The 284,073-nt window shown below is 47.7% G+C and overlaps 10 protein-coding genes across 19 annotated transcripts; 5 read left to right on the top strand and 5 right to left on the bottom strand.

Moving 5' to 3' along the window:
• Positions 1-452: 452 nt before the first annotated feature.
• Positions 453-7,787, top strand: PDRG1 (p53 and DNA damage regulated 1). Its single transcript, XM_070420115.1, has 5 exons — positions 453-600; positions 2,714-2,789; positions 3,783-3,857; positions 6,152-6,232; positions 6,833-7,787. The coding sequence occupies exons 1-5, from the start codon at positions 514-516 to the stop codon at positions 6,913-6,915; spliced, it is 402 nt and encodes a 133-aa protein (XP_070276216.1). The 5' UTR covers positions 453-513; the 3' UTR covers positions 6,916-7,787.
• Positions 7,788-9,413: 1,626 nt separating this feature from the next.
• TTLL9 (tubulin tyrosine ligase like 9) lies at positions 9,414-46,981 on the bottom strand. 2 transcript variants are annotated; one of them, XM_070420108.1, is made up of 14 exons: positions 46,906-46,981; positions 43,665-43,708; positions 40,695-40,787; positions 36,633-36,744; positions 35,683-35,868; positions 27,939-28,007; positions 25,818-25,908; positions 24,017-24,057; positions 22,804-22,891; positions 17,892-17,950; positions 16,705-16,901; positions 15,285-15,398; positions 13,939-14,063; positions 9,414-9,818 (listed from the first exon to the last, which is right to left on the bottom strand). In XM_070420108.1, the coding sequence occupies exons 1-14, from the start codon at positions 46,918-46,920 to the stop codon at positions 9,742-9,744; spliced, it is 1,311 nt and encodes a 436-aa protein (XP_070276209.1). In that variant the 5' UTR covers positions 46,921-46,981; the 3' UTR covers positions 9,414-9,741. The 2 variants fall into 2 exon arrangements, with proteins under 2 accessions (XP_070276209.1, XP_070276208.1); XM_070420107.1 differs by lacking the exon at positions 9,414-9,818 and having other exon boundaries at positions 13,292-14,063.
• Positions 46,982-53,103: 6,122 nt separating this feature from the next.
• On the top strand, positions 53,104-62,436 carry DUSP15 (dual specificity phosphatase 15). 2 transcript variants are annotated; one of them, XM_070420112.1, is made up of 9 exons: positions 53,104-53,190; positions 53,550-54,150; positions 54,763-54,796; positions 56,342-56,424; positions 58,406-58,455; positions 59,403-59,477; positions 60,595-60,766; positions 61,042-61,066; positions 61,859-62,436. In XM_070420112.1, the coding sequence occupies exons 2-9, from the start codon at positions 54,130-54,132 to the stop codon at positions 62,344-62,346; spliced, it is 948 nt and encodes a 315-aa protein (XP_070276213.1). In that variant the 5' UTR covers positions 53,104-53,190; positions 53,550-54,129; the 3' UTR covers positions 62,347-62,436. The 2 variants fall into 2 exon arrangements, with proteins under 2 accessions (XP_070276213.1, XP_070276215.1); XM_070420114.1 differs by lacking the exon at positions 61,042-61,066 and having other exon boundaries at positions 53,113-53,190; positions 61,859-62,216.
• Positions 62,437-64,975: 2,539 nt separating this feature from the next.
• LOC139013796 (interferon regulatory factor 4-like) lies at positions 64,976-73,550 on the top strand. 2 transcript variants are annotated; one of them, XM_070420109.1, is made up of 8 exons: positions 64,976-65,215; positions 69,657-69,846; positions 70,154-70,251; positions 71,048-71,159; positions 71,262-71,327; positions 72,057-72,428; positions 73,025-73,143; positions 73,379-73,550. In XM_070420109.1, exons 1-8 carry the CDS (start codon positions 64,976-64,978, stop codon positions 73,508-73,510), a joined length of 1,329 nt encoding a protein of 442 aa, XP_070276210.1. In that variant the 3' UTR covers positions 73,511-73,550. The 2 variants fall into 2 exon arrangements, with proteins under 2 accessions (XP_070276210.1, XP_070276211.1); XM_070420110.1 differs by lacking the exon at positions 71,262-71,327.
• A 2,710-nt stretch (positions 73,551-76,260) lies between these two features.
• On the top strand, positions 76,261-77,604 carry FOXS1 (forkhead box S1). Its single transcript, XM_070420111.1, has one exon. The coding sequence runs from the start codon at positions 76,330-76,332 to the stop codon at positions 77,362-77,364; it is 1,035 nt and encodes a 344-aa protein (XP_070276212.1). The 5' UTR covers positions 76,261-76,329; the 3' UTR covers positions 77,365-77,604.
• Positions 77,605-86,799: 9,195 nt separating this feature from the next.
• MYLK2 (myosin light chain kinase 2) lies at positions 86,800-100,243 on the bottom strand. Of its 3 annotated transcripts, XM_070420106.1 has the most exons (13): positions 100,105-100,243; positions 99,911-100,010; positions 97,785-99,477; positions 96,614-96,915; positions 94,568-94,673; positions 93,947-94,040; positions 91,608-91,717; positions 91,389-91,530; positions 89,887-89,957; positions 89,646-89,774; positions 88,930-89,082; positions 88,651-88,783; positions 86,800-87,742 (listed from the first exon to the last, which is right to left on the bottom strand). In XM_070420106.1, the coding sequence occupies exons 2-13, from the start codon at positions 99,960-99,962 to the stop codon at positions 87,662-87,664; spliced, it is 3,066 nt and encodes a 1,021-aa protein (XP_070276207.1). In that variant the 5' UTR covers positions 99,963-100,010; positions 100,105-100,243; the 3' UTR covers positions 86,800-87,661. The 3 variants fall into 3 exon arrangements, 1 of the variants encoding a protein (XP_070276207.1); XR_011472124.1 differs by lacking the exons at positions 86,800-87,742; positions 88,651-88,783 and adding an exon at positions 89,223-89,290 and having other exon boundaries at positions 89,003-89,082; XR_011472125.1 differs by lacking the exons at positions 86,800-87,742; positions 88,651-88,783; positions 88,930-89,082 and having other exon boundaries at positions 89,747-89,774; positions 89,887-90,290.
• A 9,439-nt stretch (positions 100,244-109,682) lies between these two features.
• TPX2 (TPX2 microtubule nucleation factor) lies at positions 109,683-174,774 on the bottom strand. The gene is made up of 18 exons (XM_070420104.1): positions 174,695-174,774; positions 171,925-172,007; positions 152,902-153,001; positions 149,896-149,988; positions 142,594-142,720; positions 138,632-138,760; positions 137,417-137,545; positions 135,138-135,259; positions 133,626-133,777; positions 132,443-132,614; positions 130,420-130,561; positions 129,578-129,794; positions 123,927-124,019; positions 121,934-122,110; positions 121,220-121,366; positions 118,274-118,385; positions 117,431-117,612; positions 109,683-115,329 (listed from the first exon to the last, which is right to left on the bottom strand). Exons 3-18 carry the CDS (start codon positions 152,990-152,992, stop codon positions 115,219-115,221), a joined length of 2,196 nt encoding a protein of 731 aa, XP_070276205.1. The 5' UTR covers positions 152,993-153,001; positions 171,925-172,007; positions 174,695-174,774; the 3' UTR covers positions 109,683-115,218.
• Positions 174,775-183,611: 8,837 nt separating this feature from the next.
• Positions 183,612-230,790, top strand: BCL2L1 (BCL2 like 1). Of its 5 annotated transcripts, none has more exons than XM_070420101.1 (3): positions 183,612-183,696; positions 185,168-185,863; positions 229,110-230,790. In XM_070420101.1, the coding sequence occupies exons 2-3, from the start codon at positions 185,300-185,302 to the stop codon at positions 229,245-229,247; spliced, it is 702 nt and encodes a 233-aa protein (XP_070276202.1). In that variant the 5' UTR covers positions 183,612-183,696; positions 185,168-185,299; the 3' UTR covers positions 229,248-230,790. The 5 variants fall into 5 exon arrangements, with proteins under 5 accessions (XP_070276202.1, XP_070276201.1, XP_070276204.1 ...); XM_070420100.1 differs by lacking the exon at positions 183,612-183,696 and adding an exon at positions 183,710-183,810; XM_070420103.1 differs by lacking the exon at positions 183,612-183,696 and adding an exon at positions 183,718-183,810 and having other exon boundaries at positions 185,186-185,863.
• Positions 230,791-244,613: 13,823 nt separating this feature from the next.
• Positions 244,614-251,580, bottom strand: COX4I2 (cytochrome c oxidase subunit 4I2). The gene is made up of 5 exons (XM_070421487.1): positions 251,544-251,580; positions 250,230-250,311; positions 248,472-248,636; positions 247,526-247,657; positions 244,614-244,866 (listed from the first exon to the last, which is right to left on the bottom strand). The coding sequence occupies exons 2-5, from the start codon at positions 250,309-250,311 to the stop codon at positions 244,730-244,732; spliced, it is 516 nt and encodes a 171-aa protein (XP_070277588.1). The 5' UTR covers positions 251,544-251,580; the 3' UTR covers positions 244,614-244,729.
• Positions 251,581-269,765: 18,185 nt separating this feature from the next.
• ID1 (inhibitor of DNA binding 1) lies at positions 269,766-270,973 on the bottom strand. Its single transcript, XM_070421486.1, has 2 exons — positions 270,460-270,973; positions 269,766-270,217 (listed from the first exon to the last, which is right to left on the bottom strand). The coding sequence occupies exons 1-2, from the start codon at positions 270,871-270,873 to the stop codon at positions 270,176-270,178; spliced, it is 456 nt and encodes a 151-aa protein (XP_070277587.1). The 5' UTR covers positions 270,874-270,973; the 3' UTR covers positions 269,766-270,175.
• Positions 270,974-284,073: the final 13,100 nt, after the last annotated feature.

Genomic DNA, 284,073 nt, shown 5'->3' with positions numbered 1-284,073 from the left:
TCACTGCTGCATTCTCAGCTCCTGAAACTGCCTGCCTAAGAAATGTATGAAGAGCCCTAGCCGGCGTGGCCCAGTGGATGGAGTGTCAGCCCTCGGACTGAAGGGTCCTCGGTTCGATTCCAGGCAACTGCACGTACCTTGGCTGCAGGTTCCATCCCATCCCCAAACGTGCGGGAAGCAATCAATCGATGTTTCTCCCTGTGTGTCTCTTCTTCTCTCTAAAAATCAATGGAAAAAAATACCCGCAGGTGAGGATTAACAACAAACAAAACCTATGCAGAGGTTAAGAGGAGCACTGAGGACTGTGCTCTCTGGGCCTGCAGGGGGAGCTCCAGCCCCGCCCCCCAAAGGTAGGCCCTGCCCCGGGTGCACAGGAGCGCGCGCGCGCCGCCGGGCCTCTTCCCATTGACCATGCGCGCCGGAAGCCCGGTCAGAGCGGCGCGTGCGCAGAAGGGGCCGCAGCGGAGCCTGAGCAGACCTGGAGCCGGAGCGGGGTCGGAGCAGGCGGGCACCATGCTGTCACCCGAGGCGGAGCGGGTGCTGCGGTACCTGGTGGAAGTGGAGGAGCTCGCCGAGGCGGTGCTGGCGGACAAGCGGCAGGTAGGAGGCGCGTCCGCCGCGCCGGGGACCGGGCTCAGCGGTTGGGCCTGGTGGCGATCGCCGTGGGGAAGTGCGCGGGGTCCGGAATCTGGCCCCGGCACCGGCTGGCAGTGAGTTTACCGGGACCGGTGGTCTAAGGGCTGTGGCGACAGACGTGGCAGATGGAGGTGATGGGGGCACCGCGCCTCGCCGCAGCCATTTATTCAGACCTACGTGTTAGGGGAGCGCCCGCCCTGTGCCAGCCGTCCTCTCCATCCTTTCTTTGCCCTTTACTGTGCCCTCCAGTTCCCGACCATCACCCCTTTGGGCAGTTTACCTGAACCCCTTTTCCAAAAGGCAGTTCTGGGCTCCCTCATTGGCCTGGGCACCGTCCCAGTCAAAGCCCTGGAGGGGAGAAGAGGAACAGCAAAGCGGTCTGCGCGTCTGTGATTGCGCAGGGCTGGGCTGTGGGAGGAACGTGGACCCCGGGCGCGGCGGGCCTCGGAGACCTGAACAGGGAGCTCGGCTCTGGTTCGAATGGAAGTGCCAAGTGGTTAAAGGGAGTTGCGGGGGGTGGGGAGGAGGGAAGCAAAGGATGAGGCACTGGATTAAGGTTTTAAAAAGATCTCTCTGGCTTCTCTGTGGAGCACGTAAATACAGCAGCGGTTCTCAACCTGTGGGTCGCGACCCCCTTGGGGGTCGAACGACCCTTTCACAGGGGTCGCCTAAGACCATCGGAAAACACATATAATTACATATTGTTTTTGTGATTAATCACTATGCTTTAATTATGTTCAGTTTGTAACGAAGATACATCCTGCGTATCAGATATTTACATTACGATTCATAACAGTAGCAGAATTACAGTTATGAAGTAGCAACGAAAATAATTTTATGGTTGGGGGTCACCACCACATGAGGAACTGTATTAAAGGGTCGCGGCATTAGGAAGGTTGAGAACCACTGAAATACAGGAAGGCAAGGGGCCATTGGACCAGGGTGGTGGTGGTGGAGACAGCGGATGGGGCAGTAATATATTTTGGAGATGGGCATGGTTTTGTTTTTCTTTAGAATTGTATATTTATTTTGACAAATTTCGGACAGTGGCAGTAAAGATTGTGTTCTAGTAAAATCAATACAGCCTCATCACTTTTCAATTGGTAAAAGTCAAGCATTTTAAGAAAATGGCACGATAAAAACTAGCAGTGGACCAGCCTCGATGTGGCCTCCTCTTTACCACCTTTGTTGTAAGGGTTTTCTCTTCCATTTTCGGGTCCTGGGAGAATGTCAGCGTAGCTTCCCCATAATCCACTTCGATCCGGTTAGTAGGTCTTGATGATGGTTTCATAGGGGTCAGGGAGTAGGAGGAGACAAGAATGATTCGTGACTCCCCATCTTAAGTTGGGATGATTGTTTGGAGGTTGGGTGGGTATTTACTGAGAAGGGGAAGACCTGGGGAAGAGCCTATTAATCAGGGCATCAGTGTGCTGAGTGATGATGATAATAGCAGGTTGTGAGTAATCACCAGGTGCAGACACTGTGCTGATAATACATCGCGTTCCTGGCTCAGTAACCTGTGAGGAAGGTGAAGTCCCACAGTTACCAGCGTGCAGCAGGATTCAAACCTGGGTGTTCTGGCTCCAGAGCCAGTGCTCTAAAGCCCTATATGGTACCCGCTCCTCACTTCTGTAGTAGCTGTTGTGTTGTTACCACCATTTCAGTGCCTCCCTTCTGTTCCAGTCTCATATTGTTGGGCTTCTCATGATACGAGGTCAGAATCAGCTGGAGGGGCTTGCCCGGGGAGAGGTTTCCACTCCCCATGATCCTAAAATGCCCTAAAGCTGAGAACTAGCGCTCTAGTGGAGAATAAAGAATTATCTGTTTAGTCAGCATTTTCCCAGCACCTTCTCTGGGGGGAAAACATCTGCACCACACACGGTCTTTAAAGGACCCGGAAGCTGAGTAGGGGAAGAAGTGCATTCACACACTTGTCTGTCTTAGACAGGACCCTGGGAGTAGCCCAGGAATGATGCCTTGGTGTCTCTGTTGGGTGTTCATAGACAGGTGGGTCTGTTGGAGCTGACAAGCTGGGGCGAGCAGTCGCTGAGCTCCCTCCTGCCTCTGTGCTTTTCAGATTGTGGACCTAGACACCAAGAGGAATCAGAACCGAGAGGGCCTGAGGGCCCTGCAGAAAGAGCTCAGTGTCTCCGGTAAGTCACGACTCCTCACTCCAGCCCAGGAGGCCTGTGCAGTTTTCCGTCGAAGGCCTTTGCCTTGTCCCTAACAGAGAGCAGGCAGGAGGCTACAGGTGCGCGACACACCCATGGAGATGGGGAGGAAATTTCTCAGGTCTCACACAGACTGTGGCTCGGGGTTTCAGCTGCTCAACTCCATGACAGGCCCTTAGGTGCTGGCTTCTCAATGTTGGCACTGGGAAAGTACAGGGAGGGGGTATAAATCAGTACAAATGAGCAGAACAACAGAAATACGTAATTGAAAATTGTGAGAAAGCTGAAGGTGGGACTGGAGGTGGGATAGGTGTTGGAGGATAGGATGGGGGCTCTTAGAGGCCAAGTGGTTGTGACAGAATAAGCAAGGGGAAGGGCATGTGATGAAGCTGGGAAGATGGGCAGAGGCCAGGCCGTCATGAAGGGAAGAAATTTGAATTTTACTTAAAGTGCATTGGAAGGTCTAAAACCATTGCTTTTCATCTGACCAGAGTAAAAGCCAGAGTCCTGCAAGAGCCCATGTAATCCAGACCCCCTTACACTCTTCCAACATCATCTCTATTCCCCCTCCCTCACTGACTCCATCCTTACTGGTCTCCTTGCTGTTTCTAACACCCCAAGCACATTACTGATTATTTTGCTGCAGGGCTCACACCCTCACTTTCTTCAAGTCTCTGTCCAGATGTCACATAATCAGTGAGGCCTTTTCAGACCACCAGGTCCAACAAGTCTCTCCCCTGCTCTGGCATTCCCCACCCCCTTACCCTGCTTTATTTTTCTCTGCAGTGCTTAGACCTGCTCGGACCTGACAAATGATAGCTTTGCTTGTTTATTCCCCTTCCTCCACTATAACTTAAGCTCTGTGCGTGCAGGATCTTTGTATTGTTCTGCTGTGTTTTCAACATCTAAAACAATGCCTAGTGGATAGGAGGTGCTCAGAATATTTGTTGAAGGAATTACCACTTTCCATTTCAGAAGATGTGATGGTTTGCTTTGGGAACATGTTTATCAAGATGCCTCACCCTCAGACGAAGGAAATGATTGAGAAAGGTAAGGCCTCCTGGGCATGAGTCAGGGAAACAGCTGCCTCCCCTTGGGGGGGGGGCGGGGGGGAGGTTGGTGCATCTCTGTAGCCCTTTTTTTTTTTGAAGTTGAGAGAAAACAGTATGTGTGCTGAGCATAATGCTTTATTTGTGGAACAAGTTGGACCACAAAGAACAGAAAATTCAACAAATTGAGGCTTAAAAAATTTGGTTCTGTTTTTCTCATGTAAGAAGTTATCTGGAGTCAGCCATCCAGGACTGGCATGGCCGCTCAGCAGGGTCACCTTAGCATCTTCTCATGGTGGTTGTGTCATCATTGCAGGGCTCATGTCCACGTGCCAGGCTGGAGGAAAGGCAAAGGGCTTTCTCCTTATATGGCAGGGGTAGGGAACATCTGGCCCGTGGGCTGTATAAGGCCCAAGAAATCATTTGGTCTGGCCCTGCCAAAGCATTAGGGGAGACCGAATATAGTAGGCTAAGGTTAAGTTGATAATTTTGTTACAGTGCAAGAATGATGTTATAAATATCCGAATGGCCCTTGGCAGAAAAAAGGTTTCCCACCCCTGATATGGCCTTGCCTTCTGTTTTGGAAATAGGCTGTCCTCCTCAGGGCCTTCTGCTGACACCTCTATGGCCAGAACTAAGTTACATGGCCCCCACAGATACAAGGGAGCCTGGCATAGTGAACTTTTATTTTTCACATCCCCTACAAGAGAGACTGTGTTGAAAATGGGGGTTTGGGGAGAGTGAACCTTAGGGTCGGCAACTAAATAGATGTTTCTCAAATATGGATGACCACAGTTTCCAAAGCTCTTTGGAGATGCATCATAAAGGTAAAAAGTCAGGTTGCAAATGCATCCTTGGCTGGGAAAAGGACAGGTTACACATATTTCCTCTTTTCTACCCTTGAAAATGTATAGGTCAAGAGGACCAGCAAGGTTGCCTCTGTCTCTGAAGACAGGGTGCCTCTGTCCCTGTTGAAATAAAAATTCTAGCAAAGGATTAGCTTGGAATAGAAGTTTCTGGTTGTCCTGTGAAAAACCATACACATTATGGTTATAAAATGGAGTTGTCATTGCACTCGGGTGGCAGGCTGGAGGATACTTTCAGAGGGGGTCACTTGCCTGGGTTCAGGATCTGATCTTCAGCTGTCTTGGCCCATAAATGTGGTCGTGTTACTGTGCCGAGAGGGGTTCTGGGACATTGTTATCTATAGTTCTCGGTGATTGACACAGGCTGAACAAGCTTGTCAGAGTAGGGTTACTCATTTACATTGAGCAACCCATTTTATTTTTTATTTTTAATATGTTTTTACTGATTTTTTTTTTAGAGAGAGAGGCAGGGAGAGGGAATAGAGTGAGAGAAACATCATCTCTTGGCTGCCTCCTGCACCACCCCCACTGGGGATTGAGCCCACAACTCGGGAATCTAAGGAATTGAACCTCTTAATTCCTGGGTTGACTCCCACCCACTGAGCTACACCAGTCAGGCGAGCAACCCATTTTAAAAGATTGAGTAGAACCATTGCCCAGACCAGAGGCCCAGCTGATCAGGGGCTTCTCATCAGAAAGAATGAAAGTCTGTGGGGAAGACAAACTAGCTCGAATGTTCCTATGGGCAGGTGAAAACAGAGCAGGTGGAGAGGACTGAGTGACAGTCAGATGTATCATCTCAAGTTGAGCTTTGTAGCTTCCACTTCTCATAGTGCAGTTTGCTTTCAGGTGCAGTCTGTTAAGGGAAGATAACCTTTTCTATCCACTGAGGCTAAATAGGTTAAGCTTGAGCATTCAGCTTGCCCATTGATAGTTAGGTTGTTTAGGTCACATGTTACCACCATCATGCTTTTCTAAAAACCCCTTAATGGACTTGGGTTTATAAAATTCCTTAGCCACCATTTTCCAGTCATCGTAGGGTAGGTCTGCTATAGGTTCTCCATTTTATTTTTCCAGTTGAATTTTCTCTGATTTCACTGTGGAAGGGTGACCTAAAATCCTGATGTTGCCTCCCCTATGCACCAATTAGCCCAAGGTATTTGCATAGTGAAAACAGGCCAGGAGATTGAGAGTCAGGGGATTGGTCTGCTCAGCCCTATCCCGGGCTCACTCAGTGGTTGTGGGCAGGTCACGTTGCTTCTCTAGCCTTTGGTTCCTTCCTCAATTAGTTTCTGAAGTCCCCTTTTCCTTCTGGAATGCTAAGAGCCCTTGCTCTCAAAGGGGCTAGGGAGAGGCTGGCACCCCCGACTGCTTTTGGTCATTCTGTCTGTAGTATAACCTCATTCTATTTGCCCACCTCATTTTTCAGATCAGGATCATCTGGATAAAGAAATAGAGAGACTCCGGAAACAACTTAAAGTGAAGGTCAACCGCCTCTTTGAGGCCCAAGGTATTAGCCTAGGAAGTGGGGAAGGGGGGAAGAAACCAGGAGGGGACAAAACCATCAACATGGACTTAGAGGGCAGGATTGGGAAGCCCCTCCCAGGAGGGCAATGGCCTGGACAGCATGTGAGTGGCACTGAACCTGGGGGCAGGGGGCAGGGGGCAGTGGCTGTCTCTAGCCATCCCGAGATAGAATGGACAAGGAAGTTTGTGGGGTCTTCTATCACAAATTCTTTCCAGGTTCAGGAATGGCCTGAGCTATCTTACATTTTATGCCAGGGCATGGTGTGGGGACCGGGACAGCTCTGACTCAGAAGCTGAATTCCTAGGTAAACCTTACCACCCACATCTGCCATAGGTATGGCAGAAATCTAAAGGTTTCTGGCCAGCAGAGTCATAATTCTGCAGGTTCTTGAGACTCAGTAGTGGGTGTCAATGTTCATTGTTCAGTATATTGTAGAGTTGAGGCCCTTCCCTGTCAGACCTCACAGCCAGGTGTCTGGCAGTATGAATGCTGTATGAGCTCCTTTCCCAGGCCTGACTCCAGGGCCAGTAGGTTGGACAACAGGAGGCCTGAACGCACTGATGGATTGTCTTCTCTCCTTAGGCAAACCGGAGCTGAAGGGTTTTAACCTGACCCCCCTCAACCAGGATGAACTTAAAGCTCTCAAGGTCATCTTGAAAGGATGAAATTCAAGAACCAAGATAAGGGGCCTGAAACCAGCATCCCCCTGGGATTATGTAGGACCCAGAACGCTCCATCTTTGAAACCTGCAAGGACAGGATCTACCCTGCAAGGACACAGGCATCAGCAACCTGGCCATGGCTCCTGTTTGCAGCCTCTGTATCTGTAGTGCTTGACCGCTCTGTGAAAGCAGAGGGAACCCTCAGCCTGCCAGTGCCTGTGGGCCTGACCACTGGGCTGAATGGACATAAGACCCATTGATAGGCCTAGCAGCCACAGTGGGTGGGCGGGGGCAGCGCCTGTGGGGGTATGAGAATGACTGCAACAGACACTTCTCAACAGTGGCCTGCTGTTTAAATGGGCCCTGGGCAGGGAAGGGGAAGAGTGGGAGCTTCATTCCAGCATTCCTCTCAGAAAGGGAGACATTAAAGCAGCATGTGTAACAGAATTGGAATGCAGCAGGAACCTCACAGGTGGTTTCTGAATGAAGGACAGGATCTTGGTGCTTCGTGGTTCACCACAACTATCTGTGGAGCAGACATACCATTTCTCCCCACTCGCTCCATTTTGGCTCATTTTTCCTGCTTGCTCCCAGATGGAGCCCAGCGTAGGTGCTGCTTATCAACCCCCACAGCTGCTTTTTCGTCAGGAAGGCCTTAGAGTCCTGCACCAGAGATGGGTGAGGGGGACTGCCTCTTCACGTGCTTCATGCGTTCAGGATGCCCCTCCACCGCCTCCAAAAGCAGGGCCAGGGCCAGCGCTGCTCTCTGAGTTCCCTTATCGTCAGTGGTCTCGGGTCCTAATGTGAATGTGCTGTGAGGGCAACACGGTATCTTTCTGTTCACTGAGGCTTCAATAAAAGCACCTAATGAATGGATAGCTGCTTCTGTTCTTTACCTCATTTGGTCCTTAATTGCAGGCATACCACCCCCTTTAGGATACCACCCGTGAAGGGCAGTGGTTCCTCCTTGAATGGTGGCAGGCTTAGACAGGCACACTGCCGTGCCCCCTGCTCCACTCAGCTGCTGCCGATAGTTTCATTGGAACATAGGCTGCCATGTCTAGATCTTACGTTTTCTTAAAGAAGAACTAGCAGTTTGGATTTTTAAGTTGAATTTTCTGTCTTTTAAATATTGCTGACTAGTTCAGGAAAATGTTTAAAACTTTGGTGTTGGCCAAACAAAATACATAAGTCAAATTTGGCTCAGAAGTGCGATGTTGCATCCTTCTGAGTTTTTTTTTAGTAGAAATTTGTGTGTGTTTTCCATACTGGCTCAAAGAGTAGGGAGATGGAGTTGGAAACTAAATGGAAGTAAACTAAATGTTCACAGTAGATTAAAGGAATTGATGGCTCCTGGTAGTGGGATACTACACAGCTGTAATCAAGAATAAGGAAGCTTTGAGCACTGATTTGGAACAAGCTCCAAGGTTAAGTGAGAAAAGCAAGGGGGCAGGACATGTGTCTGATAAGCTGGTGATTTGTATGCAATCACCAATTATTTGGTTCCCTCCAAACAAACTGCATATTTGGGGTGGAAGGGAAGAACGTGTTGCTGTTATATTGCATATTTTTAAATATAAATTTAAAAAGTAGGGAGTAGCAGCATTCACTTTGCTAGACACTATCTGGTAGGACTGCCTTGCTCACAATTTCCTCTAAACATTGCCCCTACCTGTCTGGCAAAGTAGATGCTAGGACAAAAAAGAGCCAATTGGATCCTACTGGAAAGGTAGAACCCATGCCTGGGGCTGTCTGGGCTCTCCTCAGTCACAGGGATGAAGGAGGAGGCCCAGAGTTGCTGGTTTCTGGCCTTCCCAAAGCTGACTGGTTCATTTCTTGGACATGACAGTATTCACTTCCAAAAGCCCTTCCCATCCCTGGGCAGTCACATTCTGTTGTTTGTAGCTAAAAGAACTGTCGTGAAGCAGGAAGAGTGGTAGAGGAAGCTGCCTGGGATCCCCTAATGGGTCCCCCATGCAGCAGTTAGTCCACCAGCCCACTTGTAATTCCTATGAAGCTAAGAGGAGGCGTAGGAATGTGGGAATGCTATCTCCTTGCCTGCTGGCACAAGGCTTTCTAGTTCAAAAAGCTCAGCTCCCAACCTCAAGTAGGAAGGCCCAGAGAGGCACCTGTCACCCAGATGACTTAGATAAGTCTAAGCAGCTCTGCCTTCCTGACCCATGTCCATCTGAGCAATGGGGACGCTTGGCCTGCTGGCTTTCACAGAGTCGGGGGAGCACCACGGGTTCCCCTGACAGGCAAGGTCAGGGTATTGTAAGGAGGAGAAGATGTGCGGGGTCCAGTCCTCCAGACTCCCAGTAAACACCATCTATAATTGCTTGCTTTGCGAACATAGCTTAAGACAAGTTCCCTAGCCCGTGAATCCTTTGCTCTTGGAGGACTCTTACAACCCTGACCTCCTGGGAGACATCAAAGGGTGAAGCCAGGAGGACACCGCTGCAGCCCATGGCATTCCCTGGGCCAAGCCTGGTGCCCAGTAACTTCGAGTAAGGCCTGTGCTCATTTAGTAGACGTGACCTCTCTGGAGAGCCGAATTTGCTGAGTTTTTACTCTTGGGGCCTATTCGCAAAGCCAATCTGTCAAGGTTAAAACCCATCCAGTCCAGAGGATTGGCTGTCTCCCGGTGCGAAGATGCCCAGGGGTCGGTGGGGGAATCCAGGAGACCCGGCCCAAGCAGCAAGCAGCAGCTGTGGCCCATCCAGAGGGAGGGAGGCATGTGCTCTGAGGTGCTGCTGTGCTGGCAACGGAGTGGGGAGAGGACTGGATGGCATGGCACCTCCCAGGGACGCTTGCCTCTCAGCGGCTGGTATTAGCTGGAACCTTTCTTCTGGCCTTGAAGGGAGCGAAACAGCTGCCTCAGCTGTTTTTTTCGATCATTGATGCAACCTGGAAGGGAAGTGGAGAGTTGGCTGGGAGGTCCTGTCCCTAGGAAAAGGGGTTGGGGAGTGGAGCGGCCTGTGCTCCTGCCACCTGTTGGGAGGAGGAGACAGCAGCCGTGCAGCTATGGATGGCTTATGGCTCGCACCCTCAACTGCTGTGGCCCTCAGGCAGGTAATTTTCCTCTTCATGCATCAGTCTTCTCATCTGGAAACCAAATACTTGCTTTATGGGATGAGTGTAAGGATCATCAAAGGAAGGTAACATTCATTGGGGACTTACCTCAGGGGCTGCTTCAGGTGCTGAATGTGGATTAACTTGTTGAGGTCTCACCAGAATGATGTGTAGAAGAAAAAAACTGAGGTTCAGACATGCCAAGTTATTTGCTCCAAATCACACAATAAATAGCAGGTCTGGATTTTGAACCCAGGCTAGAGGTCAAGTTCTTAACCACTACCCCACATTGCTTTCCTTCTGGTTTCACTCAGTGAAAATGCATTAAAGCTAGCACAGAGCCTAGCACCTAACAGGGTTAAATGCTGGCTTTCTTCCCTTACCCAACCCCATGTGTCACGCACAGTTGGCTAAGGGACAAACATTTCCACAGAGTCGCCCCTACTCCTGTGTGTCCCAGGGAGTCCGTGCTGAGAGGCCACCATGAACATGGGAGACACCTCCTCTCCTGCACATTCACGGTGTTACCACTTCCTGTTTGCTCTCAGAGCTGGTCCTTGAAGCAATTCCATGGTCACTGAGTCTTGTGTCAGGCATATTGATGGCACTCACAAATGCTGGTTGAATGATGAGTCCACATGGCCACAACTACTGACCTAAAGGAGATGGCCATCTTTCTTAGCACCCCAAAGCCCCATTCCTAACTCCTAGGTGCTCACTGGTCATCAAGGCTTCAAAGCTAAGAGCCCACTATATGCATCCCCAGGGTTCCATGGAACCTTAGCTTTAACTGCAAGGGCTCATTCATAACTCCCAAATATTTGTGTCCAATGCAAATCTCTTCTTGGAGTCCTAGACTCATCTCTGAGTCATCTGCTGATCTTTTCACCAGGAGATCCCTCAACATATCCATAATGCATTTCATCAATCCTCTTCCCACTCCCGGCCAGCTCCTCTGGTATTCACCACCATATGCTCACCCTCCACTGGATACTTGGGAATTATCTAGAGATTTCTCAAGCAGTGGCTCTCAATCTAGGCTGTGCTTTAGGGTCATCGGGGAGATTAAAAAAAATACTGATGTCCAGACCAACTGTATCTTTATCAGGCATTGGTCTTTTTTAAAGCTCCCATGTGATTCTACAGTACCTAGTACCTAATAGGTTAGATGCTAGCTTTCTTCCCTTACCCAACCCCATGTGATGCAGCCAAAGTGGAGAAGCCAGGGTGTCCTGAATCGTTGCTACTCGAATAGGGTCCAGAAAACAGCAGCATCGATATCTGAGATGGATTATTAGCAAGGAGAGCTGCAACAACCCCTCCCTTTCCTACATGCACCTCTCTCTGCAGGTGACTGAAGAGGTGGAGGCTATTTCCTTGCCCTGTGAATCTGGGCTGGACTAGCTTTAACTAATGGATTGTGGAGGAATGGTACTTTCGGACTTCTAAGCCCATGCCTGGGGGTCAAGAGGCTTCACTACATCTTCCTCGCCTTCTTGGAACCCTAGGACTACCATGTGAAGAAGCCAGGCAGCACTGCTGGAAGACAAATGACCACCTAGACAGAGAGGCCCAGCTGACAATCATTATCAACCACCACACATGTCCATGAAGCTATCCTAGGCCATCAAATCTCAGTGCCTCGCCAGGTGCCTGGAGCCCTATGAGTGACTCTAGGACGGTGACACCTGAAGAATGAATAGCAAATCAGATAGCTGTTTTAAGCTGCAAGGTTTGGGGGAGGTTACATAGTAACAGTTAACTAATAGAGAGCATCACCTGGGAACTTGTCAGATATGCAGAATTTTAGGCCTCACTCCAGAGCTACTGAATCATAATCTTCATTTAAACAAGATTTCCAGGTGGTTGTATCCACAGCTTGAAAGCATTATGTAGTCATCGTCCAAACACGCAATTTGGCAGACACTAGGGATCTGCTGTGGAAAAGCCATTCACAAACTTCCTCTCCCCTGCCTTCCTCAAGGCAAACTACTTGACATCCCAGGCTTCCTTGCATCATGGGTGGCCCTGTGAGCCAGCTCTGATAGATGTCAGCAGAGGCCCCTGGGAGGGCATCCCTTTTGGGATTAACAATCAAAGCCTGAAGGAAAGGCTTTGGTCCTTGGGCCTCCCTGTTTCTTTCTGCCTGGGACAAGGACATAGCGTCTGGAGTTGGAGCAGCCATCTTGCAACCTGAGCAACCTGAGGCAGCAAGCACGAGCACCAAGGCAACCTACTAAGTGTGGCACAGCAAAAAGAGGCAAGAGCATCATGCTGCCTTTGTGCCAGCCCTCAAGACAAATCAGTCCCTCTCTGGCTAACTATTAGTGGCTTTTCTGTTGCTTGCAGCCAAGCCCAATCCCAAATCATACCAAAACCTTTTCATAAAAAATAAAAAGATGCCACAGAGAGCATTTAAAAAGCAAATTACAACTCAGTAAAATGTTTACAATAAGCTTGACAGAGAGGTGTAATTTAACATATTAATATCCAAGGCCTTTATACATTTAAAAAATGTAAACAGCCCATTGAAAAATAGATTGAGTATGGACAGCTAACAAAAGAAGAAATGCCAATTAAAAATCTGAAACCTCACCAGTAATCAGTGGAATGTACACGTTGGTAAAGTTTTTTTTGTTTGTTTAAATTCAGAGCTCTTTCAGGAAAGCCATCTGGCTATAATAAGTCTATCCCTCTGACCCAGTAATTGTATTTCTTGAAATCTGTCCCAAAGAAACAGCCAGATTTTTCACTTGAGCTTTACGTGAAAGGATGTTCATCATGCCATTGTTTATAAAAGTGAAAAATTGAAATCATGCCATGTGCTCAATTACAAGAAATTGGTTTAGCAAATTTGGCATCTGTGTAAGCAAGAATGTTTTGTAGCCAGATGGGAACGCAGTTTTGAACTGTGCTAAGGGACAGGAGAGCTAGCCGTCGAGCATTCAGGTTTTGCAGTCAGTCAGACTGGAGTTCAGGTCCTGGCTCACCGCTTATAACCGAGACCTTAAGCAAGTCGTGTAACATCTGGAAATCGTTTCCTTATCTGTAAAATGATAATAAAAGCTGCCTAAAAATGAAATGAGATAACATATGTAAAATATTTAGTCTAGACCCGGCACATAAGTGTTTCCAAAAGATAGGCTCTTATTAACATTGTTGAATGATGTGGAAAATGCTACATGGAAAAGTGGGACTCAAAACTCCAGTCCTACGCCAAATCTGTAAAAGGGAAAAATATGAATATATGCATTTTTTTAAAAACTGGAAGGAAGCACACCAGATAGTTAAAGATGGTTATGTCTGGATGATTTTTTATTTCCTTCTTTAGTTTTCAAATATTCTACAATAAGTGTGAATAATTTTTGTTTTTTAATGTTTTTTTAATGTATTTATTTTATTTCAGAGAGAGGAAGGGAGAAGGAGAGAGAAATAGAAACATCGACTGACTGCCTCCTGCATACCCCCTACTTGGATTGGCTGTCTCCTGCATGCCCCTTACTGGGGATTGAGCTTGCAGCCCTGGCATGTGCCCTGACTGGGAATAGAACCAGGGCCTCCTGGTGCATGGGACGAAGCTCAACCAACTGAGCCACACCGGACAGGCAAAACTTCTCATTTTTTAAACACCAAGTTTTCAAGTCAAGCCCTGAAGTCCTTAATCTCTCTTTAATCTATCATGGGAGGGGGGTTGTTTGTCATTGTTTTCTGTTTGCTTTCCTGAACCTTTTGAAATCTACCTCCTGGCAGATTAATAATATCTCTCACTATGTGCCAGGCAGTGTTCTAGGCATATATTGAGATAGAAACTATTTACTCTCCACTTCACAGATGAGGAACAAAGAGGTTAAGTCTTGGTCCAGGTCATACAGCTGTGCCAAGGGGCCAGTCTTAGACCACCTGGAACCTCCCATGACACATCCCTGGTGCCCACTTCCCACATGGCCCCACATACCAAGGTGTGTGTTGGTCACAAAGTTCCCCATTTCTGACAAGTCGGGAACCCCCTCTTCTCTGCTGACAGGGCCATCATTCCACATGAGGTCAAAGCCTCCCACTCGCTTCTCCCTTCCTGTGAGCCTGGACAGGCAGGAGACACAAAGGGTTAAAGAAGGTGCACCTGGTAGGACCCAAAGACCCTGGCCAGCTCCCTGATTCACCCCTGCAGCCTGCTGGTCCCCACACTGTCAGAATCCCTTCCTTTGCCCACCATTCACTGGCTGTTTCCTAGGTGCCCACACAGGTCTCAGAGGGGCTGTCCCCCACTTTTGTCCCTTGGCTTAAACACTTGCCCTCAGTACTTCCGCATTCTGGTTTAAACTCTGCTGTCTCCCCAAACCATAAATTCCATGAAGGTAGGAACTGGGTCTGTTCTATCCTTCACTGTGTCCTCAATGTGTGGCACAGGGCCTGACACACGTGAGGCTCAAATGTTTGTTGAATGACTAAATGATGGCAGATATAGTGGACACCTGAGGTTCCCCCTGCTCAGCATCCATTTTACCTTCTTTCAGCCTAAGAGTGCCTTGGTTTTTCCTTTGAGAACCATCCTCCCTCTCTCACTTACATGGCTCAGGTGAGGTTGACCCCATCCCCTGGGAGGTGGGCACAAGACCTAGGCCTGGTTAATCAGAGTCATAATGATTGGTTCAGAGAGGACATGTGACCCAAACCCCACTCATGAACAATAAGAGTCAGCCCTCAAACTCTTGCTGGAATAATTGAGAAAAAACTAATAAAGAAGAAAGAGATGAGAGGGAATGAGGGACAGGGAGAGGGAGGGAGGGAGGAATGGAAGGATAGAGAGATAGAGGGAGGGAGGAATGGAAGGGAGAAGACAGACCAACCAACACTGACTGAAGTCAGGCCCTGAATTTTCCTTACGTACACATTGTTGTAACAACGTATAGTCTCTTACTGAGCACTTACTGTAGCTAGGCACTTGACAATAAGTTATCTTGGTAAATTGATCTAACAATCCTGAGAGGTAGACACATGAGGAAAGAAGCTCAGAGAGGTGAAGTGACTGGTCCAGGGTCCCACAGTCAAGAAATGTCGAGGAAATCCTGCCGGACCAAATCTCAGAAAGCTGTGGTTGGCCCTGCCCTGAACCCAAAAGGGCTGAGTCCTTGGACCAGGCTCCAACCCCGTGTGGACATCTCAGTTTCCGTCTATAAAATAGCAGGGCAGGCTAGAGTGTCTCTGAGGGCCGCTCAAGTCCAAGGTTCTGAGTTCTATCTCTTCCTGGGTGGGAGCCCCGATTGTCATGTACGGGGTGCCTGAAAGGCTGCCCTCCCCCACCTGGCTTCCATGTCCACGATGTGCAGGGTGTCTTCCAGGAGGCAGGTCTTCAGCTCATAGTCCTCCTGGCTGCTGGCTGTCAGTGATGGGGACGCATTGACCTCCAGGAGCCATCTGGGGAGGGAAAAGAAGGGAGAGTCTTAGGGTTACCTGGTCCCTGGAGCTCCTGGAACTTCACTGAGAGGCTAGATGGGGTGCCTGGGCCTCACCCTCAATTCACCCAGACTCACTCTCTCCTCTTGTCTAAAACTTTTTGAAAACAATTGATACCCCACAGGGGCGGGGCTTGGTGAACTGGAAAGAGCATTCCATGTCTACAGGGCTGGCTGTGGCCAGCTCCAGGGGAGTGTTGCCCTGTGGGAGCATGAGCCCAGGATTACATGATTGTTTTATGTTTTCCAGAAAAGCCAAAAATCCAGACTTTTGTGTGACCATCTCCCAGTGTTTAGAGATTGTCACTGAATTTCAATGAAAAAGAAACAAACAAACAAAAATATTCTGAAGGCCAAACTCCAGGTGGCTGCAGGCCAAAGGCAACCCAATGGCCTCCAGTTTACAACCTCTTGTTTTGTGCAACCCGGTCATTTACAGCCAGGAACCTGGGCACAGAAAGGGAAGGGCTCACCCAGCAGGTCAGTGGGAGCCTCAGGTCCCACTTTCCACTATCTGCTGCCTCCTCCAAGTTTGTTTCCCCTATCAGCATCACTCTGATGCCCCAGCCACATCTTACCCCAGGGGCAAAGGAGAGAGACCCCTGGTACGGACCCTGTTTCTCTGAATATGGGCCCGATTTAGGTCTTGACTCCTACTCCTGGCTCAGAAAGCCCCTCAACACCATACAGTGACCCTCAGGAGGTGCTGGGCCCAGGAGCTGCACTACTGGCGGGGAGCAGCTCAGCCCAGGAACTATGACCCTGGGCCTGGCTCTGCCCTTGACTTACAGGGTGACCTCAAGCTGCCAGAACCACCCCAATGGTATCACATGAGGGCCATTGCTGGGGTCCCTGCCACCTCAGTTTGTTCTACTCATCAGCTCAACCTCATGGACACTGAGGGAACGCACCAAATTCTTGACAGGGATCAACATGGTGACAATACTCCCTTGTAAGGCACTTTGCATCTGGAAAGCACCAGGGCTAACAGAGGGTAATTTTCTTGCTGGTACCAGAGGAGGATCCCTGACTCAGCATATATTTAGGAAAGGCCTCTGAGTGCCAGGCATGAGGCTCAGTGCTCTATACTTCATTTATTCCTCATAACAATGCTATAGGCACAGCAACCATTTTACAGATGGGCAAACTGAGGCAACAGAAAGTGTGCCTAATGAGGAAGTGGCAGAGCTGAGGTCAAACCCAGGCAGTCTGGGTGGAAAATGTGCCCCCTGGCTCTCCAGGGCAGGGCCACTGGCCCATCCACTTACGGCTTGAGGTCCTGGTCTATGAGAATGTCATAGCCGTACAGCTCAAAGCAGTGCTTGTCACTGATGATCACCTTCTGCACACTCTGCAGGCTCTTGATGAAGATGTTGTCCATGTCACTGAAGAGCGATTCCACTGCTTCTGGCCCGTGCTTGGACGCCAGGTACTGTCGGAAGCGCTGGAGCATCCATTTGCAGCCCTGGGGCCCGTGCACCCGGGTTGGGAGAGGGAGCCTTAGTTAACCGGGACCTGGGCTGCCGGGACCTTCCAACAATCGCCATCAACATGGCCCTCAGGCTTGGACAAGAGGAGCCCAACCCTGAGTCCTGTGACCAGGAGAACCCCAAGTGTGTCTTTCCTTTTGGGACAAAGACTCTGCAAGCCCAAGGGGATGTGTCCAGCCGGAGAGTATGTGCCTCCCTTCCTAGAGCATAGCCTAGACCAGTGGTCGGCAAACTGCGGCCCGCGAGCCACATGTGGCTCTTTGGCCCCTTGAATATGGCTCTTCCACAAAATACCGACTTCTGCACATGGGCCATGAAGTTTTAATTGCACTGTACATGCGCACCCCGCACGTGGTATTTTGTGGTATTTTGTGGAAGAGCCACACTCAACGGGCCAAAGAGCCGCATGTGGCTCGCGAGCCGCAGTTTGCTGACCACGGGCTAGACTCACAATCCCAGAAGTCCTTGCCCAAATGCCCTGTGCAGGCCTCTCCCTGGGCCTGCTTCCCTGAAGACAGATTGCACTGACCATTTGTGCATCCCAAGGCCCCCACTGTGCGGGTATGAGCTTGGGGCCAGCTCTCCCTGTGCACTCCTGTTCTGGCTTTTAACTCTTAGAAGTCATAGAGTTCTAAATTTGAACCTGGCCTTGTAGGTTATTAGGTAGAAGGTCAACACGTAGATAGATGATGATGGATAAATAAAAGCATATCTGTCCAGTCAGGAGGACAGAACACATTTTGTTAGAGGGTATGTTAGTTTGGCTTATAACTTAAATATCTAGACACTATGCATGGGCCTCCATTTGTACTCCTGCCCTGGGCCCTGCAAATGGGAAGGGTGGGCTCGGCTGCACTGTGAACTCTGAGCCCAAGACAAGCCTGTGCTGGGCTCTCTGGCACTCTGACCCACCACCCCAGCCGCCCCAGAGGCTGAGCCCGAGGGCAGGAGCCCAGCTTGCTCACCTTCTTTGGGTGGTAGTCAGGGGACGTCTTTTGCACGGCGACATTGGTGAGGTGCACATCTGGCAGAGGTTGGTGGTCAAGGATCAGTGTGGACAAGAAGAGTGAGTCCTGCTCCATGTAGCCCCCAGGGACCAAACTGAGACCCTTCCTTGGGAATTGATGGGGAAGGCCACAAAAACAGCCCAGAGGTCACGTGTGGGCTTTAGAGTCCGGTGGGCCTGGGTTCCAATCCTGCCTGCATTGTTACCGGCTCCGAGCCCCTGAGCAAGTTACTTGGCTCCTCCGAGTCTATTTTCCTACATATTTAATGGGAGTACCTAATAGTAGATTGGCCTCGCAGAAGTATTTGAAAGATTAGATAACAGTCTATATAGAAGCACCTCTTATAGTGCCTGGTATAGCTGTTATTATAGTATGATTTTTCAACTCAAGAGGAGAACATTTTCTAACATATAGAGAGACTAAATATAGAACAGCCGTCTTGGGATATTCTGAGCTCTCTGTCACCAGAGGGGTTCGGGCTGGGTGGCCACTTTGTAGGAATATTGAAAAAGTGATCCAGCTTTGGTGTGGGGTCAAGATGGCCTCAAAGGTCCAAGCTCTGAGAGTCTGCCTTTTGCTATCATCACCATGGTGACCACCAGTAACATCGACAACACATGGCAGCTTACAGAGCATTTCACGCAAATCATCTCATTTGTTCCTCAAATTATTCCCATCTCAAAAAAGAGAACTTGAAGCTCCGAGAGGTTAAGTAAGGGACAGCTGTTCAGGACAGTCCTCCACCAACCCTCCCGCCCCCACTGCATTTCACCTCATGAAATGACCATAAGGTGTAACTTTCTCCAGGACTTACTGGGAGGTAGAGGCCCTAGGGAACTAACCCAAGTGTAACTCCCCTAAAACGTGTGTTGCTCCCCGTTTGCTGCATGAAGCGCAGAGGAAGGCGGGCATCCTCGTTAGCACCATTGTTCTAGAACGTCTTCTTTAGAGATTTCCAAAAACTTTTTTTTTTTTCACATTTGTCTGAGAGTTCTTCTACCTTAATTTCAAAAGAATAAGTACATAACAAACCACTAAATAATAAAAAGAGCTCTTAGGTTTATGGTCAACTGACTTTTGAAAAGTGTGCCAAGGCAGTTCAATGGGGGCAAGCACTAAATGGGCCAGGACACCTGAATATGCACATGCAAGAGAATAAGGCTGGACCCCTTCCTCATACTATAGACAAAAATTAACTCCAAATGTATCTTGGACCTAAATATAAGAGCCAAAACTTGAACTCTCTTAGAATATAATATAGAAATAAGCAATGACCTTGGGTTAGTCAGGGCTCCTTAGCTGTGACACCAAAAGCATGAGTGACAACAGAAAGAGTAGATAAGTTGAACTTCATCAGTATTAAACCCTTTTGTGCTTCAGCTACGGCTGGTTGCTCAGTGGTTAGAGCACCAACCTGCAGACCAAAGGGTCGAGGATTTGATTCCTGGTTAAGGGCACGTACCTCTGTTGCAGGTTTGATCCCCAGCCCTCAGTCAGGACACATGTGGGAAGCAACCAGTCTATATGTCTCTCTCACTTTGATGTTCCTCTCTCTCTCTCTCTCCCCTCCTCCCTCCCTTCCACTTTCTCTCTAAAGATCAATGCAAAAAATATTCTCGAGTGAGAATTAAAACACACACCCCCAAACAAAAAAATTTTGTGCTTCAAAGAACATTATCCAGAAAGTGAAAAGGCGGAGCACAGGATTTTTAGTTTCACATGCAGTGAAAATACTCCGCATGATACAACAATGATGAATACACATCATTATGCATTTGTCCAATCCCATAGAAAGTACAGCCTTAATGTAAATTATGGACTTTGGGTGATTATGATGTGTCAATGTGGGTTTATCGATTGTAACTAATTAATGGGGAATGTTGGTAACAGGGGAGGCTATGTGTGTGTATGGAGGCAGAGTATGTGGGAAATCTCTACCAGTGGTTCTCAGCCTTCCTAATGCCGCGACTCTTTAATACAGTTCCTCATGTTGTGGTGACCCCCAACCATAAAAATTATTTTCGTTGCTACTTCATAACTGTAATGTTGCTACTGTTATGAATCATAACGTAAATATCTGATATGCAGGATGTATTTTCATTGTTCGTGACCCACAGGTTGAGAACCACTGCTTCCTCTCAGTTTTGCTGTGAACCTAAAAATGCTAATTTAAAAAAAAGTCCTTAAAAATAAAGGACAAACCACAAATTGAAAAGGATATTTGTAAGTCATGTATCTAAGAAGTAGTATTAAAAAATAGGTAAAGAACTCTTACAGCTCAACAATTAAAGAGACAAATAATCCAATTTAAAAGAGGGCTAAGACTTCAAGTAGACATTTTCCCAAAGAAGATTTATAAATGCCCAATAAGCACATGAAAAGATGTTTATCTTGTCCAGTGTGGCTCAGTGGTTGAGCATCGACTATGAACCAGGAGGTCAATCAAACCAGGTTTGATTCCTGGTCAGGGCATATGCCCGGGTTGCAGGCTTGATCCCCAGTGAGTGAGGCATGCAGGAGGCAGCCAATCAATGATTCTCTCTGATCATTGATGTTTATATATCTCTCCCTTTCTCTTCCTTCCTCTCTGAAATCAATAAAAAATCAAACCCTGACCTCCTGATTCATAGGTTGATGCTCAACCACTGAGCCACACCAGCCAGGCTGTTTCTACTTTTTACTATTTCAGTGTTGAGGTGAATATTTTTGTATTTTGTGCTCATATATGTATATATATATTGACTAGTTTATGTATAAACAATATATATCAAACTATATCTGTATGCACAATTATAAAAGTCAGGGTAAAAACATGTCTTAATGTTTTGTGATCCAAAGTTGGTTTATTATTTTAAAAGTTGGTGTGTAATATCTGAAGCAAATGTGGCAAAATATTAATATCTGTTCTGTCTGAAGGTAGATGCGTGGATTTCTGTTATAGTCTTTTCTACAGTTTTAAAATATTTTTTAAATCTTTCAATATTAAAAGTTAAAAACAATTAGAAGGGATGGAAAATGACATACAGTCACTCACTGGGAAAACAGCAAACCTGCATTCAATAGAAACTAGTGCTGGGCGTTGCTTTGTGTGATAAGGGCCCACGATGCCTGGAGATCTGCAAACACTCTGAAATGGGGGAGCGTACCCCTCCTCGCCCTCAGTAGCCACTCTGGGCCTGGCACCGTTCCAAGCACATTACCTGCATCATTTAATTTTAATTAAAAACAAAACAAAATGAAAACAACATGGAAAACAAAAATGAAACTAAAATAAATTTGATGGCTTGCATCTGATAAATGCTTGTTAGATTTACAAGAAAAACAAGAACACACACACACACAGGAAATGTTGAAGTTGGTAAAATAGAAAAAAATTACAAAAAATTCTCAGGAGGGCCTACTCCCACCCTAACAGGCAGGCAAGGCAAATGCATTACCTTGGACAGACTCTTAATCGAATGACAAAATGAAGGCCGAGAGCTGTGAATCGGCTAAAAGCATCAGCTGCATCACCCAGATCAGAAGCTCAGCAGCCTCACCTTCCATGCCCATCTCTCCCATATGCAGGCAGTCCAATCCTGCTGATTCATCTCTGAATGTCCCTGTACTGTTTACCCCTTTTTATCTGATGCTCAGGTCTAAAAATCTTAAAAACATTTTAAAAATATTTTTATTGTTTTCCGAGAGGAAGGGAGAGATCAATGATGAGAGAGAATCACTGATGGGCTGCCTCCTATCCCCCATGGGGATCGAGCCTACAAACTGGACAGGTGCCCTGACAGGGAATTGAACATGACCTGCTGGTTCATAGGTTGATGCTCAACCACTGAGTCACACTGGCTGGGCTTAAAAACATTTTGTTGTTGTTGATATTTTAACCAGATAATAGATTCACATGAGGTATAAGGATGTATATAAGGCAATAGCTTCTGCACACCCACCCATTTCTCCTCCCGAAGGCAGATTTTTGTACATCCTTTCAGAGATGTCTGTGCACAGATAAAAGCATAGCGATATTTTTAACATGATGGGAGTGCACATTTCTCAGAGCTCTATACTAGTTCCCCCCAATTAATGATACAGCTTGGAGATTATCTCATATCAGTACATAATGCATTTCCCCCCATTCCTTTTTAACAGCTACCTAGTATTCCATTGTGCAAATGAACCATTCCTCTAGTTGTTTCCTATGCTTTCACTCTCACAAACAAGGTTGTACAGTGACTGACCTTTAAACCTCCATTTTCCTACATTGTGAGTGTTCCTGTAGGAGAAAGAGCCAGAAGGAGAATTGCTGGGTCAGAAGGTATGTGCATTTGTCTTTCAATAGACATTTTCCCGATTGCCTCCTCATAGGGCACCAATGTACACTCCCACCAATAGCCTATGTACCCTCCCAACCTTGCCAACACAGAGTCCCATCAAGTCTTTGGTCCCTACCAATGAGGTGGGTGAAAATGGCATTGTGTTTGAGTGAATGAGTGAGCCAGTGACGAGGCACTGAAGAAAAGGACGTGAAAGGATGCAAACGCTCTCCAAAGGGGCTCAAACTGTCCCATCCTATGAATACTAAGAGATGTGAATGAGATCCGATGAATACCAATCCAGGTTTACGGCAGGCACACCACCAACAGGACCATCAAGCAGACTGTGTGGGATGAGTTGCTCCGAGAGGAACAGGGCCGCTTTCCTCAGATCACTGGGGGACCTCCCGCCACCACAAGACTGGAAGCTCTCCTGTGCCCAGACCAGAACGTGGCATTCAGCAGGCGCTCAGCACACATCTGTGGAATGGACGAGCTCTCTCCGGACCCCAAAGGACAGGAAGGGAAGGGCGCATGGCGGGTGGGGAGGCGGGATCCCAGGATACACTGGTCATCAATGCTGCTGAGTGTGAAGCGGGTGTTGGAGAAGCGGGCGAAGCCATCCCGGTACAGCCAGGCCCGCAGGGGGATGTACTGTGACAGAGGTGGGGACGGAGGAAGACAAAAGGGAGGGGAATAAATACGTGTACTTTCACACTTACTAGCTTTTGTACCTACTGTTCCCTCCACCTGGCGGGTCCTTCCTTCTTTCCCACATCACCCTTCAAGAATCTGCTCAAATATCAGCTTCCTCTGATTCTACTCCCCTCTTTCTCTGGGGCAGGGCAGGGGCAAGATGCAGAAGAAAACAGAATTAATGGGCTTCTTCTCTGCTCACCCCCAAGTGTGACACCCCCACCTCAGGGTGTGTCCATAGCTCCCATTGGACAGTGGGTGAGCTTATCTCCTCATACCCAACATAGAGTAGTGCACCATGAAGGTTTAAACGTTTGTTGAATGAATGAATGAATGAATCAATCAATCAATCAATGGCCTGGCCGGTGTGGCTCAGTGGCTGAGCATGACCCATGAACCAGGAGGTCACGGTTCAATTCTAGGTCAGACCACATCCTGGGGTTTCAGGCTTGATCCCCAGCAGGGGGCGTGCAGGAGGCAGCTGGTCGATGATTTTCTCTCATCACTGATGTTTCTATTTCTCTCTCCCTCTCCCTGCCTCTCTCTGAAATCAATGGATACAACATTCTTTAAAAATGAATGAATGGGTGCAGGGAGCATAGCAACTCCTTGATTAAGAGAGTAGGTTCTGGAACTAGGCTGCCTGAATTCTAATCCCAGCTCTCTCTTACCAGCTGTGTGACCCTGAGCAAGTCACTCAACCCTTGTTATCTGTTTCCTCATCTGTAAAATGAGTAATAGAACCTACCTCCCTGGCTAGTAGAGGACTGACGAAGATAAAACATGCTAAATATCAGGGCCTGGGACTTAGTAGGTTCTCAATGAATGTTAGTTGTGGTTACCATGAATGACAGAATGAATTAAAAAGGACATGTGGGGGGCAAATCCAGATGCTGGGGCGTCTAAGATGGCATAACTTAGATCCATTTACCAGCCCCACCCACCCTCAGAGGTCCCCCTGCACTCCTCCAGGCAGACAGTCAGACAAGCTCTCACAGGTGCCCCCAGAATGGCTTTTGCCCCCTGTCCCTGAGTCCAGCTGCCCCTTACCCACCACTGGAGGCGGGCACCTTAGTTACTCACCGACATCACCAGCACGTAGACACGCAGGTCAAACTTGCGACCTGTGAGGCAAGGAAATAATTCATGTAGCAAACACTGATTGCCAGGCACTGTGCTAGGTTTGGGGGATATGGCAGTGGACCCACTGATATGAATCCCAATAAAAAACACAGAAAGTACAAGGTGCCCCCCTCCCCCAGGCAGGAGAAACTGCATGACCAGAGGCCCAGGGAGGTCAAAGACCTTGGTCCAAGAGCAGCGTGGAGGGAGGCGGGGTCAGCAGGGGCCAGGTCATGTGCAATTTTTGGATTTTGTTCCAACCACCCCCTCCCCCGCCGTGGAAAGTCGCTGAAGGGTGTCCAATGCCTCCTGGCTCCTGTGTTAGAGGGGAGCAGAGGGGACCAGGGCAGCAGCGGGGACCAGGGCAGCAGCGGGGACCAGGGAGGAGGCCAGCACAGTTGTCCAGGAGAGAGGACAGTGGCAGGACAGGGATGCAGGTGGCCAGACAGATTCAAGAGCTGGGAGCTTGGTGAAGAACCGGACGTGGGAGGGGAAGAGAGGAACAAACCCAGAACGGTCTCTGACTTCTGGCTTAGCAACAAGGGGAGGCTGGGGCTGTATCCCTAGATGGGAGGGCTGGAGAGTGAACCAGATGGTGTGGGAGGACAGGGCTGGATTTTAGGCGTGTGGGTTTCAGTAGCTGGGAGATGCCCAGGAGGGGATGCTCAGGACTTGGGATGCGGAGGCAGGGTCTCCACCGAAAGCTGGGAGAAGCACAGAGAGAGGGTGGGGACACTGGGGGAGACAGGGGAGGGAGGAGAAGAGACCCCAGGGCTGCCCTGGAGAAGAACAGTATCCAAGGAGCTGAGAGGAGGCAAGTGGATGAACAGTATTTAATGCCCCTCCAGCACCTGGCCCTCTCAGACGACGAGACCCTCCAGAGTCACGCCCCTCCTCACACACAGCCTGACATGCCTGCATTTTACAGACCCCGTGTGGGAAAAGCAGATGTGCAGACGCCCTGGGGGAATCTGCAAAGGCTTTATGGGAGGGGACCAGGGTGTGTGAACATAATCAAAACCACTGGGCTGTACGCTCCTGCTGGGTGCCTTGTGTGGTGTGTGAATATATCTCAATGATGCTGTTATTTAAAAACAGGAAAAGAGGGTGTTTAGGCAAAGTGAACAAAGTGAAATAACTTTGCTCAAGGTCATACAGCTGTCAGTGGCAAGGTCAGGATTTGAACCCAGGCCATCTGGCTTCATGGAACCCACAACCACTGACAGACTCACCTTGGGCCCTGGGCCCCTGCAGTTCCCTCTCCCTCCAAATCTACCCACAGGTGACTCCTAGTTGTCATTCAGGTTTCAGCTCCCCCCGTCGCCTCCTCAGAGAGGCCCTCCCTCGCTCTCTGTCCCAGCGCCCCGCTTGATTTACTTCATAACACTCCGTGGCCTCGCTTATTGGTCTGTTTCTGGTTTAATGCTGTCTGCTCATCTGGGGCAGCCAGCACTCAGGACAGTGGCTGGCACTGAGTAGGTTCTTTATAAATATCTGTTGGATAAACGCATGAATGAGTTGGTTCTTGAAAAATGAGGGGGATTTTAGTGAACCACAGAGGGAGTGGGAAGGGCATGCCAAGCAGAGGAGCGGCACAGGCAACAGCTAGGAGGTGGGAGAGTGCAGGACAGATCTCCATCTTTGCATCAGGTCACGCCTGGTGCCAGGCCAAGCCCTCGGTAGGTAGGCTGCTAGTCAAGGCTTGTTGACTGACTGAGAGACCACGCAGTGGAAGAGCAGGGAGCAGAGACAGTCATCTCACCTCCTATCAGATAGGGGTTTTCGATATAACGCTGCGCTACGTAGTTCTCCACAGGAATTTCTTCTTTCTGGTCATCCGAACTTTTTGAGTCCTAGTTATAGTAATAATAATAATAATAATAATAATAATAAACATTTATTGAGCATATCCTGTGTACTAGGCACTGTCTTGGGCACTCTACTTGGGGTATACCATTTAATCCTTAAATCAACCCTATCAGGGAAATTCTAATGTTACCCCCATTTTACAGATGAGAAACTGAAACACAGAGAGGGGGAGTGACTTGCCCAAGGTGACATGCTGGTCGGTGGTGCTGCTGGGAAGTGGACCCACACAGACTGGGTCCAGAACCTGGCATTTAACCCAATAGGGCAGCCACTGGCCACATGTGGCTGTGTACATTTAAACTGGTTAAAAGAAAGTGAATTTACATACTACAGCAAGGATGGCCTTGAAGAGATCATGCTAAGTGAAAGAAGCCAGACACAAAGGGACAAATATGGTATGATTCCACTTGAACGAGGTACCTAGATGAATCAAATTCATACAGACAGGAAGTAGAAAGGTGGCCTCCATGGGCTGGCCAGAGGGAGGAAATGGAGAGTTATTGTTTAATGGGTACAGTGTCAGTTGGGCAAGATGAAAACATTCAGCAGATGGTTGGTGGTGCTCGGCCTGTGTGGCTCAGTGATTGAGCATCGCCCTATGAACCAGGAGGTCACGGTTCGATTCCCAGTCAGAGCACATGCCCAGGTTGTGGGCTTGATCCCCAGTGGGGGACGTGCAGGAGGCAGGCAATCAATAATTCTCTCTCATCACTGATGTTTCCATCTTTCTCCCTCTCCCTTCCTCTCTGAAATAAAAATATATACATATATTTTTTACAAAGACGGTGATGGTTGCACAACAATGTAAGGGGGAATTAATGTCACCAAACTGTATACTTAAATATGGTTAAAATGGTAAGTTTTATGTGTATTTTGCCACAATAAAAAAGGAAACAGGTCAGAAACCCAGTCCTGCCAAGGTAAACACGTGGCTAGTGGTCACCACATCGGCAAGCACAGGTGTACACCATTCCCCCTGTAGAAAGTTCCATTGGTCAGTGCTGCCTAGAGCACCACACAGGCCCCAGGGACATCCCTCTCCCTCCTCTGAAGACAGCGGTGATCTCACACACGTGCGCAGCGCCTCAGCCTGCACAGCCCTTGCCCACTCACACTGTTCCCCGCAGAGTACCTGGGTGAGAACACTGAGGCCCAAAGGCAAGCCGCACACACTTGGTGAGGTCACAGAACAGACCAGTGGCAGGGAGCCCTGAAACCCAGGGATTCTGGCCCCAAGGGTGGCCCCGAGCTATTTCAAGACAGAGGCGGCCAGGCCTTCCCTTCTTGGGACCCGGGTGCCCCCACATATGTACTCACGTGGCTGCCAGGGGGATTGACAGCACCCCGGGCCTGCTGGGCCTCCAAGCTGGCGAGCTTCTTCCCAGCAGTGCCCTGATAGTCTCATGGAAGGACTCAGGACACACGGTGGAGGGAGGAAATTCATTTACTGAGCGCCTGCTGTGAGCCTGCTAGTGCAGCAGGCGCTGATGTGTAGGAGTTTGATCACCTTGCTCTTCTCACCCATCCTGCACTATCACCATCTCTAAGGTTCAGAGGGGTTCAGCAATTTTCCCAAGACCACACAGCTTCTGAGTAGTGGAGGCAAGATTGGAACCAGGATTTCTACTGAATCATGTCTTGGGACATGATGAGAGAGGAGGGAACTAGGACCGAGGGGCAGTTAACCAAACTCCCCCCCAGCTGGGTGAGCAGGAGGTCCTGGTAACGAAATGTACTCAGGTTTTAGGCATATTAACTCACTGCATTCTCAGCAGGCGTTGTTACTACCTCTCCCTCATTTAGTTGGGCACAGAGAGGTGAAGTAACTTGTCCAAGGTCACACAGCTATTAAGAGGCAGGATCAGCATTTGAACCCAGGCAGTCTGGTTCCAGAGACTGTGTACCCATGGGAAGACCCATGGGCAGCCCTTCAAGTTTTCAGGGAGGGAAAGAGAGGCTCCTTGTCCCAGTGAGCACAGAGGGTTTAGGGAGGAAGGGGGAGAGGCAAGCTCACCTTCCTCCAGTCCATGATGTCCTTCAGCCTCCGGAATAGGAAGATGCCCTTCCCCTGGGACCGGGCTACCTGGGGTGGGGGTGGATGCAGAAAGGTCAGCTTTCCGCTCTTTGTGGTTCCCTGTGTACCCCTAGCCGGGGCCCCTGCCCAGCGTTTCTGTCTCCGTCTCCCTCATGGGCCTCCTGCTATCCCCAGAGGAACAGCCCAGCCCTGAAGGAAATGGAACAGAGAAGCTGCTACGCCTGGAAGGAGGGAGAAGCAGAGGGGAAAGGGAGAGGCCAGCTTAGCTCACAAAGGCATCAACTGCATGAATAATACAAAAGAGCAGATGATTAAAAACCCATTTCCAACAGTCCTGGGAACATATCATCCAATTCTTTTTTTGGAAATCAATTTGCCTTCCTAATTAGGTTTTCCTTCGGCGAATACTGAAATCAGTCTGCCTTCGCCGAATGCCAGCATGGATAATTCATAGCTTCACAGAGTCAAGGGGCTGGGAGGATCGGTAAGTCAGCACCAGAGGCATTACTTCCTCCTGTGACACCCTCTACCGTGGTCACCTGCCTGGCCTTGCACCTCCACAGGGCCAGGGAGCTCACTCCCCCTACATGGCAACACAGCCCATTTGTTGCAGAGTAGCTCTATTAGGCAGTCATCCAAAAGGTATACAGTAGGTGTCTACTGTGTGCTGGGCATTATGCTCTAGCAATAACCTTGTGAAGTTTTTGCAGCCTAACGTGTTTTGAGCTAAATTTTGCCTGCCTGGCTCTGGTCTCTAGGACGAACCTGATTCCTGGGTCCTTTAGTTATCTTCAGCCGCTGAGAAGGTCCCCCCATGTCATTTTTTCCTCCAGCATAAAAGCCTTTATGCTGGAGGAAAAAACTCTCATTTCTCTCTGTTCTCCTCTGAGCATGGTCCCTCTGGCCACTGTGGGGCTCTCTGTACAATGCAGGGGCAGGCAGAGTTGTCAGGCACGGCTGTACAGGTGGCCCCCTGCACGAAGGGCTCCCAGTCATGGGGGCAGTGGGAGCTGAAACCCAGCCTCCTCTGTCTGCTGTGCTGTGCACCCTGGTTCAGGGTTGTGTGTGCCCAGAAGACGGGGTGTCCAAAAGACTGCGGAGCACTATGGTGGCTCAGGGACAGCAACATGCACAGCTGTTTTGGAAAGCAACTAATCATCAGTGTGCTTCAAGGGCTCCCAGGAGTTCATGGCCACACAAAAGATTTACAATCACTTCACTGAAGAGGATAATCCAATGTAAACAACGAAGAGGCACTCAACTCATCAGTCTTCAGAACCATGCAAATGACAACCGCAGGATGGCACCACTACACACTCCCCGAGTGACTGAAACGGAAGACAGGCAATGTCAGGTGCTGGTGAGGATGTGGAGGGACCGGAACTCTCACATGTGCTGAGAGGCATATAGGTGGTTTGGAAACTCTTGGCAGCATCCACGAAAGCTGAACACAGGCACCCCCGTGGCCTACGCATGCACATGGGCACCCCCGGGCATGTGGGGGAACGTCCATGCAGCACAATTCATAATGGCTCCAACCTCAAAACTCCCAAGTAGACGGATGTTCACTTAATAGAACAGTAAACAACAGTGGTAAATCATAATTTACATTTAACCACATCAGTCCGGATGAATATCATGAACGTGATGTTGAGGGAGAGAAACCAGACACAGTGTAGCCATACTCGGTGAATCCAATTATATAAAGTACAAAAGCAGGCAAACAAATCCATGGTCAGAGTGGCCTGGGGGGTGGTGAGTGGAGTGGGCCTGAGGGGAGCTGTTGGGGGCTGTTAATGCTCTGTGTATGGTCTGGGTACTGGTTATTTGAACGTGTTTATTTTGTGAAGATTTATCAAGCTACACCTGTATAAGGTGGACATGTTCTTTTTTATTAAACTTCAGTTTAAAAGTTTTTTTTTAAAGGTTCATAACTTCTGATGTAGGAACCTTGCCTCCACTGTTGGCTGCCTTCCCCTTCCTCTTCTTCCTGGCTGTCAAACCCACCTCTCACCTTGGAGCTGGAACAGATACCTGTTTTCCCAGCCTCCCTTGCAGCTAGTAGAAACCATGTTTTGGCCAGTGAGACCTAAGGAGACATCTGGTTGGAGCTTTGGGGCTTCTGAGAAAGATTTTCCTCCTTGTTAAAAACATTGGGGTTGATGGCTGCGTGGCTCAGTGGTTGAGCGTTGACCTGTGAACCAGGAGGTCACGGTTCGATTCCTGGCCAGGGCATATGCCTGGGTCACAGGCTCGATCCCCAGTGTGGGGCGTGCAGGAGGCAGCCAATTAATGATTCTCTCATCACTGATGTTTCTCTCTCTCTCTTTCTCTCTGAAATCAATAAAAATATTTTTTAAAAACACATTGGGGTTGACAAGGGAGGGGAAACAGAGGAAGAGGAGGAGAAAAGAGAGAGAGAGGAGGGGGAAAGAAATGTGTATGGAGGGAGATGGGAAGGGAGGGAACAGAGAGGGAGAGAGAGAAAGAAATGCTTGGCTTCTTTCCTTCTTTCTTCAAATATTACAGTCTAAGGCCGCGGTTCTCAACCTGTGGTCGTGACCACTTTGGGAGTCGAATGACCCTTTCACAGGGGTCGCCTAAGACCATCGGAAAACACATATATAATTAAATTACATATTGTTTTTGTGATTAATCACTATGCTTTAATTATGTTCAATTTGTAACAATGAAAACACATCCTGCATATCAGATATTTACATTATGATTCATAACAGTAGCAAAATTACAGTTATGAAGTAGCAACCAAAATAATTTTATGGTTGGGGGTCACCACCACATGAGGAACTGTATTAAAGGGTCGCGGCATTAGGAAGGTTGAGAACCACTGGTCTAAGGAGAGGATGCCTGCTACTGCAGCAGCCATCTCACACTGATAAGATGACAAGTCGGATGACACAAAGCCAACACACTGAGGATGCAGAGTGAACAAAGAGAAGGAACCTGGGCTTTTAATGGCATTGTTGAGCACACCCCCAAACCTGGAACTTTCTAGTTTAGCTTTCTTGTTATCTGAGATAATGAAATGGTGTTATTGTTTAAAGAATTGTTAGTAACTAACCTCCTAAGGGAGTAATCCTAAAGAGTGGAAAATAAATTGGCTACATGGTGATATATCTGGGTAGTTAAGACTGGAAATCATCTTAACTCCAGCAGACTGCTATCCCCCGCCTGCTGGGGTCCAACCCCAGCAGGTCCAGGGGTCCCCAAAGGTGTGGACGGAGTCGGCGAAGAAGGAATGACACGGAGGCAGCATTCAGTTGATCAGCAGCCTAGCCAGGAACTCTAGCCAGGATCTCCAGCCAAGCTCTGTCCAGGATCTCCAGCTAAGTTCTATTGCCAGGTTTTCTAGGTTCTCCAGCTAGGTTCTGTAGCTAGGTTCTCCAGCCAGGTTCTATCCAGGTTCTCCTGCCATGTTCTGTCTAGGTTCTCTAGCCAAGTTCTGTAGCCAGGTTCTGTCCAGGATCTTTTGCCATGTTCTCCTGCTAGGTTCTGTCTCTAGGTTCTGTGTCCTGTTGTCTTGTTACATCTGTATTTATACCAGTTGATTCCAATCCTATCAATCTCTATTCCAAAGGTTAGGGCGTTTCTTATCTCCATTCCAGGGAGTAAAGATTATGTAGCTTAAGTGTGATTGTTTGTAGTTAAAGTGATTAACTACCCGCCTGGCACTTAGTTAAGGGGTTTTATCTCCTCCCTAACTTCAGGGGAAAATCCCCACCTGGGGAAACAACCTTTCTCGGAGAGGTGACCTTGGTTAAAACACATAGTGCTAAAGGGAGCAAACATATTAAGAACAGTATGCTATATACACCAGGTCCCTTGAAACATATGCTGTGCAGACATTTCTTCTCTGCAGCGACCGTGTCAAGCAGCAAGGATGGACCGGCTCCCAGCACCCACCCCCCCCACCAAAAAAAACAACCAAAAAACCCACAGCAATATTTCCAGCCCCCTGTGTTTTTCCAGAGCCTTGCTACCCGCACCCGCCATCAAAAGGTAAAGTCAATGTCCTCTCCCCTTGAATCTGGGCAAGCCTTTAGGACTGTCTCAATTAATTGAGTATGGCAGAAGCAACGTTGTGTGGCTTCCAATGCTGGGACATAAAGGCAATACAGCATCCACACAGCTTGGTCTTTGGGGATGGCCACCTGGGAACCCAGGCACCACGCTGTGAGGAAGCTCAGGTCGCATGGAGAGGCCCACATGGAGGGCAACAGAGCATTCCAGGCCTCAAGCCTGGCTGAGCTCCCACCTTGCCAGCCCTCAGGGGACCTGCCCTGTAGGTATCGCAGCAGCCATGAGCCTTTGCTGTCGAGCGCTGCCCAAACTGGAGGCTCATGAGCTAAATAAGACACAATGTTGTTTCAAGCCACTGCGGTTGGGGCTGCAGCAGTAGAACCAGACACTAACTTTAGGGAAACGGCTCATAACAACGGTCAGACCAGCAGCTAATACTCCTCAGATGTTTCCTCTGTGCTGGGATTTACACACGTTACCTCCTTAAAGCTTTAAAAGAAAAACCTACTAGTATATGTAGCATCTTATCATCCCCATTTTGCAGTCAAGAAACCAAGGAACAGAGAGGCCAAACACTCTATTCAAGTGACAGATGCAGGGTAGTTAAATCTGTACTTCACAAGGCCGGCGCTCAGGCACCTCCTGCAAAAGGCCCGGGAGTACACAGCGAACGTGGTGCGACTTCGGGCCGTATCGCTCTTACTTGATAATTTGGGAGGAAAGTATTTCTATAAAAAGGCATGTTATTGATTGGAAAACAATATATGGATTATTAGAATGAACCATACTTTGATTTTGCGCCACCTGTGGCCACTCACAGCCCTCCACCCGGCCCGTGGGGGCCATTCACCATGTGACATTCACTGTGTGGCATGTATCTGGTGCTGCAGGTGTGGCCGGTGGTCTCCCCGGTAACCACTCCCTTTTCCCCCTGCTGACAGAGCCCCATTTGGATCACCTCCTCATGGTGGCCCTTCCCTCTGGGGAGGTCTGAGCCCTCACGGTGGTCCTACGCCCCTGCCGTTGGTTCAGACATGGGCCAGCCAGAGGGAGTCTGCTGCACGGACTTCTGGGAAGTGTGTGTCCTTTTCAAAAGGGACACCAGGCTAGAGTGTTCCTTCATTGCTGTGGCGGGTGAAGGTGTGAGGAGGTGAAGCTAGAGCTGCGGCAGCCATGCTGTGGCTGAGAGGAGCAGCCAGCCACTGGGATGGGGATTGAGGGCGATGTCAAGCCGCTCAGCTAACCATCCTGGAGTCACCCTATCATCATAACATTGAAAAGCCTCACAGACTTTTAAATTCCAAGCCCAAGGGTTTGTTCTGATGTTCCCTGAGCGTGACAGCCAAGCTCTGTCCCACACCAAGTCTACTGAATCATAGTCGCATTGGCCTATCTGCGATGCTGCTCTCAAAAGAAGTCACAGTTAGTATTACACGTTGCACTATCATTGTTGCAGGTATCTCAAACATTGTTTATGCTCATGATGACTCTGAGATTATGGTAACTACTGGGCCTGCTGTTAGACTCCCTTTAATTGTTCATGAAAAGCACATATATTACTACAGCATGAAGAATATTCTCATAGTTTGTGTGGTGGCCGTCAGAATGCACTCGCAGGCCTCTGCCTGCAGGAGAGTGACCGATGGAGAGCCCCGGCGGCGGCGGAAGTCCACCCTGTGCTTGCCAGGCCTCACTCAGGTTCCAGGCAACCCCTGAGGACTGTAGGGTCCCGAAGGCTGGCCCCTCCTGGGAGTCAGGGGCCTCCCCTCAACCTTGTGGAACTTCCCTTAGGCTGCAGCAGGCTGGGAGCCCCCCCACAACCTTCCTCCCTCACTGGGGTCTGACAGCTCTCTGAGCCTCCCCCGACATCCCCTCCCTTTTCACAGGCAGAACTCCGGCATGTTGAATCTTGTCTTGGCACCTGTTTCTCAGAGGACCCAGACTAGCAGTCTGATAACTGTTTTCAATATATTTGCTTTCTTTGATAATCAAATATCCTCTGTTGATGCTTTCAGAAACACTACCCTGTGCCGGGGTGCACACGTTGCACCAGATGCTGGAGGCCCAAGGCATGAGAACAGTCCAGAACCCCTGCCCTCTTATTTCAGCTGCTGTTAGTTGGGTCCTCTGTTATTTGATGCCCAAAGCATCCCGACTCTTAGGAGATACCAGTGAAAAAGTGTGACAAGGTCCGGTTCATAAAACAGAAGATACAATGTGGTTCTTCCTGTCCTACAGTTTAGAAAGAGACCCCAAAGCTGAGAACAGCCCAGGTGGCCCAGACTCATGGCCCTGAATGAAGTGCCAACCAGCTCTGCAGCCACAGAGGGGCTGACAGACAGGCCTGGGCCCTGACAGCCCAGCACCTGCCTCCCAGCCACACCAGGGAGGCTGGAGGAGCACGGTGGTCCCCACCTTCTGGGTCTTGCCAACCCAGAGGGCCTGCGAGGTGGCAGGGGAGAATGCTCCAATGGAAATAAAGTTTGGATGTGTGCACTTTAACTCTAGGCTGGACTTTTAAATTCCAAATCCAGGGGTTTGTTCTTACGTTCCCCGAGAGTGACAGCCAAGCTCTGTCCCACACCGAGTTTACTGAGTCAGACTCCGTGGGGGTGCGGTGCTTTACTAAGCTCTCCAGAAAATTCCCATTCACTCTCAAGTCTGAGCTGAACAGTCTCATGACTCAAAGTGTTGTTCAGGGACCAGCAGCAATGGCAAACTCATTAATTCCATTTTATCGATGAGGAAACGGACTGAGAGGGGTTGAGCGACTGCTCAGGGTCATAGAGCTCATAAGTGGCAGATACAGGGTTAGAACCCAGGCTAGTCTGACCAGAAGCACCCACTCTCCACACCTCACACCCGAGACAGGGTGCCTCAGCTACTCAGGAGGGAGAGCAAGTGGGCGCACGCACGCGCAAACACACACACACACACACACACACACACACACAAGATCCCTCCTCTTAATTACAGCGGTAAAGGCCGTGGGCTGGGAAAAGGAATCAACTTAATACGCAAGTGCTCGTTCCCAATTAGCACAAACTACCATCTGTCGGAGAGGATAATGCCTGCTGGAGCTGGATCCGCAGGTGGTTGCAGTGTTCATCTGCCTAAGCCCTGGTGCTCAGCTTCTCGCCCTCCTCCCTCTGCCTCTCAGGCAGGGCGGCCAGCCTTCCCGCAGACCCCGCCAGGGAGAGGGTCAGTAGCCTGGGCAGATCCCAGCTCAGTCTTCGCTCGCTGAGCATTTGTGAAAAGCTTGAATAAGTAGGTCTAGGCTCCTCACCTTCACAGTGGGGCTGGTCGGACCTCCTCCCAAGGACCACGAGACCTGGGCAGTGCAAGAATGCACTTCCCGTACCCCGCCTCCGTTTTCCTTTACGTCAGGAAGAGAGGCAGGGATCTGAGCTCCAGCAAGGTCCTGGATCCCCTGCCCCGGTGCCTTGAGGACCACGTGTTCCCCTGCCAAACACTTATTGAGCACCTACAGTGTACTGGCATTCCTAGCTGCTGGGTCCACACGCTGCAGAGAGGAGGAGATGAAGTTGGCCTTCAGGGGAGGCAGGCGGTGCATCTAAGGCTGAGTCACCAGGCAGGGTTCTGTCCCGAGGTGCGCCCTGAAGGATCCCCGCTCTGCTGCCTGGGACACCCCTCCCCCCAGTCCTTGGCACTGGGCACTCACAGGCTTCATGATCCAGGTGATTCCTGGGTTTTTACGAAACTCCTCCACAAACAGGTGGTACTCGCACGGCATCTCAAAGGTTTTGGGGAAGAAGTCGCACTTGGCTGCCTCCAGCTTTCCTGCCTCGCGCTCCAGCTGTTTCCGGAACCGCTTCAGGTTCTTCACCATGTAGTTCTTGCGGGTCAGCTGAGCAGGGGGATGGGTGGGCAGGCCCTTAGCCCCACTCTGCCTCCAACCCCGTCCATCCCAACTGCCCCCACCGCCTCCATTGTCTGGCCCACAAAGTAACAGTAACTTTGACTGACGAAGCTTAACCTTAGCCAGCGCTTCTGTCAGTCTCCCCACTTTACAGGCGAGGAAGCGGAGGCTCAGAAAGGTTTAGTCAGTTGCCCAGAACTATGCAGCTAACAGGCAGCACAGCCAGGCTTTGATCCAGGTCTGTCTAACTCCCAAGTTCCTTCTTCTAACCGCTAAGCTGTACAAACCTTTTAAAATTTCCCACCGCTGGCTTCTCCATCTTTGTGTTCTGGTCCCTCCTGGACTTCCCTCCTGTCTCTATAGACTCCAAACTGTTCAACTTGTCTCTACCCTGAGATCACCATACACTTCAAGCATCCTGCTCCTTTGGTCCTTGCACCCCAATCCAACCTGACCCTCACATCTCTACTGAAACGTCACCCAGCCCGTGACCTCCAACCCCACCCCAAGACGGCCTGTTCCTCAGGTCTTAGATCCTTACTCCCTCTCACTAGTTAGCTCGTCGTATATCTAGTGCACATATTGCCCACCTGGCAAGCACCCCGAAGTCCCTGACACCTTTCACTATGGTCCTTGTAACCCCAGACTAGCTCTTGCTCATTGCTACAACCAGTGACAGTCCTTGACTGACTCAGTCCCCAGTCTTTACTATGTACATATGTGTGTATTCATCTACAGCCTATCCAGCTCACCTCGTAGTGGTTTCGGAAGTGACTGATCCGCACGTGTTCATCCATATAGGTGTGGTCGAAGTTCTCCCGGAGCCAGCTGACGTCACACCAGTAGAAATCCCACTCCCCTTCACTGGGAGTGGGGTGGGACAAAGGTCATGACCTGAGGACCTCAGCACTGCTGGGAGTCTGGGGCCCAGGGAGCTATAGCTAAGGGGTCAGTAGCAGTGTGTCTATTAGGAGTCTCAAGGAGGTGGCTGTGGGCCACTGCTGACCACACCCTGCTTTGTTAGTTAGGCTAGAATGACAACCAGAGAAACATTCCTACCCAAATCCAGGCTGGTGGTTTCCAGTGAGCCCAGATATTACTTCCTGGCACATATTGGCCAGACTGCTATTCTATAATTATCCCCACTATAATTATCCATGTCAGACAGGCACACCCTCCAGATCACAGCCCCCACCATTCCCTATGGCCTATGACAACCGGCCAACCTCACCAGATCATGTTACCTGCCTGGGTCTTGGTAGCATCCTGGGGGTGCCACCCCCATGCTCACATTACCAAGCAGTAGAATTAGGTAACATTTGCAAGGCCCTTTGAGTTCAAAAGGCCCTCTTCTTACTGAATCCTCAGAGCAGCAGCTCTGGAAGAGACTAGGACAGCCGTGGGCAAACTATGGCCCGAGGGCCGGATCCGGTCTGTTTGAAATGAATAAAACTAAAAAAAAAAAAAAGACCGTACCCTTTTATGTAATGATGTTTACTTTGAATTTATATTAGTTCACACAAACACTCCATCCATGCTTTTGTTGTGGCCCTCAGGTCCAGTTTAAGAACCCATTGTGGCCCTCGAGTCAAAAAGTTTGCCCACCCCTGGCCTAGAATCACACCTGGAGCCCAAGGACAAGGCGGGGCTTGCTCACCCAGGTCATAGCATCGGTATTCACACCCAGGCCTGCCTGACTCCAAATTCCGACTTTATTCCCCACCACCAGGACAGGGAGAGGGACAGAAACCAGACTAATCTATGAAATCTGATACCAGAGCTGGGGTGGAGGTGCTTGAAAAAGATGTGAAATAAAATAATACCTCCATGATTACTTCTAAATATTTAAGTAAAACATTAGATATGACTGAAGTCCCATGTATCATCTTTCCTGCCCCAAAGGAAGCTACTAGCCTGAATATGGTGTGTATCATTTCTATGAATGTTTTTAAACCTTTACTAGGTACATATGTGTGTATTCATCTACAGCACATGACATTGTTTGGCATGTTTTTAAACTTTCTAATAGCTAATACTTATTGCTTACCATGTGCTTGACACTGTTCTAAACACTTTACAAATATTAACCCTCATAGCAATCCTAAGTGTTAGGTTCTATTATTAAGCCCATTTTACAGATGAGAAAACTGAGGCAGAAAGATATGAAGGAACTCACCCAAGTTCATACAGCCAATAAGTTGCAGAACTTCTGAGAACAAGCTCTGTGGTTAGAACCACTCCTGACTATTTCCTTTTACAACTTGCTTTTCCACCAACTTTTTGTTTTGGATGAATGAATAAATAATGGATGAATGAATAAATAATGCATCATTCATTCATTCATCCAACACCTGTGTGTTGAGGTTATCTTTGTGTTAGAGATGATGTTGGGTGCATCACTGGGTATAAGACATAGGAGGAACCAAAACTACTGGCCAGGTGGTGCATGTAATACCACAGTGAATATTAACAATAAACAAAGAAACAAAAAAAAAAATAACTCTACAATGAGGAATTGTGAAATATGCCAAGAGCAATCCAGTAGGAGGCCATGAGGCAGGGTAGCCGAGGGACCTATGTTGGGTGGAGGCCACCATGTGGAAGTGATAATTTGACTGAGGTCTTAACAGTAAAGAGGAGGGAAGGGCAGGAAACGAGGCCCTGAGGTTGGAAAGAACAGGTTCAAGAATGTGAAAGGCCAGAGTAGAGGGATAGAGGTCACGGATGATGCTGAAGAGTAGAGCAGGGCCCAATTAAGCAGTGCCTTGTAGGCCATGGCGCAGATTTGGGGTTCTTTTCTAATTCTAAAAGTTCATTAATCTGTACCTCATCTTCATGATCATCACAGTCAAGTTGCTCTTACATCACCCACAAAGACATTAATGGCAGCCGGGCAGCCGGGATTCAGGCTCAACAAGGGCAGCCGGGATTCAGGCTCCTTCTACCTTCCCGTTCTGCCATCCTTCACATGTTGTCCTCATGCTCACCACCCAAGGGTCACAAGACGTTGTGGCAGTTCTAGGCATCACGTCACCTTTCTTGGTGGGAGGCAAGGGAAGAGACAGCTCTGGCCACATCTATTCCAAATACCTGACAGGCTGATGGTCTGAACTGAGACCTCGTTCTATCTGGAGATACTCGACCTCAGTTTAGGTCCAAAAGGGTGAGGCTTCACATCCATAGAGCCATGTCTGGTGTGATGGCCCTGGCCTCTGGCCCTTCCCGATTTGAGGACCCTGAGGCAATTTAGGATCAGTCATGAAGCAACCTGCTTCATGGACTCCCACACCATTAGCACCAGACAAACCCTCAAACCACGGAGCAAGGCTGAGGAGGGGCAGTGGACAGCCTGAGCCCACAGAGCAAAACAGGAGAGAGCCCCTTCCTGTACAACACATTCATGTGCCAGTCACCTCACCTTCCTCGAATTCATCCCAAGGCCCTCCCCCATCCTCCATTACACCAGGCAGTGGGAATCATGGATTCATCCTTTGGCTCGTTTGTTCCTTCATTCACTGCGAGGCTGCTAGAATAGGGCAGAGATGAGCCTGGGACTCTGCAGACAGACTGAGTACAAATCCTAGCACAAGCCCATACAAGCAGAGTGACCTCAAACATGACATTTTTTACTCTTTCGTGTCCAGTTTTCTCATCAGTAACATGGGGATAATAATAGCACCTACCTGGTAGGTTTGCTGGATAATTCAAAGAGGTTGTGCATGTAAAGTGCTGAACTATTGTTATGCAACAGATATTTATGGAGCACCGTGACAGGATAGCTGGTTGTCCTCCCCTTTTTCTATAGTAGTAGAATCCCAACATTTACCATTCTACATTTTCCAGATTCCCTTGCAGCTAGGTGTGGCCACATGGCTAAGTTTCAGCCAGTGAAATGGGACATCTGGGTTGTGTCCTTTAATGGCAGGGCATGTCTTTTCTTGCCTCCTTCTGACCTACGGCTCTTGGAATGTGGATGTAAGGCTGGAGCTCCACCTGAGACCGTGGAGGAAAAGGGCCTCATTCAAGGATGGCGGAGTGGAAAGCCAGAAGCATATGGACCCCACATTTCCACACCATCTCTGAACATCCTACCTCTGGACTTCAGTGGGAGAGGTAAGTAAACTTCCAGTGTGCCAAAGCCTCTTTTACTTTGGGTCTCTGCTACATGCATCCAAACCCTAACCCTAGAAACCAATATTAGCACCTACTATGTGCCAGGCATTGTAAGCGTATTCATCTCAGTATCCTCAGGGCTCAGGATAGAAGAAAAAAATGTAGGCTTAAGTCACTTGTTAAGTAATTTGTTCAAGGTCACAGAAGTAGTAAGTGGCCAGGGGAGAGTAGCCCTTGACCGGGACCTGTCATCACTAGATTCTCGCCAGCAGGTCTGTGATGGCTGCGCTCCCTGTTTTACAGAGAGCCACAGGACACTGCTGGAACATGGCATATTTAAGGGCAGGGCATGTCTTGTCTTGCCGATTCACGGCTCTTGGAATGTGGATGTAAGGCTGGAGCCCCATGACATGGAGCTGTGGCATAACCGAGCTGGGTTTGAATCCCACTTATGTACTCTGTGACCTTAAGCAACTGGCTTAATCATATGTTTCTGGATGCTTATAAGGCTTAAATAAGACAAAGATAGCACCAATAATGTGCCTGACCCATGTGGGTGCTAAATAAATGTTGGCCCCTGTCACAGACAAATTGGGATGAGTCCCAATAGCCACCCAGAGGAACTGGGAGAAAAACAAAGGGCGACAAGGACCCGTGAGACAAAGGGAAGGAGGGATGAGGTTGGGGTGGGGGAATCTTACTCCTTTACTTCCACCCATCCTGGCCTGTGGCGAAGGACATCCATAAGAGTATTCATAAGAGTGGTCTTGAACCGGATTGATGCTCTCTGCTCTCTGAAAGACAAGGCAACAGGACCCTTGCTGAGGATCAACTATTTCTCTAGGATGGTCCAGGGATAGGAAAAAAAAAAGGGAAGGAAGGAAGGCCAAGGTGCATACCTAGAAATGCCAAAAAGTGGAATGACTGGATTTCAGAATTTAGCATATAACATGCAACACTTAAAATAATCAAATTGAACATTATAGCATCTTTGAATCATTGAAAAATAACAGCAACCATTTCATTCAGTGCCTACACTGTGCCGTGCGTAACCCTTATAACTAATGATAAGTATTTGCAAATCCCCTGTTCTGGCGCTCATCCTGAAAGATGGAGCAGATGTGATTTTCCCTATTCCTTCTATAAGTTCAACTAAAACCCCAGGACACTAGGTAAAAACAAACAAACAGAAGAAGGCTGTGTAAGATGAATAGAAGAAGGTAGACCAGCTAGGGACTTTAGGACCCACAGGACAGCAGGGTGGTGAATTTTCTGCGTGGTTTATTTTTGTTTTGCTTTATTTTGCCTCCTAGATCCCAGAGGTAAAAACAAAATGTTTAAACTGACAAGTACCAAGTGTTCGTAAGAATGTGGAGAAATGGTAATTACCCTACAGCGCTGATGGGAGGGTAAATTGGATGAACCTTTGGAGAGCAATTTGGCAGATTAAAGCCGTCAAATACCATTTCGTACACATGAGACTGGCAAAAATGTCCAAGTCCAAGTTCTGGCAACAATGCACTAAAATGGAAATTCCTCCCCTGCTGGTCGAAGGCACTTTGGAGAACCACGAGGCAGTATTTAGTACAGCTAACCATGCACTTACCCTGCACCCAGCATTCCATCTTAGCTCTATACCCTAGATAGACACCCGACATATGTTCTAAGCAATATATGTACAAGGGTGTTCCTTAGTAATTGTTAGTATTTGCATGGAACTAACCTGCAGCATATACTGTTGGTGGGCCGCCCTTATCCCTTGGACACTCACATTCCTGAGCATGACAATCAGAGGGCTTTCCACTTCCAGCACCTGTAGCTCTTTGCTGCAGGGCTTTTCCTGGCTCTCCAGAGTCTGCTCTGCTAGTTCTTGGAGCAGAACTGAAGTACCAGGGAGTTAACTGCCCTCCCCCAATAGCATATAACCAATGATGGCTGGAGTTGATGGAGAAGTCCTCCGGCTCGCTCATCATTTAGTTGGGTGACGTCTGCAGCGTGTTCTATGCTATCTCCTAGGAGTCCCAGTGGGATTGAGCCCTACTTACCCACAGCAATAACCTGTCAATAATGTACCTTTTACTGGTTTCCTTCCTTTAGCTGACTCACTTCCCTGCCAGTGCTTACTGAAATCACCTTCCAGGTAAACGACTTGTCCTCGAATCCTTGGCTCAGGGTTGCGTCTGGAGGAAACCAATACTAAGACACAACCTATATGCCTTTTAACAGGAAGTAGATAAATAACTTGTGGTAAATAATGAGACATATGGAGTAGTTAAATGTATCAGACCTACATGCACAAATATGATAAATACTGAAAATATGATTTGGGGTTACAAAAGCAGGGTGTGTGATATTCACAGTATAATGTCACTATGTAACTTGTATTCTTAGTCACTCATGCAGCTAGGGGTGTCCACGTCACACAGTTCTGGTCAATAAATTAAATATATAAGGCTGATAAGGAAGGTGGGTTCCTAGGAAGCTTTGTGGGTTGTTGTTGTTTTTAATGTTTTGATGTGTGTGTGTGAGAGAGAGAGAAAGAGAAGTGGGGGTGGGGGAGGTATTGTCTCTTCCCTCCCCACTTCTTCCCATCTTGATCATGACATGAAGGCTGGAGCTGTAGCAGCCACTTGGTGTCCATAAGGAAAAGATCAAGACAATCACAGAGACACTAGCTCTGACATTGTTGAACTACTGCACCAGCCCTCCAGATTTTATGTTATGTGAAAAAAAAATACAATATTTTAAAGATGCTATTAGTTGGGTTTCCTGTTACTTGTAGCTAAACACATTTCTAATTGATTTCTAAACACATATCTAACAAAATATGTGGGTGGATCCTGTTAACTGAAATGCTCTTTGTTTTGTGGGGGTAGGAGTGGGAGTATAAATTTAGGGCCAGGATCTAGAACAGAGCTGAATCACTCTGCATAAGAAAGTGAGAGATTTGAAATTGATGGGATAATGTTAGCATGGAGAGAAAGAAGCAAAGATGGCTGCTGCATGAGAGAAGACCACACAATGGTGGTATAGCCAGGAGGGACTTGAGAGAGAACAAAAATATATAATGAAATAAAGAATAGAAATATCTAAAATATTTGCCGTGGTGTGTACAAAGTAAACTACCTCTTCTAACTCCCCACACAAATCTTCAGCAAAGTCTACATTGCTCACTCCTGCTTTGTGCAAATGGATTCTGTTTAGGAAATCTAAAGAGGTGCTGAGTTCTGCACCAGGTTACTGATGCAGAGTGAAGCAGAAGATCAGGGTGGAGTTGACATTTGAGTTATCAAGTCAACTTCTCATGGTTGTTAAAGGAGGAGGGAAGGTGTAGTTACATATAACATGGGACCTGGAGTCCAACAAACTCTGCTACTAACTAATCCTATGGTCTTGAGCAAGTTACATAACCTCTCTAAGCTTCATTTTCCCCATCTATAAAGTGGTCATAATAGTAGTATTTACTTCGAAGATTGTGGTAAGGATTCAATGAGATAATTCAGGTAAAGTGACTAGCCCAGGGCCTACCACATGGTAAATGCTCAATAATTATTTATTATTATTATTATTATCATCATCATCATCATCATTATGATTATTGAAGTTAAGAAGGAGGAGGGGGAAGGAAGGAAATTATTTCTGTGTTTATTAAATTGGGTTGGACCACTCACCGTTCTTTTCCCTTTGACAATCCGTAGCCCTTGTAGTTTTGATTCTGCAACGAGAAAGGAAAAGTGATACGACTAGTTTTGCATGTCCACCTTGCCTTCCCAGTTCCACTTACTGCAAATATTTACATCCTCAACACTGTCCAGATCCTGAGACAGTAAGGTCATCCTGGCCGAGTTCTCATTGATCACCATGTGGCCAGCAACTTGGTCCTTGGAATGAATCCCCAAGCACCCAAGGCCCACCTCACTGTAGACTTTCTCCACAGGCATGACCAGTAGAGTGAATACCTAGTTTTCAATGCTCCAAAGGTCCATCCTGAACCCAAGTTTTGAGGGCTGAGCTCAACCATCTCTGTGAGAAGACCTTCTACTACTCCAACCTTGAATGTTTGATTAGATCCACGATTCAGGATGGGGCTGGATCAAAGACTCAGAGAAAAGTTCATTTCTTCCACCCAAAATAGACCTTTCAAATTCTCAAAGGGTGGTGAGTATTATTCTGCTTCTACCATACAGCTTGGCCCACAGCCCTGGTATGACTGATGGCAGATATGAGAAAATATATCAGAACTGGTCTTGTGCAGGATCACCTCTGTAGCTTGGACAGACTTGTCATCTCCATTAGTTTTTTATTACTATACTAGAGGCCTGGTGCACAAAAATTTGTGCACTGGCTGGGGGAAGGTGTCCCTCAGCCTCACCTGTGCCCTCTCACAGTCTGGGACCCCTCAGGAGATAACCACCTGCTGGCTTAGGCCCACTCCCTGGATGGCAGATGGCAGGCCCAATCCTGTGGTGCCTGCTCCGCCTCCCCGGGTCGCAGATGACACACCCAGATCCCGTGCTGGGTCACAGACAGCAGGCCCGGATGGCAGCGGGGCGGGTGGATGGTGGCGGGGTGGGCAGCAGATCACGCTGCCCCACCCCACCGCCCCGGGTCGCATACGGCAGGCGTGGATGGTGGCAGGGCGGGCGGTGGATTGCACTGTCCAGCCCTGCCTGCAGTATGCAAATTTAACGGCCATCTTTGTTGGGTTAATTTGCATACTCTTCTGATTGGCTGGTGGGTGTGGCAAAGGTACGGTCAATTAGCATATTTGTCTTTTATTAGTGTAGATGACAAATAACTACAAACTTAATGGCTTAAAACAGTGTAAATTTATATCTCACAGTTTATATGGGCCAAGAGTCTGGGCACAGCTTAGCTGCATCCTCTGCTCAGGTATCACAAAGCCACAATGAAAATAATGGCCTGGGTTATGGTTCTCATCTAGGACTTGGGGTCCTCTTCCAAACCGGAATGCTTGCTTTCTTCCAGGCCAATAGGAGCATGTCCTCTGATTTCCAACCCTTGTCCCTTCAAGTTAGTCACAATGGAGTCTCATATAACCTATTGTAATTATGATAGTAACTATCCCATCAAATTGACAGGCTCCACCCACACTTAAGGGGAGGGAATTACACAAGGTGTGTACGCTGGGGGTAGGAATCTTGGGTGGGGGGGGGCATCTAGAATTCTGCCTACCACACCATTCCACCCCTCAAAGAGTTGTTGGAGGAGGGTAATGGGAGGCTGCTCTACAAAATTAGCAGAAATAAGCTTATCCACAGAAGTAAAATCTTATCCCATTCATCCATTCAAGCCCCTCCAACTACCCAGAACTAGTCAAGTGTCCTCGTCTTTTTTGATTACATTTTTTATACTCTCTCATGTTTTCAATTCCATTTTCCATATGTTTACCTAGTTGCTCCAGTCTTTGAAAAACTTTTCGTTTCCTCACCGAATTGCATTGGCACTTCTGTCAAAATTCAATTGGCTATAGATGTGGGTCAATCTCTAGTCTCTATTTTGTTCTGTTTATTGATTTGTCTATCTGAATGTCACTACCACACTGTCTTAATTACTGTTGCTTTCTAGTAAATCTGAAATCAGGTGGCATGTCCTCCAAACTTTTTTTTTCAAGATTGTCTGTAATTTGGGGGTCCATATAAATCAGCTTGCTAATTTCTAAAAAAAAAAAAAAAATAGTATGTTGGGATTTTTTAAAAAAATCTTCACCCAAGGATATTTTCTCATTGCTTTTAGAGTAGAAGGGAGGGGGGAAAGAGAGAAAGAAAGAGAGAGAGAGAGAAACATCAATGTGAGAGAGACACATCGATTGGTTGCCTCCCAAATGTGCCCTGAGGTGAGGAATGAACCTGCAACCCAGGTAGGTGTCCTTGATCGAGAATCAAACCCTCGACCCTTTGGGTTCTAACCACTGAGCCGGGGCTAGTAGTTGGGATTTGATTGGAGCTGCATTGAATCCAAAGATTGTTTTGGGAAGAAATGACATCATAAAGCATTTAGTCTGCCAATTCATGAATATGGTCAGGCTCTCCATTAATTTAAGTCGTCATTAATGTCTTTCCACAATGTTTTCTAGCTTTCAGTGTGTGTCTTGAACATTTCGAATATTTCATAGGTATTTGATTTTGTGATGCTTTTGGAAATATGTTACATTCTATGGCAAAGGAAATGAAGGTTGCAGATTAAGGAGTGAAGGTTGCTAACCAACTGACTTTCAAATATTGATTATACTGGATTATTTGGGATTACCTGGGGAGGTCCAATGTAATTACTCATTTTTAGTTGTGAAAAGGAATTAAGGAAAGGAGTTGCCATTTATGAGAGGTGGAACACGGGATAAGAAGAAGCAGGTTGGGGTAGGAAGTGCTAGATTCTAGAGTAACTCATTTCATTTCTTTGGGTCTCTCTTTTCTCACTTAAAATGGGGGAGATGGCCTATGCACTCCTAGAGATCAGGACTTCACCTTGTGTCCCCGTTGGCCAGCACTGTGTTCCACTGGATGGATGGATGGATGGATGGATGGATGGATGGAAGGATGAGTGGGTTATGAATGGATGAATGGCCAGGCAAGCGGGAGATGGGGCGAACAAATCTGTAAGAGCTTTTCCAAGTCAGGAAATCCGAAATTCGGAGCTTCCCCTGAGTCACAGAAATCGCTGAGCACAGTTCGAGTCCTACAGTTTTGTAAATTTCCCGCCAGCCAGTCTGGTTCGGTGGACTTGCACAGAGGCTCCGATGGCGCGCGGCATGCCGGGACTTGTGGTCTTTTCTCTAAATTTATAATTTTTGCTCACTCCATCGGAATCCTTCCGCGAGGATCCTACATTTTTAATCCCTCCCTCCCTCTCTTTAGGGACGATGAAAGCACCAGGGTCCTGCTGCACTCCTACCTTCGGTCGTGACATGACGCGATTCCTCAGGGCCCGATTCAAACCGCCACCTCACCGGGCGGGAGCCTTTGCGTCCTGTTGCCAAGGCGACGGAGGGGGGAGTGCCCGGATCCGCCGCTCTGATTGGATGAGCCAAGAGCACTCCTTCTGGAGCGGTCAGCGGATCCGAGAGGCAGGAAGTCATTGCACGCCCCGGTGGCCCAGACCCCTCCACTCCCGCAAAGTTTTTCTCCCAGCCCCACGCCTCCGAAGCCGTAGGACACTCCCGGCCAGAGACTGCCGCGGGCATTCACCGCCCAGAGCCGCTTCCAGCTGAACTCCGCTTGATCCGAGAGCGCTGAGTCTGAAAAGTTGTCAGCTTTTGGAAAATGCAATGGTTCTATGTTTCCTTACTCCGGCCCTCACTAAGTCACCTGGTCAGTTAGTTGATCAGTTGATAACGCTGCCAGTCACTTCTGCTCTCTCCAGTCACTCTGTAATTCCTGAGCACCGACTCTATGCCAGCACTCACCTCAACGCCTGCAGTAGCCACCTACCTGACCGGTGTACTAGTGACCTCTATTGCCCTATCCATTCCAGTTTCATTCTCTGCACTCTTTCAAACACAAATCCGACCTTCGTTCTCCCCTGCATATAACCTGAAGTGGCAACTTATTGATCAATGCACTCTGTACTGGCTCCCTGTCCTTCCCCTCCCTCCCCTCCCCACTTCCCCGGGGATCTATACACCAATCATAGCTGATTAGGAACTATTTTTTAAAATTTTGTTATTTTTGTATAGCAACAAAAATATGTGAGGTAGGAATATGTGTAACAAAATGTATGCAAGATATTTCATTAAACAACAAATTCTTATTAAGCATCTACTCTATGTTATCTCCCATTCTTGACTCTGAGGATACAGCAGTGAACAAAATCAACTAGCATCTGCCCTTGTGGAGTTTGTATTCTCATAGAGAAAATTGCAAAGCATTGAAGGACATTAAAGAAGGCCTGAATAAATGGAGGGATATACCATGTACATGGATGGGAAGATTCAATATCAACATAAAAGTGTGTATTTTCCCAAATCCAATCAGGAATTTTGAGAGCTCTTGTCAAACCAAAATAACAAAGTGTATGTGTTGAGGCAGAAGACATTTCCCTGCCTATCAGCCCCAGTATAATGCAGGGAGAGGCAAATATCAAGGGAATACAATGGGGATTCTAGAAACAGACTGTGTGTGTGTGTGTGTGTGTGTGTGTGTGTGTGTGAACTTGATGTACAATAGACGTGGCATCATAAATTAGTGGGGAAATGATGGAGAACTCAGCAAATGGCGCCAAGGAACTGGCTTTCCTAGGAATGAAAAATAAATGCCTAATTCAAGTGGATTAAATAATAAATATGGCAAACAAATATTTCAGATTATTAGAAATATGTATATGCACATAAATAACATTTTATTATCTCAGTATGGAGAAGGAATTCTTAGATAAGCAATAATACAGGGTGTCCAAAAAATGTATATATACTTTGATTGATTATTAATTCCAATGGGTTAAATCTGAAAAGAAAAAACATCAACTGAGCTATCAGCTGTTAACTGTGTATACATTTTTTGGGACACCCTCTAAAGCACAACTCATAAAAGACAAAATTGATCTATGACTCTATTGAAACTTGAATTGCCATATAACAGAAGACACTGTAAATTCAAGTAAAAGACAAGCTATAGCCTTGGCCAGTGTGGCTCAGTTGGTTGGGTTTCATCAGGTTCACCAAAAGGTTGCCAGGTTTGATTCTGGGTCAGGGCACATGCCCAGGTTGCAGGCTCGATCCCCCTGATGTTTCCCTCTCTCCCTCTCCCTTTCTTTCTCTAAAAATTAATTAAAACCCTTTAAAAAATAAAATACAAGCTGTAGACTAGGAGAAAGAATCTGCAGCATATGTAACATAGGACTAGTACTCAAACAACTCCTACAGACCATTAAGAAAAATTCCCCCCAACCTGCAAAAGAAAAGAAAAATGGGTAAAAGATATGAATAAAAAAGTTTCAGCAGAATAAATTTAAATAGCTAATAAGCAAATTGATATATGTAAATATAAACAATTATAAGATGTGATTTTATGACCAGCTATATAAAAATAAAAACACATATCAATGCCAAGAGTTTGTGAGCATATTGGGAAATGGGAACCTTTATATGCTGCTGGTACACTCACACTTTGGAAGGCAATTTGGCAATATTTTGTAAAGTTGAAAATGCACACACATTGATTTCAGTACTTAAGCACCAACTCTATGCTACTGGCTGTTAGCTCTCCAAATACAGCTATACAACCCATGGACTACCTATCATTTTGCCACAAAAGTGCAAGTTGACAACTTTTTCTAAAGAAATTCTCACACTTGTGCATAGGTCATATGTATAAAGATATTCTTTATCATAGTGGAAAATTAATAGAAGCTAAATGTCCATTACTAGGGTCATGGATGAATAAAATGGGGTATGTTCTAATAACAAAATATTACATAGTGATAAAAGTGAAAGATTCGGGTTATATCAATAAGAAAATATCCTCCAGACCTATTTTTGAGTGAATAAAAGAAGGTTGTAGAATGATAAATATTTTAAAGGTTGCAACTTGTATTCATTATAAACACATATAAAAGCATATTCTATATATTTATGGGTATATAGGTATTGAAAACATTAAAACGTAGACTGATCAACCACACACCAAATGCACAATAGTGGCTGCCTCTGGGAAAGAGGAGAGAGGAAAGGGAACGTCAACTACTTCAAGTTTACTTGCAATGTTTTGTTTTATTGAAACAACACGCTTGAAGAAAATAGGTCAAATTATTCTTATCTGGATTTGTTTGTTTTTGTTTTTCCAAATGAAAAACACACAAGCCATAGTAATGACAGAAAATCAGTACTACCATAGAGGAAGTTCAGGATGCTTTGGGAACACATAACAGTGGGGTCTAACTGACTCTAACTGGGGTCAGCAAGGCCGGCTGGGGGAAATGGGAGTTAGCCTGGTGAAGGGGATGGAAGAGCATTCCAGGCAGAGGGACTAGCCTGTGCAAAATCAGAAGTCACAGGAATGAAGCCTGTTTGAGGAAGGAAAAGCAGATCAATGGCCAGGAAAGAGTGGAGAAGAGGGGAGAGATGAAGATACTAAACCTGTGTGTGTTCGTCTCCTTTTCTACAGATGTGGAAACAGAGCCCTAACAAGGGGCATAGATCCCAGGCCTCCTAACTCCCTGTCAGTTGCTCCATGATAATTATACTGCTGTGCCAGTGTCTCCAGCAGGCACCTTAAATGTGTCCTCTCATTTCATCTCATTACAGACCTAGAGGGATTTTTCCCTTCCCATTTTACAGGTGAGGAAACAGGCCCATAGAAATTAAGAACTTTGCTCAAGCTCACAGTGACATAAGCCATATTCCGCAAGGCCTTGTGTGCTATGCTAAGCAGGTTGGACTTTTTCCTAGGGGTATTGGTGAGTGTATTAGGTTCCTATTGCTGCTGTAATTACCACAGACAAGGTGACTTAAAACAATATAAATGTATTAGTTTACAGTGTTGAGGTCAGAAGTCTGAAATGCGCCTCTCTAAACTAAAATTGAGGTGGCGGCAGGGCTGGGTTCCTTCTGAAGGCTTTGGAGAGAATCGGTTTCCTTGCTTTTCCACCTGCATTTCTTGGCTCATGGCCCCCTTCCATCTTCAAAGCCAGCAATCATACCATTCCTCTGCTCCTGTCATCACATACCCTCTGACTCTGATTCCCCTGCCTCCCCCTTTCAGTCACAAGGTCCCTGTAACTACATTGGGCCCACCCACACAGTCCAGGATAACCTTTCCATCCCATGGTCGGCTGATTGATTAGCAACCTCAATTCCGTCTGCAGCCTTAATTCTCCCTTCCCATGTAACATCAGACAGTCACAGTTTCTAGGAATTAGAGCATGGACATTTTTTGGGATCCATTATTTTTCCTACCATCATGTGCCACTGAAGGGTTCTTAGCAAGAAAATGATAAGATGAGGCCTGCATTTTAGTATCTTTTTGTTATTGGCTTTATAAAACAGTTACTTCATGACTTATTGACAGCAAATTGGGCTTTGCAACAACTTAACACTTTCAACAGATAAACAGTTAATAGTTATTAAATGTGTTCAATCTCATAAGTATACCTGGGTGTTTGTTTGTTTTTCCAGATCTTTTAACCCAACAGAGAGTTCTTTTGTTCAGGTGACTTGATTATTTTCCAAACAACCAAGTAGGAGTTCAAAAGACAGTTATAATTTCGCCTTTATGGATGAGGAAACAGGCCGGGGGGATTGGGTTGCCTGCCCAGGTTCACGGAGCTGCTAAGGCCAGGGCCGTGGTGAGGGACTAGTCTTCAGACCCATTTAGCAGCAGTTCTTTATGTCACCCATGGGCAGGGCATTCTGGGAACTCAAGTCAGATATCAGCACATCTTAGGTGCAATTTTTCACCTATAACCCGGCATCCAGTAAGTACTTGTTGAATGAATGACTAACCCTGCTTTCACTTCTGTGGCACAGGTGGTGATTTTCAAGGTGGGAAAGCCATCATCTCTTGCCCGAGCGGACACAGTAACCTCCTCCCTGGCCTCTCTGCTTTGCTCTCTAATCCACACTCGAGAGAGGAGCCAAAGTGATGGACTTAAGATGTAAACCAGGTGACATGGCTTCCCCAGTTACATCTTCCCATTGGCTTTCCATCATACCGAAAAGAAAACCCTAAACCCTCAATTATGGCCACGCATGATCCTGCACACTCCCCCCTTCTCTCCTCTCAGCCTAATTCTTACCACCTCCCTCTGGCTTCCTCCCCTCCAGTTCCACCGGCTCTTTCCAAAGGCAACCTTTTCCCACCTCAGAGCCTTTGCCCATGCTGTTCTTTTTTAAAACAGTTTTTAAATTGATTTCAGAAAGGAAGGGAGAGAGAAAGAAACAATAATGATGAGAGAAAATCATTGATGGACTGCACCTGCATCCCCCGAGCCCCCCCCCCCCCCCCCCCCCCCCCCCACTGATGATTGAGGCCACAACCTGGCATGTGCCCTGACTGGGAATCCACCGTGACCTCCTGGTTCAAAGGTCAGTGCTCAACCACTGAGCCATGCTGGCTGCCCCCCCACCCCCCATGCTGTTTTTTCCTGCTGGAAATCTCTCTACTCTCCCCCTCCACACACACACCTCTTTCTAATTTTTAAATAGCTGGGTCCTTCTTCTATGTCAGGTCTCAACTTTAATGTCACCTATTTAGAGAGGTTCTTTTTCGCTTTTGTTTCCTTCATAGAAAATTGTGACCATTTGTAAAAGCTTTATTTGTCTCTTTGCTTATTTTGCTCGGACACCCTCCTAGACCCGAGGTGTCCAATCTGTAGTTAGCAGACAGATATGGCTGTGAAGCATCTGACATGTGCCTGGTTTGAATTGGGATGTGCTCGAAGTGTAAAATACACACTAAATTTTAAAGACTTCCTACCATAAAAAGATGTAAAATGTGTCATTAATAATTTAAAAATACTGACTACATGTTAAAATAAGAATACTTGAGCTATACTGGGTTAAAACATCATTAACAACCTCTTTCTTCCTACATTTTTAATGTGGCTGCTAAAATATTTTAAGTTACATATGTGACTCATGTTCTATTTCTATTGGGCAGCGCTGTTCTAGACTGTTAGCCAATGCAGATAGGAACTGGTTCCCTTTTCTACCTGTGTGTTCCCAGTACCTACCATGTAGTAGGTACTCGGTGAGTATTTGTTGAATAATTTGGTTTTTATGAGAACGCTGGGCTCAGAGAACACTGAGACAGGCAGCCCCAGGTATGCTGAGAATTTGAGGAATAAAGAAACACAAAAGCAAAGGTTTTCTTTTTCTCCAGTCATCGCATTTCCAACAGGTTCTGTCAGTCCTCTGTCCTTATCTGTACTGACATTCCTGGCATAGTCACCTACTACTATAGATGGGGGAGGACAGCTGGCTCCGCTGCTTCTATTTCAGTCGCACAGAAGGTGCCTGGTCTCCATCACTTTATATTCTCCAGCTTTGGTCCTAGTCGCAGAAGGGCTCCCCTCAGCACACTGAGGCACACAGATAGGGCAGCTGGGACTCCCAGGGGACTTGCTCAGGGTCACCCAGCAGGTCAGAGGGGAATAGGGCCTGGAACCTTGGTCTCCAGAATCACTTTCCAGGACTCTTGCCTCCAATTACATCCTGTTGCCGTCACCTTTACTCTGCAGGACCAGGTAACTGCAACCCTCCCCTCACCTCCCTTCACCTCTGACTTCTGGTGTGTGTGTGGGGTGGGGGTGGGGGGGGTGGGGGGGGGCAGGGACAGATGTGCCCAGTCCCAGCAGAACTAACCCAAATGGCACCATCCACATAGAGGTCAAAGTAGTTGGGATGAAGAGATGGGAGGGTCAATGGGAGGATGAATGAATGGATGGGAGGAGGAATCAGTGAATGAATGAGCCGAAGGATGGGAGAACAGATGGTTGGGAGCGGGGCAGGAGGAGGGCTGGCTGTTAGGATGCCTGCCTGGGGAGTGTGGCGGGACAGGGGGTTACAGTTGGAAGGAATCGCCCACTTCTCTCGTCTCAAACAGGACCCGAAGAACACAGGACCCCTAGCAATCCAAGTCCAGCCCCATCACTTTTCTGCTAGAAACCCAAGGCCCAAGGAGCAACGCGCTGTGCCCCAGGGCCCGCTGGGAAGTCGGGGCAGAGGGGAGCGGGAGCTGGGTCTCCAAGCCCCTGGTGCGGGCTCCTCCGCCCCCACCGGCCGAGCCTGCCGGTGCCAGGGTGGGGGGAGCGCCTCGCCCCCGCCTCCGGAGGCCTCGGCCCCACGCGGCCCCACCAGCTGCCGTTGTCCCGTGGGCCCTGGGCCCGGCACACTGGGGCTTTGTCCAGTCCCCGCCGCGACCCGCGGGAGGGGCCCCCACATGACCGAGGGGGTAGGAGGAGCCTGCGGCGGTGGCGGCGGCGGCGGCTCCATCAGTTCCCTCCGTGGCCGGGGGTCGGCGGGCGGTGACGGCGGCTGGGCCGGGCTGGGCGCGGCCGCGGACGCCGGGCCCCCTGCTCCCCGCCAGGCCGCCGGCGCTGGGCCTGGGCCATCGCGGCAGCTGTGAGCTGAGCGCTCTCGGGGCTGCGAGCTGGGGGTGCGGCCGGCCCCCCGGCCCGGGGATCATGGGGAATGGCATGACCAAGGTAGGTGGGCGGGGGCCCGCGGCCGCACCTGCTCGCCCCCCCCCCCCCCCCCCCCCCCCCGCCCGCCCGGCCCCGCTCGCTCCGCCCGCCTCTGACCTTCCGGCTCCCGCCGAGTCTCTCTGTGTCTCTGTCTCTTTCTCCCTGTGACTCTCAGATCGGATTTCGCTGTGTGTCTCTCCGGGGCTGTATCTCTCTCTCTCTCTCTCTCTCTCTCTCTCTCTCTCTCTCTCTCGTCTCTGACTCTGGACTCTCTGCCTCCTCCTGTTCCTGCCTTCCCACTCCCTCCTCCTCAGAATTCCCGACCACCCACCCTGGCAAGTCCACCTCCCCCTTCCCTCTCCCCTGCTGCTCCTATGCCCTCCCCTGGCCTTCCTGCCCTCCCTTCTTTTTCCTCCCACCCCCACCCCAGGCAGCCTGCCTTGTGCCCCCTGGTGCCTCCCCAACCCCTCTCACAGGGTCCAGGCCCCCAGAGGGACAGGGTCCCCTCTGTCCTGAGGTTCAGACAGCCTTCCTGGGATGGAGAGCGGCTGCGGCCTCCAGCTGCAGGGGTGGGAAGGGCAGGCTCCCCTACCCCGCTCACCCTGCCGCTCACCGTGCCTGTCCCTCCTGCAGGTACTTCCTGGACTCTACCTCGGAAACTTCATCGGTGAGCACTGCCCACTCTGCCCCGGGCCGTGGCACTCTGCCTGTCCCAGGCCCACGTCTGTCATTCATGCTCTGGCCCACGCACCTTGGAGGCGCTCAGGAATGGGGCTGGGGGCCGGGAAGTGATGCCAGGCTGGGAGGGGGAAAGAGCTCACGAGGACGGAGGGGTAGGTCCACGGGTGGGGAAGTGTCTCAGGGGCAAAGGGCTCAGAATGCTGGGCGCTGGGCAAGTCTGCAGCTGCTTGGAGCCTAGCCTCTCCCTCAGCACCAGACCAGCACCTCTAACGGTGCTGACCCTGAGGTGCTGGGTTGAGGTCTGTTTGCAGGTTTGCTTCTGGCTGGGAAGCTGGAGACCCTTCCCCCCTACAACCTCCTCAGAGGAGGAGCAGTCCTGGAGGCTGGACTCTACCTCAGAAACTCCATTGGTCAGCACTGCCCACTCTGCCCCAAGGCCTTGGCACTCTGCCTGCCCCGGGCCTGTGTTAAGAGACAGGCTGGTCCGGGGTTTGGGGGGCCCATGGTGAGAAAAGTCACTTCCATCGGCAGAGTCAGGGAAAGCTTCCGAGAGGGAGGGGCATCTGAACTGGGATAGGGCTTCCCCATCACCCTGTCCCCCAAGGGCTCAGGTGCCCCCTCCCATAAGCCCTGATCCCTTCCTCCCTGGAGCCACCTCAGCAGCACATGCCATGTTGCTTTCTGAGTATTTGGCTAAATAAGGTCCAAATTCCCGTGAGGGCAGAAGCCAAGACTGCGCATGGTGAGCACTCAGTAAATGTGTTGGGTGAGGATGTGGACAAATGGAGACAGAGGCTATCTGTGTCATATACTTTGATTATAAAAAGGTCTGTATATACTGGCAATCCAGCCCCTAGAAATGACCTCTGATAGTTCAGGGGGTGGGGCCTGCCCCCAGGTCATTTTTCATCTCTTTGTCGATACAGATGCTAGATTTAAAACAAAAATGGAAACCTATTCTGCATGTTGTTCTGTCACCTGTATTTCCCATTTAATAATATATTATGGACATCCTTGCACATATGCACATAAAGATCTACATAGTAGTCAAGTGTGAATATGCCATTTTTTATCCAGCTCCCTTTGATGGACATTTAGATTGTTCCCACTTCTAACTATTTCTGATGTTTTTACTGTTATAAGCAGCACTGCAGAGAACATCGTCCTCTGCACACAAAACTTCATGTGAACAAACCCTTCTGTAGACAAGATTCCTAGAAGTAGAATTACTGGGTCAAGGGTATGCCAGGAAAGGGTGTTTGCGATGGAAAGAATAGCACAGGGAAGGCGGGGGAGATGCCGGGCTATTACTTGGGGGTGCCCCAGAGACAAGACTGAAGCCTAGGGGTGTGGTAGGACTGGTTATGCTAGGAGTAGGAGGTGGCCTAGGAGCCGGGACCAGGCAGAGGGTCCGCCAAGGTGGAGAGGGTGAGGTGAGAAGGAGAGTTGGGCAGGGAGTCGCCTCTCACTTGGCCATCAGGAACACATAGTCACACCTGCCAGACTGGCTCAAGATTCCTGTTTTTTTCAGATGCCAAAGACCCGGATCAGCTGGGCCGAAATAAGATCACTCACATCATCTCCATCCATGAGTCACCTCAGCCTCTGATGCAGGTACTCCTTACCCCCATCCCAGGGCTGCGCATAGATTGGGGAGGGTCTTCAGACACCCCCCCCCCCCCCCCCAGCGCCCATTTATCATGTACCTACTATGTGCCAGTCCTTTACTGCCTTCCTGACCCATGTATCTCATTTGGTTGAAAACTGGCCTCTTTTACATTAGCATCCCTGGTTGCCAACTGAGGTAAAGTAATTTGCCTAAATTCACACATGCAGGGAGTTAAGGAGCTAGAATTTGAACACAGGCCATCTGGCTCCAGATGCCTCCATTGAACCATAACAAGGCCCCTACATGGCTTCCCATTGCCCAACTGAACAGATGACCCCGAATGGATGGTTTTGGGCTCTATGTTTCGTTTTGGGACCCAGTGCTGTGGTTTTGCCTCCCAGGGCCTCTGATCCCTCAGCTCTATCTGCCCAGGGGGCTGTTGTGAGGGGGGCAAATGGGCTGTGGGATGGTGAGGATGCCTTGCACACTGTAAAGCATGGCTCCCACAGGAGCAGTTGTTGCTGGTGTTATCGAGTCCTGGGGAAAAGGAGGTGAGGGTGTTTTGACCCAGGGGAGGAAAGCAGGCAATCCGACCACATGTGCTGAAGTCAGCAGGCCTGCGTTCACATCTTCACTTACGCCCTCTGTAACCGTGGGTACAGGACGCCGCCTCTCTGAACCTCAGTTGCCTGATCTGTAAAGGGGATTTTATGAGAGTGCTGACCTCACTGAATTGTTGCAAGCCACACAATACGTGCTTAACAATTTACAGCGGGTGTAATACAGAGTTAATCACCTCATCGCATGAACAGAGACCCTTCCTCCTTCTCTGTTAGTCTCAGTCACCCACTGGAGGTAAAGAACTGGGGGTGGGAAAGGGCTCTGAAGATCTGAGATTCAGACCAGGTTCTGTCACAGATTTGCTGTGTGACCTTAGGCAGGATCCTTCCCCTCTCTGGGCCTTAGTTTCCCCGTGTGTCTGATTTGATTATTTCTGAGAGCAACATCCAACAATCTGTGATTCTCAGTGTCATTCAAAGAAGAAATTTTCAGGTCAGTGGAGTCTGATTTTGCTTCATAGTGCAGGCTTGTTTTGAAGTAATTAGAGTACACAGTCACTAGATTGCATGGGGAAGGTTGTGAAGTCATGAATATATTTACTAATGAAATGACTGCTTGTAAAATGAATCCCTGCTCCAACAGCCCTCCCCTCTTCTCCCCAAGCGTCTCTCCTGCTCCATCCATCAGTGAATTTGCCAGTCAGAGGTTGATTATGCCCTGAAAATGCAAGGCCAAATGTGTTGCAAATGAAATTGCAAGCCTTGCAAAAGATGCAGGATTGAGTGACCTTGGTGAAAGTGAGTTAGAGAAAGGCTGGGCTCTCACATGAAGCCTGTAACAAATGAGGATCTGGCTGGGGTCCCTTAGCCACTGGCCATTGGAATATCAAGTGATTAAGACAAGTCCTTGAGAAAAGTGATGAGGTTCTTGGAATGTGGGCAAAAATCATCTTTATGAACTTGTGTGAAGGTGAAGCACAAAGTGAAGGATGTTGGAACAAGTTTGTTGGAAAAACTAGTGACAATTCACTCCTTGATTATTTTAATAATTAGCACAAATTTTATAACCACAATTCATGAAGTGTAAACTTACTTTCATAATTTTTGTTTCTTTTCAAGAAAATAAAATCTGCGGTGCCCTTCTTACTATGTAATTTTGTAATCCTCATTTGGAGGGGAGTCACTCTAAGTGGCCCTTTCCTGGCTAAAAGAAAGGTCCCTGGATCCTTTTTATCAAGTTCTTAGAAGGTTCTAGAATCACAGATGGTCAGAGCTGGGAGGTGCTCTTTGAACAGAGAGAACAACTGAGGCCCAGAGAGGGTCAGGAACTGGTCTGGGGTCAGGAGGTGCTTGGGGGGGCCCAGGCTGGGGTAAGAGGGTGCAGGCAAGCCCCCTCCCACTGCCTGTGTGTGTTTTGTACTTTCAGGGCATAACCTACCTTCGCATCCCAGTAGCCGACAACCCTGAGGTACCCATGTAAGTTCCCTGGGATGGACCGACAGATGGACAGACAGCTGCCTCCGCTGATGGTGGGAGGGAGGAAGGGAAGTGGTGTGAGGGGGAAAAGAGAGGACTCAGACCAGGAAGCTGCCCTAGGACCCCAGCTCCGATGGCCACCCAGCCCCAAGTTTGACTCTGTCTCAGCCACGCCTTGGTCTGTGCCCCTGACCAAGACCATTAACCTCCCAGAGCTGAGTCTCTTCTGCTGTGAGTTGGAAAAAGTTCCCTGTCCCACAGGATCAGCTGCACCAGCGGATTTGCAAAGGTCAGGCTCAGCTGGTTCCTGGCCTTGGAGTTAAGAGATCTGGATTCTGGCCAGGCTTTGCCATTTACTTGCCGTGTGACCTTGGACAAGTCACTTCCCTTCTCTGAGAGGGACAGTGAGGGTGTGATCAGCATCAAGGAGGCTTTCCAAGATCAGGTGGCAGGGGCTGAGGATCCAGGACGAGGCCTGGAGTATAATGGGGGCTCCAAACCCAGGATTTTTGTTCATGTTAGCAGCCGTGCCTCCAGCCTGGGAGGGGCCCAGACAAGGCACCCTGCCCCTCTGGAATCTTGCTGTCAGCCCCATTGTAAACCATTGCTGTCCCCGGATGCTTTGATTGCAGACCCCCAGAGGAGGGGACCCCTGTGTCTCCTCCCACCCATTTCCTTGAAAAATCAAGATGCCCCCTCCCCTGTGGAAATAGGGTGCCCAGGACACTTTGGGGAGGTTCTCCGGCCTCTGTAGTGGGATCTGCCACCACCTCTCTATTGTTTCACACCCATCCCCACCTCAAGTGACAGCATTGGCCCCTACTCACTGCACGCACGAGCTGACCTAGGGACCCCAGGCTCTTTGTCTCTTGCCGTCCCATAAATGGGGAGGGGGGCAACTGGGAGACACCCCCCCAGTGCTCCCTCCCTATTGCTTTCTTCTCTAGCAAAAAGCACTTCAAAGAATGTATCAACTTCATCCACTGCTGCCGCCTCAATGGGGGGAACTGCCTTGTGCACTGGTGAGTTAAGGGGAAGTGGGGAGAAAGGAAGTAGGTGGCTGTCCTCTACCCCAGACACACACTCATCCAGTGGGGAAGGAGGAACGTGTGGCAGATCTTGTCCAGTTGTCACAGTGGCTGACAACCCACCGTTCACCTGATAGAAGCTGCAAGGGGGCTCAGATCAGGGCTCTGTCCTTCACCAGCTGTGAGGCCAAGGCCAAATAGCTGTTTCTCCCTGAGACTCAATTTCCTCGTCTGTAAAATGGGGAAAAGAATGCTGACATGGTGGGCTCTTGGGAGGGACAGGTGAGGTCCTGCAGGTAACCAAATACCCACCAACAGTTCTGGCTCCCTCCCTTCCCCTCCAGGCATTTGAGGCCATAGTAGTGCAGGTAGTGGAGGACCCCAGGCTGGGAGGCGGGACCCCCAAGGCTTCCCAGGAGCCCCTAGCCCAGTCTATGTCACTCATTTCATAACTTCTCACTGAGCACGAACCCTATGCTGGAGCCCCAGCCGCAGGAACAGCTACCTCCAGCCTTATCTCTCACCCTCTCCCTCCTTCCCCTGCTCCAAGTGCACTGGCCATCTCCCTGTTTTTCAAACCCACCAGGCTCCCACCTCATGGTCTTTCCTACATTCTGTTCAGGACTCAGCTTGGTGTCACTTCCCTGGGAACAGCTTCCCTCATCCTCCCCATCCCCCACTAGGTTAATATCTCTTCCTATACCATCTCCTGGCCCCCGGACTCATCTTCACTGTCACCACCTGAAACTGTTTCCCTGCTCAGTCTCTGTCTCCCCCAACCAGACTATAAGGATCAGGATGACAGAGACCATCTCTGGTTTACTTCCCACGGGATCCCCAGTGTCTGAAAAATAACACATGATCAGTAAATGTTTGTTGAATGAATGAATGAAATGATGTTTCACTCAGGACTAATGTGGAGGAATGCCTGGGGATGCTCCAGGCAGAGGGAACAGAATGGGCAAAGGCCTGGAGGTGGGAAGATAGGTCCTGGTAGGTTCCCTGTGGTTGGAGCTCAGGAGGCAAGGGTGGGAGAGTGGAAGTGGGGTGGGGTGTCTGGGGGGCACAGAGAAGACTGGGCCTTCCCTGAAGCTTGGGGTGGGGTAATCAGCTTTGCAGGCATCTCTCGAAGCACCACCATCGTGACAGCGTATGTGATGACTGTGACGGGGCTAGGCTGGCGGGAAGTGCTCGAAGCCATCAAGTCCACCCGGCCCATTGCTAACCCCAACCCAGGCTTTAGACAGCAGCTTGAAGAGTTTGGCTGGGGCAGTTCCCGGAAGGTAGGGACTGGGGCAGGGCCTGGGGCAGGGTGGGAGGCTCTTCCCACTTGAGCTGAGCATTGCTTGGAAAGAATTGAACCCTGGCAGCATTGCTCAGTGGTTAGAACACCGGCCCATGGATTGAAGGGTCATGGGCCCAGTTACTGGTCAAGGGCATGTACCTGGGTTGTAGGTTTGATGAGAATGTGGGAGGCAACCAATCGATGTGTGTCTCTCACATCGATGTTTCTCTCTCTCTCTCCCTCTCTTCCCCCCTTCCCTTCCACTCTCTCTAGGAATCAATGGAAAAAATATCCTCGGGTGAGGATTAACAAAAACAAACAAACAAAAAAACAAAAACAAACAAAAAAAAGAATTTAGCCTCTGCTTCAGACCTGGCAGAAGATTTTTCTAGGGCCTCAAACTCATGGCCCGGGAGCTAATATAGCCCCTGGGTGTGTTTGTTTGGATACTAGATGTGTTCTTTTTCATTGAGAATTTGAATGTCTTTGGGCCAGACTCTGGACCCTCCCATTTGATCAGGTCCCAGAACTACCTGCTCTACCTGCCTGGAACCTGAAGGGCATTTGAGCGTTTGGGCCCCTTTGGAGAGAAATGCCCATGTCCTACTCCACCCCTGCATCCCTGATGAGGCCAGAGCACTCCCTTCTCTTCTGCCCAGTGGGCAGATGGCACATGGAGATATCGGGGACTGAGGCTTCCGGGACAACCGGGGAAGAGAGACAGAGAGAGAGAAGCAGCAAGTGCAGGAAGGCTCCCAGCAGGTGGCAGGCTGGCATCCAGAGGCTTATCTGCAAGGCTTTAGGGAAGAGGCAGGCACAGAAGAGGCCCCGAGTGAGTGGAGGCGCTGTGCAGGGGGGAGGGTCACGCTGGCAGGTCTGGAAGATGGAGTGTCCTAAGGAAAGTGGGTTCAGGGGGAGGGGAGGGACTCGTGGAGGGGCTCAGTAAGGGGCATGGAAACGCAGAAGGGGGGCTCAGAGGACATTCGGGAAGGGGAGGGGCCTAGCGAGGTGTGGAGAGCTCGCCCAAGGGTTGGGGAGGGGACCGGGCCAACTGCCTGGCACCGACCAAACCCCTACATCCCCACCCCAGCTTCGCCGGCAGCTGGAGGAGCGCTTCGGAGAGAGCCCGTTCCGCGACGAGGAGGAGATGCGCTCGCTGCAGCCGCTGTGCAGGCGCTGCCGGCAGGGCTCCGCGACCTCGGCCGCCTCCCCCGCGCCGCAGGCCTCGGCCTCCGAGGGGACCCTGCAGCGCCTGGTGCCGCGGGCGCCCCGGGAAGCCCACGGGCCGCTGCCGCTGCTGGCGCGCGTCAAGCAGACTTTCTCTTGCCTCCCGCGGTGCCTGTCCCGCCGAGGTGGCAAGTGAGGAGCCCACCCCTCGTCCTCCTGAGCGGTCCCCCGACGGGGGCTGTCTGGGCCGCCCACGGCCTCCAGGAGCGCCCAGCGCCGGGGGGCGCCCCGCGGCGGCCGGCCCCCTGCTCCTGCCCGCTCTGCCCGCCCTGCTTGTCTGCGATCGTGCGCCCGCCTCCGTCCAGGCTCCTCTGGGTGGGGCCCGCCTGCTGCAGTCACCTGGTGCCTTAGGCTTGGGCTGGAGGCGGGGGCCGAGGCCCCCCCTCTAAAGGCGGCGGGACTGGGGTTGGACGGGCCCGCAGGGTATTAAAGACACACACGAGCGGCTTTTCTGAGTGCCTCCCAGTTACTGCGCGAAGGTGCGGCGGCAGGACTCTGCCAGGGGCCGGGAGCCTGCGGGAAACAGGGGTGGGGGCCGAGGAGCCGGCCACGGCCACCCCGGGTAAAACTGCAGTCCTCTGGGCCGAATTCTGACTGCTTCTCTGACACTCCCCCGCCCCCCATTCCTCCCCAGCCTCGGTCTCCCTCCTCTTTGAATCCCCTTCCCCTCCCCACTCCCCTGCCTGAGCCCCCTCTTCCCCTCCAACGCCCTCCCCTTCCCTATTCACAAATACTAGCTGGTAAATGCCTCCCGCAGCCTGACCTTTTACATACCCGAGTCCACTTAATCCCGGGGCGGGCAGCTTGCCAGAGGACACACAGCCAGAGGAGGGGGGCTGGCATGAGGGCTGCGAAGAAGCGGCTCTCTCTGGTTTGGGTGGTTACTGGAGAGGAGCATCCACCCCCGGCTGGTGGGAGTGACCCTGCCCACCTAGAAGGCCAGGCAGCCCAATAAAGCAGCAAAGCGACTTCAGGGATGAGCAGGGGTCACTGGAGCTGCCTTTTCCTCAACTAAAATTAACCCAGAGTTGAGAGGGCTCTGAAAGAGCTACAATAGTACAGCCACCGGCACAGGGCTCTCATTGTGCACCAAGCACTGTGCCCTCGTGCTGCCGATACTCTGGTGGGAGAGACGCCAGATAGACACACAGAAGGAACGTAAGCCAGGGAGTGGGGGAGGGAGCTGTTCTGCTCTCTGGGGAGAAGCATTCTAGGTGGAGAGACAGTAAGTGAAAAGGCCCTGAGGAAGGATCCTGTGTGAAAGCAAGACGGCTGGACTCAGCAGAGTGCAGGGAGCCTGCGGTAGTCCTGGCTAATGGGGGGGGGGGGGGGGGGTCACCATCCACTGGGTTAAATACACCATTCTATTTGTATCGGTACCTTCCCCGCCTTAAAACCTCTATGGCCCCCCATTATCATAGGACAAAACAAACACCTTGATCTGTTGCAGGTCCTTCATGATGCTCCCCCTGCTTCCATCATTGCTTTCACCACACTGTGACTCAGCAACAACAATAGTACCACTCACACATTGACTCTCACTACGGGCCAGGCAATGTGTTAAACATGTTACCTGCATCTCACTTAATTCTCAAGCAACCCTAGGAGGGAACCCTTGGTGCCCAAGGTCACCAGCTTGCAAGCGGCGGGGCGGTGAGTTGAATCCAGGCAGTCTGGCTGCGGACCCCACCCTCCTAATTCCTACAACTTGGCCACTTAGGCAAATGAAGGGATCCGTCTGACACACCAACGGCCTCTGCTTTGGTGCAATTATTTTGTATTATTTAAATAATTTTGTATTTAATCATGTGAAATGCTTTCTGCCCCAAAGGAGCACTTCAGGCCCGAGTTTGAATCCTGGCATGACTAGAAGTGTCCGAACTGGGTGGCTGCTGGAATATGGGGACAGAGGGTGGGGAGCATGAAGGCCCCTCTGACAGGGTCACATGAAGGACAGTGCTACCAGCCTCTGGCCAATGTGGCTGGGCGCCCAGCTCTGCACACTCACTGCAGAGGGGGTGGCTTCTCTCTTGGAGCCTCAGTTTCCCCATGTACACAGCAAGGGGGGGAGCCGTCCGAGCTACTTGACCTCTTTCAGATCACAAACCCCCAGTGACAATTTAATGACAGATACAAACTAGAAAAATGCAGAGACACTCAGGCGGATCACAGACCCCACCAGGAACCCCTAGACTCCGGCGGTAGCTGTTGTTTAGGCTTCTGGGCTCTCGGGATAGAGAGACACAGGTTTGGATCCTGGCTCCCCCACCTATTAGCCGTGAGACCGTGATATAGGGCTTCCCCCTCTCAGCTTCAGTCTTCTTCACAGTAAAGGAGGTAATTACACTGATCTCACGCTGCCTCAAGCACCAACCCAGGTCAGTGCAGGAACCGCTCTCGCAGGCCGCACCGGCGAGCATCCATAAAGGGGGCTCCCAAGGTTTAAGGAAATCGCTGCCCTCGTGTGGCCCATGGACCCCCTGGATCAGAATCACATTCTACAAGTCCAGTGGGCTTAGTTCGAGAAGCACGACACCTTTCCAGCCTCTACGGGCCAGTTCTGCAAAGGGGCCCACGACTGTCTGGCCCGCTGGCTGGGAAGAGCAGAAAGCAGGTGCAGCGGAGGGGCCAGGGACGCTAGCCCCCCCCCCCCCCCCCCCCACACACACACACCACCACCACCCCTGGGCACGGGTAGAGCCCTGGCTGTCCCACGCCTTGCCCCCAATGGGCCTTGGCTTCCCTGGCCCCTCCAGCTGACCTGTGCAGGAGGCCCCACGCCCTCTGGGCCAGGCTACACGGGGAGGGACCAAAGCAAAGGGCCTCCCGGGAGAAGGGACAGAAAGGAAAGTGAAACCTGCCGGGCCAGACTTTCGCTTTCGCTGCCTCCACGCACCACCCAGGTGGCCCCGCTGTCGCCCTTCGCGCTGGGGGCCCTGTCGCTGCCGGCCCAGAGCTGCCCCCCAGCCCTGCATCCCCGATGGCCGGCGACCCCTGGCGGAGGGAGGAAGGGAAGGTCCCCGACGGCGACAACGGCGGAGGACCCACGGCGGGGGCCGGGGGTCCCCTGCGGCTCCGTGACTGGCTGGTGTTGCAGGTCGAGAGCGGGAGCTACCCGGGGTTGTGCTGGGAGGACGAGGGCAAGACCCTCTTCCGCATCCCCTGGAAGCACGCGGCCAAGCAGGGGTACCAGGCACAGCAGGACGCGGCGCTCTTCAGGGTAAGGGGCAGGGGCTGGCCGGGAGGGCTGTGGAGGAGCACGGCCCCAACCCCAACGCCTAGAGCACAGGCGACGATGCTCTGGGTGACCTGGGCGCTGGCCTGGCCCTTGGCTTCCATCGTCTCTAGTGTTCTCCACGGATGGAGACCCTCAGACTCCCTCTTAAAACAGCAGCCCCGTGGCTGCATGACCGCACCGACCCAGCCCCACGTCTCACAGAGGCCTCTCCTCCCTCTCCACTGCGTGAAATTAGGTGCCATGGATGGGAACTCCCTCCGCTTGGGGACATTTTCCATGCTTCCCAGCACCAGCCCTTCTCAGGGGCCTACCCCTCCAGGGCTACCTCCCTTTCTTCAGTCATCACTCACTTCCCATAACGTGTGAGGTCCAGACTCTCCCGTACGCAGTAAGGAACCAACCAACCAACCACGTATCAGGCCACCAGCACCCCAAACACCGCACTGTCTCTAGCTCCCGATCCTCTGGTCTCCCCATCTCCTGGAAAGAGTCTCCTGGCCACCAACTCCCTCACTCATAGCCCCCCAATTCCTTCTCCCCGTCCTCTGCCCCTTCTGGCTTCTGTCCCTCCTGCTAATGTTTTTAGGTGCCAAATCTAAGGATGCCATCACTGTCATCTTCTTTGACCCCTGGTGGGGGTGGGGGGGCGTCCTGGATCTGGGGCACCCTCCCTCCTCCTTGAAACACATTCATTTGGTTTCCAGAATCTCTGCCTCCCCTCACACACACACCCTGCCCTCCATTGTTCTCCTACCTTCATGGCCCCTGCTTCTCAGCTTCCAACCCCTCCCTCCTCTCCTATTTTGGGGCTCTCAGCATCCACTCCTGGACCTTCATCTTCATGTCCCATTCTCCCCTTCCACAGCCTCAGCATGGAGCCCAAGCCTGTTGGTCTCATAGTCCCCAGACCTCTATCTTCAACACCACGCGCACCAGCTTGCCCCTACCAGCATCCGTTTCTAGAAATGGAATATTGCACACATTGCCACCCAGATCCCAGAGCCAGGGACCTGAGCCCTGGCTTCCTTCCTCCCTTCCAGTCTCATTCTTCTCCACTACCAAGGCCTGCTGGCTCTTCCCAAAGAACCTTCTTCCATCCGTCGACTGGGACCCATTCTACAATCTCTCACCAGGACGTCTGCTGTGACCTCATTGAACTCCCTGGTCCCCCTGTCTCTCAGCTCTCCCCTCAGTCCTCCAGAGGGATCTTTCTAAATGTAAATCTGGCCTTGCTGCTCCCCTACTCGGAATCCTCCCATAGCTCTGCATTGCCCTTGTGGTAAAGTCTCAACTCTTTATCGTGGCCTCAAAGCCCTGGAGGAACTGCTCATCCCTGACCTCATCTCTCTCCACTCCCTCCCCTCCCCAACTGTAAACCCAGCCTGAGAGTTCTTTCCGTTTCCAAATGCTTCCTGGCTCTCTCACCATTGGACCTTGGCACCTGCTGTTCCCTCTGCTAGAGCACCTTCATTTTCATGTTCACCTGCCAACTGTCATCGGGCTCAGCTTAAACGCTTCTTCCTCAAGAGTCTCCCCCGATGCATTCATTCAATGCATTTATTAAGTCTAACTCAGAGCTTCTCCCCATTCATCCCTGATTCCCTCTGCTTCCCCCACTGAAACCACTTTCGCTATGAATTGTAAGTGCCCGGTGACACTGAGCACAGAGCCTGGACCACAGTAGGTGCTCAGTATTAAATAAGTGTTTGCATGGCCTTATGTGCTGCTGTTCAGAGGGGAGAGATTCTGCAGGCTGGCCCTCCCCATCCTTCTGGCTGCTTTGAACATCCCTCAACCCACCACTGACACACACATGTGACTCCCTGGCTTCACACCTTCCTGGTGCCCAAAGCCCAGGGGATACAGCTTGGCCTTTGAGGACATTCATGATCCAGCTTCAGCCTGTCTATTCCTTGTTCCTCTCCACCTTTCTCCACCACATACATTATTTGTGGATTTCATGTTCGCAAATTCACTCACTCGCTGAAATCTGTAACCCCCAAGTCAACACCCAGGCACTGTTGTGGCCGCTTACAGACACCTGCAGACGAGTGAACAATCTAAGTCCCTGGGCGTGCACATTCCCAGCTGAGGGTGAACAGGTGACGCTCTGCCTTCTTGTTTCGGCTCTCATACGATAAGCAAATGTCCTTTTTGCCCTCTATTTAGTGCCACATTTTAAATATTTTTGTGCTCTTTTAAAAAATATTTTTACTGATTTTTAGAGAGAGAGAGAGAGAGAGAGAGAGAGAAGGAGGAGGAGGTGGAGGAGGAGGAGGAGGAGGAGGAGGAGGAGGAGAAGAGAGAAACATCAAAGTGAGACAATACATGGATCAGCTGCCTCCTGCACGCCCCCTACCGGGGATCGAGCCTGCAACCCCCGCATGTGGAGGTGGAGAATCCCTCAGGGGCCATCAGGAGCTGCTCCTGTGCCCCGGCTGCGGCTGCAGGTGCCGCCCCAATTGCCCCTCAGGACCAGGGGGAGGTGGAGAAACCGTTTGGGGTGATCAGGCTGGCACTGGGTGGGACTGCAGCACGGGAGCAAAGAATTTTCAGTCACCACCAGAGGCTTGCCCCATGACAGTGGCAACCTGCTTGGTCTGTCGCCCCCACTCACCTGCTTCACCATCCCACCGCAGCCGTTCAGTGTCCACCATGTTCTGTGCGCGCTCCCTGGTGGTCAGTGCACGTCATAGTGACTGGTCGTTCCGTTGTTCCATTGTTCAGTCTATTTGCATATTAGAGTTTTATATACTGATATCTATAAGGTATCCTGTGGAAATACACACAAAACAAAGTTATTGATCACTTGATGAAAATGCTTCTAGCCCTAACCGGTTTGGCTCAGTGGATAGAGCGTCAGCCTGCGGACTCAAGGGTCCCAGGTTCGAGTCCGGTCAAGGGCTGTACCTTGGTTGCGGGCACATCCCAGTAGGGAGTGTGCAGGAGGCAGCTGATTGATGTTTCTCTCTCATCGATGTTTCTAACTCTCTATCCCTCCCCTTTCTCTCTGTAAAAAAATCAATAAAATATATTAGGAAAAAAAAGAAAAAGAAAATGCTTCTAGATGCTGCCTAGACTCTATAGTGGATATCCATTGCACACACACACCCCATCCACTTTCCCAGGGATGGACATAGCACCACAGTATTCCTGCAGTAGATATCCCTGGGCCCTTCACGAGCCTCTGTGAGAACTCCTTTTGAATTGGAATTTCTACTCACAGGGTATGTTTCTACTTAATTCAACTAGGCATGCCAGATGACCATCTAGACCAGCAGTTCTCAACCTGTAGGTCTCGACCCCTTTGGGGGTCAAACGACCCTTTCACAGGGGTCGCCTAAGACCATCGGAAAACACATATATAATTACATATTGTTTTTGTGATTAATCACTATGCTTTAATTATGTTCAATTTGTAACAATGAAAACACATCCTGCATATCAGATATTTACATTATGATTCAAAACAGTAGCAAAATTACAGTTATGAAGTAGCAATGAAAATAATTTTATGGTTGGGGGTCACCACAACATGAGGAACTGTATTAAAGGGCCGGGGCATTAGGAAGGTTGAGAACCACTGCTCTAGACGCTCTGCACCCATTCCACGCCCATCAACTCTGCCCACATCGCTACCAACTCCTGACATTATCCAACTGGCTAAATGTCAGCTTACAAGAGATATCTCTATGTTTATTTGCATTTCTCTAACTCTAATGCATTTAAATACTTGTATGTTCATGGGCTTATGGTTTCCTTTTCTATAAATCATTCATTCTTGTTGATTTGCAGAAGTTTTTTGTATGTCCCAGATTTAGCCCCTTGCTCATTTCAGACATGGTTAATTTGTTTTGCCTTATGGTTCATGCCTTTGAAGTTTTGTTTCCAAGCATTCTCTGCTCCTAGAAGTTTTTCTCCTATGTTATCTTCTATTAATTTCATAAGTTTACCTCTTACTTTTGGTTTGTTTATCTTCTGGAGTCCACTCTTTGTATGTGGCAATAGGTTAAGATTTAATTTTGTGGTTCTCCAGGTAGCAACTCACCACATTATTTTATATCCTGTCATCCTATTTATTTTTTATGTATCACAATCCATAATCTGGAATATAGCTGTTACCACTGAGCTGTTTGCAGCTGTCTTTTCCCATCAGACTGGAGCTCCTTGAGAGCAGGGACCATGTCTGTCTTGTTTCCCGTTCAGTTCCTAACTCGGGCCTGACACACAGTAGGAGTTCAAGGAATATGGGCTAGATGGAGGGAGGGAGGAAAGAAGAAAGGAAAGGATGGAGAGGTGAAGGGACAAAGGATCAGAGAGAGAGAGAGAAGGGTGAGAGGCAAGGGAGGCCCTCATTCCTTTTTGTAACACCAGTCCCCCTACCCCAGGATACTCCTGCCCAAATACCCTTGCTCATCCCCAGGCCTGGGCCATACACAAGGGCAAGCACCTGGAGGGCACTGACAAGGAGGACCCCTCCACCTGGAAAACACGGCTTCGCTGTGCTCTCAACAAGAGCGTGGACTTCCGTGAGGTGCGTGAGCGCAGCCAGCTGGACATCTCCAACCCCTACAAGGTCTACCAGCTTGTGTCGGACAGTGCCCATGGCCCAGGTACCGTCTTGCCCCTGGAGGTAGTGGCCAAGAATGGCTCTCTGGGCAATAAGAACCTCACTTTGCACATCGTAAAATGGGAAATGGTGGGCTTATTGAGCTTAAACTCATGGGCAGGTAAACAGAGAAGGACCCTTAAACCAACCAGTTAATCTCCCCATTTGAAAAGGAGGAAACAGGCCCAGAGAGAGGTGGGTCTTGCCTGAGATTATGCAGTGAGCTGGGGTACCCTTGTCTGGGATCATCTCAGTTGAGGGGGGTCCCCTTGGGGGCCAGGAAACAATAGTCTATCTCTTACTCCATCTAGTTTCCAGGGCTAGTGTTTCCTCTGAAGAGGAGGGCGTTCTCCAGAGCCAGCAGGAGCCCCTTAGAGGAGTGATGGAGTCCGCCTGCAGGACAGACCAGGTCAGTGTGTCCCCTGCAGCCCTCAGCCTTGCCAGCTGTCACCTTGTACCCAAACCACCCTCTCTATGGTCTCCAACACATGCTCTCGCCCCCTCCATGCCCACCCTTCCCATCAGCTCTACTTCACCTCTGCCATCACTTTCAACTCCATCATTCTATGCACTTCGCCTCCATCCTGTGCAGCTCCCTCACTGTTGCCATCACCTCCGTTATCTTCAGCTCCATCACTGTCTGCATCAACGCCATTTTCTCCAAGCTTCCTCCCTGACCCCTATTCACCAGTGGGTCCATTACCCTGACCCCAGTCACCCCATGAGATCCAGTTCTACCACTGAATTCCCTTCACTGTCATCACCTATAGCTCTCTCACCCCACCATCTCCATCTCCATCACTGTCTGTATCACCCCTACTATCTCCACCCCGTCACCTCTCCCCCATCATCAGTGGTTCATTGCTCTGTCCCCATCCCCCCATCAGTCTAATCCATTCCTCTCTCTCTAGTGCTCCTATCAGCATCCATTCCATCACTCTGTCCCGCTATCTCTATCACTTCTGTTCCCCTTTCACTCCTAGCACTTTCCCCCCTATCATAGTGAGCTTCATCTCTGACGCCATCACCTCCAACAACCCCATCAACTCTCTTTTTACCTCTATGGGGGAAAGGTCTGGAGCCCTGAAACCTCAAATTCCTGTCAACCCCAGGTGGCCTTCAGCCTACCCAGACCTCCCTCTGCCCCACGGCAGACAGCCTGGGAGCTCCTCTCCCACCTCACTACCCTCTCTCCTGGTGCTCAGGCTGGCTCCGGATTAGCCACCGAGGATGAGGACAGGGAGCAGCCCCCCCGGCTGGCCCAGCAGGGCTCATTGGCACCGGCTGCCTGGCTCCTAGGCCCTCTGGCTGACCACAGTAAGTACTGGGCTTCCTCACCCACCCCTGCATCCTCCCTGGCCTCCTCCAGGCCCTTGATCTAAGGGTGGGTGGTGCCTGAGTGCGTCCCTCCGTCCCCAGGGTACCAGGCTCAGGACCTCTCACACTTCCGGAGCCCTTCGCCCTCTGGGGACTTCAGCAACCCCGGTAAGGAATCTAAAGGCTCTCCCTTCTGACCACTGTGCAGGCCCGGGCTGGGGCCCGTTAGCCTCTGTCTCCCACCCGAAGTACCCAGCCCAGACTCCACTAACGACAGCCAGCTTTTGCTGAGGGCTTCGTCTCCCAGGCATCCTTCTAAGCTCTCCCCACAGTCCTGAGAGAGAGAGCCTCCGATGCAGAAGCCAGACAGAGGTTAAGGACCTCGCCCAGGGTCGCACAGCTAGTGACCCGGGAACGTGCCTCACAGCTCCGAAGTGCCAGTGAGAGGTTCAAAGCCCGGGGCCTGGCTGCAGAGCCCACAGCCCTAACCACTGAGCCACTGCTGGCTCCTCACAGGGGCGGCCGCTGCTCTGTGGTTAATTCCACCGGCATTCATGTACTTGCTGGGAAGAAGCTCCTAACATCCCAGCGGTGGGGCTGGAGGGCCTCGGTGTGATGCCCCCATTGTACAGAGTCCCGGACTCTCTGCTTCTGAAGCTCAACCACCATTTCGTTTATACTGGAAGCTGCGATTATTTGCCACCACCGCCACTGCTAGGATGATTGCTATCACTTCTCGGAGGAACCGCCCAAACTCCCTGAGGTGGGGGGTGGGAGCGCCTCAGGGCCCTCTGCCCTGTTGAGTGCTGAGACGCAGGGGGGGGGGGGGGGGGCGGGGGGCGGCAGGTGGGAGCTGGCGCCACCCTCACCAGGCGGCCTCCTGGCCCCTCTCCGCAGATTGCTGGCTGCACGTGCGACTGTTCTATGGGGCGGAGCTGGTGCGGGAAGCCACCGCGCGCACAGCCGAGGGCTGCCGTCTGGGCCCGCGCGCAGCCGTGGACTCCGCGGCGGAGCGCCTCCTGGGGCCGTCCCGAGTGGCCCAGGTTCGCTTCCCGGAGCCGCCGCCCGGAGCCCGCGTGCTGCGGCGCCTGCTGCCGCACCTGCAGCGCGGGGTGCTGCTGTGGGTGGCGCCCGAGGGCGTGTTCGCCAAGCGCCTGTGCCAGGGCCGCGTGTACTGGCGCGGCCCGCTCGCCCCGCACCGCGCGCAGCCCAACAAGCTGGAGCGCGAGCGCACCTGCCAGCTGCTGGACACGCGCCGCTTCCTCGCTGGTAGGTGGAGCGGGTGGGGCCGGGGCGGCTGGACACAAGGGGGGGCAAAGGGATGTGGGCAGAGGAGAGTGGGCACACGAGGTGTGGGAGCAGGGCCATGGGCTTCAGGAGGCTGGGCCTGGGGTGGACATCGAAACAAAGGACATGGCACAGAAGCACCGGGAGTGGGAACAAAGATGGCCATCAGGAGAGCTGGGCACAGGTATTGATGTAAACATCTGGGAGATAGAGGCGGGAACAGGCTGGGGGCATTGGGTTTGGGGCATACGCAGAGGCGTGTGCAGGTGTGTTGTCATAGGGCAGGGCACTAGGCATAGGTGGGCGACAGGGGCACTGGGCACAAGATAGGCTAGGTGAGTGGCACTGGGCATGGATGGGCATAAAGGCCGAGCAGTGAGCGTCGGGGCACAAGACATGGGGCATAAGCGCTGGAAGTGGGAACGGATGTAGGCATAGATGTGGAAGTGGGCATAGGGCATGTGTGTACACAATGGGGATGCGGGCTCACAGGACATGGGCATGGGATATGAGCGCAAGGTGGGCACCAGGTGGGAAGTCCCACCTTGGCCCAGCCCCTACAGTCTCAGTGCCCGCAGAACTGCGGGCCCACCTGCAGGACGGTCGCCCAGAGCCCGAGTACCAGATCCGTCTGTGCTTTGGCGAGGAGTACCCGGGCCCCCCTGACCAGCCCCAGGAGCGGCTCCTCATGGCCCACGTGAGTCACCTCCCCGCTCCAGTCCCCACACCCTCCAGTCCCCTCCTAACAGCCCCCCACTGCTCCCTCTAGTCCCAGCTCTGCCCCTGACCTGCTCTATGCCCCTTTGATCAGTATGACCCTGCATGTAAAATGTGTGGGGAGGGGCCATCATTAGGGCTGTGACTGCCCACGGGAACAAAGAAGGTGGGTAACGGAGAGAGTCGGCCCATTGTCTCACCTCCCACCCCTGCAGGTGGAGCCAGTCTTTGCCCGAGAGCTCCTCCTGCACACAAAGCACCGCAACCACCGTGCCCGGCGGCGAGGCCCCAGGCCCCACACCCCTGATGGCATCGCTCACTTGATGACGCAGCTGAGTCAGCCCTGAGCAGCCACTTCTTCCTCACACCTTCTAAAGTCAGCCCCCCACAGGACGCAGAGCCCACCCCAGCTCTGCCCAAACTGAGCCAGTGGACTCGGGCCTCCCCCCACCCCCCACCGAGCATGGGCTTCAACCTCTGAGCTGCGGAGATGCAGCCCTGGAGCGCAGTGTGTAGGTGGATGGCCTCACAGCTGGGCCTGGGGTGTCAGGCGGAAACCGAACTGGACCTTGAGATTCCAGAAACAGCAATTAGAGCAGAAGAAATAAGACTTTGTTTCTTTGTGGAGAGCCCAACATGCCTATAGCAGTTCATCTAAAACAGACCTTACCTGCGACTGATCCATGACAAGCTTTGCTTAAAGCTGCGTTTACCTCTGAGGGGCTCTGAGTTTCCAGACTCTTCCTCCTACCTGGGTCTGGGGTGCGGGGAGGGGGTCCCAGAACAGAGGACTTGGCCTGACCCTGGGACCTTGGACGCTAACCACTAAACCACCAGCTCCAGGAGACACTTTCTTCGGAGAAACTGAGTCAGGCCCCCAAGCAGAGCCCTGAGGTAGAAGCCAAAGTGGGAACTAGGAGGAGTCCAGCCCCTCCCCGAGCCCCTGCAAACTCTACAAACTGTAAGTTGTAGGAAATTCCTGAGACTGGGAGGGGAGCCCCTCCACCATGAGGGCAGCTGGCCCTGCTTTGTCAGTAAGTCACTGTTTTCTGCCCCTTTTCTGATTTCCGACTTGTTAGGGCTGCTTTTACAGGTGGCGTCATAATAAATCTCTTTCGGTGATACATTAATAAGTCACATGTTGCCCGGATGGCATGGCTCAGTGGTTGAGTGTGGACCTATGAACCAGGAGGTCACAGTTTGATTCCTGGTCAAGGCACATGCTCAGGATGTGGACTCGATCCTCAGTGTGGGGTGTGCAGGAAGCAGCCGATCAATGATTCTCTCTCATCATTGATGTTTCTCTCTCTCTCTCTCTCTCTCTCTCTCTCTCCCTCTCTCCCCCTCTCCCTCTCCCTCTCCCTCTTTCTCTCCCTTCTTCTCTGAAACAAATAAGAATATATATATTTTTAAAAAGTCACTTTTATGGGGGTGAGACTATGATTCAACAAAGGACAGAAGTCAATCAGATCACTGTTTTTTAAATTCATTCAACAAATGTTGGTTGAACACCTGTTCCAGGCCAATGCTGGACATTGGGATAGAGCAAAACAGCATGGTCCCTACTCTATTGGGGTTCACAGCCTGTTTTCCAGTGGAGCCCCAGGGATTTCTCTATCCCTGCCCCTCACAGGAGAGGTGATGTTAAGGAGTTACAGAATCCTAGGACCGAGGTTGAAACCCTAGCCTTTTCATTCCCTAGCTGTGTGACCTTAACCAAGTCACTGCACTTCTCTAAGCCTCAGAGTCCTCATCTATCCAAAAGCAGCTCTGGAGGCCTCTGGAGCAGGGTTGGTCTGAGAAGTAAATGTGGAGAAGGGAGGTGAATGGACCTGGCATGGAAAGTGGCACACAGTAGGTGCCCTCTGACTTGGTTACTTGTGGTTCAGAGAACATGGAGGAGGCTGCCCCATCTTCCAGAAGTCCTGAGTGTCTGTGCTGGGCTTTTTTTTGTACCCCTGGCCCAAGACTGCAGCTGGCAGGGAGCTCAGTTCAGAGTGACAGTCCTCAACCATGTCCTACTCTGTGCTAGGCTCGCAGAGGGTGCTGGATACTATGTAAGGGAGTCTTTTGCCTCCTCACCGCAGCCCAAACAGATGAAGAGTCACCAGCTCCACTTTAGAGATGGGAAACAGGCTCAGCCAGGGTCAGGGACTTGCTTGAGACACCTCATGGGAGAGGGCATATCTCTGCCCAAATGTCTGTCCTCCCTGCACCACTAGAGGGCGCCAGGACTCAGCCGACGGGGTTTGGCTGGCTCTCATCACCATCCCAGGTGCCCCACCCCACATCCACATCCACCCTACTGAGAGGAGATTAGGGAATAAATAGTGTGGCCTCAAGGGCTCTGCATTGTGGGGAGTAGGGAGAAGACCACGGCCTGGGAGGAGGAGAGGAGGAAAGGGGAACTGGAGGTGGGGACTGGAGAAGCCCTGGTGGCTTTTCGCACGGAGACTCCCAGTTCCCTAGCTCAGCACTTAGGTTCTAACTTCTCCCCTCTCTCATCAGGGATGACTGTCTCTCTCTGTCTCTCTACCCCTCCCTCTCTTGTGTCTTGTGTGTGTCTCTCTCTGTATCCTCCTTTTTCTCTCTATCTCTGTAGGTTTATTTCTCTATTTCAGTGACTCTTTTTCTGTATACTACGTGCGTGTATGTGTGCACGTGTGTGTATTTTCTGTCTTATCTTTGTCTCTTTATGTCTCTGCCTCTATCTCTCTGTGTGTGTCTCTGTCTCTTGCTATATCTCTTCCTCTCTTTGTCTGTCTCTGTCTCTTTTTTCCCCACTATCTCTGTCTCTTTACATCTCTGCCTCTATCTCTTTTTATTTCTATCTCTGTCTCCCTCTGTTTCACATCACCACCCCCCCCACCCCACCCCCCCCACCCCCCGCAGCCACCACCACACAGCACATGTGGGCTGAGGGTCTCACTCAGTCCCTTCCTTCCCAACTTCTTACCCCTGGCAGCTGCTCAAAACTTCCCAATCCAGGCCTCTCCTGCCCGCCCCTCTTGGGCCTTGGAGGAGGGGGGTAAGGGGAGAAGGGAGGGCAGCCTGGCGGGCCCACCCCTTTTTGCCTTTCCAGGCTGGGAGGCTGGGCCAGCGGGCCTTTTAACCAGCCTGGGCGGGCTGTACCGGACACCAGCCCTGGACGCAGTGCCTGGCTCCCATGGTCCTGGCAGCCGCCAGCCCGGCCAGCCCAGCCAGCATGCAACAGCAGCCCCCACCCGGGCCCCTGGCCCCTGCAGCCGAGCCCACCAAGCCCCCCTACAGCTACATAGCCCTGATCGCCATGGCCATCCAGAGCTCCCCTGGGCAGCGGGCCACGCTCAGCGGCATCTATCGCTACATCATGGGCCGCTTCGCCTTCTACCGCCACAACCGGCCCGGCTGGCAGAACAGCATTCGCCACAACCTGTCACTCAACGAGTGCTTTGTCAAGGTGCCCCGTGACGACCGCAAGCCAGGCAAGGGCAGCTACTGGACCCTGGACCCCGACTGTCACGACATGTTCGAGCACGGCAGCTTCCTGCGCCGACGCCGACGCTTCACCCGGCGAGCAGGTGCCGAGGGCACCACGGGCCCGGCCAAAGCACGCCGAGGACCCCTCAGAGCCACCAGCCAGGAGGACCCCGGAGTCCCCGATACCATGACGGGCAGGCAGTGCCCGTTCCTGCCAGAGCTGCCGGAGCCCAAAAGCCTAACTTTTGGGGGACTGGTGGGGACCTTGCCAGCCAGCATGTGCCCGGCCACCACCGATGTCAGGCCCCGGCCATCTGCGGAGCCCAAAGAGGTGCCCACACCCAAGCCTGCAGGCTCAGGGGAGCTCCCCATGGGCACCTCGTCTTCCTCGTGCCCGGCCTTTGGCTTTCCTGCCAGCTTCTCGGAGGCTGAGGGTTTTAGCAAGGCCCCTACGCCCATCCTGACCCCCGAGGCGGGCCTTGGGAGCAGCTACCAGTGCCGGCTGCAGGCCCTGAATTTCTGCGTGGGCCCCGACCCCGGCCTGGAGCACCTCTTGGCCTCAGCAGCGCCCTCCCCGGCGCCTCCCACCCCTCCTGCTTCACTGCGGGCCCCGCTGCCCCTGACAGCCGATCCCAAGGAGCCCTGGGCTGCAGGCAGCTTCCCTGTCCAGGGAGGCTCTGGCTTCCCGTTGGGGCTGACCCCCTGCCTATACCGGACACCAGGAATGTTCTTCTTTGAGTGAAGCCGGCCTGGCCTTGGGCAGTCCCTGCCACTCCGCCGGCCAGGCTGAGCCTGGCTGTAGGATCGGGGAGCTCTCAAAGGACCCAGGGCTGGCAAGGCAACGACAACTGCGACAGGAAGCCAAGATTGGAGTGTGGACACTCAACCCACCCCCAGGGCCTCCGGACAGACTCGGGGGGAGGGGAAGCAGAGCCCCCGTGAGGTGTCCTCTGTGGCTCTCGGCCAATAAAGCCAGTGTGATGATGAGGGTCAGCTTGCTGGATGGTTGGGGGCTGAGGGCCGGGAAGCCTGGTCTGTGTGGGGTGGCTGTGGTGTGGGGTTGGGTGGCAGGTGAGAGATCCGGGTGGAAATACTCCACATGAGGACTTCTCCTGCTGGGGACTTTCTCGGGGAGTTTCCCAGGCAGGCAGAGGGAGGGGGAGCAGGGAATGGGGTAGAGAGAGGAGGGAGGCAACCATGAGAGACAGCAGGCAGGGAGTGAGGCTGGCCTGGCCTGAGGGACTGGCTCTCCAATCCCAAACTCTGTGACTCAGCTGCCCCCGTCACGATGGGTCAGGATCACTGTGACCATTCGTGACATTTACTCCATCCCAGCAGCTATCCTCTCGCCAATCCTGTGTGGGATGGGGTGACATCCTCATTTGACATGGAGGAGTCGCAGGCTTGGAGAGTCTGGGGTCCTAGCTTCGACTCCAGATGGCACCGGAGTGGCAGAGAGGAAATGGAAACTGGGTCTGTGTCCCCCCCCAGGCCTGGCCTGCAGCGTGAGAGGACACAGGGTGCCACGCCGGGAGAAGCAGCGCTGGGGGTGTCCGGGACGGAGCTCATGGGGCTGGAGGGCAGAGGGTTCAAATGCCAGTGGTAAAGGGGGCACCGCTTATCCCTCTCAAGGCTCAGGGGCAGGCACCAGTCCCCGCTCTGGATTTTCTGCCAGAAGGGGGGCTCCTGGGTCCCAGCTCTCTGAGCTCTCCTGGTGACTTCTCTCATCGGGGGGAGGGGAGCGGCTGTCCCGGGTACGGCCCAGAGTGACAGAGCCCTGGCCTTTGGCCTTCTCTGGCTGCCCGCTTGGGGCAGCAGGAGAAATGGGTGTATTGTGCCCCCATCAGAGGAAGGCCTGAGGGTGTGGAAGCTCACTGTCCCCACACTCCCTCATGTCAGAGTGGCTGAGGCTTCCTTCCAGAGCCTCAGTTTCCCCATCTGGATCCTGGGTGTAGGGAGAGAAGGGCCAGGACACAGAGGAACCCCCTTTCCGGTCTTTGGTGTAGTGGTCTGGAGGGTCTTACAGCCCCCAAGGTGACACCCAGGGGGCTGCAGACCCCTTCCTCGGGCGGGCAGCCCAGGCCCCTGCAGAGGCGCTTCCTGGGCAGGCAGCCACACGGCCTTCAGTCTCTGCTGCTCCCTCCTCCCTCAGCAGGTCCCCTGGGGCTTGGGAGGAAGCGAGCCCGGCTGGACAGCCCCAACTGTCTGGTTCCCACAGACTCCAGGGCCAGGGTGGAAAGGGGTCCTGCAGGGTGGGGGCGAACTGGGGCCGGAAGGGGTTGAGAGAGTGCCTGGCCAGCTGTGGGGGCCCTCCCTTCCATGTCTGCTGGACCCCAGCCTGGAACCCATGGAGCGATGGGGAGAAGGAGAGAGGGTCGAGCCTGTCCCATTAGGGCAGCCTCAGGGCTGAAAGGGGAGGAGAGAAAGGTCCTGTGTGTGGGGACATGGATGAGGAGAGGGCAGGAGGCTCTTGTGTGGGTCGTAGGTGGTGTGTGCTTGTGTGGGTCAGTATGTCTCAGAGTGTGTGTGTGTGTGTGTGTGTGTGTGTGTGCGCCTGTGTGGGTCAGTATGTCTCAGTGTGTGTGTGTGTGTGTGTGTGAGTGTGTATGTGTGTGTGTGTGTGTGTGTGATGCACAGAGACAGTTACAAGACAAGGACAAGCAGATTCAGGGAAGGAGGCCTCGGCCAGGCACTGTTCCCTGTGGTGCATTCCTCTGGAGACCTGGTGACCCCAGTTCCTTCTCAGCCTGAGTCCTGAGCTCGTAGGAGGATGGGGAGGCTGGCCTGCCTCAGGGAGCCCCGGCCTCTACATCCTGCCCAGCCCTCCCCTGAGGAGGTTTGGCTTCTGAACTGAGGGTGGGGGCTTGGGGAGAAGAATGCTGCACCTCCCCCCCCCCACCCTTTGCCCTGGGGACACCCACACCCAGGAGCACGGACTCAGCTCTGGGCATGAGCCCCCTCTCCGCGTCCCTCTCTGGCTCCCAACATAGCCAAGAAGTGAAGACAGGCCCCCTCAGTCCCAGTCCCCAGCAGGACCCTGGGCTCGGTGCCTGCCTTGGACTCGCTCTGTAAGACTGGACCAGTGCCCACCTCTCTGGCCCTGATTTCATTCCTTTGCCCAAGGGGGTTGGGGAAGCAGGGAAGCAGCCTGACTTTTTGAGTCTGCCCCAGAGGAGGGTGTGGCCTGGGGGGTGGCCTGGAGGGGCTCTCATCCCCCAGGTGCTGGCCCAGAGGCCCAGACATCATGATCTCACGTTGCCCTCTGCTTGCTGCCCAGCCTGCGGACCCCACCCACTGGGCCTTCTGCCCTCACATTCTTTCCATGACCAACAGACACCCTCTGGCTCCTGCCTGGCCACCCCCACCTGGGGGTAGACAGTTCTTAGCAGAGATTCGGAATGTCCAAGCTGGGCGGACCAGAGAGTGCACCTCCGCATAGATGACGAGACCGCCAGAGAAGGGAAGTGACATTCCCAAGGCCACACAGCAGGGCCTCCTGTACCCACCCATGGCTCCCCGCTGCTGCTGTAAGCTGTTTCGGGATAAGGGCCATCCCATCTGACTGCTTCAAGGACCCTTTCCACTGCCGACTTGTCTGAACCAGGAGGAGGTCACAGCCCCCACTCCTCCTCGAAGGGCAGGGCAAAAAGGGCCCTGAGTCACCTTGCTAAATCCAAACTGAAAACGGTAAAACCAGTGGTATTTCAGGATGTTCCAGAGTGTTTAATCACAGCAGCTCGGATTCTTGGAATATCAGAGTTGAAAGGGCGTCTCCCGCTCAATTTCTGAACCCTCTCTGCACCAAGTAGTGCATACCACGTGGGGTTCCAGGAAAAGGGAGCCCCTGACTTCAGAGGCACCCCGCACCCTTTGGCAGCTCCAAAGGGCTGTCAGGAAGTTCTTCACCTGCTGGTCCGTTGGTCTCTGCTCTCCCTGCCCCCAAGGCAGCCACCCCCACCCACAGGGCTGGGCCTTTCTCAGCAGCTCCTCCGCCCTCCACATCTTATCTCCCCTCCTGCTCTCCCGCCCGCCCACGTTTCCTTCCCTGGTTTCTGGCATTCCATTGCCCAGAGTTCACACTCCTTCCCACACCCCAGGCAGCCCCTGGGCCAGGGGTGGGGAGACCTTCTCCCTTGGAGGGCGGGTGCTCAGACGCCACCAAGTGATGAGGAAGAAGGAAGGGGGAGGCCATGGCAGCCAGCCTGGCATGTCTGCCTGCTGGGAGTGTACAGAACCCAGGAATCCAGGCCTCAGCCAAAACATCTCCCCACACGGGCTCCCATCTCCCCAAGAGCTAAGCTGCCAGAGGCAGTAGGTGCAGTGGCTGAGAGTAGGAGCTCTGGGAGCCCAATTGCCTGGGTTCAGATCTGAGCTCTGTCAATTCCTAGCTGTGTGACCTTGGGCAAGTTGCTTTCCCTTTCTGTATGTTTCTGTGTTTATCTATAAAACTAGGGGTGGGGGGTGTCCCTCAGCCTGGCCTGCACCTTTTCGCAATCCAGGACCCCTCGGGGGATGCCCGACTGCCGACTTAGGATCGGGCCTAAGCCGGCAGATGGACATCCCTCTCGCAGTCCGGGACCCCTCACTCCTTACCACCCACCTGCTCGCTGCTCCTTCCTGCTTAGCTCGCTGTTCCTTAGCGCTGCCACAGAGGTGGGAAAGGCTCCCACCACCATCACTGCGCTCGCCAGTCATGAGCCCGGCTTCTGGCTGAGTGGTGCTCCCCCTGTGGGAGCATTGAGTGTCTGCCCCCTGGTGGTCAGTGCACATCATAGCGACCGGTCATTCCACTATTCAGTCGATTTGCATATTAGGGTTTTATTATATAGGATGTGGACATTAACAGTACCTACCCCCATGGGGTTGTTGTGAGGATTGCATGAGCTAATATTTGCAAGGTGCTTAGAATAGAGTCTAGCACATGGAAGCTGCAATATAGTTGTTAAGTACAATAAATAAATATTTGGGCCCCCAAGGAAAGGCCAAGCTGCTGTGGAGGTGGGAGGATGCAGGGGAGGAAAGACTGTGATGCAGACAAGGCTTTGGATGTAACTCCCGGCATCTCGTCTTCCTGGCTGTGTGACCTCGAGCTTGTGGAGTCACCTTTCTGAGCTCCAGTTTCTTCATCTGTTAAATGGGGATAATGATTCCAATTCCCAGGACTGGTATGTGGGAAACCCGCACAATATGTGCACCATTCAGGCCATGAGAATAGAGCTGGAACATAAGCCAGCCCCCCCGGAAGGTCTTGTAACCTCAGCGCAGTCCTCTCTGCCTCTTGCCGCTGCAGAACTTCCCTCCCGGCAGGTCTGGAGGTGCCTGGCCCCCTGTTCCTACTGGTAATTGGCTGTTGATGCAAAGAGGCAGCTGGTAGGGCTGACGGAAGCATTTCCAGGCTGAAAACAGGCCAGAGTCAGCCAGAGTCCTGCCTGGTGTTCCCTGGAAAGGCCAGGGCCCCCTGCTCCTGACCACAGTCCTCGGGGTGCACCTGTCTCTCGGATACAAACGAGAGTCTAATCCTCCTGCCCCAGGTGAAGACAGCGGTTCCCTGGTGGGTGTCTTTTTCACCTCCAGGCCTTCGCACTCGCTGTCCGCCCACCTGGAATGCTCACTCCCCACTGGCGGACTCCTCCACATCCAGAGCCCAAGTTAAATCTCCCTCCTCAGAGAAGCCCCCCTCCCCTGGGTCTGAGTAGACGCCCCTGGACCATCTTCTTTCTCTGCACCCTATCTGTTTCCTCCGCTGCATGTGGAAGTACGCGTTTCCGGTGTATTCACTTTTATCGTGTTTCTCCTTAGAATGTAAGCTTCAAGAGGCAGGGGCCGGGTCTGCCTTCATCACTGTATCCACTTCCTTAACCCGGTGACCAGCACAGAGCCGGCCCTCAAATAAAGGTTTGCAGAGTGGACAAGTGGAGTGGTGGTCAGCCATTCATCCATTGGCCGTGGATTAAATCTCAGAGGGCTCCCTGGCCTCCTCAGAGCAAAAAGCCCAAGTCCTCAGAGGCCCGTGTGACCTGGATCCCTTCCTTTTGCCCTCCCCTTACTCCACACACCTTCACCCTTGCTCTTCCTTCTTCCTGGAACAACCTTGCAGGAAACCCTCAGAACTCATGTCCTCGTGCCCTTCACGCCCTCAGAGAAGCCCTCTCTGAGGGCCATATCCCCACCCACCCCACCAACACCGTCTAAATTCATTCCTGCCCTTCAGACTTCTCCTGCTAGAACCAAGTTTCTCGAGGCCGGAGATTTTTGTCAATGGGCTGCTGGTCCCCAGAACCTAGAACAGCGTCTGGAACGTAACAAGAGCTGGAGAAGCAGTTGTGGGGCGAGGATGAGGTCAGCAGCCTATGCTGCTCTCCACATCTCATGTGACTTTTATACTGGCTCTGGGAGGCAGGTGCTATTACTACCCCATTTCACAGATGGGACTCTGAGGCTCAGAGAAGGCAAATAAATAGATTGGAACCCCGTCTGTCTGACCGGCACCCAGTCTCTGCCGCCAGCCTGTCTCCCGAGAAGTGTATGAGATCCGTGTCTCCCGCCTCCTGTTCCCACATTCTCACAGCCCCTCAGGCAGACATGGCTCAGCCTCTCTCTGGTCTCCCTGTCTCCAATCTCTCTCCCACTCGCTGACCTCCCTGGCTGCAGAGGCCCTTCGGAACCACAGATCTGACCATGCCCTTGCTTTGCCTAAAACCCTTCCCTGGCTCCCTATTGCCCTGATCCAGGCTGGCATTGGAGGCTGCCAACTCCTCCAGACTTATCTCCTGCTTCATCAGATGCAAGGGCCTTACTGAAACGCTCCCAGACAAGCTTGCTCTCAGCTCCAAGTCTTTGGACATGTGACCCCCTCTGCCTGGAACGCCCTCTTCCCTGGATCTGGAAAAACCCTGCTCCCTTTTGCCCTCGGCTTGGCTGTCACTTTCACTGGAGAGAAAATAGGGGTTAGTGTCTTCTTCCACATCCTTCCCGCTCCACTGTCATCCCCAGCCTCCTACCCACTGGGGTCCCAGAGGCTGTGAACTCCCCAAGCGCGGGGACCATGACTAATTCATCGCCAGGCTCTAGACTGAGGCCAGGCCCAGAGCAGGGACTCAACAATCAGCCGTGAGGTGACTGGATGTGTCGGAAGTCTGTCTGTCGGCTCTGCATCCTGACTCAACTATGTACTGGATAGGAACCCATGGACTTGTCCATCAACTCCCTGTGCCTCAGTTTCCTCATCTGTGCAGAGCTGGTCATGAAAATGCCCACTCGTAGTGTGGGGATGAAATGAGCTCATATGTGGAATCGCTTGGTGCGGTGCCTGGTGCTCAGTAAAGAACGCCCGTTAGAGTGAAGGAAGGAACAGGCGGTGGGCAGCTGTGCGCGTGGGAGCGCGGTCCAGGCGGGCACCTCCTTCAGGACAGCCCTAGCTGCTTCACACCCTCGAGGCAGCCCTGCCACCGGCTGAATCTTTTCCCACCGCTGCCCTGTTGGGGCCAAGGTGGCCAGTGGAATTTGAGGCCAGTGGACACAGACAGGAAAAGGCAGCGTCACCAGCCTTGGTGTAATCCAAACCAGATGCAGCCTCAGACCCATGGGGTGGTCACTGTGGGCTTGGCCAAGGCCCAGAGACAGGAAACAGTCTTGGAGGAACAGCTCTCTGGGCTGGGACCAGCCAGGAGGCGCGGTCCCATTGAGGCTGTTAACCCTTCCGAGCCCGCAGAGGGGGCCAGGGCACGGAGCAGAGGAAGCTGGTGGTTCTGGCCCCGTGAGGCACAGAGCACTTTGCAGGGACGGTCACAGCGTCAGCCTTATGCTGGGCGCCATGCAGGAGGCGCCCACACACCAAGCACCATGGCAGGCAGGGCACCCCAAGCAAGGGGCAGGGGACAGTCATAGCCTAGCACTCGGGACTTGCAGACCCAAAGCTTTGGCTCTGGCCTGGCTCCAGCTGGCAGGCCCAAACCAGCTGAGGGTCCATTCCCTCCATAAAGTGGCTCCTCAGGGGAAAACGCTGCTCCCACCTCCCCCGAGGCTGCTGGGGGTGGGGGCTCCCCCCTCCCCAGGCTGCTGGGAATGGGGGCTCCCACCTCCCCCGAGGCTACTGGGGATAGGGGCTCCAGTGACGGTGCCGGGACCAGGCCTGCAGAGAGGCAGAGACTCGGTCCCATTTTAGGGGCTGCCACCCCAGCTTTTTCCTGGGTGTGCTCTGTGGCCTGGAAGGAGCCAAATCTCTCTGAATCCCCACTTCCCTATCCATATTGTCACATCCAGGCACCAGGGGAGGCCCACAGGAGGTACCTAATGAATGAAAAAGAGCTTTCTAAGATGTCCTCCCGGGAAGGGATGGGGACGGAGGCACTGATCAGCCTGTTCCATGCGTCTGGGTGGGCTTCTTGACCAGGATCTATTAACTTGCTGTGTGACCTTGATCCAGTCACTTTCCCTCTCTGAACCTGTGAGATACAGTAAACGAGCACCAGCCCCCTATCTTGATTGTCACCGTGGCCCTAGGAATGGCAGAGGAGAGCAGAGCGGAGGGTTTCATATTAGGAAGGAGGAGAGTGAGGCTTGTGCTGGGAGCCAGGGGTCCTGGGTTCTAGGTCCAGCTGTTGCTGTCTTTGCTGAGGAGCCTTCCTCGTTTTGGCCTCGGTTTCCACAGCTGGACCAGGCCCTACATCTCTGCGGTCACTGGACCTCATTCCTCCTCCCTGCCAACCCACAGCAGTGACTCATCCCTCATCATCACGCTGTGTGGCCAGAGCTCGGCCTGGGTGGGGGCCAGCGAGGCTGAGAACTCAGAGGAAACCACAGGCCCGGCCCAGCTGGCAGGTGGCAGGTGGGCAGACAGCAAGGATCCTCGGCCATGGGGGCCTTGCCCTTAAACTCATCTCCCACCAAGAGCCCAAGCGAGGCCCCCAGCCCCTCCGAGCCCTGACTAACCACCCACCAGGCTCAGACCCCAGAGTCACCCACTCCATGCGGCACCTGCCGCAGCAGGACTCTGCACCCACTGCTGGAAGAGGGCAGGGGTGGCGGTGAGGACCCTGGCCTCACCCATGGGGTGGTCACTGTGGGCTTGGCCAAGGCCCAGAGGCAGGGGACCAGTGTTCACCACAGAGGCAGGGGAGGGAGGGGATGAACTGTCGTGGTCTCGGTCTGTGGGCAAGGCCAAGCTTCTCAGGAGGCAGGCAGCGCAGCAGTTAAGAGCATGGGCTCTGGGCCTAGACTGGGTACAAATCCTGGCTCTGCCACTGACCAGCTATAGGACCCTGAGCAAGTGGCTTATCCTCCCTGAGGCTTGGCTTTCCCATCTGAGAAACAGACACAACACAGCGCCCGCCATGCAGCGTCACCGTGAGCGGTGGATGCGATCATGAGCACAGAGCTGGGCCAGGTCTGGCACCCGGAAGATGCGCCAAGTATGGGAACTGCTGTCACTGGCATTCCTGCTGGGGCCCAGAGCTCTGCCTCCAGCAGGTGGACCAGCTGCCCTCCTTAGGTCAGTCCCACTTCTGACCAATGTCCTCACAACCAGAAAGGTTGCACCCTTTTAGGGTTAAGCTCTCCTGCCACCCCACCCCCAGCAGACGGGCCCCCTCCTCTGCACTGCAGGCCTGTGGTGAGGCAGGTTATGGTCCAGCAGAGAACAGCTCTCTCCCAAGGCCTCCTGGGAGACCCCCCTCCCTGCAGGCCCAGCGAAGGCTCTCTCTGCTGACGCCTTGCTCTGGTGAGAAGCAGGGTGGGCGCAGAGCAGAACCCTGCTCTGGGAGACAAAGAGTTCATTTCAAGCCCCAGCGTCTGACCTGTGGAGTATTCTTCAAGTTTCCTCCCCTCTATGAGCCTCAGTGAACCCCTCGGTAATAGGAGTAATAATAATCTCTACCACCTAACCTTTCTGAGAAGAGTAAATGAGTTAATATACATACACGTGCTTGGATAGAGCCTGGCACGCAGTAATCACCCAGTAAGTGTGAGCTGGTGCTGTGACCTCCCTCTCACAGATGAGGAAACTGAGACACAACGTAGGGAAGCCACTGGCCCAGATCATGCACTGGGCAGTGTGGCTCCTGAGGCTGCACCGGCGACGGTTACACTGGGAGCCAACACATCGCTAACAGGCTGGTTCTCAATGAATGGGGGTCGCCTGTGACTTCATCTGAATGAATGCAGAGAGAAGGAGGCCACATCCAACCTGTACATTTATTTACAAGGCACAAGCTGAGAGCAGGTTGGGGGCTGCCCACGGCCTTTGCACTCCATCCTCCGGGGCCTGCTGACTCCATCACCTGAGGCCCACGTGGCAGGGATGGGGGCCCACAGCGGCTGGGTTGAGCCAGCGAGGCCCTCAGGCAAGTTCGGGGGTGGTCTTCACTGTCCCCCAGGCCCCTCCCTGCCCCCTCCGCCAGGCCTGGGCTGGGCGTCCTCTCTCTCACTCAGAGTTCCTGTGTGTTGGTGGTCGGCAAGGAAGGTGGGTGGGAGCTGGAGCTGGCCAGATGGTGTGTGCTGGGCCTTATCTGTTGGGTGTAGGAAGGCAGGCGTGGCGTGAAGATCCTCTTTCACAAAGCCGGCTCTGTCTCCCGGCAGCTGGCCTCAGGGATGGACTTGGTTGCCTTCCTGCCCCACCAAGAGCCTCCCATCCACAACCGCAGGAGCCCCACACGCTGGGACCCCAGCCCTCCCACTTCAGCCGAGAGCAAGCTCAGGCCAGGGATGCCCGGGTGGGGCCAAGCAGGGGTCACCAGGCCACAGTTCCAAAGGGGGAGCCAGGGAAGGAACCACGGGCCTGTGGCATCTGGGCGGTGGCCGATGGGCCGGAGCCTGTCTGGGGAGGCGTGAGCAGGATGGATTCCGGCCACATCCGAGGCAGCTCTCATCGGGGCAGCGGTCGCTGTGTGGGGGCGTGGGGAGCCCCGAGCCTCCTGGCCTGGCGCAGCCTTGTCCTGCCCAGCCCACCCTGGGGTCTGGCCATCTGCCCTGGCCTTCTGGGCTGTGAGGCCTCAGCCCCGGCCACCATGGAGCTGCATCCAGGCCTCCACCGCTTCTGGGGCTCAGACCCCCAGAGCCATCAGTGCCCCTGAGCTGCTGATCTTCTTGAAGCGATTGGCAGCGCTGACAGCAATGAAGTTTTTCTGGGGGAGGGTGGAGAGGGGTCCCAGTCAGCATCGGGGCAGCTGAGTGTCTCCTAAAGTCCCCTTTATTGCAGGAGGGCCAGATGCCAGGGAGGGTGCAGTGCTCAAAACGGCCACAGGAGGGGCCATGACTGCGTCCTCCAGGATTCCTTCCTTCCACACATTTGTCAGCCAGACTAGCGCTCTGTCAAGGTGCTCCAAGTAAAAGATAAACCCCTCGCCGTGGCCAATGAGCCCCTCCACACCCTGCCTCCCGCTCCTCTCGGCGCTCACTCCCCCACCCCTTTGACTCTTCATCAGTCCTGGTTTCCTACCTGCTCCTCACACTCGCCAACCATGCTTCTACCTCAGGGCCTTTGCACTGGCTGTTCCCTCTGCCTGGGACACTCTCACCCCTCACCCCCTTCAGGTCTTTGTTCACATTCTCCCTCTCAGTGAGTCCTCCCTGAGCACCTATTTAGAAGTGCGACCTCTCCTCTCCTGACCTTCCTTGTTCTTTCCAGAGCCCTTCCTTAACCCTTTTCCTATCTCCCACCACCCCACCACCACCACCAGTAAGTCCACAGAGACTGAAATCCTTGTGTCTTACCCACTGTGTATCCCCAATGCCTAGAGGTAGTAGAAGCTCAATAAATATTTGAAAAATGAAGGAAGGAAGCCTGTGATGAGGTCAGAGACCTTGTCCTGACCCTGAGCCCCAGATGGACGCCCTCCTCAGGGTGGAGGGGGTGGGCGGAAGGTCAGGAGCCAGCCCAGGACAATGAGAAAAGCCAACCCTGTTTTCCAGACAGGGCCAGGCCTGGTGGGCAGAACCTGCCAAGGCAGGGCTGGTGGGGCCCCGAACCTGGTGCCAGGAGCTCTTCCCGCCTTGCAGCCCCTCCCTTCACCCACCTCCAGCCCAGTGGTACCTTCCAGCGTCTCTTCATGAGGTATTTCTTAAGCAAGATCTGGGACTTGAGGCGTCGATTACAGCGCTTGGCTTTCTCTGCCAGGTTGTTGAGCCAGGGGTGGGCGAGGCACTGGGCAGCGCTCATGCGGGCCCTGTGGGGAGGGGGCGGCGTGGAGAGGGTGGGTGGCGTGCCCACGGGCACTGGAGCCCAGCCGGCCTTCCAACCAGCTCCCACCCAGCCTGCACACGCATGCACTGGGCTCGCACAGCGGGGTTCGTGTCCTGTGGTGAGCCTCACCCCTGGTCCTTGACGATGAGGTGGGAGACAAAGTCTTTGGCCTCATCTGACACCGCCTCGAAGGTCTCCTCGTCAAAGTACCAGTTGGCAGCTAGGACATTGTTTAGGGTCTCCGTGTCATCATCGCCCAGGAAGGGGGAGAGGCCGCTCAGCCTGGAGGGAGCGGATGGCGGAGGGCAGCGAGGTGAGACTAGAGAGGCTAAGCCACCTTGGAGGGTTTGGGGGATGGGGATAGATCCTAGGAGGCAGCACCAGATGCTGAAAAGACTCCCAGCCTCTCACGGGGGACAGACCTGAGTTTGAATCTGGCTGGGTGACCTTGGGCAAGTCACTTCCCCTCTCTGAGCCTCACTCTTCTCATCTGTAAAATGGGCATAATCATCCCAGCTTCCCAGGGTTACAGTCAAGAAGAGGAATGGTGAGTGCACAAAAGTGTCCACCACCCCTGTGCCCCCACCCGGGGTCATCAGAGATCTGCGGTCCGGAGCCCTGGGCTGGGATGCTACGCCTTTAGAGGCCTTGGTTCCTCCATTTGTAAGATGGGTGCAAAGTTCCCCTTTCCTGGTTCTCCCTAACTCTCCCAACACCCAGCAAAAGCCTGACTGAGTGAATGAGTGAGGTGAGACCGCCTCACCAGGACCCCAAGGCCAGTCTTGGCCTCAGCTGCCCACACAGGCGCCCCAACCCCAGGAACACCACGCTCCCTTGGGGCTCACAGCATGTAGGTGATGACCCCCATACTCCACATGTCTGTCTTGTCGGAGATTTGGTCGTAATTCACCACCTCAGGAGACAGGAACTCTGGGGTCCCAAAATTCACCTTCATCTTCTCGTTGGGGTTATACCTGGGGGTGAGACCAAATGCTCAGAGCACAGCCCACTGCCAGGCACCCTGGACCTCTCCCTCGCCCTCTGCCCTCCTCAGAGGCTGGCCCTGGCCTCCCCCCAAGGTGGTACCTCCGTGCCAGGCCGAAGTCAATGATCTTCACCAAATGGCCGGTGTTGTTGACACACAGGATGTTCTCTGGCTGAGGAGAAGGGGTGGCCCGGATTGGCCTCTGACCCGGCTCACCCTCCCTCCCTGTTCAAGTCCACCCGAGTCCCAGGTCCAGCCAGAGGCCCAGGCGGCCAGAGTTAGCAGCCCATCCAAGACCCCAGACCCGCCTGCTCCAGCTCAGGCGTGGGACCTGAGCCCGAGAGGGATTGGGAGGAGGTCTCGCAGCACCAGGCTTCTGGGTGGGTGCAGACGGCACTTCCCCTCATCTCAGGCCATGAAAGAACAGGTTCTAGCAGTTCTGAGGATGGAGTGGTTCTGTGCCCTGGTGAGAGGCCAGTGCAGGGCCACCGCCAGGTACGTGGAGCTCCAGGGACCAGAGAAAGAAAACACTAGCTCAGGGCCCTCAGAAGCCTCTTGGTGCGGAGGGCTTCGCACTGCCCCTGGCATGCTCTAGGGGGGCTACTCTTGTCTCCCAGTTAGGGATGATGACAATACCTACAAACATCCGGCCTAGCTCCTCGATCCTCCCAGCAGCTCTGAGGCAGAGACTGTCACTTTCCGTCCCCATTTCACAGCTGAGAAAACTGAGGCTCAGACACAGAAGTGACTTGGCTACAGTCACCCAACAAGTGCACGGTCTTTTGATATCATTCTGCCTGCCGCCAGCCAGCAAAGACCCGCAGCGCACGCTACAGGGTAGGGGCCGGGCGCGCAGCGTGCTTTCTATCTTCTCTCGGCCCCTTTGCTCCTCACCCTCGGTATCGAACAAAGACACCCATCGGTGCTCAGCCATGGCTCCCAGAATCCTATGTGAGTGAAGTTACTTCAAGGCTAGTCCCTCCCCACTCTAGGTCTTCATATAACACTACCAGTTGATCATAAAATCTATCGTTTCCCCCAACCTGCTATCTACAAGGACTGAGCAAGGTCGGAAGAGGGATATCAATAGTCTTCCATTAAACATTTTTTGTTAGCACCTACTGTGTGTGTATTGCTGCACTGACTGATCTGTGTTTCTGACTCCCCTCCTGGAATTTTGTCTATTTTTTCACCCCTGGATCTCCACCTGCTGGATCACTGTAGGCCCTCAACAAGTATGTGTTGACTAAATAAACAAACACCTGCAGTGTCTTGCAGGGCCCAGCACAGAAGTAAGTGCTTTTGCAACACTTATTAGTAAGTTCTTTGTGGGAGGCACTGCGCTTGGGGATCACAGGGCTGCAAAAGTGTCTAGTATTAGATGCTAGAAGCTCCTAAGAGCTAGGACCAAGTCTTTCACTTTGTTTTCTGCCTCATTCTTTATTTCTGGTATTTAGTAAGTGCTCAGTAAACCCTTTTTGAGTCTACAGGTGGGAGGGAGAGAAGAAGGGGTGAGAGGATGGGGGGGGTGGCTGGTTGCAACGCTGATTTCAAGTGGTCAGATGCTGCTACCGACCCCTCCCAGGAGGCCCAGCCCCAGTACCTTGAGGTCCAGGTGCAGAACCTGCATCTCATGCATGAAGAGGATCCCGTCGCAGATCTGCCTGACAAACACCATGGTGTCCACCTCGGTCAGCTGGTAGTCCTCGTCCACGATCCTCTCGAAGAGCTCGCCGCCCTCGATGCTGCGTGCACAGACCCCTCTACAGGCTGCTTCTGGGCCCGCGGCACCCCCCGCCCCTCCCCCACTGCTGGCACTCACTACTCCAAGAACAGGATGATGTCATGTGGGGTCTCGATGGCTGCGTAGAGCTGGATCAGATTGCGGTGGTTGAGCTGGTTCATAACCTCGATCTCAAGCATCACCATTTCCTGGGGACCAGGGAAGTCGGGGACCATCCAAGTGTCATCACTCCCTGCCCTCCACCCTCCAGACCTGCACCCTGAGGGGAACCTGGCCTGGACCACTGCCCAGCCTCCTCCTCACTGGCCTCCTTGCCCACCCACAAGCCTGTGTCCTCACCACCCCCGGTCCTTCCTGCTGGGACACCATTCCTTTGTAGTTCTTCCTCTCCTCCTGGCAGAATACTGGGAACCCAAGGGCCCAGACCTCCCCGCTCATCACTCCCCTCCCTACACTCTCTCCCTGGGCATTCTCCTCACGCCCCATGACTAGATAACTCCACCCGAATGTGATCAATCTCCAAATACATATCTCCACCTCTGAGCACTCCCTTGAACTCAACATACCCATTTCTCCAGCTGCCCAGCTGCCATTTCCCTTGGATGTCTAGAGGCACTCAACTCTGTCAAGTCCAAAATGAAACCCTTGACAGCACCCCTTCCCCACATTTGAGCTTGTCCATTAGCAATAGGACATCGCTCTTCACCCAGGCGTGCAGGACTACACGTTAGGAGCAATCCCAGATTCTTCTCTTAATCTTGCTTCCTCACACCCCATATCCAATCCGTTAGTAGATCTTCTGACTCTACCTTCAAACTAGATTACAAATCCAGTGATTTCTCACCTCCTCCACCACTGCCTTCCTAGCCTAAGCCACCATTATTTGTCACTTTGAAAAAGTTTGCAAGCCAGTTGTCACATAGGTAGTTTGAAATCAGTTATGGTAGAAATATTTACACCACGGAAATTGGCAAATGCCACAAATCAGGCCTCTCCCTGAACTTTCCCCCACCAGGACATCGTATCTCTACCTGAATCACTTCATCTCTCTCATTCCACTCCTCCATTTGTGTCTCACCTTACACACATTCCTCAGAGAGGCCTAACCTTGCCCCCTCTCTCTGCGCACCCCCTCACAGCTCCGCACTCCCTGTTTCTTACCTGCCTTTGTTTTTCTTCCTAGCACTTCTCAGTTCCTGGCACCAGGCCTTTTGCTGCATTTTGCTTTTTAGTTGTCTGTTTCTCTTCTCTAGCATGTCAACCCATAAGGGCAGGGACTCTTTGAGTTCACTGCCATTTCCTTTGCACATTGAATGGCACACCAAAAATTGCTTGGGAATTAATTAATCCATAGCTGCCTCCAGTGAATGTGTGCAGCACACATGGATTGAGCATCTACACTGAGCCAGGCCCATGATCGAGGCCTGGGGACCCAGCCGTCAATAACATGGATCCAGGCCCTGTCAAGTGGAAGAGGCAGAGAAAGACAGAGTCACATAGAAAATACATGCCTCCCACATGTGCTTAGAGCTACGACGGGAGTTCAGGGCACTCGGAGCAGCTCTTCATGCTCCTCCTGGGCTCCAGCCTCTGCACGTGCTGTGGTCTCTGCCTGGAAGGCCCATGGCTCACTTCTCAGCTCCCTCTGCCTCAACTCAAGGGTCCCAGCAGTTCCCTCTATTTCCAGCTCTCAGCCCTCTCTTCCCACAGTCCCTCCTTCTTCATAGTCTTCAGGACAGCAGCCCAGGAAGGCTCCCTGACCCACAGGCTGAAACAGGAGCCTCCTCTGCCCTCTTCTCACTGCCGCCCTGCCCTAGCTTTCCCAGTTACAGCTCTCACTACACCAGGTGGCTAGGTTGTCATCACCTCCTCACACACCGACTCCCTCGCTCCATGTGAGCCTCTGCCTGCATTCCTTCCTTCCTCACTTGTTTCCCCTTCTTTCCTTCCTCCCTCCCTTCCTCCCTCCCTCCTCCCCTCCCTTCCTTCCTTCCTTCCTTCCTTCCTTCCTTCCTCAGCAAGCCCTGCTCTCAGCCTCCTCTGAGCCAGGCCTGGGCTGGATGCTGGAGGCAGAACTCTAGACCAGGCCTGTTCACTTTGGTGCTGCCTGAGGGCAGGGACCACATTCACTTCATTTCCAGACGCCCAATGCCCAGCACAGGCCTGGCCCAGAGCCTGCACTTATCCGTGCTTGTTGAAGTGAACAACACAGAGGGCATGAATATCCCGTGCCTAGAATGGGCAGTCCCGGGACACGTTCACTAACTGAGGTGTCTGGTTTCCGTTTAGGGTCATCAGGCCCCAGTGGGAGGGTTGTCTATCTGTCCATCTGGACAGACACATGGGTAGAGGGAGGTGAGAGGCCCCACACTCCAAAGATCCCGCCTCTCACATAACCAAGCCCCCACCCCCACTACCTTGTCTTTGGGTGTCTGTTTCTTGATGACCTTGGCTGCCAACTTGAGGCCGGTGGCTTTCTCTGTGCAGGTACAGACCGCTCCAAACTTGCCGCTGGAGAGAGACGAGGCTGGGAGTGACGGGGTTTCAGGGCCAAGGGCCGAGGGGGCCTGTGTTCTGTGCCCATCTGGATCCCCACCGTGAGGTGGGGCCCTCATCCCAGCCAGCCCTCACTCCCTCCTGAAGCTCTACTTCAGGGACAATGGCTGAACCACACAAACCGCGGGCACAGGAAGGGCAGGCTGATCCGCAGAGTGGTCCCTGAGGTGACAACCTGGAGCTCTGGGCCCCAGGGGAGGAAACCTTCAGGGCTTTTTACAAAGCAGGAGTCACCTGAGACAGACAGGAAACTACTGCCGCTCCTATAGGAAATACTGAATGGCCGACGGTGTGTCTGTGTGAGTGACAGTGACATGACTAGGCCTCAGCCACGTGACAGCTTGCACATGACAGGTGCAACCACCAGAAGGGATGTGTTCACTGGGTCACGTCCAGTGGGGTGTGGCTGGGCCTTGCTCAGGGAAGATGCAAAGCCTCCGGGGCTTCGATGCTCTTCAGGGGCCCAGGGGCCCAGCTCTTACCCGCCCAGTGTCTCCTTGGAGTTCATGCTGAATTGACTGTTGACATTCCCAGTCCTCAGCTCCACGATGCGGTGGGGGAAGGGGGCCGGGGGTGGCGGGCAATCATCTGGAGGCAGAGCAGAGCCATCACAGTCAGTGCCAGGGGCTGCTGAGGATCCACTGGGCACTCCCCCCCCCCCCACCTCCCCGCCAAATCCCTACTTCACCCCCCACCCCACCCGTGCCTGGCCTGGGCGCATCCAGAGAAGTTCACTGAGTGATACCTGGGGGACAGCTGGCTCCAGGACAGGGGCTAGGGGACTCGGTTTCCAATTTCAGCTCTGCCACCACCATACAAAATGGCCTTGGGAGGCCTCTGCCTCTGACAGAGGGAGGCTCACCTACTCCGGGCACCACCATGGGGATGGTCCATTAGACTCCTGGGACCCCCCCAAAGCGACCTGCATCCCAAGCCATCTGCATTTCCATTGAAGAAAAAGGGGCCAGATAGGGGTTACTATGTCTGATGGGGGCAGTGATGGGATCTGCCTACCATCCCCTCAAATAACACCACAGGCTGGCCAGGCCAGCGGAATGGGTGTCTAACCCGTGCTTGGCCGGCGGGGGGGTGGGGTGGGCAGGGAGTAGATGGATAGGGGGGTTGGTGGGGAGATGGGAAGGGGAGGGGGGGTGGAGGCAGGGAGGGAGTTTGTTAGGGAGAGGCTGCCACCTAGTGACAACAGCGGTGAGCAAGGGGCCCTGGCGGGGGCAGGCTGAATCACCGGGAATGGAAAGCTCTTTATAAATAGCAAGAGGTGGCAGGGAAGCCGGGCTGGTGATAAATCAAAGGCCCTTGGAGGTGGTTCAGGTCCCGTCACCCTGAGGATGTGATTTCGGGGCGGGGCGGAGGCCTCTGCCTTATTCAGGAGGAGGCAGGGCTCCTGGCTGCCGCCCAGCCGCCAGGCCCTCCCACCCTGTCTGGGTGGCACTGTGCCGCTCACTAGGCAGGCTGGCGAGTCTCCCAGGGCACCTCGGCCCAGGGGGGGAGGGTGTCAGGACACTCTGGGCTCTCCTGACCCCATCTCACCCCACCCCCAGCCCAGCCGTACCCTGGCCCAAGCCTATTCAATCCACCGGCCAAGCTCACGCATGCTCAGTGGCTCCCTGCTGCCCGCTGACTAAGCCAGGGCTCCTTGTCTGGTCACCAGTTAAGGCCACGCCACGGTCCTGCCCCATCTCACGTGCCAGCCTCCTTGGCCACAGCTTCCGCACAGACACCTGTGCTCCTCGGCGCATGAACCCTCCCCACCCCGTCCACGAAGTGGTTTAAGTACCAAAGTCTGGCGTTTTAGTCCTTCCACAGACTGACTTCCAATTCCACGGCCCAGGGAGCTGGTGTTGCTCCAGTTGCCTGCCTGACATTTTTCAAAGCCCCATATTAGCCAAAGTAAAAGAACGCCAAACGGAGCTCTGGCGTGAGGACGCCCTGAGAGGTGCAGGTCCTGTCCTCGCTGTGGATTTGGGGGCGCTTGTTCCATTTCCTTTTGCTGAGCCTCCAGCTCCCCACTTATCAGAAGGGTCTAGACCAGTGGTTCTCAACCTTCCTAATGCCGCGACCCTTTAATACAGTTCCTCATGTGGTGGTGACCCCCAACCATAAAATTATTTTCGTTGCTACTTCATAACTGTAATTTTGCTACTGTTATGAATCATAATGTAAATATCTGATATGCAGGATGTATTTTCATTGTTACAGATTGAACATAATTAAAGCATAGTGATTAATCACAAAAACCAATATGTAATTATATATGTGTTTTCCGATGGTCTTAGGCGACTCCTGTGAAAGGGCCGTTCGACCCCCAAAGGGATGGTGACCCACAGGTTGAGAACCGCTGGTCTAGAAACTCATGCTGCCTGGAGTTGTGTGGCACTTAGATGAATCAGCCTGGGTGAGACATGGCTCAGAGCAATTCAGTCCTCTAAAGTGGGGAGACTTGGGGATCCCCATCCCCTTTTCCCTTGGGCCCCCAGGCAGCCCCAAGCCCACTCCTGCCCCTGGCCTACCCAAAATCTGGAAGCAGTCCTCCTCCCTGGCTGTGAGACAGAGGGGCTGCCCTGCCTCCGATCTCTCCGGGGGCACAGCCTGGAACTCGATGCCCCTGGAGGTGTCCCCTTCCACCTCAGCCGGGCCAGCCTGGCCTGAAGCCTTCTCTCCTGCTTCCTTCTGGCTGCCACGCGGGATGTTTTCCCCTCCTGCTGTTGCTTTGGCTGGCACGGGATCTGTGGGGCTGGGGGTCACGGGCACCCCTTCAAAGATGAGCTCCAATGCCTCATTTGGGGGCTTCTCAGCCAGCGGCTTCTCCGGGCTAGAAGGTGAGAACACAGAGGTGATGCCCTTCGCAGCCACAGCCCCACTGTGGCCTCCGGCCGGTCTTCAGGCTTCCAAAGCCTCATCTGCTCTCTGGAGCGAATATAACCCTGCCCCCCACCCCGAGTGCATGGGGTGATGCATCCCAAGTCACTTTGTGCAAAATCAAGGGATGTTAATATTATCATAAATGACTGTGGTCATTACCTTGACTATTAACACACTAATAGATAATAACTGACCATTAATAGGATTAGTGATATGAGCAATCATTATATGGATATAATTAGGGAGGTAACATAGCTTTTGATTCATAAAAACAGTGGCAATGCAATTGATGTTAATATGAAATTTAAGTTGATATGGTGTTATTATTTATTGTGGTTTACAACATATCATTAATGGCCTGGTTAATCTGATTAGCACTCAGGTAAGTGTAATTGATTACCTCATAAGACTGATGCTTTATTATGAAAAGTATTAGTAAGTTATGAAAGTGTTAGGAAGGATCTACCCATCTGTTATGAGTCAACTTTCCGTGTTATACTGATCATTATATTAAGAAGAGGGGTTTTCCTTTCCTCCTGATATCTAGGCTCCACCCTTGGCTAGACCCAAGTTCACAGAATAAGGGGAACTCTGAACTTCAGGTGCCTAGAGAAGAAGAGTTCACCTGAGCGGTCTCTGAGGACCTCTCCGACCGACATCCCAGGCTTCTGTGAAATTCCTGCTTTGTGCAAGAGGTAGCTGAACATCAGGCCTACCCAATCCAGCTCTGAATGTGACGGCAATGATTCCCAGGACAGGGGCGCTCAGCACGACCCCTGGGACAGAGTCCCCTCCCTGATCCCAGGCAGGGGCATTCACCTGGAGATGGCAGCAGGGCAGCTGGGGCAATGCAGAAAGGCCGGTGAGCCCCTCCTGGCCGCTGCTTGGCTCTCTATTGCTTTCTTTCGCTCCTTGGCCTCTCCAGGATCCTGGTTGCCCGAGGACTCCTGATGATCGTCGTCGCTGGGCTTCTTGACACTGGCCTCAGCCGTCTGGGTCTGCTGGGGCAGGGCTGCTGGCTGCCCAACACTGCCCAAGTCGCCTTCTCCCTCGGGCCCCTGGCTGCTAGCTGAGGGTTGAGCCAGGCCACCTTTCCCTTTCTCTGGGGCAGGGGCTTTGGCACCTTTCTTCATGGTGAGTGGACCAGAGGCTTTCTTTGGGTCTGAGGGGCCAGAGTCTTTCTTTGGGTCTATAGGGCCAGAGTCTTTCTTTGGTTCTGGGGGGCCAGGCTCTTTCTTTGGATCTGAGGGGGCAGATTCTTTCTTTGGGTCTGAGGGGGCAGATTCTTTCTTTGGTTCTGGGGGGGCAGATTCTTTCTTTGGGTCTGGGGGGGCAGGTTCTTCTTTCTTTGGGTCTGGGGGGGCAGGTTCTTCTTTCTTTGGGTCTGGGGGGGCAGGTTCTTCTTTCTTTGGGTCTGGGGGGGCAGGTTTCTTCTTTGGATCTGGGGGGACAGGTTCTTTCTTTGGTTCTTGGGGACTAAGCTTTTCCTTTGGGTATGGGGGGGCAGTTTCTTTCTTTGGATCTGGGGGGGCAGTTTCTTTCTTTGGATCTGGGGGGGCAGTTTCTTTCTTTGGGTCTGGGGGAGCAGTTTCTGTCTTTGGGTCTGGGGAGACAGATTCTTTCTTTAGTTCTGGGGGGTCAGGTTTCATCTTTGGGTTTGGGGGGGCAGATTCTTTCTTTGGGTCTGGGGGGGCAGATTTCATCTTTGGGTCTAGGGGGACGGATTCTTTCTTTGGGTCTGGGGGGTCAGGTTTCATCTTTGGGTCTGGGGGGGCAGTTTCTTTCTTTGGGTCTGGGGGGTCAGGTTTCATCTTTGGTTCTGGGGGGCCAGATTCTTTCTTTGGATCTAGGGGGGCAGGTTCTTCTTTCTTTGAGTCTGGGGGACCAGGCTCTTTCTTTGGGTCTTGGGGACCAGGCTCTTTCTTTGGGTCTGGGGGGGCAGATGCTTTCTTTGGGTCTTGGGGACCAGGCTCTTTCTTTGGGTCTGGGGGGGCATGTTCTTTCTTTGGTTCTGGGGGGGCAGGTTCTTTCTTTGGTTCTGGGGGGGCAGGTTCTTTCTTTGGTTCTGGTGGGGCAAGTTCTTCTTTCTTTGGGTCTGGGAGGGCAGTTTCCTTCTTTGGGTCTGGGGGGGCAGGTTCTTCCTTTGGGTCTGGGGGGACAGATTCTTTCTTTGGGTCTGGGGGGGCAGATTCCTTCTTTGGGTCTGGGGGAGCAGATTCCTTCTTTGGGTCTGGGGGGACAGGTTCTTTCTTTGGGTCTTGGGGGGCAGGTTCCTTCTTTGGGTCTGGGGGGGCAGGTTCTTTCTTTGGGTCTGGGGGGGCAGGTTCCTTCTTTGGGTCTGGGGGGACAGATTCTTTCTTTGGGTCTGGGGGTGCAGGATTCATCTTTGGATCTGGGGGGGCAGTTTCTTCCTTTGGTTCTTGGGAACCAGGCTCTTTCTTTGGGTCTGGGGGGGCAAGGTCTTTCTCTGTAGCTGAGGGTCCTTCGCCTGCTGCACCTTTAGGTGCATTGTCTGTAGAGGAGGTGAGACGCCAGTCAGGATTCACCCTCCTTCCCCTCTCTCCCCAGCCAGGCTCACCAGAGACCAGCTCTGGGCCAGGTCCCCACTAAGGCAAAGATTTGCAAATGCTTGTCCCCCTGAGCCTCTAGGGCCCCTTGGGATCTGAGAGTCCTGTATAGAGGGCTCCCGGTCCTCTGCTGGGCCTGGACGCCCTGTCACTCCTTGCCCTGGATTTAGTGCCATCCATGAGAGCTTCACATTTTCCTAGTTTCTCTGGGGAGGAGTTCATGTAAGCTCTTGACCAGCCCAGTCCTACCCAGAGAGAATTCGGATTTCTGAGTCCCCCAGGCACCACACAGAGAACTACCACTGAGGAACTGGCCCAAACCTGGATTCAAACACCCCTCCCCAAGCTCCTCCCTCGCCTCCTGCCCCAGCTTGGCACCTGTTGGTGAGCTCTGGATTCCCAGCTCCGCTGCTCCGTTTTCTGTCGCCATGAGGTAGGGAGGCGTCCGCTTCCGCTTGTCTAACTCAGGTCTTTCTAGCTGCAGAGAGAAGCGTGGGGTGTGTCAGGCGGTGGGAGTCCTCCTCTTGTCAGGCTGAGAGGCCAGGGCCAGCTGACTGAGGGGAGAGAGGTACCTGGAGCAGAGAGGGGCAACCCGGTGCCGTCTGTATTGCAGCGGCTGCCCAGGAGCCGTCCTGGGGCAGTTGTAAGGGATTGGGCCGGGTGGGCAGAGGCGGAGGCAGGGGCGCAGGCAGGGGAGGCGGGGACGGAGGAGAGGATCTCTTACACCAGGGGCCATGCAGCTCGGACTGCCACCACCTGTCACTCTTGGCCCCCATTCAGAGGACACAGCATTCTTCCCACGGACCGACGGGAGGGGGGGACGGGGGCGGGGGGGGGAGTGGTGTTGGAACAAGCAGAAGAGAAAAAGGAGGGGGCACCTGGGGCCCCGGGGCACGGGGCAGCAGCCTTTTCCCAGGCCTTGGCTTGAACAGGATCAGGGTGGGGCCTGGACGAAGAGGGGCTCTCAGGCAGGGCTGAAGGGCACGATCATGCCCAGACTGGGCCCTGGCTCTGCCCACCTGCATCCCACATGTCCTGGGTCCCCCGGAACCTGGTTAGAGCCACACAGGCCCAGAAATAATCACCTTGACCCCAGTGCCCAGCTCTGTGCCCATGAGCTCTGCCTGGCAATTGGACCTACTTAGACCATCTTTGGGTAAGAAATTGTCTCAGAGGCTCTTGCTCAACATGCCCATGGGCCTAAAAACATTTTCTTTTGAAAATGTCTTTTTTGAATCATTGATCGGCTGCCTCCTGCATGCCCGCTACTGGGGATCAAGCCTGCAATCCGGACATGTGCCCTGACTGGGAATCGAACCATGACCTCCTGGCTTATGGGTCAATGCTCAACCACTGAGCCACACCAGCCGGGCTACCTTTTAACTATATATATATATATATATATATATATATTCTTTTCTTTTTATTTTATTTTTTTTAATATATTTTATTGATTTTTTACAGAGAGGAAGGGAGAGGAATAGAGAGTTAGAAACATCGATGAGAGAGAAACATCGATCAGCTGCCTCCTGCACACTCCCTACTGGGTATGTGCCCGCAACGAAGGTACATGCCCTTGACTGGAATCGAACCTGGAACCCTTGAGTCCGCAGGCTGGCGCTCTATCCACTGAGCCAAACCAGTTAGGGCCCCTTTAACTTTTTTATTTGAACCATGAACTACGTGAACAGTTTACTATTCAAAGTGAGTGAATATTTTTTAATATATTTTTATTGATTTCAGAGAGGAAGGGAGAGAGAGAGATAGAAACAAAGATGATGAGAGAGAATCATTGATCGGCTGCCTCCTGCATGCCCCACTCTGGGAATTGAGCCCACAACCCCGGGCATGTGCCCTGACCGGGAATTGAACCATGACCTCCTGGTTCATAGATCAACACTAACCACTGAGCCACGCTGGCCGGACTGAGTGAATATTTTTTTAGGTGAGAAAATGCTGAGGAGGTTGGTACTGGCTAGAAAAAAAAACAGAGTTGGAGCTCCTTCCTCACTCTTGACAACTTTTGCTCTTCCTGGCCCTCTCCTCCTCCATTTCTCTCCTCAATGTCCAGTTGACAGCCTGCCTCTTCTAGAAACAAAAATAATACTGATCCTATCTAGTACTTGCCATATGTGTCAGGCCTTGTTCTTGGTGCTCTTGTGTTGATTCACTCACGTGATCTTTAGAACAATCCAATGAGGTAGGTACAACTTCAGACGGGTAAACTGAGGCACAGAGCAGTTAAGTAATTTACTCAAAGTCATTCAGTTTGTAAGAGACTGAGCTGGGACTTGAACCCAGGCTCTCTGAAGGGAAGGGAGCTCCCTTTTTTTTTTGAGTGCTTATTATTAGCTTTATCCATATTGTCTTAAAACATCATCTTTTTAAACAAATATATGTTTTTATTGATTCCAGAGAGAGGAAGGGAGAGGGAGAGAGAGAGATAGAAACATCAAAGATTAGAGAGAATCATTGATCAGCTGTCTCCTACTGGGGATTGAGCCCACAATCTAGGCATGTGCCCTGACAGGGAATCACACCATGACCTCCTGGTTCATGGGTCAATGCTCAACCACTGAGCCACACCGATCGGGCTTTTTTATTTTTTCCTCACCTGAGGAGTGAGGATATTTTCCCAATGATTTTTAGAGAGAGAGGAGAAACATCGATGTGAGGGAGACACATCAATTGATTGCCTCCCGAATGCACCCCAACCGGAGGCGGGGATCAAACCTGCAACCCAGTCATGTGCTCTTGATGGGGAATTGAACCTGCGACCCTCCAGTGTGCAGGCCAACACTCTAATCTCTGAGCCATGCTGGCCAGGGTTAAAACATCATCTGATAACTCTGTGGGGAGCTTTCATCTTATTTTCTAGATGAAGACAGGGAGATCCAAAGATTGAGTGACTTGCCATGACCAGTGTGGTTCAGGTGGTCGGGTGGCATCCAGTGCCCCAAAGGGTTGCCAGTCTGATTCCTGGTCAGGGCACATGCCTGGGTTGCAGGCTCGATCTCCAGTAGGGTGTGTGCAGGAGGCAGCTGACTGGCATTATGCTCTCACCTCTCTCATGTAGATGTTTCTCTCTCTCACCCGCTCCCTCTCTAAAAATCAATTTAAAAATATATTTTTTAAATTGAGTAACTTGCACAAACTCACTCCACAAGTAAGGGAGTCCAGCCAGAAATGTCCTTCTTCACAACCCAAAGTTCTCTTTCCTCCATAAAATTTCCCCACTGGGGTCTCAGATTCTGGAGGTTGAAATGCTTCCTGTCCGCACCTGCAATGGGAGCCCCTGGCCCTCCACTTGGTTGTCCCCGTAGCAGATTCTGGTTTAGCTTGAAATGCTGGACCTCCCTCCTCTGGCCTCCTTCCACTCCAGGTTGATCCCACTGTTAACACAGTCTGGGAGCCCTAGAGGGCAGGGGCTGTATGATGCTCACATGTGTCCCCGCACAAGGTGTACTTGCCAATCAGTGTTTGGTGAGACTAGCAAGGGTCTGGACTTCTCTACCATGATGGCACTTGCTGACATCCTCTTGTTATTAGTGTGGTTGTCAATACCGCTCACTTATTGAGGGCCCAGTAAGGGCCAGGCCTGACTCTGCCAAAGGCTTCACTCCAGCTCATTGGATCCTCACAAGGGACTCCAGCGGCCAAATGTTAGACCATTTCAATGGCGCAGAAACTGATGCTGAGAAAGGGTAAGAGGCTTGTCTCTACGGAGTAGCTTCAAATTTCCCAGATTCAAATCCAGAGCTGCCTCCTGATGAAACCAAAATCCAGGCTTAGACAACATAAGGGGCTTCACTTGCTACCTTTGCCACGGTTATGATTCCCAAATAATAACTAGCACTTACTGAACTCTTATGTAAACAGGCCAGACCCTGGATAAGCAACTTCATGAGAGTCCTCAATTCAGCTCGTACAGTCTCCGTGGTTAGGAGCTCTGTCAGCCAAGTTGAGACTAATAACAGGCGTGGGCAAATGCCTTTGCTTGTCTCCTCATCTTCCTCACAGCGGGGAGGGATATAGGAACAGGGCCTGGGTACATAGTAAGTGCATTATAAATGTCAGCTATTTCAACCCCATTTCAAAGGTGTGACAGGAAAACTGAGTCACAGAGCAAACTCACAGAGTTGGGTCTGAACCACCTAATCCAAGGCTCAGCTCATTACCACTCTGCCTGTGGTCTCTCTCCCGGAGTGGCTGGGACCGTTTAGGGAGCACAGGTATCAAAGTGCTAGGCACTGTACGACCTAGAGGTCAATAGGGGGTGGGGAGACATATGTCCCCGCCCCCAACCCAAGCCTATTGTCTATGTCCATGGGTTATGCATATATGCATACAAGTTCTTTGGTTGATCTCTTCCCACCCACCCTCCCCCGCCTTCCCTCTGAGGTTCCACAGTCTGTTCCATGCTTCTGTGTCTCTGGATCTACTTTGTTCATCAGTTTATTTTGTGGGGTCTCCATAATGATGTGGACATCCCAGGTAGAGAGCTCAGCTGTCCCTGCGGGCTCCTTCGTGTTCCCTTCCAGCTGGGATGAAACTGGACTGGTTCCGGATCCACAGGATTGCAGCTTCTGGCCGCCCAGGCCGAGCTCAGCGTGACCAGCTGCTCCTGGGAGTCCCTGAGCTTCTTCTCAGCTCTCCCTTGGAGGCACGGGGGTGGGGCACGGGGAAAACCCCTCCACCAGCTGGGGGCTGCCAGAGCCCCTGCCCACCCTGAGAAGGGGCTCTCCCACCCAGCACCAGCTGTACAGCCACCCTCTTAGCTTCTACAGGGCAGGGCAGGAAGTGGGGCCATGCCAGAACCAATTAAACCTGCCAGGGGAATTAAGGTCAGCAGGATGCAATTATGCCTGTTGGATTTAACAAGGCCAGAGGGAAGTTCTCTCCAGCCAGAGTTCACGGCTCCTTCGGCCTCTTGCCCTGGATGGCTCGGCACTCCAGAAGCCTGGGCTCCCAGGCTCACCCATTTCTGGGAGATTTCCTTGGGAGTGGAGGGGTTAACTCCAGCCGGGCACTGCTTCCCTGGCTCTTGGGATGAAATTAATCCAGCCAAGATGCTTTTAAAAGGACCTGCTCAGAGGAGACATTTCCCAGCCTCACCCTCTCCCTGCTCGGCTGTGATGGAAAATCTAGGGAGTTGAGCAATGACCTTCTGACTCTAAAGGGAGCAGCCAAGTCCCCTCACAGCTTTCCTCTGGTCCTGGAATGGGAGCCGCTGCGGGATGTTTTCTCCTGCCCTCTCCCACCTTGGGCCCGAGCCCAGGGCTGTGGCATAGCTCTCAGGCCTCTGGGAAAGCCCTGGGTCAGACTGCTGTCCTTAGAGCAGTATACGCGGAGGTCTGTACGCACTCTGTATAGCCAACTGGACAAGTGACATGCTGTTCCCTCCCAGAACTGTAGGGTTTTATTGCAAAGATAACTTACTGAGTGCTCTCCTCTCTGGCAAGGACTAAACCGGGTACTTTGGGGACAGAGAGATGGGGTTTGGGGAAAAGAAGAATCACCACACAGTGCCTTTTAGGTGAAAACAGCTTGTAAAATCATTCATGAGTTTGGGATCCTTTTTGTTAAAAATATTTAGAGAGAAAATGCCTGGAGGAATAGAAATATACATATGAACAGGTGTGGAGTATGGACAATTCTCACTCTTTGTCTGAATTTCGCAAAATCTTTTTGAAGTGACCATTTGAAATTGAGCAGATTAATAAATAATTCAAAACCTATCAATATGGACTCAGATTTCTACAATTCAAGGCAGAAAATGGTAGGAGCGACACACGAAATAAAAACACTGTGGGATTTCAGAGGAGTCATTAAGACTGTGGTCAGGGATGCTCTCAGCCACGGGCACGGCTAGTGCAGGCTTTCTCAGTGCCCGGGCCCCAGCATTTCGGTTGGTTTCACGCACACCCAGTGTGAGAAGCCCCACGCGGAGGGCCAGCTATGTGGGCACGCCTGAGCGCCCCACGGTCAGCCCGAGGGGATTCCAGAGCACATCTCCCGCCCGAGCCCTCTGGGCTGTGCTTCTCAAGCTTGACGCTGAAAAATCCATCTGTGAGTGAGAGGAGATGACTATGTCACCCATTTGGAAGTCCCGGGGCCTGACATTCAATAGGTGCCCTGAAAATGCTGACAAATAAATGCTCCTACTTTGGTAGGGCCCTGGGACCACAGGCAGCAAGACCAGCCCCTCCTTCATCCTTTCTCCCTCTCCCCTATCTCAGCCCAGCTCTCCGCAGCATAAACAGCAAAGCCAAAAATAGCCATCTAATGACGTCAGAAAAACAAGGTCACCTGAAAACTGCCCGTGGCCACTGGACACCTCCCTATAGGATCAAGTAGCAGGAGGGTACCCCAGGCTGGCGCAGCTGTTCCAAGAACAGGAAACGTCCCAGGAGCAGACTTGGAAGCACCACCTCGGGAAGGCAGGCCTGGTGGGGGCGGGGCGCAAACATCTAAGAGCAGAAGCAGGATCCACGAGCAGAGTAGAGACCTGGGAGTTGAGTGTAATTCAACTTTATCGGCACCTGAAGTCCCTCCAGTCACACGATCCCAGGAAATGGCTCAAAAAGCAGGGAATGCGTGTTCTGCCCTGCACAGGCCGGCTTCCCCGCCCACCACGGTGCTGTTTATAAAACTTCAGGTCCGTTTGCTAAACTAAGTTGTCCTAAGAAACAGGGGGTTTGTGGCAAGCTCTGAGTGACTGCTGGGAGAAAGGCCCAGTGTGGGATGGTGGGGGCGTCCAAATGAAGGCTGAGGATGAGGAGTGGGCTGGGCGAAACGCCTCCTGCCTGTAGACACTTGGCACTTTGACCACCTTGGCTATCACCTAGGCCCCCTGAGGCTTGTGACTTAGTTGATTGGCAGCTACCACATCCCTGACAGGAATGGTCTGAGATGCCCGCTGTGTGAAAGTGAGGAGAGGACCTGCCTCCCAGCCCCTGGGAAGCTTAGCTGGAGGTTCCCAAAGCGAGGTCAAGAGTTCAGTGCAGGCCCCAGACCAATCTGCAACCTTCACAAGACAACTGCTCCAAAGGCCAGAGTCGCCAGTCCTGGAGGGTGGCAAAAACAACCTCTTCTTCACCCAGGGGTCTTTGATCAGGAGTCACTCAATTCTAAAAAGAGCCAGGAGGCCCTAGCCCAGCGGTTCTCAACCTGTGGGTCGCGACCCCTTTGGCGGTCGAACGACCCTTTCACAGGGGTGGCCTAAGACCATCCTGCATATCAGATATTTACATTACGATTCATAACAGCAGCAACATTACAGTTATGAAGTAGCAACGAAAATAATTTTATGGTTGGGTCACAACATGAGAAACTGTATTTAAAGGGCCAGAAGGTTGAGAACCACTGCCCTAGCTGGTTTGGCTCAGTGGATAGAGCACCAGCCTGAGGACTGAAGGGTCCCGGGTTCGATTCCAGTCAAGGGCACATGCCTGGGTTTCGGGCTCCATCCCCAGTAGGGGGCATGCAGGAGGCAGCCAATCAATGATTCTCTCTCATCATTAATGTTTCTCTCTCTCTCTCTCACTCTCCCTTCCTCTCTGAAACCAATAAAAATATTTTTAAAAAAGATAAAGTAAATAAAAAGAGCCAGGAGAATGCCAGCTCCCATGTGGCCATCTCCCTGCTCCCTTTGCTGGCTGTTAAGGAGCAGCTGCTGGCCTGGTTCTGTTAGGTTGTTGCCTCCTGGCAACCCCTGGTGAGAAAGAAGGACCACTCCCTACAGGTGGCTCTACTTGAGGGAGGCAATGCATGTGATGGAAAGGACACCTGGGGACAGAGAGACCTGGATCCGACTTCTGACTCTGCCACTCACGAGCACGGTGAACTTTCAGAAAGTAACGTAAACTCTGAGCCTCGGTTTACTTGTCATATAGCTTATTGGGAGGACATATGAAAAAGCATTTTTCACTCCATCTTCATTCTGATCATAAAATGTTGGTTAAGGAGATAAATACCTGTTCAAACTCAGCAGCTCTCCTGTTAACATGACAGACTGCACAAAGCCGACTCCCAGGGAGCTCTGGGCAGGAGGGGTGTTCCTGCCCTCCAGATTGGCTCGTTTGGTCTGGACACTGAGGGTCACAGGAGAGAATGGCTGCTGGCTCCCTGCCCATAGAGACCTTTGAGCTGGGAGACCTGCAGGTCCCTCTCCCGGCACAGTGGTCCTCAAACTCGGGCGCGCGTCAGTCCCCTGATGGCTTGTTAAAACTCACATTGCTGCCACAGTGTCTGACTGAGGGGTCTGGAGCGGGGCTGGAGAATTTGCCCTTCTAGTCCCGGTTATGTTGATCTGCTGGTCCTCAGACCACACTCTGAGGACCACTGTCCCAGACCAACTTGCTGAGCTTCCAGCCTGGCAATCCCTACCCATTTTCATGAGGCCTCTGGGTAGGTAGGAGGATTTGGGCACTTGTGTGAGGAAAACCCAAACCCTCAGACCCCACTGTTAGTACAGCTGGAAAGGGAGATGCACAAAAACACAAACTGTTTAGTGAACAGGAGTGGGTAGTAGCAGCTCCTCCCAACTTCCAACTACTTGCTCTGTGTAGCTTCCTGTATTCAATTTCTATTCTGCAGTAACAAATTACGAGAGAGAGAAAAAGGCTAATGAGCAAATACGATCAGCTAGCTTACAGTGTAGACACCAACCTTCAGCCATTGAGAATGAGATTTCCACAAGCTCAGTTCAAATCCCTTGCCTTTCTTGCTTGCACAAACTCCCAGTAGCCTCCTCCCTGAGAAATCTCCCAACCCCTTTCGCTGGCTGTTAACTAGCAGCTGCTGGCCCTGTCCTGTTAGGTTGCTAGTTTGAGTAAACAGCAGGGGCTTCTGGCAACCCCTAGTGACACATACCCACTAACAATTAGTACTGAATATACGACTGAGTCACACTGGCCGACAGGGACAAATATGTGCCCAGGGTGACAGTCATCACTGCTGCCCAGAGCACATTTGAGTCATGTTAACGCTGGAAGAGCCTCATTCACTGCTGGAGGAAAGGTTCCTTCTAGACACATCCCTATAACTTCTCAGACGAGGAAATTGAGGCCTAGAGAATTCCAACGACATGCTCAAGGTCACAAAGCCAGAAACCACTCCCAATTCTCAATCTAGGGCTCATCCCACTAAGTAATTCTGTGTTCCTCTTGAACCCTGTGACATTTGTCCGAAAACAACCTAAGTCCCTCTGATCGTGGGCATAGTTAAAACTGAACTGTGGTGGAGACAGAAGAGCAGCAAGGCAAGGCATCACTTTGACTGGGATGTCCTTAAACCATCTACAATAGAACCACTTCGAGACAACTTCACACCTTGAAATACCAAGCACGGGAGGGACTTCTGCAGTAGTCTGTAAGAATTCACTGACCATTCATTCTGTGCAGTCTTTAACCAGTTCCAAGGTCCAGAGAAACATCAGAAAATGTGTGTATGTCAGGGGACAGTATTCAGGGATTAGTCCCCTGGAGTGATCTGGGACAGATTTCCGTTTCCAGAACAACCCTTGGGAAGTCCTCAACAAGATAACAAACTGGTCTCCAACATACTTCACTGAAGTTCAAATGCAAATCCAGGGGCAGGAGAGTTTGCTAGAGGTGCCCTCTCACAGTGATTGAGCAACTGGTTATAGAAAAATATAAACACGAAAGTAGGGCTGGTGTAATGAAAACAAATTGCGGTGTAATGAAAACAAATTGCCTAGAAAAAAATTTTGAAGATATTCAAGCTGAAAAGAGCCCTGTTAATCATTCTAGTTCAATCTCCTCATTTGACAGATGTGGAAACTGGTCCAGAAAAGGGAAGCGACCTGTGAAACGTCACTTAGCATGTCAGGGAATCAGTGCGATGATATCCTTGCTCCTATTCTTCCCCAAAGTCACCACCGCTCCAATAGAGTGTTCTTTCCAATCTGACCTGAAGGCTTAGAGACAACAATCCACTGTCTGAAGATGTAGTGTTCCAAGACTTTAAAATAACATAACTAGCTAGAGTCCTCTCCAGAAAGGCTTTGCTAAATGCCAATAAACTTTTTCACTGGATGAGTGCCAGTAACACAGATCAAGCCCGCTAAAAGGCGCTTCCCATTTTGCCAGAATAACGTCACTAACTACGCTTTTGGGAGGGGCTTATATTTCCTTTTAATATTTTAATAACAAAGATGGACTAAGTGGTTTGAAACAGTCACTTCAAGTTGAGACAGACATGATACATTAGAGGGGAGCAAATCAAGACAAATCTGTCCTATAAATCGAGTCTAGAAAAATCCTTTGCAAAACAAGCATTTTCAACAAAGAAAAGCAAAGACAAAACAAGGGAGCAGTGTGCTGTGGTTAACATTGGTATTTACAAAGTATGTGTTGATATAGGAAAAATATCTGAGTCATTACTATGCTGAATTAAAAAAGTAGAATACAAAATATATATACAGAAAAACCCTATAATGTAGAAAAACAGACAAAAGTTTTACACAAGAGAAAAAGAGATTATACAAAGTAATACCAGTGTTCAAGGTGGGTGATGGGACCATGGATTTTTTTTTCTTTCCTCTTATTACCAGGTATATTCCAAACTGTATATAACTAACAATGAAAAGTGTACATAACAATGCTGTGAGATTTTTGCATACAGCAAATTTAAAGTCACTTTCTAGCGACGTCGTGGGTTTTCTGAGAGATTGTGTACCTGAGTGCCGACCAGTGAAAGTCTGTCAGTGCTGTCCAGACTGCTTTTCACATTACAATTTACGACCACTCACTATTTAGTATCTTGACCAACTGCAAACTATGTCTCCCACCCTTGACCTGAGAAAATACCACCGGTGCCAAAACAAGCTGGGCAGCGGCACTTGGCTACAGCTCTTGGCACATTCACATACCTGCCTGGGCGGTTCTGGGATACCAATCCCATAACTACATGGGTCTCATCAGACAGGCCCAGTTTTTATTTCCTTTTTAATAAAAGGGAGAGGGCAGTTGATACCTTCAAGTTAGACTTAGTCTGGTGAAATAGTTCCTAAATAAAACCTAGTATTTGCCTCAGCTTTTTACTCCTGCCCCTCCCACTATGATTTCTGGGAGTGAAATGCCTGCATTTGTCAAGCCCTTTCAGGAAGCTGACACCTTCCGCACATAAAAGCCATGCTTTGGCCTAAGCCCAGCCTCTTATTATCTTGCATGAGAACAGCAAACATCATCAGACATTTCCATGTCGGTAAACTTCACTACAGCACTGAAGAGTGGGTATGCAAGAAAGCGAATGCAACAAGGAAAAAGGAGGGTTTTGTCCCCAGGCTTCTTTTTTGCAGCAACTACACTGGCTTCAGCCGGATAACAAATTGTCCTGGAATTCTTGGCGACAGAGCAAACATGTCAGCTCCCTGGTTACGCCTTCGTCACTGCTCAAAGCACCACACGCTTTAACCTCCCTGCTCTTTCCATAGGCCTGGGCTTGTCCCGTATCCAGGAAACTTTATATGTTGTCTAAACTGAGCATCCCAGCAGGCTGCAGGGCAGATGGCAGCTCAGGATTCCGAATGTTGACCAATTCCTACCTGGACCCACACCACCAAGCTGAAACTCAGCCTGCCTGTGCAGAAATAGGAGCCAGCCTCGTGGCCGATGGCTTTTTTAACTGCTACTGTCAGCAATGAGGAGCCTTCTCCAGCAGACAAGATTCGGAAGGGAACTGAGAGGAAAGCAAAGTCAAGATTTATCTAAAGGGATACACAGGTTTGACCAAATATGCAAGCCAATAAGCACCCAAGGCTCAGCTAAGCCAGGAGCTAAAAAAGACCAGATGTTACTGACCTGCCCTCCAGTCCTTGGGACCTCAGGTCACTAGCCAAGGACATCATGTAGAGGAACTAGACCCCACTCCAGATCTGTTTCCATGTCACTAGATTCTCATTAGAGGCTTCTTACTTCAGTCAGGGAGCAAGCCAGCACTTGCCCAAAGTAGCAGCTGAACCACACCATTCAGTGTAGAACATATGAAAAGAGTGAGGTCAGAGTGTAGAGTATGACACTTTGTCTAAAAATAAAAGGTTAGAGACAGGAATCTGTACATGCAGAAGCCATCTCCGCAAGGGAACACACCTGGCAGCACTAATCTGGGGAGGGAGCAGCTGGAGGAGAAAGTGGGAAACTTTACCTTGGGAGCTTTTGAATTTTGAACCATGTGAATGCATAACCTTTCAAAGAACAATAAAAATAAAAATGTAGAATGCTATGTCATATTGTTATAAAAAGAAAAATGCCCTATAAGTCTGTGTGAACATAAAAAGCTTTCTGAAAGAACACACGATTGTTAACTATGAGTTACCCCCGGGGAATGGGAATAGGGGGAGGAGATGTTCATGTCTTGATATAATCATTATTGTTTTATTTCCAAAGGCAGTATTACTTTTGTGATTTTTACTTTAAAAAGAAAAAAGAGCCCGCCTGGCCTGGCTCAATGATTGCACTGTCGACCCAGGAACCAGGAGATCATGGTTCAATTCCTAGTCGGGACACATTCCCGGGATGTGGGCTTGATCCCCAGGAGGGGGCGTGCAGGAGACAGCCAATCAATGGTTCTCTCTTATCATTGATGTTTCAATCTCTCTCCCTCTCCCTTCCTCTCTAAAATCAATAAAAATATGTTTTTTTTTAAAAAGAACTGCAACCTCACCCTGGCCACGTAACTCCGTTGGTTAGAGCATCATCCCAATTCGCCAAGTCAGGGTTCGATCCCTGGTCAGGGCACATATAAGAATCAACCAAGGGAAGAGTGGAACAACAAATCAATCTTTCTCTCTTTCTCTCTCTCTCTCTCTCTCTCTCTCTCTCTCTCATCAATAAAAAACAAACAAACAAAAAACCCTGCAACCTCACCTCCAACAGGAATCTCCCTCAGCATTTGTTTCATCTGTCTCACATGGCTCAGTCACATCTTATCTTGCATTACAATTCCTCATGTACAGATCTCATCTCCATTAAATGATGGAGCAATTGAGACTGCAGCCTGCCTACCACTCAAACTCCACGTTCCAGGGACAAACTCTGTGGAAAATAACCAGTAAGAACTAAAATAGCAGTCAAGATGGCAACAAAGCAATTACACAAGAGCAAATTGATCAACTAAAGAGTGAACAATAATCTCCCAAGTGTGTGAAACTTAGCGCAGGACTATTAGCAATGGGAAACCATGACCAAATCAAAGCAATATGGAAAACAGAGTTTGTCCCAGAAATTGTGGGAATTCCAACAATACATAGGTGCTAGTAACTTTGCAAAATTGTCGAGCAAAGTGTGACAGCCAGATTTCTCAGAAATCAGTGAATTCCTATCAGAGGACATGATCTTTGTTTAGAAAAATTGAAGTGACTTTGGAGTGTTGAGAGGCTCCTTCTAAGACATGTCCTGAAGGGATGAAGAATCTGAATTTTTCTGTAAAATCAAAGTGGCAAGTTTCAGGGAAAATGGGAGACTGTACTAGAAAAATGAATGTCATGTGAGGTAGTTCAGAGAGGACTCAATACCAGACAGGCAGTGCTAAGGAGAAGAGAGAGCCACTGGAAAATTGAGAAATTCTGGGAAGCAAGAGGCAATGGATATCTGTGGCTCAACTTCAAGCTATTTGTTTGCTTCTGAAACACATTACCACTCCGACAAGGTGTTTCTGGAGGAGGTAATCCAGAATGAAGTAAATGGGATAAAATGATCCCACAGGCCCCTAATTCTCAATGATGCTCTTTCCAAAACCCTCAACTTGAGGGCCAGATTTATTCTCCATAAAACAACCAATAGCAAGAAATGGACAACAGAAATGATGCCAGATGGGACTATATGAAGGATAGTGAACTGTTAGAAAGGAAAGGCTGGTGTAGGTAGGGAGAAAAGCTCCACAGGACAGAGAGGGGATCAAGAGATGAACAAAAGTTAAAAACCAAAGCAAGAGGTGACTAGAAAAAATGATAATAATAATAATAAAGCCCCCAGAAAATCCACGAGATATGAGGACTGGGGTAGAATTGGATTTCTCTGGGTACAAGGGATGGAAAACTCTGTTTGGGGCTGATACCTGCATGTCCTCCTTAACTCCCCTTTCTCTTACTCTCCAGGTCCAATCTGTTAAGTCTTATCAGTTACAGCTTCAAAATCCATTCAGAATCCAACCATTTCTCACCACCTCCACTGCTACCATGCAAGCCCGGGGGCCACGATCAGTTCTCACCTCGACTATAGCAAGAACCCCAACTTTCCTGTTTCCTTCTCACATGCCCGCTCCCTGCCCTAGTCTATTCTCCACACAGTGGCCAGTCAGTCAGGGAAACATTTCTCACCTGTCAGAACAGTGACTTGCTTATTGTCCGTCTCCCCTCAAAAAAAGGTAAGCTCCATGAAGGCAAGGGCTTCTATTTTTGGTCTCTGCTGTACTTCTAGAGACTAGCACAATGCCAAGTTATATGTAGTTGGTACCAAATTAATATTGTTAAATGAACTACATAAGTAGTTATGGAACTGTATACCATATGCGTCTAAGTGAATAAAGGAACCATATTTTGCATCAGTTTGTGGGCCTACAAATCATATCTTACTGAATCTACAATGGTTTATACACAATGCTCACTGAATGAATAAATAAAAGGAATATAGGTCTAATACGGTACCTAGGACTGGCCTGGACAGAATATGATTGGTATAGAGCAGAGTTCATAAATAATGTCAAGTCTAAAAGAAAATATACTATTTAACATGGACCTAGCAAATACTGTGCCAGCTACAAGAAATACAGAGATGACTAAGGTAATTTTAGAAACCTGTGTCTCTGCTAGTTTGTAAACAAGTACAAGTAACTCAGTGGTGTAATTGCTGTACTAGAGATATACACAAGGAACATTTGGGAGGCACTAAAAAATAAGTGATCATCCTTATCTGGGGAGGTCAAGGACGGATTTATTTAAAAAATGTTATGTGAGCTGACAATTATAAGGAACCAGGGAGGGGAAGACAAACATTTCTGCCAGTCCAGGTTACTGAAGGACTTAAAACGTGGGCAGCACGGCATTGCCATTATTATCAGCACCGATAAGGGAAGAATGTGCCTTCGTAGCAGCAGCTCTGCCCAAAGCTTGCTGATGGCTACCAGCAGTCCACACCGTCTTCTTCCTTGTTGTGCAGTTAATGAGGCTTTGCCCTCGTAGCAAAGGGCTCAACTTGAAATTCATTTTGTGCAGAGAAGAGGAATCTGATATACTGACTGTTCCTCACTGAAGCCATGACTCAAATCCTATCTCAATAATTAACTATCTTTATTTTCTGACATAAAATAGAAAAGAAAAAAGGGGGGAGGGGGAATGGGCAATAGAAATTACATAGTGCTGATATAAAGACTTTAAATTCTAGTCGAAGTTAAAACCCATTTTAAAGGTCAACTGATGGTCCAAAGGAAATAACTACATGGAGTCTGATCGAGATATATGTGAGTTGAGTCTCATTATTAGCCTCCATAATGCAAGATAACAATTCTCAACAAAATTAGAGTCCACACTTGTTAGGTATGCTCTGTCGGGCATGGATAGGTAAAGTCTGAAGAAATGTGTCCTCTCCATACCACTGTGACAAAGAAAGCTTTGATGGAAAAAGCAGCTCCTGTTCCCAGGTAGTGTCTGCAGCCCACAGTTGAGTTCAGCAATGGAATCGAGTGGAGAACTTGGGAGATACAGGCACGGTCAGAGGCTGGTCACTTGACTTGATCTCCACACCCTGGTATTTGCGTATTGGGTTTGCCTTGTGCACCTGCAAAGTAAGGAAAATAAAATCATCACTGATAATGATAGGCGTGGGGGCGGGGGGGGGGGGGGGGGGGGGGGGAGTTGCCAGGGAGGCAACACAGTATAATGGAAAAGCAAATTAGCTTTGGAGCCCAAGTAGGTTTCTGTTCATGTCTTGCTACATCCCTCAGCTTACACTAAAGAATGTCAAGCCTACCTCCAGTTTGAGTGTTTATTGCTAGGATATAATGGGGCAGTACTCAATTGTAGCAGAGAAGAGATACATGTTAAGATTAAGAATTGGCTAAAGTACAGCCTTAAGCTTACTGAGTCTTAATATTCGCCAAAAGCACAGACAAAAACAAACAAAAAACAGTAACTAGAAAGGATTGCTGAAAGAATGCCTGGTCCTGTTATCCTCTGGGCAGTCTACAACAATCATGTCAAACTCAAAAGCTAACAGAGGCCAAATAAACAAGGTTTCAGTTTATGTGGGCCGCAAAAAAAAAGCTTCAATTTTCATAAAAACGTAGGTTTATTTCGATAGAGACATGCTGAATACAAAGGGCTGAAATAAATGAGTAATTGTTGACATAAAATAATAGAACGTTTAATAAAAATATTTTTCCTTGAACATTAACTTACCAGACACTGAATAACTGCACAAATTAATAAGCGTAACGCAAATAAACCTATTTTTCTTCTTCTCTGAAAGCGAAATATTTCCTATTGCGCGCACCAAACAAGTTAGTCCAAGACTAATGACGTGGCAATCGGCTGCTCAAGTATTTGCTGCTAGTATTAATGGAGAGAAATGGTGCGCCTTCGCATAAGGGAAATGAATGCAACACAATTATAGTTATCAGTCATCAGCAAACATTGTAGTTCATTATTAATAATTATGTGTAACAGGATATTATAAAAATTAAGTTACGAAATTTTTATTAAAATGTTTCTTATATACCGTTATACTGGCTGGGCCGCAAAAATATTCGTTGTGGACCGAGAGTTTAACAGGTTGGTCTACAATCAATCCTACATCAAGCCAGATTAATAGAGAGCTAACAAGCACTGACAGAACTGTGCGATCAGCCTACACTGAGACTCGCTGTAAGAAATAGTTCCATGATGGGGACAAACATAAGCAGCAGGAACCAAGTGTTGAAGAAAAATCAAAGAGCCTGAGGATGGAAAAAAGGTTGGTTTTGTGAGTGTATCTGGAGTGGGGAATGTATTGTTTTTTCATTCAATCAGAAAATGGTAGCTTGAATTTTGCTGAGAAGCTAGTCCCTTTAATACCTTGTGCTTAGTCCCTTCCTGCAGCCACAGTCACCTCTGCCAACTGCTGTATCAGCTGATGGCTTAGCACTTTTAGACAAAACCTCAACAATTTATGTATTTCCATAGTCATTTTTATTAATCGTATGAAGCTTCATCTAAAACTGTCTTCTTCCTCACTGATGCAGTTAATGTGGCTTGCTGCCCTCCTAGTGAAAGGGTCCTAAATGTGAATTAAGCTTTCTTTTTGGGTAACTAATATTTAAATCATTATGCTAGTATTAGCACAGAGGTTCGTGTGAACCGATATGCACTGTAACTCCAAGGAATTTGAGTCAAGTATTAAGAGGAAAATGAAAATAGAGTTACTGCCCAATTCTCAAGTCTTTCCCTAATTATGTATTCTTGTCTAATTGTAAAATACATTGGTTCTCTTAAGCCTTAAATAATAAAAATAAGCTAATGATCACTGTGAACAGTTATGCCATGATTTCCTCCTTATGAAGACCCCTGGAAGAATTTGAGTGCAAGACTAAGGATAAATGTATTGTTTAACAAGCAGCTTGCTTTTATCACATGAACATTGTGAGTTATATAACTGACAGGTTGGTTCCTAAAAAGAGCCAAAATTATGACTCAAATTAGCAGATACATGGATCACAATGTACAGATCTTAAGCCTCGTTCACATCTCCACTTTGTCATCACCCGTGATTTGTGTGGTTTCCCGCTTCCCCTGTCTTTGATGTGTCCTTGCAGCCACCTTAGGTTCTTTCTGAAACAAGACAAGGTAAAGAGAAAACAAAGCAGAGACAATCATGAGTCAGTCAGCACTCCTGCTGTCTTTACCAGTTCTTTCCGTAGCCTGGCCAGCTCCTCCTTCTGCTGCTCCTCCTCCTGCTGCCTGACTTCCTCCAACTTCTGGGCTCTCTGGGCTTCTGCCTCAGCCATTTTCTTCTCCATCTCTTGCCGCTCTTTGGCTCTCTTCTCAGTGGCCAGCTGAAAAGGTTCTTGAACTAGTGAAAGGCTATCTGAGTACAGAAACAGAGAGAATATTGGTACACAAGCAGGACTTGCATAAACCTGGCCCCATACAGCCAGCAAGAGGCACAGACATGCATGTCAATAGAACGGCTAAGCACTAAGGAAGCCTTACTGAAAGTTGGAGTCTTAGAAGTTTAAAACATGGAAGGGCCCCTGAAAATCAACTAATTAGGAAAAAAGCAAGACCCACATAGGTGAAGTAGCTTGCTTAAAACCACATTGTGACTTTAAGACAGATAGATGTAGAAGAATCCCAATTATCTGACAACCTACCCAGTGCTTAAGGAAGCAAATGTTTTGTAATTAAGGCTTGCTTCAGGGTGAACTCCAGAAAGAGGTCCTGGCTATCCCTCCCTCACTTCCTGGTACTCTTTAGGTGGGGAAAGCCTATAACTATTACTGAAATGCCAGCTGCCTCTGCCCAGGATCTTGCTCTATGAATCTGGCCCCAAGATATTCTGAAACTCAACATAGCTGCTGGGTTCAACAAAGGCAAAAGTCTGGGTCAAGGAGAGAAAAAACTAGATCCTCTACAGACAAATGCTTCTGGTTGCCACAGCATTATACGGACACAACTGAGTCCCAGGCAATCCCCCTGGGAAGTCTGACAATGTTGCCCCAACCCCCCAAGAATACATGTAATACTACCAGTCATGGATTTTTTCTCTTTCTTGGGAACAAAGGGCTCCTGGAAGATGACAGTATTTGGACGAGCCTTGAAGCAAGTTGCTTCTTTCTGCTGTTTCAGTTCTTCTTCCAGCTATTAGAAAGAAAGCCTGTCAGATAACGTGCCATGACTACCACCTCCATGACTCAAGTACTAGTGTTTCTAACTGTTTCATCAATAAAGAGCAAATGATTTCATCTAAACCCCAATTAAAACCCCCTTTACAATGAGTAGATCAGAATGACAACATCTAAACCCACTGAGAATTAGAAAGTATCTTTATGATATATTTGACCCTCGAAAAATATGAAGATTAGGGCACCAACACTCCACAGTTGAAAACCTCATATAACTTTTGACTCCTCCCAAATGTACTTACTATAATAGCCTACTCTCCACTGAAAACCTTACCAATAACACAAATAGTAAATTAACACATATTTTGTATGTTATATATATTAAATACTGTATTCTTACAATAAATTAAGCTAGAGAAAATGTTAAGAAAATAAGGAAGATAAAATACATTCACAGTACTTATTGACAAAATCCATGCATAAATGGACCTGTGTAGTTCAAACTAGTGTTGTTCAAGGATCAATTGTAATATTAAGACCTTATCTTAACACCTACTCCCAAAACAGACATTATATACCCCCAGATGTGATCATCTATAAAGTATTCTCCCTGCCAAGCCCCCTCAAAAAAAAAAAAAAAACCTAACCAGAGTTTAATCAAGTCTCAAGTCTCTCAATATAACTACTCATCAACAGGAAACATAGGAGACAGAGGAACATATTAAGCAACACCACAGAATGCAATGACCAAAATCCAGATTATGGAAAACCAATAAGACAAATAATCCAGTTTATTCAATAAATAAAATGCAAGTAGAGAAGGCTATAGATTAAAAGGGATTTGGATTTATTAAACAACTGTAATATGTGGACCTTATTTGAATCTTGATTTGAGCGATTCAACTGCTTGAAAAAAATTTTGAGAGATTTGGGGGTATATAAGTGCTGACTGTCATTATTAAGGAATTACTGTTAATGTCTTACTACAATAATAATATTGTGATTATTTTTTTTAATCCTTATATTTTAAAGTTACACACTGAAGTATTTTGGACAAAATGAGATGAGATGGGCCCTAACCAGTTTGGCTCAGTGGATAGAGCATGGGCCTGCAGACTGAAAGGTCCCAGGTTCGATTCTGGTCAAGGGCATGTACCTTGGTTTCAGGCACATCCCCAGTAGGGAGTGTACAGGAGGCAGCTGAATCGATGTTTCTCTCTCATCGATGTTTCTAACTCTCTATCCCACTCCCTTCCTCTCTGTAAAAAATCAATAAAATATATTTTTTTTAAAAAGAAATGAGATGGCCAAAACCGGTTTGGCTCAGTGGATAGAGCGTCGGCCTGCGGACTGAAGGGTCCCAGGTTCGATTCCAGTCAAGGGCATGTGCCTGGGTTGCGGGCACATCCCCAGTGGGAGAAGTGCAGGAGGCAGCTGATCGATGTTTCTCTCTCATCGATGTTTCTAGCTCTCTATCTCTCTCCCTTCCTCTCTGTGAAAAATCAATAAAATATATTAAAAAATAAAAAAATAAAAAGAAATAAAAAGAAATGAGATGAGATGAGGATTTGCTTCAAAGTAATCCTGTGTAGGTAGCAGTATCCAGTGTAGAGATAAGTAGATAGAAGCATAGCTAAAGTAAGATTTTCTATGTTTTGATCACTATAGCACCAGGTTACAGGTTAATGCAAGTTCATTATACTATTCTACTTTGTATATGTCTGAAAAACTTGAAAAAAATTTTTATTATGGAAAATAACCCCACAGACATTCTATGTCACGGACCTTGAAAGAGAGATTCACTAGTACTTTCAAAGCAACAGTCTCAAGTTTTCCTAGAATGTAACAACAACAACAAGAGGCCTACGCTCACTCAGTCAGGTTAGCAGTCACATTTCTTGGGTTTCAAGAAGGGTGACTTCCTATAAAAAATTAGTCCAGAGCCGAACTGGTTTGGCTCAGTGGATAGAGCGTCGGCCTGCGGACTCAAGGGTCCCAGGTTCGATTCCGGTCAAGGGCATGTACCTTGGTTGCGGGCACATCCCCAGTGGGGAGCGTGTAAGGAGGCAGCTGATCGATCTCTCTCATTGATGTTTCTAGCTCTCTGTCCCTCTTCTTTCTTCTCTGAAAAAAATCAATAAAATATATTTAAAAAAAAAAAAAGGTTTAAAAAAAAAAAAAAAATTAGTCCAGAGCTCCTTTTGGACAGAGTGTAAGATAAGTGACAATATAAAAATACCAACAAACTTAGGGATTCAGGAAAAAATTTTCTCCAGATAGGGCAGAATTAGATTCCAACTAAACCAGCCAACAACCAATTAATTGTTTTTAACTACCTGTCATCTATAAAGAGCAAAGAGCACACTATGCTGACAAAACAGCATACCCTATTGAGAATCTATTCTCACTATTCTATTTCTTATCAAAGCACCAACAGAAACAAGTGAACATGTAATAAACAAGTCTAATATATAAAGAAACTCCAGATGCAAAGAAAGCCTATCAGTTCTCACATTCCCCAGATGAGCACTTAGAGCCAGGATCAGCAAACTTCAGCCAGCTTACAACCTCTTTGAGCTAAGAATGGTTTTTACAATTTTAAAGAATTAAAATACACACACACACACACACACTATATGACAGATCGTATACAGCCTACAAAACCTAAAATATGTATTTACAATCTTTTTTTTTTTTTAATAGAAAAAGTTTGCTGACCCGATTTAGAGCAGAGACTCTGAAATAATCCAGTGTGTTAGTTCTGAGATGAATTTCAATGTAGTGGGCCTACCCATTCTAACAAACCAACAAACAACCATTTACATATTAGCTGCTGTCCCAACCCCTCACCTGGTGCTTCCAAGTCTGTGCCTTTAAAGCACCTCTTTTGTCAGTCTCCAAGCAGAAAGGCTCAGTCTGGGTTACACTCTTCACCTTCTTCTCTGGCAGGTTAACAGTGTCAAAATCAGGCAAAAGATGTGCCTTGAACTTGGGCACCTGATATAAAAGAAAACATAAGATTTAAGATAAGGCCTTTCTAGCCAGAAAGCAATAGCTACGCCAGAATATTTGGACGAATCTAAATCTAAAAAAGAGAAAAGGGCCCTAGCTGGTTTGGCTCAGCGAACAGAGCGTCAGCCTGTGGACTGAAGAGTCCCGGGTTCAATTCTGGTCAAGGGCACATGCCCAGGTTGTGGGCTTGATCCCCAGTAGGGGGTGTGCAGGAGGCAGCTAATCAATGATTCTCTCTCATCATTGATGTTTCTATCTCTCTCTCTCTCTCCTTCTTCCTGAAATCAATAAAAACATATTAAAAAAAATAAAGAGTAATGGGCTTAAAAGGAACCCAGGTATTGCCTGCAATGGCAACATAATCATGGGCAAGTCACTTAACACCCTTGAGCCAGAAAGCTTATTAAAATTACTTGCCCTTTTTATACTTTATAAGGTTGTCATGAAGAGATCAAAGGAAGTCAGTGATTTTTATAAAAATGCAACATAAAAGATTATCTTTGAGGGATCAAAGAATAGTGTTAAGCTACTTACAGAAATGAAAACACCTACCTCCATTTTCTGCAGTTCTTTTATTTTCTTCTCCTTCTGTAACTGGCGTTCTTTGTCTCGAGAATCAAATGAGAAAGGGCATATTTCCACAGTCTTTGCCTCTGGGATTTGGGGCTTAAAAGGTACCCCTAAATGTGCCCGAGGTTGAGCTCTTCTTATCACTACCGGCTCCTCTTCCTACAAGAAAAAACGCAGTTTAAAAACAAGACTGCTCACTCTTACCTCCTCAGAATGGAGAGTCAGAGACATTATATGACAGAAGTCATTAAGGCAAGTCACCCCACCTCTTAGGTGTCTTAGTTTCCTATGTAGCAAAGTTACCTACCAACTCACTGGGGTGAGACCAATGTGAAAGTATTTGATAAAGGTCTAACACAATTACTCTTAAAGATGTAAAGTCTTTCACAGGAAGGCTGTAAAAACTAATGAGATCAATCAGTGTGAATAAAATGAAGAACAGAAGATACACACACCTTGGCCTCCTCTTTGACTCACCCTCCATCTAGACTCCACTAAAACATGTGACTGGGAGTTAATGAGTCGTTAAACCCGGAATAGGACCAAGTAAGTTGTTTGGGTTCAAACTGGTAACGTAAGATTACTGTGTATTTTAGTTTCAAATGAACTCACATAAAATGGCTTATGCTTGAGATCTGCTATGAACTTACCCCAACTCTGGATATCTATATATATAAAAGGCTAATATGCAAAGCGTCCCCTCAGGAGTTCGACCTGGAGACCAGGAGTTCAATCGCTCACTATGGCGTGGGCTGACCACCAGGGGGCTGCGTGGAACGAAGGAAGGCCCCAGCCAGCAGCCGGAAGGCCACGAATGGCCTTGATCGCCAGGCCAGACCTAGGGACCCTACCCATGCCTCTAATAAAACTAGAGGCCCTGTGCACAAGATTCGTGCACTGGAAGAGGGTTGGGGGGAAGAGGGTGTCCCTCAGCCCGGCCTGCGCCCTCTCATAGTCCAGGACCCCTCAGGGGATGTCCGCCTGCCAGCTTAAGCTGGAAGTCAGACATCCTTCTCTCAGTCCGGGGCTCTTGAAGTCTGGGACCCCTTGCTCCTTACCGCCCGCCTGCAGCAGAGGCAGGAGAGGCTCCCACCACTGCCACTGCACTCACCAGCCGTGAGCCTGGCTTCTGGCTAAGTGCCGCACCCCCTGTGGGAGCACACTGACCACCAGGGGGCAATTCCTGCGTTGAGACTCTGCCCCCTGGTGGTCAGTGCATGTCATAGCAACCGGTCGTTCAGCCATTTGGTCGATTTGCATATTAGGCTTTTATTATATAGGATGAAGATATAACAGGAAACTAGCCTGATCAATGACAGTTTATGTATCCCAGTTTCATGATCCATCATCACACAGTCACCTTTGCAACCCTTGGATTAATGGAGATAGGACAGGGTGAATGTTAACAGCCTGGTGTTTCTCTTCCTTTCTATACCCCAATCCCTAGGCCTGGTGTGAATTTTAAAGTCCCTCAGTGCCCTGACAGGGTAACTCAGTAGGTTAGAGTGTTGGTCCCAATACACCAAGGTTGCAGGTTCACTCTCCAGTCAGGGCACATACAAAAAGCAACCAATGAATGCATAAATAAGTGGAACAATCAATCTCTCTCTCTAAAAATAAATAAATAAATAAATTTTTAAAAAGTCCCTCAGTGAATGGTGACAACAACTCAGGCAAAATAGAGGACAGGGATCAGGAACTTTTAATCCATGTTACAATGGTAGGCTAATTGTCAATGTTATACAAACGGACAGGCCTCCAATAAGTTGCAAAGAATTACCACTGCAAGACAGAAGATTCACACCAATTACTTTGCTCTTGGAGGAGCAAAAGAGATGATCAAATGTTTATGCCCACTGTTGAAGACAACTCCAGACAAGAGTGACTGCCTTTGAGTTCCATTAAGCTTTAAGAAAGAGTAATGCTTAGATTGATGATGCAGAAGGAAGAAGAAATCCCCATCCCAGGGAATCACCTCATTGTTGATGGGCATTCGGATTCTGTTCTTTAATGCAAACGCTGGTGATTTGGGGACAGTGATTGGAAGTAGTTTCTTTTCAGGAACACCCTGGAAGGAATAAACAACTCCATTAGACATCCCAGGACGATCTCCACTAGTTAAGATTAAATCCTTGTCTTAAAGGGAAATTCACAAAACCAGGAATCAAAAAAAAAGCTAGTGTTTCAGTATGTCGTTATTTACGCAACTAAGACAAAGGATCTGCCGTAGCACTCCAAAGGTGGAATGTCACAATAGAAGAGAGGCAATAATGACATAGTTTGAGTTGTATATTCAGTAAAAACAGAATTCATCAAAATCTTACTTTTTAATTTAAAAAATACTACTGACAACAGAAAACAAACTAATGCCAATGTTTTGATGTTTCTCTTCCTTTCTATACCCCAATCCCTCAAAAACAAAATTTTTTAAAATGTTCATTTTATAAGCACTTATACTCTATCACAAATCTGGCAATTAATACTAACTACAAAATGTTAGCTCTTGGGCTGTTGTTTTGAATGAAATGTATAACCAGATCAATTTAAAAAATCCTCTCTCACATGCTAATGTTGCCCATCAGCTCTCTACTCTGCCTTCTCTCTAAACCCTTCACTGCCTTACCACAGGCCACATCATCAATTGCCTATACCATTCACCAGCCTTCTAAAAGGCTTTTCAGCTCATCTCATTCCTCCAATCCATCCTCTGTATATAGTCAGAATTATTTTTCAAAACACATCTGATATATTACTTCCTGACTTAAAATTCTTTAATGGCTCCCTCTTACTGTTTAGCTACAACAGTATAACAAATGCCCTGGCATGAAGTACAAGGTGCTTTATAATCTGATACCCTGTCTGACTCTCCAGTCTTATCTCTTGACCCTCCTACACATGAATGAACTACTTACTGGCAACTGCCAAAATTAACACTGGTTCTCAACTCAGTGTCTTTCCTTGTGCACTCTCTCTCAGCTGCTTTGAAGTACTTAACCCTTCTTTTCAAACCTCCACAGAAGCATCTCTTCTTCATAAAGCCTTTCAAGATCCTCAAACTCCCAGAACCTACAGAACTGACGCACTCTCTCCCTGTGTAGAGTTCTATCACAGTACATACAGAACTTCATTGCACTTGTTTATTTAGATGTTCATCTGCTTGTGTGAGCCTATGAGTGCTCCATGAGTGGGGACTTGCATTTCATCAATCCCTAACCTTGGCAAGTATAAAGCCAAACATTCAGCAAATGTTTGTTGAATGAATATAGTAAGAATAACAGAATTTATACCTTGGACTCAAATTTACATCTTGAGAGACTTCTCCTTAATTCCAACAATGCTGAAACTGCTAAAAACATCTTTGGAATATCTTTCTTGAGTGGCTTTCAAAGCCAATTTTGGGACCAAGCAAGGTAGAACTCAATCTTTACTTTTAATTAAACAAAACTGCTTCCAGACCTATTATCTTGGACTACTCTGAAGTTCTAGTTCCAAATGACTTTACACCAGCTTCTAAAAGCAAATTAATCTTTGAAATATGAAGATTTGCCATCCCTGAAGAGATCCAAAAGACTGTGCCACAGGATCTAAGACAAGTGGCTTTTCCAAAATGTTTTGCACAATGTCAATCATTGGAAAAAATGTATGCCCTCCTATGGTGACCACGACAAGGGGAATGCTCATTCTGATGTGAAAGTTCTTATGTTTCCTAAACAAAGCCAAGATCTCCAGCATAGTGAAATCCAATGTATCTGAGTGACAAAAGTCCATGAAATGGGATTTTCAAATAATGCTTACCATAAACAACAAAATCTGTTGTTGTACAACATCCTAGACATGTGAACACCAGCCTCTTGCCTAAACACACTTATGACATGTGGGAATAAGAACACTGAACAAGGAGCCAGAAATCTGTTTTCACCCAACTCTGATTCCAACTGCTGTAACCTTAGGTGCATCACATAGCCTTCAGACCTCAGATTATTTGTTTTCTTTTCATTAAACAAAGTATTGGAAATAAATATCTGAGGACTCATTTCATTCTAAAATAATGTCTCTTTTCCTATTTTCCCCCTCTCTCTAAATCCACCCACCAGAGAGACATGCATTGTAAAAGAAAAGCAATGGAAACCTCTAACAAGTCAGCCATGAAAGAGATGTTCACCAATGGGAACATCTATCCTAATTAGTTGGGAGAGAGGGAAAGGTGATTTATGAAAATCAACTTTGCAGCAACCATCTACCCATACCCCATTCTTCACTGCAATCAAAGCCAACTGGGGGCTCAATCAGAAATAAAGAAAAGAAAACTGGGTTTTTAGAAACAAAGGCTTCTTGTTTTGCCATTTTAAGTTTTTTTAGTTATAAATTCCTTAAGGGCAGGGAGGTCGCCAATTGCATTCTCCAAGGAACCTACAGAAGTAATTGTTCAATGAACACAAGGTTGATTAATCTGTTTGTATGTCAATCTGCTCTACCTGCCAGACTGAAAGCTTTCAGGACCAGGGCTGTTTCACATTCCATCTCTGAGTTCCCAGCGTCTACCACACTAGAAACACAGGCTGGAGCACTTCAGCTTGTTCTGTCACTCACTCAGTTATCCACACTGGAGTGCCTATGCTGTGATGCTAGGTTCTAGGGATACAGAAGTGAACAGTACAGATATTCACGGCCCCTACTCTCAGGGAACTCACATTCTAGTGGAAGAAAGAGAATGAAAAAGTAATAAATCAATTATTCCCAGGTTTTCACATGTGCTATAAAGAAACCTAGCAGGAATGCAGCTAAAGTATAATGGGGGTAAGCATGTCTCTGTAAGGCAGGATATGCCCCCCAAGTCCCTTGGACAAGATCTCAGGCCTGTCCCAGAGCAGTTAGGAAATTACTGTGAAGCAATGTTATTTCAGGGATAAGAGGGGGTAGGGGTGAAATTGTGCTGGTCTCCCCAAGTCAACCCTAAAATATCACTGCTAAAATTACTCACTGGCCTCACTGACACCATATCCACCTCTGTGGTGCCCCAGCTCTCCCACTAGATGTCGGCACCAAGTTCACATTTCACACCCTGGAGCTCAAGGCTTTCATCACTCCACCTCTCTCCCAAGAGCCGTTATTTCATCTCTGCCTCATGGCCCACTGCTGCCCAAGCCCGCTGTCTCCTTGCCACCTATCAACCACAGGCGGGAGCGCCTGAGAAACACCATAAGGAGACAGAGATGCAGCTTAAGCACCCAGAGGACATGAATGGGGAACAATGGTGGCAGACAGACAAGATGCATTTGGGCTCTGGAAGGCAGGCTCTTCTGTGCTATTACAAAAGTCCAAGACTAGAATTAAGAGACCTAATCTCAGTTCTGCTAACAGCTTCCAAAAATGGGCAAGTCACATTCCTCTCCCAGAACTTCCCTTTCTAAAAAGCAAAGAAGAGTGAAAGAGAATACATCTAACGTCTCCTATGCTTTGCTTCTCTAGAAACCATCAGTTAAAGTGAAATCACTGGAAATTTAGAGAACTGAAAACAGCTAGCATCAAACTCAAAAACTGTGTTTGCCAAAATTAACAATGATAACAGCATTGTGAGGTAGGATGACAGTGCTTAAGATGACAGTTCAGTCCAGCCGGTGTGGCTCAGTTGACCTATGAACCAGGAGGTCACAGTTCAATTCCTGATAAAGGCACATGCCCAGGTTGTGGGCTTGATCCCCAATAGGGGGTGTGCAGGAGGCAGTCAATCAATGATTCTCTCTCATCACTGATGTTTCTACCTCTCTCTCCCTCTCGCTTCCTCTCTGAAATCAATATATATATTGATGCAGAATATATATATTTTTAAAATATATATATATATATTTTTTAAAAATATGACAGTTCAAATCCTGGTTCTGCATACTAGACACCTCTTAGTGTCTCTTTCCTCACCTAAAAAATGGAACCTACCTCTTAAAGAGTTATGAGAAATAAGATAATCGACATAAAACACTCAGGAAAAAAACACTCAGTACAATGTATGCATGCAATAAAACAGTTCTTACTATTAACAATGTGACTGCTTTAGTGTGTCAGACACTAAAGTCTTCACTGGGCTCTAATCTTTGCTGCACCTAACAAATAAAAAGCTCCAGGGGTGGGGCCCAGGAATCTGTTTACGTAATAAGATCCCCAGAGGATTCTGAGAACTAGCTGGATTTGGCAAACACTTTCCTGCAGCATAGCACTTCAATTCAGTTGCATACTTGCTTAACCTAGTGCTTTGCTGATTTGTTTATCCAGAATTCTCAACAAGGCATAACCTGGTACAACACTACTCTAAGATCTCAACTAACTCCTAATGAACTCTAGTCAACCTCCTCCAATTAACACTTCTCCCGAGTTATCTCCAAAGCACAACAAACTGCCAAACCAATTTCCTAAATCAATGTTTCTAAAAGTGGAGTTCAGGTATGACTGGTGATCTGGAAGAGGATGTTAGATGGGATATAGTCATTTTTTTATTTTTAATAATTACATATTTTCCTTAAGAACCTTCTATTTTATTCAAGAACTAGAGGCTCAGTGCACGGATTCGTGTACTGGTGGGGTCCCTCAGCCTGGCCTGTATCCTCTTGCAATCCGGGACCCCTCAGGGGATGTCGGACTGCGCTGCTTGGTATTTCTCGACATAAAATAAAACAAGCGCTATCACGCTGTTTGGGTCTTTTCGTACTCATTTAGAGAAAGCGCGGTTGCACTGTTTGGGATTCTTCGATAGTGTTTTTTCAATACCCCCTGGGACTCAAACGAATCGTATGTTTTCTCGACATAAAATCTCAGCAGCACAATCGTGCTGCTTGGGACTCAAACGGTTAATATATAGACTTCCTTTTTCCAGCTTAACTGACCCACTAAGTTTCCAGGAGCTGTCCCGTTTTCTACCTTCAGGCTTTTTTTGTCACCCCCACTGCCTGGAATGCCTCGTGAGTTCATTTGCATTTCTGTAAGTACAAATTCTACCTTGTAATGGAGAAGCAATATAATGAGTTTAGGATCACAGACTCTGGAGCCAGAGTGCCTGAATTATTATCCTTGCTCCACCGTTTACTAACTGAGTGTCCTAGGAATGCTACTTAACCTCTCTGGGCCTCAACTGCCTCATCTCAAACTAGAGATAATTAGACTAAACTACCTGGAGGGGCCATGGTCAACATGAATGGCTTAATATATGAAAAAGGCTTAGGGCAGTGCCTGGCACATACTGAGAGTGTCAGCTACTACAACAGTGACAACATGATGAGGATGACTATTACTCCATATTGTCAAGGATGAAGTCAAATGCTTCCTCCTCCCAAAATCATTCCCTGAACCTTCCACCTAGAAGAAATCATTATCTCCTTTGAATTCCTATAATTCTTCTAACTGCCATCTCTCTGAGAACACTTCTGTCTCATTTTATATTATTACACATATGTTGTCTCCCTTATTGGACTTTAAGTTTCCTGAGAACAAAATCTACCTCTGATATGTCTCTTTATCACCTACAACTCTTAATATGATGCCCTGATCATAGTATATATTCAAATATGTATAAGTGGGTGGATATTTGGTCATAAGCAGGACAATTTTGTCAGCATGCAGGGCCTCAACCATTCTTACCACAACATCTTCCAAGATCTTAGTCGGGCAAGGTCTGGAATGAAATTCAAAGTGTTCATCCTCTGATTTCTTCTTTGACTCACGCTCCTGGATTCTTTTCTCAATTTCTAAATCAAAGCCAACAGGCTGAGTGGGTGGCTTCACAGGCGGTTTCTTGGGCAAGATGGGCCCACCTTCAAGAATTCTGGGATCCAGTTCCCTTGCTTTGAATTTATATCTGTAAGGTGAGAATTTAAATGCCATCCCCCCCAAAATTTTAATAATTAAAAAAAAATACATAAACAACAACAAACAGAAAAACAATAATCATTAAGCTTAGCCATCATGCAGAGCAAAATTTCTCTCCATAGCCATTATTTCTACCTCTAGAGCAAAGAATAAGAAAATCCTAACATTCCCACCACTTTAATGACTGGGGTTTCTCTTCACAGGGGAAGCTCCCCCTTCACAAAAGTACAAAAAGAAATGGAAAGAGGATATAGGAGACAAATCCAGTGCTAACCATATTAAGTTCCAGTTTCCTCCCATGAACAATCCCTTGGGTAGCCATGAAAGAGTAGGATCTACCTAAACTAACCTCAGAGGACACTCCCTAACTGGAATCATAACTAAGTTCTCCCACTCCAATCTCTGCATTAGCTTTTTATCAGTTTACACTCCAGAACATCTCCATATTCCCACTTTCAGGACTAATCATAGAGGCAGAGACACAGCCTACAGAGCTGGCAACTCAAATGCTGTAAATTCCCATGCATGAAAAATAGCAACTGTCCCCTTACAGAACTGAAAAGAGAGCAGGCGGTTTCTTAAACTCTTCCTCAGATACTGCCAGTGGTACTTACTGTTGCAGTTTCTCGAGCTCCTCAGCCTCAAGATCCGCTGCACTTTTGCAGGTCACAGGTCTTGTGCGCTGTTTGGTTTGCAACACAGGAGTCTGTGGTTCTGTGACAATCTTGGCCACAGTAGACTTGGTGGGTAACAGAGCTGTAAATCGAGATCAGAGACATTCACCTGGCTCCTCAAGACCCCATTTACCTGTAGGTGCTAACTCATCTTGGCAACCCAGAGAGGCCCAACCACAGAGTGGTTGGCCCTCCATATTCAGCTCAGTTCACATCAGGCAACCTGACAAATATGCAGTCCCTTCTTCCCTATCACTCTTTACTGAGGGGTATGATTGATGAAGGTAAACTTTTGGTAAACTCTACTATTATCTTCTGAACTTAAAAACCACCCATGTCTGATGAATTCCTTGTCACTGCACAGGCCTATACTGCCTTTCTATTGGCGATGCTAACTATTTTGCTTGTATTTGACAAGTAAGATTTTTACTTATTCCCGCTTTAAAAATAAGGCCTTTCTAAAGACCAAGTAACAATTCCCAATTTTATAAACTCCCTAAAAGCATCTATATCAAAGTATCAAGACTACCTCGCACAGAAAGTTAAATGGACAAAGTAAACTATGTCAAAGCATCAATATTAAGACCATCACCCAATGTTCCCCCAATAAATTCAATAAAAATAAAAATTTGAAAAAGACCATTGTTACTACTCATAGAAAATACTGATTTGCTGGGTCAGGGGCAACCATGTCAGTTTTATTATGTAAGAATGAGTTCTCTAATTTAGAACTTATCACATAAGATAAGAAGGTAGAAACCAAATATATTTCTTTTATAAAGAAGCCAGACTTCAAGTATATACATAACCATTATTTAGCTATGACTGTAAAAAGTTTTAAATAAAAATTACTTTCTGTAATTTGTCAGTACTGAGATTATAAAAGCAGGACATATCCGAGTCTAAAAGTCATATATTATTTGAAAAGTCATGTTTAATATTTAAATTTCTATTAGGATAAAAAAAAATTATTATTTTCATTAATATAAAATTTGACAAATGAACAGTATTAAGCTTGTCTGGCTACCTGACACAGCACTAAACAATGCCTATGTAAGGGCAGGAAAAACTGAGACCTTCAAAGGCAAAATGGCCAGATTCTGCTTTATCCATAATGCTAGCTTTATACACTGGACAGCTATTATACCACTATTTTTAAACTTTTTTACCTTCCTTCTTATAGAAATTATTTTCATAAAAAATAGAAACTATTAGATTAGAATTCTCTCATTTGTTCACCACCAAATCTATACACCCACCAGCATTTGCACTCATTCTTCTCACTCTTCCATCCTCCTTTCAAAGAATGAGAGCTATGATAAGTACTCCTCCTCTACCCGCCTGTGCAGGGATTTAACCATTGGTTATCTTCTTTTTCTCCTCTATTTTCAGCTTCTCTGCCAGGAACTTCTTAGTACGCAGGCACACTCTACCTATCTTCCACATCTTTTAACTCTGACATCTTTCATTTTCATAGCATTTAGAATAATTTGTAATGATCTATTTGTTCATCTCTCTCACAGAATTAGAACCTGATGTTGAGTAGCACCAAGTCCATTTTGTTCACTTCTATACCCTCAACACACAACAAAGTACTTGGTCTTTAGTAGTAAAAGAAACTTGCTGAATCACTGAACAAAAAGCACACAACCTTGAATGAATGGAATGCCTTCATTTTTTATCAGTAAATAAATGCACCATGACACTTTGATATATAGCAAAGATATCTTTGATTCCCCTTATTACTGACCAGAAGGATCAAGTGATTGATAGGCATAAGTGGACAGATAGCTGGGTGGTTTGAGAAAATGCTCAACAATAAATTAGTTGTCTGCATATAGGTACATACCATACTTTAGTTCAAAAACTAGGATATCAACTAAAGGCAAATTTGTGCCTAAGACGCAGCAAAAGGAATTCTAGGGAAGACTCCAGCCAGCTATGATATCGGTAAGAAACTTACTAATATCATCCTTCTTGCTCCTCAAGTGATATCTGTTAGGGGTTCCTTTATAGAAGGCTTCGACCTGCTGTGCAATAGGTACATATGTAGAAGCTGTTTCATCAAATTTTCTTTTCTTTCCTTGGGACAGGTTGAAAGGCTTTATAATGGTGCATCCCTTAGTCACTCGGGCCTGTAAAGAAAGAAGTTGTTCCCCAAATGAAACGTTATAGAAGCTCAGATGTACCACAAGTCACATATTCAGCAGAGAATCAAAAGGAAAAGAGCTCGTGTAAAACCTTAAGAATTATTACTCTTAAATCTGTCAGTCTTTGAGCACAGGTTACCAGTCTATTCCCATCTTTAAAAAAAATAAAATAATCTAGCACTTAGCAAATTGTTCTACAATAGTATATAAAGTGATCTTTTACAAGCATGTTAATGTTTTAAAGCAATCAAGAGCAAATCTTCTTAGAATGAGAAGGAACCAAAAATGCTTAAAAGGTACTCTATCCCTAATCCATTTTTTAAAAACTGATTAGGATTCTGGGAGTGATCAGGTCAAGTGTGTAAACGTCTGAATCAGACTCTTATACACCCTTCCCAAAAACTGAGTGAAGAAGCCTACTCCTTGGAACACTGATTTTGATTAAATTGGTCTCTGACTGAAAACAACACTTTTCCAGAACCTACATCTCAAAGAAAGAACACACCCAAGGTTTAAGACTGAAAGACTGACTTCAACAAATGATGATGATGACTGAAATTGCAAGTAGAGATTCTTAGAATTTTTATTTAGGATTGTTAGTTTTTGTTAGTGCTCGGTAACAACACTGCAAGGATAGGAGTGGTCTGCCCCAAAGCCATTTTCCCCATAAATGTTATTATATTTTGTACACAGCTTTGCAAACAAAACTTTTTCAAGAATTTTGTAACAGCACAAGCTGTAACAAGCCTGTGCTTATGATTTGCCACCCATAATTCTATGTATTTTGTGTATATTATCAATTCAGTTTGCACAGCAACTTGGCAAGATGGTTCCCAAAGAGACAGTAATTTATCCAAGATCACAGAGCTAACAGGAGGCAAAGTGAGAATTCAGATCTTAATTCAATTATATTATTGTAAGTGGTGACCACAAATGTTACAGCTAAAATCCTCACTAAATTAGTAAGAGGAATATTCACTTAGTCCATCAACTTACAGGAGATGGAGGATGCTTTCGCAGTTCTGATGTAAAGTTCACTTCCTTATACTCCTCCTGGTTCTTAGGATGTTGTTTGATTCGCTCATCAGTGCGAAAGTGGAAGTTGACTGATTTGGTTACCTGGCTCACTGTTTTCTTCACAGGTTGTCCTGAGTGAGGAGCAGAGCAAAACACTCAGGTTACACAGAGAACATTAGTAAATCTCCCTTTATCCAATATTTTTGGTCTTTCTATTATCATGGATCTAACTGTTCACTCTTTACATGTAACCCAATATTTGAAACAGTCCTAAGGACACTAATATATGTACCTTATTCATTAAGTTGAGTACTGTTGGAGATGAGGCCCTTTGATCAGATGCCAACTGTTAAAGAGGTAGGACAGAAGAAAAATCCCATCTCCCAGGTGTGGCCATAGGTCTGAAGACAATGAGTAGCTGGAATATTTTTGATAGACAAAGATCTCAACTGACTTTAAAATCACACTTAACTAGCCCTTCTGGTGTGGTCCAGTGGTTGAGCGGCTACCCATGCACCACGAAGTCACTGGTTGATTCCTGGTCAGGGTACATGCTCAGGCTACAGGCTTGATCTGAGGTGGGGGCCATGCAGGAGGCAGCCAATCAATGTTTTTCTCTCTCTCTCTCTTCTCTCTCCGTAAAAATCAATAAAAATATATTCTTTAAAAAGGCACACTTAACTAAACATCTCTAAGAAGGAAACACTATAAACTCCAGGGGTGCTTCCTTCAACCCGGTAAGCAGGGCTTTATAGCTTCAACTCCACCAATAAACATGCAAGTGCAAAGCAGAGCTCTGATCCTTCAGTTCCCTCAGTCATGTTTTTCCTCCATAGCCAAAACTGAAATCATTCCACTTCCTCTTCCTCTACCTCTACCAAGGATAAAATGGGACAACAACTGGCCTGCCCTATTGCTTTATCTCCTGCCTTAATCCTAGTCCCTCTTTTTCTACTATAAACAAAAAGAATTAGGAGGAAAAAGGAGGGGGAAATCAATTCTACTTGAAGAAATGAAGGCATGGGAAAAGGTCTGAAAAGATAGGTTTGTCCTAACCGGTTTGGCTCAGTGGTTAGAGCGTCAGCCTGCGGACTCAAGGGTCCCAGGTTCGATTCCAGTCAAGGGCAAGTACCTTGGTTGCGCGCACATCCCCAGTAGGGTGTGTGCAGGGGGCAGCTGATCGATGTTTCTTTCTCATCAATGTTTCTAACTCTCTATCCCTATCCCTTCCTCTCTGTAAAAAATCAATAAAATATATAAAAAATAAAAAGATGGGTGTGACTTCTACAGTTAGAGAAGGAACAGCATGCTCTAAGAAAGGGTCAATATATGTAACATGTTATAGGGAATAATCACAGGGATGGTCCAACCTTCTAAATAAACGTTATTTTATGCCAACTAAGGCTAAGGAAGACAGAGACTTCAAAAAACCCTACCAAGATTATGAGAAGCACCCCCTCATAAATCAGTCTCAACCAAAGCCAAGCTGACCTGCTCCAGCAAGAGCAAATTTCTTGAATTCTTCATTCTTTTTCCGCATTTCTATCACCTCCTGCTGCATTTTCATGCTCTTCTCCAACTCTTGCTCCTCAGTACTTTTTAGAAGTTTCTGTCTATAGGGCAAATCAATAAAGGAGATAAGAGAGGAGAGGAGAAAGAGGCTCAATGGTTCAAAATAATCTAAAGGCATTATATAGATTAGATTTTAAGCCTGTGATACAATAATTACCCAAACAAAAACTTAATACTGAACAAATTTTCAGAAAATAGCTAAAACAGACAAGATGTTCCAAAAGATCCACAAATTGGACTATGTCATGATTAGCTTTTTACCACCAGAAAAGCTAAAATTAAAATGCCACTAGAATGGGAAAAATCTTTGCAACAAATATGGCCAAAGGTTAATAATATATACAGAACATATACTGTGATAGAAAGAATAGACTTAGGAGTAAAACCAGAGAGTTCAAATCTCAGCCCTGTCATTTCATTTTCTGCCTATGTGATCCTGAGAAAATGATTTAACCTCTCAGAGCCTAAGGTGTCTCCACTGTAAAACGAGGAATATACTCATTTTCACAGAATGTTTGTGACTATTAAATCAGATAATGTTTCTGAGTACCTGACACATAGTAAACATTCCAGTTAGAGTAGCCATTCTTAGTAACAAACAAAAAAGGAAACAGAAAATTCACCCAAGAGGAAATATGGAAAAGATGTTACAATAACAGTAATACAATGTTGTTATACAATGTAATCAGGTAAATACAAATTAAAATAATTAAATGCCATCAACAATATAGCAATTAAATGTTAAACATTTTTTATTGATATTTTAGGGGTGGGGAAGGAAAGGAAGAGAAAGAGAGCAAGAAAGAAATATCAATGTGAGAGAGAAGCATCGATCTGTTGCCTCCCACAGGCACCCTGATGATGGGGGTTCGCCTTGACAGGGAATCGAACAGACACCTTTTGGTGCACGGGATGACACTCAACCAACTGAGCCGCACAGGGCAGGGCAGGAACATTTTTGTAAAATATATTTTTATTGATTTCAGAGAGGAAGGGAAAGGGAGAGGGAGACAGAAACATCAATGATGAGAGAGAAACATTGATCGGCTGCCTCCTGCACGCCCCCTACTGAGGATTGAGCCCACAACCCAGACATGTGCCCTTGACCAGAATCAAACCTGGAAGCCCTCACTCAGTAGACCAATGCTCCAGCCATTGAGCCAAACTGGCTATGGTGGCAGGAACATTTTTTAAAGTAAAAACATTCAATGCAGATGAGACCAGGAAATAATAATATTCAAAATTGATGGCACTGTAAATTTATATATTCTTTTCTAAAATAAAAGTGGCTATATGAATAACCATAAAACTAGTAATTGAGATTACTCTAAAGAAAAAGCTCTGCCTATAAAGATGTTCACTAACTACTTATAATAATAAAAAATTAGAAACTACATTTTCAACAGAAAATGTTTAAATATAATGAGAATATTAACAATCTACCAAAAGAGGATAAATGTAAAGATTTTACAGTAGTACAGAAAAATAAATAAATCAAAGTCTCATAGTGAGTGAATAAAGGAAACCCAAAGGTTGTTTACATACTGATTGGGAAAATAGGTATTTTACTTGAATAAAACTAGAAGGGAGCTTGGTGTGGGAGATGCGGGAAGAGACTGGACAAAAAATCGTGCACCTATGGATGAGGACAGTGGGTGGGGAGTGAGGGCGGAGGGTGGGGTGGGAACTGGAAGGAGGGGAGTTATGGGGGGAAAAAAAATAAAAACATTCAAGTTAGCCCTAACCGGTTTGGCTCAGCGGATAGAGCGTCGGCCTGAGGACTCAAGGGTCCCAGGTTCGATTCTGGTCAAGGGCATGTACCTTGGTTGCTCGCACATCCCCAGTAGGGAGTGTACAGGAGGCGGCTGATCGATGTTTCTCTCTCGTCGATGTTTCTGACTCTCTATCCCTCTCCCTTCCTCTCTGTAAAAATCAATAAAATATATTTTTTAAAAAAATTCAAGTTGGATAGTAAGAACCTTTACTTTTCCCTTTTATATTTCTATCAATTTGCTTTAGTAATATATTTTTCCCAATGTTTAAGACTTGGGTACCCACCGGGTTATAAAACAATTCACCTCACCACGGTTATAGCCTCAGGCATTTCCCAAGCTCCACGTACAACAAATAGACCGGAGATGTACCCATTTGCAATTTTCTTCTATTGACTTTGTTTAAAATTCAGGAAAGCAGCATACCTTACAAGTGGCATACCAGGCATAGTACGTCTCTCCTTGGCTTTCTCTGGGGAAGACTCATTCTTTCCAGAAGTAGCTTGACAAGGAGCAATGCCATCTTTCTCTTCTTCTGACTTCTTTTGATTAGAACTTGAGTTCAAAAGAACAAAAAATATCCTCTTAATTCCCTAAATTATACCCTGCTCTAGCCTCCTCCCCAAATCTATCGCATATGACTTTAATTTTCACTAAGATAGCGGTTCTCAACCTGTGGGTCGAGACCCCTTTGGGGGGTTGAACAACCCTTTCACAGGGGTCACCTAAGACCATCGGAAAACACATATATAATTACATATTGTTTTTGTGATTAATCACTATGCTTTAATTATGTTCAATTTGTAACAATGAAATTGGGGGTCACCACAACATGAGGAACTGTATTAAAGGGTCGAGGCATTAGGAAGATTGAGAACCACTACTCTAAGACAACAAGCATACTTCAACCACAAGATTCTTCTGCTGGTAGGTAACTAGTGGTTATTAGATCATTTATAAGAGGTAAACTTTAAGAACACCAATAGAAATCAATATAAGAGTTGTCTGGTGAAGGTTCAAGAGGATAAGAGGGATTCCAACTGTTCATCATCCAATGCACAAATGCCAGACAGCTGGTTGCCTTCCAATATCGATTCCATTTTCTTTTTTATTAACAGAACACCAATTGTGTTTGGGGCGACGATGGAAAAAGGCAGAAGTATTGTATTTGCATCAATAGTCTCTATTGCACCTAGGCGGGATCCATGACACAGTTGGGCAACTAAGATAAAACAAGAGTTTCTGGAAAATATTTTACTTTTGTGATATAGGTGGTGCTGCCCCTCTTCCTTTGCCTCCTTCTTCTCTTGATACCTAGTGATATAGCAGCTATCTTGTGGGAACGAGGCAACAAACACAAGGAAGAAGCTAAGAAACAGAGCAGCCATCTTGAGGAACAAGCAAGAAATAAAAGCTGACTCACAGAGATGCTGCCCTAGCATTGTTCAACCACTGAACCAAAGCCAACAGTAAACTTCTGTGAAGCAAATAAATAACTATTCTGTAAACCACTCTAGCTGAACAGGTAAAATGCATTCCTAACTGATAAAAATAAGAGCACCATATATTCTGCTTGCTATTAACCTCAGGAGCAAACAGAGGTAAAACCTATGCCAACTGTCAAAAGCTGTGGCTACTTACACTTTCATTCTTTTGGAGGGTGGAGTTTCACTGATGATTACAGGAGTAGGACATCTCTTGGCTTTCGTTTTCACATGGTGTTTTTCTTTCTGTGCCAAAGCTTTCTGAGCAGAGAGTCTAACAGATCGTCTATGGTAAAGGAATTGACAAAAATTTATCTGAAATGAATTTATCTTCTACAGATATATAAATGTTCTTCAGAAATGTGAAAGTATGTCAAACTACAAAGAGCTATAAAAAGTTTAGTGGTATTATTTCAACTCTAAACGTCTAATCTCTTGTTTTACTGATAGTTATAAAAATTTCATCATAAATATTAGTACTTAAATGCATTTGTACTTGTAAATTAGACCTCAATAAAGCTGAGATTTTTTTAAGGCACTGGCAATCACCTAGCAGAATTCTTTCTTTCATAAGTGAGAAAAGTAAAAAAAGATGAGGTGACTTGACCAATCCTGTTACATAACTAACTGCTGTCAGAATTGAAATTAGAGATCAGAGCTCCTGGAAACTGACCATAGTATTTATTTTCTCCTTTTACTTATAGCCACACAGTTAAAATATAACACATACCAAAAAATGCACAAAACAAAAATTAAGTTAAAAGATTACAAAATGAAATCTCATGAAATCATGACCTAACTTAAGAAACAGAACACTGGAAGCAGCTACCTTGACTTGTCTTATAGTAATCATTACTTTTTCTCTATCATTTTACCATATAAGATTGGTACATTAAGGGAAGAAACAAAAAAATAAACCTTTATGTAATGCAATCAGACTGCTGCAAGTATTTTTTTCTGTCTCGTTTATTTCACCCATCATTATGTTTGTGAGATTCATCCACATTGATTCATGTAGCTTTAACTCAGTTTTCAATGATGCATTCATTGCACGAATGTACCACTATTTATCCCATCTACTGTTGATTCTCAAGTTCTTGGTGCAGAGTACACATGCTGCTGTTGGATATCTTAAGTTGTAAGATTACTGGGTCATAGGACATTGGTTAAAACAACTCAAGTCATTTTTCCAAAGTGCTTGAATCAATTTATGCTTACACTGGCAAGTTTATAAGAGTCTACATCCACCTGAATATTAGGTATTATCAGATGATTTAATTATAGCCATATTAAATGATTTGTAGAACTTCACTGTGGTTTTATTTTGCTTTTCCCTGATTACCAGTGGACAGAGCAACTTTTCACATGTTTATTGGCCATTTGGTTAACCTTTTTCATAAAGTGCTAAGTAGTTCAAGTCTCTTGCTTGCTTTCTGTGGATTGTCAATCCTTTTCTAATTGATTAGTAGAGACTCTTTGCATACTACAAATGAGTTGTTTGTAAATGTTATGTTAGAAGTTTCTTTTCCCACTATGGGGGTTGGCTTTTTTACTCTTTATAGTATCATTTAGTTAACAGTGATCAAAATACATTAACCCCTTCCCCCATTATGGTCAGTGCTTTTCTATGTGTATCCTATTCAAAAAAATCTTTCCCTATTCTAAGCTCATAACTATATTCTCCTATATTCCCTTATATAAGCTCATAACTATATTCTCCTATATTGCCTTATATGAGTTTTAGCTTTCACATTTAGATCTGTAATCTACATAGAACTGACGGTTTTATATACAATGAGGTAGAGACCAAGTTTCATTTTTATTCTACTTGGATATCCACTGTCCAAGTATTTAATTAAGGGAACTTAAAAAAGGAAAAAAAAAAAAAAAAAAACACTTTCCCCACAGGTCTGCAGTACTCTCTTTGTCATATACCATGCCCATACATGGGAAGCTGAGTTTCTATTCTATTTCACTGGTCTCACTGGTAAAGTAACACCTCCATGGAAAAATTATTATTACAGACTTGTTGATTCTTAACTGCTCTGTCAAAGTAGTTTTGGCCATCTTTCAGCCTATCCATCTAAACCATCATCATATATAATAAAAGGCTAATATGCAAATTGTCCCCTCGGGAGTTCGACCGACCAGTTCAACTGTTTGCTATGACATGCACTGACCACCAGGGGGTGGCATGGAACAAAGGAAGGCCTCAGCCAACAGCGGGCAGCCAGGGGAAGGAAGGCCCTGATTGCCAGCCAGGCCTAGGGACCCTACCCGTGCACAAATTTCGTGCACCAGGCCTCTAGTGTGAAATAAAATAGTAGGGAATTTGTATGATTGTCTACACCAGTGGTTCTCAACCTTCCTAATGCTGTGACCCTTTAATACAGTTCCTCATGTTGTGGTGACCCCCAATTTCATTGTTACAAATTGAACATAATTAAAGCATAGTGATTAATCACAAAAACAATATGTAATTATATATGTGTTTTCCGATGGTCTTATGCGACCCCTGTGAAAGGTTCGTTTGATCCCCAAAGGGGTCGCGACCCACAGGTTGAGAACCGCTGGTCTACACTATTCTATTTCATATGCTGTTCCTTTCTAGATTGGGCATCTCTGACTAAGTTAAATCTAAGATCTGAGATAATGGCACTAACATTTTACCTCTTATTATGCATTTTCTTTTTTTATTATCCTCACCTGAGGATATTTTTCCCAATGATTTTTAGAGAGAGTGGAAGGGAAGGAGGGTAGGGAGGAAGAGGGAGAAAGAGAGAGATATCAATGTGAGAGAGACACATCGATTGGTTATGTCCCACACACTCTCCAATTGGGGCCGGGGATCGAGCCTGCAACCCAGGTATGTGCCCTTGATGGGGAATTGAACCTGAGACCCGTAGGTGTATGGGCCAACAATCTAACCACTGAGCAACAGCAGCCAGGGCTTATTATGCATTTTCATAACGCAGTATCATTTACTAAGTACATATTATCTTATTTGGACCTTTTTTACAATTAGCTCTCCCTTATTCTCAATAAACTGAGGTTTTGAATAGCTGAGGGTCCATGCCCCTAAGAAAAAAAACATTCAGGCAGATTTTCTGACAGAAGCTATCTTCTGTCAAACAATCATTTCCAAAAAGCATTCTAGAATTCAGTCAGGCTGAGGAACAATTTTTGTAATCATATACATATACAAAACAGAAGAGCCAAGACACTAACAGTTTCTTGAATTCTGAAGGAATCTATAGGACACTGGGTCTCTTTTCCATAGTCCTACTTCACAATCTAAACATGGAACAGAAACCACTGAATCAACCAATAGCAATCTCTTCAGCCTGTAATATATACATACAAGGTTGAGATTTCATAGAATTCTTTGATTAAAATGGGCTTCTTTACCAGAAAAGATTAGTATAAGCTTGTGATATCCTCAAAAGTGATACCCTTATGCCAGCATAAGGCTTTGCAAAAGGTAATTTCATTATTTCTGAGCAATAATATTATAAATACTCTACCATTCCTCTTCCTTGAGATATTCTAGGTGACGTCAAAGTATAAAGCAAATAATAGTCCTGCAATTTAAACTCTGGGTGGGTGGTTAATTATTAGATGGTGAAAGCTCTGAGATTGCTAGTAAAGACTGCAGATTAATCTACCCACCCATCCATTCGTTCATTCATCAAGAATTTATTGAGCTTCTGCTCCAGCCAGACATTGGTAAGGATTAAAGATACATTATAGTTGCCCTTAGAAAGTTTACTTACAATGTGGTGTAAAAAAAAAAAAATTCTGTCAAATAGCCATAAAAATAAATCTGCATAAAAATTGCAACTAGTGTTGGTGGTGCAAACAGCAAGGGCTTTGGAACCAAACTGATCAGTTTGAATCCTGGCTCTGAAATAAAGTTACCATAGACAAGTAACTTAGTAACCTCTGAACCATTATCATAAATGAAACATATTACCTACATCTCATAAATGTTATGAAGATTAAATAAAGTAACATAAATTGTCTAATAAAGTATGGCACACCTAGAAGATGCTCTGTCCAGTAACTACTCTTTGAACATCATTAATATAACTACCACTTTTGACTCTGAAACAATCTTACCTCTGAGGCAGAGATGGAGTATTTCTTGAGGTGGTTCCCTTGACTTCCAGGGCAGAACGAGCATTTGAGGGAATGGACTGCTGCACCAGATTTTCTTTTTCTGACTCTTTGTAGTAAGTGTTGTCAACTGCAGGAGAGTAAAAACCAGTCAGCACTCAGCCCTAGCCAGTGTGGCTCAGTTGGTTGGAGTGTCCTCCTGTACGCCAAAAGGTGGCAGGTTTGATTCCCAGTCAAGGCGCGTACCCAGGTTGTGGGTTCAATCCCCAGTCTGGTTGGGGGCACATGCGAGAAACAACCAAGTGATATTTCTCTCTGACATGGACGTTTCTCTCTCTCTCTCTCTCTCTCTCTCTCTCTCTCTCTCCCTTCCTCTTTCTAAAAAAATAAGTTAAAGTAAAACAAACAAACAAAACTAGTCAGTACTCAAATCTCAAGAAAATAAGTTAAAAATAAGATATACACAGTGGGGCAAAAGTAGGTTTACAGTTGTTCATATGGAAAAACAATACAATAATTAATAATACAAGAATATACTGTGTTTTGCGTACTCACAACTGTAAACCTGCTTTCCCCCTCCCCACCATGTATATATATGCTTAAAATAGGATTCTAGATTGAAAATGTTATGTGTGTGTGTATACATATAGCCCTAAGCAATTGAACCTTTAGTTCTAGTGAAATGTTCCACGGAAGACCTTAGGCACCACCTCAGAAAAAAAATCCCAAACACATCCTCATGACATCTTATTTATTTTTATTTTTTGTTAATTCCACCCGAAGATACTTTTTCCCACTGATTTTTTTAAAGTGGAAGGAAGGAGGGAGGGAGAAAAACAGTAATGTGAGACACATAGATCAGTAATCTCCCATGAGTGCCCAATCCCAGGGCCGGGAAATCAAACCTGAGGCCCCTGGGTTCATGGTCTGACGCTCTAACCAATGTGTCACACCAGCCAGGTCATGATATTTGAAAGGGATAAAATTTTAAAGCTTTCACAGAGAAAAAGAAAACACCTGAGATGCAAGGAAAATAAGATAAGCTGAATTCTTCATCAGTGACACAGGATGATAGAAGATTTAAAAAAAAAAACAATGCCTTCATTCATAGTAGTCAAAGCAACTTTTTTAAATCTACAATTCTATATTAAGTCAAACTTTCAATTGTATTATGAATGTGGGATGATGAGATTTTGAGACATGAGAGAACTCAAAGTTCTCTTCTCCTGCACCTAATCTTGGGAAGTTCCCAGAATATGTACTCCAACAAAATGAAGGACAAATAAAAGAATATAAGAAAGAAACATAGGATCCAGAAAATATCAGCAAAGATATTCAAAAAATATTAAGAAAAATAATGTCCTCCCTTAAAAAGCAGTTATAACTTCCAAGGATATTGTCCAATATGAAGCAAGCTAAAGTATGACAGTAATTTAAGTAACTGATGAAGTTTAAAGAAAAGAGAATCTTCCTGACCTTGATGTCAGGATCATCTTAAAGTGGTCCACAGATTTTGACAATGGAACTGTGGAGAACCAAGGAGAACCAAGAAGAAATGCAGCCGCACATCACATTAACTGACCTGTCATCAAATAATATTTACATAAACATAATGTAAATATTGCTGATACAATCAAATTTTCAGGCATTATGTGTATAACCACAATTTAAAACAGTAAAAGTTTAAAGATGTAGAATTTGAGGAAGGGGACTAGGAATAGGGGTGTGAAAGAAAAGAAGGTATTTTATTTTATTTTTAATATATTTTATTGATTTTTTACAGAGAGGAAGGGAGAGGGATAGAGAATTAGAAACATCGATGAGAGAGAAACATCGATCAGCTGCCTCTGGCACACTCCCCACTGGGGATGTGCCCGCAACCAAGGCACATGCCCCTGACCGGAATCGAACCTGGGACCCCTCAGTCCGCAGGCTGACACTCTATCCACTGAGCAAAACCAGTCATGGCGAAAGAAGGTATTTTATTATTAAACATCAAGATATTACCATGGCCATCATGAAACAAAAACAGAGAAAAAGTGCTGAGAAAGGAATAATCAAGTAAAGGCTTCATGGAAGAAACAGCATTTGATGGTACAACTTATGAACTGAGCCTTGATAAAAGAAAAAAACTGTATGACAGGGGAGAAAAGGCCATAAAAACAGATTCCATGCATTATTTATTCCAGAGAACAATCACTGGGCTCACCAACTAAAGAAATTTTTTGGAAGGAAAATAAAGACATCAAAAAAAACAAAAACTGATAGATTATGACAAGGCTATAATAGAGACAATTATTCCTAATTAAAAGGAAGAGATTATGATATTACATTTTAAAAAGACCCAATTTACACTGCCTACAAAAAATGTACTTGAAATATAAAGACAATGCTAAATGCTAATACTAATCAAAAGAAAACTGGAGTTAATATCAAAGTAGATCTCAGAGCAAAGAATATTACCAGAGATAAAGAAGATAATTTCAAAATGATAAAATGGTCAATTCAAGATGACTTAACAACCTAAGTATTTATGTACCTAATAACAGAGCTTCAAAATACACAAAGCAAAAACTACAAGAAATAGGCAAATCCATAATTATAGTCTGAAATTTAATATTTCTCTAATTGATGGAAGAAGCTGACAGAAAATCAGTAAGAATATAATAGCCATAAATAATATATGCGTGAATATGCACGGCTATATCCCAATAAAACTTTTTACATAAATATGTTCTAGTCAACTCATCAAGAAGATGTAACAATTAGACACATATGTACCTAACAACAGCGCCCCAGATACATAAAGGAAAAACTAACAAAATTGACAGAAAAAATAGGCAATTCAACAATTATAGCTGAAGACTTCAATATCCCCACTTTCAGTAATGGATAGAACAATTAGAAGGTCAATAAGGAAATAGAAGACTCGAGCAATACTATCAACCAACTTGACTTAATTAACATTTACGTAACTCTCCACCCAATGACAGCAGAATACACATTCTTTTGAAGTGCACACTCAACATTTACCAAAACAGACCTTCTGGCCATGAAACAAATCTCAATACATTTAGAAGGATTCCATTATTGACCACAATGGAATTAAATCCATCAAGAAATCAATTCTGGAACCCCTGCAAATATTTGGAAATTAAAACTTCTAAATAACATATAAGTAAAATTTGCAACTAGTAGATCAGTCCTGAAGATCTAGGCATACCATAGAGATTATAGTCAACAATACTGTATATAAACTTCAAAGTTGTTAAGAGACCAGATCTTAATTGCTCTCAAAACAGAAAAGAATTATGTGATGTGACAGAGATAAGGGATATAATATCCATGAGAGATATAACCATCCTTATTTATTGTTGGTCTCATGTCAGGGTTTGTGCCATATCACAGACCCAACATCAAGCAATCCTATCTCTGTTTAGGGCTAGATTCTGAGTAGCATAATCCATCCATTTCGAGCCTCCAACCTATGAAACCAGAGGTCGAGATTCAATTCCTGGTCAAGGCACATGTCCAGGTTGTGGGCTGGATCCCCAGTGTGTGGCATGCAAGAGGCAGCCAATCAATGATTCTCTCTCATCATCGATCTCTCTCTCTCTCTTTTCCCCTCTCTTTTCCTCTCTGACATCAATAAAAGATATATATATATTCTTTTTAAATTAATTAGGAAGCCAGGCTGGTATGGATCAGTTGAATGAGCACCATCCCATTCACCAAGAGTTTGCCGGTTCTATTACCAGGGCACATGCCTGGGTTGCAGGCTAATTCTCCAGTAGGGGGTATGTAGGAGGCAGCTGATCAATGTTTCTATCTCTTTCCCTCTCCCTCAAAAAAAATTTTTCAATAAAAACATTTAAAATAAATAAATAAAGCCCAAACCGGTTTGGCTCAGTGGATAGAGCATCGGCCTACGGACTCAAGGGTTCCAGGTGCGATTCTAGTCAAGGGCATGTACCTTGGTTGCGGGCACATCCCCAGTGGGGAGTGTGCAGGAGGCAGCTGATCAATGTTTCTCTCTCATCGATGTTTCTGACTCTCTATTCCTCTCCCTTCCTCTCTGTGAAGAATCAATGAAATATATTAAAAAACAGAAGAAGAATAAAAATAAATAAATAAATAAAAATGAATTGGGGTGGGGTAGCAAGAGGGAAGTGAGTATAGTTATAAAAGGGCAACACAAGGCTCCTCATGATGTTAGAACTGTTCAATATCTTGACTCTGAGGGTAGACCCAGAAACCTACACAGATGATAAAATTGCATAGAACTTACTACACATAAACAAAAACAAGTACTAGTGAATTGGAAAATCTGAGTAAGACTGGTGTATTGTTCATCACATTGCAATATATCAATGTATCATATCAAGTTGTCCACCTTAAACGTATATGTTACATGTCAATTATACCTCAATTTTAAAAAATGAGTGAAAGAAACTATCAAAAGGAATATTAAAAGTATCTTGTCAGCGCATGGCTCAGTGGTTGAGTGTTGATCTATAAACTTGGAGGTCACAAGTTCAATTCCCGGTAAGGGCACATGCCTGGGTTGAGGGCTTGATTCCCAGTATGGGGTGTGCAGGAGGCAGCCAATCGATGATTCTCTCTCTCTCTCCCTCTCCCTTCCTCTCTGAAATCAATATATATATATATAATTTTTAAAGTATCTTGAATGGGCCCTGGCTGGTGTGGCTCCGTTGGTTGGGAGTCACGTACCATAAGGTTGATGGTTCAATTCCCAGTCAGGGCACATGCCTGGGTGCTCAATCCCCAGTAGGGGGTGTGTCGCAGGCAGCCTCTTTTGAATGGAATGAAAATGAAAACACAATATGTCAAATTGTGGGATGCCATTAAAGCAATGATTTTCAGAATGCAGCAAGAATTTGACTATCATGACTATCTCGTCAGGGGCCCTGACCTCTTTTCCCTTAAATTGTCAAATAAAAAAATGACAATAGCCAACACAACAATAGCCATCTGGTGTGAATACCCTGTCTTGAACCATAAATATATAAGTCACATAATAGAGTTGCACATTATAAGTTACTTCACAAAGTAAGGTTGCATCTGATTGGTTAATTCTTGGTACCAAAAATCCTTATATACATATACTAGAGGCCCAGTGCATGGATTTGTGCACCAGTAGGGTCCCTTGGACTGGCCTGCGGAAATCAGGCTGAAACTGGCTCTCTGACATCCCCCAGGGGGTCCCAGATTGCAAGAGTGCGCAGGCCAGGCCAAGGGACCCCACCAGTACACAAATACGTGCACCAGGCCTCTAGTATGCATATAAGATCTTTGGTTAATCTCTTCCAGCCCTCCCCACTGCCCCCTTCCCTCTGAGATTCAGTCTGTTCCATGTTTCCATGCTTCCATGCCTATGCCTTGAGCATCTGCCCCCTGGTGGTCATTGCGCATCACAGCTACCGGCCAGTAGGCTGGTTGGCCAGTCAACTGGTCGGCCAGTCAACCAGTTGCTTAGACTTTTATATATATAGAAGATAGGCACCTGATTTCTTAAAAAGTCACTTTGGAGGAAAAAGGATAGATAATTACTATTTATTATTTTTTTTGTAAACCAATCAAAATTCTACCCTTTTTTGTCTGTCAGATTGGCAAAAAATATATTTTTTAGTGTGTTGCAGAATTTTAGTGATTTAGTTTATGTGTGTCATGAGATAAAAAAAAGTTGAAAATTGCTGCACTAAAGCAGTACTTGGGGGAATTTATAGCAATAAACACAGTAAAAAAAGAAAAAAGATCTCAAATCAATGACTTCAGTTGCCACTTTAAGACACTAAAAAAAAGCCCACCCATGTGGCTCAGTGGATGAACATCAACCTATAAACCAGGAGGTCACGGTTTGATTCTGGATCAGGGCTGCCTCCCCAGTAGGAGGCATGTAGGAGGCAGCCGATCAATGATTCTCTCTCATCACTGATGTTTCTATCCCTTTACCTTCCTCTCTGAAATCAATATAAAACAAAATCAATTTTTAATAAAACAAAAAGAGCATATTGAGCCCAAAGTAAGTAGAAGTTAAATATTAAAGATCAGAATGGAAATCTATAAAATAGAAAACAGAAAAATAAGGGGGAAAAATCAATGACAAATTGACTGTAGTGATGGTTGCACACTACTCTATAAACATACTATAAAAAACAAGGACACAGCCCAGCCAACATGGCTCAGTGGTTGAGAGTCAACCTAAGAACCTGGAGGTCATGGTTCAATTCCCGGTCAGGGCACATGGCTGGGTTGCAGGCTTTATCCCCAGTGTGAGGCGTGCAGGAGGCAGTCAATCAATGATCCTCTCTCATCATTGATGTTTCTATCTCTCTCCCCGTCTCCCTTCCTCTCTGAAATGAATAAAATATTTTTTAAAAAATCAGGAAATGTACACTTTATAAGTAGGTGAATTCTATGTGTGAATTATGTCTAAATATAGCTATGACTTCAAAAAAAGATCATTTTCAAGGATTTGACTCTTTTTTTTGAAGTTTAAACGTGAGCGTTAAGACTTTATTGTGAATTGAGGGGAATTAATAGAGCCTCCAGGATGTAGAGGGTGGGCAAGCTCTAAAGCACTGCCCACGGATTTGTGACCTCTTAAAGGATGCCTCTTTTGTTCTGATCAAATAGACTATTCTACAGATTTAGTAACCACCAGTTTAAATGTCAATCATCCTTTTTTTTTTTAATATATTTTATTGATTTTTACAGAGAGGAAGGGAGAGAGATAGAGAGTCAGAAACATCGATGAGAGAGAAACATCGATCAGCTGCCTCCTGCACATCTCCCACTGGGGATGTGCCCGCAACCCAGGTACAGGCCCTTGACTGGAATCGAACCCGGGACCCTTCGGTCCGCAGGCTGACGCTCCATCCACTGAGCCAAACCGGCTTCGGCTCAATCATCTTTTTAAATCAGACAGACAACTCAAAGAATTCCTGTATAATATAGAGCAGTACATTCTTCTCTCCTACTGGTTTATTTACCAGCCAGACCCATATGTTACATTAAATACTGTCATAAAAAGATCGTTATATATCTGGGCAATCAAATTCTAGTTGGAAAAAAAAATTCTATGTTAGCTTAAGTTCCAAGAGATTATTTTTTTAAAAGTGTAGCACATCATTAATTTCACATTCACCATGATGAATTAGCCCATTTCACCAAAAGTAAACCAAGGGATATACAGCGTTTAGGTAATTCCTCCAGACCCCTCAGGTTCCTAATACACTGTACCACCATTATGCAAAGAAGCTTTTTCCTAATATTTTCTCTTACCTGGTCTCAAAGGTGTCACAATAGCTTGCGGAGGATTTGCTTTTCTCATAGGAGTCATGTCAGGAAACCTATTCTCCAAATTGGCCTTCTCTTCTGTGAAACGATAAGAGTGTCATTATCTAAACAAGCAAAATAAGTCAGTGCCATGCACTTAAAATGGGGCCTAAAGCCCCCAACCAGTACACTTCTAACTCATTGGACAAGTACAAGCAAAGTTCTAGTGGTTAAAAAAAATGAGTACACATTATACGTCCGAGATAGAGACTGTAAAAACTATCACTAAAGCACTGGCAACAATGAACAATGTATTTTAGAAAAGAAGTACAGACTCTGCACTGTGAAAAGCTCCTTGTCTTTGCTTGATTCAGTTAGGACCATACAAGCATGAACTGGCCTTATCTACCACCTAAATACATCATGTTCCTTCTAAAGAAAACTGTAGCCACCAAGCTCTGCAGGGTTCACAAGAGACATCTTATAGTCTGAGTTGAGGTTATTCCTTAACTAAGAACAGTGAGAGGGGAGTATGGGGTATGTGAGAAATGAAGAGAACTTTCTCATATACCCCATATCCCAAAGGAAGAGGCTTTATGCAGTAATCTTGTCTTAGGTTCTGCTGTGCCTAACAGTCAGCACAAAGCAGTGAAACACCTGTTCTACCCTAGCCTACTGATAGAAGTATCAAGATTGTGGTGAGAGCCGAAACCGGTTTGGCTCAGTGGATAAAGCGTCGGCCTGCGGACCGAAAGGTCCCAGGTTCGATTCCGGTCAAGGGCATGTACCTGGGTTGTGGGCACATCCCCGGTGGGAGATGTGCAGGAGGCAGCTGATCAATGTTTCTCTCTCATCGATGTTTCTAGCTCTCTATCTCTTTCCCTTCCTCTCTGTAAAAAATCAATAAAATACATTTAAAAAAAAAAAAAAAAAAGATTGTGGTGAGAATGCCCTAGCCAGTTTGGCTGAGTGGAGAAAGTGCCGGCCTGCAGACTGAAGGGTCCCAGGTTCGAATCCAGTCAAGGACACATGCCCAGGTTGTGGGTTCAATCCCCAGAAAGGGGTGCGCAGGAAGCAGCCAATCAATGGTTCTCTCTCATCATTGATGTTTCTATCTCTCTCTCTCCCTTTCCCTTCTGCTCTGAAATCAATAAAAATATATTTTAAAAATAATTTTTAAAAAAGATTGTGGTGAGCCCCAGCAAAACACATGGTGCACGTAAACTGATTGCAACTGTGTAAAACAGGGGTCCTCAAACTGCGGCCCGCCGGGTGTTTTTGCCGCCGCTGCCTGTCCTGCTTAGCAGCCGACTCGTCCCGGGCCCGCAGTGCACCATGTGTGGAATGTCTGAGGGACAGTGAACTGGCCCCCTGTTTAAAAAGTTTGAGGACCTGTGGTGTAAAAAGATGTGATTACTTGGAAGAAATTAGAAAGCAACATATAAGAACTAAAGTTTTGAAAAAACAGTGGGATTAATTTTTTCTTCCCAACTATCCTATATAATAAAAGGCTAATATGCAAATCGACCCAACAGCAGAACGACCATCACTATGACATGCACTGACCACCAAGGGGCAGATGCTCAACACAGGAGCTGCACCCTGATGGTCAGTGTGCTCCCACTTGGGGAGCGCCACTCAGCCAGAAGCCCAGAGCCGGGCTCACGACTGGCGAGCACAGCGGCGGTAGCGGGAGCCTTTCCCACCCCCGCGGCAGCACTAAGAATGTCCGACTGATAGCTTAGGACACCCCCCGAGGACTCTCGGACTGCAAGAGGGTGCAGGCCAGGCTGAGGGACCACCGCCCGCCCTCCTGCAAATGCATAAATTTCGTGCACCGGGCCTCTAGTATGTAAAAGTATTGTTATATTAGTATTTCCTTTTTTTGACTTAAAGAAAAACTGTGAAAAAGAGGTAAAAGACAACCCAACCATTTCCTCAGAATTTCCGTAGAGCAAGGGCATGGGAAGACCCCTGTTGGGCAGTTGGCACTCTTGTCTATCTTTCTTCCCATACCACTTCCAAGAAATCTCTCCTCTTGGGATCCAGATTGGACACCATTAAAGTCCTTTTCCAGGAGAATGGCTTATGCCCTTACATTTGGACTCTGCATTATCAGTGCTAAGTACAGCTTCAATGGACTCATTTTCCTATCAACATTGATTTCTTTTAAGGAGTAAAAAGGACATGCGAAAGAATAAAATGAAGGGGCCCCAGCAACTATCACTGGTCTCATATATTACTCCAAAGTAATATAAAAATATAATCATCCTTATTTATTGTTGGCCTGGTTCAGGGTTTGTGCCACATCACATGACCAAACATCAGGCAATCCTATCTCTGTTTAGGGACTGGGTTCTGAGTAGCATAATCCTTCCCATTTAAAAACAAATTGGAAATTGGGGAGGGTTAGCAAGAAGGAGACAAATATAGATATAAAAGGGCATCACAAGGCTCCTTGTGATGTTATAACTGTTCAGTATCTTGACTGTGGTGGTAGATCCACAAACCTACACAAGCGATAAAATTGCATAGAACTTAATACACATAAACAAAAGTGAGTATAAGTGAAATGGGAAATCTGAGCAAGATTGTGGATTTTATCAATGTCAGTATCATAGTTGTAATATTATACTCTACGCCCAGTGACAAGTAGAGCAAATTTTTAGGTGGCTGCCATCACTATAGACATGGCTTTGAGTCCTAGAGTTTCACTCAACTTTGCTTCATCATATTTTAAGAAAATATGGATTTCTGGATTTTCCCATATAGCCCTAAAGTTTAAATTATTTGTCATTCTTAACTGCAAAATAACGTTGTCTTATACTGATAGTTCATTCCCAAAATACTGGGCACTTCAATTATTTCTCTCCTATCATGGATGACAAAGTATCTTGATTCAGATAGGAATTTACATTTTAGTTATTTTCTTTCAACCCCTTCTTTTTTTAAGATCCTCAGAACAAAGCAAGCCACTTAACCCTTAAAATGGCAGAGAAAGCAGACACTTACCAAACCAAGAATCTATGTTTTGGGGGTCTTCCTCCTCATCCAAAGATGTGAAATTGATGAAGTCCGTGGGAGCATCATAGGAGTAAGACATTGTCCCCACCTTGGCACAGAAGAGCAGGTTTTTCCAATATTAATGTCACTTTTCTCAACAGGTCAACTTGTTAAGTAAAGAAAGTTTCAAAAACTTCACTGCACATGTCTTACTTTTCAAATCAAATCAAGTTATTTTTGGTAACTTGAAAATACTCCTTGAGGTAAATATGGTGGAATTAGAAAATGGCCAAGTTTGAGTACCTACAACATGCCATCCACTGTGCTAGTTGTTTTACATTCATTATTTTATTTTCCCCTCAATCTACTGTCTTCTCACCCAATTTACTCTCTCTGCCCTGAATAACCCAATCCAATTTTCTCTCTCTCTGTCCCACAAAACCCAATTTCTGAAATGCACACATTAAATTTCATACCTACTGACCAAAATCTTCCTCCATTCAAAGTCCAATTCAATTCTCTACAAATTATTTCCCAATTTCTACCCATCATACAAAATTGTTGCTTCTCCAACGCCACAGTGCTTCGTTTACCCTCCAATTTTATATTAATAACCTCACAAATGTCTCTCCTAGTAGACTGTAAGTTCCTGAAGACAAGGATGGATTTTACTCATTTGTGTATGCTTCATCCATCAAGGTGCTTAGAACAGTATCTTATACATAGTAAGAGCTCAATACAGTTTTGCCAAGTTTAGGTTTTCTTTCCTTATTTTCATAAAAATATTGTTCCTGGGCATAAAGAAAAAAGACTTAAAAAATACATAAGCCTTGGCCAGGTAGTTCAGGTGGTTGAAGCATCATCCAACAAAAGGTTGCAGGTTCAATTCCTGGTCAGGGCACATACCTAGGTTGCCGGTTCAATCCCCAGTCAGGGCCTGTACAGGAGGCAACAGATTGATGTTTCCCTCTCCCAGTGATGTTTCCCTGTCTCTCTCTCTTCCTCCTTAAAATCAATAAACAAATCCTCGAATGGGAATTTCAAATATATAGGAGATTAAAAATGGTGGTGGAGTAAGTAACACTGACACACTCCCAGGACCAAACTGGAATTACAACTAAAATAGCATCTGGGATCTAAACACCATGCCGGGCTCCCCAGCAGAGAGCACCAGAACTGAGAAAGGTGCTGGCATAACATCTGGCTGTGAAAAGCAGCAGGCTGTTCTCTACCAGGGACAGATGGCTGGAAATTCAGGCACCCTCTTAAAAGGCCAATGCACAATTCACCTTGGGCTCCAGCTGAGGGAGGGCAGACTGGGCTGGAGCTGTGTAAGCAGAAGCCAGGGTTGGGGGCTCTGGGATTAGAGCTCAGAAGGCAGACATCCCGGGTTCCTGTGCTGAGTCATTCCCTCACACTGTGGAGGACATCTTTTCCAGGCAGACCTTTGCTATCCAGGCGGTATTTGCCTGGAGGGGTGGCAGTTGCCCCATCCTATTGGAAAACCCCCTACACCACCCTGTGGAGTTTCTGAGGCCATTAAGAGACTGAGAATAGCAATTAGCCTCCAGGCAGAATCAACTGCCCCACTATGTTGGAAAACCTCTCACCCCACCTGTGGATGATTTCCTGAGGTTACTCAAGACTGAATCCAATCAGTCTGCAGGCAGAGGCGGGTTTCTGGAGGCTTTGAGTCTTTGCCTGATCCAATTAATCAGAAACATCATTTGACACTGTCCTGCACTAGAGAATGGGAGGTATAGCAGATCTACCTAATACATAGTCACAAACCGAAACAGGCAGCCAAAATGGGGAGACCAAAAAAAAACAAAAACAAGCCTGAAATGAAAGAACAACAGAATTCTCCAAAGGAAGAGCTAAATGAAATGGAGGTAATAAATTTACCAGGCACAGAGTTCAGAATAATGATGGCAAAGATGCTCAACAGCATGAGAAAGATAACTCTGAAGAATGACATAGCACTAATAAAGAACACAGATGTATTTGGGAAAGCTGAGGATCAGATCACTGAATTAGAAGACAGGATAGAAAAATAATCACTCAATCACAGAGCCAAAAAGAAATAATTTAAAAACAGGAGGACAGCTTAAGGGAGCTATGGGACAACATGAAATGTAATAAGTGTGCCCAAGAAGAAAGTGAGCAAGGGATAGAGGATATGTTTGAAAAAATAATGGCAGACTTCCCTAACCTCATGAAGGAAAAAGTCACTCAAGTACTGTAGGGAGCAGATATAGGGTTAAGCCTCGACTGACCTGTTGGCAAAGCCACAAACAAGTCCCAGCTTAGAGGGCACAGCCCTCTTAGCATATTTAGGCTTGACCTTATGATGCTCCCTAGATCTTATCTGGGTAGCTAATGGGCTGAGAGAGATGCAGCAAGTGCTGCCAACACAAGTGAAACTCACAAGAACATTGTAACTATGGTGACCACTACCTTGTTTACCTCTGGCTATAAAATAAAGGCTCAGCTTGCTGTCTGGATCTCTCTCTGTGGCCTCAGCCAGGCACAAGAAGATCCACCTAGACCCAGCTTATTCTCTTTGTCTGTCATTTCTACATCCTTCGCCACCCACCCCCGCCCCCCCTCAGGCTCCCTAAACCCTTGGCTGAGCTGACTCGGCACATTTGGCGCCCAATGCGGGGCCTGAGTTCAGGGGAACTGCAGTTGTAAGGTGAAAGGACGCTCCAGTGAAGCACATGCAGAAAGTAAAAAGGAAGGTAAGGAGCAAAGTTTAGTAATACCTAGGTGTAAAACATGGGAAATTCTGGATCGTATATACGTATCCATGCTTAAGGCTATGCTCCAAGCACAGGGCTGTTCTGTGAAGTATCAACAGCTTTTCGATTTGTTGGATTTTGTAAGTAAAACCTGCCCATGATTTTCTGAGGAAGGAAAGGTAAATGTAGAGACATGGGAGAAGGTAGGAAAACCACTTAGAGATCGTTATACAGTGGAAGGTTACCAAGGGCTTAATATTGTCACAAAGGCTTGTCTCTCATCCAGAGACTACTTATAATGGAAGTATTATATTCGTGTTTGTGCTGACACTGGACCAGCCTATGTTCAAGGAGCAGTATTAGTTGCCTCATTAAAGGAGATGTTACTCGCTGGTCAGCAGAAAAAGAAAGGAGGCTGCTTTAACTGTGGCAACCAATGCCCCCTAGGCAGGAAAACTTCAAGTGGGGCCAGCCCTGGTCCCACCAAACAGTAGGGGCCTTATCCTTAACCCCACTGCAGCCTTTCCAGCTGGCTCATCATGCCACCCCAGGAAGCACAGGATTGGCAAGTTCTTCCTGGGGTGATGGATCAGGAATCAGGCAATAGTGGAAAGCGCCAATCCTACTCTTAAAATGCAACTATAAAAACAAAAAAAAAGGTGGAGAAGAATGTTATGCGTTAAACTTTTTGAATTACAATGCAGAGAGCTGTACAGCAGCCGAAAGGCATCAGGCCTCCTGTACAATAGCCTCTGCTGGGTTAGCCTGGTGGAAGGATGCACAAACCAGACAAGAGTTTTACCAGAATCAGTAATGATGTGGGGAAGAGGTTGTGTTTTGTATCTTTCCAGAAGGAGCAGTGCAGCCAATTTGGGTACCAGAGCATTACGTGCGTCACCACAATGGACCCAGAGAAGCTCCTTGTCCCTTTGTTCCAAAGACTGAGAGTTGCCCCGATGACAGCAAAGCAGAGAAAAGAAGGAAGGCTATGCAAGGGACTGAAGTGCCAACATAGTGTCAGATGAAGAAGTTAACAACTGAGGCCCAACAGATGGTAGAAAAACAAGATGTGGAAGCTACTCCCTCAATCATGTTTCTGGCTATGCTAGCATTGGTTAGCTGCCAGTCTTCTGCGCAGCCAAGCCCAAGAACTCTGAGTAAATCAGCAAAAGAAACTTTCATTTAGTAGAAAAATGTTACTGTAGTTTGATTTCTCACTTATTGCTGTGTTGAACTGGCATTATTTTGTTAATAGCCAGAGCTTTATTCTTGATGTTTAAGTTTTAAAATGTTAACATGTCTGTAGTTTGGGTTTTGCATTGGCATTGTTTTGTTATTGTTTTAATAGCCAGAGTTGTTCTTGATGCTTAAGTTTTACTTTCATTATGGTAGCTTAAAAATAAAAGAAGGGTGAGATGTAGGAAGCTGCTATAGGGTTAACCTCTAGAGTGCCAGGGAGCACGATAGCGCTCCTCCTGTCTTTCCCCAAAAGTGCCGGGTGCGCTATGGTGCTCCTCCTGCAGTGTCACTATTAGATGCTAGTAGTTCACTCTTTATTGACAGATGGCACCTAAGTGCAGATTACTTATGATGCCGAATGTTTGTAGTTCTAAAATTGACCACTGGCATTTATCGGCCTAATTTTCATAATTTTTTTCCTAAACTGCTGTAAAATCAGCAAAAATGCCTTGGCAATTTTAGCATAGTTCCTAGGATATTGGTTGGCACTCAAAGGGTTAAGCCTCGGACTAACCTGTTGGCAAAGCCACAAACAAGTCCCAGCTTAGAGAGCACAGCCCTCTTAGCATATTTAGGTTTGACCTTATGATGCTCCCTAGATCTTATCTGGGTGGCTAATGGGTTGAGGAAAATGTAGCAAGTGCTGCCAAAACAAGTGAAACTCACAAGAACACTGTAGCTATGGTGACCACTACCTTGTTTACCTCTGGCTATAAAATAAAGGCTCAGCTTGCTGTCTGGATCTCTCTCTGTGGCCTCAGCCAGGCATAGGAAGATCCACCTAGCCAGTGGTTCTCAACCTTCTGGCCCTTTAAATACAGTTCCTCATGTTGTGACCCAACCATAAAATTATTTTCGTTGCTACTTCCTAACTGTAATGTTGCTACTGTTATGAATCCTAATGTAAATAGCTGATATGCAGGATGGTCTTAGGCGACCCCTGTGAAAGGGTCGTTCGACCGCCAAAGGTGTCGTGACCCCACAGGTTGAGAACCGCTGACCTAGACCCAGCTTATTCTCTTTGTCTTTTCTTCATCCTTCACCGCCCTCCCTCAGGCTTGCAAACCCTTAGCTGAGCTGGCTCGGCACAAAGTACAGGAGGCACAGAGTCCCAAGCAGAAAGTACCCCAAAAGGCCCTCGCCCAGACACATCATAATTAAAATGCCAAAAATTAATGACAAAGAGAATCTTAAAGGCAGCAAGAGAAAAACAATTTGTTACCTACAAAGGAGCTCCCATAAGGCTGTCAACTGATTTCTCAACAGAAACTCTACAGGCCAGAAGGGAATGGCATGAAGTATTCAAGGTAATGAGAAGCAAGGATAGGTGGTAAAATAGTTTCCCAGGTTAAAAAAAAAAAAAAGGCTAAAGGAGTTTTTCACCACCAAACCAGCACTGCAAGAAATGCTAAAGGGACTACTGTAATGAAAAGAATAGAGAAAGAAACATAGGCATACAGAATGAAAATGGCAATAAATAAGTACCTATCAATAATAATCTTAAGTGTAAATGGATTAAATGCTCCAATCAAAAGACAGGGTAGTTGAATGGAAACAAAAACATGACCCAATTATATGCTGTCTACAAGAGACCCACCTTAGAACAAAAGACTCACATAGGATGAGAGTGAAGGGATGGAAAAAGATTTTCCATGCAAATGAAAATGGAAAAAACAAAAGCTGGGGTAGCAATACTCATATCTGACAAAGTAGACTTCAAAATGAAGGCCATTATGCTGAAGGGAGGACGGGCTGGAGGGGATCAATGGGAGAAAAAGGGGGGGACATATGTAATACTTTCTACAATAAAGAATTATTTTTAAAAATGAAGGCCATCATAAGAGACAACAAGATCACTACATAGGAGAATCGAAGATGGCGGCATAGGTAAAACACCGGAGACTGCCGCCGTGGACAACCACTTCAAAAATACAACTAAAAGTCGGAGCGGACATCAACCAGAACCACGGGAAGGCTGGCTGAGGAGAGTCTCTTCAACTAGAAGCAAAAACAACAGCATTCCGATGCTCAGCGGAGGCGCAGTGTGGAAAATTTAAAGGTACGGCGGTGCGGTGGTGAGGGTGCGCGCGCAAAGCGGGCTGGCGGCTGAGGGCGCGATTGTCGTTTTCAATCAGGAGCGAATCTCCGACTCTGGGCTACAGATCGGGGCGAGTCTCTAGGGACCCAGACTCAAACGGGAGAAGCGGGACTGTCTGGCTACGGCCCCTCCGAGGTTTGCAGCGATTGCTGGGACAGAGAGGCAGAGCCCCTGGGGACGGACTGAGAGCGGCCATAGCTGCTCCCTCCCCCCCGCCCTGTTGAGCCCGCCCCGCCCAAACCCTGCACACAACCATTTGCCGACCGCCTCAGGCAAGGGCTGGACTAGCACCTCCCCTGAGGACTGAAGTTTTCCCACAGCTGATTTCCACCGCCAGTCGGCCTGTTGGTCAAATCCCTCTAGTGTTAACTACAACAATTAAGGCTTCGCTAGAACAAGACTGCGCACAGAGACCACAAGGGGGTGCACCAAGAAAGCATAAAAGATGCGGAGACAAAAAAACATGACAGAAATGGAGGATATGGAGCTAAGAATCGCAATTTTGAGGGCTTGCCATAAATTTGTGCAGAGCCTCACGAAAACTAATGAGACCCTCGATGCTACGATAAAGAAATTAGAAAGTAAGCATACACGGACTGAAATAAACAATATTATACCCAATAGCAGACCAGAGGAGTGCAAGAATCAAACCAAAGATTCGACAAAAAACACCCAATTGGAAAAGCATAATGAAAAAAGAATCCGAAAATGTGAAGATAGTGTAAGGAGCCTCTGGGACAGCTTTAAGCGGACTAATATCAGAGTCATTGGAGTCCCAGAAGATGAGAGACAGCAAGATATTGAAAACCTATTTCAAGAAATAATGGCAGAAAACTTCCCCCACCTAGTGAAAGAAATGGACTTACAGGTCCAAGAAGCGAAGAGAACCCCAAACAAAAGGAATCCAAAGAGGACCACACCAAGACACATCATCATTAAAATGCCAAGAGCAAAAGACAAAGAGAAAATCTTAAAAGCAGCAAGAGAAAGAGGCTCAATTACCTACAAGGGAATACCCATACGACTGTCAGCTGATTTCTCAACAGAAACTTTGCAGGCCAGAAGGGAATGGCAAGAAATATTCAAAGTGCTGAATACCAAGAACCTACAACCAAGATTACTTTATCCAGCAAAGCTATCATTCAGAATTGAAGGTCAGATAAAGAGCTTCACAGATAAGGAAAAACTAAAGGAGTTCATCACCGCCAAACCAGTATTATATGAAATGCTGAAAGGTATCCTTTAAGAAGAGGAAGAAGAAAAAGGTAAAGATACAAATTATGAACAACAAATATGCATCTATCAACAAATGAATCTAAGAATCAAGTGAATAAATAACCTGATGTACAGAATGAACTGGTGACTATAATGAATCAGGGACATAGAAAGGGAATGGACTGACTATTCTTGGGGGGGAAAGGGGAATGGGAGATTCGGGAAGAGACTGGACAAAAATCATGCACCTATGGATGAACTCAGTGGGTGGGGAGTGAGGGTGGAGGGTGGGGTGGGAGCTGGAAGGAGGGGAGTTATGGGGGGAAAAAAGAGGAACAAATGTAATAATCTGAACAATAAAGATTTAAAAAAAAAAAAAAAATTCTGTTAGAAGAAAAAACTTCCTTGAGGACAATCCCTATGAACTATTCAAGTACAGTTTATTCACCATGATTCAAAAGTATATGTACAAATATGTAATAAAATAATTTACCTGATGTTAATGATTTAAAAAAAAAAAAAAAAAAAAAAGATCACTACATAATACTAAAGGGATCGATCCAACAAGAGGATATAACCCTGGTAAACATATGTGCAGCCAATATAGGAGCACCTAAATATATAAAAAATCATCTAGAAGACTTTAAGGAAAAGATCAACAACAATATAGTCATAGTAGGGGACTTTAATACCCCACTGACTTCACTGGATAGATCTTCCAGACAAAAAAATTAACAATAAAATAGGGACTCTAAATGACACACTGGATCAGAGGGATTTAATTGATATTTATAGAACATTTCACCCCAAAGCTGCAGAATATACATTCTTCTCAACTGCAATGGGTCATTCACAAAGATAGACCACATGTTAAGACATAAAACAAGTCTCTACAAGTTCAAGAAGATTGAAATCATATCAAGCATCTTCTCAGATCACAATGGAATGAAATTAGAAATCAACCAATCAGAAAGAATGTATGTACCCCTATGTTCATAGCTGCACAATTTTCAATAGCTAAGATCTGGAAACAGCCCAAGTGCCCATCAGTAAACAAGTAGATAAAAAAGCTGTGGTACATTTTTGCCATGGAATACTATGCAAGAGTAAAAAAAAAAAATCTCTTACCCTTTGAGACAGCTTGGAAGGACCTAGAGAGTATTATGCTAAGCAAAATAAGCCAGTCAGAGAAAGACAAGTATCACATGATCTCACTCATGGAATCTAACCAAATAAACTGATTAACAGAGTGGATCCAGAAACATAAAACAGAGTGCAGAATTTCAGGGGAAAGGTGGGGGAGGGTGAGTGGGTGGGAAGAGATCAACCAAAGAACTTGTATGAATATATGCATAAGCCATGGATACAGACAATAGGGTGGTGAGGGCCTGGGGTGGAGGTCAGGAAGGGCTAGAGGGGGTTAAAGGGGCGGGGGGGGCGGGGAATGGGACATATGTAATATATGTATGTAAAGATTTTTTTGGGGGGGAGAGGGTTGTTAATCCTCATTCAAGGATATTTTTCCATTGATTTTTAGGGAGAGTGGAAGAGAGAGGGAAAGACAGAGAGAAACATCAATGTAGGAGAAACACATCAATTGGTTGCCTCCTGCACCTGCCCTGACCAGGGTCTGGGCAAGGGAGGAGCCTGCAACCAAGGTACGAACCCGGGACCCTTTGGTCTGCAGGCCGATGCTCTATCCACTGAACCTAACTGGCTAGGGCTCAACAATAAAGAGTTTTTAAAAATAAAAATTAGAGCACAAAAAAGATTAAAAAAAAAAAAATCTAAAATGCAGTGCTATTCCAGCCTCTCTCTGCTATCACATATATATTAACTTTTAAAAATGAGATTAGCTTGGCCGGCTGGCATGACTCAATGGTTGAGCATCGACCTATGAACTAGGAGGTCACAGTTTGATCCCCGGTCAGGGCACATGCCCTGGTTGCAGGCTCAATCCCAGGTGTGGGGGATGCAGGAGGCAACCAGTCTATGATAATCATCATTGATGCTTCTACCTCTCTCTCCCATTCCCTTCCTCTCTGAAATCAATAAAAATAAATTTTAAAAAATAAATATAGGATCATTGACATTTTGCATGTTTCACAGACATATTTTCCATGTCAATAAATATCGATATATAATCAGATGATGGTTATACCATAATTTACTTACTCCTTATTTTTAGGCTTTTCCCAGTATTTTCACTTTAAAGATAGTACTATATCCTTGGAACTAAATTTCTGTACACATCCATAATTGCTCCCTTAAGATAAGTTCTGAAAAAATGGAATTGCTGCCTTTTGCTACATACTGTGAAATGTTCCTCAGAAGTAATACCCACTTACATTACCAGAGAGGTGTGCTAGTTCCCCAAACTGTCACCAATTCTGAGTACGAACAGCCCTCAGTACTCCTTTTCTCTATATTATACCACTATAGGTATACTTTGAGAGAAAGCATAAGATTAGTTACACCCAATTTCACTGATGCTCAGTGGTTTGGTCAGCATTTCATTAGTTTCTCTCAGTGCCCTGGGATAATTCAGAAGGTATTTCAGTGCCTCAGAAACATTTGTTCTGACACATTTGATTTATATGTTGACATCAATCCACACAGTAGAAAACTTCACCTTCCCATGGTCTCGTATGAACTCAGACCTCCACAGATAACCTTTATAATAATGCCTCAGTTGAAGGACTTAGTTTAGAAACATGACATTTTTTAATTGGGAGGAATCTTAGACAACAGCTAAGATCTGGAACCAGCCCAAGTGCCCATCAGTAGACAGTGGATAGAAAAGCTGTGATATAAACTTTTGCAGTTTATAGATAAGAATTAATTGATGCAAAAAGGGGTCCTTCAAAATAACCCAACAATTAATACTAATGATCATGTTAAAAACAGTTACCAAAGGTGCTTATACAGGCCAGGTGCCGTGAAGTACTAAATATGTACTATTCCTAATACTCTCAACAATCTGTAAAGCTGCAATCATTATCCCGGTCCCAGAAGAGGCAGCTGAAGGTAAAACAGATTAAATGACTTGCCCAATAGCGCAGTTATGTAAAGCAGATTTAGATCTACAACTGAGGTCCCTGACTTCAGTAAAATGTTCTTTCCATATCATTCTTCCCTCTCACCCTGTGAACTAGAGAAGCATATTAATGCAGTTAAGGTTTATATTTTTATAGAAAGTAGTACTGTATTTATTTCTAAGTAGATCCATTCTCCATAGTTTTTTACCCTAAATAGAGTCTTCATTAGCCCCATTCTAACTTTTTCACTCTCACTCATTTCTACTTTCAGTATTCAATTTAACTCAAGCTATTTCTTAGTAGTTCATAAGATGTGGGTTTTGGTGATATCGGAGCTCCTTTCTCAAAAATATTCAAGGATGAAACACCAAGTCTCATACAAAAAATAGATCTAGTCTCAGACACAAAGGAATTTAAAAATCTAGACAGTAGCTGAAGTCCTATACTCTCAATAAATAAGACAGTATACAATATTTATATAGTATGAACTATAAATATAAAGAGAATTAAAGATTAACATAGCCTACGCCATTGTTAAGTATTTTTAATTGAACATCATCATAACAGTAGGAAGCACAATATAATGGAAGTCACCTAGACCAGCAGTTGTCCGCGAGGTCCGTAAGGTTGGAAACCGCTGACCTATACTGCCACCTTCTGAGCTTGGAGTAGCCATGGGACAGTTCTGGCCAATGAGGAAAAAGTCAGAATCTGCTGACAGATTCATAAGAAAACTCTTATTTTTCCTAATACAGCTACAGCCCCTGGTCCTGCCCTTTTTGTTCACCCTCCTTCTTGCCTTCAAAGCAGATATAAATGGCTAGAGCTATAACACCCATCATGTACACATGAGTGGATGGCTAAGAGTATAACTAACATTTGCTCTGATATTACTGAGCTACTGATCATTGATGATTAAATATCAGTAACCGCCCAGCCCGTGTGGCTCAGTGGTTGAGGGTTGACTCATGAGCCAGGAGGTCACAGTTCGATTCCTGATCAGGGCACATGCCCGGGTTGGGGGCTCGATCCCCAGTGGGGGGTGTGCAGGAGGTGGCCAGTCAATGATTCTCTTTCATCACTGATGTTTCTATCTCTCTCTCCCACTCCCTTCCTCTCAGACAGTAATATGTTTTTTGTATAAGCCATTAGAGTTACACTTTCTGTCACAAAAAGATGAAAGTAATTCCAAGTAACATACAAGTCCAGAAATCTAGCCATCTTTGGCATTTACCAGATGTATATGGCCAACGGGCAACTCATCTACCTTTCTGCCTACCTACTTCCCATAAACAAATGAAAAGATATTTCCAGTGCTATGAAATATATTACCATAACATTATCACTGCCTTTGACCTACTGATACCTTTCTTCTCTTTGATTTCTATTCAAAGGACCCTTACTGAAAGATTCCCCAGTGACTGACAGTGGTTAAAATTCCCCTTCTACAAGGAGAAAGTTTTCCTGTTCTTGTGAACAAACATGCTGAAGACATGGGAAAATGTTGGATTCCCATGATCTTAATGCCTAACCCAGGTCACTGGGAACACTTCCCAGGCAGGAATGTAATGAAGACAACTAAAGTTGGGGGAGGGAAGAGGCAGGAATGTAATTTTGCAGCAACCCCACTTACCCTCCTGAAAACCATGATTCCACCAAAGCATGCTGCTGAAAACCACCTGGAAAGTATTCAAGTTTAACCCCTAACACCCCTTTTTCTTTTTTTACTTATGGAGCTACACTGCTAACCTCTTTGGAGGGCAATTTGCATTTTTCTTTTTGAGAGATCTTGCCAAACATAAAAATTTATCTTACAGGTATGTATTTATGCACATATGTAAGTATAAGAACATTCACTATAGAATTGTGCATAAAAGCCAAAAAAACTGAAAACTCAAATTCCACCAATAAGAGATTTGTTGTATAAACTATGGCACAAACGTATATATTAGGTAACTTTATATGTGATTATATGTGCAGAATAAGCTTCAAGAGCTACTGAATGAGGAAAGCAAAATGCAGAAATGCGTACCCCCATTCATGTCAAAAAGAGAGAAAAGAGTAATATATACTCACTTATACCTTTGTACATACACAGACTGTTGTGGAAGGAGACTCAAAAATGTTAACAGGCCCTAACCGGTTTGGCTCAGTGGATAGAGCGTCGGCCTGCGGACTGAAGGGTCCCGGGTTTGATTCCAGTCAAGGGCATGTACCTTGGTTGCGGGCACATCCCCAATAGGGGGTGTGCAGGAGGCAGCTGATCAATGTTTCTCTCTCATCGATGTTTCTAACTCTCTATCCTTCTCCCTTCCTCTCTGTAAAAAATCAATAAAATATATTTTTTTAAAAAAATGTTAACAGTATTTGGGTCTGGGAAGAGAGCTGGGAGTTTGGGGTCAGAAGACTTTCTATTATATGAACTTTTATACTCTCTGAATAGGTTTTATTATATAAATGCATACCATTTCAGTTTAAAGAACTAGTTAAGAAGCCGAAACCGGTTTGGCTCAGTGGATAGAGCGTCGGCCTGCGGACTGGAGGGTCCCGGGTTTGATTCCGGTCAAGGGCATGTACCTGGGTTGCGGGCACATCCCCAGTAGGAGATGTGCAGGAGGCGGCTGATCGATGTTTCTAACTCTCTATCCCTCTCCCTTCCTCTCTGTAAAAAATCAATAAAATATATTTAAAAAAAAAAAAAAGAACTAGTTAAGCAGTATTTATCTCCCCCTAAATCTATGTTTCTAGGGCTTTCTGAAATTTTTATTAAGCATTCTTAAATCCAGCAATAACTGTTAAAACTCTTGATTTTTTTAAATAATGCTTCCCATTTACATGGTCTATAAATTAACTACTAACTCTCACATATACAAATGTTACATATTCTCTTTCTTTAGTAATGTTTCTGTATAAAAGTTAAATTGGCCCTGGACAATGACTTAATAAAAAGGTATGCAAACTTGAAAAAAGCTAAAAATAATAATAGCTATTAATTACTGAGTATTTATGACATGTCAGGCACTGTTGGCAGTGTTTTACATTAAATCACTAAATCCTCACAATTACCCTATGAAGTAGGTACTGCTATTACCTTCATTTTACAGAAGTGGAAACTGAGGCAAAGATATTTATTACTTATTCATGGTCACAACACAGCTAAGAAGTAGTAGAAGCATAATCTGAATCCAGACAGGCTCTAAAGAGTATGTCTTTACTGCACCACCCACTACCTTTCATATTTATTTTAAAATAGATATTTGTATAGATCAATATCAAATGTCAAGGAGGAAGAGACAAAACCATTTGTAAGTAATAATATATTTCAAATACTGCTGTCTATTATAGGCCAAGCACCTTATCAGGTACTTCATATAAATCATCTCATTTAAACTGAATTAACAATATAGAAAGTAGATATCATCATCATCATCATCATCACGATTTTACAAATAAGGAAACTGGCTCAGAGAAGTTAAGCTACTCCAATTACCAACTAGTATAGCAGTGTTGAGTTTTAAGACATGGTCCATAGGATTCCAAAATCTGGAATTATTATAACATGCAAGATTTTCCTACAAATATTTCTTCAAAAACGAGATAGTCTTTAACAAAATATTGCAAACCGAATCCAGCATTAAAAAGATCAGATACCATGACCAAGTGGGATTTATTCCAGGGATGCAAGGTTGGTACAATATCCACAAATTGATTAATGTGATGCACCACATAAACAAAATGAAGAATTAAAACCACATGATCCTATCAATAGATGCAAAAAAAGCATTTGATAAAATCTAACATCCATTTATAATAAAAACTCTCAGCAAAGTGGAAATAGAGAAAACATACCTCAAAGTAATAAAGGCCATATATATGTATATATAGCCAGTGGCCGTAACACTGTAACGACCAAACGACCGGTCACCAGGGGGTGCATTGATGGGTCCCGCCTGTGGTGGCACAGCAGAGTCTGGGTCTCACACGATTTCACGCACTGGGCCTCTAGTATATGATAAACCCCAACTAACATCATACTCAATGGGCAAAAACTACAAGTGTTTCCCTTAAAACTGGAACCAAGACAGAGATGTCTGCTTTTACTATTCTTATTTAACATAGTACCGAAGTCCTAGCCACAGCAATCATACAAGAAGAAATAAGTCATCCAAATTGGAAAAGTAAAACTGTCATTATTTGCAGATGACATGATACTGTGTATAGAGAGCCCTAAAGATTCCACACAAAAACTACTAGAACTGATAAATGAATTCAGTAAAGCAGCAGGATACAAAATAAATACCCAGAAATCAGTTGCTTTTTTTTTTAATCTTCACCCCAGGATATTTTTTTTCCATTGATTTTCAGAGAGAGAGAGTGGAAGGGCGGAGGGAGAGGAAGAGAGAGAGAGAGAGAGAGAGAGAGAGAGAGATGAGACATATCGATTGGTTGCCTCCTGCACTCACCTCGACCAAGGCCGGGGGATCGAATGTGCAACCCAGGTACATGCTCTTGACCATGAATGGAACTCAACACCCTTCGGTACACAAACTGATACTGTAACCACTGGGCAATGCCGGCCAGGGCAATCAATTGCAGTTTTATACAGCAATAATGAAATATCAGAAAGGAAAACTAAGAAAACAATCCCATTCATAATTGCTTCAAAACAAAATAAAATACCTAGGAATAAATTTAACCGAGGAGGTAAAAGATCTGTACTCAGAAAATTATAAGACACTGAAGAATGAACATAATTAAAATGTCCATACTAAGCAATCTACAGGTTCAACACAATTCCTATGAAGTTACCAATGCAATATTTCACAGAACTAGAATATTCCAAAATTTCATATGGAACCACAAATAGCAAGAACAATTTTGAGAAAGAAGAAAAAAGATGGAGGTATCATGCTACCAAATATCAAACTATACATGAACTTAGTAATTAAAACAGCAGGATACTGGCATAAAAACAGACATATAGCCCTGGCCGGTTTGGCTCAGTGGATAGAGCGTCGGACTGCAAACTGAGGTCCCAGGTTCGATTCCGGTCAAGGGCATGTACCTGGGTTGCAGGCACATCCCCAGTAGGGGCTATGCAGGAGGCAGCTGATCGATGTTTCTCTCTCATCGATGTTTCTAACTCTCTATCCCTCTCCCTCTCTGTAAAAAAAATCAATAAAATATATTTAAAAAAAAAAAAAAGACATATAGATCAATGGAACAGAATAGAACACCCAGAAATAAACCCACATCTTTATAGTCAATTAATATTTGATAAAGGAGGCAAAAGCATACAATGGGCTAAAGAGAGTCTGTTTAATAAATGGTGATGGGAAAACTGGATAGATATATGCAAAAAAATGAAACTAGACCACCTTCTTATACTATACACAAGAATAAACTCAAAACAGATTAAAGACTCAAATGTTAGACTCAAAACCATAAATATCCTAGAAGAAAACATAGGCAGTAAAATGTCAGACATTTCATGTAACAATATTTTTTCTGATATATCTCCTCGGGCAAGTGAAACAAAAGAAAAAATAAACAAATAGGACTACATCAAACTAAAAAGGTTTTGCACAGCAAAGGAAACCATCAACAAAATGAAAAGACAATCCACTGAATGAGAGAACATATTCTGTTCTGATAAGAGCTTAATATACCAAATTTATAAATAACTTATAAACCTCAACACCAAGAAACAAACTAACCACAATCCAATTTAAAAAGGGGCAAAGGGCCCAGCTGTTGTGGTTCAGTGGTTGAGCGTCAACCCATGAACCAGGAGGTCACAGTTCCATTCCCTGTCAGGGCATATGCTAGGGTTGTGGGCCTGATCCCCAGTAGGGGGTGTGCAGGAGGCAGCTGATCTTTATTTGGGTGAAATTTTAAAAGCAAATGCACATTCATTGAGAAGTCTGACTTTCCTCAATAAAGGGTGATAGCACAAGTACATGAACGAAGGGTTATTGCCAGTTTCACCGCACTGCCTCTCCCATAAATAATAAATATAGAATGTAAAACCTTCAAAAATTGAAGAGCACAAAGCCTAGAGAAAATGGAGCAGGCCAGGGCTAAAGTCAACTGTTTAAATGAGAGAGCCCATACATGGTGGGAACTGGATGCCTTCCTGCAACCCTTAATCAAGATTGAATTTCTGTCAACACGTCTCACTGAGGAGGGGCTGGGGGAGGCACATGCGTCAACCACATTCCCCCAAACAAATTAAACTGCCAAGCAAAAGAATCAGCATCACATTTCAAAATTATCTAAATCCACCATAGCTTCAGAGTCCTGCAAACCTAGAAACATTGTAAGTGAAAAAAATAGCTCTTTCTGACCAATAACTCCTACAATAGAGAAAAAAGCCTCTCCGGTATGTTATGAACTAGTTTCCTTTTAAAAACTGCCTACTAAATGCCACCCATCATATCATATACCTTATTTTTGTTTCCAAAAAACAAAGACTAAAAAGATATACATAATGCCCTCCCTTACGAAACTCATAGTTGAGTGGAGAATACAATTATAACACAGTGTGATCCTTGCTATAATAGGGGATAAACCAAGGACAACTAAGGATAAACTACAGAAGTGCAGAGAAGCATAACAGAGTAAAAAAGAGTCAGAGCCCAGCCAGCGTGGCTCAGTGGTTGAGCACTGACCTATGAACCAGGAGGTCACGGCTTGATCCCCAGTGTGGAGCATGCAGAAGGCAACCGATCAATTATTCTCTCTCATCAAGGATGTTTCTCTCCTTCCCTCTCCCTTCCTCTCTGAAATCAATAAAAATATATATTAAAAAAAGAAGAAGAAGAAGGGTCAGAGCAAGCTTCCTGGTGGAAGTGATACCTAAAAAGTACAGTTCTACTGGGTAAGGATGAATGTCGACTTTTTATAGGGGAAGAGATAAATGGAAAGAGGAAACAAAAGGGGGGGGGGGTACACAATTGAGGAAGACTGCAAAAGAAACAATGCTACCTGTTTCCATAGTCATCTGATATTAACCTCTGTTACCTCCTGTCTACCTTTCTTCACTCTAAACCAAAAATAACTAGTCTTGACAAGCTCTATAAATCAAAAGGTGCAGGTTCAGAAGTGAGTGGAAGGAAGTGTCAAAAGGGTGCATTCTAAGCAAGGCTGAAATAGTGAACTGGCAGCTCCTAAGTAAAACAAACACTTTGGTGTGATACATGTTCTCAATTGAGAATCTCAATATCCAGCTTTCGAGCTGTGTCTTGCCTATTTCTATTGCAGGAAAAATCATGAGGTAAACAAATGGAAAAATCATAGAGTAAACAGAGCATCTCAAGACTTTATTAGAAGTGTAGTTAGTTAAGATGGTCCCATCCCAGGCAGTGCCATTTCCCCAGGGACACCCTCTCCTACTTTCACAAGGGATAAGATATCCTATTACATACCACAAGTTAAATAGAGTTGAGTTATTTTCATCTTACCCAGAGAGAAAACACCTACATTTTTTTTTGTGCATAAGAGATCAGCAGGAGTCAGTAAATGGAACATAATCCAGCGTGCAATTGTAACTGTTAATCTAAGTCACAAACTAAGTCTGAAGGAAGTTAATGGACTTTGTGTTTCCACATTTATGTTTACTAATTTCTGTGTTGAAATTGGATCTGTTTACAGAAACAGATCTATGAAGCTTCCAAAATTGGGTCAATTTAAAATCCAATGGCAATCCCTCTGTCCAAGCACTCTTAAATCAGCACAGAATACATGGACACTTGTTCTAACTCATCACTGTCCATAAACCTCAAACAAATATATTTTTTTCTATCACTTCTCTCTCAAACTTGTGTTTCAGATCACTCTCTTTGAAGAATTACACTCAGTTCTGCTTTATTTATCCATCGATTCTATAAACCCATAATCCACTCTTATATGACTAATAGAACCTGGATATAATTCAATGCCATTTACCTCTAGGCCAAATAATGACACAAATCTTTGTAAAATGTTAGTGTTCTGATATTCCAAGAGTAAGAAGCTGAAAGCATTTGTAAGGATTGACAGTGGGGCTACAGGTTGTAATCCTCATCAATTCTCAATCACTCCATCTTGTAGAGAGTTATATTCTTCAAAAGGTTTGGGAAGCAGAATCTAAAAAAGTGATCATCTGAGGTGACAGGGAGTGAGGTCAACAGTGATAGGGTCAGAAGATTTTTAAATACTATAAATCTTTTTACATTATTTTGATTTTTGCACAATGCAAATGTATTACATATTTTTAAAATATAAATTTGTGCCTGTATGAATATATACTGTCAGTGGGTATGTGAATCAGCATAATTTTCCAATGAGGCAATTTGGTGTTATGTACCAAAGGAATAACACATAACCATTAAAATATGTTCTACAAAATTTTAATGGCATGAAAAAAATGTTCATAACTATTGGGGGTTGGGGGGGATAAAGGTTTTCAGTGAATAATTTTTTAAAACCAAACATAGGCACAAAAAACACTGGGAAGAAATCTATCAAAATGTTAGCCACAGTTTATGAGATGGGATAATGGGTTATATTGTTTTCTTTTGCTTTCCCAATATTAAATAAATTTTCTTCCAAAACATGTTATTTTATAAAGATATATTAAACTTACTTAAATACTTCTGAAGCTAATATATTAATGTTCCTTTATTTTGTTTAATGTAATTCACTGTGGACACAAACTTACCTGTTAAGTCCAATCAAAGTTGCAATATACTTTCACCTCTCTTCTGATTTCTTGAAGTCTAGCAAGTACTTCTTATCAAGAACCTGAGAGAAAAATAATAATAATAAAGAAAAAGAAACAAGAACCTGGGAGAAGCAGAAAGATGAAGAAACAGGTTCAAGTTCTCTGTAGTAAAAAAGGTTAACAGAGAACAGGAAGGAGCTCTAAGATCAAGGATACCCACTCTCAAAACCACAGAGTTCTCTGAGAGTTAAGGTCCAAATAGCATAGATCCCCCAAACACCAAACTTCTTAACAGACTGTTGTTCCATCAGTGTAAAAGTGTTCTTAAATTTTGGGAGGGTATATTTACTGTCTCCTGGTGTCTTTCATATTACCTACACCTACTCCCACTTTAGAGCAACCTTCCCAAAACCTGCAATTTAGGAACATTGACATCAAGGGGTGGGTAGTGTGCACTTCTATCCTATTCAAATAGGACAAATAGCAGGGACACTTAAAATATGAAAAACACTTTTATTAGGTGTGTTGGGTTTCTTTAAGTAGAACTAGCATTCTTTTAAAATTTTCCAGTAAGCTTCTACATACTACTTTACACCTTTCTCACTAATCTTTAATGTCCTCCTAATCAAGTTTATCTACCAAAACAGACAAAAGCAGAACCCCTTCCAGTTTTCTACAACTTTTTCACAAAATACCTTGGGCTGCTGATCTCTATGTCCCTGTCGCAAACACAGATCTATTCATAAAATTGCTCCCTGTCGTCAATTCTGCATCCTACCTTTACCCATGGCAAAGAAAATTAAGTCTGCCAAGGGGCACTTGAACCTCTCCTCCTTTCTTCCCCAGCAAGTCAGAAAGAATTAGGGAAGAGACCCAGAAAAGACTGGAGAAAAAAAAATATGGATATAGAACAGTGATGGCGAACCTTTTGAGCTCGGCGTGTCAGCATTTGGAAAAACCCTAACTTAACTCTGGTGCTGTGTCACATATAGAAATTTTTTGATATTTGCAACCATAGTAAAACAAAGACTTATATTTTTGATATTTCTTTTATATATTTAAATGCCATTTAACAAAGAAAAATCAACCAAAAAAATGAGTTCTCGTGTCACCTCTGAGACGCGTGTCATAGGTTCGCCATCACTGATATAGAAGAAGTCTGGACTTCTCTGGGTTCCTACACAAGAAATGAAGGACCATCCCACGTAATCCCCTTTCCTGGAGAAGCTTAATTGCAACTGTAAATTAACTTTAAGGTTAGAATAAAGACTTGCGCCTAAGGCTGGCCAAAGTAACTCTATTGATATAACTTGAAAGTTTAAACAAATTTACCAACCGAATCGATTAAGTCCACTTTTTCATACCTGCAATTTTATAGTCTATTTAGATAATGCCCATCTGCCTGTTCACACTTGGAGTGCGGGTGAATTTCCCGCCAAAATATAAGATGGCTCTGTCTTTTGGTTTTGTTCCATCCACCAAAAGGGTGGATTACAAACAAATATTTGGTAATACGCAGTTACAATCGGCCCGAGTTTACACGTTTCCCGCACTCCACCACAAATCTATATGAACCGAGTTAAAGACGGCTCCCGCGGAGTAGGCGCAATTCACGCGAGCCGACTTAACTCGTTTCCCGCACTCCAAGTGTTCAGTTCAGTAGATATTAAGTGGGTGATTTCTATGCACCAAGACTGTTCTAGTTCCTGTCTCACAAACTTTGCTTATCAAGAGCCAGTGTATGTCCCGCCTGCTTCACAAAGCCACCCTAGTCCATTTCTAAGCTTCATTGATCTCCCTCGCCTCTAAATTGTCAGGGCACTTACAATACAAAGCAGTACAGCACTCGGATGCTGTCTTGTCCTCAGCAGGACTGATCTGGGGGAAAGTCCTTGGTACTTAATTACGAAAACGGTACGTGATAAAAAGAAACCATATATTATCAAGAAAAAGGGGGCAAACCAATCCTACAATAGTATAGCCTGGTTCACACTTCTTTCCTCTCCTACCTATAAAAGTCCTAGGTTAGGACCAGAAATTGGAAAGGCAATAATACCTAGTTTTTAGATCCAAAGGGGAGGGCTGGGCAAATGCAGATAAAACAGAATTAATTTAAAATCCCAAGTAGACACACAACTCCAAGTGGAATTAAACTCTCCCTTGAGTATGTTCTCACACCACCTCGATGATCTAGTTTTGAAATGTGGTTGTCTGTGACCACCACTATTTTCCTCCCCCAAAAGCCACTCTTCTTGAGAGCGGGGCCACTGTTTCACCTATTTCTCTACGTTTGTCTAGACTGTGGGCCTCAGTTTCCTCCTCTACAAGGTGGAACAACGAACAGCACTTCCTTCTTTGGCTTGATGTGGAAATTAAATGAGAAAGCGCACGCAGAGTGCTTAGCCCAGTAAATGCTTATTTCACGTATGGAAGAACACTAATTGTCACCACTACTACCAGCCTACGGCCTCTCGCACTTCCTTCTTCCCCTATTTCCCACGGTCCGTCTCCATCTCCACTTCCAGATACAGTCCGCTACACTCGGCCCAGACAGGCTTCTCGGGGAAATCGGTAAGGAGAAGGGTGGCCGGAAGGTCGGCTCCCACTCCGCCCCTGCCTGGACGGCGCCCCACAACAAAAGCCTCCAGAAGCCCGGGCTTAGCAACGCGGACCGAACTGGGGGCTTGGAGGCAACCTCCAGCCGTTCGAAAATCAGGAAAAGGCACCCTCGCGCCCCAGCTGCTCCCCTTTTCTCCCCACGGCTCACCTCCTCTCATCGGTAACGGCGAAGCGCCCGCAAGAACCGCCGCGGGATTTATTCAACGCCGTTGAAAATTTGAACCCAGGCTCTCCAGCCGAATGCACCAATCAGACTGCCGGAACTTGGCAATCCCAGCCTCCCGATTGGCCCTCCAAATCGCTTGATGCCGGAAGTCAGGATAAGGGAAGAGCAACCACCCTCCGGAAGGCTCCTGGGAAATGTAGTCTCAGGAGCTTTCGGGAGCCCATTGGAACAGCTCTAATAAGGATTTACTACAAAGCCCAGAATGCTCAGCTCCAAACTCTTTGGGGAAGGTGGTACCAACTGAAAAGACGGGGAGTCGATTTAGGTAACAAAACAGCGCCCATCATGGACCTCCCCAAAACTTTTACGGAAGGAAATTATAATTATTATAATTTTTTCCTCCTTGTAATTGTGCATTGTGCCTGATATTTGTAGGAATTCACTTCCATTTTAAATGTAGAATCCCCTGCCTGGAACATAGACTGGCCCTCAGCTTCTCTACCAATGAAGAAGACCCTCAAATTCTTAATACAGTCCACGACCTGATATTACTGGTTTAAACAGCGGTTTATTGGGTTCCTCGTTTTTTCAGTTTTAATTCCAACTACGTCTCGAGTGTTGTTATCCTTGTATTGTAGGAAAAACCACAAGAACTCAAAGAAGTTGGGTACACTTGTCTAATCACGTAATAAGTGGAGGAGATAGGATTTGAATTAAAAATGTCTGGCCCTGGCTGGTGTGGCTCACTTGATTGGGCATCTGTTTCTCTCTCCCTCTCCCTTCCTCTCTCTCTAAAAAATCTATTTAAAGAGAGAACCAAGCGCTGCCAGCGTGTCTCAGTTGTTGAGTGTCCACTTATGAACCAATAGGTCAGGGTTCGATTCCGGTCAGGGCGCCTGCCCGAGTTGCCTGCTCCATCCCCAGTGTGGGGCGCAGGAGGCAGCGGATCAATGATTCTCTCTCTTCATTGATGTCTCTCTCTCTCTCTTCCTCTCCCTTCCTCTCTGGATTTTTGATTTTTTTTTTTTTTAAGTGCAGGTACCTGGGTTGTCCCTTTGAAGCTGGTGCTGGAGGCCACCAATGGATTTGTCTTTCTCACACCAATGTTCTCTCTCCCTTCCTCCCTCCCACCCTTCCACTCTCTAAAAAACCAGTGGAAAAATAACCTCGGGTGCCCTAACCGGTTTGGCTCAGTGGATAGAGCGTCGGCCTTCGGACTCAAGGGTCCCAGGTTCGATTCTGGTCAAGGGCATGTACCTTGGTTGCGGGCACATCCCCAGTGGGGAGTGTGCAGGAGGCAGCTGATCGGTGTTTCTCTCTCATCGATGTTTCTAACTCTCTATCCCTCTCCCTTCCTCTCTGTAAAAAAGTATATTTAAAAAAAAAAAATCCTCGGGTGAGGATAAACAACAACAACAAATCCAGATGAGTACAAAAGATCTAGTTTCTTCAAAAAAATAAATTGCAAGGTTTTTTGTTTGCTTCAATTTTTTGGGGGGGGGGAGGGGTTTAGTACTTCTTATTTATAGAGATACGTATAGAAATGGAAGGGATACAATGACTCCTGAATTTACTTCAAAATAATTGGGAGTGTCCTAGCCGGATTGGCCTAGTGCAGTGGTTCTCAACCTTACTAATGCCTCGACCCTTTAATACTGTTCCTCATGTTGTGGTGACCCCCAATTTCATTGTTACAAATTGAACATAATTAAAGCATAGTGATTAATCACAAAAACAATATGTAATTATATATGTGTTTTCCGATGGTCTTAGGCAACCCTGTGAAAGGGTCGTTCGACCCCAAAAGGGTCTCGACCCACAGGTTGAGAACCGCTGACTTAGTGGCTAGTGTTGGCCTGACAACTGAGGGTCTCAGGTTCAATTCTGGTCAAGGGCACATACCTCGGTGGCAGGCTCAATCCCCAACCCCAGTTGGGGCACATGTGGGAGGCAACCAATGGAAGTATGTGTCTCTCTCAGACTCCTCCTCCCTTTCTCTCTCTCTCTAAAAAATTAATGGAAAAATATCCTCAGGTGAGGATTAATAATAATAGTTGGAAGTATGTAGGGGAGGAAAGTAGGTGGGAGTATAAATGAAACAAGATTAGCCACAAATTGATAATTGTTGAACCTGAGTGACATATATGCATATACATACTCATATACAGATATGTGTTTGAATTTTTCCACAAAAGTCATATATATAAATATATATTATATTTCATTGATTTCAGAGGGGAAGGAAGAGAGAGAAAGATAGAAACATCAATGATGATAAAAAATCATGGATCAGCTGCCTTCTGCATGCCCCCCACTGGGGATGAAGCCCACAACCCGGGCATATGCCCTGACCAGGAATCAAACTGTGACCTCTTGGTTCATAGGTTGACGCTCAACCACTGAGCCACACCGGTCCAGCTTGCAAAAGTTTTTTTGTGTTTTTTTTTATACAAAAGTGTGTTTTTTTTAAGTAGGGAATTGCCATAAATTTGTTAATCAGTAGAAGAGTTTAAGAGTATAGAAAAAGACCCATGCATATCAGAATTTAGTAAGTGCTGCATAGAATTGAAATCAGATAGAGACAAACAAATAATGGAGCTGGGACATTTGCTTTTCATTTGGGGAAAATAGATTTTTATTCTGTACCAGTTACAAAAACAAGTTTCAAATGAATTAAAACCCTAAGGATATTTAAAAATTAAAAATTTTACAGTTTAAAAGAATATGTTGATGACATTGGGGTAGGAAAATCTGAAGTAAGACATAGGAAAAAATTAAGACAAAAGAAAAGACCAACCAAACCAAAATTTTAAAATTCTGTTTGAAAAAAAAAAAACAAGGCTAGGGGAGGAATACTTCCAACACATGTAACAAAGGATTAGAACCCAGAATGCGAACAAACAAAAAGTCTCCTTTGAATCTCCTGAGACAAGAACCAAAACAAAATTTAATTGGAAAAATAGCCAATTCTTAGAAGAAGAAACAAAACTGGCCATTAAAGACAGGAAAAGGAGCTTGGTCTCACTAGTATGGGAAGTTTAAACAAAGAGGTACCATTTTTCACCCATCAGATTGACCAAAATTTAAAGTTGGAACGTATCAAGGATTTGCAGGGTAACTCAGCAGGGTGGGAGAATGGACGGGTTCCCCTGCTCTGGAGGGAAATTTGACAACATCTATTAAAATGACAAAACATGTATACCCTGTGACCTAGGCTTTCTATTTCTTAGGTTTCGTTCCAAGAGACACACACCTCCGCTTTCACACAGAGGCACGGTCACTCCAGCAACTGAGGGCCTACCCCGTGTCAGTCCCTGTGCTAAGTGTGGGGATGCAGCCGTGAAAAGACAGAAAAATCACTGGCCTGAGAGAGCTGGCATTCTAGTAAAGAGGACAGATCCTAAATCAGGTAAATAAATAAATGATGTAGTGTCTTGGGAGGTGATAAATGCAAAGCCATTTGCTCCCAGGCCCTGAAGGGTGGATGACAATAAGAGGAGGAAGGAGGACTGGTCAGACAAAGGGAGGGCAGGGTCTGCTTGGGCGTGATTGCCACTTTCAGCAAATATTCACCGGACCTCTAGAACCACGGAGAAGCCAGGCCTGAGATGAGGGTGGAGGCAGAGATAGCTGGCTTTACATTAGGAGTGAGAGGACATCAGACCTGTGTTATCTCCAGGGCCTACGAGGCGTAAGGTGCTCAGTGACTCATTGAGTGAGTGAATGAGGCAATGCCAGGAGGCCAGGATGGGAGCAGGAACTTCCCAAGTCCTTCCAAATGAACAAGACGTAAGCCTGATCCAAGGGATTCCTCTTTTGTCATTGTTTCTGCATCGATTACATCCTAGGCTGAGTCTCAAGTTCCCATTCTTCATGAATGGGAGACTTCGAGGTCTGAAACCACCAAAGCAGAATTTTAGAGCTGAAGGAAGCATAGACACATCTGGTCCACTCTACCCACAATTTCAGCCATCACTGCGTTGCCATTATCTCTGTAAAAGAGTTTTGTAATTTTCATAGGGCAGGGCAGGGACATTTGGGCAAAGACCTGAAGAAGATGAATGAGTGAGTCAGGCAGATAACTGAAGGAAGAGTGTTCCAGGCACAGGGAACAGCAAGTGCAAAGGCAGGAGCATAGCAGGCATGTTTTAGAAGTAGTTAGGAAGTCAGGGTGGTTGGATCAAATGGACAAGGAGGAGACTATCAGGAGACGCGAACAGAGATATTCTGGAGCAGGATGCAGACCAACTAGGCCATTATAAGGACTTTGATTTTTAATCTGAATGAAGTGGGAGTCCTGGGAGCGTTTCGAGCATTGATTTACTCTCTGCTTTTTTTTTTTTTTTTTTTTAACATATTTTATTGATTTTTTACAGAGAGGAAGGGAGAGGGATAGAGAGTTAGAAACTGGAACACTTGTTCCAGATGGATACGATCAGCTGCCTCCTGCACACCTCCCACTGGGGATGTGCCCACAACCAAGGTACATGCCCTTGACCGGAATCGAACCCGGGGCCCTTCAGTCCGCAGGCCGACACTCTATCCACTGAGCCAAACCGGTTAGGGCTACTCTCTGCTTTTAATGAAATAACTCTGGTTGCTGTACTGGAAACAGAAAGAAGGGGAACAAGATTGGAAATAGGGAAATCAATTAGTAGCCTGTTGCATTGTAGTTGTGAGAAACTGGAAACCACCTAACTGTCCATACATAGAGGGTTATTTCAATAACCTGACTATAGAATGGGATACTAAGCTAAGCATCTGTTCAAAAAGAGTTCCATAGATCTGGACTAACAAGGAGTTTTCTTTGAGATACATTTTTGAGTTAAAAAACAAATTACTGCCTTGGCTGGTTTGGCTCGGAGCGTCAGCTTGCGGACTGAAGGGTCCCAGGTTCGATTCCAGTCAAGGGCACATGCACCCAGGTTGCGGGCTCGATCCTCAGTATGGGATGTGCAGGAGGCAGCCAATCAATGATTCTCTTGCATCATTGATGTTTCTATCTCTCTCCCTCCCCCTTTCTCTCTGAAATCCATAATAAATAAATAAATAAATAAATAAATATTACTGATTGATCTAAATCAGCAGTTTTCTACCTTCTTCATTTCATGGCATTCAGAAACTAATTACTAAAATTCTGTGGCACACCAAGAAATATATTTTTTGCCAAAAAAATAGGTATAATTTTGATTTATTCACACACTGGATGACTATTGTTGTGTTAGCTGTTGTCATTTTCTTATTTGGCAATCTTAGGGAAAAGAGGTCAGTCCCCTGACTAAATAGTTAAGTATTGTCTTAAAAATTCTTGTGACACACCAGTTGAAAATTGCTAATATAAATGCAGTGTGAAACCATTGTTTTTTAAAATATATGCAAAATAATGCTCTACTTTTCCCATGGGTGTGTATAAGTAGTAACAGCTGGCACTTACTATATGCCGGGCACTGTTTGAAGTACTTTACACATATTAATTCATTCCATCTTCACAGTAACCCTGGGGTAGAAAATGTTATCATTCCCATTTTATAGGTGGAGGGAATTGAAGCCCAGAGAGGTTTAGACAACTTCTCCAGAGTCACACACTTTATATGTGACACAGCCAGGATTTGAACCCAAGAAAGCCAGCTGTAGAGACCAATCCCCGGTTTTGCTCAGTGGATAGAGCATCAGCCTGTGTACTGAAGGGTCCTGGGTTCAATTCTGGTCAAGGTCACATGCCTGGGTTGCGGGCTTGATCCCCAGCAGAGGGTGTGCAGGAGGCAGCTGATCAATTATTCTGTCTTCATCATTGATGTTTCTATCTTTCTCTCCTCCCTTCCTCTCTGAAATAAATAAAAATATATATATATATATATATATGTTTTTTAAAAAGCAGAGCTCTGAACAGTGTGGCTAAATGGTTTCTATTTCCAGTCAAGGGCTCATACCTGGATTGCAAGTTTGATCCTCAGCCCTGGTTGGGGCTTGTGCAGGAGACAACCAATCAATGTGTCTCCCTCACATCAATGTTTCTCTCTCTCTCTCTTTCCAATCCCCCCTTCAAAAAAAAGCACTTCATGTCCTACCCCAATTTAAAACCCTCCCATGGAACATAATAGAAAGTTTGGAAATTGATCCAAATAAACTTGGGAATATAGATTATAAGGGAGACATTTCAAATGATTGGGAAAATATGGTAATATTAGTATAACAGGGTAGTTATTTGCAAATAAATTTTGGATGCTGGCCTCACACCATACACCAAAGTGAATTTATGGTGGAACAAGGATTTAAATGTAAAATATAAAAACTAGAAGAAAACAGAATTATTTTTATAATATTGAACTAGAGAAGGTCTTTCTAAGAATGATACAGAGCCTGAAAGCCACAAAGGAAAAGACCAATAAATTAAAATACACATAAAATAAAAAATTTCTCCATGGTAATCTATATATATAAAAGCCTAATATGCAAATAGACTGAACGGTGGAACAACTGAACAACCAAACAACCGATCACTATGATGTGCGCTGACCACCAGGGGGCACACACATAACATGGTGCCCCTCAGGACTTCTCCACCTCCCCCTGCTCCTGAGGGGTGATTGGGCAGCAGCTGCCACTCGCCCCTGCTGATGGCACTGGCCCCACACACATCCGCAGCTGGCACTGGAGCCGCCGCTCACACCCACTGCCGGAGCCCGGTGCTGGTCCCGATTGGTCAGCACTGTCAGTGGGTGAGAGTGGCGGCTGCCAGCCCCGATTGCCCCTGAGGGCTTCTCCATCTCCCCCTGCTCCTGAGGGGTGATTGGGCAGCAGCCGCCACTCGCACCCGCTGCTGGCGCCGGCCCCGCTCGGGTGCAAGCACGGCAGGCACTGTCAGTACATGGGAGTGGCGGTGGTGGGAACAGGGCTGCCAGCAGATAGGGGACCAGGGCCAGGGCCCTGGCAGGAGGGACCAGGCGGGGCATAGAGAATGGGCTGAGACAGGCCTCTGTGCCCATCGCAGCCTCGCAGCCCACAGTTCCTTTCAAGGTGCATGAATTCGTGCACTGGGCCCCTAGTAAATAATAAATCAGAAAAATATTTACAACTTATATGTGGAAAGGATAAATATTTCTATAAATCAATGAGAAAAAAAGTTCAACAGAAAGACCAACTGAAGAAAGGGCAAATGGAATGAACAAAGAATTCACCAGAACAAGACCCCCTAAAAAAGACACATGAATATGAGTCAATTTCACTCTTATTAAAAAGAAATAAAAAAATAAAAGCACATCTTGGTTTTTATCTTTTTTTAAGTATATTTTTATTGATTTTAGAGAGGAAGGAGGAGGGAGAGAGAGATAGAAACATCAATGATGAGAGAGAATCATTGACCGGCTGCCTCCTGCACACCCCCTACTGGGGATCGAGCCTGCAACCTGGGTATGTGCCCTTGACAGGAATCGAACCAGGGGCTTTTCAGTCTGCAAGCCGACGTTCTATCCACTGAACCAAACCAGCTAGGGCGGTTTTTAATTTATCTTATTGGCAAGGATAAAAAGGTTTGCTAACATATTGTGTAGTTCAGGGTGTAAGGAAGTCAGTACATTCATTGCTGGTAGGACAAACTGGTACCACTGCTGTGGAGACTGCCTTGCCAATATCGATTAAAACAAAGCAAAAACAAATCCATATACTCATTTACTGATAATTCCATTTCCAGAAATTTACCTAACAGATAAACTCCCACATATGCAAAATAACAAATGGACAAGTTATAGCATTATTTGGGAAGAAAAAGATTGGAAACTGCCTAAGTGTTCCCAAATAGGGGATCGAGCAAGTAAATTATGACATCTTTATAAAGTTGTTAACTTGAAAAAATTAAGGCAGATCCAAAATGTAGAGCTCAGTGAAAAAAGCAAGATGTGGAAGCATTTGTGTAAAACATTTATACACATAAGTTTGCTTGTGAATACAGTCACCATCTCTGAAAGACTATAGAGATAAGAGTGAACCTCTATGAGGGGAACTGGGTATTGGAAAGTAGGGTGAGAAGAGGACTTACTTTTTAATCTATGCTTTTGGGTATATTTTTAACATCCCTTTTCCTGTATACCTAATTTTTAATCAATTAAATCAACACTAGAGGACATCCCTAGTCACCCTACGTAAACATTGTTGAATAAATGCTTCTCTCCCTCACTGGGCAGGGCTTACATTCTTGACCACTCAGTCTAAAGTAGCAACTCTCCCTTCACCCTCTTTATTACAGTACCCTGATCTACTTTCTTCCTAGCCCTGGTCACTATTTGAAATTACCTTGTTTGTGTATTTTCTTAGTTGTTTACTGTCTCTCTCTATCCAAAGGGCTTAAAAGGTCAGGGACGTGTCTTGTCTTGGTCCCAATTTTGTCTTTAGCAACCCAAACAATAAACATTTGATGAATGAATTTATGCAGCATATACTATGGACCATACACTGTTCTACGGACTTTACAAATAATAACTCTTATTTGTTATTTTTATTTATTAATTAGAGAGGGGGGGAAGGGAGGAGACAGGGCAAATATCAATTATTTTAATCCTCACAGTAACTCAATGATGGAGGTTGATTTTTACCCATTTTACAGTTAAGAAAACTGAGGCACAGGGTTGTTGAGGAACTTGACTAACTGGAGTTGGAATCCTAAACACAATGTTCTTAGCCACAGCGAAATGTTTTTTCGATATATAAGCTGACAGATAGATGAAAATGACAGATTGACTGAATGAACGAATGGAAATATAAATGTAAACTTTTTTTTTCCCCGTCCTTGGTTCCCGAGATCTACGGCAAGGGGGCGCTCTCTCCCAGGTCTCGACGCCAGTCCTCACGGCGTGCACACTCCCTTTGCGTCTCGGGCTCGCGCGCGCTGCCGCGGCACCGGAAGTGACTGAGCTTGCAAGTTCCCCCGGTCTCTTCAGGGGAAACTGAGGCCGGCTCGTTCGGAAGAGACAGAGGGAGCCATCAGCCAGGTAGGCCGGCCCGGGTCAGCGGCGCGGAACTCGGCCGCCAGGAGCCCTCGCATCTGGAAACGACCTGGCCGACGAAGGGGGAATGTGGCCCCCCACGGCTCGCGGGGCTCGCAGGTGAGAGCACCGCCTCCCCTGTGTGTGGCAGGCGCTGCGCCCAATGGGAGCCCTCGCCGCCCCGCTTCCGTGCCGACTGGGCTTTCTGATTGGTTACAGGGGCGGGCCGCCGGGGACGAGACCCCCTTCTCCCAGAAAGGTCTAGGGGGCGCCCCTGAGGGAGAGCGGTTGCCTAGCAACTGGGCGGTGGCCCCGCGGGTACCCGGCCCCGGGCGCGGGAGGAGCCGCCAGGCCGCAGCCCACCCACCCCGGCTTCGGAGAGGTGCAGCCCCCAGCCCCCCGGCCCTCCCGGGGGCGCCAGGAAGCCGCCGGGAGCCTGGCTCCGGGAAAACGTGGTCTCAGCTGTCGGGTCCTCGAGCAGGCCTCGACCCTGCTCCCCGACCGGAGAGGCCCGGCGCCTCGCCCTCACCCTCACCCGGTCTTTGTGCGGGGCGCCGGCGGCCATTGTGTCCGTGCGGGAAATGGAGGAGCCGGCAATCCCCTACCGCCACCGCCGCGTCCAGGGCCTTTGGGGAATTCAGAGAACACCAGCGGCGTCTCTGGGGGGTCCCCGGCCTGCAGCCTCCCGGAAAGGCCCGGGGATGGCATTTCCGAAGTCAGACCTCAGATGCGAGGCAGTTTCCCCTGCCCTCTGTCCCTCATCGAAACCTTGAGCCCCATTGAGAAGTCCTTTCGGGGTTTCGGAAGCCTCACCCGGGGCCGGTCCTTAAATAGAAACGACAACAACAAAAAGCCCTACGGCCTGCCCCGGCCGCCTTCGGGAGAGTTCTCCTGGCTCCCAGTAGGAGGCAGAGAGCGGAGGAGCGTGCTCGAGCGAGGGGGCTGGACTGCCGGTGGCAGGAGGCCGCCCTCATTCTGGGCGATGGAGGAGGAAGCGAGCGAGGCGGCCGGTTCCTGAGCTTCGTAATTGCCGTGTCGCCCTCGGGACACCCAGCCGGCAGGGCCGCATGGTCCCTGCAGCCGCAGCTGGGGTTTTTGCCAGCCGCCCGTGAGGCCGGTTGAGTTACCGGCAGCACCTCCTCTCCGGACCCCATGGTACAAAAGATCGCCCGGGGACTGCACCTGCCTGCCTTGGCCAGAGTCGTGTTTGAATGTAGGTGGAGCGGGGGTGGGGATGGGGGGCCGACAGCTTCGGGGAAAAGGAGGTGGTTGGGATCGGGGGTGGGGGAGAAAAAAAAGGCCGGTGTGATGGTTCAGAGACCATTGGTGCTTTCAATTTGACTTGATGGGAGTCTGAGAGGCTAGTCTCAGGCGTTCATAAGAACCACAAAGAAGCCAGTTCTGGTATCTGGAGGTGGAATGCAATGTTGTAGGTCAAATGGCTTGCAAATTAATTCTTTTTTTTTTTTCCTGAAAGCTCTTTCTCTCCCTTCAGAACCTTATCTTGGCTTTGGATCTCAGAAGGCAACCACTAACTAGAGACCAGACTCCAGTGAGTGAGCAGGTGTTTTGGACAATGGACTGGTCGAGCCCATCCCTATTATAAAAAATGTCTCAGAGCAACCGGGAACTGGTGGTTGACTTTCTCTCCTACAAGCTTTCCCAGAAAGGATACAGCTGGAGTCAGTTTAGTGATGTGGAAGAGAATAGAACTGAGGCCCCAGAAGGGACTGAATCAGAGGTGGAGACCCCCAGTGCCATCAATGGCAACCCATCCTGGCACCTGGTGGACAGCCCTGCGGTGAATGGAGCCACTGGCCACAGCAGTAGCTTGGATGCCCGGGAGGTGATTCCCATGGCAGCGGTGAAGCAAGCGCTGAGGGAGGCAGGCGACGAGTTTGAACTGAGGTACCGGCGGGCGTTCAGCGACCTGACATCCCAGCTCCACATCACCCCAGGGACAGCATATCAGAGCTTTGAGCAAGTAGTGAATGAACTCTTCCGGGATGGGGTGAACTGGGGTCGCATTGTGGCCTTTTTCTCGTTCGGTGGGGCATTGTGCGTGGAAAGTGTGGACAAGGAGATGCAGGTATTGGTGAGTCGGATTGCAACGTGGATGGCCACTTACCTGAATGACCACCTAGAGCCTTGGATCCAGGAGAACGGAGGCTGGGTAAGGACCACACCCCTTGTGTGTCCCTTTTCCTTGGCCTCTGCTCAGAGAGATCTCATCAGCCTTTCCCCATGTCTCTTTCTGTTGTGCCGGATGGTTACTTGGACATGTTGTTAAGGAGACATGAACTGGCCTCTGCACTGCAAAAGGTTATCGGTTCTAAAAAACGGATGACCGAGTGCTTGACGGACCAGGCATTTTTTCATTCTGGTCACCCTCGTGACCCCACTCTTTCCTACCTGTGTTCCAGTTTCTCGGTGGAGGAAATCATAGCCTGTTCATTTGAGAGCGGGAAGTTAGTCCAGGGTTCCCCTCACCCTGACATAATGGCTCACCGCCCAAAGGGATGATGAGTATAAGGCCTAGAGAAGATAGCGAGTATCAGTGACCCATAAGCCCCTCCATTCTTACTCCCTCAGGGATGTCAGTCTATTCTGGGCTTCCCTCCCCCACATCAAATTCTTTTTTATTTTGAAGTTTGCATACCTGATATTCTCTCAGAAAAAGGCAAGGCCAGGCAGGAGTTTCCACTGGCTTGGATGGCTGAGGATTGCCTGATTTTAGGACAGTGGCCAGTTGTGTTTGTGCTGCACCCCTGTGTTCATTTGCTCTAAAGTGTGCAACTTTCTATATGGTTGGCCTGTTTCCTGAGCTCTTGCTGTGTCACACATTAAGCCTGAACTTTGTACTTCACTACCTAGAGTCGGTTGGGGAGCTCCAGCTGTTCTGCCTATTGCTTTCCGGCCAGGGCCCTGGGGCCTCTTCACTGAGCACTGTTTGCTGGCAAAGCAAGAACTGAGTCTGTGGGGGCTCTATGGGACATCAAGATTCAGTGACTGACTTCAGAGTCAAACTGACATGGGTGTGAGTCCCAGCACTGTCACTTAACTAGCTACGTGACCTTGGACAGACCAGTTTACCTTGAGCCTCAGTTTCTTCCACTAAAAAAATGTGGCAAGCCCTCCTTGCCTTGCAGGGTATTGTAATCTTGGAGCTAATATGAGCACGGTGACTGACACCAACATGTTTGCTGTAGTGGTTGGGACCAGGAGTCATGCCTCATTGCTTTCCCAGGAGAGAGAATTCTTTTGCTTGTCACCAAGTTAGGATGTGACAGTGGTGAGAGATTCTGTATCAGTGGTCATTGTAGGTACTTTTTGCTATTCTACAGTTACCTCAGTCATATTTTCTTGCTATCTCCCTGCCTAGGGGAGGTGAGGGCTTATGAGAGGTATTCTGTCCCTTTAGAATACCCCTAAAATTGAGCAGGCTGTGCAAAATAAGTAATCTATTGAAGAAACTAAGATGGAAGGGGCCATGCACCGTGGACTCAGGAATGTCAAGAATGCAATTATCTATAGGCTGGGCCTAGGGCGTGGCAGGCACTTCAGTTTACGAATGAGCAGAGACCTCTGAGTTTGCCCTGGAACCCCACCCCCTGTCTTATTTCCCATTTCTTTGCAACTTCATCAACTCTTTCCGTTGCCAATACTTGTACAAGGCAAAGAGATAAGTCAATAGAGGTCAGATGATTGGGGCGGGGTTGGGGGAGGTAAAGGAGAGGGCACTCTTGAGCTAAGGCTGACCAGACTTGAAAGCCATTCTGTAAATGAACTCCCTGGGGGGATAAATGATTAAATAGTTCCTGTTGGTTTGTTCAATGACCTCTCATTCTCTCCTGCTTTGATTCTCTTTGGGGGCAAATATTTGTTCAGCTGATTACAGGAGGGACAGGATTCCAGTGCTTCATTCAGACACACCCTCTGAGGCATCTCTAGGTAGACTTGGGTCATTTGCCTACTTTGCATGACTGTTGTCTTTGGCCAGTGGTCCTAATAACAGGTGGGTTGTTGCCAGCTATTAACAAAAGGCAATCTGGGAGAGTTGCCTGGTCTACCAGCCAGCCTCTGCAGAGGGCTACCTGGGCCAGAGAATTGCCAGTCATCAGTGTTGCATGTGAAAAGAGGTTTTAGACACAGCAGCACTGGGCAAGTTCAGTAGACAGCCACTATATTGAAATTCCATTTTCACTCATTGCTCAAGAATTATCAGAGCCCGTTGGACAACATACCATATACTTCTTCCTCTTGGTGAACAGAGGGGATGTGTGCAGATGAGCCAGTTATGTCAGAACTATTTCTGGGCATGCATTTTCCCTGAGGCCAGAAGGTATTGACTCAGGATCTTTTTTTTTTTAATTCTTTTTTTAAAATATATTTTTATTGATTTCAGAGAGGAAAGGAAAGGGAAAGAGAGATAGAAACATCGATGATGAGAAAGAATCATTGATCGGCTGCCTCCTGCATGCCCCTACTGGGGATCAAGCCCACAACTCAGGCATGTGCCCTTGACTGGAATCGAACCCAGGACCCTTCAGTTCGCAGGTTGATGCTCTATCCACTGAGCCAAACTGGCTAGGGTGACTCAGGATCTTTTGGGTAGAAGGCACCTGCCCACTTTCAGGTACCATTTGGTTTGAGCTGCACAGATTGGCTACTATAGTGGCATCTCATAACCCTCCTGGAGGATAGGCTGGGGGGAATCCAGGAGTGTAGGAATTATGGGTTGTTTTATCCTTGGGCATTCTCTAAATTTAACATCCCTACAGGAAAAGGAAAGGAAATGAGCCTTTATGGAGTATATCTTATATTCAAGGCATTGTCTTAGGTCTTTTACTTATGCAGCTATAATTTATTGAGCATCTACTGTGAAACATACAATGTTTTAGATGCTGGCCATAAGCCAGACATGGTACCTTTCCTCGTGGAAATGACATGCTATTTTATATATTCCACACAATAACCTTTAAGGTAGGTAGGTTTATTCCCAGTTTACCTGTGAAGCTAAGTGACTGGCCCCAGGTGTCCCACAGCCAGTTAAGTGACTGAATGAGAAGTTACACATAGGTTGGCCTGACTCCAAAGTCTAAAACTCTTTCCATCCATATCAAGTTCTCCAAGGAATAATAAAGTGACTAGCACAGAAAGCCAGAGATGCTGTTGGGCTGAGTAAAACATGCCTGTGGAGGTGCTCACTCTGGTCTGTGATCTTGGCATTGTTTAGGTCGCTGCAGGAAGAACAGTGCCTTTATTGGCAGTAGCAGGTTCCCAAAGGCAAGTATGTAGACTCAGATTCTTGCACTGGTAAACTCAAGCGGGTATCAGGAGTTTGCCCAGTCAGAGCGGGCTTCTTGTTAAGTTTTTCACTGTTAAGACCCTCTCAGGCCCTACCAATAGATAAGAAATGTACATGTGGGGAGAAGGTGGCCTGCTCCGGATATGTATACTTAATTGCGGGGGATGCTCCAAGGACTGGAATTCCAGACTCATAGCTACATCACCACTTGCTTGCTTGGGGTCACCTGGCAAGATGCTAAACCTGTTTGTCTCTTGTTCATCCATCTCTCCCTGTAAAATGAAATAATGATAGCCACCTACCATAGCTTGACTCTAGTAAAGGATCTAGAACAAAGGCCCTTCCTGGGCCTTAATTGTAGGGTGGGAGCACCCCCTGAATAGACTACCTGTCTCAGAAGACTGAACTTTGCCCCCAGAGTTTCGGAGGAAACAAAGTCAGCCCCTGAGATGTTCACCCAAAATGGTATATGTAATGTGACCTTCCCTGAAGGGACAGAGTGTTTCTGGGGCTTTCCAGTGGGAATGTGGACAGTTATGGGGTGAGGACCCTGGTGGGCTAAGACATTTTGGGATTGCTGTCCCTGGGAAACCCCATAGCTAGATGGAAATGCCATTGTTGAGAGCAGTGAAGTGTGTGTGGGAGAATACATAATTTGGCCTTTTCCAGTCTGCATGGCTCTGTGGTCTTACATCTCTTCTTGCCTGGTCTGGCGGCTTCTGTATAGACGTCTGCTCAGATACCTCAGCGACCTTTGCAGATCTCACCAGCTGTTGCAGCTCTGTGGTTTTCTTGGGGAAACCCCATTAGAAACCCCAAACGTGGAAATTTTTAGTAATCTCATTCAGGTCCCAAATTGAGATAGAAGTGTTTCAAGGGCTCCCCCTCAAAGCACCCAGTTCTTCTGGATGTACATTTGAGGTTGCTGTTAAAACTCTATCACCATCATGGGGTTTTCTAGACTTCCTAGGACAAATTTCCCCAGTATCCCTATGGAGCCTTTCAACTTCTGGTATAAAAATACCCAGGTATTTTGTCAGGGAGCCCCAACAGAACCCAGAGGGTTTTCTTGACTTTTGTGTGGGCAGTCACCTGATTTGTTTGGGCTACAGGAAGCAACAGTTGTTAGCTGTCTCTTCTCAAACAGGTATCTGTCCTGAGGCCAGTGGGCTTGAGTGTCCTCTTCTATGCGCAGCTGCCTTGGTTTTCAGCACCCTCAGCCTTTCTTTATGGGCTTTCTTTCAGTAACTGAGTTTTTTTCTGCGTTTAGCATGTTTAGTTTAGGAGTAATTCCTGATGAGCTGCTCTTCTACGGAAACATAATCTCCTACTACTTTAATTAGCAGGGTCTTGTCCCTAGCCCCAACCTCCAACCTAATTCCATGAAGTCTTCCCTAAGGACTCCATCTCTTTTCTTTGAAGAAGTCACTCTGCTCCTGGATCTGCTGCTTTTCTGTTCCTCCAGCAGCAGTCTGTCTTCCCCATTCTCAGTTGGCAGACTCGAGTCACACAATCCCACTGGGCCTTTTTGTTTAGCCTGGGGAAGAGAAGACCCAGGAGAATATGATCACCAGTTTCAAATATCTGAAGGAAGAGGGGCTAAGCCTTTTTTTTTTTTTTTTATCAGTATAGTACCCAGCAGAACTTGCATTAATGAGGGGAAAATAACAGTGGTAGAGTTTAAATTAGTGTAAAGAAGACATTTCTAAAACTACCATATCTCTGTTAGGTTTAGAAGCTTCTTGAGTGTCCCAGTCAATACTTGTTTGTCCATACTTATTTCCTCAGCACTGAGCAGAGGTCTTAGGCATAGCAGGTACCTAGTGAAAGAGATGCCCACTAAATTTCTGAAGAAACAGACATGTATTAAACCAGAATAATAGTAATGGAAACTGCCCTTTACCTGATCATTTATTCATTGATTCAAACAGTATTTATCAAACTCCTACTGTATGTTAGGCTGTCCTAGGTACCAGAGGTACAGCATTAAATAAAACAAATCTTCTGTCCTTGTGGAGCTCACATTCAAGTGGGGAGAGACAGACAATAAACATGTAAGTGTGTGTGTGTATATATATATATATATATATGTGTGGTATATTAGGTGTTAGTAAGTGTTAGGAAGAAAATAAAACAGGTTGAGGCATAGGGCATACCTAGCAAGGGAGATGGGGCTGCAATTTTAAGAGCGGTCAGGGAAGGCATCACCAAAAGTTAGTATTTGAGCCAAGACCTGAAGAAGATAAAGGAAGTAGTGGACGATGTGGGTACCTGCATAAAGAGTGTTCTAAGGAGAGAAAATGAGCTCAGGAGTGTGTATGCTTGGCATGTTCAAGGATAAGCAAGGTCAATGCAGCTGGAGAAGAAACAGTAAGAGGGATGGGCGGTAAGAGGTGACAGTGGAGAGTGGTTGAGATTGAGGGGGGGAGAGGTAGTCAGAGGTCAGATCACATGGGACATCACAGGCTTTGATGAGGACTTAGCTTTGGTTAAATGAGAGAGGCCAGGAGGTTTGGAGCAGCGGTGAAATGATCTGAATTCTTCTAGGGTGGCTGCTGGGAGCCCAGTGAAGAGGCTGGTGCAACTGTCAGGTGAGAAAAATAGTGGCTTGGATCAGGAGGTAGAGGTGGAAGTGGTGAAAAGGGACTGAAAAATAAGACCAGGCTTACACAGCATATTGATGGGTCCACATTTTTCAACCACTTAGAAATCACAGAATGAGCACTAAATGAGATACATGTTCTTCAGGGATCATTCTCTCCAAATATGGTATCCTGAATAGTCCTCCTCCATTGCTACAATATTTCTGTCTGAATAACTATCACATGCCTGGATGCAGGTCCTGGCTCACCCACATCTAGCTGTGTGACCTTGGGCTAACTCCTTGAATTTCCTGAGCCTTGGGACACATAATACCTGCCTCAAAAGGTCATGGCAAAGACCTAATGAGGTGTGCCTAAGATGCACAGATCCTGGCACATGTTGGTGTTGTAGTTATTCTTTGCCACAGAACTCATGTCAGAGACCTACTCACGGAATCTTCAGTATCCAGCCTCCTTTTTTTTGGATGTAATAGTGACCCTCAGGGCAGACATGCCTTACCAGTGTTCCTGTCAGAGCAGGAGCACCACAGGGTTCCTGTGCCATGTAGTACAAGCCCTGGTCTAGAGTCAGGACCCCAATTGTACTCTCAATCTGCTCCAATTCACTATCTCACCTTGGCCAAGTCACTTCAACCCCAAGCCTGTTTCCCCATCTGTAAGATGGAGGGTTGAAGTAGATAGTCTAGGGATCCTGGTTCTCACTGGCCTTAGGCCTTGTGGCAGATTCCTCCGGTATTATATTTCACTTTAGTTATGTTTTAGGATGGCTCTTTTCTGTTAGAAGCTGCAATGCTTTAACTGCAAAATTTAACTTATCTCAGTATCAATATAGGGCAATTTATCACCGACCCCACACTAACAATACTCCAGATTTATGTAGCACTTTACCGCTTAGCACTTTCATATCCACCTTGTCTTTTTGATGCTCATGGCCACCCAGGGTGGTGAGCCAGAGGGAAATCTGGTTGAGAAAGATGAAGCAGCTTGCCGGAAGTTACATCAGAAGGAAGATGCAGGGTTGGGCCTTTCAAATCAGGGCTTGACCACTCACTTGCTACGTGACCTTGAGCAAGTCTTTTAACTTGTAAATGGCTATAATAATAGTGCCTCTTTCTGAAGATTCAGTGATTTAGTTCAAGTCTTAAGGCTCTCAGAGTAGTGACTATTAGGATCAGTGGCAAACAGCAGCTGCATCCTAGGGCTTCCTCAATCATATCATCTGGTTTCCCGTTTACTACATATTGATTTTTGCAAATAATTGTTTGTGTGGAAAGAAACTACCTTTGGAACCTTTGCTACTTGGTTTTATCCCTGATGACACTCTCAGGGCAAGCTGGAGCCTTACAGCTAGCCTTACAGCTAGCTCTAAGCTACACGGCTTTTTGGGCAGACTCCAGAGCTCCCCTCGGAACTAGAGGTTTTTTTCTTGCTCTTCAGGAAATGCCATTGCCATGACTTCCATGGACTGCTTCCTGTCCCAACCCAGCAGCCAGATTCCTGCTGGCGAGAGTATGGAAACTGGAAAGTAATGTCCCTAAAGGCTCCCCCCTCCACAAACTACTTTTTTTGGATGTGTCCCTCCCTTTCCTCTTGTCAGTTACTTTCTTTGCTTCCTCCCCTTCACCCTTCACCCAGCTTCTCTCTCCAGCCTCTGATCATTCTTTTAAGATTTAGAAAATGATTTCTACTTAGTACTATCAGACCTTTCTCTCAACCCCACACTGGGGGATTGGTCAGAATTCCTGGGTTCTCTCCATGGCTCCTTCACTCAGTAGCAGTTCCAATCTTGGACTTCCCCTAGAGCAGTGGTTCTCAACCTTCCTAATGCCGCGACCCTTTAATACAGTTCCTCATGTTGTGGTGACCCCCAACCATAAAATTACTTTCGTTGCTACTTCATAACTGTAATTTTGCTACTGTTATGAATCGTAATGTAAATATCTGATATGCAGGATGTATTTTCATTGTTACAAATTGAACATAATTAAAGCATAGTGATTAATCACAAAAACAATATGTAATTATATATGTGTTTTCCGATGGTCTTAGGCGACCCCTGTGAAAGGGTCGTTCGACCCCCCAAAGGGGTGCGACCCACAGGTTGAGAACCGCTGCCCTAGAGGGACATTTAGCCTGTCACTTGCAATGGCTTATGTCGTCCATTAACCCTGAGTTCCCCCAGGGGTCCCCACCCCACCCCTGCACAGGATGGAGACTCCTAAGAGAGATCTTAGAGGTTTGTCACATATAAATCTTGCCTCTTGGAGATTGATGACAGAGGATAGAGTGAAGTGGAGCCTGCCCCCCTACCCTGACCCATCCACCCCCGTCCCCAGCACCTTTCAGGAAGCTAGGTTGAAAACCTTGTTGGACAATCATCTGAGGCGGGGGATATAGCTTGGGAGGGGATTGGAACACACTCAACTATGCCTCAGATCCTTTGTTCTGCTCTTGAAAGGGAAACATTGCCCTCCCTCCTCCCTGGCCACACACACGTGCCTTTGTTCCCCTGAGTCAGGCGGCTGGGAACACAGTGTCCCTTCCAAGGAGCCTGACTTGCCTCCCCAGAGGCTGACCTCCTGGTCAGTGGGACAGGGATTTTTTGCTCAGGAGCCTCCAGCCTCAGGTCCTTTCCATAGAAGTTTTTCTCTCAGAGGTTCAGAACTTGCCCAGAAACAGCTGCCTAGGAACTTACCTCAAATTATTCCATGGGATGCCTGTGTCCCAGTCTCTCCCTCTTATTCTAGTTGGTGATTAATATTATTGTTAACATCACTATTAATAGCACCTAACATTTATCAAGTGCTTACTCTATGCCAAGCATTGTTCAAGTGCTTTACATGTATTAATTTATTCCATTCTCACGACAACACCCTGAAGTTGGTACTATTATTATCCCCATTTACAAATGAGGAAACTGAGGTACAGAGAGGTTAAGCAGCTTATGCAAGGTAGCACAGTTAGTAAGTGGCAAAGCCTGGGAGGATAGCCTCCAAGATCCCACTTTTAAACACTGTACTGTGCCCCCTACCCACACTGTACCAGTGTCAAGATGATCATTGACATTTATCCGGTGCTCACTGTGTGGCAGGCCTTTACCAACATCATTTCTGTGTTATTATCTCAAAATCTTATCATTATAGGACACAGATTTGGAAGGACTCAGTTAGCAGGAGGCAGAGTCTGTGAAACCAATTCTGTCTCACTCCAAAGCCTATGTTATCTCTAATTCTTCTTAAAAAACCGACAAGGTAGGTGGTGTTATCTTCATTTTATGGTTGTGAGAACTGAGGCTTAGTGAACAGTGACATGCTCAGGGCCTCATAGGCTAGTACCAGGAGGACCTGGGATTCAAACTCCAGGTGTTTGACTTCATACTTTACCACCTTATTGTCTGATGATAATTGCTTTTATGTGCATGATAATACTTTTTAATTTACCAGACTTCTTTGTATCCATCATTTTACAGTGAGGTAGGTTAGGTGGTCAGTCCCAGTTCAGGGCGGAAACTAAGGCATGGGTTTGTCCCACAGTGAATGGCAGAGCCAGATTTAGAATCCGAGTTCTGGCTTGTAAGGCAGGTGTATCGATGTTGCCTAATTGCTCAGAAATGTCTTCGGAGTTTTTCATTTGTTAAATCAGCCAATACTGGTGAATGCTTTATATGTGCTGAATGCTAGGGACACTGGATACTGCAGTGAGTGGCATGCCTCAATGGTATGTTTTCGTGCCCCACACCTTGGGCCTGGCTGGTGTCCTTCTGCCATTGGGCTGTATACATTACCGATTTGACCTTTTAGTCCCCGGACATGCCAGGCAAGGTTTATTCTAGTTAGTATGTATTGATCACCTTCAAACACCCATAGATAACACTCAACTCCGATTTGAAACTTAGCTTGATATCTTGCTGGTGGCGTCACACCAGGCAAATCAGCTTCAAATTTTCATTCATAAATCTTAGAGAGTAATATCAACCTACCAGAGTAAGCGAGGCTTAAACCAGAAAGTGAAACACAAAAGTGTTTTTTAGTAATAATAACAGTCTATGTTGACTGCTGGCTCTGTGCCAGGTGCTGTGTTTATGCCCTTGACATAATCGTCTTCTTTGGTCCTCACAACTGTTCTAATGTGAAGATGGAGAATCCAGAGCTTCAAGAGGCTCTATAATGTGTCCACAGTAACACATCTTGTACATCTTGTACTCAGATATATCTGGTGCCAAAGCCTACCCTAAAGCCACTGCGTCATAGCTTTTTTGCAGGCCCAGACTGGTTTATTTCATTTTGAGTATTTGGCAGAGGGCCTGGGGTTGGGCAAGGACTCAGCAAGGGTTTGCTCAATGAACATGAGGGTTGTTATTATTAGATGCAGGTTAGGCTACAAAAAATGTCTCTGTCTCTAAGGAAGCAAACTCATTTGAAGCAGTAGGAGTAGACCCAAAACCCTTGATGAATGGTTCCAGGCAAACTGTGCCAAATCTGTGGTGTAGACTCCAAAGCAGAAGAGGACAGACCCACTGGCTGTGTCCTACAGGTGCCCTGGACCCCTGCCAAACCAACCCGTTTCCACCATCAGCTACTCAGCTGATGACTCGGCTCAGAGGCCTCTACCCTCAGCCTGCATCATCAGTGTGTACCCTCTCCCTCACCAACTGCATCACCAACCCAGACCCTCTTCTGTGCCAGTTGTGGAATGTCAGAAAGGGGAAAGGTTGCTAGGGACTTGAATAATAGTTTTCTCAGCAGTGTGGCTTTGTGTAATTCACACTGAGTCCTCAGTGTCCTCATCTATAAAATGAAGATAATAGCAATAATCTCTTTCTCATAGGCTGCTGTGTTCCTTCTGCCTACAGTACTCTTCCCCTAGCTCTAATTAAGGCTGTGTTCTTATCATTTAGGTCTCAACTCAAATATCACCTCTTCAGAGGCTGCCCATGTTTACATGTTTACTGTCTATCTCCTCCAGTAAAACCTAAACTCCCAGAGTGTAGGGGCTTTGTCTCATTTTTACCCTCATCCCCAGCATCTAGCAGAGTGCTTGACATAGGAGACACTCAACAAATATTTGTTGAATGAGTGAGTGACTCTGTAGCCCACCCAGCACAGTGCCTGACCTGTAGTATAGTAAGCTCAGTCAATGTAAGGCATCATTATTATCTGTTAAGAATATGTGGGCTATGAAGACTTCCAGTAGGTGAAAAGAATGTGGCAAGGGTGGGCTCAGTAGGTAAGAACCACCCAGACAGATCTGGAAGGTGGATTGTGTATGAAGCATTTGGGAGACAGTGAGGAGACAGACTGGCTGAAAAGGGTGTGGATTGTCAGTACACCTGGTCATGAAAAAGGGAGCGGTGACTGATGGAGGCCTCTGGGAAGAGGGATGGGGATGGTTGATGGTAGAGGGGGATCCAGTGGGGAGAGGCCCATCACCAGAGGGATGCAACTAGGTCTCCAGTAACCCCTGGGAAAGAGAATCCCTTGCCAGCCGGGGCTCAGCAGACAGAGGCACCTGCGACCTGCAGATCAGGTAGGCTGCCCTGGTTGTTATTTTGGGGCTCTGGGCCAGGTGCAGATTCAAAAGCTTGATTGAAGCCTTTTGGCAATTCTGGTCTCAGCCGGGTAAACATCACCTGTCTCTTGCCACCTGTGGCAACAATGCCAGGAAGGTACCCCGGGCGGCCCAAAGGGGGGCAGCTTTCTTGTTGTCCTAATAGAGCAAGAAATAGCCCCCAAGAGAGGCCACTCCTTCCCTGCCCCATGGCTTCCTTCTGAAGAGTTCAGGTGGCAATAAGATGCCTTCTGCCCAACAGTAACCTGCCCCCTTCTGGGGTTTTGGCCTGTGGAAGTCTGGGGCGGGGCATTGGAGGGCGGGGCATTGGGAGCCGTTGACAGCTGGGCCCAGCTGGGGGGAGGGGTCCACTTGGGAGCAGGTGCAGATTTCGGGGAGGGTGGGGCCTGAAGGGAAGTAGGGATCTTGGTAGGCTGAAAAATTTCCCTCCCCAACCCCCAGCCACAGCTGGCTTCTCCAGGAACCTGATGACCTAGTTACAATGCTTAGAAGTTGTTAGCTTAGCTTGCAGTTCAGAGTTGTGCCAGTCTCTTCTTTCTGAGGCTACTTGGGTCCAAAAGGTGCCCTGGCATTCCCCCAAAGGAGTTCCATGTGAAGGACATGCACCACATCACATGTATAGGCTTCTTGCCCAAGAGAGTAAAGAACCAATCAGGCTTCTTCCCTAGTATGCTCCCCCACCCCATCCCAGGGAGGAAAGACTATTCTGCAATAGCTCCCCTTCTATCTCTCCCTCAGAGCTTGGTAGATGGCAACTAGAGGTCACAAACTTCTTCCCTGGAGGTTCAGCAGAATGGGAGACACTCCTATTGCCCTAGTGATAGCTTGAGCATCCTAACAATTTCCACCTTACCTTCTCATCTCAGTGGAGTGAGGAAGAATCTTTTGGGGGCTCTGGAGGCACCAGCCCTCCAAGCAGCAGCTGCTCCTGGTATTCCTAATGCCTACCTCTCCTTTGTCTCCCTGGGAGAAATCCATCACTGTTAAGAGTCAGGTACAAAATTTGACAACCAATGCTGAATCCTGCTTTCTCTAGGGTTATTCTTGGGCAAATTACTTAATCTCCCCCAGCCTTAGTTTCCTCATCTATCAAAAGGGGGATAATAATACATAATGCTTTTTTTGAAAGATTTTTATAAGCATGAGAATAACTTGTAAGATACATGGAGCATTTAACATGTAGGCTGGCATATAATAATTACTACTCAGTATGGTCCTACTATTGTTTTTTTATCATATTGCCTTCACAGGTGATCAAGTTGCTGTCATTGCTATTAGAGCTACTCTTTAAGAGCAAACTGGCTGGGTAGCTCAGCTGATTAGAGCATCAACCAGATGCCATAAGGTTGTGTGTTAAATCCCAGTCAGGGCACATGCAAAAAATCAACCAATGAGTGCATAAATATGTGGAACAATAAACCAATTTCTCTCCCTCTCTCTCTGTCTCTCTCTCTTGTTCTCTCAAATAAGTAAATAAATTTTTTTTTTAAAGCAAACTTTTAGGCTGATAAAGTATGTGAATTATCTTTTGAACTAAGAGCTTGGAGATCTGAAGATTCCTGAAGCTCAGGTCGGACTCAACCTTGTCCCCCCAACCTCCTCCACAAGGTCCCCAAGTCATGTTTTGTACACTGTAGGGTTTGGCCAGTGTTGCAGAATAGGCATTTGGCAATGAGGCAGCATATTTCCTTTTATCTTTGCCAAATACCTTCAATAAACAGGGAACTCTTCCTCTGCTTTATCCACTGCTATATCTCTAGATCCTGCCACAGAACCTGGAATATAGAAGGTGCTCAATCATATTTGTTGACTGAGTGGATTGAGTATTTAAAGTGTTAGGAGCATGCTTAGCACATAGTAGGTGCTTGGCATGTGTTTGATTAAACAAGGTGTTTTGGGGATTCTGGAGTTTTTCCAGGATGGCCCCAGTCCTTGTTTACTGTGCAGCCCTAAGTCTTTTGCCCAAACTCTGCCTGTTGCCTCATCTGTTGAAGAAAGATAACACCCAACTTGCCTCCCTCATGGGCGAGCTGTGAAGCCCAAGGAGATGATAGATGAAAAAGCACTTTGAGAACTATAAATGTTTGGTCTTATTGCTGCTCCTTGACTGAGATCATAGCCACAGCTCTGTCATTCATTCAACCAAAAAGCTTCTTCTTTTTTTTTTTAATCCTCACCCAAGGATATTTTTCCATTGATTTTTTTTGAGAGAGTGGAAGAGAGAGGGAAAGACAGAGAGAAATATTGATATGGGAGAAGCAATCGATTGGTTGCTTCCTGTACGCACCCTGACCAGGGCCCGGGCTGGAGAGGAACCTGCAACTGAGGTACCTGCCCTTGACCAGAATCAAACCCAGGACCCTTTGGTCTGCAGGCCAATGCCCTATCCACTGAGCCAAACTGGCTAGGGCCAACAAGCATTTTTTTGAGTGGAAGTAATATCCTAGCTTTCTCACTTATCTGGCTTCATGAGTTTGGACAAGTAACTTCTCTAAGCCTGGACATCTATAAATGGGAAATAATATTTATTTCACAGGATTGTTGGAAGAAAGACTAAGCAAGGTGCTCTGAGCTTATTGAGGATGGAAACTGTCACTTACTGTTATCAGCTACTATTAAGCCTAGCATTTGGTGGCTAAGTGTTTAGTGACTGAGTTAACTAACATTCATAACGATGAATGGTGTGTGCACAGTGCCTGACGTAGAGTAAAAGCTTACCAAATGCTGGGTCTTTCCTTTTCCTCTCATGATGAAGTTCGGTCATTCATTGATTGAGCCATCAGTTGCCTTCTGTGGGCAGATTACCAGGCAAGGCCAGGCTTCTGAGCGTGACTCAAATGGGAAGTAGAGATGAGCATTAATTTCTAACCCCCGGATGTTCTTGTCCATCTAGGGTATATTGCTGAGTGAGAGACCTAACCTGGCCAGGATCAGTGCTGCTTAAACATAAAATGCAGGCACACCAGGCCTCACCCTGCGCTTACCTCTGATTCAGAACAAGAACACCCACCCCTTGTCCTACCTGCTCTCAATTTGCTACTCGGGGAGAAGATTTTCCCTTTGCTCAAAGTACTCACATTCATATGGAACCCTAGGGGTTACTATATCAAGGAAGTCCCCAGGGAATCACTCAGAATGGCCCCTTGGGGCAGGGTCCAGGGAGGGGGCCCAAGTCTAAGACTTGGGGTCTCCTGGGACTAGGTCAAGCAGCAGGTGCAGGTATGAGGCTGGTGGCTAAGTAATGAAACTGAGAGAGATGTAGGGCCAGACAAGAAGTCAACCCTGAGGAAACAACTTGCCTATCCATGCAGCTGTCTGGGCACCTGGGGGCAGTTTCTGAGTCTGATTTACCTGGTTGTGGTTCCAAATTAGTCCTCCAAATCTCAGTGACGGGAAGCCATGGAACTCCAGAGCAAAGCCTGTGGTTGGCACCCAGGTCAGTATGTTTAGTACTTTGAACTCTTCTCAGACTCTGTCGGGGTAAAAGAGGCCTCTCCTCTGGGCTCCACAGCACCTACTATTGGAAGATCTTCAGGGGCAATGGAATAATAACCACATCTCCCTTTATGGGGGCCCCTGTACCATGCTGGAGACTTTTTAAGAGAATGGGATCATTTCATTGTTGGAATTATAGGCTCTGAAGTCAGACAGAGCTGAGTTTGAATCTAGGCTCCATCATGTAGCAGCTGTTTGATTAAGGCACATCCCTGTCCCTTTCTGAACCTCGGTTCCCCTATCTGAAAAATGGAGGTAATAATACCTGCCTCATAGGGTTTTTATAAGGATGAAGTAAGATCATACATGTCAAGCTTAGCGCAGCTGTTAATAGTAACTTTAATAATAGCTAGTGTTTGTTGAGCACTTACACTTAAGTGTTGCATATGTGTTAATTCATTGAATTCTCAAAATAGTACCATTTATTTATTTATTTTTATTGTTTAAAGTATTACAAATAGTAGTACATATATCTCCTTTTTTTTCCCAATTGCCCTTCCCCCAACCTTCCTTATTAAAATAGTACCATTGAGGTAGGTACTGTTATTATCATTTTACAGAGGAGAATAGTGAGGCATAAGGAAGTTATCCAAAGATGCACAGCTAGTAAATGGTGAAGTTGTGATTCGGGAGAAAAAGATAACCAACCTAAAATAGAAAAGAGGGAAGTAAATAAACAAGAAATTTATAATTTAAAAAACAAATTGTGATTTGAACCCAGGCAGTCTGGGCTCCAAGGCCTGCATGTTCTACCTCAGGATAAGGAGGGCCTTGTAAATGTTGTTGCTGTTACTCTGGTATCCAGCATTGTCACTGCCTGTGGTTTATGGTCCGTCTGCTGAATTCTGAGCTCAGTGAAGTCAAGAAACCCATCTTAATCAGCTTGCATCCCCAGAGATGAACATAGTACGCACAGTACTCATTAATATTTGCTTAATGGCTGAGAATATTCCCTCTCTTCATTAATCAATCAGTAGCTCTTTATCGACCATTTCCTGTAGGCTAGATTTGAGCTAAATCCTGGGAGGAATGCAAAGTACAACTATGTCTCTGTAACCGGAAGATTGGGTGTGTTTGTTGGGGGGCGGGGGGAAGCATTCCAGAGCACTGTGTCATTGGCAGAAACTTCCACACTGGGAGGCAGAGACAATACAGGTGGCTTAGGGATGTTTTCCAAACTAGGATTCCCACCCCTCCCTGATTGGGCCACTCCCTCCATCACTTGCAGAACCAGGTGACTCACATTCCCTAATCCTGCCCAGAGCAGAAACTACTCCTTGGCTCCCTCTCATGAAGAGGCTGTATCATCTTTCTTGCTCAGGCACCCAGTTCAAGGGAGCGTCGATTGACAGAGAAAAAGAAGTTTGGAATGGGGAAAGAATCTTTAAAAATCACTTCTACCCCAGTACTGCAGCCAAAGTGATCTTTTAAAAACCAAGTTCAGAGCTTATCACAACTTGCTTACTATCCTCCACCCACTTGGAATAAAACCCAGAGTTCTTACCAAAGCCTCTCAGGCCTGCATGATCTGATACTGGCAGCCTCTTCATCCTGCATCCCTCTACCCCTCAGTTTCTGCACTCAAGCCTCAGGGATCTGCTGTTTCTGGTTCCTGGCATACTTGTCCTTGCCTGAGGGACTTTGTAGTTGCTGTTCCTCTGCCAGGAATGCTCTGCCTTTGGTGTTTGCCTTGTTGGTTCTTTCAGTTGACTTAGCTCACAGGTCACTTCCTCTAAGAGGTTCTCTTTGGCCTTTGGTCTGAAGTAGCTGCACTTCTTCTGAGTCACTCTCTAGTCTTTAACCTTCTTGTATTTTTGTCATAGCACTACCTCTATCTAAAATTTTCTTTTTGTTTAATTGTTTTTTGTTTGTCTCTTCCTCTAGAATATACACTCCATGATATTAAGGACTTTAGTTTGTTCAGAATTTCATCTTTAATGCCTAGAACTGTTCCTTGCAGATAGTAAACATTCAGGGAATGATTTTGGAATGAATGAATGAACAAATGAACAAATCTAAGACATTGTTTTCATTTACACATGAGAAAACTGAGGCCCAGAGAAGAGAAGCTAATAGGAATTGACAGTGTTTTTTTCGCCTTATTTTTGAATGCTCACTAAGTGCCAAGCACTGTACTGAACGATTTACATGTGTTATTTTTGTCATTTATCTTTCATTGTTATAGAGTCATTTGGAAAATAATTTTTTGTACACCATTATAACATTTTAAAGAAAACTGGACCAACTGTTATTTTTTTATTGGAACCTCACTCTGTTTTACAAAGAGTTGGAGGAAACTTAGAAAAGTTCCAGAACGATAGAATAAACCAAAGTATAGAACCAAAAGGATAAAATATCTAGGGGGAGTCAAGTGAAAGGAGAGTATGGTAAGAGGACAGGAACCAGAACTAAGATTAGTTCACAGAAATGGATACCACACAAGTCCCTTTGAACTGAGCAAAGTCTTTCTACTATTCTTTATGATTGATAACTAAATTATGCCCAGATTCTTGAAAGTGATGGTTTCTCAAAACCCCAGTCACACACATGACCTGGGGATTGTCTCAGGCTGCATGTGATAGTGTCAGATTCGTTGGCTCCCTTACTGCCTCATCAGCTGGCTCCTGGACTGAGACAGTATGACCTCCTCTTCCTCCTTGTCTACCAAAGGGGCCAGTCCAGCAGGGAGGAGCCTGGCCCTCTCTCCAACCCTCTCTGAACCCAGCCAACTTTTTTCAAAGAGGGCCTTTTTCCCTGAAGATTTATTAACTGAGAGATCACCATTGAAGATCCAGTTCTGCGCTCAAGGCACTTCCAATTGAATTAGAAAAGACAATACACATAAAAAGAGATTTTGTGGCCGTAACTGGTTTGGCTCAGTGGATAGAGCGTTGGCCTGCAGACTGAAAGGTCCCAGGTTCAATTCCGGTCAAGGGCATGTACCTTGGTTGCAGGCACATCCCCAGTAGGCGGTGTGCAGGAGGCAGCTGATTGATGTTTCTAACTCTCTATCCCTCTCCCTTCCTCTCTGTAAAAAAAATCAATAAAATATATATTAAAAAAAAGAGATTTTGTGAAAGGTAACAATAAATGCTAAATGCCAAATAAGAGAAGTGTTTAATGAAGAGGTGAGATTTGTGCTGGGACTTAATCACAGAGACAGGGTAAAGAGGGGCTGGTGCTCCCAGCAAGCTAGGGGAGGGGAGGTCTGCAAGAGCTAAGATATGCAGGCTGGGATGGACTCTCAAGAAGAAACCCATAAGCAGTGGCAGGTCAGTATGAAGTACGTGTGGAAGGGTCTCTCTTATTAGGTGATAAAGCCAGAAAAGTCAGCTGAAGCCAGATTTGTGGGAGCCTCAAATGCCAGGGAAAGATTCCAAGGCCTTCCTTGGGAGTCCTGGTATCCCAATAGATGAGTCATTGCCAGGTATGGATGCCTATCCTGGCCACCTGTCGGTCCACTGATTCCCAGATAGCAGTGCCAGCACCAGAAATGGGAGCCAGGACCTTGAACTGACAGTGAGCAGAGGAGTAAGTATGGGGGCCATTGTCAGTTTAGCCTTTGGCCATCCCATGTGCATTCATTTGGTGATTTAGCAGATCCTTATTGAGCACCAGCTACAGTTGATCCTTGAACAATGCAGGGGATTAGGGGCTCTGACCCCCTTCCAGTAGAAAATCCGTGTATAACTTAAGTTGGTCCTCCATGTACATGGATTCTCAACCGCTGATTGAATGTACTACATGCCAGGTCCCGTGCTAAGTGTCAGGGGTGCTGTGATGAATAAGACAATTAAGGACACTACTTTCATAGAACTCTTATATTACTGGGGGAGACAGCTAGCCTGAGAAACAAACAAATAAGATGATTTCAGATAGAAGGTTAAATGATGTAAAGAAAATGAAACAGTGATGGAGTGTCTAGGGAAGCAACTTTATACAGGGAGGTCAAGGAACGCCTCTCTGAGGAGATGACATTTGACCTGAGAGTAGATTAAGGAGAAAGAGCCAGCCTGGGAAGATTTGAAGCAAAGATTTTACAAACAGAAAAGCAAAGCAAGACTGAACTTGGCTCATCTGAGCTTTAGACCCACACAGATACTCAACTGATGCTCTGTGGGCCCAGTCTGGGCCTTTGTGTCCTTTGTGTTACAGATGAAGATGACCTTTCACACCTCCCTCACAGAGATCCAAAGGGAATAATGGTGACTAGCATTTACTGAGCACATATCCCATGTCAGGCACTCTATATGAATTTTCTCATTTAATTCTCCCACCCGGTCTATATGGTATGTGGTCTGTTGGCCCCAGTTTCTTTTCCAATGAGGAAACAGGTTCAGAGAGATGAAGTTCCATGCCCAGGGTCCATGGTAGAATCTGGATTCAGACCCAGATTGGTCTGGCTCCAAACCTAGGCTTTTTCCACAGCTCCACCCTCGGAATAAATGAAGCATTGTTAGCTCAGGACATGCAGAAAGCTACTTAGCAAAAGGAGAGTTGGGAACACATTTTGGAATGTGAGTCTTAAAGGACACCTAGAGTCCTCCCAACTGAGGACTTTTTGCTGGTCTGCAGGAGGGTACTCCAGGGCCTGGGATTGCTGTTGGCCTTTGCCAGAGGCATGTTTGGACTTAGCCAGCTGAGTATCCCCGTTTCCTGCTTTTCCCATCTCAGCTGCTGGTCAGGAGGTTTGGGAAGGTGACATCATCTAGCTGAATCAGCTGCTGCTTCTAGACACATTAACGGGAACTGAAAGTCATTGCCCCTTCCTTCCCACTCTGCACATGTCTTTGGAACAAGGCTGGGGTGTGGGTATTTCACCTCTCCACAGGGTCTTGCTCTTAAAGAGCTAGAAGGTGCATTTTCCTGGAGAAAGCTGTCCTCAAGACTTCTTGAGCTTAGGGGACAGAGTACTCTTGAGGAATAGGTGGGTTTACAGGCCCCCATCCCTCTCCTCCACCTCAGCGAGAACTCCTGATCCTTCTGATCTCATTTGCCTTAAGTTCAAGGCTCAGGCCCAACACTGTAGAATGGGCAAACAAAATGTTATTTGTGGACTTTGATGTTAAGGCAGCGGCTCTCAACCTGTGGGTGGCGACCCCTTTGGCGGTCAAACGACCCTTTCACGGGGGTCGCCTAAGACCATCCTGCATATCAGATATTTACATTACAATTCATAACAGCAACATTACAGTTATGAATTAGCAATGAAAATAATTTTATGGTTGGGTCACAACAAGGAACTGTATTTAAAGGGCCAGAAGGTTGAGAACCACTGTGTAAAGGCATTTAAAGTCTGGTCAGGAGGACAAAAAGACAGATTTCAGAGCAGAGCAGCCACCACACTATGATCTAGTGAATATCCCCGTTGACCCAATGACTGAAAAGAAAAAAAGTGAAATACATTAAAGAAGAAAAAGAAAGAAAGAAAATCAAAAGAAAGTAATGAAAAGATGGCTCAGTGCCAGGTGAGTAGGACAGCAGACAGCTTATTTGCTCTGTGATTTTGCTTCTCTCAGCTCTACTGTTCATGTGAAGAATGGATATTATCAGGGTATGTGGCTTCTTAGGTTATTGGAATATTACACAATATATAAAGCATTCAGCAGTGTACCCAGCACCCAGGGAATACTCAGTGAATGGTGGCCCTGTAGATAGGTTCTCAAAAGAGGGGACAGCCCATTGGGGAAGGTTGGGGAAGGCTTCCTGGAAAAGGTGAACTTGGAACTGGGCTTTGGAGCCTGGATAGGCTGTGGATGGATGCTGGCTGGAAGCAGCCTATTCAACTGTGAAGAGGACAGACTTTGGATGCTGACATTCTGCTGTGTAATCTTTGATAAATTACTCTACAGCTCAGAGCCTCACCGGTTTTCTTCTCTGTAAAGTGTGGCTATTGCTAGAACCCACCTCACAGGACTGTTGAGGGAGTTATTGAGGTGCTATATTGACAATGGAAACTGCTGAGTAAAGTCCTCAGTATGTACCATTGCTATTTCTTATTTGTCAGGGGAACTAGCCCAGTCCTTGCCCCCCTCAAATTCACATAGCAACCAGTGATCCTTCTAAAATAGAAGTCAGACCTGTCATTCTTCAGTTCAAAACCCTCCAGTGACTCTTTATTCATGAGAATAAAACCAAAGTGAATACAGTGCAGGGACAGGAGGAGGACAGTTCCCTAACATTAGTGCCCTGGGCTCATTTCTTCTCAGAAGCAGCCCTGCTCCAGCTCCATGTCCCTGTGTGTGTGTGTTTGCGCGCATGTATGCAGGCACAAGTGGATGACTCAGTGATGATGGCATATGTATACACCCAGGACAGTTCATAATAGTAAAGGACATTGACTACACTGCCTTGCAGCTACCGAAGGTCATGAGTGCTGTGAAAGCTAAGGCAGATCTTCCCCTTTGAATCTGAGTCATTTCCTGAGAGAGATGTTGGTCATTCATTCATTTGTTCATTAACAAATATTTATTGAATGCCTGCCATGTGTTAGGCACTGAGCTATAGGTTGGGCATAAAGTGTGAACAAACCAAAGTCCCTGTTTTCACTATGCAAGCAAGGGCGGAGCCAAGAGACCAGTAAGCAGCCTGGCAGGTGATGGTGGTTTGTATGAGGGTGGAGGTGTGGTAGAAGTAGTGAGCGGTGAGCAGAACTTCGATATAATTTGAAGGTCAGGCCAACTGGATTTGCTGATGATTGGATAAGGGGTGTGAGATAGAAAAAAAGGGAGGAGTCCAGGTTTTTGGCTTGAACAACTGGAAGGAGCTTGCTGCCATTTAGTGAAAGGGGGAAGATGTTATGGCCAGTCATGGTTTCCTGAGAGGGCTGTGAAGTCGACTGCCTGCATTCAGGTCTGCTTGACTTCCGGTAAGATTTGAACTTTATCAAGCCTCAATTTACTCAAATGTAAATCTACTCTTTAGACTATAGGCAGTTGGGTGCTGAAAACTAAATGGGGGTAATTTGTGTGAAGGACTTAGGATGTAGTGCCAAGTATATAGTAAAAAAGAGTTAGCTCTGATCATTATTGTGGAAAGCAGGGAATCCCATGACCAAGCAGGCAGCAAGTCCTACCCCCACCTCAACCACTCCCTCAAGGATCCCACCCTCCAAGATGCAGCTCAGACACCATCTGTCCCGCAGCGAAAAGCCACAGGGAGACAGCTTTTGGGGGACATTAAATAGATGAGCTCTTCCCAGGAAACCTAATCTCATTCTCAGCAGGTGCTAATCCCAGCAGCCTCCCTTGGTATCTGAGCCCAGCCCACCCAGTTCCTTCCCCACCCCCACCCTGAGTCCCAGACCCTCTTCCCCTTCTCACCAGCTCCAAGCTGCCACCAGGACACTTCCTTACCAGATGGAGGGGCTCCGACAAGAGGAGGCCACCATCCATCTGACTGGGCCCAGTCCCTCACATGTATCAGGTCACCAAGGGCTTCAGGTGCCACCTGTCTATAGCCTTCTCCCCTACAACCCCCTCCCTGCCCAGGTGCCAGTTCCTGGGCGTGGTGCTTGATCCTGGCAGATCCTGGCTGAAGCCAGCTGGAGCCAGGGACTCCCACTGTGCCCCAGCTGCCGCCTGCCCTCCCACCCACAGGCAGAGGAACAAGCTTAACCCTTTGGACACCATACATGTAGCCAGAGTTTGTGGTTGCATTTCTAACTCTGAGTATTGCATGAATATTGCACTGTTCCAGCACACTTAAAAAAAAATAAAAAAGAAATTTATCATATATATAATAGGGAATATCTAATGCATATGTAAAGTTTCAAAAATAGGAAAAGGATCACCTGTAAATTCAATACCCAGTTTAAAAAAATCAAACATTTATAAATACCTTAGAGCCCCCTGTGTGTCCCTTTCCAATCACAGCCACCCCTACCTATTCTCCTGAGATTCGTGTTTATCATTTCTTTGCCTTTTTCAAAAAAATAATTTTGCACCCTAGCTGGTTTGGCTCAGTGGATAGAGCAACAGCCTGTGGACTGAAGGGTCCTTGGTTCGATTCTAGTTAAGGACACATGCCTGGGTTTCGGGCTCGATCCCCAGTAGGGGCGTGCAGGAGGCAGCCAATCAATGATTCTCTCTCATCATTGATGTTGCTATCTCTCCCTCTCCTTTCCTCTCTGAAATAAATTTTAAAAATAAATTTAAAAAATAGTTTTGCTATATATATATATATATATTCTGCATGCTTTTAAACTTCATTAAGTGTTATACTTTGTGTATACATTGCAGTTTGCTTTTTTCATTCAACATTGTGAGATCCATTGATGTTTTGTGTACACCTGTAGTTCATTCATTTTCATATTCCTTTGAATGATGTGTCTCAAGTTGTGTATCCATTCTACTATCAGTGGTTATTTGGGTCCTTCCCCTGTTTTCGCTACTTCAAACAATGTGGTTTTGAACATTTTGCTGGTGTCTCCTGCACATGCATATGTTTAAGAGTTTCTCCAGGGCAGTGGTTTCAAAGACTTTAGCTACCCATTAGAATTACCCAGAGGGCTTGTTAAACCACGCTTTGCTGGGCTCCACCCCCGACGGTGTTAGATTCTGTATGTCTGGGTTGAGGCCCTGAGAGTTTGCGTTTATAGTGAGTTCCCAGGTGATGCTGTTGCAGGTCCTGTGACCACACTTTGAGAGTCATTGCTGTAAGGTATATACCCAGGAGTCACACATTGCTTGATGAAAGGTAATGCTTGATTGTTTTTCTATGTGTTTTTAAGAATATATGCCACCAGCAGCAAATGAGTTTTCATTGCTTTATATCTTTAATACTTGATATGGTCAGACTTTAAATTTTTTATAGAGCTGGTGGGTGTGAGATGGTATCTTGTTGTTTTAGTTTTGCATTTCTCAAGAGTACAGATGGGATTGAGAATCTTTTCTTACACCTATTGACCATTCATGTTTCCTCTTTTGTAAAATGCCTGATCAAGTCTTTGCTCTGTTTTCTTTTGATTTTTTTTTTTTATGAATTTGTAGGAATTCTTTACGTATTCTGAATGCTGATCTTTTGTCTACACATGTTACAAATATAGGCTCTCAGTTTGTAGTTTGTCTTTTCCCTTTTTATATAGTAGTGTCTTTTGATGACTAGAATTTCTTAATTTTAATGTAGTTGAGTCTTGTCTTCTATGATTCACACCTTTTATATTTTGTTGAAGAAATATTTTCTTACCCTGTGATCCTAAATACATTTGTTTATATTTTCTTCTGAAAGTTTTAGAGTTTTGTCTTTCACATTTAAGTTTTTAATAGATCTGGAATTGACTCTCATGTTACCTTAGTATTGTTCTTGGTGGAATAAACTTTATTTCAGTAGGTTTTAAATGTCTACACATCTGAATTATTTATAACTTGAGTTGTGCCTAGAGCTTATTATATATACCACATTAATATTTCATATTGAACAAAGGTGCCCTCTTTGGGAAAGAGTTATGATCACATTTAAAACCCTTCCAAGATTTCTGTTGGATTTTTCAAATTTAGGATAATGGTATAATAGTTATGTGTATTTTTTTCCTCTTTAAGATTCCATATATATATATTATTGATTTCAGAGAGGAAGATAGAGGGAGAGATACACAGATCAATGATGAGAGAGAACATTTATCGGCTGCCTCCTGCATGCCCCCCACTAGGGATCAAGCCCACAACCCAGGCATGTGCCCTTGACTGGAATCAAACCTGGGTCCCTTAGGTCTGCAGGCCGACATCCTATCCACTGAGCCAAATCGGCTAGGTGGCATAGATGGAATTTAAACCCAGTTTGAAGCCTCTAACACAGTGGTTCTCAACCTTCTGGCCCTTTAAATACAGTTCCTCATGTTGTGACCCAACCATAAAATTATTTTTGTTGCTACTTCATAACTAATGTTGCTACTGTTATGAATCGTAATGTAAATATCTGATATGCAGGATGGTCTTAGGCGACCCCTGTGAAAGGGTCGTTCGACTGCCAAAGGGGTCGCGACCCACAGGTTGAGAACCACTGCCTAACACCTATGCTCTTAAAGAGCACACTTGACTGCTTCTCAAGAGAAATAACATATGGACTTAGAGTCTAACACAGACGAGAAATCAGGCTCTCTGAGAGTAACTGGCCAAAAGAACACACATCCAGAAAGCTATGGAGTGTAGTCTCCAGGGGGGGAAACCTACATATGTCTGATCTGAGGCCTATGATATTTAGAGTTAACTTTTTTCCTTCCATGGAGTTTCCAAATCTAATTAGGATTCCATCAAGAGAACTTTCTCCATCCAGAACTCCAGTTGCTATAGAGAGCCATAAGTCACTGGTTCTTGGTATTCATCTATTGGCATCAGAGGGCCCATAGACATAACCCATCTCTGATTAATATACTAATGACAATATAGTTGCTGCCATTGAATGAGTACTACCATGTGGAAGATGCTGTAAGGTGCACTGTGCTATATTTTTTAACCCTCACAATAATCCTGCTTGGGAAACATTATTGTCCTGATTAGAAAACCGAGAGTATAACAAGTTAAATAATAGTTCCAAGGTCAAATTCTAATAAGGATAGAATCCAAATCTGTTAGACTCAGAAGCCCTTATTCACTCACTCTGGTTCCATGGGTTTTCCTGGGCTTTCTCTGTCTCTTCTATTTTTAAAAAAATGTTTTCATTGATTTCACAGAGAGGGAGGGAGAGAGAGAGAGAGAAACATCAGTAATGAGAGAATCATCATTCAGCTGCCTCTTGCACACCCCCTATTGGGGATCGAGCCTGCAACCCTGGCATTGCCCTGATTCAGAATCGAACTATGACCTGCTGATTCATGGGTCAACGTTCAACCACTGAGCCACACTGGCCAGGCTTCTATTTTTTCTTTTGTGAGTCTGGCTTCTCCAGAAAGTGAATCTGGCTTCTCTACCTCACATTGACTGCTTTAAAGGAGAGGACCGGTAGCTTCCATTTGCCCCATATCCTCCACCCCAGTAATTTGTACAGAGTAGCCAGAGTGGGCTGCTACATGACACCTGAGGCTTGGTGGGTGATCATTGGTGATGACCCTCACTGATACTGCCTCAGAAAGGACCCATCTCCCAATCATATAACAGATTCTCTTTGAACACTTGTCATGTGTTTACACTCCAGTGGGAGAGAAGTATAAAGTACAGGCTTAGCACAACTACTTAGATCATGAGACTGCAAGTACTAAAGTAAATGAAAAGACTACAAGGGTTAGAAGCGTTCAGAGAAGAGAGGAAGCATGACAGTTATAATAGTAGCAAACATATTTTGAGAATTATAGGGTCAGTCAGTCTTATGCCCTTTTTATAAATGTGGACCCTGAGACTCAGAGTTTACATGATCAGCCCAGGGTTGCACAGCAAATAAGTGTCAGAGTTAGGACTCTGAACCCCCCCCTCCACAGCTTCCCAAGGGAGAGCACTCTGGGCTCCGTGTTGGGTGGCCTGGAAGCTCTAGGTGAAGAGTCTGGAAGGATAGATCAGATATGGTCAAGAAGGGAGAGGCTGAGATGTTGTAAGACAAAAGTCCAAGAAGTGGAGCCATAATATCCCTAAGATATTACAACTTGTGCCTTCTGTTCTCCTTTCAGATGAGGGGAAATACAGGCTTAGGCCACAAAGTCGTAGCACATGATTATTAAATAAGGTTTGTCCCGTGCTTCTTTGTGTCCATACATTATTTCATTTAGCCTCCGACTATGCTAGGAGGTAGAGGAGGTCATCCCCTTACCATGGATGGAGCTGAGGTCTTTTGATTTTAAGTCTCATCCATGCTCTCTTCACATTTCTATAGTGGGAGAGCACAGGCTTTGCAATCAGACACACCTGGCTTTGAACCCCACCTCCTCCATCTCTCTAAGATCTTAAGGTGTGCAAGTTGGGTGATTCCAGGTAAAGAACAGGACTTTTGAGAGGCAAGCATATGCTAAGGAGTGGACAACATAAGGGAGGCATAATAACGTCAAAATTCTAGGTATGAAGAAAGTGAGGTGCCCCCCAGGGATGAAGTGACTTGCCCAAGATCACACAGTGAGTTAATAACCGGCAGTACTGGGATTAGAACTCAGGTCTCTGGTCTCCTAAGAGAGCTTACTAGTTTTTCCTTACACAGCATTGCTCCCTGAGAGGGCATGGGGTAAAAGCCTAGGGATCCATCAGTGCACTTTCAAGCTAGAGAGAGGGCCTTAGAGATCCATCATCTAGTCCATCCTCTATACTTGGCATATGAGAAAAGTGAGGCCCCAGATGCTTAATTTACATGTCCATTACCAGATGGAGCTACCACAGAACATGAGTAAGCCCACTGGTCTTTTTACACTACCAGGTAAAACTTCCAAATGCCAGTAACAGAACAACTGGTTTGGGGAATTTTCCCCCCAAATACAATCTCATTTCCTCTCTGTCTCTTTCTTTCTCTCTCTCTCTCTCTCTCTCTCTCTCTCTCTCTCTCCCTCTCTCTCTCTCATTTCTTAGTAAGGATAATATACTAGAAGTGGGTGGGGCTTCAGTGGAAGGTCTTGGTAGAAAAAAATTTGATAGTCTCTAAAAATCTAGGGAGGTCCTCAAAGACAGGAAAGTATAGGCCAGCCCCTCGCCTATTCCAGCTAGCTCAGCACTTGTCCTCCCCACTCAACAATAGGCCTTCAGAAGGCCCAGCTTTCCCTTGGCAGCTGTATCTGGTGAACAACAACGGAAATCCCTGGTATTTTTCTTTGCATGCAACCAACCATGGAGATTTAGGTTAGACATTATTGGCCTGGCAGTTACAACAGCTCTAGCTTTACCTCCTGCACCTGCAGCCATGTTTGCTGAGCCTCATGGGGATGGGAAAAGGATGTTCCCCTCCAAAGGGATCGAATCTTGATTCAAGAGTCCATGTAGGCAGAGCTAGCTGGGACTTAGGTGCTAGAAGAGGTCATCTACAATGCGGGGACTAAGCGGGTGGCTCAGCTTAGAGTCATCATCACTGATGGAGCTGATTGGAAAGGTCCCATCCTCCCCCTTGGCTCAGCTGTGCCCCCAGGCCTGCACCTGAACCCCAACGCCTGTCTGGTGTTTACGGGATTGACGCTGCCACCCTTTTGGACCCTTTGGGACCTAATCTGTTTTCATTTCTGTTCTCAGCTGTCTGGTCTCCACGGGCCTCACCTCCAGGTTTCTGTGTGCCTGTCCCCTACGATGCAGCCCCATGAGGCTCTTCCAGCCTAGCACACTCCTCTTTGGCCTTTGTTCTCTTCAGCCAAGCTGCCAGTTCTGTGGCTGGCCCTTCAGACAAGCTCTGTTGGGTCAACCTCGCTGCATTCTTCCCTTTGTCTGCACCTCCCAGTGGGCAGGGCTATGGTTCTAAGGCACAAAAGGGGCGCCTGTGTGGCTGCTCTAGACTGACCTCCAATTGGCTGGCTATTCTGTTCTGAGCTTTCTTCTGCCTCAGGACTCACTTATCTCCTTTGTAAAGATATGGGACCAAGATTGGTTTATGACCCACTGGTCTTCAAGATAATGTATAGTTGATATGCAAATGAACATACTTTTATTTTAATAGTCAGTGTTTTTATTTTATGTTGATTTTCATCTGTGGCAAATGATACTGCTTTTCTGCTTATGGTAGTAAGTAATGTAAGTTGTCTTTTCATTTTATGTATTTATTTAACAAATACTCAGTGTCTACTCTATGCCAAGCACTGTTCTAGCCACTAGGGATATCTGTCTTCATGGAGATTACATTCTAAAAAGACTGAGAATGATGGTGGGGGTGGAGAGTGACTAGGCAGCTCTTGGTATTTGTTTTTTCTTTTCTTTTTTATTTTATTAAAAAAAAATTTTGTTACTTATTGATTTTAGAGAAAGGGAGGAAGGGGGGGGAACCATTGATTTATTGTTCCACTTATTTATGCATTCACTGGTTGATACTTTTTTTAAAATATATTTCTTTATTGATTTCAGAGAGGAAGGGAGAAGGAGAGAGAGATAGAAACATCAATGATGAGAGAGAACCATTGATCGGCCACCTCCTGCACACCCCCTACTGGGGATCGAGCCCGCAACCCAGGCATGTGCCCTTGGCCAGAATCGAACCTGGGACCCATTGGTCTGCAGGCTGACACTCTATCCACTGAGCCAAGCCAGCTAGGGCTTGATACTTTTTAAAAAAAAAAATTTAATCCTCACTTGACGATAGATACATTTTTTATTGATTTTTTTTTTTTTAAAGAGAGAGGAAGGGAGAGAGAAAGAGAAACATCAATGTGAGAGATAAACATTGATTGGTTGCTTCCTGTACATGCCCCATAACCAAGTATGTGCCTGATCGGGAATGGAACCCATATGTGCCCTGTCCTGGGATCCGGGGCCTGAAACCTTGGTGTATTGGGATGATGCTCTAATCAACTGAGCTACTGGGCCAGGGCAAGTATGTGTTTTTTTAATAAAGAGTGAAAGGGAGAGGCTTCTCTGAGGAGGAGCCATGGGTGGAAAGATCTGCATAACCTGAGGGAGTAAGCCATGTAACAGTCTGTGGTAAGAACATTCCAGACCCTTCGGAACAGGTACAGAGACCCCCAAGGTGAGAAAGGTGTGCTTGGCATGTTTGAGGAGGAGCAGAGGAGATATGTGGCTAAGCAATGAGCAGAGGAGAGAGCGGTAGAAGGTGAAGATTTGTGTGAGCCCAGGTGAGGTTCTCGGACTCTTCCTCTGGGTGAGATGGGAAGGCAGTGGAGTGTTTTGACCAGACAGATCTGATTTCTTTTAGAAGGACCCTTTTTGGCTGCTGTTTGGTGATGAACCATAGCAGGAGGTAAAAAGCTGGGAGACCAGTAAGGAAGCTATGACAGTTTAGGCAGAAAATGATGTTGACTTGGACCAAATGATGGTGGTAAAGATGATGAGAAGTGGTAGATTCTGGATCAGTTTTTAATAGAGATCCAATGGAATTTGCTGACATTTCAAAGCTAGAGCGGTTTTAAAGATGACTTCAAGGTGTTCCAGGCTTTAGCACCTAGAATGATGAAACTACTATCATTTGCTAAAAAGAGTAAAGATACAGAAAAAGTTTGAGGGGGAGGGGAATTAAGAATTTTCAGTAAATTTATTTACATTTTTTAAAAGTGGATCAACTGAGCCGTGGTCAGTGTGGCTCATTTGGTTGAGCGTCATCCCATGCACCGAAAGCTGCCCGGATTGTGGGTCCGTCCCCAGTCAGGGTGCGTACAGGAGGGAACCGATCGATATTTCTCTTGCATCATTGCATCAATGTTTCTCTCTCCCTCTCCCCCTCCCTTTCTCTCTCTCTAGAGTCAATTTTTAAAAAAACATTTTTTAAAAAGTGGGTCAATTGGCAGAAAAAATGTTAATAATAATAGTGATACATGAATAAGGCCAACACAGTGATGGCTGAAATTGTAGATAGGATGGACTAGATGTGTCTGTTCTCCCTTCCAGCTCTAAAATTCGGCTTTGGTTATTTCAGACCTTGTAGTCTCCTATTCATGAAGAATGAGAACTTGAGACTCAGCCTAGAATGTAATCGATGGGAAAGGAATGACAGGAAAGGAATCCCTTGCTCCAGGCTTACCTCTTGTTCATTTGGAAGGACTTGGGAAGTTCTCCCATCCTGGCCTCCTGGCATTGCCTCATTCACTCACTCACTGAGTCACTGAGCACCTTACGCCTCACCTTGCCCCGTAGGCCCTGGAGACAACACAGGTCTGATGTCCTTGAATTCTTAATATAGAACTATCTCTGCCTCCACCCTCATCCCAGGTCTGGCTTCTCCATGATCCTGCACGTACCTGGAGCTCCGATGATGTTTGCTAAAAGTGGGCAGTCATAGCCCAGGCAGACCCTGCCCTCCCTTTGTCTCTATCCAGTCCCTCCCTTCTCTCTCTCTCTCTCTTAAAATATTTTTATTGATTTTTTTCAGAGAGAAAGGGAGAGGAATAGAGGGTTAGAAACATCGATGAGAGAGAAACATCGATCAGCTGCCTCCTGCACACTCCCTACTGGGGGTGTGCCCACAACCAAGGTCATGCCCTTGACTGGAATTGAACCTGGGACCCTTGACTCCGCAGGCCGACACTCTATCCACTGAGCCAAACCCGTTAGGGCCCTCCCTTCTCTTATTGTCATTTACCCTTTGGGGCCTGGGAGCAGTTGGGTTTGCCTCAATGAGAGCAGAAATGGTTTTCTTACTTTATTTCATAGGGTTCTCATAGTTACCAAGCTGGGGGAAAATGCTCAAAGGCTCTTCCTCAGCTTTTTGTAAATGAGAAACAGAAGGCCAGAGAGACAAGCAGCTCCCACAGTCCACATCCCGTCAGCACAGTTCTACTTTTAAAAATAAATTCTAGCCCTGACCGGTTTGGCTCAGTGGATAGAGCGTCGGCCTGCAGACTGAAGGGTCCCAGGTTCGATTCCGGTCAAGGGCATGAACCTTGGTTGCGGGCACATCCCCAGTGGGGGGCGTGCAGGAGGCAGCTGATTGATGTTTCTCACTCATTGATGTTTCTAACTCTCTATTCCTCTCACTTCCTCTCTGTGAAAAATCAATAAAATATATTTAAAAAATAAAAATAAATAAATTCTGAATCTGCCTGCTTCTCACCAGCTTCCCTGTCACTATCCTGGCTAAGCCACCATCATATTTCTCCCAGATGACTGCATCAGCTCTTTGCCAGACCTCTTACTTCCACCCTTGCCCCTGGAGGTCTCCACCCTGCAGCCAGAGAGATGCTGTTAAAATCAAAGTCAGGACCAGCCAATGTGTCTCAGTGGTTGAGCGAGCATTGACCTATGAACCAGGAGATCATGATTCGATTCCCAGTCAGGGCACATGCCCAAGTTGCCAGGCTTGATCACTGGTAGGGGGCATGTAGGAGGCAGCCAATCAATGATTCTTCTCTCTCATTGATGTTTCTGTCTCTCTCTCTCCTCCCAACTTTTTGAAATCAATAAAAATGTATTAAAAAAAAAAAGTCAGATTATGACCGTCCACTGCTCAAAACCCTGCAGTGTTCCCGTGTCACTCAAAGGACAAGCCCAAGGCCTTAAATGGACTTCAGGCCCTGCACAATCTGGGGCCTGACCCCATTACTACCATTCTCCCCTGATTCACTCGGCCTCAGCTACCGTACACTGGTGTCTTTTCTGTTCCTAGAATACCTCAAGTATATACCTACCTCAGGACCTTTGCACTTGCTATTCCCTCTGCCTTTCCTCAGATCCTTACAGTGCCTTTTTCCTTACTTCATTCAGGGCTCTGATTAAATGTTACCTCCTCAAGAAGCTTTCCCTGACCATGGGTTCTAATCCTGCCCTCTTCCATGTTTCTCTCTAACCTCTTTTCTTGTTTATTTTTCCTTTATTGCCATCTGACACATATATTGCCTGTCTGTTCCATTAAATTGTAAACTCATGCAGGTAAAAATTTTCATCTGACTTAGTCTCTGCTATATCTGTAGCACTTAGCACAGTGCCTGGCATTTAGTGGGCATTTAATAATAAAGATGTATGGAATGAATGAGTGTTCAGAGCTTAAGCAGGGCAGCTTGTGTGGTCCTTCCTGCAACCTCACAAGTCCACCCACAAAGGGGTTATGGTCTGCCTTAGAAAACTCAGCTAACAGCTCTACCAAAGCTACTTGGCATCACTTTTGTTTCCAAGATAATGACCAGGTAGTGAGAGGGACCCTCTCTGCAAGGACTGGCCTTGCAAGGCTGGGTTGGGGGTAGGGAGAAGCATAGAGCAGCCATCAGCACATCTCTCCCTTTCCCAACCCTGAGGGAACCAGGGGGCATATCTCTTCCCTGTCCTTAAAGTAATTTCTGACTTCCGGGGCCCAAGAGTAGCAGAACCTCAGTAATTAGTGGGCGGGTGGGGGGTGAAATGGGGAAGCCAAGAGGAATTTAGTAACATCCTCCTGCGTCTGTCCTATTGCACTGGCTAAATTTAATGTGTTGTGGAGTCAAACACCCTTACTCAGTAACCAGTGATCTTGGGCAAAGTTTCATCACCTCTCTGATCTTAGCTTTCTCATTGGTAAAATGGGGACAACTTTTCTTACGAGATTTTGAGAATCAAGCAGGGGCTTAGTAAATATTAGCTGTTACTTTTTTGTTTGTAGCTACAAATAATGAGATACACCAATGGGGCCACTCATTTTTAGCTATTAAAAAAAAACAAAACACCAGCTAACATTTATTGAGCACTTTCCATGAACCATTTAATTCTTGCTGCCAAGCCTGTGGAGTGCAGTGTTCTTGCTTATAGACAGGACACTGGGCTTGAAGAGGTAGGGTTTTGCCTCAAGTCCCACAAGTAGGCAGTCACAGTGCTGCGGTCAGAACCAACACTGTCTGACTCCAAGGGTCAGGAAGCCTTTTGGGGGAGTCCCAGCAGCTTTTCTGGATCTCAGTTCACATCTCTGTGAGCCACAGATTATGATGCATGGTTTCTGGGTCTCCTGGTGGTCATCTGACGTTTCTTGGTGCTCTGGGTGTTGACTGTGAATAACAAACCTCCAGGTGGCCCCTGGCTCAACATCTTCCGCTGCAGAAGAGCACTTCAGCTCTCCTGGCACCATCTCGGGCATCTTGCTGTTCTGAACCTTGAGGGGGGCTGGTGGACTGGGGTGGAGATGAATTGAGGAAAAGGATAGAAGGGATGGAAATGTAGGGAATGAAGCCCCACAGGAGCCTTCAGCTGAGCTTTTGGTTTCCCGGGTGTGTGTGAGCACTCACACGTACGGGGGAGGGAAGGGTGGTGCAGGGATTTGCTCCCACCCTCTTCTGCTTGGAATTCCAAACATTTCCAATCAGATAAAGGTGGCTGAAAATACCCTGGACTTGTCTGGACTAGTTGGAGGCGGTGCTGGGGTGAGGAGGTTGAGGCCACAGGGACAGAGACCGGCAAGGTCTGGCCCATCTGAGGCGCTTGTCCAGGGTCATGTGGGCCCAATTGCTCTTTTCCCCTGGAATCCTGCAGGTTTCAGGGGAAGGCTCAACAGAGGTGGAGGAGGATCGGACTCTTTTGTAGCAACAATCCCTTCTACTCCAAAATGTCACCTTCCACACTAATTACTTCATCTTTTAGATACCCCTGAGAGAGAACCCAGGTGTCACTCATTCATCTGTGTGTGTGTGTGTGTGTGTGTGTGTGTGTGTGTTACTTTCATCCTCCTCACGCTGGAGCACTAGTAGGAGCCCTTTGAGATGATCCCCTTCACTTTCCAGATGGCAAAAGTCTTGGGCTTTCCAAGCATCCCAAGCAAGTCAGTGATAGAGCTGGGACCTGGCCCCTGCATCTGCTGACTCTCAGCCCAGTGCTGTTTTCTTTATAGCATGCAACATTGGGCAGGAAGGTGGGAGTGGCTGCTTTAGACTATGGAATACAGTACTTGGAAGCATAAATCCCAGAATGAAGCAGTTTTAGGGAAGGGGTTGGCCCCAGAAACCAAGTCTCTGTTCTGTGTAGGTTGCTACCACAGTCCCTCTCCTGCCTTTTGCCTCAACACAATGCAAAAGATGCTTTTTCCACAACCTTCCAATAGCGTTCTGTCCCTCTTCCTGAGCCTGGGAGAACTTGGTGTCTGGGGAATCCTGGGCACCCTACCCAGTCAATCACCTGGTGTCTCAGGTCCTCCTCCTACTTATGCCAGACAGTGAGGATGGGGATGGAGAGAAAGAGAAAACTGGCCTTTCTTCCCTTCCCTCCTCACTGTCTACCAATCAGCCGCACTCATCAGCACCTTCTCTAGGCCCAGCACTGACTGGGCTAGGCTGGGGGAACAGAGCTCATGGTAAAAAATGAGCAGCTCAACAAACTGGTGAGAGAGCCCAAGAAGACTGGGAGACAGAGAGCAGGAGGCCTCTTTGAGGAAGTGACCTGTAGGTTAAGACCTAAGAGATAAGTAGGAGAGAGCTAGGCAGAGGGACCAGCATGGACAAAGGTCCTGAGGCTGAACAGAACATGGCATGTGAGCAATGAAGCAGCCTGGCCTAGACAAAGCTGAGGAAACCTGGCAGGGTCTTGCAGACCATGGAGAAGGCTCTAGGACTCAAACTGAGCCTCGGTGATATAGCTACCATTTACTCAAAATCTACCATGTGTTGTGCAGTTCTAAGAGCTTTACATGTTTTGAATCCTCACAGTGTTTTTATGAAATAAGTACAATGGGGATTTTTAATCCCCACTTTACAGATGAGAACCACAACTAAACACCTTCGTCTATTTTGGGTACCTGCCCACTCTTTGCTCTGGCAGTCCAGCTTGGTAGAGAAATAGAACTTAATTTGTCACCCGCCTTGGCTTCACCCAATAGTGCCACCATTTTACAAATGAGGCAGCTGATACTCAGAGAAGAGCAGAACCTGGTCTAGGGCCCAGAGCAAGGCCACCGGAGTTTCCTCTGTCAGCTTGTGTTGCCTTCTTGGGCAGCCCCTGGGACAGAGTTGGACAAGAGCAACAGAGGAGAGAGGAGCCGAACTAAGGCCCAGCCAGTGGGGGCAGGGGGTGGGAGGAATAGAGGGAAAGAGGCAAGGGTTTCCAATAGAGCTGACAAAGGGAAATGTTTTCCAATAGATCTGTCCAAAAAGTAAATGTTCCATAGGGAGAGAAGGAGCCCCTTGTGACAAGTGTGTAAGCAGAGAATGCCTTGGAGAGGATTGTGAACTCCCACAGGTATGGGCCATCTGGAGTGAAGCAGACCCCCACCATGTGACCTGGGTGCTCCACCTTTCTGAGCCCCATCTGGGCAGTGACGATGTTAGGGGTGAGCTTGCGCATCCCATGGAAGGTGGATGGGTTTGTTGTTAGGTCACTTTTGAGTTTCTGTGTGTCAAGGGTGTGCCTTGGTCCATCTTACTATAGATACTGGGAGAAGAATGAAAGGCTGTGGTCATCTACTCATGAAAGAATAGGGCGTCACCAGGGTTGAAAGAGAGTTGAGATGAGGCAGGCCTTGGAATTCCAGGGAATTGATGCATTGATGCAGCGGCCAACCAGGAGCCATTACGTGCTTAGGCTCTGGATCCAGACTCCCTAGGTTCAAATCCCAACTCTGCCATTTATGAACTATATGACCATGGGAGGATCACTTGAACTCTGAGCCTGATTCCTCTCTGTAACATGGAGAGTAATTTTTTAAAATATATTTTTAATGATTTCAGAGAGAGGAAGGGAGAGGGAGGTAGAAACATCAATGATGAAAGAAAACCATGGATCAGCTGCCTCCTGTACGCCCCCTACTGGGGATCAAGTCCACAACCCAAGCATGTGCCCTTGACCAGAATCGAACCTGGGACCCTTCAGTCCGCAGGCTGACGCTCTATCCACTGAGCCAAACCGGCCAGGGCACCATGGAGAGTATTAGTAGCACTTTCTTCAGGGGGCTATTGTGAGGATTAAGTGCATTTGTGCACACAGTGAAGCTCTTAGTAGGTAAGTGCCCAGTAAATATCAGCCGTCACTCCCAGGAAAGGATGTGAGCCCCTACAGGAGCATCTGTGCCCCCAGTAAATGCTTTTCTGAATTATCTCTGCCTCCAAGGCGAGCACCCAGTTTCTGAGCTGAGGAAGGAGGTGGAGAGCCCACGCTCGAACTGCTGGGCCAGATAGCTTTCTCAATTCCCCAGCTGAGGTGTTATCTCCTCCCAGCACAACCACTTCCTTTTCTGAGAAATGAGCACATCTGTCAGGCTTAACTTCTTAGAACTAATGGTGGGGAGGAGGGGGAGGGAGAGAAGAGGCTGGCAGCTGACAGGGCAGAGTTGGAGAAAGATTAAAACAAAGTTTGCCGTGCGGATGCCTTCAAATATCCCCTAAAGCCCAGATGGCTTGGGCCCCGGATGACACCCTCTTCAGCCAGTAATACCAAGGTCACCTTGTTTTACCAAGTGCCTTCATCCCCTCATCTTACCGCTGCTGCCTGTGGGTGGGGTCAGAGCAGGAGAAACTGAGGCTCAGAAGTAGAGAGACTTGCTATGTCACCCACAGCTGGGCTGGCTAGAGTGAAGTGTCAGGCCCAGCGGAGTTTGGCCACCCATCTCTGCCCCTGCCCCACTAAGCCGCCCCTCTGAGTTGCCCACATCCAGGCCCATGTCCCCTGGGAAAGTCAGGGGAAGTGGATTTCAACCACAAACCTCACTTCTTCCCACTCTCCGCCTGCAACACCCTGCCAAGAGAGTGATAAAGCCTCTCCATTTGCCCCCCCACCCTTCCTGCCATCTCCTAGGGACCGCCTAACAAGGCCTCATTGGTCTACTCAGCAGGCATTTATCAACCTCTCTCCCAGGGACACTGAGGCTGGGAGCAGAAAGAGACTGTGAGTGAGTCACAGGCTGCCCATGCAGGGCTTTGCGAGTCCAGGGCAAGATACAGTCCTGGTGTCCCTGGCACTTTCTCTGGGCTGCTAGGAGCCCCTTCCTCTTCTCCACCTACTTCTTTCCTGAAATAACCACACAGGAAGGAAGCAGGGGGCCTGGGTCACCTTAGAGGAAGGAAGGGCTCGTCTGGCACAGGCACTTGTTCCCCACTGAAGCCAGGACGGAAGGGTTTCACTTTCCCTTCTGGTCTTCGTCACATCCTTTTCCTGTGCTACCCACTTCCCCCTCAGCTGGCAGGGGCCAGAGCTCATTCATTCAGCTAGTGGCCTCTGGCCACCTTCCCCTTCCTAGAGGGACTCAGGACGATAGCCCTGGCCCAGAAAGTGGGGTTTGCTGCTGCACGTGCTGGGCTTGAAACTGGCTCCCCACTTACTTTGCGCAGGTCTCAGTGTCTCTGAGCCTCAGTTTACCTGGGTTTAGAATGAGGACCTCCTTCAGTCACAGAAGTATATGCACCTGGCCAACAGTGGGGGCTCAAGAAGTGTTGTCCCTTTGAAAGTGGACAGAGAGATGTACAAGGTTAGAAGCAAAGACACTGGAGCCAGACTATTGGTGTAGGCAACCCAGCCAGGTCACCAGATTTATTTAGAATGGCACCTGCTGTGTTCTAGGCACAGTACCAGGTTCTAGAGATACTAGTGACAAAACCACACACTGTCTGGTGAGAGAAAAAGGACAAAAAATAATCACTCAGGTGACCATGATTGACATGTAATCAGGGATATGGCCCAGTCAGGGTAAATTGCTTTAGCTCAGTGACTGGCATAGGTAAAGCATTTAAATGTGTAGTAAAGGGTAGCCACCATACCAGCAGTTATTATTGTTATTTGACAAGTGAGGACACTAGGAGCCAGAGAGGTGAAGTAACCTGCTCAAAGTCATAACCCTAGGAAGAAGCGTGGAAACATGGGAGGTGAGAGAGGAGAAGAATGGGAATTGGAGAGCTGATCAGGTTCAAGCAGGGACTGTATTGTTGCCCTGATAGGGTAGGTACATCCTTGTGCCAGCCTTTTTCCTGGCTTCTCCAGGGTTGCAGGTGGATTGTATTATTCAGTCGGCTGCTTCTGGGCAGAGATCTAGCTGACATTAGTCATCACGGTTTGGATGGGCCCCTGGCTTCAGACATCGATCAGACTTGATTCCTGCTGCACTGAGGCACCATGACTGATGGGAGAGACTGACACACAGATAGAGGACCTCAACATAGGGATGCCCTGCCTTCCCTTCCTGCCTCAGGCCTTTGCACTTGCTTCTGCTGGAACATGCTCTTTTGACCTAAGATGATTATTTTTTTAAAAATGTATTTTATTGATTTTTTACAGAGAGGAAGGGAGAGGGATAGAAAGTTAAAAACATCTATTAGCTGCCTCCTGCACACCCTGCACTGGGGATATGCCCGCAGCCAAGGCACATGCCCCCGACTGGAATCGAACCTGGGATCCTTCAGTCTGCAGGCCGATGCTCTATCCCTGAGCCAAACCGGTTAGGGCTGACCTGAGATTATTGATCCTTGGCCACCTCTACCTCCTCATTCAGATCTCAGCTCAAACCTCACTTCTCCAGAAAGATCTCTGAGCATTCCACCACCTACATCAGTCCCCCAGGCATTGTCACCTCCCCATAACTTACTGTCTTCAAAATCCAATCACCTCTGAAATTGTCTTGTTTCTTATCTTCTCTGCTTCCCACTATGACAGTGTTTCTCAGCCTTTTTTTCCTTATTACTACCCCCAAGGAGTCTTCTTAGACATTTTTGTCCTAATTGCCCTTCCATTACATTTGAATACCACCACTGTACTATGTATGTGCTGTGGTACTGCAAAGCCACAAACCACTGCAATATCCCGGAATTTTTCACTTGGCTCCATTGGAGTTGATATCACCCCGGCTGAGCATGCACAGACTACAACACAAGGTCCAGGAAAGCAGGAACCTTGTTTGTATTGCTCACTGCTGTGTCTCCAGAGCCGAGCTTGGTGCATGGAAGGTGTTCGGTAAATATTTATGGTGTGAATGAAAGTCCACAACCCCTGGAAGCACAAAGACGACTTTTGTCCCAAAGTTGGAGAAGGGACTAGTAGGGAAGGATTCTGGGAAGACAGGACTCCAACGTGAGGTTGGCTAACTGAGGAAGAGAGATGCAAGAAGGGTGACCAGTTAGGGGGACACAGTGTTGGCAAAGGCACAGGGGCAGGAAGCACTCTGGAGCATGTGGGGTGGGCCCAGGCCTCGTGTGTGGCCAGGACTGTGGGAGGCGGGGGCTTGAAAGTGGGCCCAGCCTTGACTTCTGTGGACCCTGGTTCTTGTCTCACCATTCTGAAGGGCCCCAGTGCCAGGTTGGGAGACGCCAGTTTCTATCCAAGTTCTACCACAAACTGGCTGTGTGACACTAGAATGGGCAGGTGTGCTCGCCTTATTGACTTGTGGGGTCTGCCTGGCTAGTAGCCCATGATTCTCCCATGGGGGTCATTAGCCACTGCCTCTCGCCAGTGGCCCTGAAAACTCCCACGTGGATTCCTGTGGCAGCAGTCACAGCTGCAAAGAGAACTTCCTCCATTTGCTGTAACCCACGCTGAGGATGCAGACAGTCTCCCAGGCCTGGGTCTCCTAAAGCCTCTGTGACATCAGAGACCTCCCTGCAACTCACCCTTACCTCTCACCTCTCTGCCCACCATGCCAGCTCTGGCTAAAACCAGTGGGAGCCATTGAGGAGCAGTGAGGGCTTATCTCTGCTTTTCCAGACTGGGCTGCTTTCAATCCTGTTTATTTATCCAGAGCAGCCGCCCGCTGAGAAAATGGCTGTGTTTGTTTCCAAGTGTGTCGTGTGAACCGTGGGCTAAATATACCCACACCACTGCCTCCCGGCACCCGCCCTGGAACAGCACGCCCCATTCTGCTGGTGCTCTGTCTACAAAAGCAATTCGCAGAATCCACAGCCTTGGAAATCCTGGCCCCCTCCACCCTCCTAAGAGAAGGCGCTCCTTGAAGTGGAGATGAAGTGTTGTTCTGGCCAGGAATGCACTCGTGGGGGCTGGGCAGGTCAGAGCCTTGTTCTTGATGGCACCGAAATGAGAATGTTCCCTCCACCCTGGAATGACTGTTCCTGGACAGTGAGTGCTTTGTGCCTTTGCAGGGACAGAGCCTGTTTACTCCAGCCCAGCCCCAGAGCCGAAAATGTCCTGTGGCTGCCAGCCCTCTACTTCAGGAAAGTTCCCACTGAGGGAGCCAGGCCGCTCCCACTTTGGCTACAGCCCCAGTGTCCCGGGCTTCTTATGGGACGTTTGGCCCCTCGGGATAACCATGGCCTTCTGGCCAGGCCTCCCCACAGCCCAGGACTCCCCCCATCACAGGTCTGTCTTTTTTGTGAATTCACCTGGGCCTACTTTGCTTCGGATCAGAAAAATTAAAACTCCTGTAAGAATTTTTTTTGCCAACAAAAATGGAGGCTAGCCAGGATAAAGATGGAGAGACAGGGACGCATATCCACCCCAGCCATGCCTGGCAGCAACAAGGCCAAGAGTTCAAGAGGGGCTGACTGCTGCCGCTGCTACCTTCTCTCCAGGCCCAAGACGCACCTCCACCCCACCCCACCCCACATCCTTTTAAACGGGAATCCGTTCAGCACTAGTGACAGGACAGGTCCTCCCCAGTGCCCCGCACAGGGAATGTAGCAGCACTCCCTTTGGAGCTGGGCAGTCCTGAGTTCTGATCTTGGCTTTGCCACCTTTTAGCAAGGCCTTCCTATTGTAAACCTCAGTTGTCTCATCTGTGAAGTAAGTTTCAGATCGCTAGTCTGGGAATTATGATGAAGGTGCAATGAGATAATAGTGCCTGGCACTTAGTAGACATGCAGTACTTTCGTTCTACTCATGTATTTATCGACTACCAACTGTGTGCTAGATCGTGTTCTGGGTGTATAGAAATAAAACAAAATCTCTGCCTCATCAAGCCACATCGAGTGCAGGAGATAAATCAAAGAAAAACAAAGTGCAGAATCTGGTTATGAAAAGTGCTGAGAAGAAAAATAAAGGAAGGTAAGGAGATAGGAGAGATGGGGGTGGATACCATGTCAGACATGGGGGCCGGGGAAGGCCTCTGAGGAGGTGACGTTTGAGCAGAGTCAGGAGTGCAGTGAGGGAGGGAGGCAGGTGATGATCTCGGGTCCAGTGCTCCAGGCAGCAAGAGCAACAAGCTCCTGAGCTCAGCAGATACTCCGGAACAGCGAGGAGGCCCTGCTCCCTGTGGAGTGTGCAGTGGGGAGGGGCCCTGCTAAGCCTGCTGGTTGTGATAAGGACTTGATTCCAGGTACGATTGGGAAACCTCGGGACGGTTAAGAGCTTGGAGTGATGTGGTCTGAATGGGACTTTTCCCAGCAGAAGGGTAAGCTTTCTGGTAAGGGCTGTGGCTTATGTGTCACTGCTACCTTCCTAATGACTGAATAAATGTTGAGGATTCTCTGAGCCAAGTTGGCAGCTCAGTGCACGTGGCACTTGCTAGGATACCAGGGATATGAACAGACATGACAGTGGCTTTCTGAGTGCGGGGAGAAGCTGTTAGAGGACTTGAAGCACAGGCGTACTATGATCTATGTTTTTAAAAATCTTCTTTGTGTGGAGCATGGACTGAGGGGGGTTATCAAGACCAGAGGTGGGGTCCAGTCAGTATCAGAGAACAAACTGGCTGGGTGGGACCTGGGGCCAGTTGGAGATGGCAGGCCCTGTCTGAGGAGCAGGCACCACTCAGTTAGTTGGGACCAGGTGGAAATGTGACCCAAGGGGTGAGCTCTTGGTGGAGGCAAGAACACTGGCTCTGGAACCAGCCAGGAATTCATTTCATTCCCTCCCTGGACCCACACAGTGCATTGATTTCTAGGTGCCAGATGCTAGGCTTGGGTTTTGGTTCCACCACTGACAAAGCTGGGTGACCTGATCAAGTCCCTCCCCGCTCAGAGGCCAATTTCCTGGTCTGTAAATGGGGAGAGACAGCCTGCCTTGCAGCATTGTTGGGAGGATTAAGGGACAAATGGGGTGGGAAGCTTCTCATTAAAGGGTACTCTAAGCTCCCCTTTCCCTGCCCCACAGGCCGGCTCCACCCTGGGCTGGGTAATTTAACCCGAAGCCCCTCCCTCCCATATCATGTGCTTCCCTCCTGACTAGCTTCAGGGCCCAGAGTTGTTGCTCACCTCCTCCTGGACACAGAGTCATGTCCCCCCTGGGGTGGGGAACAGGGCTGGAGCTCACAGACCCACCCCAGGCCTGTGTGCTTGTTCTGGTCTGTGCGTTGCCCTGGCTCAGCCTTCCTGGGCAGAGGAAGAGGGAGCCATCCTCTGCCAGGAATCATTCTGGGAATTCACTTTCCCTTTTCTCTCCCTCCCTCTCTCCATCACAGCAGTGGAAAGCTTATGGCTCCACCCTGCCCTCACTGGGACTCTACTCCAGGCTTCTCTGGGGCTTAGATCACACGTGGTCAGCTCTCGCTCACCCCTGCACCCTCATCTCTCCTATCCCTTCCTTCTGCACTCTGCTCCAGCAATTGGCCTCCAGTCATTGCCTGCCCATCTCTTTCCCACCTCAGGTTCAAGAGCAGGGGTCCTCAAACTTTTTAAACAGGGGGCCAGTTCACTGTCCCTCAGACCGTTGGAGGGCCGGACTATAGTTTAAAAAAAAACTATGAACAAATTCCTATGCACACTGCACATATCTTATTTGTAAAATAAGTAAAAAAAACAAAATGGGAACAAATACAATATTTGTATTTGCATGTGGCCTGTGGGCCGTAGTTTGAGGACCCCTGTTCTAGAGTACCATTTCCTAGCTGTCTGACCTGGAACAAAGCTCTTTCCTACTTCACACTCGCTTTCTCCGCAATAAAATGGGTTGGTCATTTCCAACTGGAGGTCAAGAAGGAGGGCAGTTCTTAACCCTTTATCAGGCCCAGAGTGGGCAAGGATGACAGCAATTTTTCAAATTAAGGCCATCGCATGAAGATGGCCCCCTTCTCCTGCCCACCCACATTACTGTTTGAGGATTCCAATAGCACCTTTCCTTCTCTCTCTCTCCCTGCAGGACACTTTTGTGGAACTCTACGGGAACAACGCAGCAGCTGAGAGCCGGAAGGGCCAGGAACGCTTCAATCGCTGGTTCCTGACGGGCATGACTGTGGCTGGCGTGGTTCTGCTGGGCTCACTCTTCAGTCGGAAATGACCAGACACTGACCATCCACTCACCCTCCCACGCCCGTCCTTCCCCCATCACATCCCTCCTTTCAGCCACCATTGCCACCAGGAGAACCACTACATACAGCCCATGGCCACCCTACACATCACAGGGTTGGGCCTAGACCTGGTCCCCCACAATTAGTTTTCTAGAATTTACTATGCTTCTGTGAGAGCTGCCTTCCCCCACACCTCAGTTCTCCTGGCCTCAAAACCCACAAAGTTTCCCCAAAATCTGCCCCATGGAGCTGGCAGGCATGTGGGAGTTCATGGCTGATGGCTGGAAGGGCCCTACCCGATTGGTGGGACCTCCTTATCCCTTAGCCTCCCCTAGAATGCTTTCCTGCCAGGGAGCTAGAAAGTTTTCTGACCCTTTTTCCTAGAAAGACTAGATTGCCTTCGTTTTCATGTTTGTGGCCTCAGAATTGATCATTTCTTATCCCCTCCCCACCCCACCCTCTAGGACCTGGGCTCCCCTTTCTTTCATTCCCCCCCTCCAGTGGCCACTTAGGGGCCAATTCTGACTAATTAGGGATTCAGGCTGCTTGGGATAAAGAAACAAGGACCAGGACCCCCTCCCCAACTCTGGCCTGACCAAAGTCTCCCCTTCCACCCCAGCCCCCATGTCCTCTAGAGGTGTCTGGCTAGAGGCCATTCTAACCCAGGAGGAGGGGGCTGTACTGCAGGAAGCACCCCATACCAAAGCTTGGGTGTCCCTTGCAGTTTAGCACTACCCCAGCTTCCCTCCCCTTCCCCTTCCCTGGCTCCCATGACCGTGACTGAGGGACCAACTGGGCCCAAGACAGGTGCCCCAGAGCTGTTTATGGCCTCAGCTGCCTCACTTCCTCCAAGGAGATCAGCCTTGTGGCATCTTTGCTTTGGATTGCTGCCCATGGGGTTCAGAGGCCTCGGCCCAGAGGGGAAGGGGAGCTACAGGCAGTAGCTATGGGAGCCCTAGGGTCTTCCCTACCTCAGGCAGGAAGGCAGGAAGGAGAGCCTGGTGTGCAGGGTGGAAGTAGGGCTGCCTGGAGGGGCCAGTCCTGCCTGGCCAAACAGATTTGTGCCCCACCCCCATTCAGCCTAGGCAGCTGGGCTGCCAGGTCAGAATGGCCTGGCCAGGAGCCCTTCAGGCCTCCCTCCCTCCTCTGCTCTACCCACAGCCTGTCTCATCCCTGGGGGTCCCGGCCTAGCAGCCCTGCCCCCCCACCCCCACCCCCTGGGCTCTCTGCTGTACATATTCAAAACTAGTTTTTATTCCTTGTGAAGATATACTATTTTTGTTAAGCGTGTCTGTATTTATGTGTGAGGAGCTGCTGGCTTGCTGTGCGTGTGCACATGGAGAGCTGGTGCCCAGAGATTGAACAGCCTGACGCTCCCTCCCTGCCCTGGTCCGAGGAAGCCAACCGGGGGTCCTGGCTCCTGAGGGGCACCTATCCCTCCCCCAACCCCCACCCCACACTTGTCCCAGCTCTTTGAAATAGTTTGTGTGAAGGTGAAAGTGGAGTAATAAACTGTGTTGATCATTGAGCAAAGGGCCTGGGCTCTTGTGTGTTCTGGGACGGGAAAGAAGGGACTGCTTGCCTGACACAGAGGCCGGAGGAGAGCTGGGTACTGGTGCTGGCTGTGCTGCCCTCCGGGGAGGCCCTTGGACAAGCTGCTTTCTCCCTCTGGGCCTGAGTTTCTCCACCTGCATATCGATGGGCTTTTTATAGAGCACTTGCTGTGTGCTGGGCACTGGGGCTGTATGTGAACAGGACAGGCCGTTCCTGGCCCAGGAGCTGACATTCTGGTGGGAGAAACAGTCGGATAGCCATAGGCACTGGGGATTCTGTAGGGAACAAAGTCCTGGCCTTTTCGGAGCTTTCATTCTAGTCAGGGAGACAGACAGACAGACAGACAAATACAAAGACAGCTGTTGCAGAGGTGGAAACGACCATGAGGAAGCATGGCCAGACGGACCTAGTGGGGAAAGAGATAAGAAGGGGTCAGACTTGAGATAACATATTAAAGGTAGATATCACAAGATCAGCTGTTTTAGAGAGAGTTCTAGAGCGTAAGGAGTCGAGGGTGATTGGAGTTTTTGAAATAATGATGCCATGACAGTTACAAAACGAAGCACACGTGTGAGGCCAGTACTACCCAAGAGGCTCAGACTGGTTAAACAGCATTTCATTCGGGGCCTGAGCATATCTGGGAGTCAGGGAGTCAGCCTCCCTCGGGGTGACCTAGAGGCCTGAAGACTATACAGGCTAACTAAGGGGGAGCAGGGGCGAGTGGGCCTGATGGAGCAGCAAATGCCCAGATTGAACAGTTTTCTTCGAGCTGAAGGAAAGTTGGTGTGTCTGGAGTTGAGAAATGGGGAGAGGGGACTGAACTTGATCCTGAGTGCAGCCAGAGAGGCTGTTAGGGAATGACATGCCCCTTAGGGCCCCCAAAGCACGCTCTGGCTGCTGTGTGAAGAAAGTTCCGGAGGAGGAACAGAGTCAAAAAGAAGACGTGGTTTTGTTAACGTTCCAGTTCCAAGGATAGGCCAGGTGTGTATCTTGGGTCACCATTCCTGGTCTTTGGGCAAATTACCAACCGCTGTACCTCAACTTTCCCCTCTATGAAATGGGTATGATGGCAGCACTCCTCTTAGGTGGTGGTGGTCAAGATTGAATGAGGTAACCCCAACAGAGGACTGGATGTTGAAGGGGGCTCCAGGTCATCACTAATGTGGACTGAAGGGTCCCTGGTTCCATTCCGGTCAAGGGCATGGTCAGGACTCGCACAGGAGGCGGCCAATTTGTTTCACAATTGATGCGAGAGAACCGCTAATAGGCGGACTCCCCAGGAGGAGGGAGGAGGTGCACCTCATGAAGTTCCACGTGGCTGAGACCTGAGATCGGTCGGGGAAAGGTCTGGGAAAGCGGGCGGGTGCTCCAGCTGCCGGGCGGGCCAGGAGGCGGGACCTGCCTCCGGCGCTCTGACCCACCCGCTCACAGGAGCGGGCTTGATTGCCCCCTGGTGGCCGGGGAATGCGACCTGAAAAAGCCACTCCCACCCCAAGACGCCTCCCTGCAGGCCTGTCTCCTGCCTGGCCAGCGTTCTCTGCTGTCAGTCCTTCCTGCTCACCTGAAGGACGTCTGCACTTCCAACCCTTGGGTTCCGAATTCAGAGGTTCTCCCGGGGCTCAGGATCACCATTCTTAGTTCAAGACCAAAGCCTCCAGCTTCCCACCCACCTCTACGTCTACGAAGTGTCCCCCGCCCTTAACCTAGCCATTCAAGTCCCCTCCCCAGATTCTTGATATCCTTCCAGAAACTCATTTCACACACAGGCAAATATATAGATATCAATACAGTTTGATTTTTTTTTTAACACAAAAGGTAACAGACTGTGCCTTGCTTTTTTAAAAATCATCACCCGAGGGTATTTTCCCATTGATTTTTAGAGAGACTGGAAGAGAGAGGGAAAGACAGAGAAATATTGATGTGAGAGAAACAAATCAATTGGCCGCCTCTTAGGCGAATCCTGACCATGCCCTTGACCGGAATCGAACCCTTCAGTCCACTAGCCAATGCTCTATCCACTGAGCCAAACCAGCTAGGGCTATAAATGTTTTTTTTTAATATATCTTTTAGCAAGGCAAGGATTGAAAGTTAACTTTGACTTTTTTGCATGCTTCTGAATTCTATAAAAGTTTAAAATAATGATTGTATGCATTTCTGTGCAATTTTTAAAAATTAACAAGTCATGCAGAAAAATCAGGTCTTATATCATCATCAAATTCATTACATAATGTCCTGCTCTGCATTTTTCTCTCTCTACCACCACAGCCTTTGTCATGAGGCAAAAATAACAAGAACTTTTTCTTAATACAAAGAAGATAGAAATTAACTCATATGATCTCTATAAATTTGTCTTCTTTGATTTTTAATAACTATCCATGCACTAATGTTAGAATTTTGGGCATATGGAGTATCAATTCCCTCCTTAATTATTTAAACCATTCCATTTCAGTAGGTTCACACATGAATAAGTAGCTTGAATAATTCCATGAGAAAGAGCCTTATGAATTCTTATGAAATTTAAATGGTTTTACTATAAAGTCAATCTTAAATTTTTGAGAAGCCATTATTAAAACACTAAAGTACTGAAGGAAGGGGTGGGAGGGAAGAAATCAACCAAAGGGCTTGTATGCATATAGGCATAACCCATGGACACAGACAATAGGGTAGTGAAGACCTGGGGCGGGTACAGGGTCGGGCTGGAAGGGGTCAATGGGGGGAAAAGGGACATATGTAATACTTTCAACAATAAAGATTTAATTAAAAAACAACAAAAAAACAAAACACTAAGGTATTGAGAAAATGGACATAAAGTAAGAAAAAAGTCGTCTGAAAATAAAGACTATAAACATAATGTAGTGGCCTAGAAAAAAAACTATGCCCTGTCCTATTACATTGTAAAAATAATAACAATAAATAAAAATAATGTCAAGGCCTTATTGGCAAACCATGAATGTGGTGGAACACCCCACTGCAGCTGCTTGGCCCACGCTTTTAGGCACATCAATCTCACCTAGGCTTTGTGCTAAGCCCCCTGGGCCCCTGGAAAACAAACTCCAGTGGCTCCATGGACTTTGTGGAGGGTGTGTGGCCTTCCCAGGGGAGTGGCCATGTGCTCTGGGCCAACCACTGCAGTAGTTGTCCAGGAGGGAAGAGCCCAACCTTGGTGGTGCTCAGCTCCTCCTGGTAGAGCAGCTGGGGACAGAGGAGCAACAGGCACGTGTAGTGATTAGGAACACGACTCTGCAACTAGACTGCCTCGGGGTAGCTGGGTGCCCTTGGACAGTGGGTTTTTTCTGCCTCAGAGACCCCAGACTTGAAGCTGAAGAAGCTGGAGCTGGCTGTCCAAAAAGCAAATGGTCACAGAAAAGAAAAAACAGCCCATTCTCTCTAGGCAAAGGATTAGGAAAGGAACAACCTAGCAAGACAGAAATTTTTTAGACAATAACAGCTCTACTATGGCCCCATCCACATCAGCAAAGGCCAAGTGGGGAGCCTAGATTTCCAGCCTCATGGGTCAAAGTATTCAACTACCCCACCAATGTAGGGTATTGAGAGAGAAGGCCAAAGCTTTGATCTCTGCTGGCCATTAATGAGCCCTACCCTGCCACACCCTTCCCCACAATGTTAGTAGAAAACACTTTGGGAGCCTGGAATTCCACCCCTACCTGACAATACAAAAGTGGGTAAAGAAACATAAAGGAAGACAAGGTTTCTATGTTTCACTCAAATTAGAAAACTGATGACACCAGTAGACTGATAAGTTATATATATGTAATATAACAGCTACAGCAACCACTACAAAAGCTATACAGAGACACTAAAAAAAAACACTATTGCCCAGGTGAGTGTGGCTCAGTTGGTTGGGCATAGTCCCATGCACCAAAGGGTTGTTGGTTCCATTCCTAGTCAAGGCATTTGACTGGGTTGCCTGCTCAATCCCTGATGGGGTGAGTGCAGGAAGCAGCCAATCCATGTTTCATTCTCACATTGATGTTTCTCTCTCGCCCTCTCCCTTCTTCTCTCTCTAAAAATCAATTTTAAAATCTTTATTAAAAAATATAACACTATAGATAATTTGAATTCTAAAAAATAAATGTCAAATAACCCTCAGGAAGGCAGAAAAAAAGAAAGGGAATAACAGAGAGAACACACAGAAAACAAACCAAAAAAATTGAGAGCCCAGCCAGTGTGGCTCAGTGGTTGAACCAGGAGGTCACGGTTCAATTCCCAGTCAGGACACATGCCCGGGTTGCAGGCTCAGTCTCCAGTGTGGGGCATGCAGGAGGCAGCTGACCAACGATTCTGTCTCATCATTGATGTTTCTATCTCTCTCTCCTTCTCCCTTCCTCTCTGAAATCAATAAAAATATTTTTTTTAATTGGGAGGTATGTCTTAACCTATCAATAATTATATTAAGTATAAATCTATTAAGTATTAATTTAAATATATAGACAGATTGAAAGAAAAAGGATAAGAAAAGATATATCATGCAATCACCAATCAAAGGAAAGCAGCAAAAACTGATGAAACTAAAAAGAAAAACAGGCAAATCTACAAGTAATACCCCTCTCTCAACACTTAATAGGACAGTTAGACAGAAAAATCACCAGCAATATAGAACTCAAGACACCATCAACAAACAGGATCCAATTAACACTTATCAAACACTCAACACATTCTTTCCAAATGCCCACTAAGTGTATACCAAGATGGATCATATTCTGGGCTGGAAAAGAAAACTCAATAAATTTAAAAGGATTTAAATCATACAAAGTATGTTCTCTGACCACAGTGGAATCAAACTAGAAATTAATAACAGAAAGATAACGGGAAATCTCCAAACACTAGGAAACTAAACAACACATTTCTAAACAATTCATGGGTCAAAAAGGAAGTCCCAAGGGAAATTTAAAAGATGCATTGAATTGAATAAAATTAAAATACATCATATAACATATCAAATATTGTGGGACATGGTTAAAGCAGTGCTGAGAGGGAACTTTATGCAAGAAATGTGTACATCACAAAAGAATAAAAGCCTTAAGACAATAGCATAAGCTTCCACCTCAAGACCTATGGGATGGGGCGGGGGGTAGGGGGGGCGGGGGGGCGGGGGGGGGGGGGGCCAAAGCAAAGTAAGCTCAAAGCAAGCAGAAGGAAGAAGGTTGTAAAGATAAAAACAGAAATCAGTGAAATTTGGAGACATGAAATAATAAAGAACTCTGATTAAGGTAACTGCATAGGTAACTATAAAAGGAGTATTACTGTATTTTCAGTTTGTAACTCTCTTTATTCCCTACATGATTTAAAATACAAATGCATAAAAAATGTTACAAATCTGCCCGGCAGGCATGATTCAATGGTTGAGCATTGACCTATGAACCAGGAGGTCACAGTTCAATTCCCGGTCAGGGCATATGACCAGGTTGTGGGCTCAATCCCCAGTGTGGGGTGTGCAGGAGGCAGCCAATCAATGATTCTCTCTCATCATTTATGTTTCTTATCTCTCTGTCCCTCTCCCTTCATCTCTAAAACCAATAAAAGATATTTTTAAAAAATTTTAAATCTATGTTAATGGGCACACAATGTATGAAGATATAATTTGTGACAAAGATAATACAAAGAAGGAGCTATGAAGCTATATAGCAGTTTTTGTATATTACCAAAGCTAAATTGACATAGATTCAAACTAGATTGTTATAAATTTCAGGTGTTAATTGTAATCCCTATGGTGGCTATTAAGAAATACCTTTAAAGTATGCACAAAAGGCCCTAACCGGTTTGGCTCAGTGGATAGAGCGTCGGCCTGCGGACTGAAGAGCCCCAGGTTCGATTCTGGTCAAGGGCATGTACCTTGGTTGCGGGCATATCCCCAGTGGGGGGTGTGCAGGAGGCGGCTGATCGATGTTTCTCTCTCATCGATGTTTCTAACTCTCTATCCCTCTCCCTTCCTCTCTGTAAAAAAAAAATCAATAAAATATATGTTAAAAAAAAAAGTATGCACAAAAGAAGTGAGAAGAGCCCTAACTGGTTTGGCTCAGTGGATAGAGCGTCGGCCTGCGGACTGAGGGGTCCCGGCTTCGGTTCCGGTCAGGGGCATGTACCTTGGTTGCGGGCACATCCCCACTGGGGGGTGTGCAGGAGGCAGCTGATCGATGTTTCTCTCTCATCAATGTTTCTAACTCTCTATCCCTCTCCCTTCCTCTCTGTAAAAAAAATCAATAAAATATATTAAAAAAAAAAAAAGAAGAAGTGAGAAGAAATAGCAGACTTAAGCAATACTGTAAACCAATTAGACCTGACAGACAGATATAGGCTGTCCACCACCAGCAGCAGAATACACATTGTTTAGTGCATATGAAATTTTCTCCAACATAGACTGTATGGTAGACTACAAAACAAGTCTCGATAAATTGAAAAGATTGAAATCATGTAATGTATCTTCTTTATCACAATGGAATAAAGCTAGAAATCAATGACAAAAGGAAAACTGGGAAATTCACAAATATGTGGAAATCGAACAACACGCTGTTAAATAACCAATTAGTCAATGAAGAAATCACAAAGAAATTAGAAAATTCTTAGAGACAAATGAAAACACAGCATACCAAAACTTATGGGATTCAGTAAAAGCAGTGCTCAGAGGGAAATTTTTAGCAGTAAATACAACGTAGATGGATCAATTACTTGAAAGACACAAGCTACCATATTCACCCAATGTGAAATAGATTATTTAAATAGCCTTATAACAATCAAAGAAATTGAATTTGTAATTTAAAAACTCTCACCCAAAACACTCTCCAGCCCCAGATTATTTCACTGGAGAATTCTACCAAATAGTTAAAGAAGAATTAGCACTATGTCTACCCAATCTCTTCCAGAAAATAGAAGAGGAAGGAAGGGAATTACCCTAATATCAAAACTAGACAAAGATTCAGATGAGCCAACTCAATCTTTAGATCCTCATTCCAAGCAAATTCAAATAAACGAAACTTATGAGGCAATTAGGGAAATTTGTAAACTGACTGGATAGTTGATATTAAGGAAAGATTAAGACTTTTTATGTATATTCATAATATTTTGCTTATATGTATTTAAATAGTCCTTATTGTTTAGAGACACATATTGAAATATTTATAGACTAGTGGCCCAGTGCACGAAATTTGTGCAGTGGGGGGGGGGGTGTCCCTCAGCCCAGCCTGCACCCTCTCCAATCTGGGACCCCTTGGGGGATGTCCGACTGCTGGTTTAGGACGAATATATCCTCTCCAAATCTGGGACCACTGGTTCCTAACTGCTCACCTGCCTGCCTGCCTGATTGCCCCTATCCACTCTGCCTGTCAGCCTGCTTGCTCCCAACTGCCCCCCCACTGGCCTTCTCACCCCCAACTGCCCCCCCTTGCTGGCCTGATCGCCCTCAACTGCCCCCCCTGCCAGCCTGCTCGCCGCCTACTGCCCATCCTGCCAGTCTGTTCGCCCCCAACTGCCTCCCCCCCTGCCGGAATGCTTGCCCCAAACTGCCCCTCCCACTGGCATGATCATGCCCAACTGCCCCCCACTGCTGGCCTGCTCCCCCCCAAATGCGCCCCCTGCTGGCCTGATTGCCCCCAACTGCCCTCCCTCTGGCCTGATCACCCCTAGTCCCATTCCTGGGTCTGTGGGGCGACCCAGGATGCCAAGCCTTCCTGCCCGCTCTCAGGCTGGCTCTGTGGCTCCAGCCGGCACCGCCATCTTTGTCACATCAATTTGCATATTCCTTCCTTATTGGCTGTGGGCACTGCCATCTTTATCTTGAAGTGATGGTTAATTTGCATATTACTCTTTTATTACATAGGATTTTTTTATTTCAGAGAGGAAGGGAGAGGGGGAGAGAGAGAGAAATATCAATGATGAGAGAGAATCATTAATTGGCTACCTCCTGAACCCCCCACAATGGGAATTGAGCCCACAACCAGGGCATGAGCCCTGACCAGGAATCAAACCATGACCTCCTGGTTCAAAGGTCAACACTCAACCATTGAGCCATGCCTGCCGGGCTGCATTCCTTTTTTGTTTTGTTTATTTTACTGATTTGTCAGATCGGGTTTGTTGTTTTTTTTTAAACATATTAGAGAAATCAACCCTTTATCTCTCATACATACAAATACCTTTGAGTTTCTTATTTGTCTTTGGAATTTCTTCCTCTGGTTTTTACAGAAAATTCTAATATTCAAGATATTTTGACCCAAATGTTTTGACCTCATAGATGTGTTTACCAAAAGACTATTTTGAGTGGGTTTTGAACCCAGTAATTTTTATCAGAATTACATTATTCTAATACATCAAGACAGAGTTTTCTTGAGCAAGCTGCATGAAGACAATTTCTTTGATCAGTTATTTTATGCCAATGTTAAAATCTTTCTAATGTTTCCTATTTTAAATTTAGTCTTACAAAGTAATTTTTTCATGACAATCACATGGTTTCATGGAGTAAGTGCTACCAGGACTATTTTATTCTTTTCTCAGTAATTGTTAGTTCACATCTGATCTCACCAGTTTCCTGCCATTGTGCGTCATCTACTCTGTTCATTATCTCCAATTGGTCCAATTTTTTCCAGGTCACATTTGATTATCTAAATGTCAAATTTTCATTCTGTTTGAATTTTAGTCAATTTCCAACTTAACATGGTCAGTTTTAGTTTCTGCCAACTTGATTTTGTGTTGGTTATTTCTACACCTCTGTGGTAGGGTGTATTCTTTACTCATAATTCTGCCTTCCTCCCCACACTCTCCATTTGCACTTGGATGGAGGACATTTTTTTGCCCATCGATGTTGGGCTTGCCTGTGGGTGGCAGCCTATATTTTCCAAAGATGACCACAATGCTTCCATGTCATAGCCTCTCACATCTTATGTTGTGACCTTGATGTTTTCCCATCAAGTGGGGAGGTCTCTGTGCTCTCCCTCTTGCATCTGAGTGGAACTTTGTGAGTGCCTTGATCAACAGAGTTTAGCAGAAGTGACGCTATGTGTCTTCTAAGGCTAGGTCATAAAAAATGCAATACACTTCCCTCTTGCTCTCTTGGAACCAACCCACCACGCTTTGAGGGAGCCCAACTAGTCCGCACAGAAAGACCACCTGAGGATGCTACAAAGAGGTGTTCTGGTTGACAGCCCCAAATGAGGTCCCAGCTGACAGCCAGCATCAACCACCAGATGTGAATTAAAATACCACTAGAAGATTGTGGCCACAGCCTTTGAGCGTTTCCAGCTGAGGCTCCAGACATTCTAGAGCAGAGGCAAGCAGTTCCCATCATGCTCTGCCTGAATTCCGGACCTACAGAATTGGTAGGCATAATGTAATGGTTGTTTTATGCCTGTAGTTTTGGGGTGGTTTTTACCAACAGTCACAGAACACCATGACACTTGCTTTGGCCAGTAGAATGTGGTGCTGGTTCTGTGTGCTAGTTCTGAGGCTGGGCTTTAAGAGCATCATGTCGCCCTGGCCGGTTTGGCTCACTGGATAGAGCATCGGCCTGGGGACTAAGGGGTCCCAGGTTCGATTCTGGTCAAGGGCTTGTACCTTGGTTGCAGGCACATCCCCAGTAGGAGATGTGCAGGAGGCAGCTGATCAATGCTTCTCTCTCATCGATGTTTCTAACTCTCTATCCCTCTCCCTTCCTCTCTGTAAAAAATCAATAAACTATATTTAAAAAAAAAAAAAAAAAAGCATCATGTCGCCCTAGCCGGTTTGGCTCACTGGTAGAGCGTCGGCCTGTGGACTGAAAGGTCCTGGGTTCGATTCCGGTCAAGGGCACATGCCTGGGCTGTGGAGTCAATCCCCAGTAGGGGGCATGCAGGAGGCAGCCAATCACTGATTCTCTCTCATCATTGATGTTTCTATCTCTCTCTTCCTCTCCCTTCTTTTCTGAAATCATTAAAAATATTTTTAAAAAGAGCATCATGTGTCCCCACTGTCTCTCTGCCCCCTCAGGAGTCTCTGACTCCTACCATGAGGAGAACATGCCATAGATGCCTGCCGGTCCCAGAACAAGGAAACGAATGGAATAATCCTCAACCCAATTGTTATGGGCTGAAATGTGGCCCCTACAAATTCATGTGTTGAAGTCCTAATCCCTCATCCTTCAGAATGTGACCCTGTTTGAAGAGAGGACCGTTAAAGCGGTGATGAAGTTAAAATGAGGTCATTTGGGAAGGTCCTAGCCCACTCTGACAGGTGTTCTTGTAAGAAGAGGAAATCTGGATGCAGCAAGACACCAGGGATATGCACACACAGAGGAACCATGTGAGGATCAAGCCAGGGAGAGAAGTATCAGAAGGAACCAACCTTGCCAACACTTGATCTTAGACTTCTAACCTCCAGAATTGTGAGAAAATGTACTTCTGTTGTTTAAGCCACCGAATCTGTGGTATTGGTTATGGCAACCGGAGCACACAGAAATACCAACCCACAGACTGGAACTAAACCTGCAGATCCCAGCAGAGCCTCAGCCAACCCACACCACAGGCCCAGGAAAGATAAACAGAAATGCTCAGAGTTGTAAACCACCAAGCTTTAGGTTGTTTGTTACACAACATTGTTGGCTGCGGGGTGGGGGGTGGGGGGGGGTAGTAGGGGGAGAGGGGAGGGGATTGACTTAGTACAACATCTAATTTTACCCTGGGCCAATTTTGACAATTTTCTTTGTTGCTCACAACATGACTCCTTGGCAATTTATGAATCTCAACAAATTTTACTGCCTGCATATTTCAACATTTTAAGTTATGTCAAAACTGCTCCTGCTGCTAGCAAAGCATCAGGGTCTGGGTCAAAATATACTACCGGGCATTTCCATAGTTCTTACCTCATTAGCTTCCGACTGGCTGTCCCACCCAACAGGCTAGGAAACCTGGAGGTCAAGGCTCCTGTGTGCTTCCCATTTGGGTCCCCGGCATCTCTTGTGCTAAGATAGTGACTAATTAATGAATCCCTCGTGCCAGCGAGAGCCTAGGACCAAGGCAGCTGCCTCTCTCAGATAAAAATTAAATGGATGTCCAAGGCTCCCCAAATTCTGGCCTCAACAGACTCCCCTAGCTCCACTCTTCCCTGCTTTCTCCTGACTTGTCCCTTCAGTAGAGGCAGCAGAGACCCCAAAGCCCTGTATGAGTCTCCTACTTTCCTATCGCCCCTGGTCCACCTCTACCTTCCCCTCTGGCAGCCCTGTGGCTCCCTGTATTTCCTCCATCAAGCATGGTCCTCACTACCACAGGGCTTTTGCACATGCTTTTTTCCTGACTCAAATGCTGTTCCACCACCTATTTTATCTAGCTTACACCCAGTCATTTTTCATCTCTCAGGTCTGAGGACACTTCCTCAGGGAAGCCCTCCCTTACTGCTCTGGATTGAATCAAGTTCCCCCAGCCCCTGTTGGTAAGTCCAAGCACCATGTGCCTCCCCTTTTTTAACACTTATTTGTGCTATACTTTGTTAGGGTGACTGTCTGATCAATGCTAAGTCCCCATTGCAGACTTTCAGATTCATGAGCACTGGAATAAAGTCTCATTCACTCTGTCCCCAGAGCCTGGTACATAGTAGAGGCACCATAAATATTCGTTGGCTGAATGAATACAGGGTGGGCAAAAGTAGGTTTACAGTTATGAGTACGTGAAACAGAGTTTATTCTTGTAATATTATTTATTCTTGTATTATTTTCCATATGAACAACTGTAAGCCTACTTTTGCCCCACTGTGTATTGTTGTCACAACTGCTCTTCTAGATCCCTCCATTGGCATCTAGGGTGTCCGTGGAGGTGTGCTGCTCAGATCTCTCTCCGAGAGAACCTGTGAGGTTCTGCTGCAGCCTTTTCACTGAGGCCACGGTCCCCTGGGCTGCTCCCAGCCAAGGACCGAGCACAGTGGGCTCCTCTAATGGGCCTTTTGTCCCTCTGGGTCTCCCCATTGGCCAGGACTTTTTCAGATTTGCGGCTCTAGTTGTCAATTTATTGCCTCTCAACTCCAAATTCACCCTTTAGGATAACAAACTCTGAGCATTGCCTCCTTTACAGGGAGATGCTAACCTCTGCCAGCAGAGGGTGCTGGAGGGGACATGTCTGGAGGAACGGCTGGGCTTGGCTTTCTGGTTCTGGGGTGTGTGTGTGCTCTTGCTCCTGCTGTGTGGTTGGTCAGCAGTGTGTGAGGACATCTGGTGGTGATCTGCCGCCGCCATGGGCCCAGACTATCAGCCACCTTGCAGCCCCCACGCCCGGGGACCATCTTCTTGCCGCCCTCCTAACGCAGGTAGACATCACACACTCTTGGCCTCACATCTACAAAGGTGCCCAAATTCCCCCACCCACCAGCCTCAGCGCCCTTGGGCCTCTGAGGACTTCTAACTGTCCTTGCCCAGTGACCATGGCCCAGCTGGGGCCTAGCCAACCCAGCTCAGTTCTCTGCCAACTGGTAGGCTTCAACCGCACCTTCTCCAATGAGGTCTGAACCCCAGTTTGGGAAGGCACCCCCCTTCCAAATCTGTCCTTCTTGGGCATGCTCCCTAGGATACTCTTTAAAGTTATTATCTTTATATCTTTATAGCTATTCTCTTGTGTAAACTTAATAGGCCTTTAAACAGCCTCTATTAAATTACTGTCCTGGTTGGACTTAGATACAATGCACAGAAGTCCAAGGCGTTTCCTACCCAATCCTCCCTCCCCCACTCCCTCCTTCCACAGCGGTCAGGCCTGCGTCACAGTCTAAAGCAGCGGTTCTCAACCTGTGGGTCGAGACTCCTTTTGGGGGTCGAACGACCCTTTCACAGGGGTCGCCTAAGACCATTGGAAAACACATATATAATTACATATTGTTTACAGTAGCAAAATTACAGTTATGAAGTAGCAACGAAAATAATTTTATGGTTAGGGGTCACCACAACATGAGGAACTGTATTAAAGGGTCGCAGCATTAGGAAGGTTGAGAACCACTGGTCTAAAGGGTCTCACCACCCTCTCCTTCTCCCTGTCTCCTTTATCCTTCACGGGGGAACCCTCAACAAATCTCCGACATCTTTCATTCTTTCTTGGCATTGGCTTCTCAGAGGATGCAGACTGATACCACTTCCCATCACACTTAGAATAAACTCCCATGAGGCTTTTATCATCTGCTTGCTAACCCAAGGCCAGCCCCCTCCCCCAACACACACCTTCCTGCTGCTCTCCAAGTCATTCTACTCTAGTCGCCGCGGGTGGCCTCCTTGCAGTTCCACAAACACACAAACCAGAATCCCACCTCAGTCTTTGCTCTTGCCGCTCTGTCTTTGATCCAAGGCTTGTTTCCTCATTTCATTCAGGCCTTCACCCACAATCCCCAATCGCCCTTTAACTCCCCCTCTATCCTGCTTTGTTTGGTTTATTTATAGCCCTTAAAACCAGGTCACCTGCTGTATATTTACTTACTTTTCTGTCTCCCCCTGTAAAGAAACGTCTCCTCCACTGAGGCCAGCGACTGTCCACTGCCGCATCCCCAAGGCCTGGATTAGTAAGCCCCTGGCACACAGTAGGTACTCAATAAGTATGTGTTACTTAACTGAATAAAGGAGTGTCCTTGCCTTTGCTCAAGCCATTCCCTCCCCCTGGAATGCTTTCCCTCTCCTGCCAGCTTTCCTAATCCCTGCAAGACTCAGCCCTCGCCTCTACTCCTCCAGGAAGCCCTCGCTGGCGAGCTGGGCTCTGAGCCCCGGGAGAGTGCTTGTTCTTGCCCCTCGGCTACTGTACTGCCTGATGTTAGGTATAAGTAGGCTTTGTGGCAGATAAAGACTGAGGTGGCGATGAAAGGCAGAAGAGAAGGGGCCAGCTTTATTGGGGTGAAAGAGAGGGGAGGGGGTGCTCCGTAGGCTCCGGGCCAGGGGAGAGCTGCCGGGGGAGTAGCCTGGGACTGGGATGCAGTGTCACTTCTTCCACTCCTTCTTCTCATAGTCCCACCGGGAGGCCAGGCCTTGCACAGGGTTGCCCTTCATGTCCAGGATGCGCTGGAGCTGCTTGGCCTTCCACTCATCCGTCAAGGTGATGGGCTTCTCAGGGAACACTGCAGGAAGGAAGGCACGGGGTAGGGACAGGGCCGCCCTCTCCCTCTGAGCCAGGGTCCCAGGGACAGGGGTAGGGTGCCCTGCATGGAGGCGCTCCCGCCACCCTGTCCGTCTCCCCATCAGACTTCCTAAGCTGCACTCCACAGGCTTCTGTGTTCTGACCCCAACTCTGCCTTCGATTCGCTGTGGGAACTGGGTCAAGGTCCTTCCCCTTCTGAGCCTCAGTTTCTTCGCCTGCCGTGTGGCCCAATGGTAACGGGAGCACTGGTCTGAAGCCTGTCTGGATTCAAATCCTAGATCTACCACTCTCTTGCTGTGTGACTTTGAACAAGTCACTTTATCTCTCTGAGCCTCAGTTTCCTTATCTGTCAAAACCAGGTCCTGTCCACTAGGGGTGTGGGGATTAAACGAGTTACTATTTATAAAACGATTTGCATAACGTGGCAGCTACTCTAACCGTAATTACTCAGTTTGCTCCCACTGTTTAGGAGGAATCCAGGAGGAGATGGTTTCTTTTCCTTCCTGAAGGGGGTTGGGAGTAGGAGGTAGGATAGAGGCGTTCACTTTAAAAACCAGGGGAGGCCCAGCCGGGTAGCTTGGTTGGTTGGACATCAACCTCGTGAAAACAAAAAGGTTGTGGGTTTGATCCCTGTGGGGCAACGGGAGGCAGCTGATCGAGGTTTCTCTCTCTCCCTCTCTCTCTCAAATCAATAAAATCATATCCTCAGGTGAGGGTTTAAAAAAAATCTGGTGAGGACAATACTTAACCCAAAGGCGGAAGCACCCATGGGGCATTTTAGGCGCCTTCACGTGTGGAGCAGGGAAGGGCTGGGACCACAGTGTCCGTCACCACTCAAGTCTTACTGCACTTCCTGGTCCATCTGCCCCTGAGGCTGACTCAGCCTGCCTGCCTCCATCCCTGGTCCTTTATATCCCAGTGGGTGAGTGGGCAAGAAAGGAAAAATCTTTATGGGCACCTTTAAGTACCAAACATTGAGCTAGATTGGAATTTTTCCAAAGGCTCTCTCATTTCCTTCTTATGCCAGGTAGGCGTGCCCATCACACTTTACAGTAGAAGCAAGTGAGGCCACTAGAGGTCAACTGACTGCAGCTCTTCTTCAATATCCTCTCCCTTCTGCCAGAGCCGTGCTTCTCAACCCCGAGTGAGCATCAGAGTCACCTGGAGGGCTGTGCAAACACCGACTGCTGGCTCCACCGTCAGGATCTGACTCAGGAGATCCAGAGTGGGGCTGGGAATTTGTTTTCTAACAAGTTCCCAAGTGAAGCTATTGGTCCAGGAACCACACTTTGAGAATCACCCTTTTATAGTAATAAATGGTCAGCTGGGTATAGGACAACCCTGCTAAAGACTACATTTCCCAGTTTGCCCTGTGGCCAGATATGGTCATATGATCATTTCTAGCGAATAGAATGTGAGCAGAAGTGGTGTGTGCAACTTCTGGACCTTAAAAATGAGTGCCTCCTCCCTTCTCCTCTTCTTTACTGGAATGTAGGCTAATGGCTGGAGCAGGAGTAGCCATCTTTTTTTTTTTTTTTTAAATATATTTTTATTGATTTCAGAGAGGAAGGGAGAGGGAGAAAGAGATAGAAACATCAATGATGAGAGAGAATCACTTACTGGCTGCCTCCTGCACACGCCCCACTGGGGATCGAGCCTGCAACCCAGGCATGTGCCCTTTGCTGGAATCAAACCTGGGACCCTTCAGTCCACAGGCTGACGCTCTATCCACTGAGCCAAACCAGCTGGGGCTAGGAGTGGCCATCTTGTATGTCAAGAAGAAAGCTACATGTTAAGGATGGCAGAGCAACAAGGCGCAAGAAGCCTGACATTGTGGGGTCCCCATACTTCCTATGGCCTTTTTGTGAGACAAGAGCAAGACCTTTATTTTGTTTAAGCTCGAGTATGTTGGGGGCTCTGTCACAGCAGCTGAAACAATGTACTGAAAAATTCATGTTTGCCCGGCCAGCATGGCTCAGTGGTTGAGCATCAACCTATGGACCAGGAGGTCACGGCTCAATTCCCGGTCAGGGTATATGCCCCTGTTGCGGGCTCTATCCCCGGGGGGGGGGGGGGGGGGGGGGGGGGCGGGGGGGGGGTGCGCATGCAGAAAGCAGCCGATCAATGATTCTTTCTCATCTTTGATGTATCTATATTCCTTCTTCTCTGAAACCAATAAAAATATATTTTAAAAAAACAAGAAAAATTCATGCTTAATAACAGCCAACTGGAATGTGGCTTCCTCTGGATGGCCCTCCAGGATTCCTTCTCTCTCTCCTTTGGGTTCTCACAGATGCTTGAACACACCTCACTCTAGCCACGTATCCAGCATTGCAGTAACAATATCACTCATAACTACAGCTGGCCTACAGCTCTTGCTCATTCAAACCTCACAAGAGCCCTGAGATGTGGGCACTATTATTCCCATTTTACAGATGGGGCAATTGAGGCCCGGAGAGGTAGAGTCCCTACATTCCCACTCAGACAGCTGTGCTCTGCCCTTCACTCTCCGCCTCTTTGGGGGACTTTTCAAAATCTTTAGATGAGTGCCAGCATAGTTCCCTTATAAGAGCTTGGCTGCTGGCTGTGGCCACAGGGCATGGCCCAGGGCAGCAGCCAGATGAGATGCTGCAACTCACCATAGACCCTCTGCCACCAAATAAGCAGAGCGGTGAATCCACAGAAGAAGAAGACACAGCCCATCACTGTCTTCCACTCGTTGGAGCGACGATTCATCTCCGCGAAGGTCTCATGGAACTGGAGCCGGTACACTGAGGAAGCAGGTAAGGGGGGGCGGTAGGGGGATGGGCTCAGGTCAGCAATCCCAAGGGCCCCAAGCCTCCCCCTCCCTGCAGCAGATGCTGTCCATCCAGCAAATTCTTATCAAGCATCTATTGTATGCAAAGCAGGGTCTGGAACTGGTAGCCCAGGGCACTTCTGGTGGCCATAACTTAGAGTCACACATCCCCCCCTGCCCCTCAAGGTCAGGCCCCTGCTCCCCCAGCCACCTCACCTGCCTCTCTCTGCCCTGTCCCCTCACACCACTCACTCAGTGCTGCCAGAACCCTCCATGCTCTCCTGCCCCCCTATCTTTCCCCATGCTGTTCCCACTACCTAGCAGCACCCTCCTCCTCACCATTCAGGGCCAGCTGGAACGGGCCTTCCTCTGGATGGTCCTGGATGGCCCTCCAGGACGCCATCTCTCTCTCTCTCTCTCTCTCTCTCTCTCTCTCAGGTCCTCACAAACACTTGAACACACCTCCCCCAGCCACCGTCCTGCATTACAGCTATCCGAGTTGGTGTCAGTTCCCCATTGGACGGGGAGCTCCCGGATGGCCGGAACCATCTGGGGGATTCACTCCTGTGTCCCCAGCATCCTCTAGCATCAGGCTATGCACAATAGTTGAGTGAATAAAAAGAATGAACAAATGAATGAAATTCTCCCCTTGGGTATGCATTCAGGTGTTTGGGGGTTTCTGGCTGTTGTGGGTGGGGCCTCGCCCGTCCCACTGCTCCCTGATGGGCCCTTCTTTGCAAAGCCACCGCCAGCCCACTCTCCCCAGCCAGTCCCACCCGGAGACCTACAGGCCACCTTCTCGGCATGGCTCAGCTGGGTCCAGCTGCCCTTCTCCTTCTCCTTCAGGGCCCGCTGCTCGGCGTTGAGCTCTGTGCAGAAGGGCTCGTCCGGCATGGGGTAGGAGCGCTGGGCATGGTAATTGGTGTAGGGGGCAATCTTCCCCTTGCTGTGGGCTGTGGGTACAAGGAAGGAGCTGAGTTCAGGCTGCCCCTGGGACATTCCAGCACGAACCATAATATTAATAGAGAGGGTTGCATTTACTGAGCACTGACTGTGCCAGGAGCCATTCTAAGGCCTTCAGGTAAGTTGACTCATTTACTCCGCATCACTCTGAGCCAGGTGATGCTGTGACCTCCATTTTACAGATGAAGCCACTGAGCAGCAAGTGACTTGCTAAAATTCACAGAACCAGGAGGACCAGGGCCAGGGCTGCAATTCAGCCCCCCTGGCTTCCAATCCTGTGTTCTCTGGGAGGATCCCCGGTAAAGAGGGCAAGTCCGGCAGAGACAATGGTGAGCAAAGGCTCATGAGAGAAACCTGAGCTGACAGGTGTGAAAGTGCTCTGCAAACTGCAAAACAATAGCCATATGCCTTTCTTCCTTCCTTCCTTCCTTCCTTCCTTTCTTTCTTTCTTTCTTTCTTTCTTTCTTCTTTCCTTCCTTCCTTCCTCCCTCCCTTTCTTTCTTTCTTTCTTTCTTTCTTTCTTTCTTTCTTTCTTTCATTCTTTCTTTCATAATCAATTTTTATTGATTTCAGAGAGGAAGGGAGAGAGAGATAGAAACATCAATGATGAGAGGGAATCATTGATCAGCTGCCTCCTGCAGGAACCCTCCTGGGGATCGAGCCTGCAACCCGGGCATGTGCCCCTGATGGAATCAAACCTGGGACCCTTCGGTCCTCAGACCGACGCTCTGTATACCTTTAATAGGGATCAGGGGCACGGCTTTGGAGTCAGTTTGGTGTGAAACTCAGTCCCTCCCCAGCCCAGCTCCACCCAGCCCCTTTACCTCTCTGTGCTTCGCTGTCCTGGCACACAGTAGGTGCGCCGTAAACGACACTGATCAACAGAGAGGTTGGTTTACCGCTGCCCTTTGTTCCTGGATGCTCTCCCTCATGGCTAAGCCCTCGAGGGCTCCACTCAAGTGTCCAGAAAAAAGGCGGGGCACTCGGAGAGTCTCAACAAAGCTTCTACTTACCGTCACCAGAGAGGCCCACAGGACGGCATTGGAACTGCTTTGAGCAGGAGTCCTGGCTCTTTGAATATCTAGGCCTCTGGGCCACAGTTTGTTCATCTGAGAAATGGAGTTAAGAGCACAGCCTCCACCTCACGTGGCTGTTGTGACGTCTAGATGTGTTAATCGGTATAAAATGTTTATCACAGCTAGGGGTACATAGTAAGGGCTCAATAAATGTTATTTGTTTATAAATAAGTAAATCAGTCCATCAGAAAGGCCCTCTGCTAGCTGGCTGCAGTCTCTCCCGCTTTCGGCATCTTCTGACTGGCACTGACACCGGGTCTGCCAAGGAGGTCCCAGGTTCTGTCAGCACCTCCACCTCAAGACATCAAGGCCGCAGGGGCCTCAGGTTTAGGGGTCAGGCCCTGAGGAAGCTTGGGGTGCAGGAGCTCCATTTCCTGGACCCAGGAGTGGGATTGTGGGAAGTGGGTTTTGGGTAGACCCAGCATGGAAGGGACAGAGCAGCCTGCAGACAGCACTCCTGCCCCTTGCCTTGGAGTTAGGCAAGGGAGGAGGGTGTCCAGGTCTTACCAGTGTCTCCTGGGTTGTGTATCCCTCGAATTCCAAGTCCTGGCTTCCTCAGCACCAACCTCCGGGCAGCTCTGAAGAACATCTGGGGGGTGTATGTGAATGAGCCCACACATTGCCCTCTGACCCTACCCCTTAGTGCAGCCGTGGGCAAACTACGGCCCGCGGGCCGGATCCGGCCCGTTTGAAATGAATAAAACTAAAAAAAAAAACAAAAACAAAAACCGTACCCTTTTATGTAATGATGTTTACTTTGAATTTATATTAGTTCACACAAACACTCCATCCATGCTTTTGTTCCGGCCCTCCGGTCCAGTTTAAGAACCCATTGTGGCCCTCGAGTCAAAAAGTTTGCCCACCCCTGCCTTAGTGCCGAGACAGAGAAGCCATTTCCACAGGTGTGTGTGGGGGGGGGGGGGGGGGGGTTCTAGTATTTCAACGTCTCCCTCAGGCCCCCCGGCCCTTCTAATTTTGTCTTGTATCCCCATGGGGGTAAACAGGGGTCCAAGACATTTGGAGCTCCCTCCTGGGACCTCAATTCCCCATCTGAGAAGCGGGAGGAGGCCTAATCCTTAAGGCAGGGTCTGAATAGTTTGGGGCTGGGGGCCTGGGTCCTACTTCCTGCCCCAGCGCAGCCTGGCCAGGTTGGGAAACCATCCTGGCTTGTTTGCCCCCCAAGAGACGGGGTGGGAGTCCAGGTAGGAGGAAGCAGGTCGCGGGCTGCCCCTCTTCCCTCAGGCCATCTGCCACCATCTCTGCCAGACAGTCTGCCCCCCCCCCCCTTCCCTCCCTAATTGGCTGCCTACGTGCAGGAGAGCCTGCTCTGCTGCATCCAGTGGAGGAGGGGGACAGGATGAGCCCAACCCCCCATGGAGGGGGGGAGTCTCAGGGACTGACATTCCATGGGGGTGGGGAGGGACTTTAGAGGAGGACAAGGACCAAAATGGGTCAGAGAGAGGAAAAGGAGCGCACATCTGGAGAGGGTAAAGGGGCATCCACTTCTGAAAAGAGAAAGAGCCCCCCACATCTGGGGAGGGGGCACCCAATAATTATGAAGGAGTATACCATGTGTGGTAAGTGGGAAAGGGTCCCCCATTTGGGAAGGAAGGGCTCCCCATCAGTGTTAAGTGGGTGGGAGAGCCCCACCAATGGGGAAAGGGAAGGAGTAATCTGCTTTTGGGGAAAGAGATGGCACCCCACATGCGAACAAAGGATAATTCCCCAGGAACCCCCTCCCCCTCTTTCATGGCAGGGACCACATGGGGGAGTCCCAGTCTCATTCCCCACTCCTGAAGCCGGGGCTCTCCCCACTCTTACCTCCCAGCTCTGCTGCAGGAGAGACCCAGGTCTGCTGAGCGAGTAATGGAGAATGAGCTGCAGAGGGACCCGGGCTCAGACGCCCTCCCCTGGGCCCGCCCCAAGCCTTTCCCAAGGCCGCCCCTGCGTGGGAATGTGGGAACGTCCTGCCCCAGAGGGGCGTGGGAGCGCCCAGCTCACCTCCCTGAGGGCTCCGAGCCACAGCCTGGGGAGAGGGACTGCAGAGTGTCTCCCGCCCACGGGAGTCCTGCCTCTAGAGACCCTGAGACTGCAATCTGGGCACAGCTGGCCATGTGTCCTGGCTGACCCAGCCTCCAGTTGGGCAGTTCCAAGAGCTGGATCTCCCTGCCTCCACACCTTTGCTCATTGCTCTTCCTTCCACCTGGAATGCTCTCTTAGGGCCTTTGTAGACCCAAGTCATATGCCGACTTTCCAACCCAGACCCAATGCCTCCTCTCCAGGAAGCCCACAATTTTCTAAAATCTGGAGGCTGGCCTGTGGTGTACTATTTCACTCCCACACCCCCATCCCCAATGAGAGGTGAAAAAAGCCTCCCTGGGGGGTTCAAATCATAGCTGTGGCCTTCAACATGTGGCCTAACCTCTTGGAGTGCCTGTTTTCTTTTCTAAAAAAAAGATTTAATGATAGTTTCTACCTCGCATGGCTGTTGTAAAGATTAAGTCAATAGAAAAGCATCAAACACATTTATTCAAGAACTAGAGGCCCGGTGCATGAAATTTGTGCACTGGAGGGGGGGTCCCTTAGCCCGGCCTGCACCCTCTCACAGTCCAGGACCCCTCACTCCTTACGGCCCGCCTGTTTGCTGCTCTTTAGTGCTGCCACGGAGGCGGGAGAGGCTCCCGCCACTGCCCCTGTGCTCGCCAGCCATGAGTCCAGCTTCTGTCTGAGCAGTGCTCCCCCTGTGGGAGCACACTGACCCCCAGGGGGCAGCTCCTGCATTGAGCGTCTGCCCCCTGGGGGTCAGTGGGCATCATAGCGACTGGTCGTTCCGCTGTAAGGGTCACTTAGGCTTTTTTTAAATTTATTTTTTTAATAAAAATTTTTTTCTTTATTGATTAAGGTATTACATATGTGTCTTTATCCCCCCATTGCCCCCACCCCCCAACTCATGCCCTCACCCCCCCTGGTGTCTGTGTCCATTGGTTGGGCTTATATGCATGCATACAAGTCCTAGGCTTTTATTATATAGATTATTTATTAAGACCTATTACAGATGGCATTTATTATCTATTGCTTACCAGTTTAAGATATAGAGCCAATCACAATCTCTACCCTTATAGGGCTTACAGTCCAGTTCCAAGAAGAGAAAAAGACTTGTGCAAAGGCCCAAGAGCAGAAAAACACAGGTGTATTCAAAGAACAGAGAAAGGCGATCTTGGCCGGCATGTAATGGGCAAAGGGGAAAGTTGGAGTGGGGTTGGACCACAAAGCAGGGCCTCAGAGGCCATGGTATGGATCTTAGATTTTATTTTATAAAGAAGGAAGGTTGCCCTAGCTGGTTTGGCTCAGTGGATAGAACGTCAGCCTGCAGACTGAAGGGTCTCAGGTTTGATTCCAGCCAAGGGCACATGCCCAGGTTTCGGGCTCCAGCCCCAGTAGGGGGCGTACAAGAGGCAGCCAGTGGATGATTCTCTCTCATTATTGATGTGTCTGTCTCTCTCCCTCTCCCTTCCTCTCTGAAATCAATAAAAATCTATTTTAAAAGAAGAAGAAGAAGGAAGGTCACCAAAGGTAAGTAGGGGAGTGATATGGTTAAATGGAACAGAGCACGAGTGAAATAAATGTGTCCCGGGGTTGTTAGAACACTGAAGGTGGATGGGTCACTGCTGTGACCTGGGACCGGAGATTTCTAGGTCTTCCAGCTCTGGGCCCATGGGGTGTGCCCAGTGCTCCCCCAACCAGCAGGGTTTGTGTAGCCCAGTGAGGCCATAAGGACACACCCCAGCCGATGTCTGGAGGTACGTGCCTCCATCGTCCCCAGGGGGCAGATAAGCCTTCAAGAACAGGGACTCGGGAGGGTGATAGAGAAGCCCTCAGTGGGCAGGGTGGATGAATCTCCATTCTGGACTTCAGCGGTAACAGACACAAAGCCTCAGAAGGCTGTGTGGGAATTCCCTGAACCTCCGAAAGACCCCCAGCTCCCAGGACCAGCTTTCCTTACTCCTGGAAGCTGCTCCTCCCGCTTCTGCAGGACTAAGCGAATTACAGACCTGAGAGACACCCAAGAAGACCAGCCACTTGCCTCTTGGATGCCGACCAGTGTCCTGAAGAGGGCAAGGGGAGATCCTTCTTCAGGCAACCTGGGGAGAGCTCGCCTTGAGTCTTGGCAAGGACAGGGGTGCTGGTTGCACTGGAGTGAGGGGCTCTACTGCTGCCCCGCTGAGCTGGTGGCCACGTGGGCCGCAGTTTCCCCAGCCCTCAGAGGGCCTCCCAAGGGAAGGCATTTGGGGATGGAGACCCTCTGTTCCGCCCTGCCCTCTCCCACCCGCGCCTCCGTGGGAACTGCAGGCTGTCCAGACTGAGGATGTGGGGCGATGCTGTGATAAGGAACATCTGTTGGGGAAGCTGGCCCCAGGGCTGAGGGGGATGGGATGGAGGCAGGCTGGGTGGCTCAAGGTTGATCTAGGGTAGAACAACCGCCTGTGAGGCGATGGGGAGCAGGTTCTGGAGGTCCTGAACCTGGGAATTGTGTCTCTTATAAGGCAGGTCTCTCGGGAGTTCTGGGCCAGTAACAGGAGTCTTCCCGGAAATCTTGTTGGGCACAGAGGGGAGGGAGCTCCAATTGGGGCATTACAGGCCACTCACCGCTAAGGCTGGGATTGCGTAAATGGGAATGCAGACTGACACTGCAGAAAAAGAAGGGACAGTATGTGAGAGGAATCTGCCCCTCTCCGGCTGGCCCTGAATGCGACCCTCCGGCTCCGGCTCACTTGATCAGATCCAGGGAGCCCCCTAGACTCTGCCCTTAAAGACCTCAGCCGCGGCCGAACCGGTTTGGCTCAGTAGATTGAGCGTCGGCCTGCGGACTCAAGGGTCCCAGGTTCGATTCCGGTCAAGGGCATGTACCTGGGTTGCGGGCACATCCCTACTGGGGGCTGTGCAGGAGGCAGCTGATCGATCTCTCTCATCGATGTTTCTAAGTCTCTATCCCTCTCCCTTCTTCTCTGTAAAAATTCAATAAAATATATTTAAAAAAAAAAAAAAAAAGACCTCGGCCGCGCCCTCAGCATCCTGCCGGCACGACCCGCCTCCCCACTCCCCTCCATTCAGGCTTCACGTAGGACCCACCTCGGGCCCGAGAAAGACCTCGACCTCATGCAGGACCCGCAGGCGAAAGTAGGAAGAGGCGATGAACAGAGTGGCAGACCTTTATCCTCATCTGGAGCCCCGAGGGCCGGGTGAATTTGGGGAGGAGGTCTGAGCCGGGCCAAGAAGTGAGGCGGGGCCAGAGATGAAAGGTTGTCAATCAGGGGCACGAAGGAGGTGGGGCCAGCCGGGAGGGGCGGGGACCTGTGAGCAGGGGGCGTGGTCAGAATCGGGGGCGGGGCCGCAGCACTGAAGCCCGCGGGGCTACAGGCAGTACCAGCACGCGGGTGCCCAGGCAGCAGCGCAGGCTCAGAGGACTTCGAGCGAAGATCCGTAGCTCCAGGGACCAGTTCAGAAAGCGCTTCTGCAACTGTGGACAGGCCGGCGGGTCAGAACCAAACGCCGAACAGGGGACAACCTCTAGTGGCGGGCTCCCCGGCCCTGGGAACGACCCGGTAGCTGGATCAGGGGCAGGTGGCCGCCTTGGGTTGACTATCGCTGGGACCGAACTGGACCCGGGGGCCTGGAAGGTAGAAACCTCCTTCGGGCAGGTCTGATCTCTCTGCATCGATCCGGCCCCAGTACAGACGCCCTCGGAGGAGGGGAGGCCGTGGTGGCAGCCCGGGCAGCAGCGGCGACCTTCCCTCCCCTGGGGCACGAAATGCACGAAGCTCGGGTGCTCCGCCGTAAGGGGAATCCCTTGCAGGGCTGTAAGGACTTTGTTTCGGGCGAGCCCTCGACTGTCTTGCAGGACTCCTTAGCCCCGCCCACAAGGCGTCCCTGGTCCCACCCACTGGAGGCCTTTGTTCTAGGACTAGGTCCTGACACCTGCCAGCACCCGCGTCTCCTCCTTCCTTTCCCGGCCTCGAGGTCCCAGCCATCCCTTCCCGGCACCGCGGACAGTCACTGTGTCCCCTTCCGGCCGGGCTCCCTCTAGTGGCCCCGCGCTCCGCCGTCTCAGCCCCGCCCCTGCCGATCAGCTATCTCCGGCCCGCCCGACTGCTGGCCTTGCCCCTTCCCTGAAGGTTCCTCCTCAGTCGCTCAGCCTGGCCCCGCCCCTTGGCCTGTCAGTCTCTCGGGCACAGCCTGGCTAAACCTGCCCTCTGGCCCCGCCCCCAGATAGCCCCGCCCTCCCTGTGGTCCAGGCGGGGCTGCAGCTCCCAGGTCCCGCCCAGACGCGCCCACCCGGTCAGTCACTCAGTCCCCGCTGGGCAGCGCGGTGCCGCCCGCTGCTCTGACCCCGGGAAGGGCTGGGAGCTGCCCGGCGGGTATCCGAACTCTCCGCGAGCGGGGAGAAGGGCTGTGAGAGCGAGGGATTCATCGGAACTCGAGGGACGCCGAAGCTGGGCCCTGGGAGGCCCACGTCTGGGGTTCTATTCCCAGCTCTGTCCTCTTCTGGTTTCAACCCATGGCCTCGGTTTCCCTGTCTCTATGCCAATCCAAGGCTCTGCTCCCGTCTGCAGCAGCAGCACGAGGGAATAGTCCAACTCGGCAAAGGGCTGAAGCGGTGGGATCCCGGGAGTTGGGGGGTGCCGGGGGTCAAATCAGTTCTGGAGTAGGCACTGGTCCTGGCAGATGACGCTGTAGGGCTAACCTGGAACGGTCTGCTCCAGGTCTCCCAGGGCTTTCTGTACCACCGACCACACCAGGAGCGGGCAGGGGGTGTGAGGGCCCTTTCTCTAGGACACAACTGGCTCATGAACCTGGGGCTATATCCCCCTGCTGTGGCCCAGGAGACTTACCAGTAACTGTGGCCTCAACAAGACCTCCCATTCCCCTTGCTCTTCTTACAATGTGACCTTGACACTCCCGCCATTGAAGAGCGGGATCTGTGATCCCACTCCTTGAACCTTCGCTGGGGAGAAAATAAATCTAGACTAACTAGAACATGCTGGAAGTGATGCGGTGTGACCCCCAAAGCTAGATCATAAAAATGCTATATACGCTCTTGGGACAGTCTTAGAACCATGCTGAGCGGAAGCCAAATTAGCCCACATGGAGAGAACATCCAGAGAGGTCGTATGCACATGTTTTGTCTGGCTCCTAGCCCAGCGGAGGTGCCAGCCTCAACTTCCAGACGTGTACGTCTCCAGATGATCCCAGCCACTGGCCACTCAAGTCCCGCTCCGCCACCAGGTCTTCCCAGCTGAGGACCCAGACATCGGGGAGCAGAGACAAGTCATCCCTGCCGTGCCCTTTCTGAATTCCTGACCCACGGAATCCTCAGCGTCAGGTAGCTGTTTTTATTGATTTCAGAAAGAGGAAGGGAGAGGGAGATAGAAACATTGATGAGAGAGAAACATCAACACTGATTGGCTGCCTCAGACCCCACCATTGTCCTTCAAATTTCAGCTCAGCCGGGGTGGGTAGCTCAGTTGGTTAGAGCATCATCCTGATGGGCCAAGGTTGCGGGTTCAATCCCCAGTCAGGGCACATACAAGAAACAACGAATGAATGCATAAATAAGTGGAACAACAAATCAGTGTTTCTCTTTCTTCCTTCCTGTCTCTAAAATCAACAAACAAATACCACACAAATTTCAGCTCAAACATTATCTCCTCAGAGAGACTTTACCTGATCCTAATCAGTCTAGATTTATTTTTTTCTCAGCACTTTCCATTTTCCAACATCACACACATCATACACATGGACATTCACAGCCTTCTTGGCCCGAATGCTCTCCATACCAAGCCTAGTCACTCAGGTTCCCTCCACTTCCAGGCTGGGATGAAGTGTGCAATGGACTGAATGTCTGTGTTCCCTCAAAATTCGTATGTTGAACCTCATCTCCTCATGATGGTATTAGGAGTTGGGGCCCTTGGGAGGTGCTTAGGTCATGAGTGTGGAGCCCTCACGAATGGGATGGGGACCCTTATAAAAGAGACCTCAGAGAGTTCCCTCATCCCTTCTGCCATGTGAGGTCCGATGAGAAGATGGCTGTCTACGAACCAGGAAGATATGGAATCTTCCAGCACCTTGATTTTGAACTTCCAGACTCCAGAATTACAAGTTATTTAAAAAACAAAACAAAAAAACACAACTGACTTTTATTTTTTTAAAAAATATATTTCTTTATTGATTTCAGAGAGGAAGGGAGAAGGAGAGAGAGATAGAAACATCAATGATGAGAGAGAATCATTGATCGGCTGCCTCCTGCATGCCCCTCACTGGGGATCAAGCCCACAACCCAGGCATGTACCCTTGACCGGAATCGAACCTGGGACCCCTCAGTCCGCAGGCCGACGCTCTATCCACCGAGCCAAGCCGGCCAGGGCACACAACTGACTTTTATATAGTGACCATATATTCTAAGACCCTGCTAAATTCATGTATTAGTTTGCTAGGGCTGCTGTAAGAGAGTACCATGGCCTGGAAGTTAGAAGTCCAAAATCAAGGAGTCTGCAGGTTTGGTTCCTTCTGGGGCTGCGAGGAAAGGCTCTACTCCAGGCCTCTCTCCTTGGCTTATACATGCTGTCTTCTCCCTATGTCTTTTAACATTGTCTTCCCTCTATACACTTCCCTCTATGGATGTTTGTATAAGGAGACCAATCATACTGATGTTTTCAAAGAATGAGCTTTTGGTTTCATTGTTTTTCTGTGTCCATATCATTGATTTCTGCTCTTTATTTCATTCTACTTGGTTTGGGCTTAATTTGTTCTTGCTTTTTCTTGTTTCTGAAGGTAGAAGCTTATATTACTGATTTGAAACATTTCTTCTTTTCCAATAAGCATTTAATTGTATAAAATGCACTCTTAGCTCTGTTTTAGCTGCATCTCACCATTTTGATGTATTTTCGTTTTAATTCCATTCAAAATGTTTTATAATTTCTCTTGAGACTTCTTTGACACATGGGTTATTTAGAAGTGTTGTTTAGTTTGCAAATATTTGGGGGTTTTCCAGATATCTTTTAGTTCTTGATTTCTAATCCCACTATGATTAGAGAACTTTACTGGTATATAATTTAAATTTTCAGCATTTGTTCATTGTTCAGTTGAATGTTCCATGTGCATTTGAAAAGAATGTGTTCTGTGCTACTGTTAAGAGTTTTCTGTAAATGTCTATTAGGTCAAGTTGATTGGCAGTGCTGTTCAGGTCTTCCATATTCTTGCTGAGTTTTTCAGTTACTGAAAATGGAGTGTTGACATATACACGTATAATTCTGACTTTATTTCTCCTTTCAGATCAATCCAATTTTGCTTTTTAGAGTTAGGACACTTGTTGATAAGCAATATGAACAAGATTGTATTGTCTTCTTGGTGAATTAACCCTTTAGTCATTATATAATGTCCTTTATCCCTGGTTATTTTCCTTATTCTGAATTCTACTCCATCCATTATTATTAATAAAGCCACTCCAACTTTTTTTAAAGTTAGTGATTCCATGGTGTATCTTTGTCCACACTTCTTTCAATCTACCATATAATTATATTTAAAGGAGCTTCATATAGGCAGAATATCATTGTGCTTTTACTCTAATACTACAATTATTGTCTTTTATTGATGCATTCATGTAATAATCAGTACATTTATGTAGTTATTGATTAGAGCAAATTTAGGTCTACTATTTATTATTCTTTTAAATTATCCCCTCTCCTTTCCTGCCTTCCTTTAGGTTATTTGATTATTCTTAGTATTCAATTTTAACTTATTTATTGGCTTTTTGTCTATGTATCTTTGTATTAATTTTCTCTAGGGTCTGTGGTTTCCTTAGGGATTATAATAACATGCTTAATTTTTTACATTCTATTTAGTGTTAATAATTTACCACTTATAGGTAAAATATAGAGCTTTGTAACCATACAGAAGCTTTTACCTTCTCCCCTCTATGTTATAGTTGCCATACTTATTATATCTACATTCATTGAAATACCCCAGAAAATGTTATGATTTTTTCTTTCTTTTTTTTATTTTATTTTTGCTTTCAAGACATATGTATTTTACAGATTGAGACCTTCCAGCAAATTTTTTTTCCAGCAAATTTTTAAGATCTGGGTTATTATAGTCCTTTTAAAATGTTCTTCTAGTCACTTGGCTCCCCTCCCCCCCTTAATATAACTCAGTGTTGTTTTTTTAAAAAGTCACTTTACTAAGGTATAATTGACATACAAAAAGCAGTAAATACTTATTGCATCCATCTGGATGTGTTTTGAAATACTAAGTATACACTCATGAAATCCTCACCACAATCAAGGCCATAACTTTACCCATCACCTGCAAAAGTTTCTCCCACCCATCCTGCTTTTAAGATTGATTTTCCTTTTGTGGTAAGAGCTTAACATAAGGCCTACCCTCGCAGCAAGTTTTTTAAGTATAAAATACAATATTATCTCTAGGCCTCTGTTGTACAATCTCCAGAACTTATTTGTCTTATATTACTGAGGCTTTGTACCTTCCCATCTTTAAAAATATATTTTTTTTTATTGATTTTATAGAGGAAAGGAGAAAGAGAGAGAGAGAGAGAGAGAGAGAGAGAGAGAAACATCAATGATGAGAGAGAATCATCAATTGGCTGCCTCCGGCAAGCCCCCTAATGGGGATCGAGCCCGCAACCTGGGTATGTGCCCTTGATCAGAATCGAACCCAGGACCTTTCAGTCTGCTGGCTGACGCTCTATCCACTGAGCCAAACCAGCTAGGGCAACACCTTCCCATTTTATTGGTTCTTTTAAAAAAATAGTTTCCATTTATCTTCTCAGAATGTCTATTTTCCCATTCATTTCTAAAGCATTTACCTTCCCTTCCTGCAGGATGGATATAGTAACTGCTTTGAAGTCTTTGACAATTCCAACACCTAGGTCTTTTCGTGGCTAGCATCTATTGATTTTTCTTTGAGAATTGGTTGGAGATTCCTTATTGAGTAACTTTGCATTGTATCCTGGACATTTTAAATTTTATTTATTTTTTATTTCAGAGAGGAAGGGAGAGGGAGAGAGAGATAGAAACATCAATGATGAGAGAGAATCATTGATCAGCTGCCTCCTGCACGCCCCCACACTGGGGATCGAGCTAGCAACCCAGGCGTGTGACCTTGACCGGAATCAAGCCTGCGACCCTTCAGTCCACAGGCCGACGCTCTATTCTCTGAGCCAAATCAATTAGGGCTGTATCCTGGACTTTTTAAATATTATCTTATGAGATTCTGGGTACTGTTGAAAGCCTCTGTAGGTTTTGTTTTTTTTTTTTAAGCAGGCAAAACTGGTTAGGTTCAGACTCCATTTTTTTTTTTTAATACATTTTATTTATTTTTACAGAGAGGAAGGGAGAGGGATAGAGAGTTAGAAACATCAATGAGAGAGAAACATCGACCAGCTGCCTCCTGCACACTCCCCACTGGTGTTGTGCCCGCAACCCAGGTACATGCCCTTGACTGGAATCGAACCCAGGACCCTTCAGTCCCCAGGCCGACGCTCTATCCACTGAGCCAAACCGGTTAGGGCAAGACTCCATTTTATGTCACCTTCTGTGGGCTTTTATTTTCAAAGCTTTGCTCTTCTGTTCGGGTCTGCCTGGTGCTGGGGTGAGTCTCAGACTGAGTCAGTGGTTTATATGGTGGTTCAGTCCTTTTCAAAGCTTTTGCCAACCTTCTTGGGTGTGTTCCACCCAAGCACAGCTTGGGATGAGCCCAGGACTCGTGTTGGTTCATATACAGACTTAGAGGGTTCCCTTTACCCACTCTCTCCTTCCCGGGATTTTCTCTACATTCTCTGGCTCCCAGGGGCCCCTCTTTCTGGTCCTCTGGTCAGAAATATGACGTTTTCTCAGAGTTTTATCCACCAGCACTGGGCCTGCCTCAGGGCAAAGCAGCAAGAGAAAAGAGAGAAAAAAGAAGGTTTGAAGGATTCCCACACTGTCCGCACTCCGTGAGCCCCTTTCCATGTTCTCTTGTCTAGAGGGCGGATTTTCTCTCAATAGGATTGGAAACTGCAGCACAGATGGGCCTCCTGGATGCATGGCTGAGATAAAGGTTACATAAAATAACAGAATTCTCTTCACACTCTCCAGGTCATCGGGGCCCTTATTCTTGGTTTCCTGGCTGGAATGTTAGGCTTTTCTATCAGAGTTTCAATTGCGCAGTTTCCTGATTCAGGGTCAAAGCAAGAAGATACAGAAGAAAGTTTACCAGAAAATCCCACTGTTACACGGGTTGGTTTTCAAATTTTGACTTTTCATCCCAAGCTGCTCTCTATCCATTTACTTTCTAGAGTTTTCCCTTAAGGAGTTGCTTTTTCTATTTCTACTTAGTCCAGAGTTCTAAAAACAGCCTCCAAGACTGTTGGAAAGGTAAAATGGCCTTGCTAATCCTCAAAATGGAAAGGAAATATGTCCTCGTTCCCCACCCCCAAGATTACTTTCTAGGAGGCCAAGGCTGAGGGACTCTGGACAAGTCACTTACCATCTCTGGGTTTTCCTTTTCTTATCTCTATATTATAATGAGTGTGTTGGGTTAAGTAAGGGACCCTCCTCCCTCTCCCTTCCATTCCCTCTCCCCCCCTCCCCTCCCCCAGTTCCGACTCCTCAGTGTGGCTCAGTGGTTGAGGGTTAACTATGAACCAGGAGGTCGAGGTTCAATTCCCGATTCCCAGTTAGGGCATTTGCCGGGGTTATAGGCTCAGTCCCCAGGAGGGGGCGGGCAGGAGGCAGCTGATCAACGATTCTCTCTCATGATTGATGTTTCTATCTCTTTCTCCCTTTCCCTTCCTCTCTGAAATCAATTTAAAAAAAAAAAAAAGACTCCAGTTCAACCTAGTAACATGTAAATTGTACATACCTGTGATGCAGCCATCACATTCCTTCTCACACACATTCACCAAGAAACATGTATGACATTCAGAGCAGCACTGTTGATAATAGCAAAAACCATAAAACAACCCACAGGTCCATTCACAGGAGGTTGGGTAAATAAATTAGGTTGCAGAATACTATACAGCAGTGGAAACGAGGGAACTAAGCCTACACCCATCAATATAGACGCTTTTCATGTAATTCATGTTGCATGAGAAAAGCAAGTGACAGAAAATTATACACAGTATTATTCGACTTACATAAAAGGCAAAACCAGGTAAAATTAAGCAATAATCTACTTACGGATGCATACTGGTACATATGTAGAAAAAATTAAAAAGGAACATGTTATTGATTGACACAAAGTTGAATAGTGGTGAAGTCTTGCAAGGACGTCCAGAGGGGCACATGGGCTTCAAAAGAACTAATATTCTACTTCTTAAGCTGGGTGGCCTGTGCTTAAATGTTCATTTGATTATTACCTTTAAATTGTATACATTAGTGCCGAAACCGGTTTGGCTCAGTGGATGGAGCGTCGGCCTGCGGACCGAAGGGTCCCGGGTTCGATTCCGGTCAAGGGCATGTACCTTGGTTGCCGGCACATCCCCAGTGAGGGGTGTGCAGGAGGCAGCTGATGGATGTTTCTCTCTCATCGATGTTTCTGGCTCTCTATCTCTCTCCCTTCCTCTCTGTGGAAAATCAATAAAATATATTTAAAAAAAATAAATTGTATACATTAGTAATAGCTACATATATATATATATATATATATATATATATATATACACTTCACAAGTTGAACAAAAAATTCAGTAATTTGCCCAAGATCTCCTTTTATTGAAGAGATAATGAGTTCTCAGAGCGGGGCTGTCACACCGCAAGGAAGAAGATGAGAGAGTGGGGGGAAGAGCAGTTAAGGCCCTGGCCAGAGCACGGATGAGGGTGGATATTTCTGAATTCGTCGCCTGCTGTGTACATGTACACCAACATTCACATACCAGACAGAAAATACTCTTCCTACGTGCGCATAGATATGGATGCAGTTCCCACATATTCCGCTAGAGTCCGCCAAGCCACCGGTTTTCGTCGCCTACAGGAACCAGGCCTCATTTCTCACCTGCGCTAGCGCACTTCCGGATCTTCCCAGGAGGGGGCGCTAGCGGCCGAAGAAAGACCAGAGTGGGCGTGGTGCCTACATTCGCTAGCGCACTGGTCACCCAGTTCTCCCTGCCGCTCAAAGATGGGGTTCTCAAGCCAAGGAAAGGAACAGCAGCCGTAGACGTAGATGACGCTGCTGCGCCTCCTGCAGCTTTGCCTTCAAGCTTGGATCGTGCTGTGCCCCCTCTGTATATAAAGGGAAGAATCTAGGTTTTTGGAGACTAGATATCTAGGCACAGCATTTTGCAAATTTTACATGAACACATACCAATAAGCCATAAACACATTGCTAGGGCCTTTCCAGATGAGAAGATGTGAAGTTTAAGCTTCAGCAATTTCAGGTAAATCCCCCTCTGATCATACACATGCATATTTATTTACTGTCTGTCTTCTGCTAGAATGTAAGTTCCAAGAAGGCAAGAATTTTATCTAAACCAGCGGTTCTCAACCTGTGGGTCGGGACCCCTTTGGAGGTCGAAGGACCCTTTCACAGGGGTCGCCTAAGACCATCAGAAAACACATATATAATTACATATTGTTTACAGTAGCAAAATTACAGTTATGAAGTAGCGACGAAAATAATTTTATGGTTGAGGGTCATCACAACATGAGGAACTGTATAAAGGGTCTCGGCATTAGGAAGGTTGAGAACCACTGATCTAAACTGTTAGCTCCTGCAGTCTCATTGGTTTCTAACACTAGGAAGCTTTGTAACTTTGTTGAAGGAACCAGTTGAAGCTGGTACAGTTTTCCAGGTAGATCTGGCAATGGCCTGGCCTGGGGCTAGATGCGTGGATGGCATCAGAATGATGTCAGAAACCTCAAAACAGTGACTGTAACACCCATTTTATTTCATTTTATTTTTAAAATATATTTTTATTGATTTCAGAGAGGAAGGAAGAGAGAAAGAGAGATAGAAACATCAATGATGAGAGAGAATAATTGATTGGCTGCCTCCTGCACGTCCCCCTACTGGGGATCAAGCCCGCAACCTAGGTATGTGCCCTTGACCAGAATCAAACCTGGGACCCTTCAGTCCGAAGGCTGATGCTCTATCCACTGAGCCAAACCAGCCAGGGCTGTAACACCCATTTTAAAGCTGAGAATGCAGAGCCAGGGCAGCGCAGCATGTGACCAATCAGAAGTGACACAGGGCCTAGAACAGTGATGGCGAACCTTTTGAGCTCGGCGTGTCAGCATTTTGAAAAACCCTAACTTAACTCTGGTGCCGTGTCACATATAGAAATTTTTTGATATTTGCAACCATAATAAAACAAAGACTTATATTTTTGATATTTCTTTTATATATTTAAATGCCATTTAACAAAGAAAAATCAACCAAAAAAATGAGTTCGTGTGTCACCTCTGACACGTGTGTCATAGGTTCGCCATCACTGGCCTAGAACATAATCTGCCTTCCTTTGCCCCCTCTTGGCCCCAGCTACCACCCTCCCACCACCCCATCCCCCTATCCCTGTCCCCAGCCACCCCTTGCACAAGGCCCTGATGCAACCCTCTACCGGCCCTGGGTGCCCCTCTTGTGAGCAGCTCTGGGAAAAAGATTTTGCAAGAGCTGGGGCAGGAAGCTCTAGCCAGGGCGGTCCTGGGAAGATAAGGGCGCCCCCGCCCCTTGCGCGCCTCCAGGCCTTCTGGTTTCCTCTCTTCCCTTCCTTTCCCTTTCCGGGAAAGAGGCGCCCAGACCTGGCCTGCCTGTGACTCACCACCTTTCCCTCTGGCAGCCAAACGGGGGCCCTAGGCCCTCCTGTTCCTGGACGGGCTTGCTGTGTGTGACAGTGGGCAGCAGGGACCTCTCTCGCCAGCGGTTTCTGGAACTCAGTAAGAATAGCTGGCATGAAGACAGGTTCTACCTCTGAGCCTTAGTCTCAGCAGGCAAAGTGTGGGGTGCTCCTGGAGTACCCCCCCATTAAGCCAATTTTGAGGTCTGGGTGACTCAGATTGGCAAGTGTACGGTTGGGGCTTGTGTGTGAAACACCCTTGACCCCTATGCGGGGGGCGAGGGGGGGGGGCGGTAGGCATCCTGAAGTCAGGGCCTGGTGGTCTCTCAGCCTCTAGGGCAGCGGTTCTCAACCTGTGGGTCACGACCCCTTTGGCGGTCGAACGACCCTTTCACAGGGGTCGCCTAAGACCATCCTGCATATCAGATATTTACATTACGATTCATCACAGTAGCAACATTACAGTTATGAAGTAGCAACGAAAATAATTTTATGGTTGGGGTCACAACATGAGGAACTGTATTTAAAGGGCCAGAAGGTTGAGAACCACTGGTCTAGGGCAAAAGCAGACATGTCCACAGTTTGGTTGGTCTCTACCTGGTTCACGACCTGTGCCCAGCTGTGTGACCTGTCCTCCCAGACTGGGTCCTCTTGGAGACTGAGAACCTGGGCCAGTCCCATCTCTTAAAGCTCTAGTAAGCTTTTTGAAATTGAGAAACGCCAAAACAAACTGTGGACTGCAAAAACTGTGATAGGTATTGTGTCTTGGCTTTCCCAGTTGATGCATTTAAAACAAAAAAATCTATAATGACCCGGTATGATTTCAATTGGGAAGTAAGATGGAAAAGGCTGCATTGGGTGTCCTGAGGGAACCTGAGGCCTCTCATGAGCCTGGTGGGGACCAGCCTGGTTGCTGGAAAAGTCCTCCAAGTCAGTGAGGGCCCCAGCATGGCCTCGGGTGGTCACTTCACCTTTCTGCTGTCTCCCTTTTTTCATCTGAAAGTAGGAACAACAGTGGGTCCACACACCTGACAGGGCTGATAAGACAAAACCCCCTTAGAAAAGACTCAAACCATTTCACACCAGCATCTACCAAGTGTCCATCCCAGAGCTGAACTTCCACTACACGGCGGTTCAATGGGTCCTGGAGGCTGAGGTGAGGGTCTGCGCCCATTTTCCAGGTGAGACAGCGGAGGCTCGTACAGGTGACGTGAGGAGCACTCAGGGCTCATCAGAGGCGGTGGTCTACCGGCCTTGCTACTGAACTGCTAGCCTATTATGATCGGTGTTGCTGCTGTGGTTCCCGTGATTAAAGGGCGTATATAACAACACTGCCCCCCCCCCCAACACACACACAGCTGTGAGGATTAAATAAATCAATTTTTAAAAAGAGCTTAGTAGCCCTAGCTGGGTTGGCTCAGTGTATAAAGCGTAAGCTGCAGACAGAAGGGTCCGGGTTCGATTCCAGTCAAGGGCACATGCCCGGTTTCGGGCTCCATCCCCAGGAGGGGCCTGTAGGAGGCAGCCATGATGTGTGTGTGTGTCTCTCTCTCTCCCTCTCCCTTCCTCTCTGAAATCAATAAAAATATATATTTTGTAAAAAGACCTTAGTATATAGTACCTGGCACATCCTAAGTGTTCTGTGTTTGTTAAAACAAAAAAAAGAAAAAACCTCAGGTCTTGGGCCCACTGCCCTAGAGGCAAAGTCCAATGTTCAAGAAACTCTGTCTTGGCGTTTCTTTGCGGGCACCTCCCGCTCCTCGCCCATCAGGAGGGATTAAGGAGTTAATGATTTCCCAAGCAGGGGCTGAGAGGAGTATTCTCTCTCTCTCTCTCTCTCTCTCCCTCTCTCTCCCTCTCACACACACACACACACACACACAGTCACACACACACACCCCGGAGGCCTCTGTCCCCTTGCACCCTCCCCCCGCGGAGCCGGGAGCCTCTTATGCAAGCCGCCGGCGCCCGCCCGTTCCCAGGCCGGGCTGCAGCTGCGGGCGGAGGGGCAGGGCGGGGGCGGCGCTGTTTGTCTAGCGTGGCCGTGCCAAAGGCGGCGGGCCCCAGACAGCCAGGCGCCTCCGTACACCTGGGGATGCTCAGGTTAAATAGCTCCGCATTCCTCGGGCCCAGCTGATGGAAACGCTCCCAGGCCGCCGCGGAGCCGGCCTCCAGATGGGCTGGGCCCGGGCCAAAGGGGAAAAGAGGGAAACGTGGAAGCCAGAGTGTGCCTGAGCGGTGGGGGCGGGGGGGGGGGTGAAGGGGGGGGCGGGCCCCGCCGCAGCCCCGTCCTCCCCTGGAAAAAGGCCGGGCCGGGTAGGAGTGCGTGCGGGGGACACGCCCCCGCCCCGGTGGGTGGGCTTGCAGCGGGGGGGGGGGGGGGGGGGGGGGGGGGCCACACACTGGAGGGAGTGGGTGCACACGTGCACCTCTGAGGACACTCCAAGGACACCAGGCGACAATTAATAATAATTTGTAACTAGCAAACACTACGAGCTAAGTGCTCTACTTCATTTTTTCTCTACCAGTTTATGAAGTCAATGCTATAAAACAGCGGCGCGGTGGGGAGTGGATAGGGCGCAGCGAAGGACTTAATTTACCTCCAATTATTGTGTTCTTTGATAAAGTTCCTGCGGTGCTTGGGGAAGGGGTGGTACCTGGCTTTTTTAATGTTCCAATTACAGTTGATACCGTATTAGTTTCAGGTGTACAACGTGGTGGTTAGACAAGGGGTGGTACCTGCCTTAAAGTCAGTGTTCACCAGAAGATAAGCTTTTATTTATTTGCTGTTCATCGCCTCTGAGCCGCTGTTTCTGTTGTAAACCTAGGATCAGAATCCTGCTGTTAGCCCCACAAGAAATCCTCTATGTCAAGAGTTGAGCTCAGAGGCAGGCTCATGCTAGGAGGTGCTATGTCTTTTATTCTATTTTTATTTACTAACATAGCGTATTAACAGTCTTTAGCTTCTCTGGGACAAGCGTTTTGCCCTTTTGGGGACTCGGTTTCTCCCTGTGTAATGCATGGGAGCTGACCTGGTAGGGTACATGGAGTTGGTGTCCCCAGGGCCTAACAATTGCCAGGAAAGTTGGCACTTGAACTTTCCAGGAAGCGTTTGCCTGGATACAGCAGCCCCCACCTCCACCCCAGACCAGCAGAGACCCAGAAATGCCAGCCAATCTACAGAACAATTTCACACTTAGGAACCCAGTGTGGTTCTGCCGCCCCCAGACACACCATCTCATCCATCAAGCCCGCCCCATGCAGAGATGCCCACAATGCATTTAGGCAGAACACACAAGCCCAAACAGCTGGAGGTTGCACACTTATCTGCAGAACACATGTGCACATATTTGCCCTTCTGCATACACCCCAGGCCTGTACACCAACAGGGGACCCAGCCCCAGGGGGGAGCTACCAGTTCATACATGTCACACACACACAGGTTCACTCTTATGCACTCCCCCATGACTACAAACTCCACACACGTGTCCAGGCAGATAGGCCCTTGCCAATGACACCTTTTTCCTGCTCAGGAGCTGGGGACTGACTCACCCACTCCTCAGAGCCCACACAGGAGCCCTGGGGGGGAGAGGAGGTTCCTGCGAACGGCTGGCATAGCCAAGCCAGGGTGAGGGGGCCGGCTCCGGACCCAGAGCAGGTGGCCCTGCAGCTGTGCTGAGGCTGGCCCTGCCAACCTGCTCACCCACTTGGACAAGCCTAGAGCCCCCGGGCAGCCTGCTGGGACCCAAGGTTAGGCGGCCCACTGAGGAGGCACCTCCTACCGGGGAATGGAGCAATGGAAGTCCTGCCTCAGACAAGCTGGGGCCCTGGGTAAGTCCCTTTCCTCTGGATCTCACTTCCTCCATCTTGGCAAGTGTGCAGGTGGGCCCCGTGACCTGATTCTCCAACTTAAATACCTCTCAACCCAGAGGGGCCTGGCAGGTTGATCTGCATTATAAAAGCCTCCCCAGATGGCTCAATGACCGCTTTGAGAAACCCTGGAGTATTTAACTTTATGACAATAGGGAGCAGGAAAATGACCGGTGATGGGGGAAAGAACACTTTTAAAAGACACCGGAAACACAGTTCAGGTCGGTGAAAGGGACAGTCCAGATGTGGCCTTCCAGTCCCCGCCCCCCCCCCCCCAGCGCCAGCTGCGAAGAGGGTCAGGGGCCACCCCCCCACCCAAGCCCCTCCCCTCCATCCAAGAACACTGCAACTTTACCATCATCTAAAGTATTTGTTTAATAACAACAGAAAAAAAAAAAACCCACAGAACTATTGTAAAACAATATTCTCAGTCGGTGATCATTGTAATATACAATACAAAGCAATAATTTCCTCAGAAATCTGAGAAGCACCAAACGTGACCATTTTTTAAAATGTCTGCTTTTCAAAAAATAGAAACACACGGGGGGGAACTCCCCCAAGTCTCTGGTGGCTGATAGGTGTGGAGGGAAGATCGGCCTGTCCCGTCAGTCCCCCAGCCCGGGGCTGGATCCACAGGCGCCCAAAGGCCGCAGGTCTGTCCTGTTCCTCCCCAGCTGCGGCAGGCGCTCGGGAGGGCCAGAGAGCACTCGTTCCTCTCGCCCCTGGAGGGCTGGGGTCGGCGGGGTCTGGAGCACGCGCTTCAGCGACACAAGATGCGGTCGTCCGCCGGGACACACGCCGCCTGTGGAACGAAGAGAGAAGAGGTGAGACGGGCGGGTGGGCTGGAAGGGACGAGGCTGCAAGCCGCCCCCTCCCCAGCAGACACGAGAAGGAGCGCTTCTTCCCACGTCCTTGGGAACCCCGGCACAGCCAGGCGCCCGGAAGGATAGGGTCGGCGGAGGGTCCAGCCCCCCCTCCCTCGCCGGGACTCAGTTTCCCCATCTGCAGGAAGAGAACGATCTGGTGTTCCAACTCGGACCTCACCTCGGCAGCCAGGGCGCTGATCTCGCCGTTGAGGGTGCTGAGCGGAGCCCGAGCGGGCAGCCCCCGGGCCCCGGGGGTCCCGACTTGAGATTCCGAGTTCAGTTCTAGCTCCAGGTCCCAGATGTAGTCGATGACGTGCTGGAGGATCTCCACCCTGCTCACCTTGCGGTTCTGGGGCAGGGTGGGCACCAGCTCCTTGAGGCGCGAGTAGCAGCCGTTCATGTCGTACAGCAGCACGTTGACCTGCTGCTCGTCCAGCAGGGCGGGCAGGCGCGCGCCGGGGCCGCCGGCGCAGCGGGAGATGGCCACGCTCTGCTCGGACAGGCAGCGCACCACCTCGCCCGCCGTCTTGCCGGCCTTGAGCGCGCAGCTGGGGCCCGCGGCGGCCGCGCCGTTGCCACTGGCGACCTTCATGATTCTGGCGTCGGGGTGAGCGAGGAGGCGGGAGCTGGACGTGCAAGAGGAGACCTCCGCGCGGCAGAGACGGTTGTAGAAGGCACGCTCCGAACCCCGCAGCCGGATCATTATAAAGACGCCGCGTCCCCGCCCCGAGGGGCGGGCCCAGACGTTCAAAAGCAGCCAATGAGAGGCCTGGAGGTGTGGCCTCGAGCGCCTCTGGGCCCCGCCTCCCGCCCTACTATTGTACCCTGGAGGGCGTGGAAAGGGGACCCCGAATCTCAAGGAGAGAGAGAGTGGGAAGGCACGGGACAGGGTGGCTACCTGGGAACCTCGGGGAGGAGGCAAGGAGGCTAAATCAATATTGCCGATAACAAAGAGACCAAGAATCCGTTTTCCCGGGTTCGTTTTCTCACCTCTCCAGCTCCATTTTACAGATGAGAGAAACTGAGGCCCGGATGAAGAAGCGGCTGGCTCTGGGTGGCCCAGAGAGCCTGGGCTTCTGGATCCTGTTGGAAGACGACTTCTGGGACCCTCATCTCGCGAATATTTGGTCCGAAATTAAAGCGGGCCCTCCTTTCACACTCTGAACTGGGGCTGGTCTCTCTTTCCCAATTGCCAGGGAGTGTTGTTAATGTCCTGGGACCAGGGCGACTTACCCAGGCCGCTCGGGGTGGGAGCACTTAATTTGGTAAAGTCTTCCCCTAGGACTGGGGGCTGGGCCTCTGGGACCTGAACGGGATAGATGGCTCCCAGAGTGGGGCTGCATCTCCTAATTCTACTCTGAATTTGCAGCCCCTTGCAAAAACTCCCTAAATCTGCATCAACTAGTGATTTTTAAATTTTTCTCCCTTTTTTCGGAGGTTTCTCCTCTAAAAAAGATTTCGGATCAGGTTCTCCCACAGCGCGGCAGCTGCAGAGCTCCAGTCCCCCTCTCCTCCCACCCTCCCCCCGCCGGGCTTCCCGGGCTGGTCTGTGTCAGCGTCTGAACAAGAGGCTCAGACCGTTAGACGCCAGGCCCGTGACGTCACCCATTCATAAAACCTGGACGGGCTGTCAGGCTGGCGCCGCGCGGGCGGTCGCCATGGAGACGGCAAACCCGGCTCCCGGCGCTACTCGGGGCCCCGCCAGTCACCTGCGGACCTCCGGCAGGAGGCCTGGGAATGTGCTCCTCACGGGCGCGGTCGCCGGGCAAGGGTCACCTTACCTCCCCGCCCCGCACCTGGAATCTCCCCACCAGGCCCACAGCTTGGGCCGCTTGGGAGGTTTCCTCACCGCCTCCTCCCCATCTCCAGTTCCCCTTATTGCCTGGGGTAAGGGGCCCGAGTTCCGATTCCAGCTCTGCTGCTGGGTGAATTTAGTTGTGTCTCAAGCCCTCTGAGCCATACTATCTGCCCGGTTTGTTGATGATAATCACACAAGTGACGATTTATTGCGTTCTTACTTCCTGGCAGGCAGGCACTGTGTGAAGAGTTTGCCTGTATCATCTTCTGGAATCCTTGCTACAACTCCAAAGAGAGGAGCAGTTTGGTTTCTTTATACAAAGGAGGAAACTGAGGCTCAACAAGCCTCCCAGGAGCCACACTGTTGTAATGGCTGCATTGTTAATAACAAGGGCACTTCATTGTAATGCAGCCCCGTCCAGTCTGCCTCCAGAACCCTAGATGGACCAGAGCTGTGGAAACCGCATAGCCGCCCGAAGCCACACCCGAAGCGTGAGGAGGCTAAAATTCTGCGCTCACACAGGAGGGGGTGATATTACCCCCCTACACACACACACACACACACACACACACACACACACACACACACCAATTAATTCACTGGTTGTCAGGTTTCCTTTTTCTACAGAAGTTTGAAGAAGGAGGTCAATAAACCAGCCCACTGCATCCACATGAGGAAAACAGGAAAACTGATCAGGGAGACTAGCTTCAAAGGAGACATCATCAATTAATTAGCTGGACTCCCCATCCTCTTATGATACCCCGCAAGCTCTCCAAACTCCCTAGGCTTGTTTTGCAATCCTCTAATGATTGGAGAGAACATTTTGCTGTGCAGAAGAATTGCTAAAGAATTGGAAGGACAATGACCAGCGGGAGAGGAAATTAGAATATTAATTTACTATTGAGTGATTATTAATTGACCTAGCAATTCTTTTTGCTGGTATCAATTCCACACACACACACACACACACACACACACACACACAAGCACAAAGATGTCTGCTCAGCCCTGGCTGGTGCGGCTCAGTTGGTTGGGCATCATCTGTGCACCAGGAGGTTGCCAGTTGGATTCTGGGTCAAGGGCATGTGCCGGGGTTGTGGACTCGATCCCTGATAGGGCGCGTGCTGGAGGCAGCCGATCCATGTTGCACTCTCACATCCATGCTTTTCTCTCTCTCCCTCTCAGTGCCTCTCTCTCTAAAAATCAGTAAACTATTGTTTTTAAAAAAGAATGAGACATTCCTTTTAAAAAAATGTCTTCCCAAAGATGTTCGTTGAGGTGCTATTTACAAGAGGGGAAGTTAAAATAACCTAAATATCCAGCAAATAATATTTCGTGGTATTATATAAGGATGAATGGAACCTCAGTGCTGTGGACTGGCCCTGCGGCAGGGGAAGTTTGGTTCTGAGAGATATCTAACTGCTGTTGATAGAGGAAGCAAGAGCTAGACTGGGGGTTAAGGTAGGACCTCTTGTAAGAAAGCAAACATACTGCCCCTAAGTACATGTGTATCTGGAAATGAATTTAAAATGAGAGGAAATTATGCTGCGGAAAATTTCAAACACAATACTGTGTGCTTTCTCTCAGATGAAGTTCTAAAACTCACAACTAATGTACGATGAAAGAAATCAGAATGGGGGCTGCCTCTGGGAGTGGAGCGTGGGAGTTGCCAGGCAAGGGGTGTGAGGGAACTTTCTGGAGTGATGGGAATGTTCCCTGTCATGCTGAGGTGTGCATTACACAGTGTAAGAGTTAGTCAAAACACATTGAACTATATAGTTTTGTGCCTTTCACTGTATTTAAATAGCACCTCAAAAAATATTAGAAAGAAAAAAAAAGTATAAATACCAAATTACTACTGTTACCACTGTGAAGAGGAGTGAGGGGAAGGAGAACAATGTGAAATTAGGATTTCACTTTTATCTTCACATAGGTATTTTATTTTTTTCCCCCTTAAGCAGTCTTATTGAAGTACTAGAGGCCCAGTGCATGAAATCGTGCATGGGGTGGGGGAAGGGGCCCTCAGCCCGGCCTGAACCCTCTCGCAGTCGGACATCCCTCTTGCAATCCGGGACCACTGGCTCCTAACCGCTCGCCTGCCTGCCTGCCTGATTGGCCCTAACCACTCTGCCTGCCTGCCTGATCGCCCCAAACTGCCTTTGCGTTGGCCCCTGCTGTGGCAGCTTCGTTGGGGATGACGTCTGAAGGGTCATTCTCGGCTGTCTGGTCTAATTAGCATATTACTTTTTTTATTATTATAGATAACATACACAAAGTGTATATATTTGAAGTGTATGACTTCATAAGTTTCTCTCTCTCTTACTCATGAACTATTGCCACAATCAAGACAATTATCATATACTTAATCAACCCTAGAAGTTTTCTTTTGCCCTTCGTAATCCCTCCCCACTTTTCCACTCAGTGTCTAGGTAACTGGTTATATGTTTTATTCTATAGTTTGCATGTTCTAGAATTTTATATAAATGAAGTACAGTATATATACACAGTATAAACATACATAATGTATATACAGTGCTTACTCTTTATTGTAGCTTTGTCAGCCTACTTTTTTTCTTAACGCAGAATAATTATTTTGAGATTCATTCATGTTCATTCATTTTTATTGCTTAGTAGTAGTGTATGGCTATACCACAATTTGCTTATCCATTTACATCTAGGTTGTTTGTAGTTTTTGGTTAGTACAAATAAAGCTGCTTTGAACAGTTGTATACATGTGTTTAAATGAATCTGTGCTTTCAGTTCTGTTAGGCAAACAGTAGTGGAACGATTGGGTCACACAGTAGGTATTTACTTAATTTAATAAGAAACTATTCAAATGTTTTCCCAAGAGGTGTATCGGCAGTGTGGAGAGCCCAGGTCCCCCACGTCCTCTCTAACGGTTGATGTGGTCAGTCGTTTTCAGCAATTCTAATAGATGTGTGTAGCATCTCGCTGTGGTTTTAATTTGTATTTTCTTTTTTAATTTTTAATTTTTATTTTTATTGACTTTTAGAGAGAGAGAGGAAGGGAGAGGGAGACAGAGTGAAACATCGATTGGCTGCTTCCTGCACGCCCCCTACTGGGGATTGAGCCTGCAACCTGGGCATGTGCCTGACTAGGAATTGATCTGGTAGCCTTTCAGTGCATGGGATGAAGCCCAGGCAATTGAGCCACACTGGTCAAGGCTTTAATTTGTATTTTCTGTGTGACTAAAAATGTTGATCATCTTTGTATGTACTTATATGTCATCCATATATCTTTTCTGGCAAAGTGTCATTCATTCTTTGCTCATTAAAAAATTAGTTTTAGCCAAAACCGATTTGGCTCAGTGGATGGAGCGTCGGCCTGCGGACTGGAGGGTCCTGGGTTCGGTTCCGGTCAAGGGCATGTGCCTGGGTTGCGGGCACATCCCCAGTGGGAGATGTGCAGGAAGCAGCTGATTGATGTTTCTCTCTCATCTATGTTTCTAACTCTCTCCCTCTCCCTTCCTCTCTGTAAAAAAATCAATAAAATATATTTTTAAAAAAATTAGTTTTAGATAATTGTAGATTCACATGAAGTCGTGAAAAATAATAGAGAAACCCGTTACATCCTTTACCCACTTTCCCTAATGGAAGCATCTTGCATAAATATAGTGTATTATAAGAAGATTGCACATGAAATTCAGATTTCACCTGATTGACATGCTTCCCTTTGTATGTGTATTTAGTTCTCTGCAGTTTTATCACGTGCAGATCCTGTGAGCACCACCAGAGTGAAGACACAGAACAGCTCCATCACAAGGATCCCTCGTGCTACCCTTTAATCTTTTGTCCATTTCTGTTCACTTGGTTTTTGTCGTCTTATTATTGAGTTTTAAGAGTTCTTTATGTTTTGAATACAAATCTTTTATGAGATATATGAGTTACAAATATTTTCTCCAGTGTTTCTCATCTTTTAATCTCCTTACTGGTGTCTTTCGACGAGCAAAAGTTTTAGATTTTGATGAAGCCCAATTTATCAATTTTTAATATTATGAATCATGCTTTTCTTGTCATATCTAAGAAATCTCTTCCTAATCCAAGATCACAAAGATTTTCTCCTATATCTTCCAGAAGGTTTATAGCTTTAGGTTTTTATAGTTTTAGGTCTCTGATCCAATATACATAGGTATTTCTTGAATACATTTTTTAAACAGAAGTGTATTCGTGAAATATTTTGTGTAATAAAAAGCCAATTTTAAATGTTTAGTATATCTCACTCTGGCCTCATGGTTGGGATGAGGTGGAATGTCAAAGACACTTTGCAGACAAGTAGGAGAGAGGGTCAAGGAACAATTAGGACCCCCCCCCCCCCCCCCAATAACATTCATGCGCATCCACCTCCTGCCAGGTCCTGTGCTAACTACATCAAGACTATATTATGGCCTGGCCAGTGTGGCTCAGTGGTTGAGCATCGACTTATGAACCAGAAGGTCCCGGTTCGGCTCCAGGTCCGGGCATGTGCCTGGGTTGCAGGTTGGATCCCCAGTAGGGAGTGTGCAGGAGGCAGCCGATCAATGATTCTCTCTCATCATTGATGTTTCTCTCTCTCCCTCTCTCTCTAATAATCAGTGGAAAAATATCCTTGGGTGAGGATTGACAACAAAAAATAAAAATAATAAGAAATAAAAATACTTTATTTAAAAAAAGGATTCATTGAGATTAGGGTCCCAAAGCTCCTGTGATGGTCTTGAATGTAGTAGGTGCTCACTAAACAGTAGATAGGAATAGTGTCTGTTCAATTTCAGGCCAGGCCCCCAGAGCTCATGTGGTTTGCAGTTTTACTTCTGGGTTTTTTTAGTGAGCCATGTGAGATGAGCTTTCAGACCCCATGAAATTTTCCCTTCACGGTGTTCCCCTCAAACTTTCCAAGTGAAATAATGACACCCCCTATACACATACCCATCCTAGGTCTATGGGGAAAAAATGGCTTCATTTCATTCCAGAAAATGTTCAGTACTTCCAGACATGATTTTTATCTCTTACATTTTTAAGGCCTGACAAAGAATTTAAACAAAGACTGTCTATTTATCTTGTTGCCAAATAGGCATTTTTCTGGCCCTCTCTCGGGTAGTGGGAATTGAGTGAGCATTTGCCTCCCAGCCCTACCACCCCTCTTTTTGGTGGCCAGGAAGTTTGGAGGCCTCTTTATTTTTATTTTTTAAAATATATTTTTATTGATTCCAGAGAGAAAGGGAGTGGGAGAGAGAGATAGAAACATCAATGATGAGAGTCATTGATCAGCTGCCTCCTGCACGCCCCCTACTGGGGATCAAGCCCGCAACCCGGGCATGTGCCCTTGACCAGAATGGAACCTGGGACCCTTCAGTCCACAGGCCAATGCTCTATCCACTGAGCCAAACCGGCTAAGGCTGGAGGACTCTTTAAATGAACCTACATGGCCCTAAACCAGGATTCAAGCTAGTAGTCTCTTGGGAGGCCCTTTACACACACCTGGTACCGTCTGATTTTCACAGCTGCTCCCTGACGCTGGTAACAGCTGTATTATTTTTATAATGCACCATTCCACAGATGGGAATATGGGGGCCCAGAGAGAAAAAAGGACCAGCCCTTCCTTGACACCTTCCAGTCCTGGCTCTATCATCGACAAGCTGTACCTCCGTTTCCTCATCTGTAACCTGGGGTTCATGTTTATTGTTCTCTGTGGAGTGGTTATGAGAGTAAAATAAGCGATGCCAAGAGGTAACGGCAGCACCTGGTGATGAATGGACATGTCTTTTCATGATTTCTCTGTCACCACATCACCTTCAAGATCTCTCCTCTGGCCTCCAGGGCTCAAGGCAAAGGCTCCCATTTTCTAAGGGCTCCCTCTGTATCAGGCAGAGCTCCAAGTATTAACCTACGACTGGTAGTAATAGGTAGGTTCCTTTTACAGTTGAGGCCATTGAGGCCCAGAGAAGTGGAGTGACTTGCTTCCGGCACACAGCTGGGATGTGGCATTGAACCCAGGCGGTCTGTCTCCCGAGGCGGTGGCTGTGGGGCTGAAGGCTGTGTGCATGCGTGTCTACACTGAGGAGCACATCCTCGTTGATGCGTGTTCATGTCCAGCATGTTCCCCACTGCCCCTCCCGGGAGTCTTGGCCTTGCAGGCTGCAGGGCGGGCCTGCCCTGTGCCACGTGACCCATTCTGGCTGCTCTGGCCCTGGCCCGGCAGCTGCTCCCCAGATGTGCCCACAGCGCGGTCTTCCAGCCGCCAGGCCGGCGCCTCTGGGCTGGGACTGCCGGAGCTGCGGGGGAGAGACCTTTGGCTCTGGCTGTTCCCACCGCCCCCCCTTCCCTGCTCCTTGTAACAGGAGACCACAAGCACCCCCTCCACACTCTACCCCAGCACTGCGCTCAGCCAACACCGCCTCTCTGCCCATCACACTCAGAGTAAAATCCAAACCCCTCCCCAGCCTGCAGCCTCTGTCCACCACCGCCAGCCGCCTCTCCTGCCCGGCCTTTCTCTCCCCAGCCATGTGGTCTTCTTTCCTAAACCAGCTGGGTCCTACCTCAGGGCCTTTGCTGTTCCCTCTGCATTCATCCCCGATCTTTACAAGGCTTCTCATTCTTCAAGTCTCAGGTCAAATGTCACCTCCTCAGAGCTCTTCTCAGAACCTCCTTTGGCTATTTATTCACTTTCTTTCACATTCCCCTGGTCTTAATTATTTATAGAATTTATTACCACCTGAAAAGATCTTTGTTTTCTTGGAGATTGTCCATCCTCCTCCATCCCCATGCCTGCCCCAGGCTCTAGGAGGGCAGGAACCATGGCTCCTTTGGCCACTGCTGTGTCCCCAGAGCTGAGCACAGGGCCTGGCCCAGAGAGGGTTAAGGACTTGCTCAAGTTCCCGGGGCATAGTACTTAAATGGAAGAGTATGTAGGGTCAGATCTGTTGAGTTAAGGAATTGTTACCGTATGGTCCTCAGTTTCCTTATGTGCAAAATGGGGACAAAATTTGACCTTAACCTACAGAGTTATGACACTTTAGGACTTAGCACACGGTAAGCACTCAGAAATGGCAGCAGAATAGATAGTTTTGTGTCCTTCCAGGGGTCTCATTTTCTATCCCCCAGCCCAGCAGAAGTCCGTATATGGGCACTTGAGGGGTGTGGAGGCTTCAAACTCTCTGTCCTTAACCAGCTGTGAGACCTCTGCCAAGTCTCTTATCCATTCTGGACCTCAGTTTCCCCATCTGTAAAATGGGGATGGTCCCTGGCCCTCCATCTTAAGGGTTTTTTGATGGGCTCTTGGGTCATTTCAGGGAGTGTAGGGGGGTCCAGGCTTGGGTCCATCTTTTGCCTCTCATCCTGTTTTCCAAAGAAGGCCCAGAACAATGGACAGGGAGGCTGGAGCTGCCAGTCTGGGCCCCTCCCAGGGTTCCCTGAGAGAGAGGGTGTGGGGCCTTCCTGTGGCCTCAGCAAGGACCACTGCTGCCCTGGGACTCAGGGGCCAAAGGGAAGGGCAGAGTAAGGGCCCAGGGGGCTCCCTTCTTAGGTCACTCAGCACAGGCCAAACCTGAAAGTACTACACACACACACACACACAAATACACACACCTACACAGCCAACACAGCATATACATGTAAACTGACAACTGATGCATCTGCCAGCAACACTTTAATACACACACATCCAGCAAAGCAGCTGTCCAAATGCACAGCACAGCCATACACCATGACATACAACCACACACTGACACCCAGGTACACAACTCAGACCCAAACGTGCACAACCAACAAAACAACCAAAATACAGAGACCAAGGAGGCAGCACAGCAAAACACCTAATTGTCTCTCCTAACAGAACCCCACTAAAGCTACAACAATAAACACAACACACAGATACACACACCCTACACTGCAATACACAGTTACTACACATAACACTTACACCCATATCAGTGCTGCTCACACCAAGATGCAGACACACGTGCCCACATCCTTAGAGAAAACAACCAAATATGAACCAGCTTCCCCTATGCAACCACACCCACCTTCACCAGCTCTAAGGCTGCCTCCAACTGCCTCTCAAAGTCTTTTTGTGTATAGTCATCACTCCACAACACACACACAATTCAGAATCCCGTATAAGCTACAAGGACCCACAGCTACTCAACCACACCCACCCAGACCCCAGGAACTCATGCCCAGAAATGCAGGCCTGAGCTCTGCCCAGGGCAGAGGGACGGGAGTTGGTCTGACTCTGGCAGCCCCCGAGGCTGATGCCACCAGCCAGGAAATCCCAAATCAGGGCGCTCACAGGGCCCAACAGAGAGCACCCCCATGCTGCAAGTCCATGACATGGAAGGAGGGAGACTGGCCAAGAGGCCTCCTGGGGGGCTTCCATGGTTCCTCATGTGCCCCTGAGGCCCCCTCCCCTGCCTCCTGCCTGGTGCCCAATCCAGCCCTCCCTTGACTCACCTGCCTCCCTTGCACCTGGGTCCCCCTTCTGCCCTGGGGCCCGGAAAGGGGAACCAGCTGAGGGTGCATCTCTCAGGCCTGCCCAGCTCCCTGCCCAGGAGCTTGGAGCAGTCCCCACCCTCTTTGCTCACCCCAACCCTAAGTACTCTGTCACCAGGGGTGGCACCTCTAGCTGCACCCTTGCCTCAGGTCACAGGTGTGGCTGCACTCCTCAAATACTATGACTCATGACAAACTCTTAAGTCTTTTAAAAAGTCTTATATTTTTTGCTGATGCAAACGCAGGGCTGATCTAGTTAAAGGAAGTTGACAACTGAGAAACACTCAATGAAGAAAGGGGTCTCTTTCCTAGAAGTCAGGAGAGCGAGGTTTCTCAGAGAGCCAACGAGCCCCGGGTTCTCGTCCAGTCCCCACTTCGGAGCCGTGTGAGTGTAAACACTTCATGTCCTCCTGTCTCAGTTTCCCCGTCTGTGAAAGTGGGGAATGGTATGAGTTCCCATCTCTGTGAGGACGAAACGAGTGAAGTCACAAAAAGAGCTTAGAACAGTACCCAGCAAAGTCAGTATTCCATAGACACTAATTATTACTATTCTTTTTAAAAAATAATCTTTATTGTTCAGATTATTACAGTTGTTCCTCCCCCCCCCATAGCTCCCCTCCACCCGGTTCCCATCCCACCCCATGCCCTTACCCCCCTCCCCCCACACTGTCCTTATCCATAGGTGTAAGATTTTTGTCCAATCTCTTCCTGCACCCCCCACACCCCCTTCCTCCCGAGGATTGTCAGTCCATTATTAATATTCTTATGGTGACTGACTGTTCCACCTCTCCTAAAGGTAACCCCTGTTAAATAATCGGATACATGCTCCACCACTGAACTACAGAACTTTAGAATCATTACAGGCCAGCTACTCATCCCAGGAGCAATTAGTGCACCCCCACTTTGTACCAGGCACAGCAGTGACGGAACAAGAGGCCGAGGCAGCCATTATCAGTTGGCAGTAACCAAATGGGAATCAACAAACACCACGGGTCAGGTGGGTAGTCCCTGGAGACTGACTGCAGTGTGTGGGTTTGCTGTCATCCCAAGGGGGCACTTCTTTAGGAATTAGAGAGAGAAGCCCCTTATTCTGAGTAGATGCAATGCGCCTTTTAGGAACAGGCTCTGTAGCACCTTCGTGTTCCCCACAGCCTGCTCAGTGGCCCTGCAAACAAGGTTGTTGGCCAAGGAGTTCCCAGTCTCATAGGAAAGGCCATCACCCCCAGGTTCCCAGCGCTGAGGCAGAGAAGCACGGGATTGTGAGAGGCAAGGTGTGGCCGGGAGAGGCCCCTGTCAGCTAAGGGAGGGTAAGGAGGCCTTCCTGCAGGAGGAGGCGCTATCCCAGCTGAGATGAAGCAGCGGTGAGGCGGGTGCTCCCGAGGCCCAGCGCTGCACATCTGGAATGCACGAAGGACACAGTTGCCACATCAAACTAAAAGAGCGTCAAAGTCTGCAAACATAAAACGCGGTGGAGCTGTGGGAAAACGCTCCTCCGCTGCCGGTGAGTGTGCAGACTGGTAGGATCACTTGGGAGCTCAGTGTGGCAACACCGAGTAAAAGTGAACGCGGGCACACCTATGGCCAGCCATCCACTCCACGGGCATACCCTGCAAGTTCTGCGCCCAAGACGCCAGACGCGGCAAGAGCACCGGAGCTGTGTCTGCGGCAGCAACCATCGAAAACCACCTGCTTGCCCAACAGCGGGACAGGGAAATAGCATGACAGGACGCACAGCCGTTATCAGGAATGAGCTAGACCTGGGTACGCGCAAGAACAGGGAAAACACAGAATCCTTTTTTAAAGTGTAAATCTGAAAACACGCCAACGACGCTGGTACATTGATGTGCAGTAAACGTGTAAGAAAACACGGGCTGGAAGGACACATGCCCAGGTTGGGGCGCATGAGGCAGCAGATGGTCTTCGAGCAAAGGCCCGCTTCTCGGAAAGGCTGGGAGCAGGGCGACTACAGCAAACGGCCCGTGGCTGTGAGGTCTGGGTGGCGCGAATATGGGATCAGGGATACAAAACATTGTATTTTTAAAAATCATTTTCATGTCACAAAATAAAAAATTAGGTTAGCGACGAGAAAAGGCCATTTCCAGGCGAGCGAAATTAAAGGTCTGCGGCCGGAGATCAGGGGTGCGCGCAGGGCCCCGCGGTGGCGGTGCTGGGGGCCGAGGTGGGCTGGGCGGCGGCAGGCTGGCGGGGGGGGGGGGGGGGGGGGGCGGGGGGGGCGGCGCTGGGGAAGAGCGTGAGTGGTGTGTGTGTATGTGTGTGGGGGTAGGGGAGGTGGGGGGTAGGGGAGGGTGGGGGTCGGGGGGAGGATAGCGCCAGCGGCTGCCCTTCGCCAGGGCGGCCTGGGTCCCGTCTGTGGGCCCAGCCGGTGGGGAGAGGCCCGCACCCCGGGCTTTGTTCGGGGCGCGCACCCATCCGAAAGACATTCCTGGGCGCGGTGTCCCGCCCCGTGGGGACGCCAGCGGCTGGACCCGCTGCGCCGGACAGATGGGCGGCCCCGGGTTCCCGCGCCCGACCCGTGGGAACCGAGCCCGGCGGGCGGGGGCGAGGGCGCCGGGAACCGCCCCCGGGAGCGCACAGATGGGGCGGAGGCCGCGGGCGGCGGCAGATGGGTGCGCGGCCTGCCTGGGGCCGGCGACAAAGGCCAGGGCAGATGTTCGCGGCCAGATGTTCGCGGGGTGGGGGGAGCCTGGGAAAAACCGGCTCGCTCTCCAGCCGCCGCCCTCCCCCCGCGGCCGCTTGGGGGCGGGGGCGCAGAAGGTGCGGCCGGCGTGGCAGCCGCCGGGGACGTGGGGCAGCGGGCAGCGGGGGGCAGGGCCTCGCTGGTGGACGCATTCCACCCCCCACACCAGCACCCTCCCTTCCTCCTGGGAAGGACCAGAGGGACGTCCCAGGAAGCCGGCGCGAGCCTCCTACCCCGTGTGAGCACCGCCCTGCCGCCTCCCCTGTCTGCGCAGGTCCTGCGGGCGGTGTCAGCTCGCACCCGCGTCTGCATCGCCCCCACCCGCAGCGCCCCAGCAGCAACGGCGGCGCTGGCTGGCGCTGACCAGGCACGTGGCGGGGCTTGAGGTCCTTATTCCACGCTCACAGCCGCCCGCCCCTGCGGAGGTTCAGGTGCTCTCCCCACCGCTTCCCACTGAGGAACAGGGAGCGTGGGAGGCCCAATGGCACGTGGGGGGTAAACACTATGGACAAAAAGCAGTCGGGAGGGAGGGGATCGGGAAAGTGAGAGTGGGGGGTGGATTGTAATCTTTATTTTTTAAAACACATTTTTATTGATTTCAGAGAGGAAGGGAGAGGGAGAGAGAAACATCAATGATGAGAGAATCGTTGACCGGCTGCCTCCTGCACGCCCCACACTGGGGATTGAACCCACAGCCCAGGCATGTGCCCTGACTGGGAATCGAACCTGACCTCCTGCTTCATAGGGTCCAGGCTCAACCACTGAACCGCTGGCCTGGGTTGTAATCTTAAGTGGGTTTGAGGGCAGGTCAGC

Source organism: Myotis yumanensis, unplaced genomic scaffold (genome assembly GCF_028538775.1).
Source record: "Myotis yumanensis isolate MYYU_CA2020_CCGP unplaced genomic scaffold, mMyoYum1.0.hap1 SCAF_7, whole genome shotgun sequence".
NCBI classification, from domain to species: Eukaryota; Metazoa; Chordata; class Mammalia; order Chiroptera; family Vespertilionidae; genus Myotis; species Myotis yumanensis.
Note: the sequence above shows the minus strand (reverse complement) of the source record. Positions and strands in the feature narration are given on the sequence as shown.

Bases quoted from the DNA above. Each gene is read 5' to 3' on its own strand.
- COX4I2 (XM_070421487.1), bottom strand. From the start codon at position 250,311: ATGTTCTTCAGAGCTGCCCGGAGGTTGGTGCTGAGGAAGCCAGGACTT. The intron at 248,637-250,229 runs GTAAGACCTGGA...TTGTACCCACAG, and splicing joins ACACAACCCAGGAGACACTG to CCCACAGCAAGGGGAAGATT. The intron at 247,658-248,471 runs GTAGGTCTCCGG...CTGCTTCCTCAG, and splicing joins CCATGCCGAGAAGGTGGCCT to TGTACCGGCTCCAGTTCCAT.
- MYLK2 (XM_070420106.1), bottom strand. From the start codon at position 99,962: ATGGCGACAGAAAACGGAGCAGCGGAGCTGGGAATCCAGAGCTCACCA. The intron at 96,916-97,784 runs GTGAATGCCCCT...CTCACCTTCTAG, and splicing joins TGCCCTGCTGCCATCTCCAG to CCCGGAGAAGCCGCTGGCTG. The intron at 89,083-89,645 runs GTGAGCCCCAAG...CGCTCCCTCCAG, and splicing joins GGGGTCATCACCTACATGCT to GCTGAGCGGCCTCTCCCCCT.
- TTLL9 (XM_070420107.1), bottom strand. The intron at 28,008-35,682 runs GTGAGTGCCCAG...CCCCCACCCCAG, and splicing joins TCACCTGGATCATGAAGCCT to GTAGCCCGGTCCCAGGGGAA. The intron at 17,951-22,803 runs GTATCCTGGGAT...AACCTCTGCCAG, and splicing joins CAGCAGCATTGATGACCAGT to ATGTGCACCTCACCAATGTC.
- ID1 (XM_070421486.1), bottom strand. From the start codon at position 270,873: ATGAAGGTCGCCAGTGGCAACGGCGCGGCCGCCGCGGGCCCCAGCTGC. The intron at 270,218-270,459 runs GTGAGGTCCGAG...TTCGTTCCACAG, and splicing joins TCAGCGCCCTGGCTGCCGAG to GCGGCGTGTGTCCCGGCGGA.
- TPX2 (XM_070420104.1), bottom strand. From the start codon at position 152,992: ATGTCTTACTCCTATGATGCTCCCACGGACTTCATCAATTTCACATCT. The intron at 133,778-135,137 runs GTCAGCTTGGCT...CTCCTCACTCAG, and splicing joins ATTTGCTCTTGCTGGAGCAG to GACAACCTGTGAAGAAAACA. The intron at 121,367-121,933 runs GTAGGTGTTTTC...CTTTTATATCAG, and splicing joins AAGAACTGCAGAAAATGGAG to GTGCCCAAGTTCAAGGCACA.
- BCL2L1 (XM_070420101.1), top strand. From the start codon at position 185,300: ATGTCTCAGAGCAACCGGGAACTGGTGGTTGACTTTCTCTCCTACAAG. The intron at 185,864-229,109 runs GTAAGGACCACA...CTCTCCCTGCAG, and splicing joins TCCAGGAGAACGGAGGCTGG to GACACTTTTGTGGAACTCTA.
- DUSP15 (XM_070420112.1), top strand. From the start codon at position 54,130: ATGGGGAATGGCATGACCAAG. The intron at 54,151-54,762 runs GTAGGTGGGCGG...TCCCTCCTGCAG, and splicing joins TGGGGAATGGCATGACCAAG to GTACTTCCTGGACTCTACCT. The intron at 61,067-61,858 runs GTGAGGATTAAC...TCCCCACCCCAG, and splicing joins AATGGAAAAAATATCCTCGG to CTTCGCCGGCAGCTGGAGGA.
- FOXS1 (XM_070420111.1), top strand. From the start codon at position 76,330: ATGGTCCTGGCAGCCGCCAGCCCGGCCAGCCCAGCCAGCATGCAACAG.
- PDRG1 (XM_070420115.1), top strand. From the start codon at position 514: ATGCTGTCACCCGAGGCGGAGCGGGTGCTGCGGTACCTGGTGGAAGTG. The intron at 601-2,713 runs GTAGGAGGCGCG...TGTGCTTTTCAG, and splicing joins TGCTGGCGGACAAGCGGCAG to ATTGTGGACCTAGACACCAA. The intron at 3,858-6,151 runs GTAAGGCCTCCT...CTCATTTTTCAG, and splicing joins GAAGGAAATGATTGAGAAAG to ATCAGGATCATCTGGATAAA.
- LOC139013796 (XM_070420109.1), top strand. From the start codon at position 64,976: ATGGCCGGCGACCCCTGGCGGAGGGAGGAAGGGAAGGTCCCCGACGGC. The intron at 69,847-70,153 runs GTACCGTCTTGC...TACTCCATCTAG, and splicing joins GGACAGTGCCCATGGCCCAG to TTTCCAGGGCTAGTGTTTCC. The intron at 70,252-71,047 runs GTCAGTGTGTCC...CCTGGTGCTCAG, and splicing joins CCGCCTGCAGGACAGACCAG to GCTGGCTCCGGATTAGCCAC.